Source organism: Hyaena hyaena, unplaced genomic scaffold, assembly GCF_003009895.1.
Source record: "Hyaena hyaena isolate Hyena2069 unplaced genomic scaffold, ASM300989v1 scaffold_24, whole genome shotgun sequence".
Lineage (NCBI taxonomy): Eukaryota > Metazoa > Chordata > Mammalia > Carnivora > Hyaenidae > Hyaena > Hyaena hyaena.
Window position 1 is genome coordinate 1,440,325 of NW_024080656.1, and position 288,358 is coordinate 1,728,682.

Sequence of the window (288,358 nt, forward strand, 5' to 3'; positions counted from 1 at the left end):
TCCTACTGAGTTCCAGGGGAAATTAGACCATAAAAAGGGCTTTCTCCTGGGATTTATCTCTAAGTCACCATTGGCATAATACAGGCTCCTGGATTGTGGACACAGCTGTGAATTAAAGGGTGCCATGTGAAATGTTTAAGGGATATTTTCCGAAGTGAACACAAGAGAAATATCCGGAGACTATTAATTGAGTGCAAGGAGATGTAAAAGGGACCGAGGGTGGTGGCTCAAATCAGTAAATAAAATCACCAGGTGATAATTAAAATAAACGTCTTTATGTTGATCTGTCCAGGCATTTGCCAACCAGTAAAGTGTGTGTGTGGGGGGGGGGAATTCACTGGTATAGTTATAAATTATTAACATTTTGCAAATGGGGCTCCTTGTCATACTCCACCACTGTCTTTCCTGAGAGCTCTGGGGATTTCCCCTTCCACCACGCTAGCATTTCTGGTTGGGTGCAATTGTATCAGGACTGGGATGACTTTTCTCCCATATGACATTGTTTGTCATAGGACCAGAGGATATGAGGAAGAAGTGAGTGACTCTGAGGAAACTCAGCTTGCCTCTTCTCTCTCATTATCACTTGTCCACAGTCTCTGTCCTCCATTTCCCTAAAAGGCAGCCTCGACCAGAGAGGCTGCATCACACTCAGATACATCCTGTCCAAAGCCAGGTGTGGGTGGATGCCTCCTTTCTGCCAGATCTTCTAGGAACCTTCTAAGACGTCCCATGGGTAAGCAGTGCTGCGCCAAGCGGCAGGTGCCTACCTGCCCCCCATTCACACCAGCATGTCCAATCATTATGGCGCCGGGGGTGCGGATGCCTGCTTGAGAGGATTCTGTCTTTGAATATGCCTCCAATTTTATCTTGTCGAAATGACAACTCCCTCAGCCCCTTTTTCTCTCTTCACAGCGTGTCTCTGAAGTTCCCCAGCCTCTGTTCTTTATGTTCCTCTGATGACCTGAATCTGCTCATGCGCTGGCATAGTTTGCTTTACCCTTTTCCCTGCCTGCTGGGCTGCGCTGCTTAAGTATAATGGCCACGTTCGTCACAACGCATGACATGTGACACGTTCTCCAGCCTTTTTCTTTCCTTGGTCATTAAAATTTGGAGGATCGGAGTCTGGTCAAGTGACGGTTAAGTCCACTCGGCAGAGAAGCGTTGGGTTCATAGTCCCCTGGTGATGGCAGAGGATTTAGGTTTTCAGAGCAGAACTGGTACCTTACAATTGCCTTTGCTGACTTTTATCTTCATTTCTTCCTTTCCAACACCACACTCCCCACATCTGGTTAAAAAGATTTTTTTAAGTACGTGAAGGTTTCCATTTTCACCATTTCTGACATTTTCAAGCTGAGATTTCCGTTTGATGGGTTCTTAGATTTTAAGGGCAATGTGTCGCTTTTCAGATTTCGAATGTTTAGAAAAAGATTTGTCATATTTGGGCCATATGAATAATCTTGACACTTGGGTTTCATTAAAGCTGTGCAGAATGTAGGAAATACGTTTTGGCACCAATGAAGAGGCATTTGATTTTGAGTATGCCTGTTTCCTTTGTGACAAGCAGAAGTGTTTCTCTCTTAAAAGGAGCATGTACTGGGGCACCGGGCTGGCTCAGCCAAAAGAGCATGTGACTTTTGATCTTGGGGATGTGAATTTGAGCCCCATGTCGAGTATAGAGATTACTTAAAAATAATATCTTGAAAAAAGAGAGTATACTTACTTAACAATACATTATTTATGATCAGTAAATCTAAGCTTCCAAAGAAGGTAAGTACTTATAAGATTGTTGTCAAACTTAATGAATTTATACATGTAAAGTTCTTAGAACAGTGCCTGATACATGGTGAGCACTCAATACATATTACTTATTGCCATTATTATATTATACCTTATATAATATATTATTCTTCTTCTTATTATATTATATTATATGGTAGGGGTATACACAATCTTCGAAGGCTGCTAGGACCCCCACTCTCAACCCCTTTCTCCTGTTTCATCGAGTAGAAGAGAATGCAGGAAGTGGCCATGGCATTCTAAAGGACTAGTCTTAAATTGGCTCTGATTTATGTAGGAAGGAAGTCATTCAAAACATCATTACTTTATGTGTCAATTAGAAATGTGCATACCGGGGCTGGAGCATCCTTGGTGATGAAAAGATTAGATCCACCAGTTCCAGGAGCTCCGTGAAGGCTCTCTGTGAAATAGCCTACTGCCCAAAGGATCTGTGGAACCCGAGGGCAGTTCCTAGGTAGCAGCACACTGCTCTGATTGGGTGGGATCTGGGGACAAATAGCGCAGTGATCTTACTGTGTGAGATTAGAGTATTTGAGTAGCAGAATAATTCTATTCAGCTGTGTTCCCACTCTATCTGGGGTAAAGAGCAGAACTAAACCACTGATTTGTAAGGGAAAATGAATAGCTGTTCGGGGACTTTCTGCCCATTCTGGGGGTCCCCGACAGCTACTCAGTCTTGCCCGGTTCCTAACCTGGCTTGGAGTTAGAACCTTCAACATCTCTCCCTCAATCCCTCTCTTTCACCCTCCTCCCCTCACACCAGCACTCTGAGAAAGTGGGGGCTGAGTCTGCAGTGGCTGTGGTATTGCTAGCTTCTGGAAAGTCCCCATCCTACTCCCTGCGGTTTGCTTGGAGGGCATGGAAGGGGGTTAGGAAGAGAGGGGGTTCCCAGTGTGGCTTGCTAACTCCCACCGTCTCTTTTCTCGCTTCCTGATCAATAAATGCCATTCTTTCTTCATGTACCTCCCCCACATTTGTATTCTTGACAGGAAGATGAAGCAGCTTTCTATCCCCACACAATGTTGGGGACATTTGGTATTATATATTATGAAAATCAGATTTACCAGATTTTAGAGACAGAAGACAACTTGAAGATGATCTTGTTCCATTCTCTTGTAAGAATACATTTGAGGGGCGCCTGGGCGGCTCAGTCGGTTAAGCGTCCGACTTCCACTCAGGTCATGATCTCCTGGTTCATGGATTCCAGCCCTGCATCAGGTTCTGTGCTGGCAGCTCAGAGCCTGGAGCCTGTTTAGATTCTGTGTCTCCTTCTCGCTCTCTGCCCCTTCCCCGCTCATACTCTGTCTCTCTGTCTCCAAAATAAATAAACTATTAAAAATATTAAAAAAAGAATACATTTGAGACTTGGAGGTTAAGTGACTTGCTTTCTCAACCTCATACTTGAAAGTGTTTTCATGAGGAAACTGAGGTTCTTTGCCGTATTTGGATGGCAGTTGGGGACCATATTGTCCTAATTCTGTCGCCCAACTTGGATGAACCACTTAGCTTCTCCAGAACCAAGTTTCCTCATGTCAAATATAAGAGCTTAAAAGAGCTCAAAAGGACATCTCTAGCTTTCAGATTTTATAAGCTTATCTGCATGCCTTCAGCGATATTTGATATAGAAGGACTCACTAAGAAGATTATTGTACCTGTTCTCATAAAAGAGTATCTTTGTGTTTGGGTTGCCCGCCATGTTTATGGACTGTAGAGGTAGACGGTGTAGAATACAGATGGTCTCTGTAAGGGATAGAGCTTATACATACGAATCTACCAACAAGAACATACCTAGAAGTTTTCTGGAATAACACATCATAGTCTTTCTTTCTGAGGGTATGAGGCACAATGAGGCACAAGAGAGCCCTCTTAGAATAGAAGGTTCCACCTGGGAATGACGGTGAGAGTTCGTATGCAAATGATGGGAACTGATATGGTTAAAAACATAAGCTAATGGCATACTAGTATTATTTGAATAGTTCATCTGTTTCATGGAACTTTTTATTAAAAAGAAGTGCAGTTACTCACCTAGTCTAAGTTATCATGAATCTTATGTCAGCAGAAGTTGAATTGCTTATAAATAATTATCACTATCTCTGGGGTAGAACTTATTTTTTTTAAGTTTTATTTATTTAAGTCATCTCTACACCCAATGTGGGGGTCGAACTCATGAGCCTGAGATCAAGAGTCCCATGCTCTTCCAACTGAGCCAGCCAGACGCCTCTGGGGTAGAACTTATTATGAGTTTACAGTGGCAAGGACCAGTCTATGTTTTACTGAGAAACTAAGAATGTGCTGTAGCTGGTTCAAAAATGCAGACTTCAAGCATTCAAATGGTTTTGTCAATGACTTGGCAGAACTAATGCAATGACTGATTATTTACTAAATGTTTGGAATGACTGCATTGTGTACATTTTTTGCACTATGTATATATTGCCTTACAAGAAAACTAAAAATAATTCTGTATATTGTTGCCACCATATTAACAATTGCCTCATCTATGCTAATTGGTAGATCTCAGGTCTCCCCTTTGTAATAATTCTAGTACTTCTCTAAACATTTCTTGGGATTAGCGGCTGTCAACGGTTAGAACTTGAACCAGATTCAGTTACAGGAGTGGAAGTTGAGCCAGACATTTAATCTCTCACCAGGTGAGAGGGAGAAAGAAGAGAGAGAGAGAGAGAGAGAGAGAGACCATTATTTATGGGGTTATATCAAGTCTGTTTTTGTCAACAGAAGTTTTGCTTTAAAGGAGAAGAGACAATGGAATACATTTCCATGAACTATGTTAGAGCTCTAAACTATGAGTTTATTTCTGAACTTTTGAACATTTAAAATAAAAAGGCAGCTCCGAACTGTGTTCAAATCCTATTATAAAAATGCAGTCATCACATATGCATATATATCACCTAGAAGTAGATAGAGCTAAAAGAATAGACTTTAGTTCTATTTCAGAAAAGGTTTAGAATTTGAATATTGACTATATTCCCAACTCATACACAGCTGTCTTTTCACTTATTTCCTCACATGGTGGAAAAGGGCAGGGGAGCACTTTGAGTCTCTTTATGACGGCACCAATCCCATATATGAGGGCTTCAGCCTCATGACCAAATCACCTCCCAAAGGCCCAACTTCCAAATACTATCACATTGAGGGTTACAATTTCAATATGCTGTCTGTAGCAGTGACTCCTTGGCCTTTGTCTTAGCCAATGAAATAGCGATGCTGTTTACAGAGACAGAGTTTATGGGATGGAAGAGAAGTTCTGGGAAGGGGGGAGGTGAGACTGAGTTAGTTTAAAAATAACTAAGTTGAGGCTGAGGTGCCTCTAAGCTATTCAGATAGGATTGTTGACTGACCTGCCCTCATCCGGATCTCAGGAAGGAGGTTCAATGGGAGACAAACACATGGGACTCATGAGGGCATATATGGTAGGTGATATTCTTGTGTAACACTCGGGGATGGGTTGAGAATCAGGAGCAAACTCTCCCATGCCCACCTGTGACAAGCAGCTCCAGGTCTCAGTGACCCAGGTCATAACGCTGGCAATACTAGTAATCTGTAACTGAGGCTAAGGTTGGAGATGAAGTTTGTTGTGAGGATGGAATGAGATCATCCCTGCAATGTGCCTGGATCACAAAGAAAGCTGTTAGCAGCAGCAGCAGCAGCAGCAGCAGCAGGAATATTAGAATGTGGTTGTGGACACCAAGCCATTAGGGAAGACTGTCCAAAGAAAGCAAGTGGAATGAGGAGAGGGGCTGGAGTCAAACAGTGGGAAAAAAGCCACCAAAGAATCCAAAAAGAAGCAACCAGAGATGCAAAATGAGAAACAGAAGGGTTTCAAGCAGGAAAGAGTGGTCACCATTGAGAAATTTATCAGAAAGGACAAGACACTTTAAGGAATAAAAAGCCCCCTTTGGATTTCACAGCCAGAAGATGTGGGTGACCTTAATGGGCACAATTTCAATGCATAGGCAGTACATCTGGTCAAAATCCAGATTGTAGATGGGCAGTAGGAAGTGGAGACACTACGTGTAGACTTGACGATGAAGAAAATTGTGTAGGGAAGGAGGAGCTGGGACTGGAGTATTGAGGTCAAGAGCAAATGTCTTTTTTGTTTGTTTGTTTTAGATGGAAGAGACTTCATTCGCTTGTTTATAATGTTATTGCTCCTCTATTTTAGGTCAGACATTGCCAGGCACTGGGAAAAACAGTGGTGAATCAGATAGATGCAGTGGATAGGTGCTCAGGGAGCACATGGGAGAAGGAAGATCTGGCAAGCAGATGAGAAAGGATGAGAATTGAGATCCTGTAGACAAGTCAACTCTATACGGAAGGATTTTGTTACCAGTGGAACAGGATGGGGCTAGGATACATCCAATGGGGTTCTTGAAAATCACCTGTCGAGGGGGGAAGGCAGATGAGAGACTTTGGGTCTACTGGAAACAGCATCTTCTGTTGATGAGGACAGGCAAAGTGTGAGCATGACACCTTATAATACACAAATTAGATGAAACAATATTTATGGCGATATTTGGAGCATAACCGGCACCAATTACATGTTAATGGAATTTGAATTCATGTTCAGAACCTCTGGACTATGTCAGGGAGAGCCTTTTAAAACTTAAGTGGTATCATAATTGAAAAGGTCAGTTGTTGAAAACTGGTCTGGTTCAGTAGACTATGATAATGGTCAGCTGATATTTTTTCTCTCAAGATTACTTTTTTGGGGGGTAGAATCACCACTACTGAATTTGGTTATCTTTAAAAAAAATTCCTTTTAGAGACACCTGGCTGGCTCAGTGCATAGAGCATGTGACTCTTGATTTCGGGGACTTGAGTTTAAGCCCCACATTGGGCATAGAGATTACTTTAAAAAATTCCTTGAAAGGGGCGCCTGGGTGGCTTAGTCGGTTAAGCGTCCGACTTTCGCTTAGGTCATGATCTCGCGGTTCGTGGGTTCAAGCCCCGCGTCGGGCTCTGTGCTGACTGCCAGCTCAGAGTCTGGAGCCTATTTCAGAGTCTGTATCTCCCTCTCTCTCTTTCCCTCCCCTGCTCACGCTGTCTCTCTCTCTCTCCTAGAAATAAATAAAACATTAAAAAAAATTCCCTGAAATATATGTTGATAGAACAGGGTTTAAACGTATCTGGGCAGGACTATATTGTTTTCGGTCCTGCTTGTTTTTGCTGGCTCTAAGAAACCTGCGTTTAACAGGAGTTTCCTGGTGGGATCTTTATAATCGGTAGTGAGTGTGGCAGTTATGGCCTTCTCAGATTTTATATGAAGCCCAATTTCAGGGAGCCTCTTTCTAGGCAAAGCAGCTTGTTCGAGCTAATATCCATTTCTTCCTGTGCTTGGGTTTCGGGCTTTTAAGCTCTTCTGAAATAATAAATCTCTGAAAGTAGCTATTGCTGTGATTTCATTAAATTCTAATGCCTCTGTTTTTCTCCCCCAGGATTCTGCCTCAGAAGCACATAAAGTAGATTGCTCGTTCTAAAATAGAAAACAGCGGCAACGTTTTGCTGAGTTTCCAGACCTTTCCCAAAATGGAACCAATAACATTCACGGCGAGGAGACATCCATTTCCTAACGAGGCCTCGGTGGACTTTGGCCTGCAGCTGGTGGGCTCCTTGCCCGTGCACACTCTCACCACCATGCCGATGCTGCCTTGGGTCGTGGCTGAGGTGCGAAGGCTCAGCGGGCAGTCCTCCAAAAAGGAGCCTGGAACCCAGCAGGTCCGGCTTTACGTTTCACCCTCCGGATTGAGATGCGAACCCGAGCCGGGCAGAAGTCAACAGTGGGATCCACTGATCTGTTCCACTGTCTTCCAGTGTAAGCCCCAGCACGTTCACAAACTGATCCACAACAGCCATGATCCAAGTTACTTTGCTTGTCTGATTAAGGACAGTGCAGGCAGCCAGCAGAGTATCTGCTACGTGTTCAAAGCCGACGATCAAACAAAAGTAAGTGGACGTGGGGATGAAAACGATTAAGGGGTCGCTGGATGGGTTTTCATCGTTGGGGGTCAGGGCACTTACTTTACGTAGACCTGGATGAAGAAGATAATGCGGTGGTTATACATAGATTATTTCACTGGGTTTTTGGTTTATGGGGATAGTTTCTTTACGGTTTTAAACAACATTTGATAACATATATTAGGAATTATAAATTTATGAGTCCAAAAATTCAGCGGAGAACTCGGTCTCAACTTATAAATAAGAGCTGAAATGTTAGGATTCAGATCATTAAGCGTATGTGTTCTAAAGCAGTGCTTCTCAAACAGAAACATGCACATGAATCACCTGGGATCTTGTTAAACCACAAAGTTAGGTCCTGGAGGCCTGGGATGGACCCTAAGACTGCATTTCTAACAAGCTGCCAGGCGATGCTGCTGCTGCTGCTGCTTTGCAGACTGCAGTTTGAATAGTGAATTCTAGATCAGTGAGTTCCATGTCATTGACCTTGTTAATAAAAATATATTTATTTAGAAGCTGTAGGGGCAGCTGAGTAACTCAGTTGGTTAGGCGTCCGACTCTTGATTTTGGTTCAGGTCATGATCCCATGGTTCATGAGTTTGAGCGCTGCGTCAGGCTCCACGCTGATAGCACAGAGCCTACTTAGGACTCTCTCTCTCCCCCTTTCTCTGCCTCTCTCCCCTCGCTGCCCCCCCTCACATGCTCACACACACATACACTCTCTCACTCTCCTCTTTCAGAAACAAACACACAAAAAACTTAAAAAAAAAAAAAAGAAGCTGTGTAAGAATATATCAGTCAATTTATCAAGGTATCACATTCACTTAGGCAAAGACCGTTGAGAAGAATAGTGGATAAAATTCCAAGTTTTGCTACTTTCAGGTTTTGTGTGGGTGTTTACCAACTTTATGGCAACTGATCAACTGGTTATTGTTATATCTCACGATGTGGCTGAGAAAAATATCCTCTGAGAAATGGTAAAAATATCGTCAGGTCTGTAACTTTCCCGTGTGTTGGTGCTTGTGCTGTCGTTGCCGTGTCTTGCGGTCCTGTGCAGGACTCATTTACAGTCACTTGTCCATTTCACGGGGGTCAGTTTGGATAAGATTGAAATTATAATCTCTATCACCGCTTTCTCATTTGGGCCCAGTTGAACTGCACTTGGGTACAGCCTACGACAGCAAACAGGCGAGGGCCCCACTGCTGACTAACCCCGTGAGCTGGGGAATGTCCGTGGAATGCCTTGAGTCCCTGTCCCGTCCCGTCCCTGTTCCGTGTGGCTGTCTGCCAGGCACACTGAGTGAGGAGGCCGGTGTCAATCATGTGCTAAATGTCAGGAAATAGAAATAGAAATGCTAATGTTTTTCTCCCTGCACCCTACTGGGTTTTGTTGTGTCTTGTTTTGTTTTGTGTGTGGTGTTGGGGTTGTTTTTTGGTTTCGGGGGTTTTTTTGCACATTCTCCAGACTGCAGGAACTTCCTTTGGAAATTAGTGTTCTTGGTGACTAAGTAGATTTGTAGAGACTCACTTTTGTTTGTTCGCACCTTGTTTCTTTTACTCATTCATTCAGTGAGTGCTGCTCCAGGGACCATGTGAGAGCACATTAGTACAATTTGGAAGGAAGGCAGAAGGAGTGATCAGCAAATACCACGTGCCCCATGAGCGGTGACATGATGGGTGACAGAATGGAACCTAATACTGGCATGTAATGAAGGTTTTTGTCAATAAAGTCTAATCTGCAGCTTAAGTCTACTATTTTGCCCACAGAATTGGATATCTCCTTCTTAATAAATCATTTGATGTTATTGTCCATGCATTTCAAGTAGCCAGGACAACACCCCAGTACAGAGGCTCGAAGGGGACCAAATTCCAGTCCCATCTGCCACTGTAAACTGGGTGGCCTCAGGCAACACCAAACCTGTTTTCTCATCTGTACAATGGGGATAGTTATCGTGTCTATCTCACAGAGTTGCTGGGGGAACCAAATGAGCTAGAAGACAACCTGAGCACTTACAGCTATAAAAAATTTTCACTGAGAAAGGTTTTACCGAAAGCAGATTATATGCTAATTTCACTTCGAGTCTTAGGTAATGGGAAAAAGATGAGTGTCTTCAGTTCCCAAGATCCTGGTCATCCTTGAGCAACATTTTTATAAACTAGATACTTTACAAAAGGCATAAATAAACTTAATGGTTCCTATTATTTGGGCAAACTCCAGAATGTAAATTGAAGGACTGAACAGCCTGTACCCCAGGCCAGTTCTGTATAAGGACTGAATTTCCTTGGGGAGAGTTTTCACATGGAAGAGTTGTTCAGCCTTTCACACTTTTGACTCTTTCCCCAAATTTTTTACAGCCATCTGAGAACAGGCTCCTGGCCAGTCATCCAGATACCTGACGGAAAAAAAGAGATTTAGAACTAAATTCCGTAATCGGAGCTTCCAGTCTTGCTGAAAAGAGACAACTGGCCTGACTCTGTGTTCTGAAAAGCCATGGTAGAAATATGAATTCGTTCTTGAGTTATTTTTGGCTTGCATTACCATTTTTCCAAACACAGATTGCCAGCATTCAGAGTAGCACACTGCCGTCACCCTGCTCCTTCCTGAAAGGATAATCTGCACCAGAGGTGCCTCCATCAGTGACCCGCTTTTGTGGGAAGTTGAAGGGCAAGCCGAATTAGCCCCGATTCTCGATCTGGCGTGATGGCTTTTATGTTCTTGGGACACCTCTGGCACTGCGTCTCGTACGAGAGGATCATCTGCTGTAGGATCACGTTAACCTGTGTCATCGTTTCTCGTGATTTTTTTGGTAACATTTGCTGCATGAAATAATTCTCAAGATTAAGGCCTCTCCTAAACAGATGAGGTCACTCTGAGTTGTGCTTGCCAGAGGAGATATGTGCGGTTACCGCCAGGGCCACAGCACAAAACTACTTACTACTTGAGACGAAGCCCTTTGAAAGCATATAAATCAGCTTGCGGAAGCGTGTCTAGGGACATATAAAGGGAAACATTTTAGAACACAGATGAATAGATATGAATATATATTAGAATGAATATATCTTAGAATATATTCCATGTGTTCCGCAGAGAAATGCTTCTGCAGTATGCATGAGGGCAGCATGTCCAACTTTTCCACATGAGGACCGCTTTTCAGTCTTAAAAAAATTATTGAGGATCCCAAAGAGTATTAATGTGGTTTCTATCTATTAATAATTACTGTGTGAGAAATTAAAACTGAGACATTATAAAGATACTAATTTCTTAATTTGTTAAAAAACAAAAGTAATAAGCCCCTTATGTGTTAGCGTAAGTAATAATTTTGTTGGGGACGCCTGGGAGGCTCAATCGGTTAAGCGTCCAGCTCTTGGTTTTGGTTTAGGTCATGATCCCATGGCTTTGTGGGTTCAGGCTCCTCATCGAGCTTAGTGCTGACGGTACAGAGCCTGCTTGGGATTCTCCCTCCCTCTCTCTCTTTCCCTCTCTCTCTCTCTGCCCATCCTCTGCTCTGTCTATCCCTCTGTCTCTCAAAATAAATCAACTTAAAAAAATAACTTTGTGAAAAATAACGATATATTTTCCAAAAATATTTAAAGATAAGAGAAACATAGTTTTACTTCTTTGTTTTCTTTCTCAAGTCTTTTTTGTGTGAATTAATAGACAAACTACTGGATTCTCAGCTGCTTCTCCATTCATTCGGTCGATATGTTGTTTTGGTTGAGTTTATAAAGAAAATTTGTTCTCACATAGATATGTAGTAGGAAAATGGAAAAACATTTTATAGCCTTCTTAGAAAATTGTGGATATATATATATATTTTTAGTGTTTTATTTTTTTTGAAAGAGAGAGAGAGAAAGAGAGAGAGAGGCAGAGCATGAGCAGGAGAGGGACAAAGAGAGAGGAAGACAATCTGAAAAGGGCTTCAGGCTCTGAGCTGTCAGCACAGAGCCCGATGTGGGGCTCAAACCCATGAACCATGAGATCATGACCTGAGCTGAAGTTGGACGCTTAACTGACTGAGACACCCAGGCACCCCTATATTTTTTAATACTATACCAAAACTTGGCAAGTGGTAGTTTCTTTAAGGTTTGTTGCAGTATGATTCCTGAAACTGTATCAGAGCACTTTTGTACTTTGTTATTTTAAAATCCATTGGTCTGTCCCGCACTTTAATGAACTTTTAAGTGTGTGTGATTGTGTAACATCACACATTGATTATTTGGAAGACATTGGTTCACTGGGTTATACAAACAACACTCTGAGAACCGCGATTTTGGGAAAGCTGTCTTTTCTATTTCACTCTCGAGTTGTACATGAGTCCACTAAATCACCAAATTTCTTGGATCATAGATTTCTTTTATTTTTTTTTTCATGCCATCCCTCAGAACACATGTGAACACCATGGCATAGGTTCTGGGCTGAATTGTAGTTTGCAATTGGTTCCATGGTGGGAAAGGAACAGACAGTTACCTGGATGACCCTGATGAGGTCTTCCCCCATCTAAATCACAAAGAAATCGTGAGTTCTGCCCAGACTCAGCCCTTGAAAAAAACATAGTCTGGGAAAATCACCTCGAGAGTCTTTCCTCCTCCATTTCTTCAGCTTTTTCTCTTCTGTGAAAATCTGTACTCAGGACATCAGATTCACCACTCGCTTGAATTTTGCCTCAGGTCATTCATCAGAATATTTTTATTTCTGTCCTTTTCATTATTTATGAGGTGAAAAACTCTGCTTCCTTGAAAGAGACTTTCCGTCACAACTTTTGAGTTACAGGTAGTGTAAGTACTGGGGCTTCTGACGTGGTCTGTTGCCATTTTATGTCAATAGGAAGAAAGAGTGGATTTTGAAAGGGGACTGGTGGGCATCATTGAGATGGTAATAAATGGAGAAGTGTAGCTTGGTGTGTAGGTGAAGGGACAGGACAGCTGGGGTGGGACCCACACTAAGTTAGTGACTGAGTACGTGAGAGCGGTTTTGGCAAGTGCCCACTGTTTTTTGTGTGTTTGGGTTTTTTTGTTTTGACTGATTTTCCTTCCCTATTAGAATATGCCCTGGTTTTTCAAAAACTGTCTTGACTGTCTTCAGATTCTGATCATCTGGATGCTGTGTCCCGTCTGGGCACAGCATGGGTGTTTCATAATTGTGACAGGACACATGTCATTACTGAAGGAGTGCTCATGGACTTCCCCTTCCCTACCCTGCCTCAGAGAATCTGCCAGAATCTTGCTAGCCTTATCCCTCACTCTTCCAAAGAAGAAGTGTTATTTCTTACTGCGAGAGAGGCTAAGTTGATCTTTGTAATAAAGTGCTAAAACCCTAGGGATGAAGAGGAAGAGGGGGAGAGTGTGGGAAAGGAACAAGAGGTTAGGGGTAGAGTAACTGCATGAACTTAGAGTAGAAGTAGAATAATAGGAAAGGTAAACTTCTAGAAAGAGGTCTGCTTATTGAAGAGGACTTTATTGGGGCTAAGCATCCTACTCTTGATTTCAGCTCAGGTCATGATCTCACAGTCATGAGACTGAGCCCTCCTTCAGACTCTGCACTTAGCATGGAGTCTGCTAGGGATTCTTTCTCTCTCTGCCCCTTTCCCCCCTTACTCTCTTTCTCTCAAAAACAAATAAACTTTAAAAAAAGAAGAGGACTTTATTAAATGTTGCTGAGGAAGATGTACTTGAGAGGTCAATGTCCTTTGAGAGAATGGGTTTCCTTTTCTATGATTTTTGGCATCTAAACTGCATTTTTTTCTAATGTCAGTTTATCTTAAAAAAAATTTTTTTTATGTCTTTATTTTATTTTGAGAGAGAGAGACAGAGTGCAAGCAGGGGAGGGGCAGAGAGAGAGGGAGACATAGAATCTGAAGCAGGCTCCAGGCTCTGAGCTGTCAGCACGGAGCCCGACGCGGGTCTCAAACCCACAGACCGTGAGATCATGACCTGAGCCGAAGTCGAACACTTAACTGACTGAGTCACCCAGGTGCCCCTATTTATCTTTTTGAGAGAGAGACAGAGCATAAGCAGGGGAGGGGGAGAGACAGAGAGAGAGAGAGGGAGAGAAAGACAAAATCTGAAGCAGGCTCCAGGCTCCAAGCTGTCAGCACAGAGCCTGATACGGAGCTTGAACCCACAAACTATGAGTTCATGACCTGAGCCAAAGTCAGACACTTAACCCACTGAGCCACCCAGGTGCCCCTAAACTGCATTTCTTGACTGTGACACATACCGGAGACTGAACCCTGTGGGGATCCCTTACCACTAATATTAAGAGTACTTAAACGATTTGCACACTTAAGAGCAATAAATATTTCCTTTTAAAATTTCCAGTGCAGAACCAATGTGTTCTTCCATGATGCCCTGTGAGGACATTGGCTCTCTCACTAACTCATGGGTCTGGATTAGGTTACGTTACATGTTCAATAAAGAGATGGTCTGAATTTGTTTTCCTGTGACTAGCAGGACTAAGACTTCAATCCCCCATATAAAGGGCCAGAGTTGCTTTGGCCAAGTCTTATGATTTAGCCTAAAAATTTGCTGGAATTTGAGTTCTGGTTGTAGCTTTGTTTTGGTTGCGGTTTACTCATTACTGATTTGTCTTCATAATTCCCCATCTGCTTGGAGTTTCACGTTAATTGTTTAAAACAGGCCTACTGACTTCAGGATTATCAGGAGAGCCGGGCTCCCCTGTGTCACTAGCATGGCTATTGGATTTGCCAGCTCATGACTTTCTCTTTTTGCTAGAGCGGAGACAGAAATTATGACACTGAGCTGGAGCGCTTTGTTCCTGAGGGTGATGATTCAACATAGGATTACTTTTCAGATATTCTTATCCGTTGCCCTTTCTGCATTTGATTTTCATAATTTCTAAATTCCAAACATTAGTCTCTTTTGCCTTCTCAGGGGATGGTTCTGAGCAGGTTTTGTTCTGAAGATTTTAGAAGACTTTTTATCCATGTTACATTCCTGCTGGGCATCTTTAATCTTATCCTGGTTTATTATGTAAGGTTTCATTTGGGGTCCCACTCGGCAGCGATGACTCAGTGTGTGGTTGCTTGGAACAGTGTATCCATCAGCTAATCAACACTTGACCGTCTGTCATGCTAGACAGAAGTCGGTTGCTGGGTGCAAAGGTTGGCAAGGATTTTCTTTGTCTATAAAAAGAATGTCCCAGGCTGCGTGAACTCCAAAGTATTTGTTGGAGGGGTTGGGTTCATGACACGGGATTGATTACATAATTTATTTTTGACTTTGAAAAATGAGTCTGAGGGCTGCAGAAGCATCCACCTTGTGATAGATGCTTAATTTTTTAAAAAGTCTTTGCTTTTCAATGTATATCACTTCAGATAGCTTTGTGTTTTCACCAGATGCTTTGAGTTTGATCATTATTTTTTAATATAAACCTGTTTCTAAGAATAGAGTTTACAAGCATCTTGAACCTAAAGTTGACTTGTGTCTTAAAAGGATTTATTTATAGCCTAGACCTTTCCTGTCCAGTGCCGTAATCAGTAGCCATGTGCGGCTAGAGAGCGCTTGCAGTGTGGCTAGTCTGAATTGAGACGTGCTGGAAGTGTCAAAACATAGTGGATTTCAAAGGCTTTCTTTGAAAAAAATAACTTGAAATATCTCAATAATTTTCCATATTGATTACATGTTGAAATGATAATATTTTGAATATATTGGTCAAATAAAACATTATACTAGAATTAATTTCACCTGTTCACTTTACTTTCTTTAATATGCCTACTAGAAAATTTATAATTACATATGGGGCACCTGGGTGGCCCAGTGACTTAAACATCTGACCCTTGGTTTTGGTTCAGGTCATGATCTCACAGTTCATGAGACTGAGCCCCGAATGGGGCTCTGTGCTGACAGTGTGAAGCCTGCTTGGGATTCTCTCTCTTCCAATCTCTCTCTCTCTCTCTCTCCCTCTCTCCCTTGGTCCCTCCCCTGCTCATGCGCTCTCTCTCAATATAAATAAATAACATTTAAAATTACATATGTATTTTGTACCCTTTCTGCTAGTCAGCACTGGACTAGGCCAGCTACCTGGGCATATTTCCAGAAATAATCTGAACATTCATCACAGAGTGACTCCAGCTTTCCACCTTTTCTTTGCTGCCTCCTATTTGTTAATGATAGAACTTCAAAGTTCTTCTGAAAAAATCACATTCAAAACTGTATCTCTTTTTTTAACTCTAGATGTATATTGCAATGTATAAGAGCCCTGTGAGCCCTAGTCTGGGATATACTGAAAGAGGTCGATTCCTTCTTTCTGCTTTTTTTTCTTTTTTCCTTCTTTCTTTTCTTTTCTTTTTTCTTTTCTTTTCTTTTCTTTTCTTTCTTTTTTTTTTTTTTTTAATTCTTTTCCGACCTGTGGATGCTCGGGCATCTGCTCCACTAACTGTTGCTGCGAGCCGGAACCAACAATCGCAGCAGGCCAGGTGCGGAGCTGGGCTGGCTCCGAGTGCCTCGGAAGAGGCTGGCTGGCCGGCGGGGCTTGGGGGGAGGAGCTGGTGCAGGATGCAAGAGAGAAGAGGGGGCCTCGAGTGGTGCGATCACTGATGTGCGAGCCTGTGTCTGACTGAGAGCTTTAAAAGTGACTTCACGGCAACAGTTCCTGCAGAAAGAGTCTCCCAGTTGCTTTAGTTCTGGGCAGCATGTCAGAAGCCATGATTTCTTGCGGTCGAATGATGTAGGTATTTGAGATGTTGCAGATGTAACATTAATCCATGCGCGGGAAGGCTACCCATATGTCATGTACTTGGCTGGGGGCTCTGGCACAAAATCAAATAAGATAAGATTGCCCCTCAAGAGGTATAATGATGTTTCCTATGTTCTGATTGCTGCATTGCCAGGAGTTAGCAACATCTGTAAGTTATAGAAGAGAACGTGGGGGGAGATCGGGAGGAGGTCTAGAGTAAGTGCCTGCAGTTATTTGAAAAGCTGCCATTTATATCCAAAAAGAAATAGACAAATTATGAATTGCCCTGGAGGACAGAAGTAGAAACAGTAGAAATCTGTAGAGAGACAGATCTTTGGGCCTTCCTAGCAGTGATAGGCAACTAATTATTTTTAATTTCTTTTTAATGTTTATTTTTGAGAGAGAGAGAGAGAGAGAGACAGAATCTAAAACCGGCTCCAAGCTCTGAGCTGTCAGCACCCGGATGTGGGGCTCAAACTCACGAACTGTGAGATCATGACGTGAGCCGACGTCAGATGCTTAACTGACTGAGCCACTCAGGTGCCCCGATAGGCAACTAATTATTAAAGGGGCTGTATTGAGCAATGGACGTGGATGGATTTTGTCCCAAGGAGGGTTCACCTGGCAAATCATCATCCTCTGGTTTCTATACCTCCTGTTTACAAGGAATGTATTCCTGACAGTGTTCACCTTTTCCTTCAGACAACTGACTTGCTCCTACATCTATTTTACACTGCAGTGAAGTTGTTCCCTGTAATGTCTGTTTGTCATAGCTCTGTCTTCTGGAAGGACTCTGAGTAAATGTATTTTCCGTGGGACACGTGAATGGGTTTTAAAGACCCACTAGGAGTTTTCCAGGCCAATGAGTTGGGTACAGATCGAGTGGACGTTCTAGGTGGAGGGTCGAGGGTGTGCCAAGCCATAGCAGGACAAGGGAGTGGGGAGCCCTCGCTGGGGCTGGGGCTGCTGTGATTAGAGTTTTGCAAGTTTCACAGCCTGATATGAGACTGGGAGGAAAGGCTGGGGACAGATTTTATAGGGCTTTGTATACTGCACTAAGGGGGTTGGATGGTTTTCTTAAGAAGGTTGCTATTTAGAGGCATTTATCAGGGAAAGTGATATGACTGGACTTGTATTTAGATTTTGGAGTAGAGGAAGAAGTGGAAGAAGGAGAGATGAGGCAGACTGGCGTGGAGGCTATTGCAGTAGTGAGTGGGAAAGCTCAAAGGGGGTCTTGACCCAGGGAGCCTGGCTGGCTCGGTCAGTGAAGCTTGCGGCTCGTGATCTCAGGGTCCTAAGTTTGAGTCCCACACTCGGCATAGAGATTACTCACACAGATAAATAATAAGTGTCTTGATCCATAAGTATGATGTGAAGTGCCTTGTTCTTGTGGAACCAGGTTGATGTCTTTGACCATTTTCCCCTCCGTAAAAACTAGAAGTTTTTTAAAAAAATTTTTAACGTTTATTTATTTTTGAGAGACAGAGTGTGAGTAGGGGAGGGGCAGAGAGAGGGAGACACAGAATCAAAGCAGGCTTCAGGTTCTGAGCTGTTGGCACAGAGCACAACGCGGGGCTCGAGCTCATAGAACACGAGATCATGACCTGAGCTGAAGTTGGACTGAGCCACCCAGCTGGCCCTGGAAAAATTAATAGTTTAATTTAATAGTTTATTGATCTCTCCTGGAAGAGAAAGTCAGTCACATTCTGATTTGCTGTCCTATTGATGCTGACCTGCTTGGTTCCTAAGGAATCATAAGAAAAATAACATAGAAGTAAAATTTCTGATCTGGTTCTGCTTTGACTTCTAAAAATATATATCCTCCTCTCTCCCATCTTAAAGAACAAACCCTCCACTGATTCCATATCCCAGTCCAACTTCCTGCAGTCACTGGCCCAATTTTATGCTCCAGTTTTTTTTTTTAAGTTTATTTATTTATTTTGAGAGAGAGAGGAAGAGAGAATAATGGAGAGAATTATTTTGAGATTCTCTCTGTGTTGACAGCACAAAGTGTAACACAGGGCTCGAACTCATGAATCATAAGATCACGACTGAGCCAAAATCAAGATGCCCAACCAAGTGAGCCACCAAGGCACGTTTTCTGCTCTATTTGTTAAGGGCTGTCATTATGGCTGCCTTCACTTTCACTCACCCATTTTCTCCTCAGCTTACCAATTGGCCTTCTGTCCTGATCATTCCACTAAATAGGCTCGTATCAGGTCACCAGCCACCTCCAGCTTCTGAGGTCTGGTGATCCCTTCACTGCTTCTGTCATTCAATTTCTCAGAAGCTTTTGGCACAGTTGGCAAGATAGCATTTCTTCTATCTTGGAACACTCTCTTCTCTTGGCTTTTGGAGAACTATACATCCAACATGGGGCTTGAACTCACAACCCCAAGATCAAGAGCTGCATACTCTACCGGTTGAGCCAGTCAGGCAGCCCTCAATTCTGAATTTTATGTTCCCCAAGACTCAATCTTCTACATTTCTCTTCGCGGCGCCCTTTCTGGATGAACTCATCCAGTCTCACAGTGTTAAATATCACCTGTTTTTTTTTTTCTTAATGTTTTTATTTATTTCTAGGAGAGAGAGAGAGAGACAGCATGAGCAGGGGAGGGTCAGAGAGAGAGGGAGTCACAGACTGAAACAGGCTCCAGGCTCTGAGCTGGCAGTCAGCACAGAGCCCGACACGGGGCTCGAACCCACGAACCGCGAGATCATGACCTAAGCGAAAGTCGTACGCTTAACCGACTAAGCCACCCAGGCCCCCTAAATATCACCTGTTTGATGGTGACTCCCAGAAGTTAACCTGTTGCTTCCAACTCGCCGATGAGTTCCAGACTTGTCTAACCAGCAGCCAACTTGCCTTGTCTTTGTGACTGTTACTTAGGCATCTCAAACTCAACCTGGTTAAAAAAAGTACCCTGAGTTTACTCCCCACAAACCTGTTGCTTCCTCAGCCTTCCGTAGCTCTAATGTGGCAATGACGTCGCTCCAGCAGAAATCTAGTTGTCTTTGATTTCTCTCTTTCACATTCTCATTTGAATTATTCAGGACCTGTTCCAAATCTGCCACTTCTCTGATTCCATGGTGAACCCTGAGCCTAAGGCCCCATCATCTCTCATCTGGACTGGTGCAGTGCTTCCAACTTGTTCTCGCTGCTTCCGTCCTTGCCGCTTTCTCCACCAGCCAGTCATCCAGAGAACCTGGAAGCATTTTTAGAAAACCTCTTGTACCTCTCCCCTATATATAAACTAGAATTCCGTATCTTTGCTGGGGCGTACCACATGGGCCTTGTTCCTCACACTCTTTCCAGGGCTGTCTGGACCCCAGCCACCCTGGTGTTTATATTCCTAAAACACGGCTGCCTAATTCTTCACACGGGGGTCTTTGCATTTATTGTTGCCTCTGCCTGGAAAACCCTGCTAGTTCCCTAGACCGTGATGGAGTTGGTTTAAACCTTATCCCCTGGCCACACTGTTAAAAGTACCCCCACACTAGTTACTATGACTTCATCTGCTTAAAAAAAATTTTTTTTTACTGTTTTATTTATTTCTGAGAGAGAGAGAGAGCAGGGGAGGGTCAGAGAGAGAGGGAGACACAGAATCTGAAGCAGGCTCCAGGCTCTGAGTTAGCTGTCAGCACAGAACCCGACGTGGGTCTCGAGCCCATGAACCATGAGATCATGACCTGAGCCGAAATTGGACGCTCAATCGACTGAGCCACCCAGGGGCCCCTTCATCTGCTTTTTATGTCTTCATAATACTTACTAGTGTCTGAAATTATCTTGTTCATTGATGTGCTTCCTTGTTTACCATCTCCTCAACTTGCCTAAACTTCCAACAGAACAGGGACCTTGCCCATCTTGTTCATGGCCAGACGTGGGCACCCAGAACAGTGCCTGGCACATAATAGGAACTTCATGAATGAATGAATGAGTGAATGTATGTTACCTTTTTGTGGTCATTCTTGGGAATGTGATTCTCCTTTCTGTTTTTGATTTTTTAACCCAATCTCATCTGGAAACCCTATGTGCAGCCATATTTGTTTATTTTCCTATTTTGCCTTTCCTTTCTCATGTGGACAGATTTCTCTTTGTTTAGTCAGGATTTTGTTTTCAGATTCTGTCCCTCTCTCCCCAACCCTCCTGAGCTTCTTTCCCCTCAGTCTTTGTTCATAAAATGGTACTCATTGGCTCTCAACTCTTTGAAATCTGTACCATTCTCTTCCTTGCTTTTTATGAACTCAAAATTTTCTTGGCATTTATTGGTCACTATTGTGCGAAAGATTTCATGAGTATTGAGCAGTCTATTATTGAGGAACTTTTTCTTGTGTGTGAGTTAAATTCTTTTAGCAGTGACTTGAGCCTACTTTTTTTTTTGTTTCAGTCTTTTGTTTTCCAAAATAGTTTCTCTGATTATAGAGGCAATAATGTGAAATGTAAAAGAAAAATTAGTACAAAAGTGTTAAAATTTTAAAGTTCCTCCTTAATCCCACCTCCCAGAAAGAAACCAATAATAACAGATTGATGTATATTCTTATAGATATTATTTTTTATTACAAAAAAATTTTTCTATGTGGAATTAATTTATATGTTCATTTTTTAAATGTTTATTTCTTTTTTTGAGAGAGAGAGAGAGACAGGGTATGAGCTGGGGAGGGGCAGAGAGAAAGGGAGACACAGAATCTGAAATCTGAGCTGTCAGCATAAAGCCTGATGCGGGTCTCGAACCCACAAACCGTGAGATCATGACCTGAGCCGAAGTTGGCACATCACTGATTGAGCCACCCAGGTGCCCCTATATATTCATTTTTACCGTTTCTTTTTTCACTGTATATTTCATACTTTCTACATGTATATAATAGAAATATATACACACATTGATACAATTATAAATATAGATTTATCTTAGACACTGTTCGCAGTAGGACAAGTACATCTACTGAGTGATTGCACAGTTGTATCAACAAAGAAAAAGGAAGAGCTGGTTTCATGACTGTGGCAGAGCCGCCCCTGGGTGACAGCATCATCTTTGTTTAGCTTTGATGAGCCATTTTCATTATAGAAAGAACATAGCCAGGATGGGCTGCAAGTGACTCAGAGATGTCTAATCTGCTTGGCATAAGAAATAAACAAGATTTTGGAACAACAAAAGCAAAAAATAAGCAGCTGGGACCACATCAAACTAAAAAGCTCTGCCCAGCAAAGGAAACCACTAATAACAAAAGGAAAACCTGGAGAGGGAAATATTTGAAAATCACATATCTGATAAGGGGTTAGTATCTAGAATATAAAATGAGCCCCTACAACTCAAGAGCAAAAAACCAATTCAATTAAAAAATGGGTAGAGGAAGAGCACCTGGGTGGCTCAGTCGGTTAAGCATCTGACTTCAGCTCAGGTCATGATCTCAGAGTCCGTGAGTTTGAGCTCCACATCGGGCTTTGTGCTGATGGCTCAGAGCCTGGATCCTGCTTCAGATTCTGTGTCTCCCTCTTTCTCTGCCCTTCCCCCATTCACTCTCTGTCTCTCTGTGTCCCTCAAAAATGAATAAACATTTAAAAAAATGGGTAGAGGAACTGAATAGACATTTTCCCAAAGAAGTCATACAAAAGGGCAACAACATGAAAAAGTACTCAATGCAGAGGGAAATTCATATCAAAACTACAATCAATAAGATGTCACCTCACATGGCGATCATCAAAAAGACAAGACATAACAGGTGTTGGCAAGGATGTGGAGAAAAGGGGGAATTGTTAGTGGGAATGTAAATTGGCGCAGCCACTATAGAAAACAGTATGGTTTCCAAAGGTGCGCCAAAAACTTAAAAATAGAATTATCCTGGGATCTAGCTGTTCTGCTTCTGGATATATACATGCAGAGGGAATAAAAACAGATCTCAAAGAGCTATCTGCACTTCCATGTTCCTTGCAGTATTATTCACAATAGCCAAAGCATGGAAACAACTTAGGTCTCCATTGGGTAAATGGATAAGGAAGTATTGAGATGTGTATGTGTGAGTACACATATAATATGTAATGGAATAATATATAGATATATATAATATGCACTATGTAATATATAATGGAATATTATGTAGCCATGAGAAAGGAATTCCTGTCCTTTGTGACAACAGGGATGGACCTTGAGGCCATGATGCTAAGTGAAATTAAGTCAAACAGAGAAAGATAAATACCATATGATATATGATATCACTTATATATAGAATCTTAAAAAGCTAAAAACATAGAAACAGAGAAGAGAATGGTGGTTATAAGGGGCTTGGAGTAGAGGAAATGGGGAGATGTTGGTTAAAGAGTATAACCTCCAGTTATAGGGTGATTAAGTACTAGGGATCTAATGTATGACATGGTGATTATAGTTAATAATACTGTATTATATACTTAAAAGATTCAATAGAGTGGAGCTCAAACGTTCTCATCCCCAAAGAAATGGTAATTATCTGATGAGATGGAGGTATGAGCTAATGTGATGCTATGTTTTGCTATGGTGGTAATCATTTCGCAATATATAAGTGTATCAAATCAATACCTGTACACCTTACACAGTGTTAAATATCAGTGGTATCTCAGTATGCTGGAAAAAATAGATATACAAGAGCAACGAAAAAACAAAGTGAAATAAAATATTAAAAAACAAGACAAGAATCACAAAGCGTTTGAAGAAAGCTGGGCCTCAACACCGAAGTACGGGAGGCTGAGGCCAATTTTCAGTGGCAGAACTGGGGGACTAGCCAGAGTCTTCTAAGAACAAGAGGTCAGATTTTTAGTTAGCCAAGATGGTGTGTATTCTGTTGCAGTAAAATATCTCACTACTCTCGCACCATAGCGTCCGCTTGCTGATATCCCCAGATAGCTCTTAGGGTCTTCTACACAGAAGAGATCGTGTGAATACCATTTGGGGAAATCAAAGTACAGGGGCTGTGTGGGCTGTCTGCACAAAGTGGGCAGAGAAAGGGTGAGTGATAAGAGTGGTTGGAGGTAGGACCGGGAAGAGAGCAGTGGAGGCTAGGGTCCGGAAGCTAGAACACAGGGAGCAGGAGGGGCCAGGGACTCTCAAGAACCCCTGGACGGTTTGTGATGGCTGCAGGCCTTCTCTGTCCCCACGAGAAGAGATTTTGACTCAGTTCTTTAATCTCTCAAATGTAGACTGAACCCTGCTGCTTACCTGGTCTATATATGGGTGCACCATAATTTAGCCAGCCCTTAGGAATAGTCATGTAGACTTTCCCTATTTTCCTCTTTATTATATAGTTTTTTCTGCCACAAAAATCCTGTGTAGCTCCGTATCCTCTTCTAAACAGAAATAGTTAATTCATAGAGATTAACAGAAACGATGCTGCCTCCCTCAAAAAAGAAATAGACTAAAAATGTTTTGGTGATTCACCTTAGCACCAGCCACGGCTCGGAGCCCATAGTTGCCCTGTGCTACCTCCATGATGTTAAATTTCAAACCAGAGATTATATTTTAGTTGTGATGGCATGTCCCTTGAGAGATTTATGTCTTGATGAGATTCAGAGCTTTGAAAAACAACCGGAGACAAGTCGCACATGCAAGTGAATAAATGTCACATCCATGTGATTTCCATTCTCAGAGCTTGGTTTAATACACTTGGACTTCTAAAATCTGTTCTTGCCTTTCTCCTGCTACGGTATTATGGGTTTTCTCAGGACTGCTTGTAATAAATGAGGTCACTGCCACTGACTGTTACAACGAAGAGGAGATAAAGCTATATATAGCATTTGTGCTTTATGAAGCAAATAAAATCATATTAAACAAGATTTTATATTTTTCTTTCATGGCTTTTACGTTTTAAATAGTGAATAAACCCGTGTCATCATGCCCTGTTTCTGGCATTTTCTTTGTAAGGCTAGCTTACAGTTTTTGATCAGTATCCAAACCCAAATGTACAAGTGTACACTTCATCTATCAACTAATTATAAATGATGCTCCTATTTTTATAAGTACACAATATTCCATTTTAAAATTTCTTATTACATTCTCGTATATATAACTTTTAAAAAATGTTAATTAGTATATAATTCAATGTAACTGTTGGATAACTTTTCCTTTAAGGTTTTAGTTGATGTTTTGCTTGTAACAAAATATCAAAACAGGGAGAAAAGATAAGAAAGAAAATGATTCCTATCTAGAGGCTTGAAGACTATTCCTCACCCCCTCCCCCCTACACATACATCTTTCTTAAAAATAAGAAATGTGCATCTTAGAAATAAAAGTTTCAAAAAAAGAAACAGACCAAAGACTTTTAAGATCAGAGATTTTAATTTGATCAGACAATTTCTTGCAGTTAACTATACTGGGAAAAGAACATCTACTCCACCTGAGACTCAAAATGTGATCACTAGTTAAAAATGCATTGTGTATTTCTCAAAATAAATACAATAAAGTCAGAATCTGCTGTATTATCTGTTTCATAGTTTAGACATGTCAATTTCCCCTTCTTTTGACTGAGTGATTACATTAAATTATCTATACTGACTCTTTTTTTTTTTTTTAAGTTTACTTCTTTATTTTGAGAGAAGGAGAGAGTTGGGGGTGGGGGGCAGGGAGGGAGAGAGAATCCCAAGCAGGCTCTGCAGTGTCACTGCAGGACCCGACGCAGGGCTTGACGCAGGGCTTGAACTCACGAACTGTGAGATCATGACCCGAGATGAAACCAAGAGTCAGACGCTTAACTGACTGAGCCACCAGGTGCCCCATCTGTATTGACTCTTAAAAGTTAACAAATTATTTTCATCACAGGCAGAATGGCCTTATTTAGCTTCACTACAGCTGGTGTGGATGGATTTCATTCAGTAAATGTTACCTGAACATGTACTATGTGCCAGGCACTGTGCTAGGCCTAAGGGGTACAAAACCCAACCAACTGTCCATGCCTTTGAGGAGCTTAGTGTCCAGGGTCTGTGAAGGAGGGGGTGAAAGTTTGGAGGACAGTCACAGACAGATGCTTCAGTGTAACCTGGTGAGGGGTAATGGGGATCAGTTGTATTCATGGCACTAGATGAACTCTCCTCCACCTTGGATACCAGGATGCTATCTTGGAGAAGATGATGTGTAATCTGAATCTTTAAAGAGGTATGAGAACCAGGTGAAGATAACAAGGCACAGAGCCACGGAAAGCATGAGGTGAGGAATGGCTGAAACGAGGAGGGGGGGATCAGTGATAGGTCTTTGGCCCTAGTGGCTGGCTAAGATGGGGAATGGGAAGAATATGGGTGATGATGACTTTCATCTGGGGCTTTTTGGGGGTGTTGGAGTTGTTTGAGAGACACCCCATGGGCTGGAGCTCAGATGAGTGGTCAGGACTGGAGATACATAATGGAGCCTGTACATGATAGTTAAAACCATGAGAGTGGTTGACAACAGTAAGGAGAAAGGAACACCAGGGAACATGGTGGGCATTTTAGGAGGTGGGCAGGGCCAGGGGAGTCTGAAAGGGAATATCAAGACAGGAGGCTCATGAGGTAGCAGCACCCAAGAGCCAAGGCAATAGGGATTTTCAAGAATGAGGACAAGGACAGCAGTGTCAAGAGCAGTAGTGAAGTTTGGATAGCTAATAATGTTCCCCAGTTGTAACCCTGTGGGTGCTCTCTAGATGGGGACCTGTGTTTCAGTGGAGTAGTAGCTGGTGGATGCCAGGTGCCATTGAAGATGGCACATCAAAGACATTGAGATGCTGTTGTGACTTCTGACCCAACCCAGGAAAAAATATGTGTACACACACACACACACACAGATTGGTAGATAAAATTTTCATTCTGCTTGACCTAATTGGTCTTCCTTTTTCTATTATCTCTACTCAAGACCATTTGTTTTTTTTTTTTAACACCACCAACTTTTGACTGTAAAAATCATGACCACAACTAATTTGCGTGGCTCTGTAATTTACAAAATGCTTTCACATACATCATTGTATTTGATTTGCACACCCACTCTGTGAGTTGGTGTTGGAAGTGATTTACAGTTACTTAGGATGAAGGCTCACACACTTGGGGTCCTAGGTGCCTTGTAATTCAACCTCCCTTTTGATATTTAGGACGCTGAGGTTCAGAGAGACTTAGTGTCTTATGTCAAGTGCCACCACTGTCTGGAGGGTCCTAGCAGTAGAGGCCAGTCTCCTGATTTTCATTGCATGATTCTAATTACAGGATGGGGATATCGGCAAGTTTCAGGCAACCGTGTTAGAACTCAGTACAGAAGAAGCTTTGGCCCATTGCCAGCTAAGATCCTGGACATTTAAACCATCCTCACTCACTCATATGCCATTTGCTTGTGGGCAGCTACACCACAGACCCTCCAGCCTCATCTGTGTTAATTGCCTGAGCCTCCCTCACTGTGTTCCTGCTCCTGGCCCCTACTGTTGGAATTTGTTCTTTTTGCCTCGGCAGTGTACTATTACTTAATCTATCAACGGCCTCTTTGTTTGGTCCACTGGGAGTGACCCATGGCTAATTTAGCTTATTCTGTTACCTTGGCTTCAATGATTGGTTCGGGGTGAGTTTGCGATCCAAACCAAGCAAGTCAGAGTCAATCTTGCAAAGACAGACTTTCTTCTGGGGCTGCTCGGAACCATGTGGCCTCTACCTGACTAGAGCCCGTGTGAATGAAGCCACCATGGAGGCAGTACAGTGATGGAGGGGGTAGCTGGGCCCTGGTGACGTCGTCTCCGCATGGGATCCAGCCTGCCTGGAGCTGGATGCAGTGTACAAGCCAGGAAAGTCCCCATTTCTGCCCAATCCCTTTGGGTGAGAGTTGCAACCACAGGAGCTTTAACTAATAATTCTCTTCTTCTTTTCTTTCTTTCTTTCTTTCTTTTCTTTTTTTTTTTTTACAGCTCATTTGCCCCATGTCTTGACTTGATTCACTGGGTTTGATGGTTGCATTCTCTAGGATTTGCTTCAGAGCCATTCTCTTACTCTGGGCTTTTTCCAATAGGCTGCCCTTGCTGGCTTCTGCCCCGTTCCCCCTCCCCAAACCCTTTCCCGGGCTGTTTCTCTCATCACTCTGTTATGAATCAGAGTTTATAAGTTTATGAGCAGCCTGTGCTTGGTGTGGACTGATTATTGCTGTTATTAATAATGGCAGAAAAAATTTCTACCATTAATGCTGTACTTTTTTATTGTGGTAAAACACACATAACATAAAATTTATCATTTTAACCATTATTAGGCTACAGTCCGGTGGCATTAAGTACATCTGCTATGTTGTACAACTATCAGCACCATCCATTTCCAGAACTTTTTCATCATCCCAAACAGGATGTACTCTGTACTCATTAAAACTACTCCCCATTTCCCTTCTCCCAAGACCCTGGTAACCTCTGTTCTACTTAGCGTCTCTATGAATGTGCCTATTCTAGGTATCTTTTAACTTTTATTATTTTTTTAAAAGTTTATCCATCTCTGAGAGAAAGAGAAAGACAGAGTGTAAGCGGGGGAGGGGCAGAGAGAGAAGGAGACACAGAATGCGAAGCAGGCTCCAGGCTCTGAGCTGTCAGACCTGAACTCGACATGGGGCTCAAACCCACAGGCAGTGAGATCATGACCTAAGCCAAAGTCAGATGCTCAACCAACTGAGCCATCCAGATGCCCCTGTAGGTATCTTAAATAAGTGAGACCTTTTGTGTCTGAGGTCTGAGACCTTTTATTGCACTTAGCAGAGTATTTTTAAAGTTCATGTTGTAGCATGTATCAGAATTTCTTTCCTCTTTAAGGCTGAATACATTCCACTGAATGTTATAGTCCACATTTTATTTATTCGTGCATCACTTCATGGACATTTAGGTTGATTCCGCCTTGACTATGGCAAATAATGAGGCTATGCTTGGACACACAAGTATGTGTCGGACTCCCTGCTTTCAATTCTTTAGGTCCATCCTGAGAAGTGAAATTGCTGGGTCAACCCCTCACTTTCTTCACGTCAGGCATTGCGCTGTGTATTTTATGCTCATTATTTTATTTAATTTTCTCAACAACATTATGAGACGGTATATTCTCCTTCTTCCCTTACAGTGGAGGCAGCTGAAGCTCAGGGAAATTAACATGCCCAAGAATACATCCTTTTCCATGAATAGCCCGCTTGTGTTGGACTCCAGGGGCCACGCCTTTGTTATGTCAGAAGTCATCCCTTTAGGCCTCCAGGAAACACGTGTCCTACCCTGTGTGCCAGGTGCTGGGCTGCAGGCGGGAGGACATGGCCATGTGTTCATCGTGCCTACTGTGCTCTTTAGTGAACCGGGAGGGAGGGCAGTCACTCCACAGTGCAGGGCACGGCCTGTACGGTGCCTGGCCCATCTCTCCTGATGCTGCCTTGTCTTCATCTGCACTGCTGGGCTTCATTCTCGCCTCGCTGGTGACCAACTTGGCCAGCCCTTTTCAGAACACATACAGCTGCTTTCTTTCATGAACCCAATCCTGTCTGTAGGTGCAAGGAACAAAGATACAAGCTAAAAACAAATTTATATATTTCTTGTGGTTAAAACAAAATGACACATGACCATTGCAGACATGGGAGGGGGGGATAGAAAACATAGAGCAAAGAAAATAGAAACTGCCCTAAAGTTATGCTATTCAGAGATCATTGTTTTTAATGAAAGTTTAAAATAAATGAACAAGATTATATATTATCCTCTATTGGAGATTATTTTGGTATCAATTTACTCTGGAAAACTAAAGGGAGAAATTGGCCCTAAAAGTACCCCCATCTACATCTAATGTGTTTAAATGACTCAGTTCAGTTACTGAAGATTTATGTCTTTCTGTTTGGAGGACATTCATCCTACAGAATTTGCCAGATGGTGCCCTGCAATGGCTCTATGATTATCCATCATCATTAGAAGGAAATGCTCTATAATCTGCCTGCATTAACTTTAAACTGTTTCAAAGGCATGTGTGTGCTTTGGAAGAAAGGTACTACATGGGGGAAATGTACAGGGAGACCTTTCTAGAGAAGATGGAGAATTCTAACAGTAGCCAGTATCTAAACTCTAATCCTGCCAGAGGCAGAGAGAATGTAAATGACAGGTGATAGGATATACCCCAGGACATAGATTCCTTCCCTTTGTGCCCCCTATCAGATACCCCCTGCCTCCCACCCCTTAGGTCAGGTTGCTGTGGCTCCTTAATGCTTTAGCATTGCTCTCCAGGGCTGCCGATGTCCTATGGCACCTTCGTCCGCATTAGAAGCAGTCATCCCTTCTTTCCTTTGCGAGGAGGCGGCCCTGCTCTACAACTTGGCCAGTGGGGCAGTGGTGAGTTCACTCTTCACTTATTCTCCTTGGCCAGGCACCCTTGTTCAGTGAGCAACACGTAAAACTGTGTAATGGTCCTGGCTCTGCCTTTTGTTTTTTTAATAATTGAAGTATAATTAACATACAGTATTCTATTAGTTTCAAATGTACAATATAATGATTCAGCAATTCTATACATTTCTCACCTCCCCTCTGGCAACCATTGTTCTCTGTATTTAAGAGTCTGGTTTCTTTTGTTTATCTCTTTTCTTCTTAATTTTTTTTTTGTCTTTCTCTTTATCTTCTTTCTTTCTCCTTTCTTTCTTTCTTTCTTTCTTTCTTTCTTTCTTTCTTTCTTTCTTTCTTTCTTTTTTTCTTTTCTTTCTTTCTTTCTTTCTTTCTTTCTTTCTTTCTTTCTTTCTTTCTTTCTTTCTTTCTTTCTTTTTCTCTCTTTCTTTTTTTTTGAGAGAGAGGGCACAAGTGACCAAGGGCAGAAAGAGAGAGAGAGGGCGAAAGAGAGAGAAATGGAGTGGGGCTCACCCAAAGCAGGGCTCGGACTCACCTGATGTGGGACTCGAACTCACAAACCATGAGATCATGACCTCAACTGAAGTCAGATGCTTAATGACTAAGCCACCCAGGTGTCCCGTTTGTTTTATTTCGTAAATTCCATGTATGAATGAAATTATATGGTATTTGTCTTTTTCTGCCTGACTTATTACACCTAGCATTACACTCTCTAGCTCTATCCATGTGATTGCGAATGGCAAGATCTCATTCTTTTTTTGTGGCAGGGTAATAATACCATTGTGGGTATGTATATCTCACATCTTCTTTCTCCTTTCGTCTACTGATGGGCACTTTGGTTGCCTCTGTATCTTGACTGTTGTAAATCATGCAACACATGAAGCTTTATGTAATGTTCCTGGCTCTGCCTTTTGAGGCTTGCCTCTTTCTGGGGACATGGAAGCTGTATATATTCTAGATGTATATGATGCAGCCCCAGTTCTAGATGAGCCCTGGCAATGTGATCCCCAATTCAACACACATTTATTGAGTTCTATCCAAGCCTAGTCCCCACGGAAAGCTACTTGGACCTGGACATCAATCTTGCCTTCTCTTTGGCCATTGCCATCACCAGCTCTGTTTTTTAGAGACTTATAAGTTTCCACAACTCCTCTAAGTCTTGGCTGAATTTATTTGAAGTATTTTTGCCTGCAGGTGCTTGAATTATCATTTTGTAATTATTAGTAGCTATTCAGATTCACACAGACCCCTAATATAGTCAGGGACACATCAGTGAGATCTTCCAAAGCTGTGGTTCCATCTAAAACTTTGCTCATTTCTAATGTCTTTTTCTTTTTCCTTTGGAAGCTAGTCCACTCTCCTTCTGCTAAAACAAATTTTGTTTCTTCTTTGGGTCTCAGTTCTTAAATTTCCCAGGGATACTTGGTCTCAAGTCTTTCTCTCTCTTAAGCTACTCCTCAAGAGTCTCTCTTGCAAATATTACTGTTTACCTCATATGTTCTTTGGTCTGGAGAGGCCACGTCCATGGTTCCAGCTCTACTAGGCATCACTAGTTTTTGCTTTACCACGGTGATGTTTGTGTTCAAGCAAAACCAGCAATTATATTGTCTTAGATGTGGCGGGTGAAGTTTTTATGTTAGAAACAATCATTGGCCGTTGTGCAAATGAAATGTAATTTTATGGAAATACGTGATTCGGTGTGAGCCTGAGCTGTTTAGACACAAATCTATATGTTTTTATCTGGCTAATACAAGTTCAAAAATACCGGTGGCCTGAAATTCAGGTCACTTTTATCCCTTCTCCCACACAGTAATGATTGATCTATGACAAATATGGTTAGAAGCTGCACTCCAGAGCTACTTATTAGCTTAAGGACCTTTGAAAGTTGCTGAATTTCTCTGTGCCTTAGTTTCCTCATCTGTTAAATACAGATAATAATAGTACCACTGTCTTGGGTTGTTGCAGGATTAAATGAGTTGATATGTAAGCTGCTAGCATAGGGCCTGGCACATAGGTAGAGATACTCCTATATCAGTATTAGCAATTGTATGAAAAATACTGGATGAAGATCTTTTGGAAGTCAGACAAAATTGAGGGATGCATGTTTGTAGTGTAGTATGACTTTTTGACTGTGTTGGCTAAGCTAATTGTGACTCCAACCATGATAAATACCAAATGTTTAAATGTTCTAAAACAGAGTGGTATTCTGTTTTATTTTGCAAACTTTCGATAATTGAATTTCCCCTGGAGTTTTCCCCCTTAAATGGGAAACAAAGTTATCAGAGTCAAGGTAAGGGGAAGAAGAAGAATCTGAATGTTTCTTTTACATCTGGGTTCTTTTTGTTTGTTGTTTTGATATCTGATTGTTGAATCTCTGCCTCTGTTACTTTTTCTTAATCCTCGTGGCCAGATATTCTGCTCTGTTTTGCTTCTTGCACGGTTTGTTTGGATTTTACTTTCTCTCTTACTCACTGCATGAAGGCAGCCAGCTCTCACAGTGGGTACAGTTTAGAAAATTTTGATCTCGATTTTGCAGCTTGTCTGTGCACTATAAACAGTCAACCTGTGCCAGTTTTTTTCCAGCCTCTTTTTTGGCAGGGGAAGAAGGACAACTGTCCGCTCTGGTCAGGAATGCTTTGTGCTCTGCAGTGGGTGGCTAGGAGCTGAGCTAAAATACAAGATCTCCAACCTCCATCTAATTTTTTCTATCACAGATTTGGATATCATTACAACTGAAAAATGTGTGGTGGCCACCTAATTTCCCTTTCACACTGCATAGTTGTTTTCTTAACAAGTCACTTCTTGAAATTCAAGGTCATACATACCATGAGCAGAGTTCCCTGAAACATTGCAAGATCTTCCTGAAAGGTGTCTAGGCTGGGCTTAGGAACTGTGAGTAGGAGACAAAGAATTTACTTCTGGACTGCTAGCCTGAGCCTATTGATGCTTCCCTTTATCTATTGGTGCTTCAAACTTGTCATGAAACTATAAACGGCTCAGTGTAAAACCATGTATAGTAATTTGTGTCTTCTTAATCTTTTTTTTTTTTTTTTTGATAACTTTGTAAGTGACTAGTGGTATCTGTAGTTAAGGGATACCAAAACAATATTTTTTTCTTTCTATATATCTAGTCTAGCATTTATCTGTTTGTCTATCAATTCAGTCCTTTTTAAAAATATCTATCAATCTATTTATTTATTTGTTTGTTTGTTTATTTATTTATTTATTTTGAGGGAGAGAGAGCAAGGGAAGGGCGGAGCAAATGTGAGAGAGACAATCCAAGGAGGCTCTGCACTGTCAGTGCAGAGCCTGAAATGGGGCTCCATCTCATGAACCATAAGATCATGACCTGAACTGAAATCGAGAGTCAGACCTCCAACTGCCTGAGCCACCCAGATGCCCCTATCAATTCAGTTCTTGAATCAGAAATGATCATAGGTAGTTTACAAGTATACATGAAGTATAACAATATCCTGTGTATTAAAAGTTGGGGAACAGAGAGAAACACAATAAACTATTGAGTCAGAAAGACAAGTTAAAATGCAATACTATAGCATTATATTATACCAGTGATTTCTAAAGTGAGCATGCATTAGCCTGGGTATTTGAGTATTTGTCCTTGGCCTTGCCCCATGAACCCCAGCCCCTGCATTGCTAACACCTGCCTCCAGGTGATTATGATGCGGCCCTGTAAGACCACTTCTAATGGCACTGACCTGTGTACTTGCTGCATGTGGGTAAATTTGGCTCCAACCTTCCTGGCATTCAAGATGATAAGGGAAGGTTGCTTTTTCATAGCGTGCAGAAGATAACATCTTTGGCTTACATATAAATAAGGGTTTAACTATGTTTATATTAACTTGGATATCTGAATAAGATCTTGACGTGCACAGGAATTTGTAAAGAAATGTCTTCTATTATCCTCCCTAACATAAAATATGTCAATGAGTCTGCTGTAATCGACTGAATGGTATTAATTGACATTTTTGGGGTAGGTACCGAAGTTGCTTAGGGAGAAAAGAAAAGATAGAAAAAAAATTGGGGATGGGGGGATGGAAAGATACAAAACAGGAAGAAGAGTGAGAGAATGAAAAGTGCAGATGGCCACCAGTTTGGACAAGAGCTTGGTCATACTTACAGAAAATGAATATATTGCACACACCATAACCCCGTAGTTTCGTTTCTAAGACAATGCCTATGTATCTGTGCATACTACTGCCAGGAAACAGGGGCAGAAAGTTTATAGCTGCAGAATTTACAGTAACTAAAAATTGGAAACACTCATCAATAGTACAAGGGAAAAACCATGGAATACAATGGATTTCTAAACAGTGACAAAAATGAATAAACTGCCATTATGTGCAAAAACATGAATTAATTTAAAAACCATAATGCTGGGGTGGTGGGTGGCTCAGTCAGTTAAGCATCTGACTCTTGATTTTGGCTTAGGGCATGATCTCACGATGCGTGGGTTTGAGCTGTGTTGAGCTCCGCACTGACAATGAAGAGCTTGCTTGGGATTCTCTGTCTCCTTCTCTCTTTTCCTCTCCCTTGCACTATCTCTCTCTCTTTCAAAATAAATAACTAAACGTTAAAAAAAAACCATGATGCTGATCAGAGGAAGCTAGATTGAGGAAAATGTATATTGTATGATTCCATTCTTATAAAATTCAAATGGGTAAAAAGAGAACTGACCCATTGTTTAGGGGTGTGTACTTGGAAGTTTGGAGTCACCACCTTTCCAGGGAAGGAGGGAGCCGGGATCACAAAGGGGCACATGGGGGTCTTTGGGCAGATGATGCCCTTCCCATGACCCCAAACCTTTTCTGTTGTCCTCAATCCTTCCTGTTCATACTCATCTACACCAGATGTTCCTCAATCTCCTCCTGCTGTGGAGAAGAGCTTTTACTCTTCCTTGCACCTCGTATCTCATTTCCTTTGTCTTAATCATAGGAACTGAGCAGATCAAGAAATAAATTGGGAAATAATGAGTTGGATCTAAAAGCCTTGTAAGGCTCCTGGGCAGCTCAGCTGATTGAGCGTCTGACTTCAACTCAGGTCATAATCTCATGGTTTGTGAGTTCGAGCCCTGCATCCGGCTCTCCACTGTCATTGCAAAGTCTGCTCTGTCCCCCCCTCTCTCTGCCCCTACGCATGCTCTCTCTCAAAAATTAATAAACATTTAAAAAAAAAATAAAAGCCTTATATCTATTCCATTTTCCCCCCATTAGCTTCAGTCAGTAAGATTTTGACCTAACAAATTTGGAATCATCTGAGAAAACTTTAAACTCATCTGTCATTGTTTTTTCCCCAGTGGCAGCTAAAGATTGCATTCATGGGGTTTTGCCAGAATAAACAGTTTGAATCTTTAGTGAGATCTCTGAAACCCAACTCCCAGCCATTTCTACAGGATGGGTCAAGACGGGGCCTCTTGAGTTTGCCCTTTACAGAAATAGCTTCTGTTGGTTCCCTATAACCGATTCCTAGCACGGTACATTGTGGAGCCCACTAAACTTCAAATATGCAGTATATTTTTCATTTCTGAGCTTTTAATTGACATGGGAAAATAAGAATTACCACTGATGCTCCGTAATTGTTACATTTTAATGTGTTCATTAGATTGGAGGTCATATGAAATCAACTTTTACTATTTTCACTGATAGTTGGGGAAAATTACAGAGCTTTCAAGATGGAAAACGGCACTAGAAAATCAAAAGTGCAAATACTAGTAACCGTCACGAGCAACATTAATCTACTTTAAATATAAAGCCGTTATTATAAGAGGTATTTGAGTTGACATTTAATGTCTTGTGCATTGTGGCAGTATAGAACAGGGATGGCTCTGATGAGACATCAAGTCAAATTCCTTCATTTTATGGATAAAAAACTGATTCCGAGGTGTGTGCTGCTAGGCAATGTCAGAAGTGGGGCAGGGACCCAGGACTTCGAGCTTCCTACCCTCACAGAACAATTCCTAAGTGACTTTCACATAAAATATAATTTTAGAAGAGTTTGTTCGAGTGCCCGGGTGGCTCAGTCAGTTAAGCATCCGACTTTGCCTCAAGTCATGATCTCACAGCTCACGGGTTCAAGCCCCTAGTTGGCCTCTCTGTTGTCAGCACAGAGCCTGCTCTGCATCCTTCGTCTCCTCCTCTTTCTGTCCCTACACACACACACACACACACACACACACACACACACACACACACAATCTCTCTCTCTCAAAAAGAAATAAACATTAAAAAACAGAAAGAGAAAAAAAGAAGAGTTTATTCAATAGACTTAATTAAAACTTAATAAACTTCAGACCCTTTAAACTTCTACTGGAACATTGTATTGTAGTAGGTATGATACCAGGTGGTTTACACACAGTGTATTAGAGGCACCTGGGGGGGCTCAGCCGGTAGAGCAGGTGACTCTTCATCTCAGGGTCATGAGTTCGAGCCCCCACATTAGATGTAGAGCTTACATTTTAAAAAAACAAAATACAGGCGCCTGGGTGGCTCGATTGGTTAAGCCTCCAACTCTTTATTTCGGCTCAGGTTATGATCTTACAGTTGGTGAGTTCGAGCCCTGCACTGCCGGTGTGGAGCCTGCTTGGGATCCTCTCTCTCCCTCTCTCCCTGCCCTCCCATCTCTCTCTTTCAAAATAAATGAATAAACTTTAAAAATACAATATATTATTCAAAATAAATGAATAAGCTTTAAAAATACAACATATTACCTACTATCTAACCAAAGATTGGAAATCTTTGACACCTTCAGCTACATACACATGTGTATGCGTGTGTGCATGCGCGCACACACACACACACACAAACACACACACACACAGCAGAATAGTAGAAATAAAGGCTCTGGGAAACTCGGCAAACCTATAATACTCCTGGTACTGGCTATGTTTCCTCAGGCAATTATGTAAGCTCCTAAAATCTGAGTTTCACATTTGTGAAATGAGGAAAGTCAAACTACTCTTAGACTGTGAGGAACAAAGTGGACAGTGTGTTAAGCAAACGGCTTTAGCACACCACCGTCTAACGAGCTTTCCACACGTTAGTAGTAACAATATGTACAAACGATTGAACAGTGAGAGTGAAGGTTAGAAAAGCTAGGTGTGCTTCATTACCTTGACCTCTAAGCTGATCATAATCATCATGTGGACTGGGTATCTCTTGTTTGGGGACCGGGCCTAAACCAAGGAAGGAGTATAGTTTTTATTAATTTGGGGGAAAAGAAGGTTTTTAGGTGTGGGAGCCAGGTAGCCAGTGGTGTAGTCTTGTCCCAGGTTGAAGGTGAGCAGCAGCCGCTGTGTTGTGTGTGTTCAGTATAAATGTGAGGACACTTATACGTGTCAGTTTGCACTAGGTGAACAGTGACCCTCTTGGTCAACTGGGAGAGAGCTGGTGTTTGAGAAGCTTTGGCAAGAGACATCCAGTGTGTCATGGTCTAGATTCTGAGGCCGGGGGTGGGAGTGGGAAACATGAGTGTGTAGAGAAAAAGAACCAGACTGACTGGAATCTGGAAGGATTCGCTGGCCAGACAACTGTGTGTCTGGGGACATATCTGGGAGCCAAACCAGAAGCTTGGGCTGAGTCAGAATGGGCCTGGGCACCACGGTGCTGGCTGTCCTGGGGGCCAGTGTCCATCAGGCTGCCCAGACAACCCCAGACACAGGGGGGTCCACGACCAGTGATAAGGTGGGCCAGAAATGAAGCCAAGAAATTGGTCGAAAACTGGAGGGAGTGAAGGAGAGTAAGTCACAGAGCAGACCAGGGCAGGCAGGGTTATGGAGGGAGGGGGTGAAGGTATGTTACCTCCCCGTCATCCGTGCCCTCATGCTTCCTGTGCAGAGTTGGTGCCCATGGGCCTGAACATTGATGCAAACGGCTTCTGACAAACGGAAAAGGAGCAGAGTGAGCAGAAGAAAAAAAGGGGTTTGCCTCTGCTAGGATGGAAACCTGAGTGGGCCACTGAGAAGTCTGAGGAAGGCAACTCTGCAGAAGTTTCTACAGTCAGAGATGGAGGCGGGAGTAGACTTTCTTTGTAGGCTCCACTTTGTCTGCTGACCCTTCAATGTCGCTTTTCCTCAGGGTTCCACCATAGACCTGCCTCTCTTCCCACCTGTATCAGCCAGAGTAGGCTTGGTTTTGCCACAATAACCCATGATTCCCAAATCTCCGCAGCTTAGAACAATAAACACTAATCGCCATCGCTTGGTTGCTTCCAACTTTATTCTGAGACCCAGGCTGACTGAGCCGCCTCTGTCTGGAATGTTGCTGCTTGTCATAGCAGGTGGAAGAGACCATGGACGACCTTGAGCTGGACCTCAGAGCTGCACAGAAGAAAGATGGCACACGTAATTTCTATTCGCATGTCATTGGTCAAAACAAGTAATGTGACCAAACATGACATCAACAAGGTGGTAACATCTAAACTTCCCCAGGGAGGCGCAGTGAAGCTTTGTAGCAGTAACACAGTTCACTCCATGACCGTACTGACCTTGGGGTCATCTCACCCATTCCCGTGGTCTCAGCGACTGTCTATGTGATCCTAGATCCCGTCCTCTACCTCACATCTCTGTGTGCTGAAAGCCAGACCCACACATGCAGCTGTGATCAGGCAGCTGTCCTTTGTCACCGAATGTGACCAAACTGAAGTCATTTCCTCTTTGGTATCTCATTTTTTTATTAATAATCCACTGTCCACCTGGCTACCCAAATCAGACACCTGGGTGTCTGTCGTCTTTGACTTCTCCCCCTCCTTATTCACTCTATATCCAGCCCAACCAGAAGGTCCTCTTGATTGTAACCAATAAATGTCTCTTGAATATTTCTGCTTCTTTTCATTTCTTCTATCCCTACTAGTTCAGGATATAGTCCTTCTATTCTGGACTACTTTGGTGAGCTCTTAAACAGTCTCAGTGCCTCCATGTTTCTCCTCTCCAATTCATTCCACTGAAGATCTGAGGGATCTTTCTGAGTTGCAGATCTGACGACACACCCTTCTGTTGCCCCCTCTGCATAGCCCTCACATGGCTTGTAATTGAGAATAAAGCTGTGGAACATGAATAAGATTCTTTGTCTGCCTCTCTGGCCTCTCCTAGACCAGTATCCCACCCTTCACACCTGCTTCCATTTCATGCCCCTGCCACAGTGAGCCCCTTCCATCTTCTCTAATGTGCCCTGCTCTCTCTTACTTCTAGAATACTGTGTCGTGTGTTGCTCCTGCTGACTGTTATGCTCTATTTCTTCTTCAGCTGGCTATGTAGCTCACCCCTCAGATCTCAGCTTAAACATCACTTTCCCCAGGAAGCCTCCTCTGGCCCCTTCCCAAACTAGGTAAGATGTTCCTATTACGTATTTCTGTGTCACCATTTTTCCTTTTCTGGGTCACAGATCACCTGCTTACAGCTGACTTAAGCTGTCTTTGCGCCTACACAGTGATCTCTAAGGGCAGTGACTAGTTCAACATTACATTTCCAGCTCCCAGCAGAGTGCGTCGAATAGCCTAGGGGCCAGTAAGTGTTCATGGTGCGAGAGTGCATGGCCATTCCTGGTGTCTAACAGTAGGGTTTGGCTTGAGCTCAAGAGCAAGGCCAGAAAGACATGAAAAGGTCTTTGCTTTCTTAATGTCAAGGCCATTTGAGGAAGACTAACTGGGCTTAGGCCTAGAAGTACAGTATCAAAGGGGCGCCTGGGTGGCTTAGTCGGTTAAGCGTCCGACTTTCGCTTAGGTCATAATCTCGCGGTTCGTGGGTTCGGGCCCCGCGTCGGGCTCTGTGCTGACTGCCAGCTCAGAGCCTGGAGCCTGTTTCAGTCTGTGACTCCCTCTCTCTCTGACCCTCTCCTGCTCACGCTGTCTCTCTCTCTCTCTCCTAGAAATAAATAAAACATTAAAAAATTTAAAAAAAAAGTACAGTATCAAAGTGAAAAAGACCTCTGGAGAAAGGTAGAGGAAGGCAGGTTTGGGAAGAAGTGAGATCCACTAGAATATAAGCTTCTCAAGAGAATGGATTTTTGTTTTGTTCACGGCAAAATGTCTGTGCCTAGAACAGTGTTCCACACATATTAGCCAGTTACTAATCACTTTATTGAATGAATGAATGAATGAATGAATGAACAAATTGTGGATCAGGGTCCTCGGGTTCCAAAACCAACCGTGGCTGATGTTAGCAGAAAAAGAATTTTATAGAAGGACATAGGATCATCAACAGAATCAATATAAAGACCAGAGAATCAGGTCTTGAAAATGAATATCAACCAAGAAGAGGTGAGCAGGTGGAACCATGGCCAAGGTCACATCACAGTGACCAGCTAAGAATCTACCACTGGCACCACTGCTGCTAGACACAGAGCCCTGGCCTTGCCACCACTGATCATTAGCTGTCGTGCCACTGGACTCTTAATGCCACTGCCCTCCTCGTGAGCCAGGTCTCACTGACTTGACTCCTTCAAGACCCAAAGTCCCAGACAGGACTACCTGGCAGGCTGAACCTAGGTTGACTGCTCAGAGGGTGGCCAGAAAGAGGAAGAGAATAAATATTTGTCCCCTGTCAGCAGAGGGGGCCATGCTGCCACCTGTCTGAGATTCCTCCCTAAATGAGACATTCAATGCAGGGCAGCCTTAAAACAATCCACTTTCACGTGTCCACTGTGGGAGGACTGGACAGAAAAATTGAGAACCAAGGAAAGTATTTTCTCATTTAAGTTAATCATAAACATTCACTATTAAAAATACGATCAATTCAGTAGTTTGTAAAGTATGAAATGTAAGTTTCCTCCCTACTTCCCAATCTCCATCTCACTGCATGAAATAACCCCCATTGTCACCTGGGAAGGTGTTGTTACATACTTCTTCTAGAAGCTTCTTGGCTAAGAAGTGTTTCTTTTAATGTCTTTTAATGTCTTTTAATGTTTGTGTGTTTGAGAGAGAAAGAGAAAGCAGGGGGCAGGCAGAGAGACAGGGAGAGCTAGAATCCCTAGTAAGTTCTACACTCCTAGCACAAAGCCCAATGCAGGGCTCTAACCCATAAACTATGAGATCATGACCTGAGCTGAACTCGAGTCAGATGCTCAACCAACTGAGCCACCCAGGCACCCCAAGAATTGTTCCTTAAACCACACAGGCCTGGACTTCATAGCTATACCTGGGTGCTTATAATTTACACAGAGAGCTTACTGGCTGATATTTTTTACTTGGGAATCAAGTGGCTGCTTGGAGCCTCAAGCATGGTTACGGCATCTGTCATTTTGATGAGGGAGCACAGTTTGAATTCTTTTGGGAAGAAGGTACTCGCTCTGCCTTACTTAGTTTGAGTTGCCAAGGAGACAAGTTCCTATTCAGGGTGTCTCATGTGGAGAGTTCTCTTCTTCTTGAAAAACAAAAGTTATCTGAAATAACACTGGGATGTTTGCTGGGATGTTTACGAAATAAAGTTCTAGAATGAACCCATCCTCAACTAACCTCCAGTGAAGTCATTCTGGGTGTGTAGCTCTTAATCTTTCTTGCTGTGCGGGTGGCTGGCGGGTCTGCAGTGCGGAGGAGGCAGCCCCACTGTGGCTGGCAGTGCAAATATAAGACTCTTCCCTTCGAGACCATTTCACCCAGACGGTTGCCCAGATGAGCAAGTTGGATTTTAACAAAGCAGAACTGGTTGCTAAAGAGCATATTTGTAAGAAATACATGAAAAACCACATGTAAAAGTGGGAAAGTGAATAATATGCTTAAGTGAGGTTGGTGATAATGTGTCTCGGGTTGTTACATGATGGACCCAAATTGGTGGTGAGATTAGCCCCCAAATAAGTATCCAGGGAGGTATCCAGTGGGGCCTTTCAAGAACCTGGAAGCGAGTCTAGCACTTCGTTCCAGCCTCTTTGCTTTCTTGTCACATGACTAGGTTTATGCCAATGAAAGATGTTGCGTATCTAGTTTCTGAATGGTGCCACGTCCTGGGTCTTTACCAAATGAGTGGTCCACCGTGCTTCTACCGGATGGGAGCGGATATGGTGAGATTTAGATGAGACCGCAGGATTCCCGCACAAAACCTTTGGGTCTGAAATTCATGCTATGTTAGCGCCTAAACTGGTAGTATTTCTGTTTTACACGCAAGATATATTTTAGGTCTTTTTGATAGAATCTAATAAGCAGATATGAGTTGAAATTTTTAAATGTGGGTGAATTAATAATGCCTGTTTGGAATCTCAGCCAAAATAAAAGTCCGCTTTTTGGGGTCATTTTGAGTGTTGATAACAGAAAACGGTCTTCATTTAAAAAATACCATTTTGGGGCGCCTGGATGGCTCAGTCAGTTAATCGTCCGACTTAGGCTCAGGTCATGATCTCAGGGTTCGTGGGTTCGAGCCCCACATCGGGGTCTGTGCTGCCGATGCAGATCCTGCTTCCGATCCTCTGTCTCCCTCTCTCTCTGCCCCTCCCCTGCTTGTTCTTGTTCCCGTTCTTTGAAAAATAAATATAAAAAAATACCATTTTACAACAAGTAATTACAGGAAAGCAGTGGTGAGGATGAGAGAAAGCCATAATATTTTACAAAGAAACATTGGCTTTTTAAAAAATAAGGTACGAGGTCAAGTAGCAACATTTGAAAAGAGGTGAAGGCAATGAGCTTCAGTGTTTTAAATGGAAATTAAATTTAGCCCTCGCCTTGGTGTCCTGATGGTCATGCAAACAATCCTCAGTAGACAAGAAAATATTGGGAAACTCAGTATCACGTGTATCGGTTAAAATACTACCCTTGTTTGGTCTGAGCAGGAAGTGAACAATTCTGTCGTGGCCCCAGGGAGAGGCTGGGCCGTGCCCAGGACATGGAAGGGTCAGCAGCTGCCCAAGGAAAGGAATTAGAGGCATCAGCTGCACAGAAAGCAAGCTGCTCAGGGGGAGGCCACACTGATGATTGTGGTGGCAGCAGGCGATCAGTGCTGCCGGGAGAGGGGGTTTGGGGCTGGAATTCGTGGCACTACTGATGCTGGTTTTCCTTTCCGTCTACGGGCCAGGCGCCAGGCGCTCTGCTGAGCTTTACAAAATACTGGTACAGTCACAGGATTCTCCATGGAAATGAAAATGTGTGTCCACAGGAGTCTGGGACACCAGGGCTCCTAGCGGCTCTATCCGGAATAGCCCCAAATGGAAACTAGTCCAGAAACTGAAAACAACCCCGATGTCCATGAACAGGTGGCAAGTCGAGCGTTCCTCACCAGCAAAAAGGATGCACGTAGCGATCTGGGAAACCTCAAAATTATTATGCTGAGTGAGACAAGCTCCCTACCCCCAATGAAAAGAGTACATGCTGTAGAATTCCATTTATATAAAACTGCAGAAAATGCCAACCTATCTTTAGCAAAGACCAATCAGTGGCTGCTTGTGGATGGGGTAGAGGGAAGGATGGATTACAGGGGGGCACACGGAGGGGTGACTGGGTGGCTCAGTCAGTTAAGCATCTGACTTCGGCTTAGATCATGATCTCGTGGTTCATGAGTTCGAGCCCCACGTCTTGGGCTCTGTGCTGACAGCTCAAAGCCTGGACCCTGCTTCGGGTTTTGTGTTTCCCTCTCTCTTTGCCCCTCCCCTACTCATGCTCTCTCTCTTAGAAATAAAAATAAGCATTAAAAAAACCAGTAACAATAGTAAAACAATAGCTGTTTTATAAATGAGGAAACTAAAGCCTAGAGAGGTTAAGTAACTTGCCAAGGTCATGCAGGCAACTGGTGGTGTGGCCAGAATGCCATCAGACTCCAAGACCTGAACCCCGTAGTAGGAAAAAAGAAGTATGAAGACAGAGCTAGAAGAAAGAGCAGATGCAGAAAGAAGATTATAAGAGGCAACGTGTCAGAGAGGCAGTGAGGGGCGATGGAGAGCAGAGAGCATGGGAAGAGCATCCACTGAGAGCTTTTTGTGGGCACTCTTTCCTGTGTACAGGAGCCCGCCTTCTCTCCTTCAGTTTTCAACTCATTTACCCTAAAATGCACCATTTCAAGTATACAACTCAGTGGTTTTTATTATAGTCACAGGGCTTGCAATCAGCACCAGCTAGTTTTATTTTTTAAAGAATGTTTTAAATGATTTCTTTATTTTGAGAGCGAGATTTAGAGTGTAAGCAGGGGAGGGGCACTGAGAAGGAGACAGTCTCAAGCAGGATCCACACTCTTGGCGTGGTGCCCGGTGCAGGACTCAAACCCTCAAGGTGTGAGATCGTGGCCTGAGCCAAAATCAGGAATCCAACACTTAAACGACTGAACCACCCAGGTGAACCAGCACAAGCTAGTTTTTATTTATTTATTTTTTAACAATTCTGGTATTCCCCCAAAGAAACTCTGTATCTGTCAGCTGTCACTCTCCACCTTCCCCTTCACCACACTAAATCCCCCAGCCCTAGAAACCACTAGTCTACTTTTTTATAGGATATTTCTTATAAACAGAATCATACAACATACGGCCTTTTGTGTCTGGCACCCCTCACGTAGTATAATGTTTTTACAGGTCATCTGCCTTATAGCGTGTGTCAGTCTCTCATTCTTTTTCATGGATGACTCCGTTGTACAAAAGAGCCACATTTTGCTTATCTGATCATCTGTTGTTGGACATTTGGATTGCTTCCACTTTGTGGTGATTATGAATAATGCTGCCGTTCTCAATCAGTTTTGTTTAAACAACTGATGGTGATTTTTAAGTGATATAAGGAGAAGCAAGAATCAATCGTAGGCACACATACCATCCAACCAGAAGCCTCTCCATTTATTTGCAGGCTTCTGGTTTACCTTATATTTAACAAAATACGTAGAGACTCTTCTGAAATATTTTCCCACGTAGTAAAGAATTTAGGCTTAGGCTATAGGTTATAGTGATAGTGTTTCCTAATACTAATGTTTAGGAAAATTATTGGCAAAATAATTGATAACATTTACTGGGACCTTTTTTAATTTCTTGAATGTATTTTCCAGTATAATTTTACACTCATCTCTGTGCCAAATGTGATTATTACTTTTGTTATGGAAGAGACCTTGAGGCCTAGAGAAGTACAGGGCGCATGCTGTTGATGCCTGGCAGGTGTCTCTTTGACCCACCCCTGAGCTCACCTGCAGCTCCGTGCAGATAGCTTCTCATTTTAGCCACCGTGTCTCTCTGCTTCTCAGCCTGAGGCTTTCTCTGGAGCCACAGGGGTGTGAGTTCAGATTGCCTGAGGGCAGCTGTAGCATGGCTGGGGATCAAATGACCCCAAGGCAACCCTAAACTGATGAGCTAAATGCGTCCTCTGCTTCCCTTTTTTCTTCCAGACTTTCTACAGCAGAAATGAGCAAACTTTTTCTCTTAAGGACAGTCAGTAAATAGTTTCAGCTTCACAGGCCAAACGGTCTCTGTTGCAACTGTTGAAATCTGCCGTTTCAGCAGGAAAGCAGCCACAAACCCCGCTAAGGGAATGGGCCTGGCTAGGTGCCAGTTAAACTTTATTTACAGAAAGAGGCGGTGGGTTGGACTTGACCTGCGGGCTGCAGTGTGCTGACCCGTGTTCTCCGTGATTCCTATGATTCCCCAGTGGGGTTGGCCCCCAGTGGCCCCCAGAGGTAACCAATTCATCACCACACGCTTTGGGCTTGTCTTTCTTTCCTGTGTGTCACACGCACATCCTCACTTGTGCTTCCTGGGATTCTAACCAGACACATGCGCCGCCCCTAGTTTCCCCAATTTGGAGAAACCAAATTGAGAAGCCAGGACAATGCTATTCAGCATAATCGTAGGACAGGCAAACCATGTAAGGAGGTCACTGGCTCTCCAGTGAGTCTGAGCTGAGGTTCTGTACCTGAATGGCCCTGGGTAAATGAATGATATAAATGAAACAAGGTTGGTTCTGACTTGACAGTTATTGAAGGTGGGGGATGGGGCCTAGGAGTTCATTATCATATTCTCTCTACTTTCCTCTTTGTTTGAAATTTCCATAATTTTAAGTTTTTTTTTTTTTAAACCTACAGTTTCAAAAAATAAAAATTAAATGAAAAATTAAAACTCCCGTTTCAGGGGCACCTGGGTGGCTCAGTCAGTTAAGTGTTTGACTTTGGCTCAGGTCACGATCTCACAGTTGGTGATTTCGAGTCCTGTGCCATGCTCTGTGCTGACAGCTCGGAGCCTGGATCTGGCTTCAGATTCTGTCTCCCTTTCTCTGCCCTCCCCTGCTTGTGCAGTCTTTTTCTCTCCCTCCCTCCCTCTTTTTCTCTCTCTCTCTCTCTCAAGAATAAACATTAAAAAAATTTTTTTTAAACCTCAGTTTCAGAATTTAAAAATGAAACCTTGTTATCAAGACTACACTGTAGGAGAAATGCTGAGGCATAGGAGCACATGTACCCCAATGTTCATAGCAGCACTCTCCACAATAGCTAAAACATGGAAAGAGCCTAAGTGTCCATCAACAGATGAATGGATCAAGAAGATGTGGTTTATCTATACCATGGAATACTACATGGCAATGAGAAACAATGAAATCTGGCCATGTGTAGCAACATGGATGGACCTTGAGGGTGTTATGCTGAGCGAAATAAGTCAGGCAGAGAAGGACAAATACCATATGTTTGCACGTATAGGAGGATTAGGAGGAACTTGACGGAGGAACAAGGGGGAGAAGAAGGGCGGAAATGGTGGGGGAAAGGGAGAGAGGCAAACCATGAGAGACTCTTGAATGCTGACAAAAACTGAGGACTGATGGATGTGGGGGGGAGGGGGGGATGGGCATGAAGGAGGGCACTTTGGGGATGAGCACTGAGTGTTATGTAGAAACTAATTTGACAATAAACTATTTGTAAAAAAAAAAAAAATAAAGACAATTTAGCTCATAAAAAAAAAAAAAAAAAGACTACACTGTAGGAGAGGAGGGAATTATCTCCAGTTAGAGTCTGGGGACCACTATACCAATTCTTAACATATCAGAAGTGTAATTTCTGTCTCATTCTAATTTTTCTTAAAAAATTTAATGTTAATTTATTTTTGAGAGAGAGACAGAGATAGAGCACGAGTGGGGATGGGCAGAGAGAGAGAGGGAGACACAGAATCTGAAGCAGGCTCCAGGCTCTGAGCTGTCAGCCCAGGGCCTGATGAGGGGCTCGAACACACGGACTGCGAGATCATGACCTGAGGTTAGGTTTGATGCTTAACCCACTGAGCCACCCAGGCACCCCAGGGTCTTTCTCATTCTAAGTGTACCCAAGAGCCCCAGCAAGATTTGCCTTCTGTGGTCAGCAGTGAGGGTTCTCACAACATGCAGCTGGAGAAGACAAGTCCTGGTAACACTCAGCAAGGACAGGAAAGTGGACCTTATGGTCACAAATTAGCAAACTTCAAAAAGAATATCTGAAAAAGATGTCCAAACAAATATTTTAAAGAGATCAGGGCATCCACTCAGCAAAACATGTCAGATCTACAAAGTGGTGATAGTATTTGCCCAGGAGAATAAAATACTGAAGGTCTAGAAAGGGGTCCCAGTCTTTGCCCAGAGTCTTTACTCTTTAAGAGTTTTAGGTTTTAGAAAATTACCCTGAAGTTCAATGGACAATGGACCTTGGTTATACCGTGGCCCCTGCTCTATGAGTGTAACCAATCTACCGATTAATGCCTAAGAGTCCTCAGGCTATGATAAGGCTTTCCCTTGACTGTAGTGACTCGATCACTGTAGGAGACCTTGCAGGAGATGAAGTTGAAGGTGGGGGAAGCCCAGTGAGAAAGCAGCACTAAATTACAGGTGTCGGCCAAGCCAGGGGCTTCCGTTCCTTCGGCCTTAGATGATTTATCCTCCATCTTCACACTGTCTGTTGAGATTGTGTTGTGGTCTTCACTCAATCAATGGACGATGGCACAGTGTTTTCAGATTTTTAACTTTTACAGTATATGATTTAAAGTCCTTGTGGCTCGAGGGCATCTGGGTGGCTCCGTCAGTTAAGCATCTGACTCTTAATTTCAGCTCAGGTCATGATCCCATGGTTTGTGAGATTGAACCCCTTATTGGGCTTTCTGATGACAGGGTGGAGCCTGCTTGGGATTTGCTCTCCCTCTCTCTCTGCCCCTCCCCCCTGCGCTCCCTCTCTCTCCCTCTCTCTCAATAAGTCAATAAACTTAAAAAAAATAAAATAAAACATCCATCTCTGGAGTCTTGGTTTTTCAGTTACCTTTCATGTCTCTGTCGTGTGCACAGGCAATGTAATGGTTTTGAGCTGATCCAGGGTGCAGAAAAAGTGTGCTGATTTAGGGTAGAAATTAAAGTGAAACCACTTATCTGAGTGAGGATCTGAAGTCATCACCCTGTGTTGACTGATGTGCCAGGTCTCTGACAGCTGTAGGGACTCATTACCCACACTCATCTCCATTTCTCTCTCACCCTGGTACGCAGGCACATTTTGCATTCATGTGAGGCGACCTGATTCCTTTTCTGGCAAGTTTGGGATGAAAAACATGAATGCTGAATTTCGGAATAATATTTTAAAAGAAACATGGGAACACAGTGTGGTATGAAAAGCATGTTGTTAATTAATGAACTAGAATCAGGTAGGAATTCCTGAGATAAGAGAGGGGTAGTGTCTTTATTCTGGGAGCGATCATGAATAATTCTTCTGAGCATAGTTTTAAGCTGATACATATTAATATCAGCATTTTTAAAAAGTATCAGAGTGCTATGTGCAAATAAGGCTAATCATGGAGCGGCACGTGCATGTCACAATTGGCAACAGAACGCTGTTCACTTAGTTTGAAATTCTCACATTACCAAAGCAGAACATATCCATTATATAAACGTATAAAATCTACTACTTTTCAGTTAAGCTTGGGAGTTTTCAAAATTACCTCTGAAACATGTCCCTACAATTACTTAATAGTGATTTGAATAAGAGACTGTAGAGAAACACAGTTGCAAGTAAGTGCAGATACATTAAAATAAGTGAAAACAGTGTCTGAGGCTGGTGTGTAGAATCCTGGTGAAACTTACAGAAGCCTCTTCCAAGGCCAGGGCCCGGGGGGGTGGGGAGGCGGCAGAGGGAGGGGGATGAGCATGAAACCCAGGAAACTGCTTGTGTATATTGAGGAGCTGGGATGGTTAGTGTGGTCAGTTTGGTATGTGAGGAAAGCCAGTGGATGTAAGGATGAGTTCAGCTGAAAGTACTAGAATGCCCAATTTGTAGTGGCTTATATCCTCATTCCCCAGCAGGTGGCTCTTCAGACAGCAACATTCCCTGGGAGCCTATCGATATAGGTTTATAGGCCCCACCTCCCACCTGCTGAGTTAGAGTTTTCATTTTAATGAGATTCTCAAATGATTCATAGGTACATTAGATAAGTCCAGTTTTGGGGGCGCCTGCGTGGCTTAGTTGGTTAAGTATCCGACTCTTGATTTTGGCTCAGGTTGTGATCTCACAGTTCCTGAGATGGAGCCCTGCTAAGTATGGAGCCAGATTGGGATTGTCTCTCTCCCTGTCCCTATGTCTGCCCCACCCCCGCTTGTGCACGTGCTCTCTCTCTCAAATAAAATAAAATAAAATAAAATAAAATAAAATAAAATAAAATAAAATAAAATAAGTCCAGTTAAGATAATAAAAATATTTTGATGTCTCACTTAATAAGGCTTTGGAAGTAGGGAATTTCAGAGTAGCTGGGTCTATATCATCGCGAACACAGGCTGTCATCTCATGATACTTTGTCATCCTTAGCATGATGATTTTGGCCTTTTAGATTGTGACCTCATGGTTCCAAGATGGCTGTCGTGGCTCTTTGCACAAATGAGTTCCAAGCAGAAAGGATGAGGCATGCTTCTTCTAATGTCTCTGTTAGCCAAAATGGGTCATTTGTTGATTTATTGACTAATCACTTGGAAAGAGGAATGGTATAAACATGACTAGTTTGTACCATTCATTCAATTAGTGAAAAACTAATAATAATTAAAAATAAGGGACTGCCTACTATGTGCCAACTCATGGGCATCCTTGGGACTAAAGCTTGAGCTCAAGGGTCTCTCTTCATTAATTGAACAAATTAGGGTTCTGTTAGTAAAGAGGAATGGGGGGGTCATTATTAGGTAGGAATCATTATCTAGCATAAGTAGTTGAGGCCAAATGTGGAAGAGTCTTGGAAGCCATGACAAGATTGGACTTGATCAGGGTGTCAGGGGAGAATCAAGGTAGAGATATAATCAGATCTGTGTTTCGGGAAGTAAATCTAGCCCTGTGGAGGATGGGCTGGGACCCGTGAGGAGATATGTGCAGTCGTCCAGGGGAGAGATTATGAAGTCTGACCCAGGACAGTGGCAGGTGGACTGGAGAAAACGGGGTGCATTGGAAGGCTGCTCTGACACAAATCATTACCTAGTGACACTGAGTGTCGGTGGTGAGGAAGGGAGAGGATACACGAGCTTTCGGGGGCTAGCTCACTCAGCTGTCTAACATTAGCTGCCATTAAAAAAATCCTCTGTGGGGGCACCTGGATGGTTCAGTCAGTTAAGCATCTGACTTTGGCTTAGGTCATGATCTCATGGTTTGTGAGTTTGAGCCCCTCATTGGGCTCTGTGCGAGCCTGCCTCAGAGTCTGTGTCTCCCTCTCTCTCTCTTTCTCTCAAAATAACAATAAACATTAAAAAACATCCTCCATGTATTTAACACATATATGCTTATAAAATACAAAGCTCTGTAACCTGGTCTTTCCACTTTATGCATCACAAAGTGACTTATGTATCAGTACACATAGAACCATTTCATTCCTGCAAGTTAAAAGATACTTATAAATTTAAGAAACTGTAACAGGTAAAAAAGGAATCGCCCTCTCCATCCTGTTTCTGAAACATTCCAATTGTTTCCTAAGGTAATATGGGCACACTGAGGGATTCTAATACACATCCGTATCTCTCTTTTCCTTTCTCATAACCATGTTATTCATTTAAGTCTTCCATTTTACTGTTTTCCACAAAAATCCCTGAACTTTATTTGTCATGAGTGGCCTGTGTTCCACAAAAAACCACTGCTTTACCTCAATGTCTACACTGTCTGTTTTTCTATTTATGTATATAGATTGTAACCAAGAAAGTCTGCTTCTAATGAACTTTGAACATACCATGGCATTGAAATTTTTGTTTTGTTTGTTGTCTGTCTCTCTCTTCACAAGGATATAAGTTCTGTGAGGGCAGGGACTTTTGTTTCATTAACAGAGGTATCCCCATAGTCTACACAGTATCTAACCCCAAATAGATGCTCATTAATATTAGTGAACAATGAATAAATTTCCAGCAGATTATCCTCATGGTGCTTTGCCTTAATACATTAAAAATCTCCAAATCGGGGTGCCTGAGTGGCTCAGTCAGTTAAGCTTCTGACTTTGGCTCAGGTCATGATCTCACCATTTTGAGTTCATACCTCATGGTGGGCACAGAGCTTGGAGCCTGCTTCAGATTCTGTGTTTCATTCTCCCTCTGCCACTCCCCTACTCATGCTTTGTCTCTCTCTGTCTCTCAAAAATAAATAAATGTTAAAAAAATTTTTTTTAAATCTCCGAATTGCTCTTCCTCCCCCCCCCCCCCATTCTGTGACTTCTCTGCTGGACCTTCCATGGTGTGCTCAAGGGTGTCAACTAATTTTAACATGAATCTAAAGAAAAGGGGAGTACAGTAGTGAACTCCCCCAGAGAAGGCACTCGATTCATGCCACAGTGAATTGTGACTGTTGTTACCAGGTCTTAGGGGTTATCTGCACCATGGCCTCTGTCCCCTTGCATGAAGCTTCAAGCAGTTTGACTCCAGCTGATGGGTCTGTATAATACCGGTGGCCACAGGCTCAAGATGGCAGGCATATCCCTTCCTTTCCACAGCAGGGAAAGACGTGAGTATACATGATATGTGATACCATGCAAGGCTTTTATCCTTCACAACCATTAAAACAATAAATAATATTATCCTTTTAGAGATGAGGAAACTTAGCTCATCACAAGCATATATAGTAAAGGGAGACGAGAGTTGAGATTCCAGCCTAGCCTGTCTGACTCCAAATTCCAATTTTTCTTTTACCCTATACTGGTCTTTTGTAAAAGTTCAGAACAGATTGTCTGATATTTTTCTTTTCCTTTGTCATTACTTTTAAAAAGGTCAGTTCTGACATTTGATTTACATTTCCGACAAGTTACGTATCCTTTCTCTTCCTCCCTCTTTCTCCTCCTTCTTTTCTTCTTGCATTTATAATTCTTGCATTAATAATAGCTTTTCAAGATGTCCTGTGGATGGTATGTTTTACTGAAAATGCCAGACCGAAAAATGGTAAGTAGTTGCTGGTGGAATCCTGCACTGGAAATACGATTTCAGCTATAGTTCTGTGGTTTTAAAAATGCTATTTTTGCTGATCTGTACTCAGAACCACAGAAACAGATGGCCACGTTTGCTGGATTTGTTGCTAGTTTTGTGCCCCTTTTCTCATACGGTGACCAAGTTTACTTTTAAAGACATATGCTAAGAATAATGACATTTTTCAGGTTGAAGTTGTCTAGTAAAGAAGTATGCTTAAGATACAGTGTATAACATCATGGCTGCCTGGCTGGCTCAGTCAGCAGAGCATGTGACTCTTGATCTTAGAATCATGAGTTCAAGCCCCACATTGGGCATAGAGTTACTAAAAAAAGTCTGTAAGATCAACATAGTAGATTCACCTCCTATAAAACCTCTTCTCTGACCTGTCCACCTTCCAACCCCAACCAATAAATGCCAAATTCCTTAGCTTGACTGTCAAGGGCCTTGACCATGAGAATTCTCATACTTTTCTCTCTAATTCCAAGATTTGTACTCCATTCTCCAACAAAATGGAACTGTCTATTCTTCTTTTTTAAAAGAGATTTTGGTTTAGGTCATCTGTACATGCAATGTGGGGCTCGAACCTATAGCACCAAGATCAAGAGTTGCATGCCCCACCAGCTGAGCCAGCCAGGTGCCCTGTTTAATCTCCTGAAATAGCCACGCTTACCTCTTTTTGCTCATTGCTATTTCTTTTATCTGAAGAAGTTCTTCTCTTTCTTAATCTATGAGAAGCATTCCATCTTTCTCAGCTCAGATGCCATCTCCTCCAGAAAGTGCTCCTGGATTCGATTTGCTTTCGCATCTCTATACGCCTCTAGTCTTTATTTATCCCTTCTTTGGGACACTTAAACTACATTTTTTACTTTATTTCTCCCCAGATTCAGAGTGCCATTTTAAGACTATTTAGGATGAATGTGCCAAAACACTAAGAAAGATGGCAATTAGCAATAGTTTCTGCTAATGGCATAATGGGGCAATATTACAGACAGGTGCCTACAGATTTTTTTTTAAGAAGAAAAGCAATTCATTGAATGCCTGCAGATTGGTGTGCAATGTCTATTTTGCCAGTCTTCCCACCCTCTGTGCCTTCCACCTGGCATTTGCTCCTTGCTCTGTCATTCACTTTGAACAGCCTTTTGTATTTGAAGTGGTCCTTTTGCAAATAAACAGATCTTTTTTTTCTTTTCTTTTGCAAAGTTCTTTTCTTTTCCTCTCTTTTCTCTTCCTTTCTTTTCTTTCTTTCATACAAACTTAAATGCAGACACACACAAGGCCGTAGGTTAAAGATACCTGGAATGATTTGGAGAACAAGCATATTTTATCTTTGAACTGAAAGGACTCTCACTAAAACTGCCTTCAGCTTAGAAACAGAAGTGACCCTTTCCTGCTGTGCATCAAAATATCGGACTGGGTTGGAGTGGGCTTGGCAAATGTGTGCAGCTGTTACAACACCCCAGTACCCTGTGCCCATGGCAAACATCATTAGTACTCATACTGCCCAGGGTATGACTACTGAGCCCAGCAGATCCTCATGACTCTACCCTATCTGGTGTACTCAGAAATACTCCTGGTATTTCTGCTACCCACAGAACAACGCTGGTAAAAGAGAGAAGTTAGAGCGAGGTATATTTGGCATCTTGCAGCTGGTTGGGGGTAACTTTGGGGAGCTGCTTTAGTCACAAGGGGAGGACTTGAATTTACTGAAGGTTAGTAGGAAGTGAGATCATGTATGCAAAAGTATGTTATAAATTAGGAAATGCCATGAGGCAGCTGCTGTTTCTTTATTGGTTTTGCACTTGAACTAAGTGGTTTTCGATCATTTCAAAATGCCTGAAAAATCACACTCCGGGCATGTAAGTTCATGATCATAACACAGATCTCTACTCTAATGATCATTCTCTTTGAATATAAAGTGGATTGCCTTCCTTCTTTATTCCTCACCTCTGTCCCCTGGTTCCATACTTCTTTCATGCAAAGGCTCCCACTTTTTGAAATATGTGAACAAGAATTGTTCCTTTTTGGGATACATGAACAAGACTTGCTCCTGCAGAGAAACAGGAGACAGGAAATAGCAAAGGATAAAAGAGAAGAGGCCAGGATCAGGTCAAGAGTTTCCCACGCCTTCTCCCCAGTCTAGCACGAACCAGATGAAAGCCTTCAGGAGGTCCTAAATGTGAAAGGCAGTAATCAAGAGAAGATTGAGAGTTAAGTGGAATGCTGGAAAAAAAGGAAACACATTTGCAACTTGGACTAACATTGATCTTAAAATGTCTGAACGGTTAAGTAATATTTATGAACTCTCATTTTTCTTTTAACGTCTTATTGCTTAAAGTAACGAATGCCCATGCCTTCGATTCTGTATAAGGCTTTTGTGGACTAACAGATGGCTGATGTCCATCTAGATGACCTGTGAAGCTTTAGGAGTTCCTCTTTAGTTGCTGAATTCCAGGATATAGTGAGTTTTCTAGACCACGACTTGGTATTAATCATACATATTAGTAGTTTGCTGTGGCTACTTACAGTGCGTGGTAATTATGTCTTTGAATGTCTTATTCCATAAAAAGCCAACTGGATATGGCTATTTAAGAACCATCTGAGGCAGCCAGAGGCCAAGGGCTCTAGATTCCTTCCCAGTCAAAGATGCTCAGAAGTAACCTCCAGAAAAGATAGTCTTGGTGCTAGGCTGCCATTCAGTTCCTTATAGAAGAGTCACGATCATGTGACCTTCTTTCCCCCTCACGCTTCCCCCTGGAGAGGGTTTATTAAGTTTAAAAACTCAAGACAAATCATGAAATGTTTGAGAAGCAATTGTAGGCAGTTCCTTATTCACATTTTTTAAAACCTAGGGGTCATTCTTGATTCTTCCATCTCACTTATACCATACCTTCTTCCATCCTTTTGAAATCCCTGTTGATTCTGTTTCCAAAACATATCTTTAATCCATTGGCTTCTATCTAATTTTCACTGCAAGCCCCAGTCTAATTCAAGCCACCACAATAGCCTCCTAACTGGAGAACTGGTCTCGTTCGCATCCTGCTCCCAAGTATTCCGTTCTCCATATGGTAGTAGAGTGACCAGAGTGAAGGATTGAACCATGTGATTCCTTTCCTTAAACCCACCAACATTCCCCATTGCATTTAGGATAAAGTTCAACTCCTTATCACAGCCTTCAGGGCTTGGGGTAGTCTGTCCCTTGCTTATATCTCCAGCTTTATCTTGAGCCACTTTCTACTCACTCTCTCTATTGTATTCAGAGATACTTTTTCCTTCCATTCACAGAGCCTTTGCACATGCTTTTCTCCTGACTTTTGATGTGGCTACCTCATTCAGGTCTCAGTTTTTGCATTATTTGAGGTCTTTATTGACTACATGCATTCTAAAGTAAGTCTCTCGCCCACAAGCCTTTCTCTCTCATCTTCCTTTGTTCCTTCCTTCACAGCACTTGGCACTTGGTAATTATGTATGTTGCTGGTTTCCTTACTTGCTTAATGTCTGTCTTCTCCACTAGATATGAGCCCCATAAAGGACAGGGACCATGACTGTTGTCCATCATGATGTCCAAGTACTTAGTCTTCCCCTGGAGCTGACTGTACAGTGGGTTCTCCATATAAGTACTCTTTGTCTTGGCTCATTGGACACATAGGTGGACAATGAGTTTCTATAGGATGTGGGCATAAGCCCCTACCCATCCATTGCCCTCTTCAATGAAAAAACTGGATCTCATCTCATATTGTGTGAATGCTAGGGCCCTGTTCTCCTGTAAGGTTCTTATCTCTGTGTTTTGATCTTAAGCCAAGCATCACTGGTGTATCCTATGACAAGACAAAGTATGGTTGGGATCAGAATCTTTGCATCTTAACCCTGCTTTCTTCTACTTTTGCCTCTTGATGCTGTTGTTAGCCATATCAAACATGTCTAAATTTTGTTTTAATATCTAATGTTTAAATGCTTAATGTTTAAATTTATGTGAAATTCTTAGCTTAATATCTGCTGCATAGTATAGAAGCTCAATAGACATTTATTGAATGAATAAATGAATAATTTAACCTCTCAGACTTCAGTTTCATTACTTGTAAATAAAGATGTTTAGCTACATGATAGCATCTAACCTACTAGCTGATGGATTTAGTTATAAGGGTGTTGATCGTTATGATAGTTTGTGGTTGTGATTATAGATTTTTTCAGGATTGTTATAAGCAATGATAAAAAGTCATTCTATACTGAAATAAATAAAATGAATTAAACAAAAAACTGGACAAAAAATATTTTAAAAAGCACCTTAAGTCCATCACTAAGCTGGTATTTGATTTCGTGTGCCTGTGGTCAGTACAGGGCTTGCAGCTTCTCTGAAGGTCTTTAACGTTTCCAGGACAGCAATTAATCGTTTAGTATAAGTATCTCCTACACGAAATGAACGTAAACTCTTCATTTCAGATATCTCTTTGCATATCCCCAAGGGCAAGAGACATGAAGCCAGTATGAAAATACAAATCAAGGGCGCCTGGGTGGCTCAGTTGGTTAAGTGTCTGCCTTCAGCTCAGGTCATGATCTGGTGGGTTCGAGCCCCACATAGGGCTCTGTGCTGACAGCACGGAGCCTGCTTGGGATTCTGTCTCCTCTCTCTCTCTTTGCCTCTACCCTGCTTGTGCTCTCTCTCTCTCTCTCAAAATAAATAAGCTTAAAATTAAAAAGAAAAAAAAGAAAATACAAACCAGCAGCTCTGGCTGGCTCAGTAGGTAGCATGTGCTACCTACTCAGGGCTGTGAGTTCAAGCCCCACATTGAAAAGATAGGCAACAATCTAACAACCAGGCAAGGGTATATTAAAGTAAGAAAATAACATCACACTCATCAGAAGGCTGAAATTTAAGAGCTTGATAACATTAGGAGTGGCAGAGCTGTGAAGAAACAAGCACACATGCATGTGGGTGTAAGTATAGATTGGCACAGTGATTCTGCAGAGGAATATGGCCATGTGCGGCCTATGGCCATGTGCGGCCGAGCTGAAGATGTGGATACCTGGAACCCGGAAGTCCCACTTTTAGGTGTGTGTGATGGACATGCGCACAAGGAGACAAGGAAGACGGTGTTGTTGTTGTGGTTTAAAAAAAAAAGAAATAAAGAAAGAAAGAGGGGCGCCTGGGTGGCTCAGTCAGTTAAGTGTCTGACTTTAGCTCAGGTCATGATCTTCTGGCTCATGAGTTTGAGCCTCGCATTGGGCTCTGTGCTGACACCTCAGAGCCTGTCTCTGTCTCTGCCCCTCCCCCACTCATTCACTGCCTCTCAATCTTTCTCTCTCTCTCAAATATAAATAAACATTAAAAAATTTTAAAGGAAAAATTCTATATGTCCATCAAAAATGGAATAGAGGGGTGCCTCAGTCTTTTAAGCATCCAACTCTTGATTTCAGCTCAGGTCTTGATCTCAGGGTCTTGAGTTCAAGCCCCGTGTTGGGTTCCACTCTGGGTGTGAAGTTTACCTTAAAGAAAAAATGGAATAGGTAATTAAACTATGGGATAGTCATATAGTTTATTACAATTAAATTTCACTCAGCAGTTAAAATATACCATGTTGAGTATAAAAAAGCAATTGCCAAAAATATAGTATACACTGTGATACCATATAGGAACAAATTGAAAAGCACAAAATGCAGGTTTATATAGTTTGTGGATTACTATTCATGAGGATAATATATAAAAACAGAGAGGGAAAGATAGACCTAGCACCGGATGGTGGGTAGGATGGTGGGTACGCCTGGGCCTGTAAGGAGATCTCTAGAAGTAACATTTTATTTCTCTAAAAAAATACATATATGTACCTATGTGCAAAATATTTAAAACTGTTAAAACTGGGTAGAAGCTACATGATATCCATCATACTATTCTATTTGGTTTTTCGGAAATATTTTCTTTTTTTTTCTTTAAAACATTTTTTTAATGTTTATTTCTTTTTGAGAGAGAGACAGAGTGCAAGTGGGGGAGGGAGAGAGAGAGAGACAGAGACAGAACTGAAGCAGGCTCCAGGCTCTGAGCTGTCAGCACAGAGCCTGAAATGGGGCTCAAACTCATGAACTGACAGATCATGACCTGATCTGAAGTCAGATGCTTAACCAACTGAGCCACCCAGGTGCCCCTGGAAATATTTTATAATAATAATTTTTTAAAAAACTTAGAAAACAGGAATGTTTGATGTAATAAAAAGTCCAGGATCAGATTCTGCTCTTTTGTAGATTAGGGATAATCTCCTTTTTTTTTTTTTTTGCTGTTTTGTGGTTAATTTCTGCTTGGCTTTGTGTCTTTAAGCCTCAGCTGCTCCAGGTGGGTTTACAGCCCACAGCGCTGGGTTCCAGGCCCTCTCTGCGTGCTTTCACAGCACCCTCTCTCTCCCTTCTTGCGACACTCCTCACCCGGACGTGCAGTTTCCTGTTTACTTGCTGCGCGGGCCCACTGGACCCTAAGATGCGCCCCTGGGGGGCAGGTGCCTTGTTTGCTGTAGCATCTCCAGGGACTGGCATGCACCGCTGTACAACAGATACTTCCTAAATGACAAAGAATTCATGGATGCTTCCATGGTCTAGGTTCCCTGCTGTGTACACATGGGCCAGAGTTGGATACCTGAAATCCTCAACTATATGTACAGTGTATCAACTATGAATTGAAACTACATAGCAACCTTTCTAGCAACATCTGTGCATACCATTCTTGGCTGGGCCAGCCTGGAGCCCTTGTACCACACCATCACAGATGGAGAGGAGGAACAGAGTGATGGGCTGCTTCTTGTGACGGAATCTTGTCTTAGACCCACTGACTCATCTAACCGAAAGAATCAGGTTGTCATTAAACTTTGGCAGGAGATATACCCCATCCCGCCAATTTCCTGGCCACTAGGAGGTCAGGGTCTTTTATACGAGTTAGCCAGGCCACCTCTTCCTAGGGAGGATCACAGCTGTCCCCTGACCCACACCCAGGAGCCCCGGCCCCTGACTTGTCCCCTGTTCGGATCAGGTTCCAGTTGGGCTGGGCTTGCCAGCCCCCAGGGTGGCCTCCGTGGGGAGCTGAGGCCTGTTTCCTTCTTACTAGCCCCCAGCCAGCTGCATCCTTGAAAAAGGGCGCTGCTTCCTCAACCCCAAAGAGAACTCGCTTCCTTTTCTTCTTCTTCCTGTCTCCTTCTTTTGATTATTCATTAGAATCTGCGCCTGCTTCAAGTGCACCCCCACGTAGCCTAGCTGGCATTGGCTCATCCCCTGGCCCCACGAAGAAGCAGTACTTTTTCCCTGACAAAACCAGCTGTTGCTTGGAAGGTGGTGGGTGTCTCCAGAACCTCTGTTGACTAGAATAGATCCCTGAAATCTTAGAGCACGAAGCCCTGTGTTTACAGCGCTGAGGACCATTTGCTTTCCTGCACGGTGGCGAAGGCCTTAGCTCTCCCCAGGCTCGACCTTGGGTGAGGGGTTTTACCTTTCAGCTTCATCGTCTGCCAAATTGAATAAGTAGTATTTTTGCAGCAGAGTTTTGAGATAATAATTAGGGACTGTGCGATAAGGTGGTTACATTGACAGAGTGTTTGGGCTTGAATCCTTGTTCTGCCACTGCAGTTTCCCCGTCCAAAATCTGGTAATCCTGGTCCCTACCCACACATTGGAAATACTCTCAACAATGCCTGGCATGAGATGAGTGCTTTCCAAAGGTCTGCTGGCTTTAGAGCCATCTGGTAGATAGTACGCACTGTATATACATTATACTCTATTACTATTATTTTTACTTGTCTTAGTTCCTTTGGGTTACTGTAAAACACACACACACACACACACACACACACACACACACACACCACTACCAAGTGGCTTGTATACAACAGAAATTTATTTCTCATAGTTCTGGAAGCTGAGAAGTTCAAGATCAAGGAGCTGGCAGGGTCAGTGTCTGGTGAGGACCACTTCCTGGCTTATAGATGGCCATCTTCACCTGTGTCCTCACATGGTGGAAGAGGCAAGGAGCTCTGGGGGACACTACTCCCATTCCTGAGGGCCTCACCCCCCAATAACATCACATGGAGGACTCAGTTTCAACATCTGAATTTGGGGAGGATATGAACCTGAAATCTATATAATTTTGTCCCTGCCCCCCCCAATTCATGTCTTTCTCACATGCAAAACACATTTATTCCAACCCGTCCCCCCTCAAGGTCTTCACCTGCTCCAGCATCAACTCAAAAGTCTAAAGTCTAGCATCTCATCTAAATGTCATCTAAATCAGATGTGGGTGAGACTGGAGATATGATTCATGCTGAGATACACTGAGACAGATTCCTCTCTAAGCTGTGAACGTGTGAAACCAAACAAATGATGTGCTTCCAAAACACAATGATGAAACAGGCAGAGGACAAATGTCCATTTAAAAAAAAAAACAAAAACAAAACAAAATATAAGGCAAAACTCCATCAGATCTTAAGGCTTGAGAAAAATCCACTTGGGCTTGATTCTCTGCCTTCCAGACCCACTGGGGCAGGAGTCCCACCTTCCAGACACACCGGGACAGAGGTCCTGACCCTGCAGTTTTGCAGGGCAGCAGTTGAGCCCATAAGACTTTGGGGTTGTTGTAAGGATTGATGAGATAATCTGTGAAAATACCTGGCATGCAATAGATATTGAGGAGATATTGTTTCCTTCTTTCCTGACCCTTGATCTTGGAGAAAGGGTACCTCAGACAGGAGGTAGGTGACCCCCTACCACTGAATTGCAGGCACTCATTCTTGCAAGCTTCCTTAGAGGTAAGGAACTAACTCTAGGTTTCTTGAAAAGTCCCAAGGGCTGCTTTGGTATCCCTTGCGACATTAGGACCTTGAGATTGGTAAGCACCTTGACCCTGAGCTAAGGCTGCCAGGCATGAACCCGTCATAGGCATTTAATTCAGCACATAGTTTGTAGTGTTCCCAAGGGAAGCTTGGAGATTTTGAGTATAACCTCTGAAATGTACCAGGTGGAAATGGGCCCAGAGATGTAACGGGACCGCCCGAGATCACACAGCCAGTCTCCAGTGGGGAGAAGCCGGCAGTGCACCCTAGATGCCCATCCCTGTGTTCCTCCTCAGCTGTCTCTGGAGATGTGTTGCCTCCACAGAGAGAAAGACCCCAAAGGGCTGCGTGCAAATCAGTCAGATCACTTTCGATGATTTCTGATCTTCCTTTGAAGGCTGATTCATCTTCACTTTATCCTGAGCATAACCTCTGTCATGTTTGAAAAATTCCAGGTGAAGAGAGCAGTGTCACAGCTCTCACTACTTATAAATATTTGAGAAATCAAAGGAGATCCGAACACGAGGGGCAAAGAGAAGCTATTTCCTTCTTATACCTTCTTGTCCCTTACATCTCCTGTCAAAGCCAGCAGAAACGGTTTCCAATTATGTACCTCCTTTAGCTGCCTAGAGAGACTGGGAGGCAGATGGTTTATTTTATAATCTATGTATTACTTTGCTAAGCTGTGAACCCAGAGGGACCTTTTATCTTCAAGTTTCTACAGGCGCATTTACCTAGGAACGTGGCACTTGGGTCTCAACTTCTGGAAAATGTTCTTGCTCTGTGCACCTAAAAATTGCACTGAGCACAATAAACTATTAAACAAAAAAAATTGCACTGAGCATAACCAGGCACTCTCCTCTGGGTGAAATGCAAGGGTACATGGCTTGGTGGACATTTTGGAGGCATCTCAAGCTATGGCGAGGAAACAGATGTGAATTGCTTTGCGTGACTGTGCAGAGGTACGTGGCTCTGCACCAGGCACAAGTTACCAAGATGGAAGGGTCACTGTTCTGCTTTTTAGGTGCTCACTGCGCAGTTCCAAAAATACTGTGATCCAAAAATACCTACACATACAAATTCAGGCTTTGAAAAAAGTGAGAGCATTTACAAGAAGAGTTTCCATTGTATTTAAAACCTGATGCTTTTGTTTAAGACTTCATTTTCCTAGAACAGTTTTAGGTTCATAACAAAAAGTGAGGAGGAAGTATAGAGATTTCCCCTACACCCAGCCTCCATGCATAAACAGCCTCTCCCTTTATGGGCATCCTCCATCAGAGTGATACATTTATTATAACTGGTGAGTCTACATGGACACAACATGATCACCCAAAGTCCATGGTTTACCTTAGGACTCACTCTCGGTGGTGTACATTCTGTGGGTTTGGACAAATGTAGGATGACATGTATTCATCATTTTAAGAGTATAACGAGTAATTTTTATGGCCCTAAAAAATCCTCTGTGCTCTACCTCTTCATCTCTCTCTTCCCATCCCCAACTGCTTGACAACCACTGATCCTTTACTGTTTCCATAGTTCTACTTTTTTCCAGAATGTCATATAGTTGGAATTATATAGTATGTAGCCCTTTTCGGATTGGCTTCTTTCATTCAGTAGTATGCATTTACAGTCCATGTCTTTCCATGGAGGTTTGACAGCTCATTTCTTTCTAGTGCTAAATAATATTCTATTATCTGGCTGTACCACAGTTTATTTATCTGTTCACCTACTGAAGGACATCTTGGATGCTTCCAGTCTTTGGTAACTAAATAAAGCTGCTACAAATATCTGCGTGCAGGTTTTCATGTGGACCTAAGTTTTCAACTGCTTTGGCTAAACACCAAGGAGCACAATTGCTGGATTCAAACTTGATGACTTTAAAGAACTAGATGATAGGGAATAAATGGAACTTGTTTTAGAAATAGGAAATCACCCCAATTAGAGGTAAATTAAGCTACTTTTTAAAAAAGAAATTTTAATCTATGAAAGAAAGGAGAAAGGGGAGTTTTGTTCCAATTTTTATTCACTAATAGATTTAGTCAGAAAATAGGAAATTAATATTTTTCACTCATTTTTTTTAGGAGAAACATAACTTTCAGTTTAGAAGAAGTTATTTTTTGGTGAAATTAATGCTATTCAAGGTGGTGCTTTTAATGTTTTTATTATAAATTATAATAAAAATATCTGAGCTTAAATCTGAGCATCCGTGTTTAGTTATAACACAGGGTGAGGATGTCAAAAATCTTATGACTAAATTTTCAGTGTTTTCTTTTCTGAGCTAATTGCTGCTGGGTTTTTCCATGAATTTGAAACATGTGTGTATAGTACTTTGGAAAGAAGATTATTTGCTTAAGCTTTATAGACTGAACTAAAATTAGAAAAACATTGTTTCTATTTTTGGAATGTTTTACCAGCTAGAAAATGAACAAAATGACCACACATATTAAGCAAAAATACTGAGGTGGGAACAAAATAAAATAGCAAATATAGGAGTGCTTGGGTGGCTCAGTCAGTTGAGTGTTCGACTTCGGTTCAGGTCATGAGCTCACAGTTCATGGGTTTGAGCCCCGCGTCGGGCTCTATGTTGACAGCTCAGAGCCTGGAGCCTGCTTCGGATTCTGTGTCTCCCTCTCTCTCTGCCTCCCCTCCTCAAATATAAACATTAAAATTTTTTTTTAAATAGCAAATATATGAATTTATGAATCATGAATTCATTGCTATTTTTAGTGAAGAGGTAAATCTATCATAAATTTGTTTTAAAAAGACTGCTGAGTGTAGAGAGAGAAAAAAGACATTCTGAAATTGGTATGAACTCTACTCTTGGGGGGGTCTTTCATAGGACTTCCTTTCTAGAGTTAACAATTTCATGGTGCACTTTTTTTTTTACACTGCAAAGTCTTAGTATTTCTAATTGGGCTGCAGCCAGCTTTTAGTTTTGCAAGGCTTTTTCATAAATGCACTGAAGGTGACTGGAGCCATTAAAAATGTTCTTAATTAAATCCGTTTGCTGTTATTCTGGCTAACAAGAAACTATAGCCTGATTCTGGACATCAAAACAAAATTAGAGACCTAAATTTAAACGTTGATATGGATGCATCAAAGTAGAATGTTCTTTAGCTAATAACCTGAATTTATTATCTACCTCCAAATAAGTCTTCACCAAATTTATCTTTCCTCTTCCCTCACTCACCGATTGATTATCGTTTGTTCTGAAGCCGGTCTTCGTGTGCTCGGGCTTGCAGCCCAAGATTCCATTTTGAATTTAGCAGGATTTACAATGTGACTGCATGCACGTGCTTGAGAGAAAGTGAGAGACGGAGACAGGTAAGAAAGGATGGGAGTGGTGGGAAGAGGAATTGGGAAGTAGTAGAGGGAATGGTCAGGATCTATTGCTGAAGGAGGAATTTCTGAGGTGCCTCAAAGTGTGTGGTGAGGGGCAGCAACGCTTGTGCCTTCCAAGTCTCTGCCCAGCTAGAACTGTAGGAATTTACCAGAGAAACCTGGATAATTCACAGTGTGCCTTAGAGATTTAAGGGAACAAAAGGAGCACAGTCATGCTGCTAGACTTAGCAACTCATAAAAAGGGAGAAGCAAATATTGAGAGGCAGGGAGGCCCACTCATTCTGGAATTAGTTTTGGCTAACACACAGTCTCTGCTTTGATCTCAACTATTTGTCCTGTCTATAAACCCAGTCATGAACTTGAGACTTCCAGCCCATCATTTCTGTTTTATTTTTGTATTTATACCCATTTTTGTATTTATTTTGTATTAGGGCTCTCCAGGGAGAGAACCGATAGGAGAGAGGTATATGTAAGAGGAGATTTATCACAGGAATTGGGTCATATGGTTACGGAGGTCGAAAAATTCCACCATCTGCTGTGGGCAAAGCTGGAGAACCAGGAAAGCTGGTGTGTGGTGTGAGTTTGGGGGCTGATAGTGTAAGTCCTGGTCTGAATGAGAAGATGCCAGAACCAGAGCACTGATGCCCATAGGCAGGAGGAGATGAATGTCTCAGCTCACGTAGAGAGTACCAGTTTGCCCTTCCTCAGCCTTGTTCTATCTGGCCCTCCACAATTAGATGATACCAACCCAACGTGGGTAAGAGCTATCTTCTTTAGTCAGTCTGCCTCTCTTCCAGAGGCACCGTCACAAATATATCCAGAAATAATCTTTACCAGCCAACTGAGCATGCCTGAGCCCATTTAAGTGAACACACAAAATTAATCATATAAATACCCATCCTTAACCAATAGCAATCAGTGTTGGGACTACTACTACTACTACTACTACTACTATAGCTAATGTTTCTTGAGCACCTACTATATGCAAGAATTCAGGCTGAAATGCTTCATTGGCATCTCATTTAATTCTAAAACTAGCCCTCTTCACCTGGCTGGCTCAGTTGGTAGAGCATGAGACTCTCGATCTGGAGGTAGTAACTTCACGGCCCACGACAGATATAGATATTAAAAAAAAAAAAAAGAATCCTAAAAGTAGCCCTCTAAAGCATGGGTTCTGTTAGTATAACGTTTCATGGAAATAACTTACCTAAAGCCATTTAACCATTGTCACATAGAAGGATTTAAAAAATTGAGACAGAGGGGCGCCTGGGTGGCTTAGTCGGTTAAGCGTCCGACTTTCGCTCAGGTCATGATCTCGCAGTTTGTGGGTTTGAGCTCCGCGTTGGGCTCTGTGCTGACTACCAGGTCAGAGCCTGGAGCCTGTTTCAGAGTCTGTGACTCCCTCTCTCTCTGACCCTCCCCTGCTCACGCTGTCTCTCTCTCTCTCTCCTAGAAATAAATAAAACATTAAAAAAAAAATGGAGACAGAATTCACATACCATGAAATTTAAGTTTTTTAGTATATTTACTATAGTAAATATACTAAAGATTCCAAAATATTTTCATCATCCCAAAGAGAAACCCTACACTCATTAGCAATCACTCCCTATTTTTCCCTCCTTCTAATCCCTGGAAACCACGAATCTACTTTCTGCCTCTATGGATTTGCCTATTCTGGATATATATTATAAATGGAATCATATGGTACATTCTCTTTTGCATCTGGCTTCTTTCACTTAGTGCAATGTTTTCAGGGTCCATTTACACTGTAGCGTGTATCAGCACTTCATTCTTTTTTATGACAAGATGATACTCCGTTGTGCGGATACTACATTTTTTCTATTCATCAGCTGATGGACTCTTGGGTTGTTTCTACTTTATGGAGCTGTTATGAATAGTACTACTGTGAACATTCGTGAGCAAGTTTTTTCATGGCATATGTTTTCAGTTCAGACGGATTTTGTTGCATGATTTGTTTGGACTTGATAGTACCCTCAGCAAATAGCTTTTCCTAGAAACAAAGGTTGATGCCGGAGAGGGATCGCTGCACGCCTCCAAACTAAAATTTACCAAAATTCTTTTTTACAACATGAGCTCTGTTTTCTGCCTTATCTTAGTAAGGCATTATTTCCAGAGATAAGCACCATTTTCTTTTTTTTAATGCTTTTGTCCAGCTGATCCTTCTTCCTGGAAAGCCCACTCCCTCATCACCATCTATAAAAGTTCTAAGCTGGCTCAGTGAGTAGAGCATGTGGCTCTTGATTCTGGGTCATGACTTCCAACCCCTCATTGATGTGGAGATTACTTACAAAAAGAGAAAAAAATGTCCTGTCACCTTCCAGGCGGAAAGCTAGTGCTTCCTCTGCAGGCTGAAGGTACCTTTCCTTTTTTTCTGGGAACTCCTTGGAGCTTCCCCTGGGCCTCTCCCTTTCCAATCTTACCAGCTACCCTCTATCCCCTGGGAGGTCAAGATTCAGGTCTTGTCACATTTCTATTCCTTGCCAAGGCTCTCGTGTTGCTTTACACAATGGGTGATGAATATCCTAGAACTGAATCACTCCCTGATTCGTTCTATGGTACTGGGATTTATAATAAGAAATATACATTTGATCTCTGTCCCCTTTCCTGGCACAGAGCGCCTAAAACTCTTGGAATTTCCTGTGAAGAGACAAAAGGTGGCCTTTTGTTATGTTAATCAAGAGATGTTTGGAAGCCCCTTGGTCACCTAAGAAAAGAGGTTGGTTGCCAGGGAATCAACCACAGGATTACAGTAGGAGCATTCAGCCCTCCCCCTGACCTCTTGGGGTGGAGAGAGGGACGGAAGTTTGTGCTTAGGCATTTAGTGGCCAGTGATTTAATTGACCAAGCTTCGGTAATTAATGAAGCCTCCATTAAAAATCCAAGTGACGAGATTCGGAGAGCTTCTGGGTTGGTGCCGGGACAGGGGCATTTCCAGAGAGTGTGCAAGTGCACTTTCTCCACACTTTGCCCAAAGCCTCTCTCCCGGCTGGCTGTTCCCGAGCTACAGCCTTTTATAATAAACCAGTAATCTAGTAAGTAAGGTGTGCTGAGTACCGTGAGCTGCTCTAGCTTATCATTGGAATGCAGGGAGGAGGATGTGAGAACCTGTGGCCGGCTGGTCAGAAGCCCAGATGACAACTTGGCCTTGTGATTGCCTCACGGGAAGTGGGTGGTGTGGGCCACTGTCTTGTGAGAATGAGCCCTTAACCTGTGGGGACTGACACTAACTTCAGGTGGAGAGTGTCAGAATAGGATACCTAGCTGGTGCCAGAGAATTGCTTGGTGCGGGAAAAAACCAACCACCCATATTGTCATTGGTATCAGGAATGGTTGCCAAGTGGTTCTGATTCACCTGAAACCAAGTTGAGTTTCCTCCTATTATGGCGGCCCTATTGTTAGTCAGGTCTTACCAGGGGAGGAACGGGTTGTCAGAGTGAGGTCGTGCTTTTGCATGCGTCCCCCACTCTGCCTCCATGTCTGAACTGGTGGAGTGCAGCCAAGGAGGTTCATCCCCTCTGGAATTCTCTGAGGAGACTGCTGTCCTTGCCTCTTGCTTCTCCTTAAAGGAAGAACGTGGCAGAAGAGTGGCAGCAGGGATTATTTTGGAGGGTTCTGGTCAGACTTAGGAGGGAAGCAACTCTACCAGTTCCTGGGTCCCCCCAATCTCTTTTCAAGTCCTCCCATAATGTCTCATGAAAACTGAGATTAAACCATCCTTTCAAAGTTACTTAGAGGAGCACCTGGGTGGCCCAGTCAATTAAGCATCTGACCTCTGCTCCAGTCATGATCTTGCAGATTTTGAGCTCGAGCCCCATGTTGGGCTCCTGGCTCGCTGTTGTCAGCATGGAGCCTGCTTCAGATCCTCTGTCCCCTTTCATCTCTGCCCATCCCCCACTTGTGTTCTCTCTCCCCCCCTCAAAAATACATATTAAAAAAAAAAGTTACTTAGAAAGACAGCGGTCTTAGGAGAAAAAACAAGGGCACCTGGATGGCTCAGGCAGTTAAGTGTCTGACTCATCTTGGCTCAGTTCATGATTTTGGGGTTTGTGGGATCAAACCCCAAGAGGAGCTCTGTCCTAAAAGCACAGAACCTGCTTGGGATTCTCTCTCTCCCCCCCCCCTCTGCCCCTCCCCTGCTTGCGCTCTCTCTCAAAATATGCAAAATAAACATTAAAAAAATTTTTTTTAATGTTTTACTTATTTCTGAGAGAGAGAGAGACAGCGTGAGCAGGGGAGGGTCAGAGAGAGAGAGGGAGATACATAATCCAAAGCAGGCTCCAGGTTCTGAGCTAGCTGTCAGCACAGAGCCCGATGTGGGGCTCGAACCCACGAACTGTGAGATCATAACCTGAGTCGAAGTCGGACGCTTAACCGACTGAGCCACCCAGGCGCCCCTGTAAAATAAACATTTAAAAAAAAAAAGACCACAGTCTTGGATTTTCTATGGATTGTTTGTTTTAGATTTCAGAAGTCCTATTTGGTTATATATGTATATATATGTGTATATATATATATATACGTATATATATACACATATATATGTTTTTTTTTTAAGTTTTATTTATTCAATTTATTCATTCAGGTAATCTCTACACCCAACGTGGGACACACACTCTTCCAAGCCTTCAGTAAAGCTAGAAGTGAACACCAGTATTGACCTCTGGCTGAATTCATTTCGGTGACACATTGTTGCTTGGCTGGGTGGAGTTGTTAATAATTGGGTGTCCCTTCTCCAAGATGCCATAGCTCATTCAGTCCTAATTGTCTCACACCTGGCTCTCTTCACACATTTATGTGACCTGACTGCCCTCTGACATCTCTGAGAATCTGACCCTACATCCAATTTATCTGCCCTTCTTCCCCACCCATCCCCTGGCACCACAGGTAACTGTGATAGATAGTCAGAGCTGGGAACCATCAGCACCTTTGAGTAATGACTAGTCTGGCTATAGGGGTTCAATTCTAAAACACAATCACCAGGGAGCTGTTAAAAATAACCAATGCCTGGGAGCACCTGGGGGGCTCAGTAGGCGCTCAGGTCATGATCTCACAGTTTGTGAGTTCAAGCCCATCATTGGGCTCTCTGCTGTCAGTACAGATCCTGATTTGGATCCTCTGTTCCCTCCTCTCTCTGCCCCTTTCCTGCTCTACTCTCTCTCAAAAATAAACATTTAAAAAATTTTTTTAAAGATTTACTCACTTTTGAGAGACAGAGACAGAGCATGAGTAGGGGAAGGGCAGAGAGAGATGGAGACACAGAATCCCAAGCAGGCTCCAGGCTCTGAGCTGTCAGCACAGAGCCCGACACAGGGCTCAAACCTACAAACCATGAGATCATGACCTGAGCCAAAGTCAGATGATCAACAGACTGAGCCACTCAAGTGCCCCCCTCAAAAATAAACATTAAAAAAAAAAAAAAAATCAGTGCCTGGACTACCTACAGTCCTTCCCTGTGGAAATATAGTTTCTTGCAGAGAAGGATACTCTTTTTGCAGATGGTGGTGTTTTAATGAAACCTGTTTTATTTGAACGTGGAACCAGTAGCTTGTCTGATGTCAACTGTTTCCCTTTTGTGACATTCCAAATTATAATAGAATTTCTTCTTGAATTGTGACTGGCAAGCTCCATGTTGGCAGTGAATTAAAATATGACTTTGTCCTATATTTCTTAATCTACTTGGTGTTAGAGCTCTGCATGTTACTATCAAGTCTATTCAAAGGAAAGGCCCTTACATTCCCATGTTCCCATGAAATGAGTGATTCTGCCCACCCGGATCAGGCAGAGATCTGGGGCAGAGGGAGATTTCTGTGTGTCTAAAGGATATGTAAGCTTTAGGCAAGTCCAAACCAGGTTCTGAGAAGCCTCCACCCAGATGTGCATATTTGGAGAACTGGATCCAGGTTGAAACAATGAAGACTTGATGTCCTTCACCTGCCACCACACTTTTCCATTGTTACTGTTACATCCAGGATTCTGACTTTAATTTTTTTTTTTTTTGCAAGAACTGTGTGATTTTTATCTCCTAAATTTAATCTCTTTTTTGCTTCCCCATCTCCTGCCAATTGGCAGAAAGTTTATCTCCGTCAGATGTAACTCAGGTTTCTTTCATCAATTTCAGGTTCCTTTCACCCTCACCCCAGAGTTGCTTCTAAGTTCTGGGCATTTTTGTAGAGATCAGTCTGGAGATTGGAGTGATAGAGTGTGGTGACGACTGTCATCGGCCCAGCCTGTCCCACCTGGTCCTCAGCTGCCCATACACTCGCATCAAACAATGCTGCTGCCTAGGAATCCTCCAGGCGTCTCTCTACCTGAGCGAGTACATACCATTCCCAGGACACCGGATAGTTTCAGCTGTTCTCTAGGGGCTGTGGGCCAGAAACTCATTTTAAGCCACATGTCAATGACTCTCATATACTAGTGCATCTCAAACTTGAACGTGCACACTAGTCATATGAAATTGAGGTAAAAATCAAAGTTCTGTCTCTGTAGGTCTGGATTAGGGCAGGGCCCGAGAGCCTGCATTTCTAGTAAACTTGCCAGATGGTATCTAGGCTGCTGTTTCTCTGAGTAGCAAGGTTGTGGGGGACAGAAGGGCTCTCGGTGCAATGGGCTTGTCAGACTCAATCTCTTCCATTTGGGGGACGTGATGTGATAACAGGGAAAGATTTGGTTAAATGCCTACCAATGCACTCCCTTTTTCTAGCTCTTAATTTCTTTATTATTATTATTTTTTTTTAGTAATCTCTACACCCAATGTGGGGCTCGAAATCATGACCCTGAGATTAAGAGTGGACTGCTCTTCCAACTGACCCAGCCAGGACGCTGATCTTTTTTTCTTTTTTTTAAGTAAACTCTACCCACAATGTGGGGCTCAAACTCAGCCCCAGGATCAAGAGTCACATGCTCTTCCAGCCGAGCTAGCCAGGTGCCCTGGCTCCTAATTATTTTAGGGAGTATCAATCACTGCGTCAAACAATGAAGGAACAGCACTTTTCTTAAGATGCTTCTTGGGCATTTTTCACCCAGGTAGGCACTGTTAGAATGCTGTCGCTCTTGGCTTTCCCTATGCACTCCATCTGGAAGGAGAAACAAAGGATGACATCGCCCTCACCCCCACCATCCTCTCCTCCTGGCAGTCATACCCGTGTGTAATACCCCTTGCCTCATGTGTGGACTAATTTCCTCGCATTTAATGAAGAAAATACAGCGGAGGTTTTGGGCTGTCGCTTCTGAGACCAGTTTCTAAAACGGCTGATTTCCTTCTTGGACATATGCTCCTTCTTGGATCATTTTTACTGGGAGATGCGAGCAGCCCTTTGGGGAGGACATGATGCAGCAAGAAACCAAAGCCCTTGGGGCGTGTGGGTGGCTCAGCTGGTTGAGTGTCCGACTTTGGCTCAGGTCCTGATCTCCCGGTTCACAAGTTCAAGCCCTGCATCAGGCCCTGTGCTGACAGCTCAAAGCCTGGAGCCTGTTTGGGATTCTCTGTCTCCCTCTCTCTCTGCCCCGCCCCTGCTCACACTATCTCTCTCTCAAAAGAAACATTTAAAAAAAAGAAACAAACAAAAAAAAAAGATACCGAAGCCCCAAGTCCAACAGCCTGTAGGGAACAAACTATGGCCGTGAGCTTGGAAATGGATCCTTCAGTCCCACTGCAGTGTTTTTTGTTTAATTTTTTTTTAATGTTTGTTTCTTTTTGAGAGAGAAAGAGACAGAGTATGAGCAGGGGAGGGGCAGAGAGAGAGGGAGACCCAGAATCTGAAGCAGGCTCCAGGCTCTGAGGTGTCAGCACCAAACCTGATGTGGGCCCCAAACTCACGAACCATGAGATCATGACCGGAGCTGAAGTCAGACACTTCACTGACTGAGCCACCCAGGGGATCCTCACTGCACTTTTGAGATGGTCGTGACCCCAGCAAACAGCTTGTACTCAAGAGAGACCCTGAGGCAGATCACCCAGCTAAGATGCTCTGGATTTGTAACCCTTGGAAACTGGTATTTTAAGCTTTTCGGTTTGGGGGTAATTTGTTACACAGCAATAGATAATATACCCGCCCGACTCAGAGGCCAGGCATTTGGAGATCATTAAAATGTTCTACTGGCCTATCATGAAAATAATGCACAAAAGGAATAATGACAAAAGGAAAGAGCAGCACAGTTCTTGGGCTGGGGTTGCTATTTGGCCTGATTCCCACAGCGAGTGGCTCAACGTAACACATACTTATACACTGGCTATTAGACCTTTGCACTTTTTTTTTTTTTTCCCCCAACGTGGAACTCGAGGGTGTCCTGACTTAGAAACTCAGCTTTAACCTTTGTAGCCATAAACTGACTACTCAGTCTTACCGTCTTGCCTTGGGAACCAAGACACCGGTGAAGTCACCGTGTCTCACGTGGCTGAAACCTGCGGCTGGCAGGAGCTTCTTTTCCTACCCCCGCCCCCTGAGTTTCAATAGCTTAGTTTTCTGACTCCAAGAAAACCACCTTTGATTATATAAAGGTATTAGGGGCTGGGGAAACACTGGTTCTTTTGTTACCGGCCGTCTGGAGCGCTTAGACAGAAACGCTGTGGGGGTGGGGGCAAGCCGGTGGAGTTGGGCGGGCTTTCTCAACTCCGGGGCTTTGATCCAACCTGAGAGAGAGGAATTCCTAGTTCCCCGAAAGTTGTGCCAAAGGGGCGTCCGAGGCGTGTGGGTTTCCTCCTCCGGGAGCTGCGCCGCGGAGGGCAGCCGGGAGCAGGGCGACCCCCGTGCGTCCCAGCTTCCCGCCCCGAGCCCAGCGTGGGGGTGGGGGTGGGGGTGGGGGTGGGGGTGGGGGTGGGGGTGGGCGGGGTCGGCCGCGCTCGGTCCCCTCCCCTTTCCTCCCCTCCCCTTCCCCGCGCTCTCCCCACCCACTTCCCTTTCTCGGCCGCCCCGGCAGCCCTGCGGGCGCGACCTCTCCGGGCAGTGACGAGCGGGGAGGAGCCCGCCGCCGCCGCTGTCGCCGCCGCCGCCGCCGCAGCCATGCCCGCGCCCCGCCGCGCCCCAAGCCCGCCCCCGGCTGCCCGCCGCCCCACGGGCAGGCGGCGGGAGTGAGCGGGAGCGACGGGCGAGAGCCGCCGCCCGGCCCGCGATGTCACCATTGTTCAGCTGGGTGGCCAAGGTAGGCAGCGTCGGGCCGGCGCCCGTTACCGTAGCGGACGGCTCTGGGAGCGGGCGTCCCGGCGGGCGCGCTTCTGGGGACATTTGTAACTGTCTGGCCGCGAGGGGTCCGGAGCGCGGGGGGTTGGGGGCAGCGCCCGCCGCAGGGGGTCCCACCGTGCCAGGACCGCCCGCGGCGGGGTTCGCTCCGCTGACTGGGGACAGCGACCGGAGAGTGGCCGGCGCGGCCGGGGTGGTTTCCCAGGCGGTTCTCATTCATTAGTTGGGCGAACCGGCCAGGTGGCGTCACGCCCATTTGACGGGTGGGGAGAGTGAGGCTCGGCGCCCGTCCCCAGGTGTCCACACCTGGCGGCCGGCTGCCTCTCTTCCTCCGCGGCTCACCACGCGCCGCGGCTTCTCCGCCGGGTGTTTCCCCCGCGGCGGGACTTGGGTGGCATCCTCCTTGACACAAGTTTGTGCCTGGTTGCCTGGGACTGGGCGCCGAGGATGCCAAAAAGCCGGACTTGGTGCGCACAGAGGGTATCTGTCCTTTGTTTTAAACTCCCTGATTTCAGAGGGTTCGGTGGTCCGAGTTTCGAATGCAAATTATTTACTTTCTATTTCCATGAAGTTTTATTTTCAGAACATTAGCGCCTTCAGAATAACCGAGCGTTGCAAACCCCTGCCACTTTCACTATTGCTCAAACGAAGGGATGGCAGTAGATTTCTAGAGTTCCCACCAGTTTGCGAACACAGAGTTATTTTAAGACCCTGGCGGAGTACCAGGCGTTTGGGTGTTTTGAGTGATGGATCCTTCTCGGATTCTAAAAGGCCCGCAGGACAACTGGGCACCTTTCTTCTACTCCAGGGATTCCGCTTAGCCCCTTAGCAGGGCTCACTCCTGGAGTTTGACAGGTTGAGTAATAAACTCTTATTGAGAGAACCCGTTAGCCCTTACGTGACCCTTTACAAATAATAACTAGGTGGTGGTTATATCTTCTAGTTATGCGGCGCTTTCAGATGCTGGTTTTATAAATAAATACCTGTTTGTGAGCCAGATAAGGCTTTGCCTATCATTTAATAAAATGGAGACACAGAAACCAGATTAGTTATTAGGCACCATATCCTATCTTCTCATCCTCACCAGAATTTTCACTTCCTGAAAACACAGCTGTGGTAAAATGAAATCACTTTCAACAAAATTTTGAGTCCTTGTAGCTTTGTGCTGAAAAAAAGAATGATAGAGCCCAGATTTTTTGGTTTGAAGTGATAGCTAATAGGCTTTTATAAATGCTAAATTTAAAGAATGTTATGTAGTTTAAAAAGTAATTCAGGGTGTGTTGTCTGATTATATTTTACTTATTTTAGGTTGAGGATTTGGGTCTACTTTTTATACTGTTCTACTTTATACCATGAGGCCAAAGGGAGGCAAACCAAAAAAACCCCCAGACTTACTGTAATTTTTTTTAACTCCGAAATCAGTAAGAGGTAAATCTGAAACAAACAAACAGAAAGAAAAACCGATCAACATACTTATTCCTGGTACTGTTTTATAGTTTTGTTTACTTTTCCAAAACATATTTAATAAAGATGCTTTTCCCTATAGGAGTGAGGTGGACTTTTGTTCATGTTGGCCTACAAGATGATAGTGAAAACACCAGACCCAAAGCTTTACTTAAAACATTAAGGGCTTTTACAAGGATGGTCAGCTTTCTCCAACTGGCACTACTTTTGAAAAGGTGATGTAAATGAACTGTCCATTGGTAACTTCCTGTAAATTCTGAATGGTGTTATTCCAAAGTTATTTAAACTACACAACAACAGCAAAACTATGAAATGTTTTTGGAGCAAACTTATCAGTTGTGAGCAGAAAGTGTAGTTATTTTATATTTCATGTCTTCTACGGGTGTGCTCTTGTAAATTGCATGCTGAAATTGATGTTAGAATTGATATGTTGTGCGTTTTTAGAATGTGAAATTATTTGAAATCATTTCTGGGGGTTATAGATCATAAGAGTGACTTTCTTTGGAACCTCTTTGGTTTACTGTTAAGAGATAAGGCATTAACACAGTTGGCATTATAAACTAGGGAATGTTTTAAAAGCAGAAACGAGCTGCAAATAAGACACACAATGTGTACAATCCCAAAGTACCTTTATATTTGATTCTAGAATGAGTCTGCAGGAACACACAGCTGAATAGGAACACACACTTCACACAAACACTTGCACATCTAATTACTTTCCTGTCTTGACCTCGGCAGACTGTGGCTCAATACCTGATAGGGAAAGAGAAGGGGTGTAGACCTTGCTTGATGCAGATGGATACCTGAACGGGAGTTTGTTTTTCTTGGATGCTGCTCTAATATTGTATGAATATTGAATATGTGGAGTGAGCAGTTTCATGGATAGGAACATAGGCCAAACAGGGAAGAATTTTATGATCAGAAAGGAAGAATTAAGATGTGCTTTCTTTTCAATTGGACATGACGAGGAGCAGTGAGTGGTGCAGGTGTGCATGGTATTACCACCGGGCAGGTTTTATAGAGGTGTGATTTCTTGATTAGTTTTTCATTGGGGCACAAAATTTTTTACATAGATTACAAAGAAAACCAAATTTCTCAAGTATCGTGATGTTTATTCTCAGCCCACAGATGCCCTTAACAACCTGGTGGTTTTGAGTATTTCTGTTCACTGCTTCTGTGTCTCCCAAGCAGCAGCTAGTGAAAACTGAGGCAGAAGTGCCGGGAAACTTTCTGAGTTTATCTGGATTTGCACCTGCCTAAGATTATTGCTAGTGTCTCAAAGTAGTGGGTTTTAAATGTATGTGTTATTCTGTCATATAACATGGAAAATGGGATCTAAATATATCCAGATTTGCTGTGTTCTCAAATTCAAGTGCAGTTTCGTATAGTTCATGCCTTGTATTATTTCCCAGTGTCATGTATTCAGTAGATGTTTATTGGATCCTGTGTACCAGGTACTGTTCATACCCTGGAGGAGTGAGTTCAGTTTGCACAACAGGTTTATCCTTTTTTTTTTTTTTTAAGTTATTTATTCTGAGAGAGAGAGGGGGCATAGGAGGGGCAGAGAGAGAGGGAGAGACAGAGAGAATCTCAAGCAGGCTCCACATCGTCAGTGCAGAACCCACACGGGGCTGGAACTCATGAACAATGAAATCATGACCTGAGCCGAAACCAAGAATCAGACATTTAACTGACTGAGCCGCCCAGGTGCCCCTAGATTTATCCTTTAAAAAGTGTGCACACTGGGGGCACTGGGCTCAGTGAGTAGAGCATGTGACTACTGATCTTAGGGTTGTGAGTTAGAGCCCCACGTTGGGTATAGAGATTACTTTAAAGTAAAATCTTAAAAAAAAAAAGTGCACGCTGAAACTTTGTAAGCCAAATATTTAAAAATGCATTAGGTAAGGAATCTTTTTGTGAAATAGTCACTAATTAATAGTTTATGTGAAGCTAGGTTTTTTATATTTTGGCCTTGCTGAAAACCCAGGAGTATAGCTATAATCCATTCAGCAAGTCATTTAACAAATGTGTTCGACACAGAATTTATTGAACACGTACTATGTGCCAGGTAGTGTTTGAGGAGTTGAGGATTTAGCAATGACCGAGGCAGATCAGGTCCCTGTTTTCATGGAGCTTGAATTCTAGGTGGGAGAGACTGCAAAGAGGCAAGCAAATCAACAAGGCTCTTTGCTAAGTGCTGGGGACAAAAGGAAGCAACGAGGTTTGGTAGAGAGTGACGAGGGGCTGGGGTGGCAAGGTGGTGGCAGTTCATTGGGGGGGTGAAGGTGCTCAGCAGGGTCCAGGCAGGGGGAACAGCAGGTACCAAGCCTGCGGGTGGTGGCGCAGGTGGGCTTGTTAATAATGCAGTGGGAAGAAGGCCCGAGTGACTGGAATACAGTGAGCTGGGGCCCAGTTGGGGAGGGTGACCGGGGCCAGGCCCTTGAGGGCCTTTGGATCTGCCTTTAAGTGAAGTGGGGAGCCTTTAGACGGCGTGGAGCAGAGGCTGGCATACACTTTGGGCAGACGCAGAGGGACACTAGGCTGCTGTGTTTCGTGGGCAAGTGGCCATAGCCGTAGCTTCTGTAGTAAGGAAGGGACACCCGTGGATATGTAATTGTTCTTTATCTTCTGAAGTGATCTTGTTTGTCGGAGATTGGGGCAGATGATGAGAAAGTCATTGCTTCAGTGCGGAGTACAACTAACTTGTTCTCAGTTAGCTGCTGCTCACCACACCTCTCAGGCCCAGTTGGGTCCCAAGGCTGGTCTTGCTTGTTTACCTTGAGGGTTTCCTGCAGCCTGGACCGGCCCACCTCGGGCACCTCTGTCCAGTGGGCTTGCCTGTTCGCTGGCCCAGGGTGGCCTTCCCGAAAGGCCTGCGTCCCACTATGTGAAGGAGCTAGTCTGTTTTCCTGCGTGAAGTTAGCTCGGCGTTGGCTTGTCTTGGGCTAATGTGATGGATTATTTAAAAATATAAAATGTTTTTCCTTTGGTAGACTTCTATTACATTTAATTAGTGGATGTTTGAGTTTAATAAAGTGGGCAGAACTCCTTGTCAGAGTCAGACCATTGCTTGAATTTGAGACATTTGCTGCCTCCGCTTAGCGAGGCTGGTGGTGCCCCGAAGGGCTTCGGCGGGGCTGCTGTGAAGCCTGCCTGCTGGGCCAGCAGCCTCCCTTGGGGACCTCTGGTTGCTCACAGCGACAATACCTTGAGCACAGGCTGGTTTTATTAAAAGGGAATGGAGAACAGCAGGAAGAGAAGCCCCCCCCCTCATATACAGCAGTGCAGTGAGCCCAGAGCAGATCCCATAATGACAAAAAAAACCCCAACAACCCAGGTTTGTTTGTTTGTTAGTTAGTTTTCCTGCTAAGCAAATTCGCTAAACTGATCTTAACCAGTTTACATATGTCTCTGCCCTGGTCTTCCATTTCTGACTCTCTGAAGCCTTTGCTTCCTTCCCCGGCTCCCTGAAACATCTCTGATTATACATTCATTCCTTCCTTGGATGGATATCCTAAAGCGGGGAGGGGTAGAAGAAAATATCCCCTAAGGTGCATCCTTGGCCTTGTAGTAGCTCCTCTAGGTGGAGGAGGGTAGACACGGGTCGAGGTGGGGACAGGGAGCGGCTGCTGCTGAAGCCTGAAGGTGGCTGAGGGGTCAGTCGCCAGGGAAGGGCAGGTGCGCCAAGGGGTCGGAGCAGCAGCTCAGAGCCCTGGAGACACCCTGGAGAGACATCAGCCGCAGGCAGGCAGGCCGGTGGGGCTGGCTGCAGGCTCTGTTGTAGGGGCAGTAGACGATGAGACTGGCCAGGTGGGCAGTGGCCAGAGTGCACAGGGCGTACAGACCCCTTCAGAGGGGCCGGTGTTTTATTGCCGCAGTGGGGACCCTCTAGGCACCAAAGCTGATCTTTCCCCAAACTCTTGTAGCCACATAGTCCAGTCTGCATGATGCCTTGCGTTGTGGTTGTTTGATGCTTTTGTCTCCTTTACTGGCCTAGAGGCTCTATGAAAACAGGCGTGGTGCTGTCTTACATACCAGCGCATACCAGTCACTCGGGCATCTTGTTAAAATGTAGTTCTGCTCTGGTGAGTCTGGGTGGAACTCAGGATTCTGCGTTTCTAACAGGCTCCCCGGTAATGCTGGTGCCTCTGGTTCGTGGACCCCACCTTGTGTAGCAGAGGTTCTCGGTTATACCCTCCATCGGACATAGGAGTTGCTTACAGTTTTTGGCATAAATGCCATGATTTCAGATTAGTCACTTGTATTTGTGAGGATAGTAGTGGAAGTAGAATCCCATGAAATAAAACCACAAAAAGAATTAGCCTTGAAATTAAGTGGGGAATAGGAGTGGAAGGAAAAATTTGCACTGCGTACTCTTGTACCTTTTAAAAATGTCAACATTTTATGTATTAACTATTCAGTTTGTCAGATTTAAAAAATACTTTGGCCTTTCATCTTTTTCAGTGTATTGAACTTTGCCCCAAATACCATTAAGATATTATAATAGATTAGAAATCAGATTATCATTGAAAAATGGACTCAAATTGCTCTCTATATTTTCTCTTTAAAAAGAATTTTTTTTAATGTTTATTTCTTTTTGAGAGAGAGAGAGACAGAGGGTGAACGTGAGGGGCAGAGAGAGGGAGACACAGAATCTGAAGCAGGCTCCAGGCTCCTAGCTGTCAGCATAGAGCCTGACGTGGGGCTCAAACTCACGAGCTATGAGATCATGACCAGAGCTGAAGTCGGATGCTTAACCAACTGAGCCACCCAGGTGCCCTTCTTTTCTTCTTTAAAAATTATTTATTTTTTAGCACATTTTATTTTTGAGAGAGAGAGTATGAGTGGGGAAGGTGCAGAGAGAGAGGGGCAGAGGATTGGAAGTGGGCTCTGTGCTCACAGCAGCGAGCTGGATATGGGGCTTGAACTCACAAACCGTGAGATCATGACCTGAGCTGAAGTCGGGCGGTTGACTGACTGAGCCACCCAGGCGCCCCTTCTTTTTTTAAATAGACTTACTATTATTTTTTAAGAGAGTGAGCATGGGGGAGGGAGAGAGAGAATCCTAAGCAGGCTCCACACTCAGCACAGAGCTCCACAAAGGCCTCCATCCCATAACACTGGGATCATGACCTGAGCCACAATCAAAAACTTGGGCACTCAAGTGACTGAACCACCCTGGTGCCCCTGGACTTCCATATTTAGGTTCACAGCAAAAGTGAGCAGAAGGTACAGAGAGTTCCCATATACCCTGATATCACACATGCGTAGCCTTCCCCATTATCAATATCCCCAGCCACCTGTTATAGGTGATGCACCTGCATTGACTCATTATCTCCTAAAGTCCAAGATTATGCTATAGCTCATTCTTGGTGTTGTACTTTCTGTGTGTCTGGACATGTGTGTAATGGTATGTGTTTTTATTATCATACAGAACAAGTTCACTGCCCTAAAAACCCACTGCCATCTGCCTTTTAACACATCTTGTCCACTCTCCCCAACCCCTGTCAATCACTGATCTTTATAGTTTTGCCCTTTCCAGAATGTCCTATTATTAGAGTCATGGAATACATCCTTTTCACTTTGGTTTCTTTCACTTAGTAATGTACATTTAAGTTTCTTCTTTATCTTTTCATGGCTTGATTGCTCATTTCTTTTTAGCTGTGAATACCATTCCGTTGTCCAGATGTACCAGTTTATCCACAGAAGGGTGTCTTAGTTGCTTCCAAGCTTTGGCAGTTGTGAATGAAACTATAAACATTTTTGTACAGGTTTACATACAGGCGTGAATTTTCAGCTCCCTTCGGTAAACATCAAGGAGAATGATTGCTGGATTATATTTTAAGAGGTATGTTTAGTTTCGTAAGACGCTGCCAACCTGTCTTGCAGATGGGTGTACCATTTTTGCCTTCCCACCAGCAGTGAATGAGAGTTCTTGTCGCTCTGAATCTTCGTTTAACATTTGGTGTTATTGTTGTTCCAGATTGTGGCTATTCTAACAGGTGTGTAATGGTATCTTGTCGCTTTAATTTACATTTCCCTGATGGCATAATGTAGAAGGCCCTCTTCCTTTTCACTGTTAACTTTGAAGCAGTAGAACTAGAAAGTTTTCCTTTTGAATTTTATTTCATAATATATGGTGGTATTTGGGTACATTTATAAAAGTTATAGAAAGACAAAAATTTAAATGGTTATATTTGTGTATGTATACTTAAGTAGCTTTAATTTTCCCATTATTTCTATTACTCCTGATTTTCCTACTGGGAGAGTGAACCAGCCATTGGCATCATTTTTTTAGATTTAAAAGAAAGACATGGTGGAAAATAATTTCCTTAGGTTTATTTCTTTTTAATGTTTACTGATTTATTTTGAGAGAGACAGAGTATGTGAGCAGGGAGGACAGAGAGAGGGAGAGAGAATCCCAATCCTTGCTGACAGTGTGGACAGAGCCCCGACACAGGGGGCTCAATCTCCCAAACCATAAGATCATGACCTGAGCCGGAATCAAGTTGGATGCTCAACCGATTGAGGCCCCCAGGTGCCCCAAATTTCCTTAGTTTTTATGTACTTGGTACTTCTTTTGCAAATTATTTTTATTTTGGTCATGTGTTATAATGATTTAGACTTCTAGGCCTTGTTCATTTACTTTGGTTGAGCATGGCTAAGTTAATTTGGAGCCTTTCTCTACAAAATAATAATGTATTCTGGATTAATCTTTTTAAAGATCCTCTTTTAAAATTGAACAATGTCAGAATCTGCATAGAAAATTGTGAAGATCATCTGCAAGTATAAACTCTTCGACACATGGTCGAATTTGCAGTTTGTCAGTGGTTTTTGTGCAAGTGTGGCATATGCACGTGGACCCAGAAGCGGGCCCAGCCTTTGGGTGGCTTGGAGCCCAGCAGAGAGAGGTCCACGTGTGAAGGTAATTTAATGTAATGGTACATATGTGTGCCCAGGGAGTCACTCGGCTGGGAATTCGGGAGGTGTTTTAGAGGATATGAGATCTGACTTGAGTCTTTAAAGAAAGCCTATTGAGTCGTAGGTCATTAATGTGTGGTGGATTCTGAAAAAGAATTGCTGGGGTGTGCGTGTGGTACTTTTCCAGCATGTTTTGGAATCATTCAGGGCTGCTTTCTAACTCTGTTGCCTTGTTTGTGAGACCAATGATTTTTAACCTTGAGGAAGGCAGTCACTTTAAACAAATACCAAGATACAGGAAGATTCAGAAATAAGAGCCGCCCTCTTCCTTCATCCAGGCGTGTCCTAGGGCTTATGCACACTACCAGTAATGGAGGCTGGCGAGGTTATCATTCTGGTGCAGCCAGAATATGTCTATCTTCTCTTTTCTCCGCGAGGAAACCAAGACCCAAAGCCAGGAAATAACATTAGTTTGAACAAGATCACATAGCTCATTGTGGCAGAACTTAAACCCAAGATCTTGGACCCCTGTATTCTGCGCACCTTGCTGATGTTGCCCTGCCGATTTGTTTGTACTTTTGTCCTTAAGGTATTTTGCTAAAATCAAAATTATGCATGTCTATCAGTGTATTGTGTTTTAGAACACCTTATTTAATCACCGACTGTTTACACGTGTATTTCACAGTAGGTCCCAGTGCTTGCAGGGAAACAAAGAAAGGAAGCATGAGGGTGAGCAGTCTGCTGGGGTGGGTGGAGATCCTCTGACTTGTGAAGGGTGTCCTGAACCCCCCACGGCCTGGGAGGCCTGCCCCATCGTGTGAGCTGTGGGTAGGAAGAACCCAGGGCCTGCGGATTTGAAGAGAGTGGAAGTTGCCCAAGTCCAGTGTGGCGACACAGCTCCCTGGTGCTGGGCTCCAGTGACCTGCTGATTCACTGAGTGCTCGGTTTCCTGGAGGGCATCCTGTGAGAGGGAGGGTAGGTGTGTACAATAGGTCTCTCCTCTAATAGGGGAGATTGAATTTGTTCAGAGAACAACACCATTTGCAAAGCGGATTTAACGGGGGAGAAAACTACATTCGTGGTAATGCAACCGTGGAAAGGGAGAGATGATTGCATTTTTGAGCATTTCTGTGTGCCAGCTGTTGTGTTGGGCACAGTCCCCTCCCAAATCGTCGTGGAGCAGGGGTGTTATTTCCTCCTCTTGTTTCTTTGGGAAAATGGTGTGAAGAAACTGAAGTTCCGAGAGGTTAGGTAATTTGTCAGAGCTATTAAGATGAAAGCTTGAATTGTTTGGCTGTAAACTCACATTTTATCTGTTATACCTGTGAGATCTCTGTAATAAAGGGATTACAGCACATGTTCAAGATATGGAACGAAGTTGGTCAGAACATAAAATATTTTGATACACCAAGAATTTGAATTTTTCTTCCTCCTTAGATGAGAGGCATAACATGTAAAGCTAACTTGCTTTTAAACATAGGTGTATAGGGGCACCTGGGTGGCTCACTTGGTTAAACATCTGACTCTCGGTTTAGGCCCAGGTCACGATCTCGCCGTTTCGTGAGTTCGAGCCCTGTTTCCGACTCTGTGCTGATGCTGCTTGGGAGCCTGCTTGGGATTCTCTCTCTTCTCCCTCTCTCTCTGCCCCTCCGCCACTTGTGCTGTCTCTGTCTCTCTCTAAATAAACAAACTGAATGAAAAAAAAAATAGGTGTATAAGATTGAAGTTACACAAGAAGCGGAACTAATTTTTTTAAAGACCTGAATTTCATGACAGTCTTGGTTAGAGAAGGAAGAGAACAGGAACTAAGAGGAAAATCACTGGTAGGAAGATTGAAGATGGGTCAAGATCGGGGGGAGGCTAGGGGCAATTAAATGACAGATGGAAAGAGGTCAGTTTTGACGTGACCATAGCCTGATATTTAATTTTCTTGTCGAGTGGTGGGCTTTAGAGTATTATCACTTATTATCTGAAACTTTTCTCAAAGTGCCGAAGAAGCATGTTTTCAGCCTCTCTGGGAAATTCTCTTTGTGTTTAGAGAACATTTTGAATAGGCTCTCCAGAGAATCTTACTGCAGTGGACATTTTTTCTGAGCCTAGAACTACACGAGGCTGGAAGTTGAAGGCTTGGGTTCGAGGTCTCGGTTGGCCCCGAGTTTGCTGTTTAACTGTGGCTAGACGCCATGGGAGTGGTGATCACACCCTGTGCCATCAGGTGGTCATGTTTGGGCGTCAAATGCGATGAAGTAAGTGCTGTAAACTGTTAAAGCAGTTTTTAGGATAAGCTTGTCTAGGAATTAAATTTCCTGATGTATACTCCAAGTTACACTTCCCTGGGCCTCAATCCTAGATCTATAAAATGAGAACATTGTGTTGAATGATTGCTATTATTGTTCTTAATTTGGACTCTGTGTCTATATTACTGCAAGTCAGGCCAGTCCTCTTAGATTGTCCACCTCTGATTAAGGAAGAGAGATCCGTGGTGCTCTGGCCTGGGACAGATAGATCCCTTCTCCACCTGTACCAGTGGAGGTGTGCCCACAGACAAGTCCCTTCTCTTTAAGGAAAATGTGTTCATCCTCAAGATGGACATGGTAGCTGCCCTCCGGGCCGCAGAGGATTTACCTGCACTTAGTGTACTTAGAACGATGGCTGGCTCAGATTAAGCACTTACCAGGGGTGAAACATGGCCATCCTCATCATTTGAAATCAGGGGTGGAGATGACATTTGTGGTTCCTTAGTTCTGTTCCCTCTGTTTGGAGATGAGAAATTGAGCCCTCCAGTGGTGACCTGGCTCTCCCAGAGTCCTGGCTCAGACTAAGGTGTTCCAACTCTTTTTAGCCCAGAGTTCTTCGTGTCCCTTGTACTCGCTATGATATTTAGACTCTGTTGTTTGATCACATTCTTCATGAATTAAACGTACACCCTGGTTCAGTAGCATGGAACAGGAGCAAAATGCTTTTCTCGGGCCACAGGTCATTTAGATCAGATAAGGGGAAAATGGATGCAGAGAGAATTACACAGGCCTCTGCCACCCCCTCCCCCAGTGTGACCTTGATGAAGGTCGCAACTTGGCCTTGATTTCCTCTTCCCTAAAATAGAGGTGGGGGGCAGCTGCCTGGCCACTTCTGAAGTCCTTTTCCTCTCTCAAAATACTGTGAACAGTTTCTTCACTGCCTGGGCTGTGAGTCCAGGAAATAGTGTGCCAACCAAAGATGTAGATTCTCCAGTTTTGGAAAACTTTAAAAATAGGAAGGAAGTTTATTTGTTTAGCAGAGTTCATAATTGTAGTCTTGCCGAAGTCAGAGAATCGGCCGAATGGTATTTTGCGGAAGTTCTTTCTACAGGGTGGACCCAGAGGAAATCAGTCATTAGGTGAAAATAAACTGTAAGATCTGTGAGACAATATTTGCTTAGGGTATTTACATAGGTCTATTGTGAAGGTAACTATTGTGTCAGGTTTTTTTCTTATATGTGTAAGTTTCCAAAGTTAAAATATTAAAGATTTCATTGTAAAAACTGACTTTAGAAACACAAAACTAAAAGCCTGCTTATGAGTAATGACTTTGTGGCCCTTTGTGCACTGCTTATTCATTAATTATATGAGTAGAAAATATTGCTAATACTTTTACTGTGGTCATAACTTTCTTGCCGTTCCAGAAATAGCCGTATTACTGAATTTCTAGGTGAATTGAAGGGATTCTCTCCCCCTATTTGAAAATACGTGAAGGTAATATCTAGGAATTTCTATTACACTGCAGTTTTAGTGAAAGCAGCTCTTTGACTCTGTACCACCCAATATTAGTTAGCCGAAAGAACATCATACTAAGGCTTGATGTCATCAGTTCGGTACTGTCAAAACCAGCAGAGGCTGTGATCTCCAGATGTTTTCCCCGGAGGAGGGGGTGCAGTGTGCTAGACCCCCAGAGCGTATGCAATTCTGTATGAATTCTTTTGAAGTTTGCCACACCACTTTGGGTAGTCTTGTGCTACTTCCAGACATCTTGGCCAAGAAATTTGGCTTCTTCAAGCTCATTGTTGGTCATGATACATTAATTGTGCATCTTCTCTGTGCACTTGGGACACAGATGCAAGAGGAGAAAGATGCGATTTATGCCCTTGTGGAGGTGAAGACCGTGTTTGAAGGTGCTTACACCGTAGGCCTGCAATAAAGCAGGCCGAGGGAGATGTAAAACTTCCGAGTGGACTTTGGTGCACGGAAGTAATAATTTTCCACACGCAGTAAATCCCACCTGACAATCTCATTGTCGTTTTTAATCAGCAGGGGTAGTCAGGACTGACTGTACACTTTTAACTTGAATGTCATCTCCCTCAAAAACTTTGTTTTCAGTGTGGGAGTCAGTAATGTGGTTTGGATGTGGGTATTGAGGAGGTGTGCAGTGCCTGGGAGTACCTCTCTGCAGATTTGGGGAGGCTTTTTAGATCTAATAATTTTTGCTTCGATCTTGATTGAATAAATAGAAGCAGGGAGACCTCCTTCTACATGGGAGAGAGGTCACTGCCCTCAGAGTCCTTCATGCAGACCCCAGGATGGGCACCAAAGTCTTCATACTCTCACAGTGCCTGCTGTTAAACTTGAAAGTGCAAACCAAATAAAGTTTGTGAGTCTAAAAGACTAGAAATGTGGGCACTGACTGGTGCTCTGTTGTTTGTGCTTTTGGGGTGTGTGTGTGTGTGTGTGTGTGTGTGTGTGTATTTTTTAATTTAATAGGCTTAGAGGCTTTAGTCTAATAAGCAAATTTCAAACCAAAGACTTTATTTCCTCCTAGTTAAAAACAGATCATGGGGACCTGGTGTGGTCTAGAAAAAGAGTCCTGAATGGAGAGGACCAGTTCTGCCCAGCCTGATGACCAGATGCGAGTTGTTACTGCTCTGTGAGCCTTTGTTTCCTGGTAGAGTTGAATAGGTTGAGTCCGTGGTCTGAGGATCCCATCCAGGGGATGAGAAAGAACATTGAGATGGAAGAAATGAGGTAGAAATCCAAATGAGCAAAAGCCCAAGATAGGTTTGAGTGGAGTTACATGAACACCCATGCCCCCCAACCTCAGTGAACTCACAGGAGGAGATGATCAGAGCCCCCCAGAGAGTTCTGAAGGCCTGGTCAGAGTGTCAGTATTTGGTAGAGATTAGAGAGGAGCCCTGGAAGGTTTGTGAGTGGTAGGCAGACACCAGCCCATGCTGTCTGTGGGGAGGGGGATGGACAGGTATATGGTATATATTCTGCGAGAGGCTGGGCGGAGCTGAGCGGTGTGGGGGGTGCTGCATACAGGCTTGAGGTTTGGGGCTCATAGTGATAGAACACTCACTCTGATGGCTGATGGCAGGTAGAGGGAGGAGAGAAGAGAGTGGAAGACACTTCCCCAAACTAGTTAACCTGGAAGGTATTTGGATAACAAGGAGAGGGGCCTGTTTTAGGGTCAAGAGATGAGCTTGATTTGGATGCTTTAAGGTCAGGGGGCCTGAAGCCTGGGGATTCGTAGGGGTGATTGGAAATTTGAGTCAAGTTGAGGAAAGATTTCAGAGCTAAAATGTAAATTAAGAAATTATCTTTGTCAGTTTTGGGGCAGTGGGTTGAGATCCCTAGAGAGAGAGAGAGAGAGAGAGAAGCAGAAGACCATACAGCGTCGTCCCCAGGATATCTGAGAAATGCAAGTGCATTTTACAAAATACTTGTAAAGGAGCTAATTACCTCAAGAAGATTTCATTACCCCGTTCTTCCTTTAGGGCTTATCTTTATTCTTTTCCTCTTGTAAATCAAGATGAAGTTCACTTTTGAAAATATCAGGATTCAGAGACTCTAATTCCCACTGGGTAGGTGGAATTCTTGTTCCTTGATTGTAAAGTTAATCGGGAGTAGATCAGAGTTAAGTTTTAGCAAGTCATTGAGGCTTCTCAACACACACTAGCCATTCCCTTGGCATGGGAAAAACAACAGAGCTTTGAATACATTCCTAGCAGCAGCTCTTGGCCGGAGCAGCCGTCTTTATCTCTTGAAAGCCTTGGTTTCAGTGTTGGCTCTCTAGGAATGTTCCTGATTGTAAAATCTCTCCTCTCATGAAGATGAAGTCAACCCGTACCCCCACATGTGAGGGAGCATGAGCCAGAGAAGGAACTGTGCTTTCAAACCCCAGCTTGGTGGGAACCAAGCAAGACCTTGAAAGTGGAAGCAGGTGTCCGTCTTTAAATAAAGCCCTAGACTCGAGGAATTGAGAGTCTGGCCCTGAGCAGTGGGGACTTGCTTTCTCTGTCTGTGTTGGAATGTCCTCCAGGGAGGCCCCGTATCCTTACCATGGCACATAGCTTTAACTGAAAAATTGTTATGTTCTAAGCAGAAGTCTTTCTCACTTTTTGTCTCACCCCTTTCCTTTCCCCTTCATGAGAGAGGGCACTAATGCCTCTAACCTGCCACAGATTTGTAAAGGCCGTGACCTGCTTGCCGTCTTCCCCTTCCCACACTGAATGCCCTGGTCTCCATTCAAGCAGTTGCAGGTACCTTGTGACTCTTACCTGCTGCTGCTTTTAAAGTCTCCTAAAACCGAAAATGAAACTTCGATGTGGCCCAGTCTGTGGAAGGGTGGTGAGGCTATGACTCCCCTCTTAATGGAAGGATGACATTTCTCCTAACACTGTAGGCTTTTTGTTCCTTTTCCTTTGTTTGGTATCCAGGCCATTCTGCTGGATTATCCTGTGCTTATGATCAACTAAAATCCTCAAATCTTTTTCACATGAACTTTTGGCAGGCGGGGTCTATCCCACAGATACTTACCTGCCTGCGGTATTTGGAGATTTTTGTTTGCTTTGCAATTTACATGTATTACAGACTTTACATATGTTTTTGATGTTGGCATTTTTTGTTCTTCATTCTGTATTCTAATTTCCTTTTATAGAATAGTAGAATTTTGGAACCGGAAGTGATTTTGAAGTACTGCACTTCATTCCCTTCACTGTGACACCTGAGTAAGCCGCCTTAGGGAGGCTGGCCATGGACGTTTTGGTGAGGTGCTAGGACAAGATCAGATTTTCTGTCTCATACTCTGGGAGGAGGGTGGGGTGAGTCAGCGAGGGTGAGAAATGTTAGCCCACGGCTAACATTCACTGGGTATGATTCAGGCCTGGGCTACTTTATTCCGTGTGCAGTTTTACTCTTTCTTTTTTGTCACGTGTGTTTCTTTTATTGATTTCCTTCATCTCTTTAAAGTAGGAAGAAAGTGTTAAACAGGTACTCTGCTTTTGCGGTATTTTGGTAGCATACAATCTGAGTTTTATAAACCTTTATTGAAGTTACCCACGTTTATACCTTCTGACAAAGCCAAGGAGCACCAAATAGTGTTGTTCTAGTTGATATTATACAAGGTGAAATATGTTAAATGGAAAATAGACTAGACCAGTTCTAACTAATATCCTTTACTGGCCAAAGTTCTGATTTGCCTGTTGATCAAGATGGAAGAAAAGGAATGGCTGCTTGGTGAAGAGAGTTTATTTCAAGGTAAAATGATATGAGAGAAAAGGCCTGTTTCTATCACTGATCTGAATAAAATTTGAGATTCTAGAACATACGTGATAAGTTTTATTCAAGAATGTAGTCCGTGTTCTAAAAGCTAATGTGGTGTGTTTTAAAACTGTAAATAACTGATTTATTTATGATACACCAGACTGTGTTTGAGTCTGGCAGTCATGCATCAGTAAGTTTAAATTTCTAACATTTGCTCGGCAATTACATGGACCTCCCCGAAGCTGGTGACAGGGCTGTGACTGGGCTGCTCAGGTCACATACTGCAGAAAAGCAGAGTCTGAGAACCAGCCCTTACCTGGCTTACCGAAGTCTACTGCACATGGGCTTTCGTGTGAGAGGGGAAGGACAGAGGTGTGACTTTGAATAGTTTGAATGGTGCCTTAAAAAAGGCACTGTAAGGGTGCCTGGGTGGTTTAGTCCGGTAAGTATCTGACTTCAGCTCAGGTCATGATCTTGCGGTTTGTGAGTTCAAGCCCTGTGTCGGGTTCTGTGCTCACAGCTCAGAGCCTGGAGCCTGCCTGGGATTCTGTGTCTGTCTCCCTGGCTCTCTGCCCCTCCCCCACTCATGTTCTGGCTCTGTCTCTCTCTCTCTCTCTCTCTCAAGAATACAGAAACCTTAAAAAAAAAAAGGCACTATAAATGTGAGGAGTAGCCCTATTCTATCAAAGATTTGAGTTTAAAAAATTAATACTGTTGTTGCCAAGGTGATTGCATACTGTATCCACAAATGTCATAATTTGAATTACATTCATTTTACTGCAGTTCCTAGGAAGTAGCAAGAATTTTTATCTGGTTAACAAAGTTAATGGTTATCTAAACCCAAGTTTGAACTGTCAGCTTCATAAAATAGGCCAGTTTTTACTATTAACACAATTTTGATTTAAACTAAAATTTTTCTCTTAAATAATTACCTCGGCACATAAAAGGACGGTCTTCTGAATATTGGTTTTTAGACTGCCATCTAAAGTTTTTGGTTTCTGTAGATGTCAATGTTTATTTTTCAGATTGTATTTCATGATTTAAAGTCTTTTTTGTATGTTACTGTAGTTGAAGCATTTGGGGCCACTTAGAATTGTATGCCATTTCATGTGTACTATTGAAATAATTTCTCATCATATACTTAAAGACTTTTTTCTCCACTCTAAATCATTTTGTCCCTGGAAGGCCTCACCTAATAACAGTAGACATAATCTCTAAAATTTCTTTAAAGTTTAAGAAAAATGGACTTTTTAAAAAAATGAAGAATAGGGGTGCCTGGGTGGCTCAGTCAGTTAATCGTGGACTCTTGCTCTTGACTGAGGTCATGATTTCAAGGTTTCCTGGGTTAGAGCCGCATGGGGCTCTGTGCTGACAGTGGGGAGCCTGCTTGGGACTCTGTCTCCCTCTCTCTGCCCTTCTCCCACTTGCACTGTCTCTGACTCTCAAAATAAATAAACTTTAAAAAAAATGAAAAAATGAAAAATAACCTTTAAGATTACAAAAGCAATACAGTATATGAAAATTGTAGAAGAATAACCTACTGATAAGCAGAGATAACAAACCACCACATTCGTGCTCCCCAGAGACTATACCCCGCAGGCAGCCCCTTCTAGATCTTTTAAATTGTGTTATCTTGTTGGCTGAACATGAGTAGACATAGCAGCTCGTGAACACACGATGCATTTTTCTCAGCCGGTGGGAACTTGTGGCCAGAGTGCCCCTGAGACAGAGGGGCAGCGGGCGGGGGACCCCAGCCAAGGGGCAGGCACACCCGCCTGGCCTGGCCTCGGGCCGCACCCTTCCCACTGCTGGTTGGGCAGGGAAATGTCGTTGAAAAGAGCGAGAACTCGTGAATAAATACTGGATTGTAATCGCTGCTCAGGTTTCTGGGGGTTGCATCTCTGTGGGTGGACAGATCTGCTATGGTCATGGCTCTCCCAGTGTTTGTCACCTTCTGGATGTGGTTGATTTCCTCTCTTCTCTGCATGTGTGCAGTCAGTGCCGTGAGGAGGCCAGGAGGCCGGCGCTTCTCCCTCCTGGCTACTTCGTCACTTACCGTGCATGGGGACGGGGGCGGGCCCCCTAGCCCCCTCAGCGTCCCTCTGCCCGTTGTCCACCCCTCCGGCTCTGTCCCCCTGAGCCACCCCCCTCTCAGGGCCCTGTGGTCTTCTGGAGGACACACGAGCCCAGCCCCGCCTGCCCGTCCCTGGAGCTTGCGGGCTGGCCTGGGCAGGCTGGTTCCAAGCAGCTCCTTTGGGCCACGTCCCAGACCCTCCTCCCCGCCCACTGGCCCCCAGCAGTGGGTGCCTCTGCTCTGTTCACCTGGTGAGTGAGGCTCCTGTTGCTCCCATGGCCTCCCTCACCTTGCTTCTTAAACAGTGTCACCTCTCCGTCCCCAGATGGTGCCACATTGGTGTGCAGCCCCAGCATCGGGCATAGATCCCGACCAGAAGTCTGCCTTTCTGTAACCTGGAGATGTTTTTCTCAGAGGCTGGGAGTGAGCATTCTGTGAGAGCATCAGTGTAAAGTGCGGTGTCCGGCAGTTAGCCCCCATAGCTGGTGGCAGTGCCTGAGATGCTGGATTAACTCCATGCAGGTGGACGTGTCCCAAGTTTGGCATTTCATCCTGACGGCGTGCATATGATTATTAAAATACTGAGGTTCTCTACCTGACTTTAGGTAAGGCCTAATAAAGCCCTTTTATGGTTTCAATTTAGAGTTGACCTACAGCACTTTGGTGTATTTTCAAGTAAATATATTTAAATTGAGTTTAGTTAGTATTACAGTATCCACTTTGCACATTAAGGCGGAGAAACAGAAAACTGCCATGTATTTGCTGCTTGCATCCAAGTTGTGTGTTACATAAATGCTCGGACAAGGTCTGCTGGGTCCACACGCTGAATTAAACACTGTTCCACCCTCTACCCAAAGCATGGTGTGGGAGACAGACTCAGTGTTGTGACCTAGGTGACAGCAGAGGGCCAGTGCCATGGGAACCTGGGGAATGGAGCAGAGGAGAGGTTTGGACTGGATCTAGAAGAATGGGCAGATGGTAGTGGAGAGTTGATGTAAGAGCATACTAGAATAAAGGCTCCTCTGCCTGCCTGAGGTTGTCAGATGATGAGCTGCAGCCCAAATAAGTTTCCTGAAACAAGGATTCAAAAGTATGTGTCACATTTTCCCTATTCTCCCAATGGTAGGGATAATATAAAGTTGAGAGTAGAAAATAACTTTCCATCTATTTATTAAACCAGATTGTCATATTCAGGGACTAGCTGGGCAGTAAATCACATTAGACTTAAATTGAGTCTTTGTACTCTTTGAAAAGAGTTGTAATGTTTTTTTTTTAATGTTTTTTTATTTATTTCTAGCAGAGAGGGAGAGAGACAGCGTGAGCAGGGGAGGGTCAGAGAGAGAGGGAGTCACAGACTCTGAAACAGGCTCCAGGCTCTGAGCTGGCAGTCAGCACAGAGCCCGACGCGGGGCTTGAACCCACGAACCGCAAGATCATGACCTAAGCGAAAGTCGGACACTTAACCGACTAAGCCACCCAGGCGCCCCGAGTTGTAATCTTTTTATACTGATGAAGAATTTCCATTACGTAGAAATTAATTCTGTAACTCTAACTACAGACACTCGAGTTTTACCCAGTTAGAATTTGCTTTCCATATTGATGGCATCTTGCTGTTTTGGTTTCTCTTTATTGATGGCTATAGCTTCTGGTGTAGCTTTCCCATTTTCAGCTGGATTTGTGTTTGCACTGGAACGGTGTGAAGGCTTTGTTGCATTATTCATATGTGCATTACAAATACACAGTGGCCCCGAGAGAGTGCCTGGTGGTGGTGGTGGTGATACTATCTTTGAGTTAGTTGTATGTAGCTAGTTCCCCTTACCCGCTGGGCGTCCATTAGTCCAAGAGTCGTTAACCTGGGATCTGGGCAGGGGACTGTCCATGAACTGGGGGAAAAAATTACATCTTTATTTTTTACTGACTTCTAACTAAAATTTAACATTTCCTTCAATTATTAACGCAGTCATCAAATCCAGTAGTGGTAGCTCCTGTGATGGTAACATCAGCAAAATCAGTTGTTTTCATATGGCCTCACGGCGGCTACATGGACACTCATCATTACTTTGAATTAACTTTATTTTGAGAAGGGTCCAGAGGCTTCACTGTGCTGTCAGAGGCGTCCGGGACACAAGTTTGGGAACCTCTCCTTTGGTCCCTGGGATGCATTTGAGAGAAGAGCAGCCACTGTTGGCTCCGGGAGGTTCGGTGGGAATGTGGGATGGGGACGGAAAGCTGAGAGACTGGCTCTCACCCGAGACGCCTGCCAATCCCATTACAGGCTTGCCTGTTGCTCTACCCCACAGTGCACAGTTCGACCCAGCCTCAGCAGCCCTGTGCTTCGCATGCTCACCGCAGCAATGGAGAGGTTAATCTTCATTCTCTGTGGTCTTTGAAAAAAAAAATGCTCTAAATGATTCCCATCTAAAAATGGTAAAAATAAAAATAGCTTAGCGTTTAAAGCGGTCAGCCTTCAGCTGTCTAGAAAAATCTTGTGAGCCAAAAGGACTTAGTCCCACTGTTTCCGTTTTACTATTTTTACAGCATTTGTTCCTTCTGCAAATACTTGTTGTATGCATGCACTCTTACATTGTGTAAGAGGTATTACAGATTTATCATGGTTCTCTTCGAAGATCTACTTGAGCTAGTTCTCATCACTTAAAAACCTCAAAGTCTCTAAATTTTCATTTTCAATTGCCATCATACATTGAGCATTTATTTTGTACTTGGCTGTGTGCCAGACACTGTCCCAGGCACTGTGGGCCGCATCAGTGAGCAAAATAGACAGTAATTCACTCTTGGAGCAGACATCCAGCATTTGGGTGTCTTCTGCCCTGAAGTTTGAAGGCCTGTCCTGAGTGCCAGAGAAACAGCTTGCCACCTGCAGACGTGTGTGTATTGTAGGTAATGGTTTCCATGCTGTTCCGGGTTGTTGTGATACCTCAGGTCTGGCCCAAGGAGGGCAAGGGAGTGTTCTCCTTCAGCTCTATTTGAATCAGGGCATTCCTGCTTTTCTATATTTGGGATTGCTGGAAGGTTGGAGGTGGGGTGAAGCAGGGGAGAGTTCTGTTGCCCACCGGCTGTTTGAAGAGATGGTCAAGTTTTTAATGTGATTGGCATTACCTGTTGCTGGCTGGCATAGAAGAAATGTTTGTCAGTTCTGTGCTGAAAGGCACTTGGCATAATAGCAAGCCCATTGCCTTTAGGTACTGTTACTTTAGTTAAAATTTTTTTGTTTAATTGGCTAAATACACCCATTTACTATGCATGTGGTTTTGTGGGTAGGGGATTTGGGAGGGCTTGGCTGGGCTCTTTGTCCGCCTGGCTTCCTGCTGGGGCAGCGAGGCACCTTCATGTCCAAGGTGGGGTCTTTGCTCAGGTGTCTGGTGTCTCAATGGTCCTGGGCTTCTCTCTCTTTTTTTTTTTTTTTTAAATGTTTTTATTTATTTCTAGGAGAGAGAGAGACAGCGTGACCAGGGGAGGATCAGAGAGAGAGGGAGTCACAGACTCTGAAACAGGCTCCAGGCTCTGAGCTGGCAGTCAGCACAGAGCCCGACGCGGGGCTCGAACCCACGAACCGCGAGATCATGACCTAAGCGAAAGTCGGACGCTTAACCGACTAAGCCATCCAGGCGCTTCTCTTGTTGTCCAGCTGAGGCTGCAAACCCCACGGCCGCTTCATGGGTCTCGGGCTTTATATATATATATATAAAAGCACTTTTCTAGGGAGTTGACCTTGTCTTTGTAAACATGAAGTCGACAGCTAGCAATTACTGGGAGTGAAGATGTGCTAGGCTTTTTACTAACAACTGTTAACATTCATTGTTTAATTTTATCTTCAAAACAACTTCCAATTAGCTGGTAGTATCTCATTCTGATAGAAGAGGATACTGAGGGTCTAAGAAGTAGATGACCCTCCCAGACGTGCACCTGAAGCTGCTGAGGTTGAAGCCTATTCCCGCATCCCACTTACAGAATTACCCTTAGGATCTGGCAGTGTAGCAGGTTTGTGGCTGCAGCCGGGGCAGGAGTTAGGGCTGACCTACAGCTGACCTGCAGCAATGAGAGTTTATCTGTGGTCTTAGAGGTTATTGTGTTTCACTTTCTGCTCCTAGAGAGCCCTTTCCCTCCAGTGGACTGCCGGTCTCTGGGCTAGTGAGCAATACTGGGTTCCTTCTCATGGTTCCCAACTCCCCTGCGCCCCCACTCACCTCCCGCCCACTACATGCACACAAACACCAGAATGACGTATTATTTGCAGAGTTCATGACAGCTGACACAGGGTTCATTGGCATTGCATCCTGAGTAGGTTTAGGTTTGTGAGTGTGTGTGTTCCTGTGTGTACAGCGTTTGCAGTGAGTGGAATTGATACCGTGTGTGTCAGAAAGGAATGAGATGCTTCTCTAAGGGCTGGCACGTCAGTGCCGGGCGCCTACGATGATAGACATTCGTGGCCAAACACTGATCCTGTGCTCATGCCTTTTTTTTTTTTTTTTTTTTTTTTTTGGTAAAGGAAATTAGCATTCAGCATACTCGGAAACTACCTCCTGTCAGAAAAACCAAGCTGTTAACTGTGAATATTTTTAGGCTTGGTATTATATGGGCAACTTTAAGTGTTTCTGTATTTTGCTTTTACATGGATGTGTATTAACCTTTCTGGAAATGAAAGATGACTGAAGAATACCTCGTGCTGCTGCATTTCAAAAGGAGGCTGTGTTACTAAGCAGTGGTTTTTCATGGTTCTTGAGGTTGGCCTTTTACACCACAGCCTGGCCAGGTCGGTGATGGGGCCCAGCCCTGCCCTCCGCCCTTGGGGCAAGGTGTGCCAGTTCTCTGTTCCTCCTTCCCAGTAGGAGCCTACCTGCCACATCGGACCTCCCAGTTCAGCCTGGAGACCCCGCGCCCAGGGACTGGGGGAGCAGAGTGTACGTACGTGAGAGGAAGGCATCCCACAGGGTGAAACCTAAGCTTTATTTTCCTCTCGAAACAAGGGGACAGAGGGGAAGAATTCAAGAGCAGAGCCTACAGCTTCCAGAAGTTGCGTCAGTTCTGATCGACGGATTCCGCTCAGTGTTTTAAGTACACAAAGATTGTCAGGGGCTGTCATGAGCCTCAGCTATTGCCTGTGATGCGGAGAAGTTTCTGATTTGATTAAAAAGACTAGACCATGTGGCTTAGGGATGGGGTGTGTTTATGTCCCACCCGTGTGGTGCTGTTTCCTGCCTGGCACTGCGGTTCTGAACACAAGTACAGCCTCCTTGGGGTTGACTCTGTTTCCTGACTGTGGCTCTGAACCCTACATTTGGGACAGGGGCTCTCTCTTATCCCTTTGGTTCCTTTCGGGGAGGAAAGCCTTTTACCTAAGTCCTACCCTTGGGGAGCTGGTAGAAGCTAGAAAATTCCTTTGCTGTGTTTTCCGTTGAGGTGGATTCTGCTCGCAGGTAAGCAGAGAGGAGGGAAGTGAAGCTTGGACCCAGGGCAGGGCCGCGTGAGACCCCAGCAGCCACAGTCCAGCTGCACAGGGGGGCCCTGCTGCAAGGGAAGAAGATTACCTCCGGAGCGGAGTGGAATCGTCGGTGAGTGGCTCAGCTAGACCTCCATGTAAGGCCGTGTGTGCGTACCTTGTAAATTATTCCTCATTTTGGTCTTGTTTCTCGGTTCTTTTGCGTATTATGTATGATTACAGTCCTTTCTCACTCAGCATGGCAGGGCGCAGAGAGGCATGGGAGTAACATGTGAAGAAGTCGTTTGCACGTGAAATCTACTTTGGCTCTTCCTGAATGTTTTTTGATGTGATCTAAAATTTTATATATTCCCTTTTTTTATAGAGAAAAAAATGAGTCAGTCAGACTCCCTGAAGGTCTTTGGTGGCTGGTTTTATTCTAAGGGCAGGATTTTGGTAAATATTTAAATCTTCCTATCTGCTCTTGATAATTTATTTGAAGTGCACTCCATACCGAGATTTGCATTTCTCCATCTTCCTGCCCTCCTTAGCACTTCTACTTCTGTAGTGTTTGCTCATTTGTGTATTTCTTTATCCCCTCTGTCTAGATTGTAGGTTCCCTGAAGGACAGGATCTATGCGATTCATCCCTGTTCTCACCGTAGAATTTGGCATAGTTTTTTATGTGGTGGGAGTGTGAACAGGACTCTTAGTTGCAGGTGACAGACACCCAAGTGTAAAATGGCATAATCAAAAATTTATTGTCACAAGAATCCCAGTTGATTGGCTTCAGGAGTGGCTGGATCCAGGTCCTCAAACGTCAGAAGCCTCATTCTTCCATCTTCTGCCTCCTTGTCTCTGTTTCACCTCCTCTGGAACTGTCTGGCGTGGCTCTACTTGTGATGCACCAGCGATTCCAAGCTTAGTCCTCAGAATTCTAAGTCCAAAAGCAGGATTCCTCAACCTGGGCAATACTGCACCTGGAGCAAGATCATTCTTTGTTGCAAGGAGCTCTCCTGTGCATCCCTGGCCTCTGCCAACTGGCTGCCAGTCACGGCTCTTACCCTCCAGTGGTGACAAACCAGAATGTCTCCTGGGGGGCTGGTGGTGGGCACAATTGCCCCTGGTTGGAGCCACAGCAAGTTTTTTTCCCTACCCATTCTTTAAAATGTGTTGCCCTCATCCTGGCCTGGCTTGTGTTATGTGACCAGCCCCGAACTAATTATATGTGTGTGTGTGTGGCGGGGGGGGGGGGGGGGGTATATATATATGTAATTTTACATGTGTGATTAACAATGATTGTTTATATATACATGATGGACATTATACACACATAAATTATTTTATTTTTTTAAANGGGGGGGGGGGGGGGGGGGGGGGGGGGGGGGGGGGGGGGGGGGTGGTGATAGAATATGCTGGTTGGTTTAGTCTGGGGCTGCCAGTCCACTCCTGAGGTGGGCTGGGACCTGACCATGGGAGTGAGAGTGGGTCAAGGTGCTACTTATTACTCGGGGAGAGGGCACTAGATTCCGTGTAGACTAAAACAAGCTCCCAGAGCAAACAACCACAGCAGCAACAACAGCACACGGGCCACCGCAGGAGCCAGGAGTCTTTGAATTGAGAATGAAGTCTGGGTGTGGTGGCAAGACGTTGTGTCTTGGCGTCAGGCACATGCTGGCCTGACCCTTCAGCTCATTTCATTAGCGGGTTACTTGGGACTAGTATTTCTGTACCCTTTTCTCAATCAAATTCTGTCATGCTTGTGAAAATACTATTTTTTCATATAATTTTCATTGATGTTATATGAACAGAATCATACATAAATCATGTACTCAGGGCCTTCAAAGTCTGAGTAGTCTTGTACAGTCAGCACCCGGATGAAGAAGAACAGTCTAGAAGCCCACGGGCGCACTCCCAGTCACTCCTCCAGAGGTCATCGCTGCCCTGTCTTCTGTCTTCATAGTTTAGTTTTGCCTGTGTTTGAAATTTTGCACAAGTGAAATTCTGCCCGATGATTCTGTTATACCTGTCGTTTTCACTCAACAGGAGGATTATGAGTGTTTACCCGTGTTGTTGCACATAGAATAGCTTGTTTATTCTCCTTCTGCATGTTTGTGATTTTATGAATACAGCATATTTGTCACTGCTGTAGCTGGGCAGTGTTTTGTCCTAGTTTTGAACTGTCAGTAATGCTGTGACCATCCTCGCATGCGCTGTGACTGTCCTCGCACGCTGTGACCTCGCCTGCGTCTGTTGCTGAGCCAGGATGCATCTCTGTTTGGGGTGGGGTGCAGGCTCCTGCACTAGGGCTTTAACTGCTTTTACCTGCTCTGTGATTGTCAAGGACTTCGGTTTTGAGGTGTAAATGGGAACAGGTAGAAGGACTCTTGGGTCTGTTGCCTGATAGAAGGTCCATATCTCCTGTAACTGCTTCACCAAAGATTGATTTGGACATGAAATGACAGTACATGGGCACTTGTTAGCCTGAAAGTGAGTTTTGATGAGTTCAATATATTTGGTCTTGGATGATTTTAGGAAGAATGGATGATTTTAGAATCCTTAGTGGTGTCCAGAGCTCTAGATGATTTTGCTGTTTTGTTTATGAGTATACACTAAATGACCAAAGATTCCTTTATTCATGATCTGTCGGTGGCAGGATTTCCAAAGGGCATCATTTATAAAAACTGATTGTGGCGTTCGTCCCGGAGAAGGAACCGGCGCTTTGTTTAATGTTTTCTCTCAGTATATTTATTTACACGTTTATAGTTCCCTGCCTTGTAGAAAAGGGATCTTAGTGTCCCTCTTCAAAGATTATGTGACGTACATACCAATATTGGGTAATTGCTGTGATTAACTGCTAGCTCATTATGTTTATGAGTGTTTCTTAATCTTTGAGAGATTAATGTAGTAAACTTGAATCAGAATTATAGAGTAGCTTTCCTTATAGGCACATACGCATTTAATGAGCTGAGACGTTGGAGACGTGGTGAATTTATTTGCAAATCAAATTTGCCCTTAAATGGTATAAACTGCTTGTCAAAAATCTGTGGCAATTTGGTTTTTGTTGTTTGTTTGTTTTCACTCCTTTGTTCATGTCTGTTCCACGCATGGTGCGGGGCTGTGCAGTTGAGCTGCTTCAGTGCTGCTGAAGCACACAGCTTGCCCAGGACCTTAATAGTCAATAGGTTTGGGGTATGATGGTGTGGGGGACATGGTGAGGAGCGAGCATTCCTTACCTTGGGACATGAGGAGGGACGGCGACAGATACATCAGGGATTCTGCCCGTCAGAACTGCCCAGCGCTTCTGAACACTGCAGGTGCCCGGGCCCCACCTCCAGGCAGGCTGCTCCAACCAGGCTGGGGTGCGGCCAGACATTAGTTTTTCTTTAAATCCTGAGTTGAGAACCAATGCATCGAATGAAGAGGACTAGATTTTGAGGCCTTCTGTTCCCAGGTTGATCATTACCAAAATGATCTTTCAGTATTGATGCCAGCCAATCAAGACTTTTAAACATCATTTTAGAAAATTTACAAGATAATTTTACAATCTTACCGCCATCCCTTCTCTTACCCTTCTTGCTTACCTGCCCCACCCTCTTTCCTTAGCCCCTGCAGTCATTAAATCACTTGCATTGGTTTTTGTCTCCTTGTTTTACACATTTGTAGAAACGTTGGTTTAGTGAAAAGGTTGTAGTGAATCTTTCAAATGATTATTTTGGAGTAGGATGCTGGGGTTTGTGTTTGCAGAGACTTCTTTTCATGGGGTTTGAAAGCTAAGCGTTTGTCTAGTTTGCCATTTCAGAACTAGAGAAGCAGAATACTGCTTCTGTTTTACACGGGAGGAAAGATCAAGACCCAAAGGATAGAAGGACAGGATGAATGAGGTGGGTGGCCCTGTGTTAGGGGCCAGTGGCCCTTAGCATTTCTTAGGTGCCAGCTGCTTCCTCAGTCAGCTAATGAGCAAGTCTGATTTCTCTTTCTGGAAGACCTAGCCCATGAGTCTGACCTTTGGGCTAATTGTAAGCATAAAGCAGAAGTTGGGACATTCACCGTGAGGATCTGTGACTGACAGGCAGATAAGAGAGGCCTCTACTCAGGACCAGCCTTCTCTAGGACACATTTGGTCACTTTGCTCATGTTTGTGTTCTAGCATCTGTCACATTGTACTGGAGATGATATGTTTAGAGTGTCTTTTATTTCCTAGATTGTGAGCCTCTCAGGTCAGGAGGAGTCCTGTCTTATTCAGTGTATGAGTGTATTCACATCGCTGTGTTGAATCTAGTCTCAACAGGCCAGTATGTTGGACAATATGAGTGTTCACATGTGTCTTATCTGGATGGTGTCAGACAGGTGTTTTATTCTCTTTAAATAATTTAAGTAATGAGCACGAGTAAGAAGACATTCCCTGAAGTGTTTTGTTTAAAATTCAAGGCATGTAAGACAGACAAAATTCTTGGTTTAATTTAGTTTTCTTCCCCTATTTACCTTTCTGACCAACAAATATTAAAAAACAAAAAAACAAAAAAAACCCACTCACTACCAACAAAACGAAACACAAGTCTGTTCCTTCTGGAAAATAATTATGCAGAATAATTTTCCCTTAGAATTTGTTTTAACTTTTTGCAGCAAGAGGGTATTCATCCAAGAGACAAAGCACAGTGTGGCCTGCCATATTTTTGTAGTTTGTGAAGGATTTTAAATACAGACATGGGCTTCTTCAGATTCATTTCATACTTATTTGTTACTAGTTGGCAGCAAAACACAGGAATAAATGTAACGTAAAATGGTTTCTCATTCCAACTATTGTTTTAGAAGCTCTTTCCTAAGTCCTTTTGCATAAAATTACACTTGCTGTGTGTTTATTATCCCTTAAAAATCCCTAAATCCTTACCAAAACAGTTTACCCAAATGTTTAAGTGAGGACTTTATCTACAGAAGTGAATGTTTCTAATTCTCTTACACTATGGTTTTCTGGTAACTTCTCAAACAATGCTCCCTTAAGCCTTCCACAGAAACCATATACACACCTACCGTGCCTTTGCTAGTATGTGAATTCGGGGGAAAGTTGTTGTGGTTGTGAAATAAGGTGTAGCTTTACTTTAAAAAGGAGCTTTAGTATAGACTCAAAGAGGCCGACAGAAGAGCAGTTTAAGAAATTTATGTCTAAACAGGGCATTTTTCTTCATTATTGGGGATTCATTTTAATTAACATTTTTTGTTGTGATTCCCAGTGTAAAAGGAAATACAGCCTCAAACCCTTACTGGGTTTATCGCAGTGTGATGCTTTTCAGATTCTTGTTTCGGCCGCCGTTGGCTTTGATTTACTCGGTCCGCTGATCTGTGGTCAGAAATGACGTAGACATTGCTGCCGTGGCTGCACTAAAAAAAGTGCCCAGATTGTATTGATGGAAGTAAATTCCACTGGCCTTGGTGTACTTGCCCTAAAAGGGTCAATATATTTGCAGTCGATATTGTAATTTGACACATATGTTCTCATAGCCTGAAGTTTTACCTTGAGACACTCTTCAGTTAAGTTTGTTTATTTTGGCGTTGAGTATTGACATCCCTCCCTTTATTTTTATGTGTCTCTTATAAGCTGCCAACCCCAGCCGCTGCTGCTTCTCAGTGGCTTCCTGTCCCTTGGTTGACATCTCTGATGTCCTTGACTGCTTCCCTTCCTCCTCCTCTGCCTGCGATTACTTCGTTTCTCTACACGGGAGACGTCGGTGTAGCCTACAGTCCCATCTTTGCCTTCTTCCTTTGCTTCCACTTTTTCTGTTCCCAGGGCGTTAGCCGCCTCTCGTACGTGAGCTGTTGACATCCCAGTCTCCATCTCCTGTCTTGGACTCCAGGCCCATTTGCCCAACTGCCGACTAGATGCCTTTACTTTCAAGTCTTCCTGGTCCTACTCAGCATGTACAGAAGCCAAGCTCCTCATGTCCCCTTCAGCCGCCTCCTGTGTTCGCTGTGTATGCAGCCTAAGGCGGTGTCTCCAAGCCACCTACTGACTTTCATGCCCTCAACTCCCACATCCAGAGAGCCGGCAAATCTTGTGTATGCTGTCTTCCGGGATCCTTTACCCAGCCTTGCACTTGAGCCAGTCTATGTTCAGGCTCCCAGCAGGCCCCATCTCAGGACTGCAAATGTTCTAGCTGACCCTCCCAGGGTCCCCACTGCCTGCCTGGGCAGGACTGGCTTGCTTCCATCTCGTACTTCCGGACCCTCACCTCCTAGCCTCCAGTGATACTTAGAAAAGTGTTTGGAAATAAAGTGAGGTAAATGACTCAGTTCCCTCCTGTAACAATTAACAGTGTAGGTGGGTCCAGGACAGTTATAAAGAATGGAAAATTCAAGATTCATCACAAGTGGATGTTACGCCTTCATTTCTCGAGAAGCAGTGCCCCGGGCCTGTTCTGGTAAAGGGAACCACAGATTTACAAACTTACACCCAGGTGGAGTCATTTTTTTTTTTTTTTAAGTCTCCTGTCTTACTTATGGTAATTTTAAAACATTAGATCTGTAACTGTTCACAACGTATTGCTGAAATTATGTTAGGCGGTATTCTGTCAAATATTCTGAGATGGTTCTATTCTGGGCAGGATCACAGTGATTCTTTTTAACCCAGTTCTCTCTTTTAGACCCATATTATAAATCGCCAGAGCAAGGAGAAGGGGCGCTGGTCTTGGGCTAATGCCACCTCGCAAGGGTGGTGATTACTGTGCAGGAGAGAACGGCCGTCGGAAAATCTTCCACAGCCTCAGCCCTGACCAGGGTTGTGATGGCCTCCTCAGCCTCTTCTGACCTTGTGAAGTGAGGGAGCTGTCAGGTGCTCCACTTTGTGTCTTACTTGTGTCTGTGCTGTTTGCTGCCGAGTCACCATAAATTCACAAGCCTTCATACATTTTCTCTTTCCTTTAATTATATAATGAAAAATGCCATCACCTCAGAGGCAGTGGAAGACCCAGCACAGAGAAATGGCAGTTACTTTAACAAGTTCCAGAAGGCTATGTGAGCTTTGACTTTTCTGTTCAGAGAGTACGTTTAATAATGTGACCCCTGATAAGATAATTTCTTACACTTGCTCAGAAAAGAGGCGAGGTTATGTACTTGCAGGAATTGGTTATTTGAAAATTCTTTACAGAAATAACTTTTACCTGAAAAATCTTCTTAAGTTTTTTTTGTTTGTTTGTTTTGAGAATCTGAAGCACTTTTGGCCAAGGGCCTGTAGTGACTCGTTGGCAAAGGCGTGAACTTTAAACGTCACGAAACGTTTAAACGTTCCTAGGCTTACTCCCTCTTCTCTCTGTCCTGACTTTTCCACTAACCGTCTTCAGGTCTCCGTGTGTATGTGACTCGGCAGTAGCAGACTGGCTACAGCGCAAGCACTCAGTGCAAAGGGAGGCTTGACATGTGCTGAGACGTTGGCTTACTTCGTATTGTTTAGCTCTTACGCTTCAGTAATCAGTGTCTAAAATATAGACTATATCTAGATATATCTTAACTCCTTGCATGATAAACTGCCTTGGAAGGGTATATCATAATCTTTACAGCAGAGATCCTGCCTTTAAGATGTGCTTGATATGAAATCACAAAGAAGAACCTTTGGCGCCATTGGGTGTTACAGAATATAAGCATATGTTCTAAATCTATAACCGTCTCCCTATGGTGTATGTGTTGATCTTTGGCCTGAATTGTAACAGGCTTTTTGTTGTTGCTGTTCTTTCCTCTATAACGTTGTTAGAAGACATTGAGCCTATGGGTATTGGGCCTTAAATTGAATTTTCTTAAGTAGAGAAAAGGAAAAAAAAAAAACCTGCTTTGGGGTTTAGGTCATAACAAAAACTAGGTCCTTCCTCAGGAAGATTGAATTCGCGCCCGTCTTGCGTTAGTGATGTGGCCGTACTTCATCTACGTGACCACACAGGTACTTGCTGTGGTTGCACATCTATGTCTGCTGCTGCCTCTCGGGCTCCTGTTGGAAGCTCCTGAGGAGAGGCTGTGGCAGTAGGAATGAGGACAACACACGAGACCCTTTCAGTCATTCTCTTGATCGTGGCTCTGCCCTGAGCCCAAAGGCTTTGGAGTCTGTGGGAAGAGGCCCTGTGTGTTGCCGTGATAATGATCTGGTCTTGGTTGCTCGCTCCTTGGCTAAAACCTTCCAGCTCTGTAGTCAGCACTATTCAGCGGTGAGGAAGTATGGGGCTGGGTAGTACATTGTCAGGTGTCCTTGAAGAGAATAATGATGTTGTGATTTGAAGAAGTATCATCTTCTGAGGTAATTTCAGTCCTCACTTGTCATCGTCATTCCATGCATTTATTGTGGAAGACATGCCAAGGCTGACTGCCGTGAGATATAGGAAAATGTTTTGGTGGAGCCACATTGGAGGCGCACCTCTTTGAGGGGTGACAGCTGCTGCAGAGAGGACTGTGGCTTTGAAGTGGGACTGATGCAGGTTTGCCTCCACGGCTTACCACACCAGGTTGTGCGTCCATGGGTGTGTCACGCAAGCTTGTAGAGTGTCGTGGGCATGTCAGTCCTCTAGCATAGACCCTGGCATGAAGAGGTGCTTCATCGATAATGTTCCACTTCTCCTCTCTGTCAAAGTTGTGCATGTCGTGGGAAGACAGTTCCGGTCCCACGGTCCCCATGGATCTGCTTCAGTGCCATGGAGTATGCAGTGGAGTGTTTGGGGAGAGCATAGCGTTGGTTCCTTGTGTATTCGTGTGTGTGTGTGTGTGTGTGTGTGTGTGTACACGTGTGCACACACCACCGTGGGAATACCACCTACTCCATGTTCCAAGTGACACTGTTCCTTTCCTGGCAGGTGCCTGAGATCATCAGCTCCATCCGACAGGCGGGGAAGATTGCCCGCCAGGAGGAGCTCCAGTGCCCGTCCGAGTTCGATGACACGTTTGCCAAGAAGTTTGAGGTGCTCTTCTGTGGCCGGGTGACAGTGGCTCACAAGAAGGCCCCCCCGGCCCTGATCGACGAGTGCATTGAGAAGTTCAATCACATCAGCTGCAGCCGGAAAGCCGAATCTGACCTGGTCTCCCAGGATTCTGAACCCCCAAATCCTGTGGGAGGGCTGTCCTTCACGGACAAGTTCCGATCCGTGCTCCAGCCGGTGGGGAACGGGGAGCAGGGCGGGAGGCCCATGCGCAAATCCTTCTCCCAGCCTGGCTTGCGCTCTTTGGCCTTTAAGAAGGAATTTCAAGATGGAAGCCTTCGAAGTAGTAGTTTTTTCAGGTCCTTTGAGGAAAACGACATCGAGAACCACCTAATTAGCGGACACAATGTTGTGCAGCCGACAGATATTGAGGAAAATCGAACGATGCTCTTCACGGTAAAATGCCATCAAGCCCCAGGCTCATCCCCGGTGTGAGAGACAGGTTCAATAGAAATCTGCTTTATTGCGCACAGATTCTTAGTAAATTGCTTTTGGATTTCTGTGTGAATCTAATTTTAAAGCAAATCCTTTTCTCAGGATAAAATCCTTTAGTTTTAGATGTTTAAAGTCATTGTTGGAGGGGTGCCTGGGTGGCTCAGTTGGTTGAGCATCTGACTTTGGCTTAGGTCATGATCTTACATTTCATGAGTTCAAGCCCCATGTCCAGCAGTGGCCGGACAGTTCAGAGCCTGCTTCGGATTCTATGTCTCCCTCTCTCTCTGTGCCTGCTCTGCTCAAGCCCTGGCCGCTTGCTCTTTCGCGCACTCTCTCTCTCTCTAAATATTTAAAAGATACGAATAAAATCATCATTGGAAACCTCAAGAGAATCCATCCTTTTTTTTTTTTTTTAAAGTTTATTTGAGAAAGAGAGAGAGCACACACAAGTGGAGAAGGAGGAGAGAGAGAGAGTGGGAGAGAGAGAGAATCCCAAGCAGGCTGTGCACCACCAGCATGGAGCTCAGTGCAGGGCTTGAACTCATGAACCATGAGATCATGACCTGAGCCAAAGTCGAATGCTTAACCAGGCACACCCTAAAGAGAATCCATCTTATATCCTTGTATGTTTTTATCTCTACTCGCTCCCCAATTTGGTTGAAAGGTACCTTTTAAAGAAGGAACAAGTAACACATGTAAGAGACCCCAAAAGGTTTTTTTTAAATGTATATTAATTTCAAGAAAAATATTTCAACAAAATCTTTTAATTGGAAAATACTCCCTCTTTACTGTTTCTATTAATTTATAAAAAATATTTATCCTTTGTTAATCAGAATAATTGGGTTTGGGGAGAACATGATATTTAAAATTTATCTCCAAACTGAAATAATAGTTTAGCTAATTGCTTACTCCCTTGTTTTCTAGAAAAGGTTTGGTAAACTAGTAGCCAGGTGACAGAAAAGGAACGAATAGGGAAGCTGTCCTTGGCACTTGGGATTCCTGGGTTCTGTACTGCCCTGGGCTCTTCTGGATGGGCTTGCCCTCCTTGGGAGTCCCCTGGGTCTGAGCTGATGGGACTTGGGGCTGTCCCAGCAGGGGGCTGGCCTCTGACAGTACAGGGAACTTGTTCTTCCTTAGCCCCCTTCTAGAATGTTGTGACTGATACTCTAGTGAGAGCAAAATTACCATAAGTGTAATGTTTTTGTGCCTAACTCAGGGCAGTGAGATGGCCAACAGGTAAGGAAGCTGCTACTTAGGTTAATGGGATGTTGGATGTAGCAGTTTAAGATGAAGATGATATCAGTGGGTACATAGGGCTATTTCCTTCCTGTTTTCATCGTGGGCCTAGTGTACTGAAAAGAGTGCTATGTTGGCATCAGGCTTATGCATTTTAGTCTGTGATCTGTGTTTAAAAAGATAAAACTCGTGGTGTCATTGTGAAAGCTACTCAGCGCATGCATTTTCAAGTACTTAGTGTGTGACTGCTGTGTATGGGGTCCCTTTCAGAATGCTAGAAGCTGTAGCAGTGAATAGGACACGCATGGTCTGTGCCCACATGGAATTTAGATTCCAGTAAGGGGGACTGACAACCAGTCGTACAAGTAATGGTCTCATTACAGTTGTGATAAATGCCACAAAGGAGAAGTAGAGGATGCTGTGAGAACATCTGAGGATTCCAGGAAGGCTTCTTGGAGGAAGTGATTTTTCACTGAGCAGAGGTTCAGCATAGCCAACTAGATATTCTTCTAGTTGGAGTCTGCTGGGTTCAGAAGCAGCAAGTGAGAAGGCCCTTGAGGCAGGGATGGGCTGCGGCAACACAGTCCTCTGCTATAATGGAGTATATTGTGCTGATTCAAGGCTGTAATGCAGTATTAATATATGCTAATACTGGAATTTATTTATTAAAAAATTTTTTAACTTTTTAATTTATTTCTGAGAGAAAGAGAGAGAGAGACAGTGTGAGCAGGGGAGGGTCAGAGAGAGAGGGAGACACAAAATCAGAAGCAGGCTCCAGGCTCTGAGCTGGCTGTCAGCACAGAGCCTGACACGGGGCTCGAACTCACAAACCATGAGATCATGACCTGAGCCTAAGTTGGACGCTTAACCAACTGAGCCACCCTGGCGCCCCAAACTTTATTTTTTTAAATTTAAGTTTATTTATTTATTTTGAGAGAGAGAGAGAGCGAGCACGTGAGTGAGCCAGGGAGGAGCAGTGGGAGGGAGGGAGAGAGAGAGAGAATCCTAAGCAGGCTCCATGCTGTCAGCCCAGAGCCCAATGTGGGGACTTGAACTCACAAACCATGAGATAATGCATGACCTGAGCCGAAACCAAGAGTCAAATGCTTAACTAGCTGAGCCACCCAGGTGCCCCTAATGCTCTAACTTTGAACACATAGTATGTACTCAACGATGGTAGGTTATTTTAACAAGAATTTTAAAAGACTCTTCAGTAAAAAAAAAAAAAACCCTAAAAAACCCACTTGTCATTAGAAAGTCTTTTGGAAGTTTCAAAAGAGAACCCTTTCTGGAAGATTCACTTTTATGGACACCTCACTTCTTATAAAGGGGAGATGTAGCATCTGAGGTTTTATTGCTAACTTTTGGATATTCACTTCTTTCATCTCAAAAAAGACTGCTTTAGGGGCACCTGGGTGGCTTTCAGTTAAGTGTCCGACTTTAGCTCAGATCATGATCTCCTGGTTCGTGAGTTCGAGCCCCGCTTTAGGCTCTGTGCTGACAACTCAGAGCCTGGAGCCTGTTTCTGATTCTGTGTGTGTGTGTCTCTCTCTCTGCCTCTTCTCTGCTTGCCCTCTCTCTATCTCTCAAAAATAAATAAACATTAAAAAAGAAGAAGACCGCTGTCCTATCCAGGTGAATATACTAATAGCTGTGTGGGGCTGCCTGAAATCCCCAGGGTGAACCAAAGCCCCCAGAGGTCTTCCTTTGCCGCGAACTCACCAGGACTTTAGAGGAACTTGCCCCTCTTCTTCTGTATTTTCATAGGCCACAAAATGAGAAAGTTTGTGTAATAAATTTGAGTTCAGTTTTCATGAAAAACTAGTTTCTTTTTTTTGTCTTTTAAGATTGGCCAGTCTGAAGTTTACCTCATCAGTCCTGACACCAAAAAAATAGCATTGGAGAAAAATTTTAAGGAAATATCCTTTTGCTCTCAGGTAAATGGAGATGGGTTAAAGGTTCATTTGCATTTGCATTTTTAATAAATTCTTTTATTATCTGTCATTCGACAGAAGTGCTAAAAGGTCAAAAGATGTATGCTTTCTGGGTGTACTTGACTTGTGATCTTGCATTTCTTCTCTGGTTTGGTATATTAAGGCAAAATACACAAATAATTTTGAAATTAAGTTTGCTATTAGCAACAATAACCTACTGGAAAAAAATACATGTACTTTTCTTTTTTTAATTATTGGTGGTAATGTTCTGTAGTCACAATTCCAGATGTGTGTGTGTGTGTGCATGCATGTTTTACATATATATTCATATATACGTGTAAATGTTTTTAAATAGATTCTCAATTTCTACTTTATAAAAATTCTTAACTTCTTTTAGGTGCCAGTCATTATTTCTTTAAAATAGTGATTAAGGATATTTTCCTCAGAATACAGTGCCTGCTTGATTCTTTCTTTTAAAAAAATTTGTTTTGATATTTATTTTGGGGGGAGAGAGAGAGAGAGAGAGAGAGTATGAGCAGGGGAGAGGCAGAGAGAGAGACACACGCACAGAATGTGAAGCAAGCTCCAGGCTCCGAGCTGTCAACACAGAGCCTGATGCGGTGCTCGAAATCGGGAACTGCTAGATTATGACCCAAGCACAAGTTGGACACAACCGACTGAGCCTCCCAGGCGCCCCTGATTCTTTCTTAATAGTTTCCTGAGCCGTGTTTCATAGGGAGATTTTGGAGAATCAGTTGTAATAGGCTATGTCAATTGAACTCAGTGTCTTCCTAACAAATATGAAATCATTTAAAGTTATTGTTTAGCTATTTTTTTTAAAACTCTTGCTTCTCATTTCCTCACTTCCATTTTCTCATAATTAGATGTAATGAAAATCTCATTGCTGGTTTATACCATGACTCACGTAAAAAAATTTCTCTCTTGAACCCTTTTCCCAAAATGTGAATATAATCAATGTTCCTTCTATAGTTGGATAGGGAACCATTTGCAAAATAAATTTTTCCAAATCCTCTTCCCCAGAACCAATACCTGGCATGTGCTTGCCTTGCTGTTGGAGAACATTGAGATATGTCAGTGATTGCCCATTTATTGGAAAATGTTCAACCTGAGATTATCCACAGAATTTAATCTCAATTTGCTATTTCTATTGAAATACTAATGTTTAAGGTTTGCTTTTTCGTACTGCAGTTTTATTATTTCCTAAAGGCTGCAGCTCACAAGTTTACACGATGACCCAAATTTCAAGTTATTATTCTTAGCACTTGTATCTTGGCATCCTGGTCCTTTCTGGAGATACTCATGTATTAATATTTATGTTCTAGGTCTTCTCTGTATCAAGGTGCCTCTTAGGTGATACTTTCAAACCAAGTTTACATATTTATTCACAAGAGCTTTTGGAAAATGATAGCGTACCAGTTTGGCCTTAATATTGTACATTTAAAAGTCTCTGCTTTCTGTGTATACGCTTTGTGACTCATTCTGTATACCAGTGAAGTTCTTACCTGTTCTTTTAGGAGTACAGATGTGTTTAATATATATATTTTTTAACCTTTGTAACTGTGTGTGCATGTGAGTGTGTGCATGTGTGTGGGTAGTTGTGTTTCTTCATTAATCTCTTACCTACTTTGGATTTTTGAAGTCGATTTTTATTCTTTGATACCTAAAAAAGTTCTCATCTTTCTGAGTCTACTTTTCTCCACTTCTTTTAGTACTAAAATGAACATTAAAAACTCTGGCTTTCAGTTCTTCTTGTTTTATGTGGGTAATCAGAATAACATTATAGTAGAATGATGTTAATCTTCATATTTAAGACATGTTTTTAGATATTTAAATTCTCTCTAAAATATCTCAGAAGATTGTCTGGAACCACAAAAGACCCCAAATAGCCAAGGCCATCTTGAGAACAGCAAAGCTGGACATCTCACAATTCCAGATTTTAAGACAGACTACAGAGTTGTAGTATTCAAAATAGTACAGTCCTGGCACAAAAATGGACCCATAGATCAGCGGAACAGAATAGAAAACCGAGAAAGAAACACATAATCATATGGTCAATTTGTGACAAAGGAGGCAAGAGTTTACAGTGGGGAAAAGACTGTCACTTCTGCAGTGGCCCAGGGAGAACTGGACAGCTACATGTAAGAGAAGGACATTGGACCACTCGCTCATACCAGACACAAAAATAAACTCAAAATGGATTAAAGGCCTAAACGTGAGGCATGAAACCATGAAACTCCTAGAAGAAAACATAAGCAGGAATTTCTTTGACATTGGCTATTGCAGAATTTTCTAAATATCTCCTCAGGCAAGAGAAACAAAAGCAAAAATAAATTATTGGGATTAAGCCAAAATAAAAAGCTTTTGCATAGAGAAGGAAGCCAACGACAAAATGAAAAAAGCAGCTTACTGAATGGGAGAAGATATTTGCAATTGATAATATCCCATGAGGGGTTAATCTCCAAAGTAGATAAAGTACTTACATGACTCAACATCAGAAAAACAAATAATCTAATTGAAAAATGGGCAGAGAAGCTGAATAGACATTTTTTCCAAAGATACACAGATAGCCAACAGGCACATGAAAACATGCACAATCATTAGGAAAATGCAAATGAAAACCACAATGAGCTATCCCCTTATACTTGTTAGAATGGCTAAAATAAAGACAAGAAACAAGTATTGACAAGGATGTGGAGAAAAAGGAACCCTCATGCACTGCTAGTGGGAATGTAAACTGGTGCAGCTGCTGTGGAAAACAGTATGGAGTTCCTCAAAACATTAAAAATAGACCTGCCATAGGATCCAGTAATGTCACTACTGGGTATTTATCCAAAGAAACAAAAACACTAATTCAAAAAGATCGGCGTATTCCTATTTTTATTACAGCCTTATTTATATTGTAGTTAAGACATGGAAGCAACCCAAGTGTCCATAAATAAGTGGACAAAGAAGGTGTGGTATACACACACACACACACACACAAACACACGAACATTACTCGACAAATAAAAAAAGATGGAGATCTTGCCATTTGTGACAATATGGATGGACCTAGATGGTATTATGCTAAGGGAAATCAGTCCAGGAAAAACAAATATCACATGACTTGGCTTATTATGTGGAATCTAAAAAACAAATGAGTAAACAAAAAGACCTATACCTAAATATGCAGAGAACAAACTGATGATTGCCAGAGGGGAGAGGAGTTGGGGATCCAGGCTTTCCGTTACGGGATGCATAAGTCACAGGGATGAAAGGTACAGCCTGGGGAGTATAGGCAGGGGTATCCTAACCGAACTGGATGGGGACAGATGGTGGCCACACTGGTGGTGAGCACAGCATAACATACAGACTTGTCCAGTCGCTACATCGCACACCTGATAGTAGTGTAACATTTGGTATCAACTGTGCTTCAGGAAACCTGAGAAACTAACTTCGTAGAGCTCTAGAAGACTGTGCTCTGTCAGCCTTAAGTCACCCTCTGACAGTTGTGCCCTCGTGTGGATGTGGCTCAATGTTCCTTCCTCTCTCCCCTGCCTTCACCAGGGTATCAGACATGTGGACCACTTTGGGTTTATCTGCCGAGAGGCTTCCGGGGGCGGAGGCTTTCATTTCGTCTGTTACGTGTTTCAGTGCACAAATGAGGCTCTGGTAAGTGAGACTGTGAGCTCGCTCCTGGAAACCTTATTCATGTGGAATTTCAACCTCTCCAAGTTTTTCTTCCCTTAGCAAACCATACAGCTTCATCAGGGTGTCAGTATTTAATTGTTCATCATGACTATTCAATAACCAGCTGGTGTACATGCAAGATGTATTTGGGTATGTGTCTGCAGCTTGCATTGTTCTTGGGGAACCTGCTCACTTAGCCCTCGGGCCAGTGTTAATGTCATTTTGGATTTTTGGTCCAGAGGTGTTGGCTTTTTTGTCAGTATTGAATTTATGGTTTTAGTTTTTACCTTATCTCTTTTAAGAGTTTTGAACATCTAGGTAGTGCTTTTAAGGCTATAATCCTAGCTGATACTACAATAATGATTATTGTTTGTCACTGATTCATGGTCCCCCCCAAATCTTCAAATACTAAGTCTTTGCTCAGAGTCCTAAAATCTCAGCCCCACTCATTTTTTTTTTTAAGTGTATTTACTTATTTTGAGAATGGGTACACACAAGCGGGGGAGGAGCAAAGAAAGCGAGAATCCCAAGCAGTCTCTGTGCTCTCAGCACAGAGCCTGATGTGGGGCTTCAAATCCCAAACCGTGAGATCATGCCCTGAGCCAAGTCAGAGGCTTGACCAGCTGAGCCACCCAGGCACCCCTCAGCCCCACTCATCTCTTTGTTGTTTGTTTACTTTTGAGAGACAGTGGGGGCGAGGGAGGGAAGAGGGAGAGGGAGACAGAATCCAAAGCAGACTTTAGGCTCTGAGCTGTCAGCACAGAGCCTGATGCGGGGCTTGAACCCACAAACCATGAGATCATGATCTGAGCCGAAGTGGGACGCTTAACCGACTGAGCCACCCAGGCGCCCCTTCTCCACTCCTCTTAAACGGGCTTTTTGCTGGTTACCATCTATCTGTTTTCTCTCTGATCAGGTTGATGAGATTATGATGACCCTGAAGCAGGCTTTCACCGTGGCTGCCGTGCAGCAGACGGCGAAAACCGCGGCCCAGCTGTGTGAGGGCTGCCCCCTTCAGGGCCTGCACAAGCTGTGTGAGCGGATTGAGGGTGAGTAGGGGCCCAGTCAGGGCTTAACATTGCAGGGGTTGGGGGACAGTGTAAAGGTCCCAGGAGAATCCTAGGTGATCTGCCTTCCTTGAAAGGTTTTGCCTGACAGAGGCACATGTTAGTTCTAGGGATTCCAGGTGACCTGTCAGGATGCCAAGGGTGTCTTCCATATTGAGCTAGGTGCTCAGGATTTGAAGAGAAACATCCAGGCCCCCCACCCCCGTCTATGTCGCCCCTCTAAGGGGCGCTGAGTAGAGGGACGGAAGCTGCAGTCTGGCTGCTGGCATTTATCAGCGTCGTGCGTGGCCAGCCCTGTTGGCTGCTGTGAAGAGATCTAGTTAAGATCCGAGCTGAAGAATCTCCACTAAGTGTTTCAGTTACGAGGTCACCGGTAACCTCCACCAGAACAGTGTTCATGGAGTGAAGGGGGCAGAAGGGTTGCAGTGAGCCAGTGGGAAAGAGTAAAAGGGACTGAGGATGGACTGTAGTTTCTAGAAGTTTGGTGTAGGGGGAAACTGTGGTAAACGTGACCATTTGCAGCTGATATGTATCGAGCGTTTAAGGTGAGCCGGGCCCTGTGCTAGGTGCTCTAACAGGTACTGTTACCAATTTGATCTTCACCACGTTGTGGGAGGAAAGGGGATTGGTCATGTGCACACTGTAGAGACAAGTAAATCAAGAATTAGTGAATTGCGGGGTACACTAGTGTGTGAGTCCAGGAGTCCGTCTGCACGGGAAGCCCTCCCTGTTATCTGGCCCCACAGCAGCCCCTCAGGAGAAGGCCGTGCTGTGGGGAGAGCCAGCTCACCTAGCTTTGTGCAGGTGGGGAGGTCTGAGCACATCCAGAGCCACAGGGGCCGGGTGGGTCAGAATGAAACGGATGAGACTTCTCCTGAATGAGAGTGAGAACCTTCCTCAGGTGGGAAGAGAGATGCTCCATTTCTGGGCCTGTGGTGGTGGTGGTGGGGGTGGGGGGGCGGTGAGGGGAGGCGGTAAGGGGGAGGTGGCGAGAGGCAGAGAACCAAAGTAAACCAGTGATGACGATCCTCTGAGAGAACCTGCCATTGAAGCGGTTCATTTCCTCTCTTTCCTTGGTTTTGCATATTTTTCCCATTTATAGGAGGATATCTAAAACTGTGTGTTTTTCTGAGGGAAGTCACAGGATTTAAACGGTCCATGTTGTTGTAAGCATCAAAACAGATTTGATAATTTCCTGTGTCTCTAGAATACTTTTTTTTTTAATTTTTATTTTTAGAGAGAGAGCATGAGCAAGGGAAGAGGGGCAGAGAGAGAGAGAGACAGAGAGAAAGAATCCCAAGCAGACTCCACACTCAGCATGGAGCCTGGTGTGAGACTTGATCCCACAACACTGGGATTGTGACCTGAGCCGAAATCAAGCATCTGATGCTCAACTGACTGCACTATCCCGCCCCCCCAGAATACTCCTAATAAGCTCTATGTGTGTAGAGAAGAACACAATTGCTATTTAGATTTCATCTTCCTCTTTGCATAATTGTGGTAAAAGTACACATAATAAAAAATCGACCATTTTAACCTTTCTAAAGTGTACAGTTCAGTAGCATTGAGTAATTAACGTCGTTGTGGTCATTGTCGCCTTCTCTTTCTGGAGCTTTTTAATCTTTCCAAATGGAGACCTAACTAAACTGTAATCTCCCCACCCCTTGACCCAGTCCCTGCCACCCACACTCTACTTCTGTCCCTGTGAATGTGATGGCTCTAGATACGTCCTCTAAGCGAACTTATGTCTCCTAGGCTCATTCAAGTTGTCACATGGGTCAGAATTTCGTATCATTTTAAGACTGACTAGTATTCTGTTTTGTATTTATACCACATTTATTCATCCGTCCATAGACATTTGACTTGTTTTCACCTTTTGGCTGCTGTGAATGATGTTGCCATCGTGTTGGTGTTCAAATATCTGTTCGCGTTCCTGCTTTCAGTTCTTTTGGGAAAATACCCACAAATGGGATTGCTGGATCATACGGGAAATTATATATTTAGTTTTTTGAGGAGCCACCATCATATTTTGCACAGTGGCCACACCACTGTGCACCCCCGTTAGCGGTGTACACACCTTCCAGTTTCTGCACGTCCTTGCCCACGCGGGTTCCTTTCTCTCTTCTTTACGACAACCATCCTAAGGGGTGTGAAGTGGTATCTGATTTCCCTTTTTTTTTTTTTTTAAATATTTTTATTTATTTCTAGGGGAGAGAGAGAGAGACAGCATGAGCAGGAGAGGGTCAGAGAGAGAGGGAGACCCAGACTCCAAAACAGGCTCCCGGCTCTGAGCTGGCAGTCAGCACAGAGCCCGACGCGGGGCCCGAACCCACGAACCGCGAGATCATGACCCAAGCGAAAGTCGGACGCCCAACCGACTAAGCCACCCAGGCGCCCCTCTGATTTCCCTTTTTAAATGAGATGAGTTGACAGTTATCATCTTAAGTTTCAAAGATTCGCTTGCGGGCATTATAGTGCTCTTTAACATGACTCAAAGTGATTCGTATTTTCAACTGTGCTTTCCTAGTTGCTACGATTCGCTGACATTATGCAAAATAGAGCTGGAAATGAGAAGAGTTGTGCTTCACCTAGAGAGCTCATCTGAAAGGGTCCCTAACCCTTCCCTTAGCGGTTGTCAAGATAAGGTAAACGCTGACAGAAATGTCCCTTTAGAGCGTAGTAAGAGGCCAGCAGTGACGTTGGCCCTGAAGATAACGCAGAGCAAGATCTGCAGGAGCTGGAAGGATTCCAGAGTTCCACTTGACGAATCTCTCTGTGGTCTGACCTAGCTTTCAGAAAGTGAGAGCTCAAAAGCCCCATCAGAGTAGGGATTTTGCTGCTGTGGTGTTGGAATTATTATTTAATTCATCTCTTTACCTGATGAAATCCAAGCACAGCAGAGAGCTCTGCTCATGGAAAACCTCCTCGACAGCACAGTTAGAAGGCTGGGAGGCTGTGCTGTGCCTACCCTGACGGGAAGCGTTTCTTCAGTATAGATGACACAGTGTTCCAGGCCCCCTCAGGCAGGGAGGTGCTAGTTTATGAACGATTGGAAGCCCGTGCTTTTTGCTCTATTGCATTCCTAATAAGTAGGATGAAGTGGTTTATTACAGCCCCTTGTAGGTTCCCGTAAGAGCCTGGCCGAGAACTCTGTACACGGGGGAGAGGAGCAATGACGTGGCCGCAGGAAGAAAGATTTACGGACTGTTTTCTTAAATCAGTTGAAACAGTCAGGCTGGGCCCCAGGATTTAGAAGAGAATACATACGCTAGGCACACAGTCACCTTGGACACACCGCTCACAACGTGTAAGAGGCGTGGCTGCGCTTGGGGTCTGGATTGGAACTCCGCACAAGTCCTAGTGGTGCAGCTCTAGCATTTTGTGTATTTTATTTTATTTTATTAAAATTTTTTTAACATTTATTTATTATTAAGGAATAGAGACAGAGGATGAGCAGGGAAGGGGCAGAGAGAGAGAGACACAGAATCTGAAGCAGGCTCCAGGCTCTGAGCTGTCAGCCAGCTCGAACCCACAAACCACGAGATCATGACCTAAGCTGAAGTCGAACACTTAACCCACCCCATCATTTTGTGTAGTTTAAAGTTGAGCAGAGCATTTTGGGAATTGCTAGACTGAACTATATGTCCATTGAAAAGGAAAAAAAAATTGAACTGAGGTTTCCTTTTGCCATCTAAGTTTGCATCTGGCAAAGCAATGTCATTCATCAGAGCTCGCTTAATATGAACCTTTTCTGCACAAGTGGTGTGAAGGGGGCCTCAATGACAACTAGCCCAGAGGGATTATAGCCTTCGAATGCCTTGGACTCCGCTTCCCTGTTTCTGTGTTGTGCCTTGCATCCCTTTCCCCTGGCAAAGCCTTAGGCATCGCGTCGAGGGTGCCACGTTCTTGCTGCAGGGACCACCCAGGGGTGGCCCAAGGTGTTTCGAAGCCCTGTGGAAGGTGCCCTGTGGACATGGAGTGGACAGCCAGGCCCCGGGGCCTGGGTGGGTCAGGAACCTCACCTTCGATTTGAGCTGGGCCAGGATGGACCTCAGGCCATTGAGGCATCCTGGAGGCAGGCATCAAACTTGTCAAGGAATCTCTTCATACCTGCCGAGTGCAAAGAATAGTCTCTGTTGCGGCCCGATTGTTAGAAGTGTGGACTTAGTCTCTTGCACAATGAGGTGAACTCTTCTTGGAGCTCAGGGGTTCTCTCTGTCTGTGTCTCCTCAAACAGTCCTCGTGTGTCCAAAATAGGATGCTTACATTGTGTCTGAGACCTGCAGGGAGGGCTTTTGGTTAGTGACGACTGCTTATTTTCTCCTAAGTTTAAACACTGTTTTAATTCAACATTTGAGGGGTTACTGTGCAGTAAAAGCATCTCTGTCTTTTCAGCTTGCTGAAGGAAGCACTCTGACAAAACCCATCTGTCTTTACTCCACTTTCACCCACCTCTGAATTCACTTTGGTATCGAAGCTACTTGTGTGTCAAGTGACTTGACTCTCTGGGCAAAGGAAGATAAGTGGACAGTTTGAAGAGTTGCTCGTGGAGGCAAACGAACATGGTTCAGAGTCTGACTCTGTCCCCTACCTAGCCGATGGCCTTGGACAAAATACTGGATTCTACCTTGCCTCAGTTTCTCCTTTATGCGTTGGGATTATGAAACATGGTGCCCACTTCAGGGGCTTTTTGAGGAAGGTGATGCACGTAGTGTGAGCACAGTGGCATAGCAATCCCTTAATAAATCTTGGTTTTTATTTTTAGAGGATTTTCTTGGCCAAAAAAAAAAAAAGGAGGGGGCCATTGCTGGGAGGAAAGACAGCCTGGAAGCTGAGAGAGCTGCAGTTTGAGGAACGGCTTCCACCAGAGCTGTTAGCAGGGTGGGGGCTCTGCGTCCAGCCCCTGTCAGGGTCGGGGGAAGGCAACAGCTCGGGGGGCCGTCCCGGCCGCTGATTGGCCTCCTGACTTTGACAAGTCTCCTGGTGCCTCCAACCCTCAGCAGACGCCTCCTAAAACAGAGGCTTGATTTCTGAGATCCTCTCCCGGCCATCCTTAGCCGTGTAGGCACATCACAGTGTTCTCCGGGGCGAGGAGCCCTGGCCAGGCACCTGCCGCGCAGCTCAGCCCCGCAGGAGGGGAAGGGAGGTGCGGCAGGCGGGCGAGGTGAGGGCTGCCTTCGGAACCGCGGCAGTTTTCCCACGGTGGTTAGGCCTGCCTTGCTTCCCAAATCTCAGTGTGTGTAACATTTATCTCTGGTGCAGAGAAAAGGCAAAACAGGACCTAAGGCATGTATGTGTGGAGAAAGAACTCTGCGAAGTATCCGATTCTCATTGGCACTAAAATTGTGTGACTTTCTGACTTTTTCTCTTAATCCTCTGTGATGGTCATTTGATGGCCTTAAGACTGTTAATAAGCCAGTGGTGATAAAATGGAAGTTGTTAGCCACGTGAATCCGTTTTATTGTGAAGGAGTCTACATGGAAGAGGCAGGTGTTTCAAACGGAGCCATAGTTGTTTTCCCTTGAGAAGAGTCATGAGGTTTAGGTGTAATTGCTCACAAGAATTTATTTTCTGAGGGCAAGGTTCTGATTGTGTGAGGTGTGTTAACATGGACTGGTGGAGAAAAACGTAATTTGGAACTGCACAGATGTGAGGTAGAGTCCAACATGATGGCCTTAGGAAATCACATAAGCCTCTGGGTCTCGGTTAAATGGGGATAACTAAAGCCTCTTCACTAATGCTCTGGGTGTTACATGCTGCGGGCTAATGTTTAAGACAGTGCCTGGCACGTGAAGGCTCAGCTGAAAAAACATCCGTTGTCCTCATTGCCGTCATTAACGTTTTTACTGAGTAGAATGTCCATAAAATATCAAAAGCATAAAGTAGGTGGGTCAGAACATAAAAAGCATGAGTGTGGAAGTTTTACTCTGCCTTATAAGTTGTACCTAGAGTGTTTTCATGTATCTCTTCTTAATAGGAATGAATTCTTCCAAAACCAAACTAGAACTCCAGAAGCACCTGACGACATTGACTAATCAGGAGCAAGCAACTATCTTTGAGGAGGTTCAGGTAAAGTACTAGCTTTTCATTTCTAGACTGAAGGAAAAGGTAAGCAGCTTGCCTGTGAGATGTTTTTGGTGAAAAATAGCAAACCAGAGCTGTCACAGCTCCAAGGAAGTAGCCCTGAGTTCCTCTTGGTTTAAGGTTAAGACCCACACAGAGCTGGGGGATGGGGGGAAGTAGGGGGGTTGTAGGGGGCAGGTCAGACAGCAGATCAACACCAGGTCTTGGTTTCCATGGTGAACGTAACTAACCCAGAAAAGTACTCCCTTAGAAAATATTTTAGAATAAAGAAAAGTAATTCTAGAGTGGAAAGAGCCTCAGTCCAGGTGACAGAGAACCTGGACTTTGGTCCCCGAGCCCTCCTCTGCTCTACAGGAGGCTTCTGCCAGCCCCTTCCTGCTCAGGGTTCAGCCCCATAGTGTGGCAGTCGGCAGAGACAGCATTTGGGACGTGAACCTGGTCACTTCCCGTTCCATCCCCTACTCAGTGTTGGACAGGAATTTAGATGGTGTGATCTGCATAGAGCTCTTTATCAGACCTGACTACAGAAGCAGAATACAAAAGGAGCCAGCTCACTGGTTTTCGGTGTTAAACTTGGAGAGTGGCTCCTGGGCTCGCACACGGATGCGGCGTCTCCCGGGGAAGCCGTGCCGTGCGTGCTGGCATGCCGTGGTGTGTTCGCGACCAGTCTTTAATGAGCTCGTCAAAAATGTCACGTCTGCTGTAGCGGAGGGCCATTTTCTATGGTTTCCTGGCATTTTTGTAGGGAGGGAAGCACATCAGGATGAGGAATAAATATTTGTGTGTGGGGAGCAGAGTGCCAGGACCCTGCAGTAAACCAGTCAAGAAGGCCGGCGGCCTGGGCTCTCGGTTCTGTCTGCCTTCACACCCCGTGCAGGGCGCTCCGCGCCAGGCCGCAATCTGTTTTCTGGTAACATGAAAAATTAGAAGACTGTCTTTTTCTCCTTAATCGCGTTAGAATTCTCTTCATCAACCTTGATCTTCTGTGGTAGGATTGGCACATGTTTGTAGAAGGAAGGCACAGGAAGGTTTTTTAATTTCACAAATAGCTTGGAATGTAATTTTCACAATTTCCATTGGCCTTTACATTTTCTTGTTTTCTTTTGAATCGACTTGTGACATGCCTTTTTTTTTAAATGTTTATTTTTGAGAGAGAGAAACTGAACAGAGGAGGGGCAGAAAGAGAGGGGGACAGAGGATCTGCTGTGTCAGTGCAGAGCCTGACGCAGGGCTTGAACTCCCGAACCGCGAGACCATGACCTGAGCTGACATTTGACACTTAACCGACTGAGCCACCCAGGCACTCCCTTGTTTTTACTTAAAGGATCTTTAGAGTTCTGAGTACACAATACTCAGAAGAACTTAGTGTGGTTTGTACTTGGAATTCATAAATGGATAGTTTGCTTCCGATTGCCAGTGCATTTATCGTGGAGGCTGGAGCCTTTTCATCTGATGTTGGTCCATCTGCTTGCTGGTCTAGTGCTGTCAAACGCACTTTAGGGAATGTCTTTGCAGCAAGCTTAGAAGATGCACATTCCTTCCCTAATGTGAGTTTTATTTTTTATTTAGACAGCACTTTGTAGCACTTTAACATCTATGCTGATTCATCCAACCAAAAACAGTGCGATGAACCAGCATAGGTAATAAAGTATTCTCCAGCAATGAGAAATTCCTAATGGATGTGATTCTGAGATTCTCTTTGACCCATGTCAGTTTTTAGACACCCAGTACTTACGGAAAAGAGATTTTAGAGGAAAGTAGGGATGCAGGTTTATTTCTCTTTAAAAATACATGTGGTTAATATCTCAGGGCCTCCATGTGTTGTTCTAGAAGGCTCTGTAAGTTGATTAGCTTAAAGACCAAAGGAAGGTCGCTGTGTGAAAAGCCAGCTCTTCCTTTGTCCTCCGTTGTTGTAAGTGTGGCTCTTCCTTGAATGGTACAAATTTGACACAGATCTCTTCTTCTAATGGCCTGAATTATTTTAATAATGCATTGAATTATTTTCAGTGGCCATCCTTGGTTCTTATAAGACATATTATAAACCAACTCATTGGTTTCTTTTTAGGTGGCAGTACCGGCTAATGTGTTTGAAAAATCATACATTTCAGAAAGATCATAACAAAAAAGGTGGCTTTTCAATGTCAGGATCCCTTTTGTAAACAGAATGGTTAATACATTCCTGTGTACCGTCTTTTCTGGAGGATAATTTGTTTTTAAAGAACTCCCCAAGGGCAAATTTTCATAAGACAAATGGAATTATGATAGAAATTAATGGCATGTGATTATGTAGTTGTTGATGCATACACAATCAGTGTTTTTATAAATAAACGCTTAATGCAAAGAAAAAATTGCAGAGCACACTGGCCATGACGGACACAGAGTCAGTAATGGCCGTGATGCAGGAGACTTGTCGCCGCCGCAGGGAGCTGACAGCGAGCGCGCTGAGAGCTTCGGGTCAGCCGAGCGCGCTGGCCCGGTCACCCTTCTGTAAGGACTCACGACCCTTGAGAGCCACTATTTATGACCTCGTGAAACGGGGCATATAATTTTCCCATGTATCTTACCCCACAGCTGAGCGGGGGGACCCCGGGGTCCTGCTGTCTTCCCGCCCTGCCCCGCTGCTGGCTGCCGGATCAGGTGGCCCCGACGGGCTCCCAGGCCAGAGAAGGGCGAGTAAGGGCCGTGTCTCAAAAGCCCAGCTCCTTCCATCTGAATGAGCGTATGTCAGGGAATGGCTGAATTAGGAAGTCAAGTAGGCTCCTGCTCAGAAGCTGTCAATAATGGATTAAAGAACATGACTTTTCACAAGTTTTAAAGATAATAGAAGGACGTTTTTTCTACTTTGTAAAGAGTATCAGCTTAGTTGGACTTTCCACAGCTCTAAAGTGATTTCGTGTAAGATTTGATTATAACTTTTGAAAAGCGGTCAGACCGCAGTGTCCCAGGTGAGCACCGCCCTTGTAAAGAGAACCCTCAGAAGACCACAGGCTTTCTCAGCATCGTGGTGCTCATAGTCCGTATTGGAAATGCAGTTTTCAATGCCTTTAACAACCAGTTCCTAGGCCCCCTCTAGAAATAAGGTCAAGAAGCAGGTAGCAGAATTGGCTTGATTATTTTTAACAGGCAATCAATTGTTTTGTATTTGTTTAAATGAAATATAACTGTAGGAAACCACAAATCAGTGGTGTGTGTACTTCAGTGAACGCTTATAAGATGGATGCGCTGTGCAGCCAGCACCAAGATGAGGAAATGGAGCATTTCCAGCCCCTCAGAAGCCCCCCCCCCATATTGTCCCCAGCTACCTACCGTCCTCACTTCTAACACTGCAGATTGATTTTTTCCTAAGTAGAGTTTTGACTACAAAGGGATGTCATCCAACGTAATTCCCCATCATTTTCCTCAGACGTGTCCCTGACTAATGAATTTTTGTAAAATTAAATCACCCGTGAAAGGTAATGCTTTGCCACCATCCAGAGTGGTGAAGTCACCTGAGAGGTGTTAAGGAGCAGACAGCTTGCTGATCATTTTTACTCGGTAGAGGAGTAGCCCACAATCATGTTTCAGTTATTTTAAGGAAGGATTTATTTCTTGACCTTGTAAGCCATCGTGAACGTGAGTGTCTGAGCTTTAGCGGCTTTCCTCTGCTGGTTAACAAGCTCTGTGACCCGGTCTCTGGTCCTTGGCTTAGGGTTTTAATGGGAAGTGACTTCGTTAGTGCATCGTGCTCAGCTGTCTCGTTTTCTGTCCATTTGAACAAGTTCTTGTGTATTTTGAGGGAAAAAAAGTTTCCATATTACTGCGTTTTAAAGCCATTTTTTGATACTTTTAATATAAGCTATCACACAGAATTTCTCCAAGAAAAATACACATTTTCTTGTTGAGAGCAGCTCCAAATATTTAAAGATATGGAAGGAATGGTTCCAACTCTTGGGTGTCTGTTCAGAGGCCTCCCATAATTCCTGTCTGCTACTCTTCTGTTGAGTTTTTCTTAAAAAATAGACTTTATTATTTTTACAACAGCTTTAGTTTTATAGAAGAAGTAGGTAGAAAATATCAAGTTCCCATATAACTCCTCACCCTCCACCCCTACCCCCAGGCCAGTTTTCTCTGTTGTTAACATCTTGTCTTAGTGTGTGGTACATTTGTTACTACTGATGAGCCCATATGGGTACATTGTTATTAACTGAAGTCCATAGTTGAAGTGAGGGTTAACTTTTAGGGTTGTTCCATTCTGTGTATTCTAACAAATGTATAATAGCATGTATCCACCAGTATAGGGTCATACAGAATAGTTTTTCGCTACCCTAAAAATCCTCTGTGCCCCATCAGTTCATTCCTCCCCTCCTCCGGTCCCCAGGCATCCACCAATCTTTGTCTCCATAGTTTGGCCTTACCCAGAACGTCATATGCTTGTAGTCATACAGTGTGCAGGAGATTGGCTTTCATGTTACAACATGCGTTTAAAGTTCCTCCGTGGTTTTTCATGGCTCTGTAGCTCTCTTTATTTTAGTGCTGAATAGTGTTCCATGTTATGGATGTATCACAATTTATTTATTCACCGTTGAAGGACATCTGGGTTGGTTGTAAGTTTCGGCAGTAATACAGAAAGCTGCTATAAACATTTGTGTGCAGGTTTTAGTGTGGGCATTAATTTTCATCTCATTTGGGCAAACAGTAAGCAGCGTGATTTGCTGGATTGCATGGTAAGGGCATGCCTAGTTTTTTATGAGAAGCTGCTGGACTGGCTCGCAAAGTGGCTGCATCACTGCATTCCCATCGGCAATGAGAGTTCCTCTTGTATCCTGGCCTTATAGACCCAGGTCGTGTCCGTGCGGTACTCAGTGTAAAGTTGGGATTGTGGTGCTTGACCAGGCCTTTCCTTTGGTGAAGATCTGATGGGAACTTTCTTTGGAAAAATCCACTTGTTGCATAAAACATGTATAACTTTATAACATCAAGGTTCGTGGCTTGGAATTGAGATTGAGAACATCTATTCTAGCCTCTATGATATTTAATCCTTAAATCTGAAATTTGAAAGAACAGGAAGTCCTCAATGAAAACAACCCCTTCTAATCATTTACTATCTTTTCCTTGAGTTACAGGAACAATTTATCATTTTAAATGATCTTTTTTTTAAGAGAGGGAATAACCAGAAGGTCTGGGTTAGTGTTACCTTTGCTTCTAAAACCTATGACACAAAGGGTAAAATCATTGTTTCTCAGTTAACTTAGGGAAGAGTTTGCCAGGATTGGAGTTGACCCAGACTAGATGCTTGTAGAGTTGATTCATGTATTCTACCCAAACTTTGTTTTGAAGGGCAGGCTAGAAGTTTGAGATAGGGGGAGAGAGAGGAGGAGCAGGAAAACAGATAATCATCATTATGAAAAATACATATTTTCAAGGCTTATAGACTAGAAGCTTTATGTGTCTTCAGAATAAGTCAGTTTTTTCTTTATATTCAGAGAAACGAATACATTAAGTTAGATGGTCTTCTAAAAACGAACAGGGATATTTCAGATCCAAAGAATTTGGGACCTTGGAGTTTATTTTGTACATAATCTTAATTTGAACAGACAAGGAAGCTAATGACTTGCCTTCGGCCACACTTCTGGGCAGCAGCTAGAACCTGCATATCCTGATTTCTAGTCCGCTGTGCTTTGCTACCACCTATATGAAGAATTACAGATGTAGGGAGAATGTTCTTCAAAAAGAAAGGGGAAAAAAAGGAGTCCCTGTCATGAAATACTGTGTGCAGTTCTTGCCTTGTTAGGCTTGCAGGAAGTGCTTCATGATAAACCTCACATCTGATGCATATGGAGCCGTGACCCTGGATCCAGTTACTATTTTCCTTTCCAGTTCCCTCACCATAAAAGTTTATAAACATGTAGCCCTTATGGCTCTTGACCTCTAGATGTTTACACAGATTTTATTCTTTTCTTGTTTTCAAGACTATTTATTTATTAAATATTTTGACTGTGCCCTATCTGATGTGAAATATTTATTTTAGGTATAAGGACATCAGAGGTCAAAAGCGAAATCGGGCTCACTGGCTGCATTGTTGCCTTTTTAAGTGTCTCCAAATCTAGCTAGGATCACCGGTGCCCCCTAGTGAGATGATTGGGTAAAAGCACCCATTAACGGATGGACGGAAGCTGTTTGCAGTTTTAAAGGCATGGTGTAGCAAGCAGTTTTGTTGACAATTAAAAATATATGTGACGTATTCTTTTTTTTTTTTTTTAAAGAAATTGCGACCAAGGAATGAGCAGCGAGAGAATGAATTGATTATTTCTTTCCTGAGATGTTTATACGAAGAAAAACAAAAAGTTCACATCCATGTTGGGGAGATGAAGCAGGTATGGCTTTTTTTTTTTTTTTTAAATCTTACCAGGATGCCATGTAAAAAAATCTTGAGGCTTTTCTCATGTTCTGAAACTCTTTCTTCTCCTTGTATCTTATTTTTATTTCTTGCACATATCAGGGAAGTTTGGAACTGTTAGGACAGTGCCTAGAGGAGGTGACAGAAGTAGTTGGGTGGTGCGGGCGCTTCCCCAGGAGGGGAGGCTGGTGGAGAGACTCAGGGCGCTGGTGAAGAGTAGGTACTGCCGACCCACGCTGCTTGACCTGCTGGGAGAGGGGGTGGGGGGTAGCCAGTCTCTATCGCCTCACCTTCCTCCCTGGTAAAATGGGAGTGTCATTGCCCGGTGGCCTTCGGAATTCTGTAAAGTGCTTGGAGGGTCTTTGTGACACAAATACTCCGCGAACACAGGAGAACCCTTCTGACCAGTCAGGTACGACGTCAGAGAGCCTGGCATATGTGCTCTTCAGCTCTAGAACTTGCCTTAATTCCGGTTCGCGTGAGGGAGGTCCAGAACCTGCCTGCCTTCCTCTCCTGGGCGCAAGCGTCGCTTAGCCTTCCCGTCCTGGGGTGCTCGGTCACAAGCTGGGGATACCCGCAGGTCTCTGTCTTTGAAGAACTCCAGTCTGGAATTCGTACGCCCGGTACCTTGGACCACTTTCCTGTGCCTTTCAGATTCTGTGTCAGTTCATTGGTGGTAGCCATTATAGCTTCAGATGTGCATTTTGTATTTACGTTACTTGTAAGCCAGAGAATCTAGAGAAAAATCACTGAAGGGTGTTCAGAAACATCCGTAGTTTTCCAAAAGTACGTTGCCTTTTAAAAAAATAAAAATAAAACACTTTACTGTTGCGTTCTAAAGGTGCTTTAACGCTCAGCGGTGTGCCGCCTCCCTCACTCTCTTCCCTGTGAACAGCCCTGCCTTTCTGGTAACCTAACTGTGGTGCGCTCTCACGTGGCAGCTCTGCCCACATTTCTACCTTCCAGCTGGCTCTGGCAGTCCCTGGCCAACTGTAGCATCTCCTGGCAGGGCCCCCGGCACTCGTGCCCTGTGTGTGTGTCTGGCCTTCGTGTGTCGACACTGCTCCCTTCCCAAGATAGCGTGGGAGCTTTGTGCCCCTCGGGTTCACTCAGGTAGGCCACTTAGCCCGAGCTGACAGTTAATTCTCTACTTCTTTTCAACCTGTTTCTCTTTCTCATTTTCATTCCTTTTTTTTTTTTTTCTTTTGTGCCATTAATAGTTTTTCCCTAACTTGTTCCAACAGGAAATTGATAATTTTGAAATAATTTATAAAGCTAGAGGGGAATGAAGCATTTATGGTGGATGGAAAGTTTTGACCTAAGTACAGACTCATATTTAGGGAACAGAGTCGTATCTTTATGATTTGGACACCGTTGAGTGCAGAGGAGAAATCTATTTAATTTTTTTTTCCATTTGGAAACATCAGGGAATTTAATATAAGAAGCAGAACTGTCAGCGCTTTCTCCAGAGGATCCTGAACATTCTGTCATCCCGCGCCCTCACGTCTGTGCCTGTGAAGATGTTGCCCCAACCCCAGTTGTGGTTGGGTCTCCCCCAGGCTGGACACCCTTTCGGGCTCTGAGGATCAGGCTTTTCAGAACAGCAGCTGCTTCTAGATGAATCATATGAGGCTTTGAGATTTTCTGGTACATTCCTGCTCTCTTTATGCTTCCGAGTACTTTAACTACATGGATTTCATTACATTCTTGTTGCACCGAAAAATCCCCATACTCTTTGAAAACGTGTTATGACTTGACCTAGAGAGGAGTGGAACCATGGCTTTGACAGTGAACTGCTCTGGCCACCAGTTTTCAAAAGGGGACAGAAGACATTGAGCACAGGTTCAAGGCTGCACTTCTCAGAGCCAGTGATCTGTATGTGCTTTGCAGTGACTAAAATGATAGTGTTGGATAGCTGTCAGAGGAATCGGTTCCATAAAATAGAAAACAAACTGAATGAAATTTTGTTCTTATGGAAAGGGTAGAATCAGTTTGGGCAAAGACCTGTAAAGTAATAAAGTTAGGAGGTGTCGCATTTTAGTCGACGAACATATTATTTCCACTTGTATATACAGAGCTGGTGTAAAAAATTTATAATATTCGCTCACCTGACACTTAGGGAATGTTTGCCATGTACGAGACAAGGTTCTAATTTTTTGCATGAATGATTCCATTTCTTCTTTGACTTTTTTGAGGCAGGTGGTGTAATACTCTTTTTAGGGATGGGAACACAGCGGGGAACAGGACTCAAGCAGCGCCTTAGGGACCTGCAGAGTCATTGTGTCTGAGGTCCAAGGACATTATCATTATCGTTATGCTTTTTAGAAGCTTACCTAACAAAGTTAAACCTTCTAGAACTACTCACTGATTTGCCCGGGGCCATTTTCCAGTAGTTTTTTTTTCTGACATTTCATTTTGAAAGATTTCAAACAGGCAGGAAAATTGAAAGAAACCATGAGCATTCACATACCCACCATCCAGATCCTACCGTTTGTAGCATTTTGTAATATTTACTTTCCCATGTATCTTTCCATCTATCATATCACCTTGTTTTTGATGACTTTTAAAGTAAGTTTTTGATACCAGTACTCTTTATTCCCAAACACTTTAGCCTGTAGCTCTTTTTAACTGTAGCTCAGTATTTGTTCGCAAGTATCGGGAGATTTATATCCTGCAAGTTGCACAGATCTTGAGTGTACCCTTTGTGAATTTGAGGTCTTCAGACATTCAGGTGGCCCAGACCCCATCAAGATGGAGAGCGTCCTCTTTCCCAGCAGAATGTACCCCCAGACGTCTTTTCTAGTACTACTGCTCCCTCAGGCAGCCTCGGTTTTGACTATTTTCTCCATGGATTAATTTTGCCTGCTCTAGAACTTTAATGGATGGAGTCATACAGTGTGTGCTCTGTCACTTCGGGCTTCTTCCACTTGGCCTGACGTCCCTGCTCTTCATCCACGTTGTTGCATGTATCAGCGGTTCCCTTTCCTTCCTTTGTGCCAACATGACAGCTTTTGTCCATCCTTCTTTTGGGGGGGCCCGCAAGCCGTTTGCGGGTGCTAAATGTGATAAGTAGGGCCGCCAGGAGGCACGTGTGGCACCATAGAGTGGTGGGTTCTGACCTGAGAACTTCAGTGTAGCGCAGGATTTAAAACGTGGCTCCAGACCCCCACGCACAGGACTCACCCCTCTGTCATATGGTGGACAGTGCGACATGGTCAGTCTGTGCTAGGGGCCGGGGGTATCCCAGGACCAGCATCCTCTTTGAGGGAGAAATGTCTAGATGCTTGTTTTATATTGTTTTATTTATTTTTTAATGTTTATTTATTATTGAGGGAGAGAGCAGGGGAGGGGCAGAGAGAGGAGGGGACAGAGGACCCAAAGCAGGCTCTGTGCTGACAGCAGTGAGCCCAACGCGGGGCTTGAAAAGTGACGAACTGCAAGATAGGACCTGAGCCAAAGTCAGATGCTCAACTGACTGAGCCGCCCAGGCACCCCTAGATTCTTATTTTAAAATAAACAAGGATTATATTATTTTCTAAATTGAAATTATGCTAGAATTACGGTAGACCTGGAGGAATGTCGTGTCAGATGGTGGAGGGGAGCAGAGGACGCGCTGAACCAAGCGCACAGGTGTTCATACGACCTGCTTTAAAATAAGAGAAACCCAAGTGCAGTTTTTCTTTCTGCTATGTGTCACTGGTCTCCTAGCCAGTGTTTTCTCTGTACAGTAGAACAATCCATTCAAAATGCCTTTACTTTATGGAAACCAGTGGAGTCTGAAAGCAAGCCCACAGCTTCCCACCTCTGTGGGAGGACCGGCAGCAAGTCCAGGGCAGGCCCGCGAGGGCCCTGTGTGGCTCTTTGCCCTGGAGGCTGCCTCAAGCCTGCACAGGCTCTCTTCTTGGAAAACGATTGCACAGGACCCGTTGCAGTGAGTCAGGCACCTGCCCACGGTGCGTAATGTTCGGCGGCCACTTAGTTAATATTGGTTCAGTGGGTCTGTAACCTCAGGTGCGTGTTTCCCACGGGCTTCCCGGTGGTCACTGCTCGTTCACTCCTTCGGCAGGCAAGCGTGCTCGGTATGCTCTGTGACAACACAAAGATAAGTGACGGTCTCCCCTGAGGGAAGGTCTAAGCTGGTAGTCATTCTTTTAATGTACATTCTGACTCTCACAGAAGTAAAATGCTGATGAGTGGACAAAGCCAAAAGGTAGCTCTTATCAGAACCTTTTCTTTCTCATATGCCTTGAAAAATATATGACCTTCATTGGTGAATTAGGATTTCATTGTTTGAAAGAAGACATAAAGTCTTTGACCGGTAAGTAACTGAATAAAATTTAAAAAATGCAGGCATAGGGATTAGGCGAAGACCATCTCTACCCACCAAATAGGTAGAAATTTAAAAATCTGACAATACCATGTAAGAGTGAACTCTCATGTGCTGGGACTATGAACTAGTACCATTTAGGGGAGAAAAACTTGACAGTATCTGTACGTGTGAAGACACACAGACCTAGAGACCCAGCAAGGACATTTCTAATACTTACCTCGCAAAACCTTCCACCTGTGTGGTAAGGAGCTCTGTTCAAGAGAGAGGAGTGCAGTCTTCTTTGTAAAAGCAGAAAGGAGTCTGTGTTTAACCACAGGAACGTGAACAAATTGTGTCATACAGTGAGCTGCTACCCTCTAACTAAAGTGAGTCAAAAAACATTTGTCAACATGGATAAATCTCAAAAACAGCACTGAAAGAGAAAGGTCATTATGGGAGGGTACGTACTGGATGATACATTCATCTAAAGCTTCAGCTATATGTAAACCATCATGTATGTTCTATGGATACATACATAGGTGTGTGTGTATTACGCACATTATATACAAATATAATATACACACAAAGGTACAGAAAATGAGTTGACCAGATTCAGGAGAGGGGTTATTTGTACAGATGGAAAACAGAGAGTGGCTTCAGAGATGTCTGTCATGTTTCTATTAAATGCAGAAAGCAGCAGCTAAAATTCACGATTGCTGACATTTACAGAGCGTCAGGCGTGTTCTGAGCGCTTCCGTGTGTCTTAATGCATCTAATCCCCACGAACACTCTGTGATGAAAGATCCGTGTGTGTCCTCGGTCTGCAGGCGGAGGACCCAAGGGTGCAGCGGGCAATTGCCTGTCTAGTGCCACAGAGCTAGGGACCATCTCACCCGGGCATGGGCTCCGGAGCCCGCGCCTCACTCTTCTCAACACCTGCATATTCATTTGGCCAAAGCTGGGGCTGGGGGTGGGGTGGGTGGTGGCATTTGTTGTATTTATCTGTATGCTTAGCAACAAAGAATGGTCAGAGTTTAGAGTATTGGAGGATAGGCTCGATCATGTGGTTTTCTTAAAAAAATAATCATTGTCTAGCAGGAAGCAAGACAATTCAGGCAAGAATCCATAGAGGTAAGAAGCAATTTAATCTAGGAGTTTTTTGTAGTTTTTTTTTTTAAACATACCTCTTTGTTAATGACTAGCATTAAACCTCATTTAGCTATTGGCATCCAGACGCCATTATGTTGTCAGCTTCATCTTCTGTGTGGTCAGGGGGACAAGGTTGGCGCAGAGGGAGAGAGGATGACGGACACAGTAGGCGGGAGAGAGGAAGTGGAGAAGACAGAACTCCACAGGAAGTGACGAAGGGACGAATTTAGGGTTATGGAGTGGATTCGTCAGTTGATAAAATTTATTTTATTTCAACCTCTGAGATGCCCCCAAAGGTAAAGTATTTTGGACTTTGAAGAGCTAATAATGGCCACCTTTATAACAGAAGCTCTACTCAGTGCGTTTTATGACTTGCCTGTTTTAATCTCACAGCACAGTGTTATGATTAGATCTTGAGGTGAGTCTGAGTTGACAGAGGAGTCTAGAAATGAAGCCTAGGAGAGAGGAAGTAACTTGTACAAGGCCAATTAGTGACCTGACTACAGAGCCTGAGCTCTCAAGCTTTGTTAGCTGAGTGGTTTCCAGGCATGTTATGTCCTTTCATTTGGAGTGGTCAGAGCAACTCTCGGAGGCAAACTATTTCCTGGACCCGCAGCCAGGCCATCGAGGAGCAGGTGAGGTCACAGGATCAGAATCATGGCCTGGGGTCAAAAAGACGCATCCTGGAGATGTATCATTCCTTACGAAAGGAAAAAAGGAAGCTGTCAGTGACTGACTTAATTGTCATTGCTTCTTTCTGTAGACATCACAGATTGCAGCGGAGACTATTGGAAGTGAGTTACCACCTAGTGCCACTCGACTGAGGCTGGATATGCTGAAAAACAAAGCAAAGAGATCTTTAACAGAGTCCTTAGAAAGTATTTTGTCCCGGGTAAGTAGCATAATCTCTCCTAATTTAAGTGAAAATCACTTTTTAAGAGAACATAAGATTCAATTCTTTGCCTTTTTAAAGAAAAATTTATTTATTTATATTGATTGGTTGATTGTTAAGCAATCTCTATACCCAACATGGGGCTCGAACTCAACCCCAAGATCAAGAGTCACATGTTCCACCCACTGAGCCAGATTGGCACCCCTCAAATCTTTGCTTTTGTGCCATGAGTGTTTGTTATAAAATGTAGAAGGGTCAAACCTTTTTAGTGTCTTCTCAGTCTTAGAGCAATGTTACCTACGCTTCAGTTTTTAACTTGGTTTAGGTTGAAAGCAATTCTCTTATACACCATGGTATTTTTTGTTTCCAAAAAGAATGTTCTTCCGTAGCCAGTCTCTGTGAAGAGCACAGAGTACAGTAAAAGTGTGGGTCCTGTCCTCCCCAGAGCCACCAGGCACAGCCTAAATCCCATTCCATCAGCTGCTGCTGGTTTGCGTCTGGAACTCTCTGTGGTGGGTCGATGAACTGTGGCTCTCAGGCCAAACACCGCCCACCTCCTGTTTTTGCAAATAAAGTTTCGAAACCCAGCCACATCCATTCATTTACCTGTTTTCTTAGTTTGCTTTTGTGCCTCATTGAGTAGTTGCCACAGAGCCTGAGAGAAGAGATTTATTACGTAGCCCTTTACAGAAGAGTTTGCGCACTGCAGCTCCAGGAAGAACGAGGTTTACGTACACACCAGTGTCGGGGTGCCTTAAGAAATCACCTGCTGTGTGGTCCCCACCCCAGCAGGTGCAGATCACCTTTGACAGCACTCCTGAGAAAGCAGAGTTGGGTTTTCGTTCAACATTTCACACTATCCTGGAGCTTGCAGTATCTTACAGGGTTTTTTTTTTTTTTTTTTAATTTCATGACATCCATTTTAATTTCATGACATGATCCATGTTTAATTATTTTTTAAGGAAAATTAAATTTTATTTTGTTTGAAGGTATTTCTGAGAATTTTGCAGTATCCTTAGAGATAATTCAGAACCATCCACTGACAAAACCGGGTGGCCACCTATGGGAGCCCCCAAATAGTGTGTTGTCTGAGTGTCATACAGCCGGCAGGTTGTGACAGCTCATGAGTCGGGAGAGAGGCATAGAGTGTGCTCGCTTTAGCACTTGCTTTCCCTCATAGAATGATTATCTCTTCTTCCTGCCCATCGTCCCTGCCAAATGACGAATCCACGAGGTGCTCAAGAACATTTAGGTTGATGTGTTGTTAAAAAAAAAAAAAAAAAAAAGACCGCAGTGTTGATTATCTTAAAGCACATATGTCCTCAGCAGCCTCTCTCGCTCGGTGCGTTTTTCCTGAGGTGCTGCACCCGAACAGGCTGCTTCTAGCTGATGTCTCTGCAAAAGCCCACGGGAGCGCACTTTGACTGCTTTTCTTTATGTAACTTGACTGCTTTTCTTTATGTAGGGTAATAAAGCCAGAGGCCTACAAGAACATTCTGCCAGTCTGGATCTGGACAGCTCCTTATCTAGCACATTAAGCAACACCAGCAAAGTAAGCACATTTCCCTTTATGCGACATGGTTCGTGCCCATCTGTCACCTGCAGAGCCTACAAAAGGAACAAAGGAAGCCTCCTGTCTTTAACCATGAAAAGTTTGGTGCCTGCAGACTTCCTGGTGCAGGGGGAGGCCTGGTCTTGCAATTCTGTAGCTTAGAAGTTTCACATAACCAAGCAGAAGGCTGTTGCATAAGCAAAGAAGCAAGATGACAATTTTATTTTAATTTAGTTTAGTTTAGTTTAGTTTTGAAAGAGAGAGACAGAGTGCAAGTGGGGGAGGGGCAGAGAGTGGGGGAGGGGCAGAGACAGAGGGAGACACAGAATCCGAAGCAGGCTCCAGGCTCTGAGCCGTCAGCACAGAGCCTGGACTTGGGTCTCAAACTCATAAACTGCAAGATCATGACCTGAGCCAATGTCAGACGCCTAACCGACTGAGCCACCCAGGTGCCCCAACGAGATGTCAATTTTAGACCATTAAGAGATAATGTATCACAAAGCATCCAATGGACTTCTTTCCCATTATTGAAAATAATTGAAATTGGGAAAACCTCAAGCGTGGGTTTGGGAATTCTGTGAAGTATGCAACATGAATTCCTGAACTTACTCCTACCCTTTGGCCGGCCCTGTGATTATAGTGAAACAGTACTGTTTTCACCAATAGTGGAGCTCCACCCCTTGCATCTGTCACTGGGCACAGCTTCGTGATAATGAGCAAGCCAGGGGCTCCCTTCAGTAACCTCTGTCTCTGTCCTTGTTTTAATTTCTTGCTTTCTAGACATTTAAGCATATTCAACTTTTTTAACCACCAAAAAGTGAATGCAGGGTTTGTGCTAGGGAGGCCAGCTTTCCTTCTGCTCCCAGAGCTCCGTCAGATGCAGATGAGAGGGAAGTTTTGTGGAGGCCAGCTCCTGACCTAAGTGCTTCTGAGTTCCCTGCTGGGCGAGTGGCTTGCAAAGTTAAGAAACTCACTTAACATAGCAAAATGATTCACAAACATATGCATACACACTTATACCCAAAACTAAAATTTCACAAAACAGTATTTGCTGTAAACAACCTGACACATAATGTCATTTTCAGTTCTTTTTTTACTTTAAAAATGTCCATGGCAGACTACTAAATTGATATCACCACCTGCAGTCTATTGCTTGAGAAACACTGTCTTGGAAAAGTGCTTCTCAAATTCTCAGGTGCACCTTTACTGGGGTTCTGGTGAAAATGCAGATTCTGATTAAGTAGGTCTAAGATGCTGCATTTCTGACAAGCTGTGAGGTCCGTGGATGCCCTCTCCCTCCTGGGGCACGAGGCCCTGGACACCAGTCTTCTGAATATGATTTTCTGAGTTAAAATCTAGTGGGACAACATCATCTCACCTCCATCCACCACATACTGGTTCTACCCCACAGTTTATTTCAAGTTGGGAAATGGTGTGGTTTATCCGCTGTCTACAGATGAATGGGACAAGGCCCCTGCCCTTAATAACTTATCTGAGAGATGACAGGTACTCAGCACCAGCATCGAGCAGAATACAGAAGGAGCCCTGAGAGGTTTGAATAAGAGAGGGTGGTTACTTAGCAGTCCCAGGTACAAGGAGAAGGGAAGTTGTTTTTGATCAACGGAAGCAGAGAAAGCATGGGAGCAGGAGCAGTGGTGGTTTTGAATTTACTTAAAAAAATTTTTTTTAATGTTTTTTATTTATTTCTGAGAGAGAGAGACAGCGTGAACAGGGGAGGGTCAGAGAGAGAGAGACACACACACACAGAATCCGAAACAGGCTCCAGGCTCTGAGCTAGCTGTCAGCACAGAGCCCGACGCGGGGCTCAAACCCACAAACCGTGAGATCATGACCTGAGCCCAAGTCAGATGCTTAACCGACTGAGCCACCCAGGCACCCCTTGAATTTACTTTTTTAAAGTGTAGGCATTCTGCCTGTGGTGGTGGACCGCAGAGGGGTGTTCCAGATGGGTGCAAATAAAGCCAACGGTGAATTCAGTTCATGTAACTCTAGTGACTTTCCTAGGAAGTCTTTTTGCCTGTTTGTATTCTTCTCTATAGCACAAGTCTAGGAACGTACACAGAGCTTGAATTTCTAAGGTTATCTTAAGAGAAACACAACTTTGAGAAGCTGCCTGTTTGTGTTGTGTGTGGGAGTATCTTTATATGTACTTCTTTACATCTCTTTTTATCCTGGGATTGAGAAACTGTTGTAAAGATACACTATTTTATACAATTGGATCTTAACCAAGAAATTGATCATCTAAGAGTTGAGGAACATTTGAGCGGCACTTTAAGGTGTAAGATTAAGTTAAGGATTAGCTCTTTCCTGTAATTTGGAGGGGGATGTTAATAAAAGTTGAGACAATCAGGCTTGCATAATGGAGATTGTTTGCTGTGATGTATTGTCTTAAACAAAATTTTAAATCCTTAAAAGGATCTTTGGGGTCTTGAAGAATGAAAAATCTCCACTATGTTTAAAAGTAATTAATATTTTGTAGTATGCTGGGAATTAGGTTTTTACTATCTAATCCATACAGAATTTAATATATGTATTATCTCTCCCTTCAATAAACATATATTTCTAAAAATGAAAATCGTCAATACCTACCATTTGAAAGGTACTCAACTATATGTCAAATGAACACATAGAGTTTAGATTCTCCAATCCGTCATTACATGCATTCATTTCATTTTACTCTTTTCAAAGTTGATTTATTTATCTCTTCTAGCAATTTCATCTGGGGCATACCTCCCCTTATTTTATATTTTTTGACTGGAAAAGAATATATTGGCCACCAACAATGGCTTGGGTGCTGAGCTAAGCATAGGATTGCCTGAATAGTAGTTCACCTCTTTGAAAAAGTATGCATCTTAAAAGACAATGGTATTAAAATATTGTCATGATTCTCAGTAGATGTTTGAGTTACCCACTCAGTAGATTTGTTGAATGCCTGGTACAGTAACTTATATTTGTATAACATTTTATAGCGAACTCTCACTTGTATTATCTTGCTTAACTCCTGAAACCCACTGAGATAAATCTTCATTCTACCCTTTAATGGAGGAGAAAAATTGAGCTACGGAAAGAAGTTAAATAATTTGCCCTGGATCGTGGCAATAAGTGCCTAAGGAGAGATTTTTCATATTGTGAGAATAATATAAGATGCAGTTTTTAACCTCAGGATTACCAAGTTGAATTTCAACATTAGATCAGAATCAGAGAGCCTTTAAATGTGGGTGTAACGTACACACTGAGCAGAGATAAAGAACTTGATTTGTTTAAACAGGGCAGACAAGTTCTACAAGACTCCACATGCTTCTCGAGAGCACAGTAGAGTCTTCTCCAGGGAGACGGGACTGTTTGTGGCTCTGCTTACAGCAGTGCCTCCATCAGCTTGCATTTGGGCCGTCTCCCCAGGGGTCCCGCAACCCAATACCGTTTTGTCCCCGATGAGCTGACACCTGATGGGCCTTCGTTTCCTTCTCTTCGTGGTGGCCTCTAGATGGCATCACAGTCAGATGTGCTCATGTATCACAATGTTTTCCTGCCACTGGGATGAGAGGGATGGAAGCCTCTCATTCTCCCTGTGAAATGTCTGACCTGCTGTCTCCCTGCCGCCAGGAGCCGCCTGGCTGTGACAGGGAGGCAGCGCCCGCCTCCGAGGGCTCCTTCAGGCTCCTCGGCTCCTCGGATGACCTGTCCGGCGACTTGGAAAGCCACCCCGCAGAAGAGCCCGCCCCACTGACGCCCCAGCAAGGCTTCCGGCGGCGTGCCAACACCCTGAGCCACTTCCCCGTGCGATGCCAGGAGCCTCCGGAACCGGCGCAAGGGTCTCAGGGGGCCTCCCAGAGGAAGCTCGTGAGGTACCACTCCGTGAGCACAGAGACGCCTCATGAACGCAAGTAAGATTTGCTGAAAAATGTAAACTTGTTTTTACCGAAACAGCTGGGGCATATCTGTCAGTAACCAGGTATGTGCAGCCCAGGTATGTTTGAGACTTGAGTCAGGTTCTGTTCGTGGCTTAAAAAGCTGAAGCTTGAAGGCATGTCCTGTTCCTCCACCACTGAAGTGTGTTCGAGACCCCTGTTACTCGTTCAAGTAGTGAGCGCAGGGATCGGGGGATGCAGGTAAAACGGAGCAGAAGCGGCCCTCAGAGTGCGGAGTAATCGCTGCTCCAGCACTGTGAGAGGCAGTAGTGCTGGGACTTAGCTGCTGACTCTGAGGAAAACCCGCAGAGGGGCGAGCAGGTGAGTCTGCTCCCCTGCAGAGCTGGAACGTGCCTGGTGGGGTGGGGAGGCCGACGGTTGCCCCTGGGGACGGTGGCTTTGGGTTCTGGTCCTCGCTCTGTCCTGATGCCTGTGACCTGGGCAGATTCACTTAGCTTCTCTGGGTGACACAGTTGGAATAGATTTTTTTAAAAAATCTCCTTCCATGGCAGAGTTCTAGATTTTGCTAACCAGATTTAATGATTTTAATCATTTGGCTCTAATGAGCGGTTGGAATTTCCTGGCTAAAGACATGGGTGAGCAATGTAGTAGCAGAGATTGTCTGGCTCCTTCTGGGGTCCCTTGGCAATTAATTTGACCCTGTCAAAGACCATAGACGGTCACAGAGTTATCCTTAAGGATAACTTTAAAAATCTTTTTAAAAAATCTTTTAAAATCCTTCACTTTACAATATGAATAAGGGCCACACCTACCCATAGTTGCTGCCTTCCTTGGACTGATGTGTGTCCGTGAGGGTTGTGCACAGGGAACACAGAGTCTGAACAGAGGTGTTTGATGTGTTCTGAGTACAGAAATGAAACAGCATTTGAAGGATGTAGCAGAGTCTCTCAACTCTTTCCAGTCGGCCGTTGAGAATAGTCACGATGGTTTTTAAGAACTCGGCTGCGTACGTGATCCCAAAGCAGGAGGCCCAACAGAAGGTAGTATTTAACTGAGGCCGTTTTAGAGCCTGAGCATAGTTAGAGGGTTTATGGGGTACTTGTCTTCTTCTTAAAACCCTCTGAACCCGTTACTTCTGCGCCTCCGCTGCCTTCCCAGCCCTGTGTTTCTGGCATTTTCAGTGATCATGGAAACATCCATGTCCAGAGATTCCTAGTTCTCTTGCTACGCCTGCAGTTTCACACAAGCCGACATGGCAGGAAATGTGTGTCCCTGACAGTACCTTTCGCTGCTCCCCCGGAATGCAGCTTCCTGATGGGTCTCGCTGGACTGAGGGGAGGGGGGGATGGAGAAGTGCCTGCCTCTCCCTCCTCCCACACCAGCAGGCCCGTTTTGCTTTCCACTCCCTTATGAACTCTTTCCTCATTTATGCACAAGCAATGAGACATTGAATTCAAGGCAAGTTATTGTTCATTTTAAAGAAAAACGTATTTTAAAAACTCGGAGTTTGTTTTGCTTTCCTTTGCCTTTGGTTTAAATAAAAAACAAAATTGCTGTCAGTTCCTAAAAAGGGAACAGAGGAAAAAGTACTGTTGGGTGTACATATTTGTGAGAAATGGTCAAGAATACTCCTTTTTTTTTTTTTTTTCCCCCTACTGAGAACTGACTTTGCCAATGAGACAGTGGACACAGAAGAGAAGAGCAGCCCTCGTGACAGCTGGCGTTTAGAATAATCGGGGGCACCGGCAGCCTCGCCCGTTCTTACCTGTTTCCTTCGTGTCCCCCCTGGTGTCCCCTCCTCTTCCCGCTAATCGCCCTGCTTTCTCTCTAATTGCTATTTAGTGTGAATCATCCACCCGTTGGCGAGTCTAAAAGTTGCTCAGGTCAGTCTTCAGCTCCTGCTCCTCCACCTCGCCTTAACCCCTCAGCCTCCTCGCCACATTTTTTTAAGTACCTAAAGCATAGCTCGAGTGGAGAACAAAGTGGGAATGCTGTGCCAAAGAGGTGAGCGAGCGCACGCACACGGCAAGTTCAGTGTGGTTTGTCTTCCCGGGCAGTTCACACAGAGAGGATGTGCTGCATGGCGGAGAGAAGCCGGGGCCACCGCGCACGTGTGTGTGTGTGTGTGTGTGTGTGTGTGAGAGCGCGCGCGCATTGCTCTGGCTTTGATTTTATTATTTTCAGTCTATCATCTGAACTGACTTAATTTACTATTGATTAATTACTATTGCCAGGTCTTAATGTCAGTCCATTTCTTATATACTTATTTTCACATACCCCTGCCCCACTGTATACACACACACGCGCGCGCGTGCGCGCGCACACACACACACACACACACAATGAGCAACTGCATTTGATCATATACTGTGGTTTGTGCCAAATCAGAAACTTCCTCATTAATTTTGGAGAATTATTTTTTTCCAGTTGGAAAGGAAAAATCACTTTGGAAGATGGACTGATTTTTTTATGTTTTATTGTATTCTGGTAAGAATGCTTAACATGAGATGCTCTTAGTGCACTTTTAGAGCACACAGCCCAGCATTGCTAACCACGGGCACCATGCTGTACAGCAGGTCTCTACAGCTTATCCACGCGCATGACTGACTGACTGATGTTCTTGATTCACTCGTAGATTCCACTCATTTAAATAGGATTTTATTAACTGCATACAGAAGTTAAATCTCACTTGTAAACTTTTAAATTTCTTACCTGATGTAATTTTCTTAGCGTGAGAACTAAAGTGTTTATTTTGAAGCTTATATTTTATACTTTTTGTGTTTGTATTTCTTCATCCTAAACTCTCTTCGCAACCAAACTCTCAGCATCTCCTACCGTAATGCCCTGCGGAAAAAACTTCGTTCTTCTTCCTCTGTGCCAAACTTTCTAAAATTTCTGGCTCCTGTAGATGAAAATAACACCTCTGACTTTATGAACACAAAAAGGTAGGGTTTACTTGATATATATCAAGCCTGGGTACAAGTGTTGAACTATTGATATACAAGGATGTTCAGCTGTTTTTGTAACACTTAAATTATTTTAGCTAAAGGGTTGTATCTTTTTTCTTATACTTTCTTATCCAATGTCACTTAAAAAGAGTCAACTTGTTCCCCAGTTTTGACTAGGAGGAGTTTATTACTGCATTGCTTTCAGAAGCTTCAAGAAAGTCTTAACGGGTTCTATCAGGGGTAGCAGTGTTTCTGGACAGCAAGCGTAGGCCGTGGTGGACGAGTCGGGAGGTCTGATGTGTAAGCTACGTGACGACTTAGCTGCAGGTGGAAGGTACCAGGCTCCCCACCGTGTCCTACAAATGGAAAGATGATCACTGACTAGACTATAAGTGTTGTGTTGACATATAAATATGCTTTTATTGTAGTTTTAAAAATATAAATGTTAAGATTGTTGTTGTTAGCAAGTAACCACGTAATCGTTGTCTGGATCGGTCTGTGTAATTGAACTTTTCTCATGTCTGTGGCCCTCTGTGGAGGTGCAGACCTGGGCCGAGAAAACGTTCCCCCGCCGCAGATCAGGGTGTGCGGTGCCCGTCAGCACTTTCTCTTTTTTGAAGTGGCACCAGGAAAGGAAATGGGAAGCTAATGATCCGTGGAGCATATTATTAATGCCTTTTACAGTGGAAATGAATTAAGGGCATGTAATCTTGCTCTTCTCATGAAATGCATCCTATAAGAAAGCAGTGCCTTCGGAGTCCTAACCAGCTGTGGGCTTGATTCAGCAGCCATAATTGTCTGATTATGTTCTTTTATACAAAGATAATTTATAATGTAGTGTTTTGTTTAAAAACAAAAAGTGAAGCCAAAATGCCCGATCACATGTTCCCGTCAGTCATCAAGCAATCATCTTGCCCTTTCAGGGACTTGGACTCCAAAGCTAACCACCTTGGCGATGCCAGCGGGACCCCCGTGAAGACGCGGAGACACTCCTGGAGGCAACAGATCTTCCTCCGAGTGGCGACCCCACAGAAAGCGTGCGATTCTCCCAGCAGATATGAAGGTACCGGACACTCTGGAAGTGAACCGGTTAGGTGCTTGGTGTGGGTAACAATGGTGCGTTGGGTGAAAGGAGAGCTGAAGTGGGATTTCAAGTCAGAATTGTCCCCCGGTGTTAAAGCTGCCTAGGTAAGGAGCTCACATGACAAGGTGCCGCGGTTTCCGGAGGGTCCCTTCGTTCCAGGGAAACCCGTGAGAGGACTCGCAGCCGCAGGCCCTCGTGTGACAGTGACACCTCTGCCGAGCCGCGGTGACGGCTCACCCACCGTGCGTGTGGCAGCGTGGAGGCGCTCAGCCCGAGGCCCCCCCCTCGCCTCCTTCCCTCGCCCCGCGTTCCCACGTGTGTCTGCGTTCCCTGTCTGCCCTCCGAGGGTCGGTTCACCACTGCCTGGTTGCAGGGGTGCTCCCCGTCCCCGCGCTCTGGTTCCATATGTCCGTGCCTCTTCTGTGGCTGTTCCTCGGTCTGGAGTCGGGGGGAGACCATCTTGTGCCCTCCCGTTCCGCTTGTGTCTGCCAGGCAGAGTAAACCCAAGTCTGTCTCTGGGCCTCCCTGTGTTGAGTTACAGTGTGAAAAGTGAGTTTAAATCCAGTTCTGAACTTAAAGATTTTTCTTGGCCCAGATTTGTCAACAGCAGGTATTTCTTTTCCATAATGTTCCTTAATCAGAAAACATTTTTTTTTCTTTAGAAAAGCAACACAAAACAGTAGATGTTCAAAGATTACTTGAGTTCCTTGGGTCGCGTGTAGCAAGCTCCTTCTTGTCCCTCAAAGCACTTCTGTGCATCTGTTAAGGAAGCAGCACAGGCTGCCCTGAGAGTTTCCAGAGCACTTCCCCGCTCCTGCCCTGGGGGAGGACCCCGGCCCCTCCTCATACTCCTCACCCTCTGCCCCCTTTTTCCCTCTTCCTCCCTCCCCTCCCCCACCTCCCCAGAGTTCTCCCTAACATGTAATTTAAAAAAGTATTCTCTGCCAAATTATTTTAGAAGTTTATTTATTTATTTAGAGAGGGAGAGCACGTGCAAGTTGGAGAGGGGCATAGAGAGGAGGAGAGAGAGTCGTGGGCAGGCTCCACATGCTCAGCATGGACCTGACACGGGGTTCGAGCTCATGAACCATGAGATCATGACCTGGGCTGAATCAAGAGCCAGACATTTAACCAGCTGAGCCACTTAGGCGGCCCTCCTTTGCCAAATTAAACAAGAGCCTGGTTTAGGCTCCACCAGCTTTGCGATATAAATCATCAAACTTCACTTACCTTGAGTCGTGAAATGGATATAGTGAATGTTGGCTCTTCCAAGCTCATGGGATGACATTAAATTATAAATGCGAAAGTACTTTGGAAACCTAGAGACATATCAAATGTAAAGTGATACACTTTTTGTTAACGTTATTGAGATTGGATCGCTGGTGTTAAGATTCCTATACTGTTGTTCCCCAGCAAGAGCAATATTAAAGGAACACTGAAAGACTGGGTTTATAAATACAGTCATATTTTTTTTTAAGTCATTAAATTGAGTTATTTCAGTGTGAATCAGCTTAGAAAGTTTAGGATTTCATTTTTGTAGACTCTCTGGTAATGTCCAACAGCCAGATGGTGTGACCTAGTTCCCTCTTTAAATTTCTAAGCCAAAGGGGTCTGCTGGGCTGGCGGCTGTGGAAAACAGCAGGCTTGTAAAGTGCACAGCCTAGGGGGCTGTACTTCGAAGGGAGCTCCGACCACTGAGGAAACACAGTGAACTCTGTAGGCCCTGCCCTGGGACCGCTTGCTTTTTGCCCGTGTGAGAGAGTGTGGCAAGTTCCCGGATGGGCACTGGTATCTCCCAGTTGGTGTCTGAGGAACCGGAGTCAGAAGGTTAGTCAGTGCTGGCAACTGCTTCTCTGGAGGACCCCAAGGTCAAATGGGAGAGTGGAATGAGCTGCAGGCAGCACAAGAGAATGTGACCTTGTGTGGCCCATCTGGTAGAAGCACCAACCCCACTGCGGGTGTTCAGCTTCTCTTTTTGGAAGCTTCTGTTTTTAATTGGTTTGGTCTGGAAATACTGTATGAAGCGGATGTTTCACCCCAAGCTGCATTCTTACTTATGGTGTTTGCCGTTGACAGGGCTCCTAGGTGAATTCTGGGCTAATCAACACTGTAGGGCAAAAGTTTGTAGGGAATGGATGGGATGATGGGTTGTTCTGCTAGAGGCCGGAGCACTGAGTGGATCCCCCCATACCCCGAAGCCTGGGCAGCACGCCTCTCAGGACCTGAGGACAGAGCACTTGTTATTTTCTGTCTCCCCCACTGGACACAGTGCTCAGGAGTACTGAAGGTCCACCTGGAGGGGCCCCCCAGGGTCCCTCGCTAATTGATGGAAAGCAGAGAGCTACCTTGGTCAGCCCAGAAGGGCCTGGGGTGGCTGCGAAGGTGAACTTAGGGAAGGAATTTAGAGCTCATTGAGGGACCTCTTCTGAGGTCTGGAGCAGAGTGGCCACACTTAAGTCCCAGCTTTTCCCCTTAAGAGCCATGAACGAGACTTCTCCCCTGTGAACAGGATTAATTGTGCCTGTTGCCACACTGACTGACATGAGGCAGCATGATGTGTGTTTCTACTGACAATTTTTAAAAATGTTTGTTTATTCTGACAAAACGAGAGAGAGGGAGAGAGAGAATGAGCAGAGGAGGGACAGAGAGAGAAAGTGGGGGAGAGAGAGAATCCCAGGTAGGCCCCACACTGTCAGCGCAGAGCCCCATGGGCGGCTTGATCTCACCAACTGTGAGATCATGACCTGAGGCAAGATCAAGAGTTGGATGCCTAACTCACTGAGCCACCCAGGTGCCCCTCTTCCGACCTTTTATTTAAAAGCTTTCAGAATTCATAGATTAGAAAGAACATCAGTGAAGCGAAGGTTTCCAGTGTAAAGTTCTCTCCTGAGGTGTGGAAGGTCCCTCTGGTTCTCCGGGCGCCCTGCTTCTTCTGCCTCAGTCCTTCCACTTGGGGGCGCCGTGGAGCCTTCCTGCCCCTGGGGGCACTGCCTTGCTGGGTGGCAGGGGCGTGGATTCCTCTAACTGCCCACGTGAGCGGGGTGGCTGTGCCTCACTCTTCCCTGCCGCAGTGGGGAGGCCCACCGGCGGAAGCGTTTCCTCCCAGGCCCTGGCAGCGCCCTGCGAGGGGGCGGGGAGGGCGGGGGGGGAGGGGGCGGGGGGGGGGGGGGGGGGGGAGGGCGGGGGGGGGGGGGGGGAGAAGGAGCAGGGACCGGAGGGAGACGCAGGAGGGGGAGCTGACCTGTGATTTGTGGCCGAAACAGCAGAACAGCAGTAACCCCAGCAGTGGGGTTTCGAGGTTTAAAAATAGTGCCCCGGCATCTCTGCAGGGGTTGCGGAGACTGGCCTGTGGTGATGTGTTTTACTCATCGAAACGGGCAGCAGTGATGGGCTTAAAACCCTAGGTGCTGGGAGGCTGGGAGCGTAGTAAGGGCCGTGGGCGACCGTGGGAAGCCGCCTGCCCCATTTTAGAACAGTTCTAAAGTTTTAGATGAACTTCTTGGATTGAGCCACATCCGGCTCCCTGTCCCTCATCCCTGGCCTCGGAAGCCACACAGAACGGGCTTGGACTTCCTGTTCCTCAGATGGAACGGGTTCCACTGCTTCCTCTCCAGCTCTTCCCCGGCCCAACTGCCTTCGTTCCTCGTACAGATGACCGCTGAGTCCCCTCCAGCCCGAGCCCGGCCCCTGAGCACACGCTGCCCCGGCTGCGGGGCCCTGTGCCCCCCGGGGCTCCTCCCGGGCTGACCAGGCGCTCCCCTGCGCCGCCGCCTCTGACTGGCCACTCAGTGTTTCCTCAGGGTGGCCTCCCCTTCTTGATCTGTGTCTGCTCTGAGTAGTTAACTCACGTTCCTGGCTCTCACTGGATCCTCTCCGTGGGGGTGGTAACTGTTACTTAAAAATTGGGCTGACTTCTACATGTACTCGAAAGAGATTTTTTTTTAAAAATCGGTTTCCCAAGCACCTTGTACCTGTGAAGTGCTAGAGCATTGGTTTTGGTCAGTCTTTTGGGGATTTTGTTTTTTTTTTTTTTTCTTCTTTTTTAATGTTTTATTATTTGAGAGAGAGAGAAGGGAGAGAGAGGACCTGTGCGCAAGTGGGGGAGGGGCAGAGAGCGGGACAGAGGGTCTGAAGTGGGCCCTGAACTGCCAGGCTGCTGACTGAACCCCTCAGGCCCTCCCTTTGGGATGGTTTTGAAGCTTGATTCTGGCGATGAGTAGATGAGCCCGTTGTGGAGAGCACCGTGAAGTTGTGCGGCCACACCCTCTGTGCCTTTAAGTGCTGAACACAGCCGAGCCCTGCGTAGACACTGCTCCCGCCCTGCCCGGTCCAGACTCCTCAGGAGTCTCCCTCAGGCCCCAGCTATGCAGCTGTTATTCGTCTCCACCCCCTCCTGCAGGAAGGATCCGGGGAGGTCCCCATGTGTGCCAGGTGAGCACCATCGCATAGCTGTTCCCTCGGCCTGGAATGCTCTTCCCCGACATCCTCGTGATTCACCCCCTCACCTGCTTCAGACCATTCTTGACATTTCCTTTACAATGAGGCCCCTCCTGGCCACTGTGCTTCGGATCTGCACCCTCCCCTGCCACCTCCAGACATTCCCGACTGCCTTGTCCTGACTTGCCCAGGGCACTTACCTCCCTGGAGCGTGTTCTGGCCGTCACTTAGGATTCTGTCATTGGTTTCTCTGTCCTTATGGGTTTGATGACTTTTAAAGGAAGGCAAGTAAATTGCTCAGAGTTTTACAAACTTACTTGTTCATTAGTGATTTCTTACCTCCTTTTCCCTTCCTCCTCTGTAAGAACACGTCCTTTATGTTCTTTTTATAGAATTAAATACCATAAGAATTTTGGGGTTATATTGTAGGTACTCTGTATGAGAGGGGAAGAGAGAGAATGAAAGCATTTAGCACTCTGGGTTGGTATAATAATAATCAATTATGCTGTTACTACGGCAGGTGCTTTATAGGAATTATTTCCTTCCCAGTCAACCTTATGAAGGTTGGCATTTTTATTACACCCGTTTTACAGATGAGGGAGCAGAGGCTTGAAGTGGCTTAAATCACTCTCCCCAAACCACAGAGCCAGTGGGCAACAGGGGCAGGACTAGAACGCATGGTCTCTGCCCTGAGGCTCATGCTGTGGACTGCACACAGGCCTGGCTGTGGCCAGAGACGCACGGTATCGCTCTGGGGTGTGGCTCCTCTCCGGCAAGGAGCTCCCCTGCAGGCACCTGCCCTGGCTATATTCTGTCTGTCCGCGGGTCCCCCTGTCAGCCAGGCACCCACATATTCCTGCGTCGTTTAACGTGTGGACTTGCCTTTGGTCAGCCGTCTCTTTCTCCATGTCCATGTTGGGACTGGAGTGTACAGGGGAGGGAGAGAGATTTCTCAATACATGACTGTGAATTTTCTTCTCCCAAATAAGGCATCTTCATCCTCTGCCACTGTCTATTCCGCTTCTTTAGGGCACAGAGATGCCACTGCTTTCCGCTTGGACCCACACTGTAGCTCTCTGTGCACCCCCTGGCACCAGGGACTTCTCTAAGTCCTCAGACACTTACAGCCCCAAGGTCACTGCTTTGGCCAGACTGTCTCCTACAGAGTGCATGTTGATAGAGGTGGCTTGTGGCTTCTGTGCCTGTCTTTCCCTGGGGGCTGGACCCGTGGGCAGCCCGGCTATCTGGGGTGGCCTCTCTGAGCTCGTTCCCTGACTTGGGCATGGTGAACATAAATGTGTGTTTGTAGGGACCCCGAATCGAGCCTATTTAAAATGTTTCAGATGCTCAGAGTGACTACCTGTGACTGTTTGTATTTATATTCTGTCAGTGCGAACTTAAGTTATTCAGATGGAAACCTTTTAGCCTTTCTTTCAAGCTAAAAAAGTGAGGCAGGTATTTGTACCATCCACCCATTTCATCCCACTTACAAAATACTAATAAAGTGCCAGTAATTTAAAAACTGTTTGCATAGTGCTAAGGATATAAGGGAAGGGGAAATAGAATTTCCTGTAACTTTGGGGTTCTAATTTTTTAATACTTGGGCTAAAACCTGGAGAAGATGGGTGTTACTGAGTGAGGAATATAGCTCTAACTATGGTGCTAGAAGAGAGGAAACTACAACGGCAGTGTGGGCAGAGGTGGAGACAGAACTGGGCAGATGTCTCCAATAACATCAGCCTGCCATGTAGTCAGGGGTGTTTCACTGTCTATGTACAAAATCTCTGTGAAATAATGAGGTTGCAAGAATCTGAATTTTATGTTTTGGAGACCCATCTGGAGTAGGTCGGCGGTTAATTTCTATTTAGAAATTTACTCACCTATGTCTGGTAGGACCAGCACAAACAATCCCAAATCCCGGGCTTGTATTTTTGTAATTCAACAGAGAGTAACTGGTTTCTTGTAGGAATCCGTGCTTGACTTCAGCAAAGTCTAGGAGGGATGGTTTCCATTCTGAACTTCAGAGGGGCAGCTCAGGTGTATGAATGCATTGAAGGGAAGCTGTAAGTGGGGGAATCACCACTTTGTACCTGAAGACTGGGCAAAGCAAATGTTTTTGTAATAAAACAAACTTAGGTAGATCATAAAATAGAATACGGAAAGCTGCCTGGTTGCTCAAATTTAATGGGAAAGTCTTCAGTGATGCTTTAAGTTTGTGGTGACCACTGACGGCTACTGCTCCAGAAACTCCAGGAAAACACATGCTCCCTCCTTTGTGCTCTGACTTCTTTGGTTGAGGAGTTTGTGAGATGCTGAGTTTGTAAAAGGTCCGTGCTTGGTAAACTATACACTGCATAGACGTGGTATGATGGGGGTGAAGTTAAATATGCCGCGGGGCAAAGCTGCTTTGGGTTGGGAGTGGTTCGGCCCGAATTTATCGGCCCGACCGAGTGCAGACCGTTGCTCCAAGGGGGGGTATGGCGAATTTGTCGGGCCTGGCTGAGCACAGACAGTTGCTCCGAGGGGGGATCTGGATGGCAGCCTTCTCATTTTTAGAGCCTTACCATGCTTGATCCCACCACGAGCCTAAACTGAACAGAGAGCAGGGGAGCTGTTCTCATCCCCGCAGACTAAGTCGAGAATGAACCTGCATATTGAATGGCTTCCTCCGGACATGGCTTCGAATGTTCATGTGCTCAGGGTGCTCTGGGGAGTTTGTACAGAGACAGGTCTAGTCCTGGGGGGCCACGTGGATCCGGAGGGTCTCCCTTCCTAACAGGCTCCCCGGTGATACTGATGGTGCTGGTCCACCATGGGTAGCAAGGGCTCCAAACGAGCAACCATGGGAAAGCCAGCCCAGACTTTCTAGACCTCGAATGGGACTCCGGTGCCTCTTCCTGCCACTCTGCGTCACTGCAGATGCCCTAAGGAGTCACCCACGAGTCTCAGACCTCCAGGAAATCTGGGTCACCAGTGACATTTTTTGAGGAGGTTTGTGCTGCGTGGAGAAGGAAAGAGTTTGTCTGGTGGGAAAAATGCAGTAATAAACATGCGCTAAAAGGGGTGAGACAAATTTGACATGTGCCAAATGAAAACAAACACACGGCACTCGACCTCTTTCCTGCCGCCTTATTTTCCAAGGACGCTTTGTGTCTTGGGTGGCCCCCAGGGCTCAGACACTGTGCAGGTGTTTGTTTTCTTAGCAGTGGGCTCTGACCTAACTGTCAGACCTACAGAAAGTGCAGAGAGTCACCTCCTGACCAGGTACTTGGTAGTAGAAACACTGTGTAGTTTTACCTCCTTGTGTATCATAGAAAAGATAATTTTTTGGTGTTAAATGGTTTTTTAGGCAACTCTCGACTCTGGAAAGAGGGAAAATCCTTATTTACCTTTGTGTGCCAAGGAAAGATTCTGTTGTTATTCTGATAACTTTCATTGAAGTGTTTCAGATCACATCGTGTGTTCACAGATATGACCATCAGTAGAAGCGATCAGGCTTTACATGCCTTGTTTAAAAGAGAAAAAAAGGAAATATGTCTAGTATGGATAAGATTTATTATTATAGTTAAGCAAATAGTCCAGTGAAACTAACATTCAGAGGGTTTTGTATTGTGACTATAGCTGTGTCTAGTTTATGATAAGTTTAAGTCTGTTGGGTTAGATGTAAATAGTAATGACTAAGACTAAAGAATATAATCTGAATCTTTATAATGATTACTTTATTTCATAAAAAACATAGAAACTATTGTATAACTATGATGTGTGTTGTACAAAACCAAGTTTTCAGTAATTTATATACCATTAGTAAATTTTAATGGATCATATAAGCAGAATGACTACAGGTAAAACTTTACTGAAAATATGAGCATCATAGTGACAGCTCTATGACATTTTGTTTTGATCCCTGTTTCTTAGCTTTCACTGTGCACCAAAGTCCCTTGGGGAGATTTTAAAATATGGGCTGCACCTGCCCCTCTGAATTCTGCCTCGCTGAGTCAGTTGCATATGGAGCCTGGGCATGAAATCTTAAAAAAAAAAAAACAAACAACTAAAAAATATCAAAACTCCCCACAAAGGATTTTGATTGCTGTCCCAGTTATCACTGGTCTAGACGTCAGAGGGTGACTTGAGGCACCATCACCACTAGGTGGCAGTGTTGTTCCCTGCATAGTGATGGTCCTGCGTTCTTTCCAAGCTCAAAAATCCCTTTTCTTCCCTGTGATTTTGTTTTTGGGCTTGTTTTTGTTACAGTACGTATCTTCTTTGCTCATTTACAGCTTATTTGAATGGAGAGCCACCTTCTGAAACTGAGATGTCTTTCTCTTTCTACAGGGTTTTAGGATGTGGGTAAAGTAAGAAAGAAAAAAATGGTCTCTGATTGCCAGAGCCCCATGGTTTTTTAAAATAGTTCTTAATTTACTCTCTATTTAACTTTGCTTTTCTGAGGTGAGTGAAGACCAGGTTCAAGATAAAATATCACAAGCTGGAAAGCTGATTGTTCGTGGATTCCTGTAGTCTGAAGCTACTAGAACTTTTCCCCTTTATTGTGCTTCTTGGCATGTCATTACCAACGTTGGGAAGCCATAGTGAACAGCAAGATTTTGCCTTGGTTTGCTATTTCTGTGCATGATAACAATTGTAAGTGAGCACTGACAGAGCTTTTCCTAACTAACCATTGGTGTTTAAACAATCTGTCCTTAACACTTGGTGCCAGGCCTGGAGCTGAGGTGGTTGATGATTCAGAGATACCATCTCAGCCTCTGCTGCTTGGCAGGAAGCCTGCGGGGCTGAAGGCCAAGGGCTTGGGCACTGGGGGCCTTAGGGTCGGAAGGGCTGGCTCTGATCCCTGCCTCCAGCACCTGAGCTGGCAGAGATTTCCTCCTTAGGGCTAAGCTTACCCCCGAGCCTGTGCCTGTGTGCCTGCAGGATTAAAGTCCAAAGTGGAAGATCTTGATTTGTCACCTTTCAGTCTTGATCTGTAGGTGGTAGGGAGCCATCGACATTTATAGAGCGAGGAAATGGTAAGTAGTTTGAAAATACTTTCAGGGGAGTGAAATCAGTAGACCTATCTGAACATGAAGCAGCCTCAAAATCAGGGCGGGACTAGGGTGAGGCAAGCAGGAGTGTTGCCTACAAAATTTAAAGGAGACACTCACTCTCAGGGACCCGCAGGTACTGACCCTGCACCTCTACACAGTCCTGAGAATGAGGATCTCCTTAAATATTGCACCCGAGGTGCCTGCCTCCCACATAACCCTCTTGGCCCTTCTCACAGTTGTGCGGTTTACCCTACTGCCTGCTCATGGGACCTGGACGCCTCTCCCAGGCAGGTTAGCTTAGGTGTGAAGACGCAGTTGGCAGGAAGGGGTTGCTTTGTCTAAAAAGGGTTTTATTGCAATATAATTCATATACAGTTCACCCATTTAAAGTGTACAATTCATTGTTTTTATCCCTGTACTCACAAAGTTGTACACGCATTAGCACAATCTAATTTTTAAAACGTTTTAGTCCACCCAGAAAGAAGCCCATGGCTGCCACTTCCCATACGTCCCACGCCTCCTTCAAACCTCACACAGCTGCTCATCTGTTTTCTGTGTCTCTCAACTGCCTGTTGGGAACGTGTCATAAAAATGGAATTGCACGCTCTGTGGTCCTTTGTATGTGGCTTTCTTCACTTAGCATGTTCTCAAGGTGCATCATGTTGTGGTACATATTAGTGCCTCATTCCTTTTTATGGTCCATTAATAGCCCATTGTATGGAGGGGCCACATTTTGTTCATCCGTTTACCAGTTGAGGGACATTTGGTTTCTCCCCGCCTGTTGGATGTTAGGAACAGTGCTGCTGTGACCATTAGAGATGTGTTTTTGGGTGGATGCATGTTAAGAAAGGGTTTTTATGGATGAGCTGGAGTGAACCCCTCCTCCTCTGAGGGGGTGCTTTGAGTTGTCACTTGTGACTCTGACCGTTAGACCAGCGGGAACAGCGGGATTTGGTGCCCCTGGACCAGGCTTCTCTGCCGGCTGGCCTCATTAGCCTTTCTCCTACTTCAGGCTGAGCGGGAGGGTTGGGCATCCGAGTGCTGCCCCCAGGAGCACCTGGAGAAGTGAGGGGTCAGGGGAGCCTCTGTCAGGCCCCCATGGCTCTCCCCATCCCGAAGAGGCCATCAGAGGGCCGCAGTTAGTGGTATTGACGCAAAACTGCGTTTCCTTTGGCCGTTCTCAAACGGAGTATGCTCACGACCGCCATGGAGGACTCCATACACATTGCTGTTGCTCAGTTCTAAAGCTCATGGTTCTGCATGTGTCGTTCTTGGGGGAGACTGGGAATTTGCAGTTCGTAGAGGTTCCCAGGTGATGCTGATGCTGTGACCACACTTGGAAGCCCTCCGAATCTCACACTGCGGTGGTTGATAGGCAAGTGTCCATCCTCTTCTGCTTTCAACTCCAGCCAGAAAAGCCCTCATTGGTTCTTAGTGAAATGAACAGCAGATTGAGAATTAGAATTGTGTTCAATGGCAGATTATGAGACAGCCGATAGATTCTTTTTTTTTTTGCAATAAAAGTAATCAAATACTAACACTTGCCATTATAATTATCGTTATCATGTATTAATAAGCATGTGGTGTTTGCACTCTTACACGGCCGGGTGGTAATTCTCCCAAGGACTCTGTGCCATAGGTGTCCCTGCCCGTTATCTGGGAGGTGAGGCTGGAGGTGCTGGGCAATGTGGCCACAGCGCCCCCCACCCCCCACCCTTAGTTCATGCAGTTACGATGCAGGCCACGTCGGTTCTGAATCCAGTCTCTTAAACCCAGTGATGAACCATGGAGTTTTAGGAATATTTGCTTGAGTCTGTGTGTGATCGGTGAAAGAACATTCTTAGGCTGGGGACTCTCAAATTCAGCGTAAGCCCCTAATACAACACCCAGTTGAGGCATTATCGTATTGTATTTTTCAAAAACAGAATTAGAGTCTTCCTAGTTGAATGGTTTCTATTAATCTCATGGATTTAAATGAAGGGACGTGTGTCTCCTGGAAGTGGCAAAGCCGTATGTTCCCACTGGACGTGAGCTGGCAGTCCAGAATGACAGCTGTGGGCACACGTGGTGAGTCCTTGATTTTGTAAAATCCTGAGGTAAAGCCGGGGGATCCATTAAACTACTCTCTAAATGGATGTTTTTCCCCCAAGTAAATTTGTTTTATGACTTTCATATGAATGAAAGTGTTTGCGGAATGGATACTGACAAGATTTTAAACCTCACTTACCAATCTAGAAATGCTACATTATGGTCTTCTGTAATTCTGAAAATCATTTGTAGTACCAAAGTATGCATTTTGTTCTTGAGAGAGCAAGAGGTTTTTCACAGAAAGTCGAAGTATTCTAGTTCATTTCCTGTCCAGGTGTATTAGCTTGAAAGCTTTCAACTAAAGACAGTTCTGGTGATGAGAGGTTGTAGTCTTCCCTCAGTGGGTTCGGGCTTTAGATTTTTTTTTTTTTCCCCCTGCAGCGTCAACCTTTCCCCAAAGAGTTACTGAAGGGAAGTTATTCTTTTTCCTCTTGGCACTGGCCTTGTGCTGGGGGGCTGGGGGGCAGGTCATAGAGGCAGTTGACTTGTGCAGCCTTGCCAGGCTTCAGACTGTGGGGGCCAGAGGTGGGAGTACCTGCCTTAACCAAGTGGTCTTTCTTCCTGTTACTGCTTGCAGCATGTGTTCATCACTCCCCCCTAGAGAAGTCTGTACGCACCACATTCTGGAACTTTTCTTCCAGTCTTCCTACCACTGCAGTGTGTCGTACCTGGCGAATGTGTCAGTGCAGAACTGGGTGCGTACAGTTAGACGAGAGGTTTCACTGGCCCGTAGCAGAGTCACTGGGTTGCCATTCACTTGGTAGGGCGGTTCCTACTGCCCAATTTTCTCTGCTCTGCCAGGTGCTCGTTGTTTTAGCTCCTTACCTCTAGGTGCCATTTAATGTCGTTTAGAGACTGTCTGACTGAATGTACTAGAAATCTTGCTACTCTGGCATAACTGAGGAGGGACTGATTTTTCTCACACAACAAAGTAGTCTGGGTAATGTTAGAGCAAGCCCCGTGCACTGGTTCCCTGGTCTTACCTGTGGTCTGGGGCCCTTTCTATCCTCCTGTTTCATCCTCTTACACGCCTCATGGTCACAAGATGGCTGCCTCACCTCCAGCTTCCCCTGTGTTTTCAAGCTGAGTGAAGAGGGAAGCAACGAAGAGGAAAAAGGTGACCCCTCTATGTATCAAGAGAGAGCAAGACTCTTGCCGAAATCCCTAGTAGAGCCCCACTTGGTCTCATGATCTGGAGCTGTGTCATGGGCCACTCATCACCACAAGGGAGGCTGGGAGACATTGAATTTTGCCTGAACATGTCGCTACCTTATGTAATATCCACTGTCGTAAGGACGAAGGGGAGGATGGGCATGAAGTGGGGAGCGGGGGCACCATGGCACTGTCCGTGCACAGTGCTTTCCTGCTCACCCACGTGCTGTTTCTTCTTGCAGCCGTGATTTCTCATGGGTGGTGTCCTTCACCCAGAAAGCTCCTCTTACTCTCCCGTCCCCTCTGCACCCAACATACTGCACATCAGCACTGATAGACTTGCCCACTCCTTCCAGGCCACTTCAGTGTCACCGTCTCTTCCTCCTTTCTCTGGGACATAATCAGCCTCTCCTTCTCTGATGCTCGTCCCTGCTGGAGAGCTACTTACTCTGTGTTTGGGTTATCTCTCTCAACCTCTAGGTCTGTGCTGGTAGTCCCACCAGCCACATCAAGCTGGTTAAACTTAAATGTCAACTAATTGTCCTTAAATATGGTACAAAATTTAGTTCCTCACTCTGGCCCCACTTCAAGCGCTCAAGAACCACACGTGGCCAGCGGCATGCTCTAGAACATTTCCCTCGGTCAAATTCTCTTGCCTGCACACGGCTGCTCAAGATGATGAGCACTTTGAGGTCTCCTTCTGCCCTGACTCCACCACTCAGAGCCACAGGCGCAGGCTTCAGGATGGCGCTTGTGTTGTGTCGTCTCCTAACTGAAGTTGTAAACCTCGGGCAGGGGTTATAGAAAATTCCACAGCCAACATGGCTTCTAAAAAAATTGCTCCTGGATATGTAAGAGGTGTTGAGTCTGCTGCTTTTAAGGAATTATAAAAGCACATGTGGTCTTTGAAAGTCATGTTTCAGATTTCTCATTTAGAGATGAAGAGACAGAGGCTCATAGAGGGAAAGGGACCTACATAAGGTCACATAAGCGGTCAGTGGTAAAGGGACTCCACTCCTGGCCGGCATAGCCGCTTTCGCTTCTCTGTCCGTGAAACCAGCCCTGATGACCACCAGCCTGCTTTCCCTAATTATGTTCTATTCTTGCCGATCCACCAGTTTCTAGTTTCTTGAGGGAGGAAGCAGCACCCGGCCTGTTTGCAGTGCCTGGCTGTCCTCAGATGCCCACTGCATATAGGCGGCGCTCAGGGAGTGCTCAGGAAACAGATGAGCCGTAGTCAGTCAATGATGGTTTTGTTACAAGAAACAGAAAATGACTCAAGCAAGCTTAATCAGAAGGAGGCTTTCAGAAATCAAGATAAGGGCAAGAGCTGGAAACTAAAAGTTTTAGGAGCCAACAAGTCTCTCTGGCCCCTTCTCTTTGGGGCCATGTAAGGTCCCAGCTGTCTCGATGCTCTGTAGAGTCACACTGGCCTCCAAGTCTATGACCTCTTAGCTCCAGAGGCCTCCAGTCACCTAACTGCCAGTCTGCTTTGCCCCAGACCTTTGGGAGCTGAGTGGCCCAGCTCATGGTAGCTCTTCCAAGGAGGGATAGGAGAGAAGCATGGTGCCAGCATGGCAGAGGGGACCCACTCGAGTTAGTGTCCAGCCCGTAAGGGGAGGGGAGGTACATCCTCCTGCCACCACAAGTTGGAGTGTTCTTGTTGATTATGCTGTTCACCAGCCAAAGGCAGAACCATGACGGAACTGCAAACATAACTGGAGCTCACTAGCTTTTTTACAGTTAGTGGCTGTCTGGAAGCAGGTGAAATTGTGTGTGGCAAGTGTGTATATTCCTTATTACTAGAAGTATTTGGAATGAAGATGGTGACCTTCTGTCAGGAATTCCTCTGCCGAGGGCCACCTGGGTGGCTCAGTGGGTTCAGTGCCCTTTGATTTCATCTCTGGTCATGATCTTGTGGTCGTGAGATCAGGCCTTTCATTGGGCTCCTCACCAGCAGTGCAGAGCCCGCTTGGGATTCTCTATCTGCCTCCTCACCGTGCATGCGCTCTTGCTCTCTTTCTCAAAATAAATAAATAAAAACATTTAAAAAATACCTCTGTTGAGAATGAAGTTTGATTAATGTACTTGCCGAGTAATAAGAACTTGGGATTCTTAGAGCAAGGGTAGGGAGTTGTCATGCGGCTCAGCACCAGGGATGGCCAAGGTGTCCCTGGAGCAGGTGAGGCTGGCGACTGTTCCTGGACTCACCATGGCCCTCAGAGCCATGGTGTGGATGGCCTGCTGGCGAGGGGGGCGCCTGCACCCGCGCACACCCCACCTGGCCCCTGCAAGCAGGGCAGGCATTTGTGGAGCCGAGTTAAAGCTCCCCGGAGGCACGGGCTGCTCTGTTGCAGCTCCAGGACCCGGTGCAGGGTCCGCTGAGGATGACGCTGGGTTTCTGCCAGTTACAGGAGAGTGATTTTGGAGTATTAACCAAATATGGGCATTTTATTATAACTGCTCAGATCATACTATGTAAAAAATAATATATCCACATGGAGAAAAATGCAAAGATGCATCCTGATATTCTACAGAAGTTTGGGAAGTTGTGATGACAGGCGATATTTTCCCCTTTTCTCTTTTTCAATTTTATAACGTAGTGACATTTTGATAGTAGGAAAAAATTTTAATTTTTAAATAAGAAAGATGTTCCCAGGCACCTGGGTGGCTTAGTCCGTTAAGCATTGGACGGCGTTGGACTATTGGTTTCAGCTCAGGTCATGATCTCACAGTTTCATGAATTTGAGCCCCACATCGGGCTCTGTGCTGGCGGCTCAGAGCCTGCTTGGGATTCTCTCTCTCCCCCTCTCTCTCTGCCCCTCTCCCACTTATGCTGTCTCTGTCTCTCTCAAAAATAAATAAACTTAAAGAAAAAAAAAAAGAAAGATGTTCAGGGACACCTGGGTGGCTCAGTCCACTGAGTGTCTGACTTTGGCTCAGGTCATGATCTCAGGGTTCGTGGGTTCGAGTCTCAAATCAGGCTTTTCACTGACAGTGCAGAGCCTGCTTCGGATTCTGTCTCCCTCTCTCTCTACCCTTCTCCCAACCCCTCAAAAATAAATAAACATTAAAAAAAGAAAGATGTTCAGAAAATATTTAGTCTCATAGTGGGTTATAATGGAAATGCATTCCTGTCACAAATCATGATAGTAGCGAGTATTCAGATTCATTGGAGATGGGCCTGGTTATAAAATCACTTCTCTCTCGTGGACTTGAACTACAGATGCTCATTTGGTGATTTCCCCCCTCTTTCTTCTATGGAATTATAAACTTGGCATAACCAGTAATTTGAGCTGAGAAAGTGACAGCCTTAATTTCGAGAAATCTAGCCTGAAAGTTAGAGATACAACCCTTTTTCTTTTTTTTTTTTTTTAAGGTTTATTTATTTTTGAGAGAAAGAGAGAGTGAGTGGGGGAGGGACAGAGAAAGGGGGAAACGGAATCCGAAGCAGGCTCCAGGCTCCATGCTGTCAGCCCAGAGCCTGACACGTAGCCTGAACCCACCAGCCGCGAGATCATGACCTGAGCTGAAGTTGGACGCTCAGCTGACTGAGCCACCCAGTTATCCCACAGCCATCCTTTGAAGGGAGTTCTTGTTGCCTTCTGGCCACTGTCATCTTTCGTGCCTCAGGTGCCTTTGCCTCCTGAGGGCCACTCACTACGTGCTAACCGTCCCAGGAGAGCACACGTGTCTCAAAGCACTTTGATGCCTAATGATCTTTGAGATTCCAAATTTCTCTGGTTCCAGCAGGAATACAATTACAATATGTTGTGCTTATGGTTTCAGAGAATAGTTTGAACATTAATTAAAAAAACTAAAAGCCCATGGAACCTTTTTCTCTATATCTGGTAGCTTCAAAGATACATTTCATCTTCTTGGATTGCTCTGGCTGTACAACTAAAAACCTTTTTTTTTTTTCTTTAAACATAGTTTGTTAAAGTTTAAACTCTGGTTGAAGTCATTCTAAGGTTCCCAGTAATAAAATGTTTAATTGTTTCTGAAGAAGTCACATCAGTGATCATGGAAAAAGCAAGCATATCATGGTATCTGTTTTTTAAATTTTGTTTTATTTTGTTTTATTTTTGATATATTTTAGTTAACATACAGTGCACTATTGCTTTCAGGAGTAGAATTCCGTGATTCATCACTGACACACAACACCCAGTGCTCATCCCAACACGTGCCCTCCTTAACACCTATCCCCCATCTAGCCCATCCCCCGCCCGCTTCCCTCCAGCAACCCCCAGTTTGTTCTCTATTGTTAAGAATCTCTCATGATTTGTTTCCCTTTCTTCTCTCCACCCCCCTCCCACCTTGGGAAAAAGGTGGGGAAAAAAGCCTGATCCCCAAAAGAAAAGGAAATGGAAAGAACAAAATCTGGTGAATATAATTTGGTGTCTGTATGCATTACAAAGTGAACACTTCCAAAAGCTTATTGACTACCCATCACCATACCGTTGCCCCCTTCGTCCATTTTGCCTCCCCCCCAGCCCCCTTCCCTTCTGATAACTACCAGTCTGGAAGTCTTGGTTGGTTGGCTGGTTGGTTGGTTTTAGATTCCACATTGTTTCCTTCTGTTTCTTTCTTCTGTGTCATTCTGTTTCTCTTCTTCTGACTTATTTCACTTCACATAGTACTGTCAGGGTTCACCCACATTGTCAGAAATGGCAAGATTTCCTTCTCTTCTATGGCTGGTTAGTATCCCACTGTGTGCATACCACAGACTCTCTATCTCTTCTTCCATTGGTGGACACTTAAGCTGTTTCCTTTCCTTGGCTATTGTAAACACTGCTACTGTACACAGGAGCACCTCTCTCTTCAAGTAAGTGTTTTTGTATTCTTTAGGTAAGTACCCAGAAGTGGGATAGCTGGACCATAGGGTGGTTCTATTCTTAATATTTTGAGGAACCTTCATAGGCTCTTTCCATAGTGGCTGTGTCAGTTCATATTCCCACCAGCAGTGTACTGAGCGTTCCCTTTTCTACACATTCTCATCAGTACTTGTTATTTTTTGTCTTCTTGAGAACCCTTGTGACCGGTGTGAGGTGATCACTCATTGTGACAATTTGTATTTCCCCGTTGGTTAGTGATCTTGAGGATCTTTGTGTGGCCCCATTGGCCATATGTATGTCATCTTTGGAAAAATGCCTTTTTAGATCCTCTGCCTATTTTTTAATTGGATTGTTTTCTGTTGTTGTTAGGTCATATGAGTTCTTTATATATTTTGGGTATTAGCCCCTTGTTGGATATGTGATTTGAGAATATCTTCTCCCCTTCGGTAGGTTCCCTTTTCGTGTTAATATTGGTTTCCTTCACAGTGCAGAAGTTTTTCAGTTTGATGTAATCCCATTAGTTTGCTTTTGCTTTTGTTTGCCTTGCCTTTGGAGTCAGCCAGAAAAATCTCCCCAAAACCAATGTCAAGGAGTTTACTGCCTGTGTTTTCTTCTGGGAATCTTATGGTTTCAGGTCTTACATTCAAGTCTTTAATCCATTTGAGTTAATTTTTGTGTATGGTGTAAGATAGCAGTCTAGTTTCATCCTTTTTAAATGTTTACTTTAGAGAGAGAGAGCACGAGTAGGGAAGGGGCAGAGAAAGAGGGATACAGAGGATCTGAAGCAGCCTCTGTGCTGACAGCAGAGAGCCTGACATGGGACTCGAACTCACAAACTGTGAGATCATGCCCTAAGCTGAAGTCAGACACTTAACTGAGTCACCCAGGTGTCCCTGGTTTCATCCTTTGCAAGTGGCTGTCCAGTTTTACCAACATGTGGTGTCTATTTCTAGTGGTATAATGACCCAGGTTGTTGCCCCTGGATGCCTCAGTGCAGGGCTTTTTGCCTTTTCTGGTTGTCCATATTAACATAAGGTGTGGTTCTCCACCACGGTCCCTGGCAGTCCTGCCCTCGGTGTTTCACGATAGCTTCTTTGGTTGTGACTGGTAACCATTTTGCCTGCTGTGGATCAGAAATGGTTTCTTAATCATCCTTTTGCTACTTCATTATTTTGGGGATGGTACAGGTCTGTCTCCATAGTTTTTGGCAAGTATCTCTGTACTGGTTCTTGACCGAGACAGTGGACTCTTGGATGGCAGGGTCCAAGGCTTTTTTGCTTGTTAAAAGCCTCTGTTTCATGCTCCTGTTATGATACCCTGAGTCCGTGGAGCTCAATAAAGTCTCTTTGATATTGTTGACAACTTATATGATCTGGAGCTTTTCATGTTAGAAAGAAAAGGGATTTGTAACCCAATGCCTCATTTTACAGATGAGAAGACCGAACCTCAAAGACCATATGACTCACAGGGGCTTTGATTTACACCGTATTTAGGAATAGTGTCGAGGGTCAGGGCCCCAGCGTTGGCCCACTGCAGGGTGACCTGGTTAGGAGCTGTGGAGGAGGGTGGGCCTGGGCGCGAGGTGCCAGCGCTGTCCCCCAACCCTGGGACTTTGGGCCTGCTACCTTATCTCAGTCCCCTTCTTTGTAACAGGGGTGGGCAGTAACTCTCCCCTTCCATGAGAGGCAGTATTGCATAACAAAGGAAAGCTTGGCCTGAATAAGGCAAAAGTACATGGCCTTGGAAAACCTCAGACCCAGGGAGAGACACGTGTGTGTGGCAGAGAGACAGGGCTTGGGGATGATGAATGATGTGACTTCATGTTTTGAATTGGAGTCACCTTTGGGAGGATATCCCGTAATGTCAGATCTGCATTTACATCAAGACTCTTTCCTTGCACACCCACCTTTTTTCTGAGTTGCCAGAGTTTTAAAAATGGGCCCTCTGAGCTTTTTTCATTGCCTCATTCCAGCCTGTGGTCCTCTGTTTTCATTGTCGTGAGGAGAAATAGACTGAAGTTCTGGGGCTGGTTGATAACTCCCATTGTAATGAGTATTTTTGCAAATGGCATCTGGCTGCTTGAGAGGAAAAGGGTCCTGCAGAATTTCAGAAAGGCACGGTCAACTGGAGAATCAGTGCCCAGTATTCTGGTTCAGGGCATGGATTTAAAAAAATATTTAAAAAATTTTAGTTGTAAAAACCACAAAATTTACCATCTTCACCGCTTTTAAGGGTATAGCTCAGTAGCAGTAAGTAAATTCACATTTTTGTGCAGTAGTTTTGCAGAACTAAAACTGAAACTCTATACCCATTAAACACTCTTTCATTACCTCCCCCTCCCACCGTTCTACTTTGTTTTCTAGGAGTCTGACTACCTTAGCTACCTCGTGTAAGTGGGATCGGCATGCTATTTGTCCTTTTGTGATGGCTTATTTCACTTAATATAGTGCCCTGAAAATTCATCCAGCATATAACAGGATTTCCTTCCTTTTTAAAGCTGGATAATATTCCTGTGTGTGTGTGGGGGGGTACATTTTGTTTATTCATATGTCAGTGGATATTTAGGTTGTTCCTACCTTTTGGCTGTTGTGAATAATGATGCATTGAACATGGGTGTGCAAATACCTGCCAAGATCTTGCACCCAGTTCCTCTCAATGCGTACCTACAGGTGGAATTGTGGGATCATGTGGTCATTCTGGGCTGCCAGACTGCCCCTCCGCTGCCCCACTTACGTTCCCGCCAGCACCCACAGCGCCCCGACCTCGCATCCTCACCCGCAGTGGCGTTCTGGGGTTTCTTGAAGTGGCCATCCTAATGGGTAAAAGGTGATCTCCCTCTCATGGTTTTGATTTGCATTCCTTTAATGAATAGGGGTGTTGAGCATCTTTTCATAGGCTTATTGGTCATTCGTATTTCATTTTTGGAGAAAAGTCTTTTCAAATCCCTTGCTTGCTTTGTAATGGAGTTATTCTTTTGTTGTTGGGGACTTGAAGAGTATGGATCTTTAGGCAAGACGGGGTCTAGGCTTTAAGTCCTGGCTCCTCCATTTATGAGCCATTGGCCAAGGGCACTTGGCCACAGAGCCCTCAGCTGCCTCTCAGGCCTGGTAATAGCCCTCACCCCATGGAATCTGGGATGTTGAGACAACCAGAGAGAAAGTACCTGAGAGACGGAGGCCACGTGAAAGAGTGTGGACAGCCTGTTCCTAATAGGATTTCGAAGGGAACAAAAACAGCTGCCTTCTCAGTCCCCACCACAAATGGCGGCCATTCCTTAATTCCAGCCCCCGCCCCGCTACCTGCCCTTTTATCATCACTAGACTGTAGGACAAGCAAAGGGACGTTCTTAGGCCGTCAGAGACTTGGGCATATGGAGGACACGCGCACTGCCAAAAAGAACCTCCGTGAGTCTCCTGAGCAGGATGAGGTGGCTGACACAACAACTTCAGCTTGTGCAGACTGCGTGCCATTGCGTGAAGTCACAGCCAGAGGAACCTGGATCCTGCTCCCGCCCCGCCCCAGGGGCACACCTGTGGCGACAGGGCCCACCTTCCCAAGCAGTGCTGTGCACTGGATTTACAGGCGAAAAGCCACACACAGGCCAAGAGTGCTGACAGACACAAGGGACTGGTTTCTCTTCAGTCCCTTGATGGGAGAGACAAAGACCAGAATTATTGTGAAGAAAGGTCATAGATGTCACGCTCTTTAAAGTCATCCCAGCCGCTTTCCAGGTGTCCAGGGGTTGACAAGTGCAGAGAGCTGAGACCTGGCTGGCAAAGCACACGGAGGATGCTCTCGGAGGGTCGACCCCTGCCATGCTGACCTTCTTCAGAATTTAAGGTGCAGCTTTTGGGCTGTGTGCACAGCACTTGGTTTTCTCTATTGTTAGAAAAGAGTCCTTCCTTCAGAATGGACATATGTGAGTCTTTACCAACTTGCTTTGTTTGTCCAATCAGAACAGCCAATATTTCACATTTGTTCTGTCCAGTGCACACATACTCTTACTTCTTATGAATTCCAAATGAAAGCTCCATGTTCTGGGATGTACCGTGTTCAGTTATGGTCAGGAGAGACTTTCAAAAGGAAATGTTACTTCTTTAATGAGTTTTTTGGGTGAATTCAGCTCTGGTAATTTGCTTACTACAAAAACAGTTTTCAAGAACATTCATACTTGACACATCCACTTTAACTCATAAACCAGATTGTTTGAAGTCTGTTAAGGTTTTGAATGAACATCAAGGTACAGCCTTTTAAGAGATGGAAGCCACTTCAAAGATCACAGTTTGTTTCCATTTTCTCACGGAGACAAAGCCCAACTTTTACGCAACGAAAGCCCAAGCTTCCCAGCTGCCCAGCAGTCATGGCCACCCCAAAACGAGTGCTGCTCTCCGAGCTGCCTTCCTTCAGGACATGGGCCCTTGTAAGGAAGGCAGCGAGGCTGGGGTTTTCCAGGTGGAAAGGTCACATTTCCACATATAGCCCGCTGAGCACCGTGTCAAGTTGGGGGAAGAACCAGAGTCAGTGCCGTAAACTTCTTGTTTCACAGTGTGGACTTCCCCGTCCCCTCTCCCCAGCAAATCACAGAAGTATTTCCTAACTTTTAAGTCATGGGCTTCCTTTCATGGAGTCTGACCTTAGATCATATCCAGATAAGCATTGTGTAATGGGATGGGTGGGGTTCGAGTTCTTAGCCACAGATGCCTGAGAGGCGGAGGGGAGGGGAGGCCAGAGAAGTTTGTAGCTGGGGCTAAAGTCACAGTCTTCCTGCAGGACCGTCCTGCAGACACAGCCCCATCAAGGGTTCCTTGCTGCCCGTGCAGGTCCCCGGTGTGTGCCTTTGGGTCCTTTCCTTCCTTTCTTCTGCCTTTTTTTTTTTTTTCTTTTTGGTCATAGATTTTATCCTTACAGTCCCCATTGAGCGCCCCCCCCACACTTTTTTAAAGTTTATTTATTTATTTATTTTTGAGAGAGAGAGAGAGAGAGAGAGAGATGCAGGGCTCGAATCTATGAACCGTGAGATCCTGACCTGAACCGAAGTCGGGCACTTAACCAACTGAGCCACCCAGGTGCGCCTCTCCTGAGCCCCTTTACATGACAAGGCTTCCCGTTCCCACAGCTTCCTGCCACAGGTCTCCCCAGCTCTTCTCTGGGCATTAGGGGACCGTGATGTAACCTCATTTTATATTGTTTCTGGCTGAATGGCTCCAAATCCTCCTCTCCAAAGGGGAGTCCTATGTGTGCCTGCCCCATCTTGACCCCTTTCTATGGGGCTGGTGTCAGGATCACACCATCTCCTGTGTCTTGCTCCTGCTTGGTGTGCTTCAGGTGCTTCCAATGCTCACTCCATTCTGATGCTTTCAGAGGGAGGCGGGTTCTGGGCCAACAAGAGATCGGGCCATGCAAACGAGCACCCAGAACTATATTCAGACTTCTGCAGTGGAAGGTACTTTTATATGTGCAGTGCACATCCACGGAAAGACCCGAGGGAAATATGTGGATATATTAAAAGAACTTATCTTTGGGAAGTAGGATTATAGTCATCTTCATCTTCCTTATTTTTCAGAATTTCCACTGCCCCTGCAATGAGTTAACATACTTTTTTTCGAGGGGTGGGGAGAGAGAAATCCCGGTCGATATTATCTAATAACCCCTCGCCTGGGCCAGAGGGAAAACTAGGGCTCCTCTTGAAAGTCACTGTTTGTGCCATTGTTTTCCATTTTACCAGTCACCAAAGATCAGGCCCCGCCGCAGAGGCTCCGACTGGGCTGAGTTCTCTCTCCTTCCCCATGGGCTGCATCTGTTCCTCCCTTCCTGCTCCCACAGGCCCTTCAGGGTCATGTCTCGCCCCTCCATGGCCGCAGCAGCTTTTCTGTGGCCTCTCAACATGGCCCTTGCTCTCTGTGGCTCTCGGGCTTTATCACACGTCATCAGGGTACACAGATACGGGTTTTAACCAAAGTCCAAAATTTGTGTGCAAAATACAGCCCCTGCCCTGGCACGATGAGGTAGATTTACTGTATGTGAGGCACGGCACCACGGATCAGGCTGAAGGTGGGTTTGGGCCGGATAAAGGGCTGTGCGGGTACGGTACGGGAGACATAACAGACACCAAGGGAGAAGAAAGGAGGGCAAGGGCTGAGTGCAGGTACAGCTAAGTTCAAGGTTCTGAGCTGCAGAGCTGCACTGCAGATGGGAAGAGCCCTTCCGACTCCCTGGAGGGGTTTCTTGTGGTCTTGTAGTGATGAAATGCTCTTTTGTGCCACAAACACTAATGATTGGGGGGCTTTGTCAGCATAAGATGGTCTTTTTCCATGCCTACCTTAATATTATTTAGGTACAAATTAAATACACTAAATCTACCTGTTTATATTATAACTGTCTGTGTGGCAGAAACTATATCTTGACTTTTGATTCCTTCACAAAACCTTAATGTTTTTCACCTTGAATGTACAGTTGACCCTGACCAATACAGGGTTGAGCCACACAGTCACTTCTACTTGGATTTTCTTTCAGCGCTTACAGTACGGTACTATAAACGTATTCTCTCTTCCTTAAGAGTTTCTTAACATTTTCTTTTCTCTACCTTTGTCATGAGAATACAGTATATAATACAGAAAACAAACCAAATGTGTGTTAAATCAGCCGTTTATGTGATCAGTAAGGCTCTCAGTCACCAGCAGGCTGTTAGAAGTTGAGTTTTAAGGGAGTCAAAAGTTTTGTGTGGATTTTCGGCTGCACAGGGGTCATTCCCTTAGCTCCTGCGTTGTTCAGGGATCAGCTGTGTTTTCTGTGATTTTTATCGACAGGTTGGGTTTGTCTCATGTCTTGAGGCTATGGAATTGTTCTGTTTTTCTGCATCATCGTACGAGTGTGGAAGTGACTTTCCCCGGAAGTTGGGCTTGTCGTCCGAGCACTGGGACAGCACTCCAGGCTGTCTGGGGGCTCGGAAGCACGTTCCTTACGTGCCTGGTTGGCACTCTGGAGCAGGCTGGGTTGGAAGTACCATTTGCAGTCTGCTTCCTGCGAGGTGCTTCCTGCGGGGCAAGTCAGGCTGTCCTGCATCAACAGGGAAGCAGGCTGGGGGAGGGAGGGGCCTAAAATGCAGGCCAGAGCACAGTCCACTTCTGAGCCCTGTCCCAGGTCCTGGTTTATAAGAGATGCCACAGATGGAATGTCCAAGCTGGTCACCTGGCAGCACAAGCCAGTTGCCACGTTGGTGTCAATAGCAGGTGCTGCCGATTCAGAAGGCAGGGGGGCTGCGAACTGGGGGCCTCCGCATCTTTCCCAAGCAGCTCTCCTTGCTTGCTTCCATGTCTCCCTTCCCCCTGCAAAAAAAAAAAAAAAAAAGTTCTGAATTTTGCCAGTCCATCAAGACGCAAAACACCATCCCTTCCTATTCCTTCCAGTCATAATAAAACCTTGTTACCTGTACTTTGAAAACTTTTTCTTAGCTACTGACTGAATTCTTTCTAATTTTTTTAAAAAAATGCTTGTTTATTTTGAGAGAGAGGGGGGAGAGAGAGAAAGAGATTCCTAAGCAGGCTCCACACTGTCCGTGCAGTCCGACAAGGGGCTTGATCTCACAAACCTCGAGATCACGACCTGAGCTGAAATCAAGAGTTGGACACTTAAAGAACTGTGCCACCAAGGTGCTCCCTGACTGAACTCTATTTATTTATTTGTTTGTTTTTGAGAGAGAGAGTGAGCAGGGGAGGGACAGAGAGAGAGGAGAGAGAGAATCCCAAGCAGGCACCGTGCTGCCCGTGCAGAGCCCAATGCAGGGCTTAAGCTCAGTGGAACTTGAGATCATGACCTGAACCTAAATCAAGAGCTGGAGGCTTAACCTTCTGAGTCACTCCAGTGCCCCCTCACTGAACTCTTTTTAAAGGAAAGCTTTTAGAGACCCTAAAAAACATGAAATCCAACTGTTCTGCCGAAATGGAGGGAAGGGATAGTTCAGGACCATGGTAGCTCCTGCTGTGGATTGAAGGCGTCCCCTGAAAAGTAACACGAAGCCCCAGTACTTCATGTGTCAGTGTTTGGAGGTGGGCCTGAAGGAGGCAGTTGGGTTTAGATGAGGCTGCGAGGTCGAGCCTCTGTGACAGGATCAATGCCTTACTTATAAGACTAGAGCGGGCTCTCTCTTCCCTACGGGAAGGGGCAGGCTGAGAAAAGGGCCTTCTCTGAGAGCCCGATGGAGCTGGCACTCTGAATCTGGACCTGCAGCCTCCAGAACTTTGGGAAACAAATGTTTGTTGTCGTGGCCACTCAGCCTGTGTTGTGTTGTTACAGTGTCCGAGCTGTGCACCCCCCACCCCTCCCCCGGCCCCCCTGCACAGATTTGCTGTCAGCTCCATGGGGTGTAGTTGGAAAGCTCTCATTCCACGATGCAGCCGCTAACTCGTACCAGGTCTAACTCTGACCCCCCCAGTAGCCGGTGCTGGGGTGGGGGGTGCATAGATTTCCTCTCTAGGCTTCAAGTAGGAGCTATTGCAGAGCCCTCCCGCCACCCCCACCCCCCAAGACTGAGCACACCTTCCTTGCAGGGCAGGGACAGGGGCTTGCCACCTTGGGAGGCTCACAGGGAGAAGGTGCTAGAAGCTGTGCTGTAAACAGATGAGCTGCCTTTCTGCAGATGGTCAAATATCACGAATTGAGAAATCGTGATCGTAGCTTTTAGTAGTATATTTTTCTTTTTCTGCTGGGTGACTCATCGGTCTGTGTTTCTGACTATGTCGGTTCATATCTGGAAGTTTTCTGGAAGGGAATTTATTATCACTGTAATAAATGTGTGGGTAGTTAATCTCGGTCAGCGGAGCAGGGCACAACAACTTTTTGAATGCATTTCTTGAGAAAATGGTATTAACTTTATTTTGAACCATTACCTCTGACAAAGATTAAAATGAGATTTGGCTGGTGTTTAAAAATCAAGATACATTGTATTTAAAATTTTATGAGGTGCTTGGGTGGCTCAGTCATTTGGGCATCCAAATTTGGCTCAGGTTATGATCTCATGGTTCATGGGTTCGAGCCCCATGTCATGCTCTGTGCTGACAGTTCAGAGCCTGGAGCCTGTTTCAATTCTGTGTCTCCCTCTCTCTCTGCCCCTAGCCTGGTTGAGCTCTTTTCTCTCTCTCTCTCTCTCTCTCTCTCTCTCTCTCTCTTGCTCTTTCAGAAAATAAATAAAAACACTTAAGAAAAATAAAATAAAATAAGGTTTTTGTTTAATGGTCAGGTTATCCATAATGGATAGAGTCTGTAATTAATTTGAAATAATTTATTTAAACAGTAACTCCATTTCCTTATGTCATATGATGTGAAGCAACCAATTAAGGTAAACCTACAACCTTAAGTATGTGGCTGAAAAAAATGCTGAATGCCAGAGGCCAGGCATCCTTGAACTTCAGTGTGCATAGAATTCTAGATGTTAAATCTCAGATCACTGGGTCCCACCCTGGAATTCGTGGACCAGCAGATATAAGGTGGAGCCGAGAATGTACAGTTTTACCAGGACCAGATGATACTGGTCTGCTGCTGATCTGGAGACCACACTCAGATGGGTTACCGTAGACGGAACTCCTGGGCTAAGTTCTGTGAATGGTGACCCCAGGTGCTGTTGTGAGGAAGGGGTCAGGGAGACATTTGTCCTTTGGACTCAGCGTGAAGTCCAAGCAGTGTGGTCTTGACCAGCAGTTTTCATGGATGTAAATGACAAATGTTGGATGGCCTGACACCTTTTAAAAGCTCCGTCTGGCCGAGATCAGGGGGCTATGTGTGGGTAACAGTGACCCCCACACGACATGCTCACTGGCTTTCCCAAACAGAACCCAGTGCCTTGTCATTTTTTCACTTCTCTGGAGCCGGTGTCAGGATGGCAATCTTGCTGACTAGCACAGGCGGCCACTCACTGGTGGACCTGACTCATTTCTTAGTCTGCGTGGACTCCCCCACCCTAACATACAGACCTTCCCTGGGGTGTGGGGAACTCCCCGAAATTCCCAGATTCGTCGTGGGCTTAGCATTCCTGCACTTGGCATGGAAGTGACCTTTCCTCCCTGGCAGTTGACCTTCCTGGTCATGCTCCGGCACCTAGCGCTCAACTACTGCTTCCAACACTGTCCCTTCCCCGCCCCCGAAAGGGTCAGATTGGGATCGTCTCTCCTGGCAGTCGGTCTTCCATGGTGGCCCTCTGCCCCTCACCCTCTGTGGGCTCTTCTGCGGGCCATTTCTCACGCTGGCCTGTCACAATGGCCTACTCTGCTCCTCTCTTGGGGACAGAATTGGTTTTGTTTCATTGTTCTTGGGATGAAAAGATTAGTCACAAGGGTGACTAATACTTTCCTTGTAAATAAAGTTGTATGTGTACATAAATACCAGGTATCTGTGTATTCACATGTAGATGCATAAAGTTGACAGAAAATTTTATTATAGTTTTTGCACAATTTAAGACTAAACCTGGTGAGAAGAGCAGAGGTTGCCACTTGGGTGCCGCACAAGGGCCTTGCTTGTTTCTCCTTCCGTGCGCGTGTGTCCTGGTCCCCTCCGTCCGGATTGTCTCCTTTGCTTCTCTCCGTTCTGCCTCGTCTTTCCCCACGATGCTCTGCGCTGCTTCATCTCCTGCTTCCCTGAGCTCCTCTTGAATCCACTGTCTGTGCTCAGGACCGTGATCATCACCTCCAGGGACGCCATTCTCGGAATTCTGGGAGCTCGGCTGAGGCTTGCCATGTAAAGGCGGCCTGCGGGGAGTGGCAAGAGGAGTCTCCCTGGAGGGGGGTGTGACCTTCGAGTCGAGCTCTGAAGGAGGAAGGAGTCAGCCGGACAAAGGAAGGCCAACAGAGCGTCTCGGCCACAGTGAGGGTGGCCATCCCTGTCTAGCACGTTGCTGCCTCACGTGCGCGGGTCCTGGACACACTGACGCAGTGACCGGCGGCCTCCTCTTGTTGGGGGGAGCCCCTGGGACAACACTGTTCTTTTCCTCATAGAATAAATGTCTGTCTCCCCCACTGGTCTTCAAGAAACCCAGTTTCTTTGTTATCCCCAGCCCCAGTCCGATCGTGGTGAAGTCCAAGCAAAAGAAGGATTTTGCCAGGTTTAGAGTAAAATAGATACTGTTGATAATGGGAATTCAGTACGGACCCCTGGCCAAGTATGATTTTATGGATCCACAAGGATTTGTCATTTAGTCCCTGCGACAAAGCTATGGGAGGTGGATGCTGTTATTGTCTGTGATTTATGGATGAGGAAACTGAGGCACCAAGAGTCAAGGGGCTGCTTTCCTGGGTAGTAAGTGGCAGTACTGATGCCTTTATTGGGTGGTTGTGAGGATGCAGTCAGTGGGTACTTGTAAAGTACAGTGCCTGGCGCATAGTACTGCTCAAAACACTGTGAGTTTGCATGTCTTTGAGCCTCAGTTTTCCCATCTGGGAAGGCAGGGGAAGTTGAGATAAGTCATCTTCTAGTGCCCCTTTCTGCCCTGAGTTTGTGTTCCTGTGAACCTGTTTCCCCCACCATCCAGAAGAAGGCAGGAGGGGGAGCAAGGGTGCCTAGGGCAGTCGTCACACAGTGGCTGTTGGTGGGTGGTCCCCGGACACCCCTCCAGCCAGCACTGACCTTTTATGCCGGTGCTGGTGTTTTTCCACCCAGAGGGGTCTCAGAAAATCGCAAGAACCACAACTTGAAAACCAGCATTCTGTCAGTGGTATTAGGAGAGAGCAAACTATGATCGAACTCAATGTTTTGTATTCCGACGGGCTGGATATACGTTCCTCTTTATAGTCTTATTGACTTTAATCAAGAAACAAGAGCCCTGACCTTCAGCCCTTCTGAAGGGTATCCGTGTCATTCCCCTTGCAGATGCAAAAACAAGTGCTATTTATTTCAAAGGATAATTTTATCTCATGCATTAAATATAAAAATTCATCTACAGCATTTTCTTGGTTCTTTTCAAGCTTATGTAGGCCTTAACTTCCATCGCTGCTACCTCCCTGCCTCCTGGGTGCTGCATGCCTCTGCTCCCAGAGCTAAGCCCGGAAAGGGGCGGATGGGGGCGCGGTGGGCTGTCCAGGAGGAGCCCCTGTCTGGGAGCGTCCCCGGTCCGCCTTGTCTTCAGCCCTGGACCCTCCGCCTGGCTCTCTTCCCTGGCCTTCCCACCGCCATGCCGCCTTCACTGCTGCTCCTTGGAGCTGTCCTCAAAGTCCCCAGGCAGGTGGATTTGTTCAGGCCTCTTGGCTTCTTTGACTCCCAAGTCCTCTGTGTAGTCTTGGAGACCTCCCCCCACCACACACACACACACATAGTGAACATGGAAGGGTGTAGGGCTAGAGACCTGCAGGACCCTTGCTTGTGTTTCTAGTTTCTGCATATCTTATCTGCTGCTTTTTTATAACGTGTGTGTGTGCCCGGCCCCCCAGCACACAGCTGCCCTCCCCTGCCTTCTATCTCAGGCAGGGGGTTAGGCTCACCATTGGGCCTTCAGAGCTCCCCTGGCCCCAGTGATTTCCACATGGTTTAACAGTAGCCCTTCGTTTGTCTGACCCACTAAGCTGTGCATTCCCCGGCAGCCGTGGCCCCTTCCCCTGCTGAAGAATGCATGCATGAAATACATTGTTCTCGAAAACTGGAAAAACCTCGAATCTTCCGTGATTCCCAGTTCCTTCCTGATTAATACATTAACCATTCAACGCTTTCTGTAACCTAGGCTCAACCAGTCGTGGCTCGTCTTCACATACACACCATCTGCTCATTGGCCGAAATGGGTCATTGGTCACCTGTCCACCTTGTTTCTGCCACCCCATTTGGCTGAAATGGCTCCCGTCATTTCCACCTGTGTGGCTTTTCCGATCCTTCAAGAACCACCACCGTTTCCAGAAACCTGGTCCCGGTGATGGTGGGGAGAAGAATGTTGGTTCCCGTTTTATGGAATGCTTGCCCTGTGCCAGGCATATGTGCCTATTTAATGCCCACATGACTCCAGAGAGATAGACACCATTACGCAGATTCACAGGTGAGGAAGCAGGTGTAAAGTGTCAGACCCCATGTTTGAGGTTGAGTAGCGAGGTTAGCGGTGGAGCTAGGATTTGCCTCTCGGACATGTGCCCCCAGAGCCCACGCTCTTGCCCTGACAAACAGGAGAGAGTCATTTCTTTTGCTAAATTTCTAGAAAGTTTCTCTGTCTTTCCTAGCAGTCATGTGCTTCTCCCAGCCACCCTGTTGGAACTTGAGGGACTGTGCCCCGTTCGTATCTGGACTTCTAGTGGCATGTGGCAAAAAAAACTTAGAAATGTTTCTTTTTATCAAAAGTTATCTTTTTTTAAAATCTTGTTTTCCTACTGTTAGTCCATTATACAATGTGACTGGAGAAAACAACAAAGTCTTTATTATAATAATTATTATTATTTTCCATAAAACATCCAAAGACGTCATGGTAGGGTTTCGAGCAGCCTCTGGTAAATGACTTCTTTTATTCGGTGACTATGCCACGTACAGCTGCTGTTTGCCGGCACGGGGCAGAGCAGAGGACACCAAAGCCTCCGCCCCCTGGCGGCTGCCTCCTGTCCAAGGGGAGGTGAAGCGGCGCATGCCTTGTACAGTTTGACAGCCTTCAGGGAGGACTGCTGGCTCCTTTCTCGAATCTACACGGTTCTTTTACTTTGTTTTTTTAAAGAAATCTTCTTCAGCTGTTGGTAACAGCAGGTGCTGTAGATGCTAATCCCTGTTGTTATTACCTTTTCTCCAGAGGCTTTGCGTTCAGTTTTAATTCTCATTTCCAAGACCTATTCAATGTCGTTGAAACAGAGGCTTCAGAAAAACCGGAACTGTAAACATCTCTTGTTGAGACGGACAGAGTTATAAAGTGCTCTGCTGATGGGGTAACAGAATACTGGGGACTGAGGGCCTGTCTCTTCATGTTCTTCCTGGAGCTCCCGTCTTACAAGGCACTTGATGTGTGACTTACTGTTATGTCCATAAAAGGAGGAGAGCTGCGGCTCAGGCCTGACGGCAGCATCCTCTGAAAGTGCCAGCGAGGAGCCCTGCTTTCCGCACTTCCCTGGGTGAGGAGCTGGGCAGACCGAGGCCATATGCGCATGACCCTTTCCCCACAGCCTCGGCTGTGTTCGTACCGAAGGTGTGCACACGGCTGTGTGCAGGGAGAGTAAAGAATGGGCAGCTAAAATACTGACACACCAATGTGAACCGTATTTGTGACTGTTGAGAACGTCTCAGCAAGGATTTCAGTGGAGGTGATTGTCCCTCAAGGCCCCCGAATTGCAGCCGGTTTTAAAATGCTCAGAACCCATCGAAACCTGTTGTTTCTGAAAGTCTCTATGATGTAAGCGTGCTGCATCCTGTCATCATGGGACATGTCAGAATAGCAAAGCGTAGTTCTCCACGAGCGCGTTATTGCGACCCTTTGCTGTTGTGGTTTTGTAGACTTTGTCTGTCTGTCAGTGCCTGCTGGCTCCACAGTGGGGGCAGTCAGGGCCGGATCTCTTACAAAGAGGGACCGCCAGACTGGCCTGGGGGTGCAAGAGCCCCCAGCCAAGCCTCTGCCGTCCTATTCCCTGTCGGCCTCTGTGCAGCGGTGTGTCAGCGGGAGTGCAGGTTGGGGAAGGAAGCCCGACCCCTTGTGCTGTTCTAAAGAACGTTAGAAACATCAGAGGAACGTCTTAGACCGTCTAGCACATCCCATCCTAGGTACATAAGAGGGACTCAGTAAATCCTGGGGAAAATGGATTAGGAATTATTCAAGTTAAAATAATGCACATATTGTGGCACCTGGGCGGCTCAGTTTGTTAAGTGTCCGACTCTTGATTTCGGCTCAAGTCATGATTTCACGGACTGTGTCTCACAGTGTCAGGCAGGCTTTGCGCTGACAATGAGGAGCCTGCTTGGGATTCTCTCTCTCCCCCACTCCTCTCAGACTAAATAAACTTAAGTAATGTACATATTTATTATTAGAATAAGACTTTCAGCTGGCAGTTGTCCAACATCTTAATGTTCTTGCCCTAAGCCTGTCACTCAACTCAACCCCACACTTGTGAATACACATCTCACAGGACTGTACACTAAGCACACATACGCACGTACCCACGAAAGAAGACTGTTAGAAAGCTACGCCCTTGACCCAAATCTGGATCTTTTTGCATTGATGAGAAAACAGCCTGCTTTGATTAATTTAGCCAGGCTAGATTTAGAACAAAGAATAATATATTTAAAAATTGTTAATTATAAACTATAGCATCAGTAATTGTTGCCACATAAAATGAATTTGGGTGAGGAGGAATATATTTTTAGCCATCCCCAGGGTTTAGAAGGGGATTAAGTGATGGGGAGTTGTATTCTGCATGGGGTTCTTGCTGGGGGAGATTTTGTCTTCCCTCTTTTCCCCAGGTGACACTCAGCAATGGCAGGGCGATTTTGATGGTCACTCCTGGGTGGGCAGATACTACTGTCCTATGGTGGGTAGAGCATAGGGAACCTGCTAAATCCTCTAAAATGCACAGAACAGTCCCCCGTGACAAAGAATTATCCAGCCCAAAATGTCAGTCGTGCTGAGGTTGAGAAAAGCGTGCTGTCAGCTGTTAGGTTTATTTGGTGACCTTTACAGTGGATTAGCTTTTATTTCATGAATTCAGAGGTGAAATTAACACTAGGACTGGTAATTTTTCTCTGTGTTCTGTGCTTGGCCTTGGCACCTGGCTGAGGTTGGGACGAGCTCTGGCTGCGTGTGAACACCTCAATTCAGGCAGCCGATGACCACAGTGCCTGCACGGAGTTCCAGCTGCTGGTGGTGGCAGCAAAGGCGCGGAGCTGATGTGCCCAGTACAGAGGGCTGCATGAGGGAGTGCAGGGGGTGAAGCTGCAGTGTGGAGAACGAGTTCTGAGAGCCAGTGGTGGTGGCATTGCCTGGGAACTTGCTAGAAATGCAGACTCCCCAAAGATCTGCTGAATCAAAATCTGGGTTTTAGCAAGAGTCCACATGATACTTGTGCATCTAGACGTTAGAAAGGCCCTGGGTGAGCATTTTGTACTTCACATCATGGCCCCGACTCTTATGAGCCATGTGACCTTGCCCACGTTACAAAACCTTGCTGCACCTTAGTTATTTGGACTGTAAAATGGGGATGACAATGTCTCCTGGTCCATGCGGTGGTCGTGAAAACCAGACGTGCTTATTTGCGTCGAGGACTCACTGTAAATGCTTAGCAAGCTGAGCTGCGACTGATAATAAGAAAAACTAAGCTAACGGAGAGAACATTCGGGAGGCAGTGTGTGTCAGCACCGCCAGACAGTGCCGGCACTCCTTGCAGATCTACTTCTTTGGAATAAGAAAATAGCAAGCACTGGAGCTTCATAAGACTCTGGTTTTTGTCAGCAACCCAGCAGGCAGAGAGTGATGGATCTGGGGACCAAACAACCTAGACTCCCAGATGTGTTCCATCAGCCCAGTCTGGGCTACGCTCTGTTCATTACCTTGCAGGGTCTGGAAGTAAGTAGGACTTTGCAAGATGCTCTGGAGGAGAAAGGCGGTGAAGAGGGGAGGGGAGGTTGGAGGCAGGAGGCTAGGTGAATGAGCCCTGGACTGATGAGTGGGGCTTGAGGATGAGAATGAATTTCCAGACTTGACTGCTGCTCTTGCTCCATCATGTGGGTGGGTCCCTGGCTGCCTTCTCTGCGCATGTGAAATCATATGCGGTGAGGCTGCACCTCTCCTCACCCCTCCTGTCCCCTCCCTGCCCCCCACCCCCCTACCCCGCAACAAGGCCGTCTCCTAGCAATCACCTTTTGGAAACAAGACCCTTGCCAGCCGGTGGGAGTGTAAATCCTTCAGCATGAGATGAAGCAGAACTTGACTCACCCCCGCGTTGTCCAGCAGAATTTCAACAGCCAAGATGGTGAAAGGAAAAAGGGAAGAAAAGAGCTCAAATGGAAGATTTGAGGCTGCAGATGAGATAAGAACCCTGACTAGAATTCTTTCTGAAAGAAGGATGGACTGAAGCTATGTTGTATTCAGTAACGACTAACGCTAACACAAGTGTTGGGGGGATTGGCTTGTTTTCCAAGTGTTTTGCAGAACATTTTTCAGTATCCGATTTATTCAGAACAGATTTGCATTATTTTCCCTCAGTTTTTTATTTATAAAAATTACATTCATTGTCACAGATGTAGGAAATACAGAGAAAAACAACAAGCACACCCAAACCTTGCACCCACCTAGTTCTTCTTTTAGTCACCAGCTGTATGCCAGGCACCTGCTGGGGGTCAGGGACTATGCCAGATGCTAGCGAAACCCTCCTGGCCAAGGGGGCCTTGTTTTGCTTTCTTAGAGCTTACAGTCGAGTGGCTGAATCTTGATGTGTTTCCTTCTAGTGTTTTTTTGTGTGCCCTTAATGACCATGTAATAGCAGACAATAAGAGCTAATATTCAGTCTTCTTACTGTGTGTTCGACCCTGTTTCAGGTAGGGTATATTAACTCAATCCCTGTAACGGTTCTGTGAGGGAGGTGCTGTTACCCCTAACTGGCAGATTGAGAAACCAAGGCATAAAGAGGTTAAGCAGCTTGAAGATCATGAAATCAAAAAATCTGGAGTCTTGATTAAAACCCAGACGGCTTGGCTCCAGAGCCTGACCTATTAATCACCGAAGTGTCCTCCTTCTCATAACATTTGTAAGATTGAGATCATACTGTACAGACCAGTGTGATTCTGCTTCTATATTGACCATTACACGTAAGCACCCTTGTTTAACAAATGTGCACAGACTACCTCCAGGAGAAGAATTTTAATTTACTCATTCATTTAATAGGATCATAATGATGTTTGGTTTTTTTTAATTATTTCTAGGAGAGAGAGAGAGAGAGAGTGTGAGCAGGGGAGGGTCAGAGAGAGAGGGAGTCACAGACTGAAACAGGCTCCAGGCTCTGAGCTGGCAGTCAGCACAGAGCCCGAAGCAGGGCTAAAACCCACAAACCGAGAGAACATGACCTAAGCGAAAGTCGGACGCTTAACCGACTAAGCCACCCAGGTGCCCCTAATAGGATCATAATGAAATAAACATATAGAAATGTGATGATAAGCATTTAAATGCTTACAGAGATCACAGAGCATTCTTAATGTTTATCATAAATTATTTTAATCCAATAGCTTTAAGAAGAGTTAAGATGGACCAGTGACTTTAGGAAATGAAACATTTTGTAGCTTAGGTTTGATTTCTTAGATTTCAGAGCAAGAAATTAAACCCAACTTTAGCTAAAGATAATGATCAGTCTGATGGCTGCTCTGGAAATTAATCGTCACGTGGAATTGTGTTGGAGCACTGGGACCCTGGGACTGAATGTTGTAATCTGGGTGGTTGTGAGATTCAAGTTGTCTGAACGGCTTCTCATAGCTTGTATCAAGATCGCGATTATATCTAGGTTCAGTGTAGACCAAAGTTCCCAAGAACTCATTGCCTCAGGTGAGGTCCACTCACAGAGAAGCTTTAGCTCTTCACGGCAAGTTTCAGAGTGAGCAGGTGGGACGTTCTTCCTGCTTGTCTGTAAGGTATCTGAGGTATAGCAAGATCGTGTAGCAGTGGGGTCTGCAGTTGAGAAAGATGCACATTCATGAAACGTGAAGAGATTCAAGTAATAAATAGAAATTTGGACACTTATGACATAGGAACCTTGAATTGTAGGGCTGTCTAGCAGAAAGTGTGAATGCCTTCCAAACCAGGCAGACATTGGTTGAGATCCCAACACACCTGTTTATTCACTCTCTGTCCCTGGGAAAGTTACTTTGCTTCTCTGAGCCTTAGTTTTCTCTTCAGGCTAACCCCTGCCTTCTGGAGTTGTCATCAGGATTAAATGAGTCTGTCTGTATAAAACTCCTGGCATGGTGCCCAGTACTTGGGAGAGGATCCGTTAATGGTCACTGTTACTGTTGGCTATTAAATATGCTAAATTCTTCTTCCAAAATACCTAGCCTTGTAACATCGTGGTTAAGAATGCACATGGCGGCCAGACTCCTCGGGCCCCCAGTCCTGGCTCTCTACTAGCTGTGTGACGTTTGGCAAGTGTCAAATGTGCTCTAGTTTGCTTTCCTTTAAACTCCCTGTGCCTCGGTTTGCTTTTCTTTAAAATTAAATAATTACAGTAGCTACATTTGAGGGTGGTTGAGTGTTAAATAAACGAGTCTCCATAAAGCCCTCAGGACGATCTGGAATGGACTGCGTGCTCTAGAGCATTTGCTGCTACCAGTAATACAGGAATTGACTCAGAAGAAAATAGAAATATTACACCTTTGACAGAAGGTATCTTTGAACACTTCTTCAGCTCCTACACAGCTTTTGCTTACCGCTTGATGTCTAATCTGATGGTTGTGGCTCACACCTAATTTATTTTAATGCCTATTAAAACATGAATTTTAAATTTGGTGATATCATTTCATAATATGCGAGTGAGAAGAAATTTTCTGATCTGACACAATGTTTAAATTTAATTTTAGCATTCTAAAATGTGCTTTTCTGTCCCCAGATTACTCTGAGCTGGGAGAGCTCCCACCCCGATCTCCTTTAGAACCGGTCTGTGAAGATGGACCCGTCGGCCCCGTCTCAGAGGAAAGGAAGAGGACCTCTCGCGAGCTTCGAGAGTTGTGGCAAAAGGCCATTCTACAACAGATCCTGCTGCTCAGAATGGAGAAGGAAAACCAGAAGCTGCAAGGTTGGTTTGCCATTTTTTAGAACGAAGAGGCCTGATAATCTTAATTTGTCTTGGCTCTGAAGTGACTCGCATCCCACATGAGTATGCTGTCTTTAAAAAAAAAAACACAAACCAAGGTGCTCTAACATCCATCCACCCATACATATATACAAAATGTGTTTACTTTTTCAAAGTGGAGTTAGTGCTTTTTACTTTCTAGAGGCTTCATGATGACCTTTCCCAGTGTGTTGGATTATTCCTCTATGGTTGTTTTTGCCATAACATCTGGAGTGTCCAAGAGACAACCTTCAAATATAAGCTTCAACCCTCTGAAGAGGGTTTTTTGCTTTGTTTGCTCTCTCCCTCCTTACTTTGTCCCCAGCCACAGTCTGTGGTTGGGTGGTAGGTGTGAACTAATCCTGCACAACTCAGTGAGGTTCTTAACCTCAGGCTACGTGCATTTTGAGTGGATTGCAGGTAATCTGAAGCAAAGATGATCAAGCTTCAGCGTTAGCTGGGTTCTGACTGAACTAAGACTGGATGTTGTGTAGACAGACTCTTAATGCTGCCGACGGCTCTCCGGGAGGCAGGCGTTAGCCTGAAGAGGAAACTGAGGCTCACACCAGCCAAGTTCTTACCAAGGGTCATGTCAGTATCAAAATAAGACATGAACTTTGAAAGTTTAAGATCTTGTTCATTTCCTGTTTCTTTACTGTTGGCTTGAACCAAAAAATATTTTCATAGTAGCTAAGAAGTGAAGTGGGCGGTATGATGGAAAGAACGTGGGTCCTGGAACGTGGGTTTTTAATAGAGAGCTGGCTGGATATAAAACACTGGCCATTTCGATGGGGAAATCTGCACGTACTCTTTCAAAGGGAGGCCGTGCGGGCGGCTCACTCGTGCCTCCACAGCCCAGAGCAGCTTGGCAGTTCGAGCACATTTCATTGAATTTACTCCTTGGCTGCAGATCTTCATCTTTTATCTCGATGTGTGCATAGAGCTGATATTAAGACACCAAATCTGGTAAGGTTCATAGTCCACCAAAGTATGTCATCTTTGACCATAAACACGAAGCCAGATACACAGTAATAAGGCCTTTGGATACGAAAGTAGTGGAGCATCTGGCATGGGCTCCTTATAGATGCTGTAGGCTCTCCCCCGTACCCAGCACTGAGGCTGAAAGACCCTCGAGGTGCCATGGGAGGGTGTAACAGTGAGGGAAGTTTACTGCCGTGATTGCCAAGCTTTCTCCCAACTCAGTTTTTCTGCCGTTTTCTTGGGTGTTCTTGAAGGCAGTTCTGAAAGCAGATGTGTGAAAGGGACTTGACAGGGATAAGATCGCTGAGTGCGCCTCTGCTACCTGATTGCTTTGGAGCCCAACACTCCTATTCGCACATATATCGGGTTGGGGTCTATTTGTTGAAAAGCAGACGGGCAGTTCTGTTCATCACGTAGGCCGTAAATCCTAATACTCCCTGGGCCAGTCCTCTTACAAATGACAGCCACGGAGAACCAGCGCATAGCAGGAAACTGAGCATGGCGCCGGCTGGCACACTGGGGGGAATCGTGGCTGCCGCTGAAGAGACCAATCAGTGTGCCATGAAGGCAAAGCTTTTGTAAAGCTGTATAAATGACTATCACAGATGAGTGGACAGGGAAAGTGTCCCTAGGGTGGCCTGGAGCACCGGGCCAGGTGCTGCATCGAGGTCACTGGGCCTTGCCAGCATCTTGCTGCCACCTCTTTATTTCACCTGGCAGTGGTCTGTCTCATGAGGTCTTGCATTCTTGCAATTTGAATTAATTTCTTTTCTTTACTCTGTAAAAAGTTCAACACATACCTTCACTTTTGTGGTGAAAGCACAATAAATTGTTTGATTTAACTCAGAAAGGATTGACTGTTTCAGTGTGTACAGCACCTATATTGCCTGGAAACTTCATCGTCAATAAGAATCTTACCATGAATTGCCTAAAAAAATATTTAGTAAGCTTTATTGGGGTCCGAGGGGGGGCGGAACTTTCTCATTAAATACAGAAGCAAGATTTGACCAGAACCGACCAGGCGTGCACTGTATACATATAGAGAGATAGTCATTCTATCACAGTGTCTGTTAATCACTTTTTATTTTTATTTAATTTTCTTTTTAATGTTTTATTTATTTCTGAGAGAGAGAGAGAGAGAGACAGTGTAAGCAGGGGAGGGTCAGAGAGAGAGGGAGACACAAAATCTGAAACAGGCTCCAGGCTCTGAGCTAGCTCCAGGTTCAGAGCCCAACGCGGGGCTCGAACCCACGAACCGTGAGATCAGGACCTGAGCTGAAGTTGGTAGTTTAACCGACTGAGCCACCCAGGCGGCCCTGTTAATTGATTTTTAAAGGAAAATTAAATTGTAGTTGGGCGTGGTTCTTGTAATTGATCAAGTGTTTAAGCTAGATTGCATGCTGTTTGGAAAAGGAATGAGAAGAACACGTGTGAGGAGGTTCTTCCATGGTTAATTAAGCCCATTTCCTAGATTCTGAATATGTGGATTAAGTATCTGTTACTATTCGGAAAGCATTGCATCTGAGAAGGAACCAAACCACATCATCTAAGTCTGCTTCAGTCCATTGTAGTTAGTTGAAAGCTGAACTCTAATTTCCCCAAACAGATAACCCTTCCTGGTTCAGGGACCAGAATGCATTGCCCGTCTCCCAAGCCAGCAGTCTCCGCTGTGTCCCTCTGCAAGGCCAAGACCATTCCTGTGCTGTTAAAGTGAGGACGTGAGTCACTGAATGCAGGACAGGGTGTGGTTCCGTACAACCATGGTTTGGGTTCAGAACACTATTGCTTGTTTAACTGACTAATGTAATTGAAAATTTCATGCTTCAGATTAAAGTGTTATGCTGTATCTGTAAAATGGTATGATAACACATTGAATTTTGAATTTTAATTAAATTGTAATTGATATTTGTAAAGGTTCTTTCCTGGTGAAGCAAATACATTATGTTGGTTATAAAAATAATAATAATAAAAGACTGCATTTCTTCTAAAATCCCTACAGGTTTGGAGGTCATTTAATCACTGATTCTTCCAGCCTCTTAGCCTTTCCTCACTAAAGTTTTAAGAGATGGTTGTAGTTGGAAGAACATTTTATCTGTGAAGGTGGTCACCAGCAATGCAGGACTGGGGACAGGCAGCTACAGCCCACCTTGTGCGTGGTTCACAAATCAGACCTGAACGTTATTAGTTCAAAGTCTGAGTAGGCTGATACATTCATGGTAAATGGTAATATATGTTTCAGATGAGTCTTCTGCAAAGTTACATTTGATCTCCTGTGGTCCTAGTGTCCCGTAGCCCAAGAAATATTCAACCCTGGGTTTCTGGACCCTTAATTTAAGATTTTAAACAGTTTGATCTTGTATCTAAAGGCCTTGTCTGGGAGCCTTGACATTTGTTGCAAGCAGGTACCATCTGCCTGGCTTGATAAGACATTTTGGAAGCTACGATTTTAGGCAACAGCGTTAGCTTAGATACTCAAACTGCAGGATGCTGCTTAGGCCAACAGTGCAATACATGGATTAAGCCTTTTCAGCTGAATCTTCCAGCTAGATGTTACCATCCCATTGACTTCAGAGCAGGCTCCTCATGTTGCTTGCTGGGCTCTTTAATGCAGCCAGACAGGCTCGCAGCAGAGCTCAGCATCAGAAATGTCCGTGGGCACCGAGAGCCCAGTGCTGCCCGCAGTCACTGTCCAGCAGGGCTAGTCCTGAACCTGCTTTGCCACAGCGTTGTTTAATGGGACCTTAAAAAAATGTATTCTTCAAAGTTAGAAGATGGTAGATGAAAAACCACAAGAGAGGCACACCAGGCCTGGAGTCACTTGACTGTCCACCATCCAGTAAACACCTTACGGCAAGCCCTGTACTTGCTCTCTGCACTTGAGTGTCTGTGTCCATGAAGTCCATGAAGCCTGGACGAGGGATCTCTGCAGCAGTTTTCAGCACCATCTTTTCATGCATTTGTACTTGAAGGTAGTAATTAGGCCTATTGAGTACATAATCCATGTATCACATGAATAAGGTCTTATTAGGGTAGCATTAACCAGATTAACTGAGTTAGCCTTTGCTCAGTTTCTATCACAGAAAAAGAAAATACTTGATTTCATGTTATCAGCATTTAGTTTGTAGAGCAACGTTTTATAGCTTTCCTTATTTGTCTTTATAGTTTTGATAATTTGTGAGCACTTGCTGATTAGCAAACTTTTGTGGATGCTTGCTATGTTTCATGTCACTTAATCTTCACAAGAACAACTCAATGAGGTAGCTGTCATTTCCATTTTAAAAATAATAGGCACTGGGGTTCAACAGTGTAGTGATTGGGCCTGGAAGAAGGTGTGGCGGGAGGGGAAGGGGGCTTTGGGTCCTGCTCCAGCACCTCTGACTTCTGTGGCCCTGGGCACACTATGAGCCTGCTCAGCCTCCTCTCCTCCTGAATCAAGGGGGAGCAGGGGGGAGCAGAGCACGGACTTCCAGGGGGCTGGGGGAGGACACACTTGTGTGATGTCTGCATTGACTCAGCAATGTCTCTAGGGCTAAGAATGGCTGTATGCCAGTAACCTTAACAGTTTAGATGCAATGGACAAACTTCATGAGAGGTACAGTTTACCAAAACTGAAATGAGAAGAAAAAGATCTGAATGGTCCTGTATCTGTTAGATCACGCTTGTGTGGAAAATCTTTCACTCAAAAAACTCTAGGCCTAGAAAGTTCCACTGGGTTCTTTCAAACATTTCTGGCCCCTGATGGATACATGCCTAGTCCCAGAAAAAAAAAAAAATGTGTAACCACAAGCTCTGCAGTGCGGTGGAGAAGGTCAAGGGCCCCAGGCCCGCCCCACCTCCTGCTCAGGGACCTGGGAGTTGCTAGTCAGCCTCTGGGCCTTGGTTTTCTCAACCAGAACCCTGCCTCAGAGAGACATTAAGATTAACTGCTGCTAAATATAAAGTACTTAGGACATAGTATTGGTTTATTATCATCAGAAAGACGATAGTCGATCAGGTCTGCAGAGGCCTGCATACTAGCTCGTACTTACCTGTGCAATCCTCTCTGCTGCCAAGATCTGAGATGTGGGGTGGGATGGATTTGGGGGCTGACGACATTACCACTGTGTCCACGTAGAATATCGTGGTTTTAGGTGGGAGTGAGGTTGTCAGATTCATCCTGAGAATTGTCAATTTAAACTTTTCCTTTATTGATTCCCTGCCTCTTTCCCCGCCCAACCCCAGTTTGGTAATCCAGGTATATTTCTTAGTGCAGTTTAAGCTGAATAAGGTTGGTGGGAAATACTAACTACCTTCGTATATTTGGGGCAGTGTAACACGAAAGAGAAGATTTATTCTGTTGAGCTGCAGGAAGCAGAAACATGACGAGGTAGAAGCTACCTCAGAAGGTTTGGCCCTAAATAGGGAGGAAGTGTCCTTGGAGAGGCTCTCCTGGTTCAGAGAAGGGTTTGTGTTCCTCTGGAACCACGCCAGGCACCAGAAGTCTTAACACACAGCTCCTGCCCCTGAGATGTTTGTGCTTTAGTAGGGTAGCTGTGAAGACTGGTGGAACTGGACAGGTATGGGATACATTTTAGTAGCGGAGCCAACAGGTGTCTTGGTGGGGGAGGGGTGCGGGGGTCAGAGAAATCGAGGATACCTACTAGGCGTGTTCAGCTTTTTCTCAGATGAGGAAAATGAGGTGGCGCAGGAACGGTGACTTCAGTCTGGACCTGTGGAGCTGGCTGTAACTGCTCACCATCCCAGCAGCGATGCCAGGAGATGAACACCTGTGGCTGTAGCAGCATCTTCTAACACACTCTTACACCGTCTCTTCTAGCCTCTGAAAATGATTTGCTGAACAAGCGCCTAAAGCTTGATTACGAAGAAATCACTCCTTGTCTTAAAGAGGTCACCACAGTGTGGGAAAAGATGCTTAGCACTCCAGGAAGATCAAAAATTAAGTTTGACATGGAAAAAATGCATTCGGCCGTCGGGCAAGGTAAGCTGTGTAGGGAATCCGTCCCGCCATCCTTACCTCCCGTTGATGTTGAGAAGTGTGGAATAAAAAAACGTTGAAGTCCAATTTTAGTGGCCATTTCTCTCGTAGTTACCGTACCTTTCCCTAGTCTGTTTCCACATAGCTGAATGGCTGTGAGTTTCACCACCTCTCATGATTCCTCTTAATGAATTAAAATGCCCAGAAGCCTAGGAAGCAGGAAGAAGATAAGAAACCAGGGCTTAGTTGCCTACAAACTGGGTAACGATGACATATCTGACTTAGAAGATAAAGCGAAAACTGCCTGCATGGTTTGTCTCCAAGCGCCCTCGGGGAAACAACACAGCATTTTGTGCACATGTTTCAGACAGGTCGTCCTAGGTTTAGATACCAGCCCTACTGATTTGCTGTGTGTTCTTAGGCAAGTGACGTAGCCTCTCTGAGTTCCACTTTCCCTGTATGTAAGGTGTGGGCGATAACAGTGATTGCTGTGAGCAGTTAATAAGCTGATACCCAGAAGCACATGGCATGTGCTGCCATCCCGGAAGGCCTGGGTGGGTAGGCAGGCAGTATTTGCGGGTTTTTAGTGCGGTCTGCTGTGTGTCAGTCCACACCGCTACTGGCCTAAGAATAGGACTTGAGACTAAACGTTTAGAAACTTTTCCAGTAAATTGACAAAGGTGATCCAAAAAAAAAAAAGTGGCCTTGTCTTATCAGTCTTTTTCTCTTTCATTTTTACATAAATTCATTTTTACTGTGTTTTATAAAAGTTATCAGCAGTGGATTGGAACACTTTAAAAGAAAACAAAAACCAGTCCTTCACAACTAGTTTGAGTAACTCCATTTTACAGCTTGACTTCGATGATTATTAGTGTTCAAATAAAACAACCATTTCTTTTAAATAAGTGTATATTAGCATCTGCTGGCAAGATCAGAGGCTTTCGGAGTCTAGTTGTGGTGGTTATCAGGTTCTGGTCAGTGCCATCATCAATCACCACGAATTCAGACAAAGCAGCTCAAATATGTATGAAGCTTGCAGTTTTGTTCTGACTTTATTAGCAGCTCAGTGGAAGAAGTTACACAGTGTTGTTTATCTCTACAAGAGTGGGTAGGCCAAAGCAGTTCTCTCCTACTGTGGGCATTATTTAGCCTTTATCTGAACTTGACAGTGTCAGTTTCAGGAATAATATATAGTTATTGCTAGTTATGACTTTCCCCTTTCTATGGTAAGGACACGTGGCTCCGCTGTAATGGGCCCCGGCCACACACCCATCTGCTGGAGCACTGTCTGCGGTTGGACCTGCCTCGGTGGTGCTCTTCTCAGAGACCAGAAGTGTGGCCACTGGTGAGGACTCAGGCTCCGAACTGGCTGGCGGCTCCCCGTGTGACCTTTGGCAGGTGTCCTCACCCTTTTGGGCTCCAGCCTCCTGACTGCTGGAGTGAGAGCTGTGGACTACACAGAGGGTCTCACAGCTCTCTCTCAGTTCCCACATTATTTGTGCCCATAGTGGTTGCTGGAAGCTTACCATTGCACCAAATGGTCCCAGATTGCTGTTTGGAAAACGGGGAAAGCAGAGAAAAGGAGTCAGTTCTTTCCCTTTTCACTGTTGACTATATGATGGTCTTCAGGTGGCTTTGCTTCTACAAAAGGTAAATCACATGGGTCTGTGACAGCTGTTTCGAACATTTGAGTTTCTTAGAAACCTGGAGATACTGGTTTTCACTGCATATTTTACTGGAGGGAACTGATGGAAACACTTCAGGCATCTGGAACCTGTGTAGTGAAGTTTGAGATTGGTGATTGTACAGTTTGTAAACCGAGATGAGCCGAGGCTAACTCTCTTGGATCTGCTGACGTGGTCACATTACCTGCTGTGGTGGAGACCCTATTTCTAACTGCATAAGGGGCTTTTTCAATTATTCGGCTGGTGTCAACATGTAAGATGTAATGACTCCAAACAAATGGCCCGCAGTCCATCTTGTAGCTCAGAATAAAAAAATGAGATCAAGTCAGAACCATCCCTTTGGCCTCTTATAGAAGCCAAGTTACTACAGAGCCTTTGAAAGAGAAAACAGTCCCCATGTAGGAGATGAGGCTCTTCCTCTTAATGATCTGAGGACCCCCTAAGTGGTGGGAAAAGGGATCTGAGCTTTCTAGGTTAAAATTGGATCAGAGCAGCAGGATTAGGGTGTCAGCTTGGGAGAAGGAAGATGATTCTGTGGAGCTTTAAATACCTCAAAGCTTAGTTTGGGTTTAGATGACGTCACTAAAGATAGAAAGGTAGAGCTCTGTGAACCGGAGTGCACTTTTCTAGGATCGAGATTGCCAAGAGGCCACCTGGGCAGTTGGCAATTTGGGCCAGATGCAAGCACTGCGTATGTACCCGTGATCCAGCAATGCCGCATATAGAAACCTATTCTAGAAAGTAACCAGTCAAAAATTAACTGCAGTAGGAATGCGTGTTACGGCATTGTGTGGACAGAAACCAAAACACAACCAGAAACTGCAGCCATGTGGCCATCCTGTAGTTCTCAAAAGTGACACAGTCGATTTGTATTTACTGATATAAGAAGTGTCTGAGATAAGTAAATGAAAATAAAAATTTGGCGCAGTCTTGTGTACAGTTGTGTATCTCTGTATGCACATAATGCACACCACATGCATGACACGTTTGCAGATATCCGAGTAATAGGACGACTGTACATCTGGTTTACCTGGCACAGCCCTGGCTTTCCGCTTGTCCCAGTGAAATAAGTAATAGCCTTCCTCTCTTTGCTTTCAAATCCTTCCTACTTTGGGGTGTTGAATTATATCTTCACTCTAGCTATGAGTGGTTTTTCACTTTCTTTACACCTTTTGCATTTTTAGAAGAGCTTTTTTTTTTCTTTAAAGTGGTAAGCACAAATTATTTCTGAAGTCCGTGAAAATAAAAAGTATTATCATTTAGCGGGGAATGGTCTCTTGTCCACCCAGAAGCCTGCCTGCAGGCCCAGGGTACGAGTGGAGGCAAAACTGAACTTGGGGAAGGCTATTCCAGGCCCTTCTCAGCAAAAACATTGGCTCCAATTTGCATGACTCTTTGTTTTTAAATCACAAAACCTGAACTCTCTTAAATAACAGAATATGTGGTACTGTCCCCTGACACAAGGAGTATTCTCTTCCTCCAAAAAATAAGGGTCTGATAAGATAATGGGAATGATTTAGTAATAAGAGGAAATTGGTCATCTCATACCTTGGGAAAATTTCCCAGTTTGAAAAAAATATTTTGTGAAAAAGCCCCACCATAAATCACTTAACATGTTGACTGTTTTTCAGGCCACATTTGCTTCTAATGTAGTTTGAAATGTTAAGGGCTTGTGTGTATGTGTGCATGTGTACGTACACACACGTGCGCACACATGCACACACACACACACACACACACAGCCTATAATATTCCTCTGAGCAGGGAGAGAAGGAATGGAATAACCTAAAAAGGCAGATGTCAGGGTATATTAGTCTCCTTTTGCTGCTGTAACAAATTATTACAAAATTATGGCTAAAACAACAGTAAGTTTCCTCTCACACTCCCGGAGGCCAGAAGCCTGGGGTCAGGTGGGGAGGGCTGCACCGGGCATTCCTTGGCTTGTGGCTGCGTCACTGTGCTCTCCGCCTCCACGATCACATTGCCTGTTCCTCTTGTCCTTTCTGTGTGTCTCTTGTAAAGACATATGTCATTGGAGAGAGGACCCACCTGCATCATCAAGGAGCTGATCTCATTTCCACACCTTAATGATACCTACAAAGACGCCTTTTCCAAATCACGTTTACAGGTTCCGGGGGTGAGGATGTGGACACTCGTTTTGGGGTCACCATTCAACCCACTACACAGGGTCATGAGATTAGTGCCAAGACCAGCATTTAGAGAAGGTGTGGGTTGTGGTCACAGTTAAGTGTGGTCCTGTATTTCTCCCACAGGCTTGCCTTATTTCTTTTTCTTTTACAACTGGGATGTGTAAGGGAAAAATCAATTTGCTTACCATACCCAGAGTATTTCTAAGAGATGGCTGAGTGATTGTTCAAACAATTCTTGTGGATCTGATAGTAAATGAAACTGAGCACTGCCTGCTTCAGATCCACAGATGATGATTTTATTATTAACCACCGGGCAAGAACACAAAATACCTGTTCTCTGGTCCCCACCCGAGTAGCAGCATGCTGACTACTCTGATAGAGAAGGCGGTCCCTCTCTCTGCTCCTGCCCAGCTAGGTGATCTCAGCTGAGGGACCTGTCCCTGCGGCTTCAGCTTCCTTGGCGTTACTGTGAGGGTCGTCGTCCAGCGTCCGTCAGCAGGTGGTGGGGATGACGCCGTGCTCAGGATGGCGACAGCACCTGGCAACCTCACGGTATAGGGTACCTGCTGCTGCCATCTTGCCAAGAGTGCAGACTTTCGTCACCTGTGGCCAGTGAGAAACCAGGAATACCGTCTTCCTGGACAGGTGCTCTGACCAGCAGGAAAGTGTACGAAGGGGTCACGTTTTTTCATGGAAGAAAGGAGGGCTCAGCCCCTCAGTCAGAGGCTCCTTTTCTCTCCAGAGGACTCCTGTCAGAGACGAGAGGGATTTGGGGCCTTATTCCACAGGCTCCCTTGTCTCCCATTTCTACATTCGGGCCTTATCGCAGCTCAATGGTGAACCAGAACGTTTTCAATCAAAACCGTCATTTTCCTAACGAAGTTTGCCTTAAATAACATCATTCGCTTTAAGAGAACTCCTCATAGTTTTCAGAGGACACTTTTAATCACGTTGTATAGTCATATCAGTTGTACTGACAATGTGGCGTCGAGGCTCTCGGATGGCTTTTCAGTTGTTTTCACGTCCTAGTCAAGTGCCTTGGGGACAAGGCACACTGATGCACATGGTGGCCAGTCCAGCCCCTTGGCCCTTTCTCAGCCCACCCCACCTTGCAGACGGTGTCTAATCCATATTCCCCAATTAGGCTGCTCCCTCCCCAGCTCAAAAACATTCTGGGGTTCCCCAGAGCTGCCAAATAAAGTGCAGCTGGCTTGCCCTTTATTTCATCTCTAATAAAAACCTTCCAACCCCACTGCCCCCTCTCACTACACCTGCGCCCGAGGCAGAGAAACACGCACTCTCCTTCCTCCGATGCGCCTTCTCTCGCCCCTCCCTTCCCGCCCTCTTACATCTTGGCACAGGTGACAGGTTCTGTGAAATCTCGCTCTCCTTCATCGGAACCCCTTCCCTCGACTCACATCCCTTGTATGAGATGACATTGTGCATTGCAGTTTTGTACACCTGGGTGTCTTTCTCCTGAACACTAATTGGCCCCGGACGGGACTCGTGTCATTCATTAGCTCACCCACCCTCCTCCCCCGAACGTATCATAGCCCGAACACGGTACACATTTGAAAGCCGAAAGGAAAGTGCCAGGGGCCAGCAGAGGTGGGGGGAAGGATGGGGATGTGGGGGAAGGAAGGAAGGGGAGCAGACAGGACAAAACTGTAGTTGTTTCCTTTCCCTTTCCATGCTGCTAAATCATACGAAACAAGAGGTGGTCAGTGGAGTGAGACCACACTCATTTTTATCATTACGTCATAGTCTGAGCATAAAAATCTGTTTCCTGCCGCTTCTCCTGAAGGTGTGCCGCGTCATCACCGGGGGGAGATCTGGAAATTCCTAGCAGAGCAGTACCACCTCAGGCACCCGTTTCCCAGTAAACAGCAGCCAAAGGACACGCCATACAAGGAGCTCTTGAAACGGCTCACCTCCCAACAGCATGCGATTCTCATCGACCTCGGTAAGTCTGCAGTCAATTTGACACGGAAATGGAAGCTCCACTCACTTGAAAAGTCTGGAGAGACTGTCTGAGTTATTTAGTGATCTGCCTTCAGGTTTAGCAATCAAAATTTACTGCTGAGACGTTCAATTGGAAAAGCCCTGGAGTAATCACAGACGCCTAAAGGCATGTACTTGAAAGTATATAAAAGTCTCTCTCTCTTGTTAACTCTGCTCCGCCTGAAGGCTCTGGTCGTGATCTTCGTTCAGTTCAGCAATTCAGATTCTGATAGGCGGTTTTATCGTCAACCAAAGGAATGTCCTAGAAAACAGAACTGTCAGAACCGAGGCCTGGTCTAATCGCAGGACCCACTCCCTGGTCTTTACTAATTACAGACAGGACCTAGGAGAAACATTGTGGAAAACAGTTTGTAGGTGGGATTGGGGCCATTTTATTTTGGAAACATGGTGGCGCCTTGTCTCTTGAACAGCATTAAAAATGCTGAGATGGAAACGGTGTATTGGCTACATCTGCAGGTGCCCCCGTGAAGAGCTCATGAACTGGGATGTAACTGGTATATGCAAGAGTCCCTGGCCTGTCAGTGGCCATGGGTGGGGTGCAGGTGGGGTGCCTCCTCTCCTGGCCCCGAATGGAAGGAGCTTGGCCCCGCAGCTTTTAGAGGGCATGGTCCTGCTTCCAGAACGTCCATCCCAGCTGCTGCTGATGCTGCCAAGGGCACCCCAGGGTCCATCTGTGCTCGTTTCCCAGTAATTTGACATGTGAGCTAGATCAGACAGCATCGAGTCTTATCTGACTGGCCACACGGCAAATCAAAGGGTCAACTGCATAAAAGTCCTTCGTGAGGTCCAAGTTCAGATGTCATCTCTGAGAACCTGTGCCTTCAGACTGGATGACCTGCTTCTGCTAAGCCTCTCTGTCCAACCCCATTAATTCATTATTGTTACAATTACCATTGTTACTTAAGACTAGTAGTTACTTTACCTTGAGCCAAATGCTGTGTCAAGTTACTCATTTTCTTTGGTCTTCACACCAAGATCCGCTAGGTATTGTTCTATCTCTGTTGAGAGTTGAGAAGATTGAAATACTGAGAGAGGTTAAGTAACTTGCTTGAAATAACACAGCTGCTGTGCTACTGAGCAGTGTGACCGCAGGGGCTGTGCCCTTTACCCCTCCCTTCCCAACCACCGTCCTCCGTTAATGGGCAGCGCCTTCTTACTGCCCTTCTCGTCTGTCGGATGCAGCTCTCTGTGGGCTGGACTGGGGCTGAGAGCCCGTCACAGCGCAGATGCTCGAGAAATCTGAGCTGTTGAACAGCAAGCACTAGCATGCCGCTCTCACATGACCCCGTAGCAGCCCTGGGAAGTTGGCCCTGGATCCTCTTAGGAAATGGGGAAACTGAGGCACAGGGGTGGCTGCTCTTGACCATGGACACACAGTTAATGGGCAGGACCTAAGCCCCCAGTGGCTGTGGGCTGCAGTAAGGCCCCTCTGTCCTGAGGCCCTCTGAGCCCGATATCCCCATGTGTTCTCATGGAAATGGCTGGCTGGGTGAAGGGTGATTCTGACAGGCCATGATCATCCCATGGGGACAAAGTATTTGGTGTGGAGTTGGAGACTGTTTGGCCCCCTGACCCCAAGGAAAGGAGTTTTGTGACCCCAAGGAAAGCAGTTTTGTGACCTGGCAGCTGTGTTTGCTGATGTGTTGAGTAACAGAAAAATGACACTATGTTCCTATCTCGTGAAGTGAAGTGAAAAATAAATTGAGAGAAGGAGGTGGAAGGGGGTGGGAGGCACAGGCACTTTCTCCGCCTGCCCCCTCCACTCCTTGGTGGGATGGGAGGAGGAGGGGGAGGGAACGTGTCCTCCCTTCCCCAGTGCAGACGTCCCCTTCTCTGCCTCCTGGTGCTCACGTGCACTCACTGTTCTGCAGATGGGGCGAGAAGGCCAGGTGGGCTCGACGACCTGTGGGGAGGGGGGCAGCTCCCCTGCCGTGAGCCCACCGGGTTTGTGTGAGTCGAGACGCTGCCTTCTCAGGTTCACGTGCAGGGCCAGGCTGCACTCATCGTCCTCTGGTCCCTGCCTGTCTCCCAGCACCCCCTGTGCACCCCCAGAGGCCGGCGGCAGCCCCCCTCCCTGACAGCACTGGCCGCGCTCCACCTCACCTCTTGCCCAGTCCCGGCCTCCACTGCGGATACCCCCACCCCCACCCTGAAAACACGCCCAAGGCCTATAAAAAGCTCTTTCCAGCAGCACATCTTCCACGTAACCTCTGTGCTTCTCTCCAGGGTCTGCCCAGGGACCCTTCCAGAGCCAGACTACTCTCCAGACTTGAGCTGGGAAGACGGCCCAGCCGTGGGCCCGGGCCGTGCAACCTACGGGCTCTGCTCCGTTGGCTTTGGGCACTCTCCCCTGGCAGTTGCAGCAGACTTCACTACCCCCCCACCCCACTTCTCACCAGTGGGGGGCATTTGCCCACCTCGCTGTTTAGTCTGTGCTTCCTATTTAGTTTGGACTGGGGTGACTTGAGGCCCAGTAAAGGTGTGTAGTGCTGCCCAAAACCAAATCCATATTTCAGTCTTTCCTAGAAAGTGGCATCTTTATCCTGGCCAGAATGAATGCCTGTTGGTTGGTGATATTTTGCAACTTCGTGGATTTTTCTTTTCCTGCCTCTTGCTTTACTTTCTGAAGTGAGCCGTTAATATAATCAGCTTACTATAAGATTTTTTTTCCTACAAAGAGTAAGAGTAATAGGTAGTCAGGCAATTTTATAGTTTATACAACATATTCTCTAGCCTTGTCAGATTTCATCCTTACACAACCCTATATGAATGTGGGCACATGTTATTTCCACTTTAGAGGTGATAAATGAAGCCCAGAGACGTGTGTGCTTTGCCCAAGTTACAAGCTACAAGTGGCAGAAAGTTCTAGAACCTAGGTCATCTTAGTCTTTGTATCACATCCTTTCCAAGACACTGTATAGCTTCTGTCTTTCTTGGATCTGCCTCCCATGTACCAACACAGCCTCCCTGCCTTCAGGGCTGACCTCACCCAGCCAAGAGAAAACAAGTCTCTCTCCTGACTGAGACAAGATACTTAGCAAATCATTCTTAGTTCAGGAACCTGCCCCACCCTCTAAGCCTGGTTCCACGTACAGTCATTTGTGCTGCCCCCAGGTAGCCTGGCCTTCATACTGAGCGGACCACCTGACAGCCAACATCCTGCCTTCTGGCTGTGCCTCTTGCCTCAGTCACGGCCACACTTAAAAGCCACCGGTGACCGTGTGCAGCTAGCTGGAGACCCCCTCAGGCTCGCGTCCTCTGTCTTCTACCATTTCAGGCTCCTGTCCCTGGCATCCCAGCCTGAACACCTTTCACAGTCAGAACTTGCACCCATGAGGCTCCCCATCCTCTCCCCTGATAGGAGGGATTGAGCCAGAACAAGATGTGAACAGGTAGCCCGAGAACACAGATATAAATTCCTCCTGACCCTCCCCCACATCGATTACTTGTTTTATTAGTCTGTGTTTTATAGGTCAGTAAAGTGGTGGCATAGTTTATATACTCCACAGAGGTCTAGTGAGTCTTTGGTGACCAGTAATAGTATTTTTCATGGATTTCTAGAGGGTTTTTTTTGTTTTTGTTTGTTTTTTTGAGAGAGAGAGGAGGAGGGGCAGAGAGAGAGAGAGAGGAGAGAGGAGAGAGTCCCAAGCAGTCTCCTTGTCTCAGCACAGAGCCCAACATGGGGCTTGATCCCACCACCCATGAGATCACGACCTGAGCTGAAATCAAGACTCAGACACTTAACCAGCTGAGCCCCCCAGGTGCCCCTGGTGAACTTCTGGAGACCCTTCATCAGCGACACCTATATGGGGTTGGCTATGCCCGTGCTGCAATGAGATGCAAAGCAGACGTCCACGGGCATGGCTGGGTCCACCATCCAGCATGGGAGCCGCCATATGGATTTTTGCTTCCACTTAACGTATCCTAACCTAAGGTATTGGTATCTTGAAGAAAAGGAGCTATAATCCAAGTGTTTTGAAACAAAAGAATTTTCTCCTTGCTTTTTTAGAATCCATAAAAGATGATGAGGAGTAGAGCCTCCAGAGTGAAGGATGGGCTGAGAGTGTTTAAGAAGACTAAATATAGAAGGGCAGAGAGGGTTCCCCTTTTCCCTCCCTGTTTGGTATTTGCCTCGCTCGGCTGCACTGTGAAAGCTGAGTGCTGTGGGCTTTGGGTAGGAGGTAGGGTTGTCCCTTAGCAGTAGATGGGTGCTGGTAGTGAGCACCACTTTCTGTTTCATCTTTGGGTTGAAGTCCTGTGTGAGAAACTAAAAATTAGTGTGATTGGCAAAAACCAGAAAAGTACCTAGAAGCTGTCGCACAGCAATCTCTGTCCAGTTGGGGACTTGGCCTGTACGGAAGTCAGGTGAACAGTCACACCTCGACACGCACCGACAGCTGCCTGCATAATTCCAGCGGGTCCATCCTTGGCTCTGGGATTATCAAGGCCACATTATGGGAATGTATTGATCCCCGAAATAGCATAATGATCACTCCTTAACTTCAGAGTGACAGAACTAAATGTGGGTGTGACAAAGTGGGGTGACTTCATCTCTCCTTATATCCTTCAGGCCAGGCAGTGGTGTGCTGGCAAACAGCCGGCTCCCCCAAGCCCCTCAAAAGAAGGCCTGATGATAGAATTTGCAGATTTCCACAGTGTAAATTGGCTAATTTTAAGCCTCCCACTTGAGGTCACTGTGGAATTTAGCAGAGACGTGCACAGACATGGGAGGGGCCAGGTGCAGCAGTCCCTGGACTCAGCCAAATGTTTCCTAAAAATAATCCACATACAGAAGGGCTCTGTCTATCCCCTCCCCGACTCTGCACCCGGGTCATTTAGTAGTGATTCCACAGATACTTCTGGAGCACCTGGTACATTCCAGGCCTTCTCAGAGTGACACATTCTAGTGGGGAAGACCAACACGAAACAACTGATGACCAAATTATTTCATTGAAATTGTGAGGGGTTACACTCAGCATATCTTTTCTCCAGTCTCCCTCAAATTTGGCTCAGAGCTAAACGCAGCCATTTCAGAAGACCTTGGGATCGCAGCTCTCCTCAGGGAAGGAGCCTTGGAGATCATTTGGTTGTTAGGGTTACTGTTCCTTCTGCAAATGAGGAAGCCACGAGGCGGGGAGGCAGAGGGTCACGTCAGAGTGCTGGTTTGCCAGGACCAGCCCCTGGAGACGCAGAAGTCTCCAGGCCCTTCGTGAAAGCAGCGAAGAAAGAAACTTGTTTGTCAGCTCTAGCCTGAATAGCCTTGCAGGTGGCCTGGTGTGTGAGAGACCGCCGGCCTCCCACAGCAGCTAAGCGAAGTAAACAAGTGCTGAGGGCCCCATGGGTCTCCCCAGCATTCAGTCAAGTGGGCTGTGGAGAGAGTCTGACAGGATACTCTTAAGACTGGAAGGGTGTTTCTCCCGATACCAGGCAAGAGTCACTTCAGGATCCCTTGAAGATCTCGTGAGAAACACACATTCCTGAGGCCACCGTCCCCGACGTGCCGCTGAAGAAGAATTTTCTGGGTGAGGGCCAGGGGTGTGCACGTTCACAAGTGCTTGGGGGATTGTAATGTCATTAGTGTTCGGAAACTACCGGAAGAAAGCCCATCTTCCCCCTCAAAGTGACAGAGAAGGAAAGATTCATCCCGGAAAAACATCCCTTAGCAGGGTGAACACTTAAGACAGTCGAGCACTGCATGAAATTGAGTTGTAGGTCATTTAGAAACACGTCTGAGTTGTGGGCCTCCTTCTAGGTCTTTCCAGCACATGTCTCCACGTAGACGTATGAGACACAAAATCATTCCATGTCTTTTTAATACAAACAAGGAGTTTCTTTGTGTCTGTATTTGACTCTGGTCACTTAGCAGTCTCCTTCTCGCTCTGTATGTGAGGGACACTCGCCCTAGAGAGAAATCTAAATGCCTGTGTTTCTCTGCTTCATAGCAGGATAAAATGGAGTTTGAAGAGGCAGGTGCCTTAGCCTGATGCATGTGTAGGAAGGGCTTCACAGTTTATCCAGTCTCCCTTTGGGTTGGCAGAAGCAAGGTACTTTCCCAAGCCAGAGTCTTTTGGGCAGGCAGGTGCGGCTTCTACAGCCTTCTCCCTGAGTCAGATGCTTCTTCTAGATTCTTTTCACAGGCTTTGAACAAACATGGTAAACAGCATTTTACTTGCAGTTCATAATGTGTGTAGCAAGCAGTCCAAGGAGCTAAGCAAGTTCTCACGTGTGCACTGCCCGAGACTCCAGCCACCAGCAGCAGATTAATGTGCAGATACATGGTCTTTTAAAATGCAGGGCTTTTTCCTGGCACCGATTTAGTACCTTCTGAATGAGGTTGGAGGGTTGCGGTACTCAATACCGGATTATGTGAATGCAGATGCAGATTCTCCAGGAACACTTTTAATCTGCCTGGTCCATTGTCTGCTCCGAGGCTTACCCCCTCCCTTCCCTCCCTTTCCTGGGTGTGTACTCAGGAGCGTGGCCAAGCTGTGGTGTTCTTTGAAAAGAACTATAATAAACACATACCTGTACACATAGCATTACGAACAATGCATTTTCCAAAATAAGAGAAATTTAAAGAGAGACACTGTTTTACGTTTTAACGTCTGGCTAAATAGAATTAACTGATTCTCATTTTTGCTCCTGCGTTCACTCTGTTGCCGTTATGTCCTTTGAAATACATGAAGACAAAGCCAACCTTGCATAGATAGAGGCATAGCTGGAGAAGGGAGGAAGGAGCTCATGCATCCTCGAAAGACCAACCATACATTGAGAACTGTCGCCCTCGAAACATGTAATGTCAGGAAACAGTGTCCCCCCACATAGAATTCAGTACACAGACTACATTACAGACTCAGATGGGCAGTCCTTCTTCTTGTCCCTTCAGTCAAGAGCTGAAGGCCAGAGACTCGTGACTGGGAGGTGGTGCAGGGGCCTCTCTTGCTGTGCCGAGTCCCAGGCCCTGCAGGACAGGAAATGGCACGGGGAGCCTCATGGAGCACCTGGGATGATTGTTGCAGGTGGGTCAGGTTTGTGTGGACAGGTTTCTCGTGTGAAGATCAGTGACAGCTTCTGACACTGCAACATATGGGAGACTACACCAGTTTCGGTGATTGCTGAAGATCTGCAAGTTTGGGGCTCACGAATCTAGATGGTGATGGTGTTCATTACTGTTATTATCTGGAATTCTTACCAGCTTTCAGTTTCACATGTTTATGAAATTCTAAATGCCATGGAAATCAGTTGCTAGGCCTGTACTTTGCCTTGGAAGTCTGTTAGAACATGAGGTTTTCAGGCGTAGGTGGAACGTGATAGTAGAGAAAAAGTTGTGCCTCCACCTTGAAACAGAAGTTGTGCATTTTGACTACAGAACTGCCCCTTTTCCCCCTGTCTTGGTTGGGAGCCAGGTTTCTGTATGTTTTCTGTGTGGCAGATCTGCAGACCGCTGCCCATGCTTGAGCACCATGAATTGCACCCATTTGCACGGGCCATTGCACATGTATGTAGTCCCAGCCTCACAGAGTATGCATTCTGCCCGTTAAGGAGGAGGAAAGTGAGTGCCAGACGAGCTTGGTGGTCCATTCCAAGCTCCGTGCTGCGGTTGGAACTGTGGGCTACTCCTCTGTACTTGACCACACTGCCTCGTGCACAAGCCCACATTGGAAGATCCTCTCTCCATTCATCAGAGCTCATCCATCATGTTGTATGTAAAACATTCGGCCAAGTTCTAAAAACATTGTGGGTTTTCTTTTTTCCCCTCTACTGTTAAAAATGGGAAGCATAACGCCTCTTGTTGAGGTTCCCTGGGTGAAATAAGACTGAGCCTGAGAACCAAGTTCTGTCCGTCCTGATGCAAGATGTGTGCCCTACCCCACACCCATGTTACCTTTCCTTTCCTTCCCGTGAAGTTTCCAAGGGCTTAAGAAAAAAAAAAAAACCTAACTGTTCCTCACAAATGTCCCCTAGCTTTCTACTTACTACATGGTCCCTTCTATAGGTAATTACCCTGGTTTCACTTTCATAAAAGTGAGTCCTCCAGGGGTGCTGGGGTGGCTCAGTCAGTAAGCTTCCAACTCTTGATTTCAGCTCGGGTCATGATCTCATGGCTCATGAGATCGACCCCTGTGCTGGGCTCTGTGCCAACAGTGCAGAGACTGCTTGGGATTCTCTCTCTCTTTCTCTGTTTCTCTCTCTCCCTAAAAATTAAAAAAAAAAAACATTAAAAAATAAATAAAAGTGAGTCCTCTAAGAACAAGGCTGAATAGCGAATAACTTGTGAAGCCTAATTCAAGCTATGCATTTGGAAGCAGAAAAGGTATTTCCTCTTACAAATATTCTGTGATGTATTCTCTCACCTAATTTGTTATAAATTGTGATAGAAAATAACACAGGTCTGTAATCCTAGGTCTGTAATTCCAAAACCCAAAAGACTGATGAAAACCAAAAGTTTTTCTGTAACTCCCTTTTGGGAGAATGTCCTGAGTCCCCGCCTCTTTGGAGGCAAAGTCTGACTTGAACTTCCATGAGGCCTTTCGTAGACTTTGCTGTTCTCCTTAGTGTGGTTTCTCCTAAGTATCGTGTGTGACAGAATTGTAAGTGTGGTGACGGCTGCTAGAGTTCCACAGTACACAGCCAGTGCACTGTCACCTTCCTAAAATTCACAGATTCTGAATTGTGAAATGCATTGCCTTCCAGGGCTTGGGTTGAGAGACTGCAGAACTGTACTGAGTTGGTCGTATTATGAAATTCTCAGGCTTTAGAGGTCCGGGTGGGAATTTGCCAGTGCCCCACCCTCCACCCTGTCTCTGCTTCCTGATTGGTTCTTCATTCCGACGACTGACCTGGTTTCCCGCTAGAAACTCCGCGGTCCGCTCTCTCCTCTCAGTGTAAGCCTGGCCTGAGGATAAGTCTGGCGTCCGGCGCTGGTCACTGCCCCACCGGTGCTCTCCCGGGTAGGGGCCTGGGACCACTCCTGGCTCGTGCTCGGGCTGATGTCCTCCGGCCTCCGCCTGCCCTGGCTTGTCTTGCAGGCTGGCTTCTGGGGTTTTCTTTTGCAAGGAGTCACCCTCTCTGACCTCTTGGTAGCTTGCACTGACTCCACGGCCCTCACGTGGCCCACGGGCTAAGCCTGCTTCAGAGCCCTTCGCCTGTAGGCCCTGATCTTACCTCTCCCATCCCGCCTCCTGATGGGCTGAAGCCAGGCCTGTGTGGTTCTGCTGCAGAGTCACTGCCTCCAGACAGCCTTCCCGGACTGCTGGCCTGGGCCTGCGCCAGGCCTCCTGGCTTTAGGGCTCGTCTCGATAAACCGTCTCCTGTACCTGTCCTTTTGGTGCCTGTCATCCCCATGCGATGGATCAGAACCACTGGTGCCTCCCATCGTTTGAAATCGTCTTTCTCTGTCTTGGGGGAGAAGGCAGGGCCACATCTCCTGTCCCCAGTACCCTGTGCAAGACCTGTGGTCACTAAATATTTGAATTTTCTGCATTTATCACCCCACCGGACTATGAGTTTCTTAAGGGCAAAAAAAAAAAAAAAAAAAGAAGGGGTTGGTCTTTCAGTTCCGCGGCACAGTTCCCATCCCCGAGGGAGCCCGGGCCCCGGCTGGGTGAAGGGCTCTGTCAGCATGCTCACACGAGGACTCTGGAAAGCCCACATCTAGCCTGCGTGTTCTTCGGTGCACGAAGCAGGCCTGTTGTCGTGTGCTGCTGTGTGAACGGACCTTTCCCACCAATAGCTCTCATCAGAACGCGGGCTTGGGGGTCACTTGGGACACGCGCCCCCATGGCCATATTTATTCGGTGCTAGCGGAGTGTGGCATCCCAGCAGGCACGCACACTCTCTCATGCCTAATCATCCCAACAGCCTCAGCGAGTGCAGTCGTACTCCCTCCTTCCGGGTGAGAAATGGGGGCTCTCAGGAGTCTGCCAAGTGCCCAAGGTCACACAGCTGGAACAAATAGTGGGGGTGCCAGGCACAGGAGACTGTGTGAAAGTACTGAATGAGAGGTAAAGCAGAAAACAGTGACCGAGTTCAAGGAGCCGGGACTCCCCAGGGGAAGGCTTTGGTGAGGGGGCAGAGGACTCGAAGTCTCCAAGAAGAAAAGGAAAGGCAGGACCTTGGCTCTCCTGACAACTCATGGTACAAGCTGGGGACACCATGCGTGGTAATACCTATTTTTCCCCGACTCCCATACCTGTTTCTTTGACATATACAGCGTGAGAACTCCGTCTCCAGAATTAGGGACCAGAGTTCAGATCCTGGGTTGACTTAATAGCTGGGTGATTTTACTGAAGGGCTGATGGCTTCACCCACCACCGTTTTTCCCACGAATAAAATGCAAGTAATGTTTGTTACTGTCTGTGTGGTGACTTGCCTAAAATGCTTCGTGGAGTATGATCAGTGTGATGTATGGTCTTGTAAGATAAATCCCGTCCCCACCTAGAGAGTTTGGCTGGCTTTTTGAAGTTTCCTAAGTCAGGGACCCACAGTCCAGAGGTGTTTGCGTATGTACTTCAAGTGCTATCCAGTGTGCATCTGAGGGACTTGTTCTTAGCATAGGAGATGCGACGTGGAAGTTTTTCATGGTGAAATTGGATAACATTCAAGATCTGTAGCTGATCAGAAAGTTGATTGGGCCTTGCCGCCAGGGACTGTGAAACAGAACTTGAGGCCAGTGCCCACGGGGCCTGCGCGCCATGGAGCGTCAGTGTGAGACCAATAGTGGCCTGGCTCTGCCATCAGACTGCACGGTACCCTCCTCCAGCTGAACCTTTGCTGCGAGGTGCTTGTTGGAGGCCTGAAGACAGAGCATGAGAAGTTCCCATGTGGTTCTTTTTTTCACAGCGGCAGTCTATAAAGTTCATGTGTCTGGCAGAATTTGGCCTAAGGTTTGCTTTCTCATAACATATTGTTTGGTGGCAAAGCTGTGGGGAAGGTGGCTGTAGCGACCCCTGGAAGCTTCCTGGGGGCATATAGTTTGCAAGGCCTGGTGCAAAATGAAAGTGCAGAATCCCTTGCTCAGAAACTATTAAGAATATCAAGACCGTGTGACCGCAGAGCCTTAAACCCAACATGAGACCCTTCTCAGTGCACAGCCATTGTGATGACACAGGACACGATGCCTGTGGATGTCCTGCCCCAAATCTGGTCATTGCTGATACCCTGATTGCTAAAAGTCCCTCCCCAGCTTTCCAGACTCATCTTAGTAGGAGTGTTTGCAAGGAAAAATGAGAAATGTCCCCCATCAATAGATGAATGAATACATATGTGGTATACATACAGTGGAATGTTGTGCAGTAATAAAAAAGAATAGGATCTTGCCATTTACAACATGGACGGACCTAGAGGGTATAATGTTAACTGAAATAAGACAGAGAAAGACAAATACCACATGCTTTCACTTATATATGGAATCTAAAAAACAAAAAAATCAGAAACTGACTCATAAATACAGAGAAACTAGTATTTCTCTATGCCATAGCTCTATGCTATAAATACAGAGAAACTAACTAGTTTGCTAGAGGGGAGGGGTGTCAGGGTGGGTGAAATAGGTGAAGGGGATTAAGAGGAGGTGTAAATGTCCAGTTATAAAATAAGTCACAGAGATGAAAGGGACAGCATAGGAAATGTAGCCAGTACTGTAAGAATATCATACGGTGGCTACACTTATCGTGGTGAGTAGGTATAGAATTGTCAAATCTGTACACCTGAAACTAACATAACACTGTTCAACTATAGTAATAAAAGGAGGTTTAAGAATGCCCCCTCCTCCAACAGGGCCATTGAGTGCTGGCTCTGGTTTCTGTGAGGGGTAGTATCCAATACGAGAGGGTATCCCAACTAGCAGAAGTGCCAGCATTGACAGATTAAAAGGTGACCAGATCTCCGCCGGCATTCCTGCATGCCACGGGAGGCCTGTGGGTTCCGCCACCGGTACCCGTTTGAGACCCAGAGGAAGTCGGAGGGAGGGGTGCGTGCCAGGCTGGGGCAGGGGCATGTGCAAGATGCGCAGAGGTGGGAGGAGCCCCATCTGCTTCGAAGCAGGTGGGGGAATGGAGTGAAGAGCTTCCTGTCTGTTTTTGCCCTGGTTCCTTTGAGAATCAGGGGAAAGAGATGCACTCATGCTGTCAATACAATGGGCACATGTGTTCTTGAGCACTTGAACTAGGGCTGCTCCGAACTGAGGTGTGCTGTCAGTACGGAGTGTGCTGGGTTTCAGAGGCTTAGTATGAAAAAAAGGAACGCAAGATGCCTCAATAATTTGTGTATTGATTACCTGTTGAAATAACATTTGTTTATGTCAGGTTCCACAAACGGTCTTAAAATTAATTTTACCTGTCGCTTTTTAAAGTGGCTGCAGGAGGATTTTCAGTTACTGTGTAGCTGTCACCACAGTTAGGTGGTACGTGCTTTAGCCTAGGAAAATGCACAGGCATAGTACACCCTCTCATACTCTCATACACACACTTCCATTGCTGCACACAGCCCACGGAGGTGCCGAGCCTCCGAACACCCCCCTCACCCCTCCCCTGCTATGCCCTGGAGTAGAGGATGAGGTGGGGAGAGTGGGTGAGGAGGTGTGCAGGGCTGGGGCTGTAGAATTTGTTCTTTGAGCACCCGGGGCTGTTGATTGCTTTCCGGCAGTGGGGGGTGATATGGTCAGGGTGCGTTTGGGGACAGTTTGTTGGGGGAAGAGATAGAGCAGGCACTAAATGATTGCAGGACCAGAGATCAGGAAAGTATTTAGGCTGCTGCTATCCTCTTAAATCAAGTTCAGATAAACCAATCTGGATTAATTAAATGCTTTCTTATGAGCCTGAGGAAGAACACACAAATGCACCATCCTCCTTTTGCTGAGAATAAATAATTAAGGTGAACAATGAACTTGAACAGATGCACCTTCTGCCTTTGCTGACCCAGACAAGGCTGTAATTCTCACCTGGGTCCATGGTTGGCCCTCAGCTTGACTCTGGATATTTCCTCTCTCAATCAAGTGCTTTTCTCCCTGGAAGCACATTTCCCCATCAGGAACATTCCAGAAGGAGGCAGGTGAGGTGGTACTTGACAGCTATCAGCCACGAAAGCCTATTGGACAAAAGAAGTCTTTAACCCTTATCTGAACACCAGCTTTTTTATGAAAATAATCAGGATGTTGAGGGTTTTTGGGGTTTTGTTTTGTTTCTTTTTCTGTTTTTCTTTAAATTTCTTTCTGGAAAGTAACTGTTTTGTGTAAAAGAAAATGCCTGCTTCTTCTCGGTCTGCGTCAGAGTGCTGCCTATGGTTTAAGAGTACCGACATACGCGTGTGACGGAAGCACTTGGAGGCAGCACAGGGAAACGCCCACCAGGGGGTGTCTGGAGAAAGGCGAGCCCTGTGGCCGCAGGTAGGGGAGCTGGGGCAAGGTGGTAAAAACCACAGCTGTCCCCTCCTCTCGAGAGCAGCGGTGCGTTCAGAGGATCGACAGTCTTCTCTTCGTTGTAGATCAAAATCCCGGGTAATTACAGGACCAGAGGTAGTTCTCATTTCTGCCGCTGGACCACTGCCAATGCAGGCAGGGATCATTGCTGATTCTTAAGGGCTAACGTTACTCTAAGAACAGCCACCTCTTCTCAGGGACAGAGCTGATTGCTAGTCCAGCTTCCAAAGATCCGTTCTTTAACCTGAAGCACATCAGATTTCTGGTTCAATAAGATTTCTTTTCTTTTCTTTTCTTTTCTTTTCTTTTCTTTTCTTTTCTTTTCTTTTCTTTTCTTTTCCTTTCTTTTCCTTTCTTTTCCTTTCTTTTCCTTTCTTTTCTTTTCTTCTTTTTTAATCGTAACTAACATGTGTTGTTTTTGCAGGGCGAACCTTTCCAACACATCCGTACTTCTCTGCACAGCTGGGGGCGGGCCAGCTCTCACTGTACAACATTCTGAAGGCCTACTCGCTTCTCGACCAGGAAGTGGGGTACTGCCAGGGTCTCAGCTTTGTGGCGGGCATTTTGCTGCTCCACATGGGTGAGGAAGAGGCATTTCACATGCTCAAGTTCCTGATGTTTGAAATGGGACTGCGGAAACAGTACCGGCCGGACATGATTATTTTACAGGTAGAGAGCGCTCCTTATGTGTTTGCTGGAGACAGATGCCAAAACTGTTTACGATCCCTTTCCAGATCTCTGTGAGGAACTTTCCCCACAGTCCATTAACACTGGAGTGGCTGTCGTTGCCGAGCACTCCCCGTGTGCTAGTCATTGCGCCTGCCCGGTGTTTCATATTGCCCTTCTTGCAGCAGCCCTCAGGGAGACACTATTAATTAGCCCAATTTATAGGTGGAAAGACTGAGGCTCAGGTTACCCAGCTAGCAAATGGCAGGGTTGGGGCTTAAACCCGGCCCTGTCTGCCTGTTTATCTGTTGGCTTCTCTTAACACCTCTCGTGAGAAGGGAGGGATCTTACCTGTCTCGGAGCTGCATCCCTAGTTCCTGGAACAGCGCCTGGGATGAAGAAGGCACCCAGTCTGTATTTGTTGAATGAACACATGGCAGGTGGCAGGTCAGAGCAAAAGGAAACCAACCTGTGGTGTGTGCTAAGCGCCGCCACGGCCACCAGTCAGAGGTGGGGGGAGCTCTGACCCTGCTGTGGGATGACCCCGGAACGTTGGAGCATGCACACACCTGTTTACTCACCAGCAAGTTACTCAGATTTCAGGGCCTTGGGAAGTATTTTTTAAAGACAGAGTACATGAGAGCCAGGGACTCTTTGAGAGCATCAAATTGGGTGGTTAAAAATCCTTTCACCTCCGGGGCGCCTGGGTGGCTCAGTCGGTTAAGCATCCGACTTCGGCTCAGGTCATGATCTCATGGTTTGTGGGTTCAAGCCCCATGTCAGGCTCTGTGCTGACAGCTAGCTCAAAGCCTGGAGCCTGCTTCAGATTCTGTCTTCCTCTCTCTGACCCTCCCCTGCTCACACTGTCTCTCTCTCTCTCTCAGAAATAAATAAAATATTTTAAAAAAAAAATCCTTTCACCTCCACCTGTGAATACGAACCACATGAACATAAAATCCCCATAAAAAAAGCTGTTTCACTAAGAAAATGTGGACCCACATAACACTGCCCACAGATAACAGGTGCTTTCTACATTTTCCCCATTAGCTCTAATATAGGTGTGCCTGCCATGTGAGAGAGCGGACTCTCTAAGTTAATTTATATATAGCACATGACCGTCTTTGGGCTGCAGGCCTTAGTGACTAGATTCTTTTCAATCCAAAAAAGCCACAGCTACTCCTGAAGAGGGCTGCATTGTCTGGGCCTCCGGAGACCGTTGTTTTTGCCCGTTTGTAAAGTACGTGTCCAGCCTGTAGCATCTCACTGGGGTTCTGACCCTCTCCAGGTGGTTTCTTTGGGCTCAGCCATTGGACTGCGGAAGCCTGGGCTGAAGCTGGAACCCCTTTGAGCCCCCGGATCCTTCACCAGCTTCCTGTTAGAGCCATAGCAGCCTCTGAAGAGGGGCCCCTTTGGAAAAGTTATTTTCTCCGTCTTGAGAGAAACACCTGTCTTCCTATTTTAACTTGCACAGGATCTGTATATATTTCTTATGGTATAAACCTACAGAAGTCACACTTGTCCTGCCTGTTGAGAAGCCAGGAGGTCGAGAGCGGATTTACTATGTAAGCGGGTATAATAGAGCCCTTCCACGGCACCCGCATATGCCCCCCTTCGCTCTTAGCAGAGAGGCAGGCTTTCCATTTCAAATTCCCCTGGGTTTGAACTTTGCTAGGAATGTGTATTTATAAGAGAATTTGTGAAGTGTTTCCAGCAGACAGATGTTTAGATTCTCTTAGCCAAGGAACACCGGGAACGGTTGAAAGAAAGGAAGTGGTGGGCGGAGCCTGTGCTGGGCCACACCTGGCCAGGATCCGCATGCGCTGGGCACGGAGGACATGCCTGTTGGATAAATGAGTAGTGGAGATCGGTGGCTATCACAATCCAAACAGAATGTTTAACACTGTGATAATTCTCTCACAGCCTGAGTGGGATAAGTAGCTGAACACACGTAGCAGGAATCTGACTGTGACTCCCATGTGTGTGTCCCCACAGATCCAGATGTACCAGCTCTCGAGGCTTCTTCACGATTACCACAGAGACCTCTACAATCACCTCGAGGAGCATGAGATCGGCCCCAGCCTCTATGCCGCCCCCTGGTTTCTCACCGTGTTTGCCTCCCAGTTCCCTCTGGGATTTGTAGCCAGAGTCTTCGGTAAGTGCGTGTGATCTGTTTGCACGAACCGCCCTGCTCCTGTCAGATGGGAAACGTTTAGTCTCGTCCTGTGGGGAGTCTCCTCACTTTCATACCTGCACCTTCTACAAGAACAGGGGTGATTTGACGTTCTGAGTCTAGTCAGTGTTGGGTCTTGTGAAGTTCAAGATCTGCTTCACCTCTAAAACTTAACATAGTGGGGTTTAGACCTGCTCCTCTCACTGCCAGGCTGTCCCCAGAGCAGACGTCTTGAAAGAGTGGCCAGGGAGCCCCATGCTGGTATCCTAGGCGAGTGTCTCTCATGAATCGTCTTCCTCAGCCTCTCTGACCTGCGGCCCTGTTAACTGATGGCTCCTTAAAACCTTTCAACCATGACTTCTGGGCTCTTGGTCTTTCTGTGTTCCCTTTGCATCTCTTCCTCCCGTCTCTCTCCTTCCCTGCCCTTGGCTCTTCATTTTCTCTGCGTACTCACTGTGGAAGACCCCTCCCCGCTGATGACTCACTGCCCCTCCCTCTTGTGGCCCCCGCCTCATCTTCCCAGACTGCAGAGCCCCTTCCACGACTGTGCCCCACTGTGACCAACAGGCAGTTCCCGTTTCAAACTGTCTCCTACTTTCCTGATTTACTTTTTGAGGAGATCATCTCTGTCAGAGTTACACGGTTATTCACGTGCAAAGTCTCCAAGCAGCCTGCAGATGCCAAGGGTAATGATCACATCCACGTGGGCTTCAGGAGCCGAGTTACCCCTGGGAGCACGGGCAGCTCTCACACCGTGGGTTTTCCCTGCTTCAGAGTGAAAGAACCATTTTGACAATTCAGGTTCTTTTTCATTTTCTTCTTAGTGTGAAACTTATTAAAAAATTGATAATCCTCACACATTGAGGGTTTTTAAAGTGCCTCTGATGGGGCACGTGGGTGGCTCAGTCGGTTAAGCATCGGATTTCAGCTCAGGCCATGATCTCATGGTTCATGAGTTCAAGCCCCACATCAGGCTGTCAGCTATGTACGCACAGAGCCCACTTTAGATCCTCTGTCTTGTTCTCTCTGCCCCTTCTCTCTCTCTCTCAAAAATAAATAAACATTTTTAAAAATTATAAAAAAAAAACAAAGTATCACTGATGTTCGATCACTTGATAGCTTAAAAATATGTAATCTCTATGATCTGTAATCATACTTTTTCAGATTTACTTCTAGAATTAGAGACCATCTCAAAGGGGATGTCCAGAAACATTGAGAGAGCACTCCTTTGGCATACTTGGGAAAGACAACTTATAAATGCAAATTCTAGATACCTGAAATTTGCTTTTTAACATAGGAAGGCATTGAGTTGGCCTTTGCTCCTCTTTCCCCCCAGGGTACTAGATTTTTATTCTCATTCCTATCCACAAGGCCTTCTGAAGACTTTCCCATTTGGCTTTATTAGAAGAATCCATGTTCTGAAAATATTCAGTACCTGTTCCCTCCCCAAACCGATTCTTATTTTCTGCCCCTTAAAAAAATAATCATTGGAAAGAAAGAGATACTAAAAAAAAAAAATCTCTCATGGTTAAATAATTCATTAGTGAGATTTCATGAACTATTTATACTAAATTTTAAAAAGATAATTAAAAGCCTCAATTAAAGAAAAAGCATCTCAGAATTGTCTGCTTAGTTTACTAACAAGAGTCCCTGAAACCATGAGATCTCTAGCTGTAGGCTGCAGTCTTTCTTGCCAAAAATGCCTGTGTATTTTTTTTTTATTTTTTTTTTTTTACTTGCTCTGGAAATTAAAAGAAAATCATTAGTGCACTTTGCTTTTTCTCCTGATTTTTTACTGTATTTTTTCCAACAGGAGAGGAGTGAAGACTGAGTGGGGGAGTGAGGGAAGTTGAGGTTAATGGTTTGAAAACAGCTCAGGCACGGAATTATACCATTTGTGAGAAACAGTTTCCCCAAGGGGATTTGGACGGGAGTGTCGGCGCTGAGTTCTCCGCGCCCCTTGCAGATAGTTCTGGAGCCAAGGCCATAGAACTCTGTCCGGGAAAGTCTTCCCTGGCTGCGTAGGTATGAGGACAGAAGACCAGCCGCTCCCATCGGACAATATTCGCACCTCTAAAGCTCATTCTGACGACTTCATAAATTAGAAGCTAAAGCCATCAAAGTCAGGGTATTTATAGTACGTAATCAGTGGTGAGTCTTAGAGGCTCTTATACATTATGCATAAAGATGCCAGTGTGTGTAAGTCCGGGAGCCCCCAGACCCCTGCTGTACGAAGCGGGTATGTGACCAGCTGGCTGAGACTCCTCAGATTGCAGGCAGGAAGTAGGAACTTAAGGCAGCACTGTGTGATGTCATTTTGCAAAAACTGTTAATGTTTTTGGTTTTGTTTTGCACAACCTATTCCAATCCATTTATCAGTACTTAAAACCAAAGTATTTTATTAGTAGTAGGTCCCATAGAAAGTTTTTTGTTTTTTTTTTAAACCACTTCTGTATTTAGCATCGGTGACTCAAACCGTGTTTGTTTAGCTCCATGATGCTCGGTAGCTTAGTTTTAATTGCCCAAACCTGCCATTCATACGCTCTAGTCTTTTTTGGCCCAAAGCCCATTTCATTGTAAGCCTTTAGGCCTGAATAAACCATAAAAACAAATGGACCTTTGTCAACTATTCACCAGTTCATATGTAAGTACAGGATTCTCAGCTTGTGGACAGCGTAGGACAGCACAGCTCGTATATTAATTAACAGGTTACTTTGAATTAAGTATATGCTCCTTGGAGGCACACCAGCCAGTGACCTTCACATGGTAATCGCACTTCCTGAATGTCTGTCTTCCGATTGGGTGCCACATAAGGTAAAGTAGCCTCCTCCTGTGTGTTTCCAGAAGGGTCTTGGGAAAGATGTTTGCCCTGTTCACCTACAAATCACATCCAGCTTTATAAAAAAACAAAAACAAAAAAAACCCTGAAAACTAGGAGCCAACTTGCTTCTGATGCAGGTGGTGGCCGCAGTGCTCGGCTCCTGGTGTTTGCTAAGCGAGGTGCTGCCAAGCAGATGAGGGACGACGTGGGGTGTAAAAATGAAGGCTTTTGCAAAAAACACAGAAGCCACCTGTACTACAGGGAAGGACGCAGACTTTGAGACTAAAATAGACTTAGGAAAACAAGATGATTTCAATGTCCAGGAAAAAAGACTCTCCAGGGAACGTAATACATACAGAGCTAGGGAAGGGAGTTTTTGTCACATCTGCTTGTGCTGTGTCTGCCATCATCCTTCATTCCCCATCCCCGGCCCTGGGAGGAAGGTGGGGCTCTCGTACCAGGAGGACTCCAGCCTCCCAGGGGAAGGTCAGGGAGAGAGGGATTGCCCTTGACAAAGACAAAGGTGGCTGGAAAATAAATGCACCATAAGTTGGCTTACTGGCCACAGGCTTTGTGTTAATGGTTCCCCCTGTAGGAAACTGCACCTTTATATCATGGGGAATTTCAAATGGGGTTCCGATACATGTTAACACAGTAATGGGGCTGGCAGAGTGTCTTCAAAGGAAAGTAGCTATTTGCAAAGTAGCTATTGGCGTTGTTCTCAGCAAATGCTTGCTAAAGTGGTAGAGTCAGCTGAATTTCAGGTTCCCTTTACTTCCTGCCTGATAACACCCTTTGCCTGTTTCTGGGTAGCTTGAAACAGGGGAGGAGGGAAGTTGGCTGCAGGGCAGTGAGCGGTGAGCCGGGCTGCTGGGGTCACTCCTGCAGCTCACTCTCTTGTGGAGTGATTTTCACATGTAGGAAATTAACTCACTTCTCAAGGAGATTATTGGTTTTGGTTTCTTGTTTGAAATGCCCAGAATGGAGGCACCTGGGTGGCTCATTTGGTTAAGTGTCCAACTTTGGCCCAGGTCATGATCTCACAGTTCATGAGTTTCAGCCCTGCATTGGGCTCTATGCTGACAGCTCAGAGCCTGGAGCCTGCTTTGGATTCTGTGTCTCCCTCTCTGTCCCTCCTCTGCTCCTGCTCTGTGTCTCTGTCACTCTCTAAATAAATAAATAAATATTTAAATAAATAAATATTTAAATAATAAAAATAAAAATTTCCAGAATATAAATATGTAAGGATTGGAAGATGAACAAAAATTAAAGTAATTCTTTACTGTTACTTAAAAATTACTTAATTTAGGGGTGCCTGCTTGGCTCAGTCAGCTGAACATCTAACTTTAGTTCAGTGTTTCATGATCTCAATGATCGTGAGTTCCAGCCCTGTGTCAGCCTGTCTGCTGTCAGCACAGAGCCCACTTTAGATCCTCTGACACCCCTCTTTCTGCCCCTCCCCCTCTCATTCTCTCTCTCTCTTGCTCTCTCTCAAAATTAAACATTTAAAAATGTTTTTAAAAAATGCCTCTCCCAACTTTTTTTGTATTCTTCATACAGTCCAGAAAAGTCTAAGTTTATAATGCTAGGGAGCTCTCAGCTAAGTACATTTGTTATAAAAACCAAGATCCTAGCAGAATAAAATTTGGAAGACTCGACATCAGCCTTCAGAGATCACAGATATGGGGCACCTGGGCAGCTCAGCCGGTTGAGAAACTAACTCTTGATTTTAGCTGAGGTCACTATCTCATGGCTTGTGAGATGGAGCCTTACATCGGGCTCTGTGCTAACAGTGCAAAGCCTGTTAGGGATTCTCTCTCTTTCTCCCTCTCTGCCCCTCCCCTGCCTGTGCTCACTCACTTGCTCGCTTTCTCTCTCTCAAACATTAAAAAAAAGATTGCTGATATTGATTGCATGTTTGATTATGCTCATAAAACTTCCCTGAAAATTATGTATCTTAATTGGCTTAGATGAGGCAGTCTATCTAACTGTAAGGTACACGCCTCTCAGAGACTGAAGACACTAAGCTGTGGCAGTTGGTCCGGTGGTATAGTCCTTTTCTAGGACCTTGCACAGAATGGCTTGGTATTCTGATAGATGCCGTCAGATTTTGTTCAGCTATAAATGTTGATATATTGAAGAGAAGTGTCACTGTCTACACCACAGAAGCTTCACCTTTGTTTTGTTTTGGGGGAAATGTCATTTCTGTTTAAAAACACATCTCAGTTATAGTGCTCTTTTAGATCATTTTTATTTTCTATAGTGGTGAATTACATGGGTAGACGGTGTATTCTAGAAAGCCAACATTTTACAAGAATATTCTTCCACAGGGCTGTCTCGATACACATAACACTTCCCCTAAGAAGCTCACATCTCAAAGGTGCCATCAGTTCTCTACTTCATCTTCCCGGCATATACAGCCACCCCTGATGAGGAGGCAGCCCTCAGTCCCTTCCAGCTCCCTGGGACCGCCCGAGCCATGGGCACTTGTGATGTCTGTGGAAGCTGAGGCCCTGAGCCCTGTGAGAGAGACCTCGGGCCTCGGCAGGTGGCGCACACCCTGGCACCAGGTCTGCTGCTGCAGTTGAGGCCTTGGTGAAGGTCCCAGGGCATCTCCAGGCCTAACGTGGTCTGCGGGCGCCTAGGGGTGCGCTGTGCCCAGACCACTCCGATTCAGACACCTTTCCTACGTGTGCACTGGCTTCTGGCCTTTCCTGTTTCTTACTGGCTTTTATGTGTTACCGCACCGAACCACCTAGAGAGGCCAGTGAGGCTGGGGACTCCTCTCACCCACTAACGTCTTCCCTGACTTGAGGAGATGGACCACTCCTTGGTCTCTTCCATTAGCCTGCAGCACTGCCTGCCCCCCATATTGACAGTTGGCCTCTAATTAAGTATTTTGCTCTAGTCATTAAAGTTTTTTTTTCTTGTATTTTTAACTCCAGTTCTTAGGTAACTTGCCTGAATGTAGCCACCAAATAGTTTGTTGGTAGGGCTTTATGCTTCATTCTCAGAACACGTTGAGTCTTTCTCCGGTGGCTTCAGCTCGTGAGGAGGGGGCGCCAGGGCTGAGCTGGCGGTTCGCCCAGGTCCCCGGGCCACTTGCCCTCCCTCGTACCATGTACAGTCCTTGCTAACATGCACCAGCTGGTCTAAGGAAAAGCTATGACAAGAACTAGAAAACAACTCTGGCAAAGTTCTTTGAATTTCTCTGAACAGAGATGGTTTGTACTCCATTATGATGCCAAAATGTAGCATATTGCAAATATTTAATAACGTACTCTTGCAACTCTGCAGACATTTTATAGATTTTAGAGCTTTTTTAATTCCTTATTTCAAAACAAGGAAGAGGAGCATTTTTTACATTTCTGATGCTTTATATCTAAAAATCTTTCAGTTGTACCCATAAAAATGTGTTAGTAACTCCTTTAAAATCCAGAGCATTTCTAGAAAAACAGGGTGATAAAAAGGTTTTTTTCTCTTTAACTTCTGAAGCATGTTTGAATTTAATATATTTTTAGAACAACGACAAAAAAGATTTATCAACCTATGACAAAATCTTAGCAGTATGTTTATTTATATTTCTTTTATTATTTGCAATATTGTCTTGACAACCTTATCTGAAATATCAGGCACTTAAGAAGGGAATAAAGTTTGCAATTTGGACTTACATCTCCCACCATCCTGCTCTGATGTGTGGAAAAGAAAATGCAATGTTAGTTCATCAGAAACTGGTCTGGTTTAACTTTCTGCATTTCTGTGTTTTCCCAGATATGATCTTTCTTCAGGGATCAGAGGTCATATTTAAAGTGGCATTAAGTCTGTTGGGAAGCCATAAGCCCTTGATTCTGCAACACGAAAACCTAGAAACCATAGTTGACTTTATAAAAAACACCCTTCCCAACCTGGGCTTGGTGCAAATGGAAAAGACCATCAGTCAGGTATGATTCGACCCGACCTTCCAAAGGCTTAAGCCATTCTGGATACGAAGACCTTAATTTTCTTTTGATCGGGACCTATCTCCTACCACTTTGTATCCTGGGCAGTATCTTGTGTGATGCCCAGCATGTAGGAAACACACAGACAGATACGTGTTCAGTGATTCAGTGCCTGCCTGAGTGTGCTTCTGTTGTGAATGGGATGGGGATGTGCCACCTGGGAACCTGGTGGCAGTGTTCCGGTGTGACAGGCAGCACAAGTTACCAGTGATTTCTTACAATTAAGAGGCTTCACCCCTAGTTTGTTCTTCTGAAACACACGCGCTATTCAGTGTAGGCTCTTCTACGTGCTTTGATTTTTCCTGCCGCAGGGTATTATTTGGAATTTTCTCAAAACAACCTTCGGTAGCAAAGTGGTGATAGAGAATATGTATTCTAGAAGTTTGTTCCATGGTGTGGCTTTCAAAATAGAAGTCAGTTCCACATCTGTGACTTCAGCACTTCTACTTTCTATAGACAGTAGAACCATTCCTCTCTGAAATGTTAGGGGTGAGGGTGGATGGAGCCAGAATTACCACTAGATCAGTGGTTAAATGGTCTGGGCTAGGGGCTAGAGCAGATTTCGACTCTGTAGAAAGAAGAATATGCTGGTAATGATTGTTGACCCTGAAGGACTGCGCTGTTTCGCAGCAAGTGGATCATCACTGGAAGTGTCCAGAGGCCAGGTGGCTTAGAAAATGCTCTGGAAGGGATTTCTGCACCAGGGCCAGCAGTCAGGCCCCTGCGAAGCCTAAGACTTACCTCACCTGCTCTAACTACAATGAAAACAGAGCAATCAGGTAAAAACAAATAGTGAAACAAAGCTAGTTTTTAAACATCTTTATTCCGAAGATTTCTGATAGTCCGAGATGAAGCCAGTGACCCTGATGGGTTGCACCCAGATGGTGTGTTTGTGGTCTCTTGGTGCCCCTCCTTCAGTGTTGGGCACAGAGGAAGAAGCAGGTCTGACCTGGGAAAGGCGCAGGTGGCAGCCACGTGGCTCTGGGTCTCCACACGTTTCCTATGCCTGTGTGCAAGGGCACTACCTTCCACGCCACACTTCCATTTTTAGTTTATCGATAGGCTCTGCATCCCTGGCGTGTTTCTCTCACTGTGCACAGCTTTGGCCTGTTCAGGCCCTACTTTGTGCCAGGTTCTGTGAGAATGTACGTATACACATGATCTCATTTAATCATGACCAAATCCCCAGGAGGATAGGTGATTTTAACTCATGAGGAACTCCGGGCGCTGAGAGGTAAATTCGCCGGTCCACAGTCGCCCTGCTGCAAAGCAGGATGGGAGGGTTTCTCTTGCCTCCAAGTGATTTAGCAGCTACTCTGGGTGTCATTTAACTACAGAGCTTTTCTGTACCTCACTAGTATGTTAATACTGAATTCTCAGCCCTTTTGGTTCCTTTATGTTTTGGCATTCATGTGCATGGACTCCCTTTTAGAACTTTCACTGCATATACATACGCTTTCTGGCCGCTGGGGCAGACAGAGAGCCTGGGTTACCCAAAGTCTGTGCCTAGTGAATGCCTTGACTTTGCACCTGGCCCTAAGACAGGCAGTCTCAGCTGACATTCAATTTGCCTCCTAGATATTGAGCTCCAGAAAAGAATCCCATTTTTCTTCCCTTTTCTATAAAGAATATTTATTCACAGTATCAAGTTCTCTCTAAATGTTGAAAGAATAGAAGTGGACACAGCATGGAGAGAGAACATTGTGTGTGTATGTGTGTGTGGTTTGTTCTAGGCAACTGTCTTGGACTTGGCATCCTTTACTCCATTGACTCCTTGACAACCCAGGGGCATGTATTATAATCCCCATATTTATAGGTGAGGAAACTGGGCCTGGAAAGAGTAACATCCCCAGTGCTCCCGTTTACAGTGGCAAAGCCAAGAATGTAATGTCTCTGACACCAGAGCCCATCCTGCGCAGGAAATAAGCATGTAATCCTGTAATTTCAAGTGTGGTAAGAGCCACAGTGGTGCCTGTGCAAGGACTTATGGGAGCCGGACGCCAAGCTGGTGGAGTGGTGCCGCTGATTAAGAACTTGGGGGGTGGGGGGGTCGTTGGATTCCACTGGGCCCAAAGAATCAGCTAAGAACAGAGGTCAGCACACATTTTCTGTCGTGAGCCATATAGGAAGTCTTTGAGGCTTTGTGACCCAGTCAGTCTCTGTTGGAGTCACTAGTCATTCTGTCTTTGAGGCACAAAGTCAACCAGATAATAAATATGTACACGAATGAAGTGACTGCGTTGCAGTAAAACTTTATGAAAACCTGCAGTGGAACAGATGCAGTCCACAGGCCCCACTTTGCTGATACCTGATCGCAGGCAGCGGAGTGAGAATAGAAATTCTAGATGCCTCTGCGGTGAGCTTTCAAGGGGAGGGCGCTTGGGGAGTGGGGAGCAGCAGCGGAGAGAACACGAAATCTGTGTTTGGGGGCCCGGGTTTGCAACCTGGCAGAACTCTTGCCCGGAAGTCGTTAGCATGCCAGGCAGCTCACTGCCCCTCCTCTCCCGGGGGTGCTCCGGTTTCAAGTCCTACAGAGATAAGGCCTGAGGCACAGTGTGACTCCTCTGTAGTCTCACAGGACCCCTAAGCTCAAATCTTGGAGGTCCACAGGGTGGAAGTGATAGACCTATTCACTGCACATGACAGAGCTTTCTGTCCTGTGTACGAACGGGCAGAGTCCAGGTGGTCCTCTGTGATGGCCAACGGCGCCTTCTCATGACGTGCCTTGTCTACAGGTGGCCTCAGCTTGAGCAGCTGGGATGCGGGCTGCATCCAAACACGGTGGGAAGGGTCGCTGAGGAGAGGGTTCTGCAGCTCTGGCTTAGATTGGGCAGGCAGGAGCAGCCACGGCGGGGCAGGCCCAGAGTGGATGGCGTCCAGGGCTGAAGGACGAGGGTCTCTGAAGTCTCTGTGGCAGTTCCTCAGTGTGACTTAACTGTCAGTCGTATATGAGCCGTAAAAACCCTCTGACCCAAGAAGGGGGAAACCCTGGGAGTAAACAGAAGTGAAGAGGAGGAGGTCAGGTCGGTATGCTTGTCACGGTGGGTGCCGTCTGCCTCTGCAGCCTCGTTGCAGCACAGGGAAGAAAAACACAGTTGGAGAGCGACTTCGGGAGACAGAGCAAACAGCCTCTGTTCAGCCCCGCTTGGGCTGCGTTCGGAGTGTGGCCCCAGACCAGCACCGTGTCCCTGTATCATGTAGGAGCTTGTTAGAAACGCAGAATCTGGGGCCTCGCCCCAGACCTGCTGAGTCAGAATCTGCATTTTAACGAGGTCCCCAGGGCACTCACACGCACTGGAACATTTGAAAAGCGCTGCTGTGGGCAACTTCATTAAAACCACACTTAGACAATTCCTTGTTCTAGTTGAGCTTGTAGGATAGAAACCAGAATTTTAACAAGGTTCCTTTTGTTCAGAAGACGCTCCTCAAAATCACCGTGTTGAGGCCGCCCCTTCTGCATGGGGAGGGGCCTTCCTGCTTGGGCAGTTTACTGTTGAAGATGAGGACTTCTTAAAAGGCCAATCAGTGCCATACCAACAGGGCGGGGTACAGTGAGGAGGAATATTTTACCATTGGTATTGTTTAGAATTGCTTGCATGTGGTGATAATAAAAAGCAGACCAGTTTTTAGTTGGGTTTATTATTTTTAAGTTCACTCCAGGCACTGTACTCCCTCACTGCTGATACCGGGCACACTGCCCCACGCTCCAGCCCTTGGTATGCCACTGAGACAGACAGACAGCTGCGGGGAGGGAAGGGTTCTGGTGGAAAGTACATGGTTAGCTCCGCCGACATCAGGGTTAATGGCTCCATTGTACCGAGTGTCCACAGACTGCAAAGAGAAACTCACTAGGTCTCCAATAGCAAATGAGCCAAGGACATAAACAGGCAATTCACTAAAAAGGAGATACATCTAGTAAACAAATACCTGGGAAATTATTTAGCTTCATGCATAATTTAAAAAGCATGTAATGCTCTACCTACTAGATTAACAAAATGAAAAATTTTAAGGCCAGTACCCACTGCCAAGGGCATACTGTATCTGGCACATTGGTATGTTGTTAATGGCATTGTGCATTGATGATTCCCATTTGGGAAGCAATTTGGCAGTGTGTATCACAAGCCAGTAAAATATTCATACCCTTTGACTCAGTAATCCCATTTCTTGGAATGTATCCTTAGGAAATAATCCAAAATATGGGAAAAGCCATATGTACAAGGATGTTCAGGGTTGTCATTTATAACAACAGAAACTTTGCAAGTAACTAGATATCCAAGCACTTGATGAATGGATTTACATGGTTGCGACACGTTGAGTACGTACAATAATGAAGCCATCGGTAATTACGGAAATGAAGAATACGTAGCAACTTGAAAAAGCACTGTCCGAGGACCTGGACTCTCCTTTCTCCGCCAGTCACACACCGCCAAGGTCTGAGATCAATTCGAGGGCGTAACTAGAGAATCAAGGGCTCTAAGTGTTACAGCCGCCAGGAGATAATGATGCAATTAAGCAGCGGCAATTTCGACCCAGGATGGTTCCTAGGGATTGATGGAGTCCTGAAAGAGTTTACGGCTTTGGGCTTCGGGCACAGCTGAGAGCCAGTAACCTCAGCAGGTCATCAGTCTGCATGAAAGGCCACAGGTTCTGTTCCCAGGTTTTCCACATTAGTAGCTCATTTAAAAATCTGTGGAAGAAAAAAGTGTGGGTATGACATTTATTCTGCCTCATATTTATAATTTTACACAGTGCCACGGCACTCTCGGTTTTAAAGTTTGTGGTTTTTACTCTGAGCTATTCAGAGGCTCTGTGGTGCGGCATCCTCTCACTTTGCTGAAGCACAGAGTTGAACATGAAGTACGTGGAAGCCGTTTCCGTAGCAGCCGCTCACCTTGCCAGGCACTTGCATGGAGCCTCCACCAGTTCTCACATAATTCCCACAGCGATGATGGGAAGTGGGTGCCGTCACCCCCATGTCGGAGGCCAGGAACCGAGGCCGGGAGAAGTCATGCAGGGCGTCTCCAGTGGAGCCCTGCTTCAAGGGCTGAGTCCGCGTTCTTGACTGTGACATAGAGATGATCTTCCCTGCGGAGCTCACAGGTGCTCTGAGGGACAGCAGAGACTCCGACCAGCACAGCGGACTTTCACATGCAGATGGACCGCCAACGCACTGCATATTCATTTCTCAGCACAGAATGACTTTTGTGTCTAAGTGGTATTGTCCATTGAATTAAATTTGAAAAGTAGGAAGTTGAAAAACTAAATCACAAGGAAGAGAAGATTGTTGGAAATGGTGTGAAAGTGAACGTGGTTTTTGAACATAGATTTCAGGAAGATAGGATTCCTCTGTGTTTGAATGCTGGTAGGGAGAAATAGGTTTTCACTGATTTTAACTATGTTGGAGTTTCTTAAGGAAAGACAGTGAAGAGGCCTTATGTGCTCTTCTGAAGTCTAACTTCATCCTCTAGATGTTTGTTCTGATGGTGCTGGTCATCTGTGGTCCCAGGATGACCCAGTGCTCAGACCCACACACAGGGCCACGTTGGGATGTCACTTCTGTGCCGAGAGGCATGGCCCATGGGGTGATCCCATAGCAAAGGCTAGGGAGAGAGGATGCGCCTGGAGCCTCCCCCCCCCCCCCGTCATGACCCCCTCTGGAGCCCAGCTACCATGCAGCTCACTCATCGAGAAAAAGTACAAACTTGAGCAACTCACTTGCGCACTGTGGGGCTGCTGTTCACACGGGTGGGTTTTTGATCCCTGTCCCTATTCTGGGCAGGAAGGCAGTGTTTCACATGCACTCATCCGTGTGGGCGGCATTTGGGGTTTGGCTCATCTCCGCATATCTTGTGTGCAAAGGAGGGGTTTTTAGTAAACAGTTCCATTACTTAGCTGTTCTTGTAGCTCTAAAAACCCAACTGAACTATAATTAAACTTTGACTCGGTGACTGAGCAAATAGGGCTAGGATTTTTTTTGTTTTTTTCCTCTCTCTTTGACCCATAGCGGACGTATCTAACATAATAGAATTTTCAGAGAAAAAGGAAGTAACTACTGAAATAAGAACTAAAAATACATTTTTATAAGCCTTGTGAAAAATAAAGTTTTGGCTTGTGGAAAATGAGTATCAGAGACCCTCACCTGTTATTACCGTAGGTTTATTTCTAAATGCTGCTTTTATTCTTTTCTTCCCAAGTAAAATTGTTACCTTATCAATGCAGAGAATTTTCCTTTTCTTTTTTTTAATGACTAATTGTAAGAACCAGGCATAGAGTGCATGCTTAGTGGAAGCTTGTTGACATGGATGTGTGTGTGTGCGTGCGCACAATTTTTCTCATTTTCAGCGCCTGATGACTTTTTTGTATATAACAGGTGTTTGAGATGGATATCTCTAAACAGTTACAAGCCTATGAAGTCGAGTACCATGTGCTTCAAGAAGAACTTATCGATTCCTCTCCTCTCAGTGACAACCAAAGAATGGACAAATTGGAGAAGACCAACAGCAGCTTGCGTAAACAGAACCTTGACCTTCTGGAACAGCTGCAGGTAGAATACGTTTATAAAGCAGCTTCCCGAGCCTGGAAAGCACGGTAGATCATTAGCGCACAGAAGCACCCGCCGGCTGGGTTTTCCTGTGACCGCAGGACCTCCCTCCCCTGGTCTGTTTATAGTTGGGATCAAAGGTACCCCCAGGAGAATTGGGCCTTTTTATTAGGGAGCAGACAGATTATCCTTTGCTGGAGCTTTCTGAGAGGCTGTCTTTTCACTTAACCTTTTTAGGAGACAGGCGCAGCTCCGACCTTGGGTCCAGGATGCTGAGGGACTATTCGCTGAATGCCAGCAATTGTGCTTTGAGTAATAACCAGAGAATCCAAGGCTCGGGCTTCTGTGATGAACCAGCAAGGCCCATGGAGGGCAGTAACACAGAAATCTACCCAACAGAACAAATCAGAGCAGGTGGTCATGATTTGGGAGTCCTTACTGCAAATGTTGGATTAACGAAGGACACTGTTCTTCCCTCTAGAAGCTCCCATCTTAGCCTGGATAAGTGTCAATGAGAACACACGGTGGAGAGGCAAACAGACAATGCATACGGAAGGGTGAGAGGGGCAGGCCAGGTCCCAAAAGCCAGCTCGTGCCAGGTCCGGTGTTATCCCTGCCCAGAGCTCCACACGGCACACACTGCTGACCCGCTGGGTCCCGATTCTGTCATCTGTGTGACGCGGACGGAACCCCTGACTGCTTAGCACAACCCCTTTACCAACCAAATGGGATAATGTAACCACACAGTGTACTTTTTTAGGGCCATAAATGGGTGGTAATGCCAAGGAATTGTTTGAGGGGTGTTTTTAAAAATTTTTGAGCTGCTGCAAAGGCAAATACACATTTTCCCCCACTGTGTGTATTTTATGGTGTCCCTGGGCTGTCCTTACAATAAGCTTTCCATCCTGACCTGAGCCTCTTATTTTTCTCCATAGAAAGTTGCCGCTTTGCAGACACGGGCTTGGCAGTGATATGAGAGAGGCCAGCGTTTGCGAGCTTAATAAACCAACCCTGTCCAAAGTGCATTCCTCCCAGCAGGGATTTACCCCAGGAGACCCTGGTGGCTATTTACTGTAGAGGAACAAAGAAAACTGCTTTCCCTGCCCAGTCCTAACTACCAGGCGCGTTCTGAAATTTAGCTTCTTTTCCTCCCTGTAAGCCCGAGATGTCCTGACTGACGATGTGCTTGCGCACAGTGTCTCTGGGGAGTCGGAGCTGTAACCCAAAGGGGGGGCTCCAGGGGACAAAGAGCCTTATCTGGCCTGTAATGGTCTGCAGCTGAGGTGGTGATTTTAAGTGACTTCCAAACAAACAGTATGCCTGTGAAGTAGAACCTGCTGGAATGTTTGTTTCTGACAAAGCTCAGATTTGCATTTGAAGCATTCGGCTCCTTAACATAGGCAGGACGGAAATAAAAGATGCAGTTTATTGGACTAATGCCCACGTGCTCTTTTCTTGTGGTGAAGGGTGCATGTGATTTCACGTTGCCTCTGTGATACTGTACCCTCTTCGTGACAAGAAGAAGCTGTGATGTTGCTGGGATCTCTCAATTGCCCCAGAAAGGCATCAGGCAGTCATGACTGACCTCCTCCTTGGAATGGCCTTTCTTAGAGCAAGTGGCTGTGCACTTCTGGAGGTGTCATTCCAGATGGCAGAGGTGCCCTCCCCCGGCTATTCAGAGTCCTTGCCTTGCTGGGGGCCAGGGCCGCCAAGATTCAGAAGATGGTGCTGTTCAAGAGTAGGGGCAGGGACTGCAGTATTTGTGGGTGCTTGAAGATCGCTTTCCTGTTACTGTCTGAGTCACGTGGGTTTACGGTCATTCAGCCAGACTACACACGTTCTGTAAGACTCACACCTCCTTTCTTTCTTTTCTTTTTTTTTTTTTTTTTTTTAACGGTTTTCAGAGTCCAAGGATAGGTGTGGATAAGTGTTCAGTATAATCTTTTTTGAACATAAATCTTTGCGGTTTTGTCAGGGTATCAAAATTAACCTATTTTCTAGCATTGTCCTGTTTGTATAGTTGCCAGACATACCAAGGTCCCATTTATTTTCTTGGTAAACACTTGATGCTGTCTGGCAGCCGGAGAGCATGGTGTTCAACCCACTCTGTCCAGCAGCACATACAAGACGACTGCAGAGACAAACCAAATGGTGCCAGATAATAACAGACGCACGTTTGTTTTGCTGAGCAACTGTGAGTCATCCAGTGACCGTGAACTAGGTGCTGTGGGAGGCCAGACCCACATGCAGGAAGAGACGTGCCTTCCCCCACCAAGGTCCTCCAGCCTCACTGAGGAGCCCGACATTCATGTAGAACACAGAGGGCCAGGCAGAACCGCGCCCCACTCACTGTGTGGCACTCTGGGGAATGCCGTGGGCCTGGAGGACGAGGTGGGCCTGTCCCAGGCCTTGACCTTGGGTAGGAACGTGAGGCTTACAGAGTGCTCCTTGCAAGTGCACACTGAGCGTGAGCACCCCTGCCCGGTAAGCAGACAGACTTAGCATCTCGGTCCTTCCTTCCTTCTATTTTGAGTGTTTCAGTGGCACAGCGAGACTGAGACTTTGAGTCGTGAGTTATCTGTCTGGCACAAGTGTCGCCTTGTTCAAAAACCTGTTTCCCTTGTTTTGCAAATGAGAGGAGGAAAAAATACACGTACCATTTTCCCCACCCAGAATAAACGGGAATGTGTACTGGGCTGGGCTGGGTGTGACCTCGTGACCCGAGCACTGCAGGATGTAGCGGCGAGCCGAGGACCAGGCCGGGAACGGGTGAAGGTCAGACTTTCTGTGGCTTTCTCAGGAAGCCCCTCACCTTCCCTGGAGCCCCCTCGGTGCCTGAGAAGCCGGCCCTGGTGGATCAGGAGGAGGAGGGACAGTGTTAGAAGCACCTGAGAAGTTCTGCCCCGCCGACCCCGTGTGCCAGGCGCCAAGGATACAGACTGGGTGTGAGTGAGGACACCGCTTACCATGGTGCTGCTGACCGGTCAGCGAGACCAGACATGTGGGCCTCGTAACAGATGCTTGGACATCGTGAGTGCCCCCGCACGTGCTCTGGGGGACATGCCCGTGTTCCTGGATGGGTGTAGCAGGTTACTGTGAGGAAGATAGAGAGGATTTTGGGTTAGAAGGCTGGTGCTGCCAGGGCCTTCATGTGCAAACCATTTGAACATCAGTCTGAAATCAGTCTACGTATGAGTATATGCATTCGTGTAAACAGGCCAGACGGTGCTGCAGTAATGAAGGAAGCTTGAAACCTTAGTGGCTTGGCACAGCAGGAGTCTTTTTGTCCCTGAAACCCCACCTCTTGTTCATGAAGCACTCTTTGCCCATATCAGACTATCTTCCCTGTTGTCAGTGATGGGGATCAGGCTCCCTTTGCGCTATGAAGCCACTGTCTCAGAGGAACCACAGCAGGGAAAGCAAATGCTGGAGGACCTAAGAGTGGCCCCGGCTTTCCGCAAGGGAGCCTGGGAAATGTAGATTTCCTGTGCAGCCAGAAGAGCTGATGATAAACACACAGGCTTTATCTCTGTCAAAATAGGCATCTGAAGTGTCCCCGAGGTTGAACAGAGGAGTGTACAGTGGGTCCCCCCATGTTATCATTGGACACTTCACATTCTCTTTTATTCCCCAGGTGGCAAACAGTAGGATCCAGAGCCTGGAAGCCACCGTTGAGAAGCTTCTGACCAGCGAAAGCAAGCTGAAGCAGGCTGCCCTTGCCCTGGAGCTGGAGAGGGCCGCCCTGCTGCAGGTGGTAGAGGAGCTTCGGAGGCAGACGACGGCAGAGCCGAGTGGGCTGGAGCCTGACCTCGCACAGCCCGGGCCCACGGGGGACTGACAGCACCAGAGATAGCACTCGCCAGAGCCTGGCTCCGAGGAGACACTGTGGCCCCGCCCTGACACTGTCCAGGCCTTAACAGAGAGGGACAGACCATGCTGGAGGGAGAGAACCAGGCATGACGCGTGCTTCTCAGGGAGGAAACTGGCTTCCAGCGTGCAGACTGTCCTGAACTAAAACTTGCAAGTCAGGGGGACAGATGTCCCGGTGTTTCTTGTTGTTTAGGTTGTATTCCGTCCCTTCTCCAGTCCTGATTGCTGTACCCAATAGGTTTAGATGGCATGGACGTGAATAAATTCACCTTTATGTTTCCGTGTTGTTTCCTCCTTCAGTATCACTGTGTTTGCAGCGAGCACTGAGTGAAGTCAAGAGCCGGAAGGAAGGGCTGGAGAGGAGTCCTCTGGTACAGATGTGGGTCCGTCCCTCTTCCGGGTTCGTGGGACTACAGCCTTTGGGTCACCGGCAGGCTGTGGGGCTCACCCTTGTCCTGGCCATGGAAGCCCCAGATAGCCATTAGGACACCTGGAATTTATCACTCTCCTTGGTATTTAATGAAGTTTGTCTTTTAAAAAAATTAGTTTTCACCCCTGGCTTAGTTCTTAAATATCAATCAAAGTCGCTGTATTTAAATGTTTTATGGGCAAATCACCAGTTTTTAGGTTCAAACCAAGTGTTACCAGCGAGCGGCCTGTGTTTGCAGAGTCTGCGATGTTTACTTCTCTGCGGGTTTTCATCGCCATGTTGCAGCCGTGTATTTATTGTTGCTGCTGTGTGACACAGCGCAGCTGTGTGTCCCTCTGAGTCTCCACCCTGGGGAACCGTACTCCCTGCAGGAGTCGCCGGCACATTGGCATTTTCACACCAGAGATCCTGGGACTTGCAAAAAAGCCATCAGCCCAAAATTGCAATCAAGTACACGGCAGCTGAGAGCAGTTTTTCAGAGGTGGAAGGTGTGTTTTGAATAGAACTCACGATGCAGCGACCCCGTTCTTCAGGATGATCCTGTACCTTCAACAAGCACAGAGCCGCTCACAGGTGGCGTGGCTTCATCTGGTCACCACGCGAGGCCTCTTCACAGGTGCCCTCGGAACGGGCTGTCGGGTGAGAGAGGAGCTCTGTAGGCACATGTCCCTTTGTGAGGGCAGGATCACTCTGGCCTTTGTCACCGTAGCCCCGTCTACTCTTTCTAGTCCACAGTGGCTTCTCGTGACTCAGCCGTGGGCGTCTCTTTAAGCCTGAGGCGAAAGGAAGGGTTTTCATATTGGAGGTTGCCCTCGAGCTCCCCAGACATTTCATAGGGTGACAAAAATGCTGTCCCCAGTGCCTAACAGGTGGCTGACACCGGGACCTGCCCTGCTGCCGCATCAGAGGATAGCAGTTCTCACAAACCAAGATGACCAGCCCAGGAGACTCTGTCCCAAGTCATCTGCCAGCTAGACCTTAGAGGAGTTAACATTTGAGGGCTGCCTTCCACAGATTTTAGTGTTGAAATGTTTAACGGTGTTGAATTTTGGACATCTTCTTCCTCAAAAATGTTGACTCTGCATTCAGTTAAAAACCAAGACAGCAATAAATCCATGCCCACACTTTATGGTGTCTGTTTTATTGGTGAACTTTGGAGTTTTCCTTTCAGGCCTGGGTGAAAGAATGCCTGGTGAGCACCAATGGGCCAAAGCGGGAACATCCCCTGACCCCCCAGAAACCGTTTGAGGTTTTTGGTCTCCACCTCCTTTGTTTCCAGTGCTGTGAACCAAGTGCTTGTTACGTTGTAGCACCTCCACACTGGGGTGAGTTGGAGCAGGAATGAACTACAGGTGACCGGGAGTGCTGCTGTGAGGCTGCGCCGGCGGAGAGAATACAAGCTGTGAGTACAGATTGGACACGCTCAGCCAGAAACATCCACAGAGCCAGTGTTCGTTACTGCTGAGGATTTGTGGAAGCAAGTTCTTAAACCAAGTTCATGTTCTGTTCACCCCCCCCACCCCCAACTAGAGGCACACACGTGTGTACTTGAAGGTTGTCCTTTTGATACCATTTATGTTCTCTTAGACTTGGGGCATTATCAGCCCTCAGGAAAACATGATTTCATAGAACACATAAAAATACCTATGCAGAGCACTCCGTCTCAGGCACCTCTTAGGAGTTCCGTATAGATAGAATAACAGTGTCTGTCGTTTGGTTTGGTTGTGAGTCAGAAGAGAAGAGTTGCTCCCAGCTCCACGAGCTACAGGATTGTTACAGGAATTCCACCCGACACTGTTGTGTGAGGAGCTGGAGAAAAGGTCCAGAGGGAAGTACTTGAATCAAGACGAGTCACCAGTTGGTCCCATCTGAGGAAAGCAAGATGCACTCAGTTGCCGGACTGGGCCTGGCCCAGGTGGATGAGGGGAGCTCTACGGGATGCTCTTCCGCACTATGGAGAATGCCTTTGTGCGTCTGCAGCCTGGTGTCTAGTGGTGGGTCTGGGGCCACTGTGGGTCAACACACAAGGTCAACCCCTGAGAAGCAGAGGTAGAGCAGAAGAGAATGAGGGTAAGCTGGAGACTGCTGGGCACCCCGGTGTCTGTCTGTCAATTTTGACTCTGATGACCTTCAAAGAAAAATGGCCCTTGCTTCACTTTTGCCTTCCACAGCTCACACAAGCATGCCTTTAAGCCATGGCTGACTTCATACCACCAGGAAAGGGGACTCTGGGAAGGGTAGTTCAGGCTTAACCAAGTGGAGCTGCTACACACTGCCACAGTTAATTTTGGATCTGCCTGATTCAAATGATAGACTACCCCCTTCGTCTGCTGGCCTCTGTCAAGTGTTACCAAAGGTTCTACAGATTAAGATCCAGAAAGTCCGTGGTATAAAGTAATTTACAGGACACATCATCTTCCACTGATACTGCCTTAAGGGTTTGGAATTGCTCAGAATAATCTTGGCCTGAGAAAGCCAGAGGGAACCTTCTACTTCATACTAGAAAACCACTTTTCACCTCATAGAGGAAAAACCTACGTGAGGTGAAGAGGTGTTTTCAGAATCACCTATTCATCAGCTGTGGGATCAGGATGTATCCTGTCTCCTGACTCCCTAATAGTCAACTCCCTCAATTCCAGTTTTTGGGAATCATTTCCGGTGACATCAAGCAAGATTCAGAGCAACAAAGATCTGCCTCATTTTCACAAAGATGATCTATATAAAGAGTCCAAATCAGATTCTCTCCTAAGGTGTTGAATTTTCATAAGTTAAAACCAAGGGGGTTGGGAGGGGCTGTTCTCCAGCTCACTTCTGTCTGTGGACTTGGACGCTCCTTTACCAGCATCCAAGTTAGGGATAGTGTTTGCTCCCCATAGTCATTTCTTATCTTCAGACTTTTGAAAACCCTTGCATTGTAATGTTTTTAAAACAACACAGAATTGCCTTTGGTTTTATAGAAGTGAAACTTCCCAATAATGTACAGTGTTTCACTGACCATCTTTGGGAAGGATTAGAACGATGAGGGAAATAGAACACGATGATGAGCTGTGGAACAGCCACAACAGTCATTCTTTAGACAATTTGAAACTGAAAACAAAAAGATGAAAAGGAATACCCTTGGTCACCAGGCTCTAGAGTATCTGCCTGTGTGTCTCTAAACTGAATAACCAACTATTTTGGTTGTAAACCCTTATTGGCAAAGTTTGAATTTATACGGCTGTAAGCATATTAAAACATTCTATACATGAGTAAGTTTTATCATAGAATAGAAATTTTAAATGAGGTGAAACAAAATAGTTTTAAGATATTAATGATTAAAACATGGTTTTTTAAAAATGTTTAAATGTTTATTTTTGAGAGAGAGAGAGAACAGGGAATAGGCAGAGAGAAACGGAGACACAGAATCCGAAGCAGGCTCCAGGCTCTGAGCTGTTAGCACAGAGCCTGATGTGGGGCTCAAACCCACAAACTGTGAGATCCTGATATGAGCCGAAGTCAGACGCTTAACTGACTGAGCCACCCAGGCACCCCAATATCCAGTGTTTCAAAGGAAAGCAATGAACACCTGATCATTTCAAATATGAGTTTGAGATTGATTCAGTAGTTGAGTTATTAGCTTCCAAGTTCAGCCCACTTTGATTGTTGGTTATTTTTTTTAATGTTTATTTTTGAGAGAGAGAGGACACACAAGCAGGGGAAGGGTAGTGAGGGGGACAAAGGATCTGAAGCAGGCTCTGCACTGATAGCAGAGAGCCCAACATGGGCCTCGAACTCACGAACCATGAGATCATGACCTGAGCTGAAGTTGGACGCTTAACTGACTGAGCCACCCAGGCGCCCCCAATTGTTGGTTTTAATGCAGTGTCAAGGCTGGAAAAAAGATGGCTTCCAAATTCTAAACGGAGGAAGGGCACTGCTGGTCACATTAAATCATGATGCTCGTTAATTCACTCTTATTCACCAGTTATGCAAAGGTGTTTGTTGAAATCTGGCTAGTAAATTTCCATTCCATCTTCTCTCGAGGCAGACTAATGCAAACTAATTGAAACATGTTACAAATTTTATGTTTTTTTACCAGAGGACTTTAAAGCACTCAAACTCTTCATTTGGAAAGTTTTGAGCAAGTTTTAAAAGCATCTCCAAGACTGTTTGAGCAACGTTTACATGGTTTTTGGCCAAGAGCTGACCTAAGCAGAGCAACACTTCCAAACATCCTTTTTCTGAAAAGCCCTTTCCACAGGACTTGTCTGTAGTCTTGGCTTGGGCTCCCCCACTTGGAGCCCTCCATTCTCAGTAACAGTGCAGGGGTGGAGGGGGTTGTGGTGTGTGACTCTGTAGAGGCTGCCTGCTCTCCTGCCTGGTGCCTGTTGTAGACACGTGGTCTCTCGGCCGCCCCTTTCCGGCAGCCCCTCGGGATCCCAGAGGTGCTGGAGGGGAGCAGAGAGGGGCTGAATGGTGAGTGTTAAAAATAGCACCGGTGATTCACTGCACTTTATTGCTGCTGTGCCCTTTCCTCAGAACCACTGAGATAGCCTGGACAATCTGACAGGGAGAGCGGGAACAGCTTTCTCACATTCTTTCTCCCAGCCCGAATCCTCTGCTTTTCCTCACCCTCCTGCCTATTTCCTTCTGCCACTGTTTTCATCTTATTCCATATTTAGGTCTATGTTGACCAAGTTCTATGTTGACCAATTTTGGGTGTCTTCTTCCTGCTCCTCCAGACATTTCTTCTTCCTAAAACCCTGTGTTTCTCATTTCTCCCAACTGTTGGAGAAGCTGACTCTGATTACTGTTCAGCTCTGGCTTTGGCTCTCAGCACCCTGCAGGGTGACCTCCTGAGGCACCATCTTGAGGCATTTGCAGATGATGAAGTAGCATATTAGGGAAGTGGAGGCAAGCTTGCTTGAGGTAGGGAGGGTGGAGGGGGGTCTCTTTCACGGCATCAAATTTCTGCCCACCTTCGGTCTTCCTGTACTTGCTGCCAAGGATATGGCATGATCCATTTTCCTTCCTTTGAGGTACATGGCAGTCAACTTTACTGCTAAGTTTCACATGCCAGTCATCTACATGGCTTCGTTATTAGAAAGGACAAAATGAACTTTATCACTCAGGATCCTTCTCTTTTCTTCCATATGCTTCTATGATCATTCCTAGGATCACTATCACCTGCTGTCTTCCCATAGGAATTGGACCAGCTCTGCAACCTCTGATACCTCCACTTGCTTGCCTACCTTCACTCTTTCCAGCAGATGGTTGTGGTCCCCCACTGTGAACCAAGCCCTGATTAAGGTCCTGGGACTATAAGGTGAGTGTCTGCTATCACTGAGCAGCTTTTGTTTAGCAGGGGAGATAGGGAATTAAAATAAACAAAAATCAATCACGAGTGGCAGCTGCCTGCATTGAGTGGTCACAGTGGGCTCAGCTGAGGAGCTGGTATTCAAGGTGAGATGTGAAGGGTAAGAAAAGAAAAGAGCTGAGGAGGAGTGGGATGAGAGCATTCTGGGCAGCTTGATGTTAGAAGATGGAAGAGTACTTGCCAAATGATGCAGAATTCTATCCTAACCTTAATCTTGTACCAAGAGATCTCTTTTTAAAAATCCTAACACTTTTTTTTAAAGTTTATTTTGAGAGAGTACAAATGTTTACGTGCGTGCACCCACGTGCATGGGGGAAGGGCAAAGAGAGAATCCCGAGCCGGCTTCAAGCTGTCAGTGCAGAGCCTCTTACAGGGTTTGACTGAACCCACAAACAGTGAGATCATGACCTGGGCAGAAACCAAGTTGGACGCCCAACCGACCGAGGCCCCCAGCTGTCCCCCAACACACTTTTAACGCATCTTTTTCAGATGGCAAGGAAATACCAATATTTTTCAAGATAACAATCCCATTACTGTCTAGATCCAGAAAGATAAATGATAAAATATTGGTTCCATCCATTGGCTGTTTCAACCGGCCCAGGGGAATCTGCTCTTCTTGACTTTGCATCGAGCCACAAGGAGGAATGAGTTGGTGAAATTGCATCGTGATGGGCACCTACCTGACAGAGTGACCTCTTTATTTCAGTTTGTGCTCATCTCATTGCAGGTCTCACAGCTTGTGGACACGGTAGAGTCAGCTACATGCTGGGATGATCAGCCAGGGGAAACCAGTGGGGAGAAGACTCCTTAGGGTTAGGTGTGACTTCAGGGCATGAAAGCCCAAAAGGGAAGGTGAATCAAGAGACTGGAACTCTCCAAAAGTAAATCATGCCTGCTCACATCACATTCTGGGGGACTGAGAAAATAGGAGCAAAGAATTTCTCAATCGCTGTGAATAATTTCTTGGAATGAGTTGAGGATGGTGGACGAAATACTGGAGGGGCGCCTGGGTGGCTCAGTCAGTTAAGCGTCCGACTTTGGCTCAGGTCGTGATCTCGCGGTTTGTGGGTTCAAGCCCCATGTCGGGCTCTGTGCTGACAGCTAGCTCAGAGCCTGGAGCCTGTTTCAGATTCTGTGTCTCCCTCTCTCTCTGACCCTCCCCTGCTCACACTGTCCCCCTCTCTCAGAAATTTAAAAAAAAAAATTTTTTTTTAATGTAAAAGAAAGAATTCTGGAAGCAGGAATGCAGAAATCTTTGAAGAATTCTAAAACTAGCCACAATTCCCAATTTTTTTAAATAAGTGAGGAAGTGGATGGTGTAAATTATGGTCCGTTGAGACCTGTGAAGCTCTTATCTGCCTGAATCATGAGATTATTCTTGCAGACCTTCCTTTAATCCTCAGTGTCTTCTTTAAAGAGCCCCAGGGCTTATCAGGTACATCCCCTACTCAATTGTTTTGTGTTTACTCCATTGTCAGTTGTGCGAAGGAACATTGCATTGACATTTCCAGCACACTTGAAGCCAAATTGGTGACCCTTCAGTTAGCAAATATGCAAGCATTTCATTGTGACCCTTGACTTGTTTTGACCCTTGCTGGTCCTCCTTTACTCCACTTATTTCCCACTTTCTCGTATTTTTAATATCTTTGTAAGCCATTGTAAGGCATTTGAGGAACAAGATGGATCCTGGAAAACATAAATAGAAACAACATCTAGCGGTTAACAGTACAGGCCCTAGAGTCACCTGGAAACCAGCCCCGATTCTATGTCTATGAACTAGAAGTAATAATAGCTATTTTGTAGGATTATTTGAATATTTATGAAGAATGCTGAGCACTGTCACAGACAAAATTAAGCAATACATACTAGCTATCATTACATTATGATTATATAACTAAATGAACCCAATCCTGTGAGCTTGAAGTTGCTCCCAGGCAAAATTCCTCATCAGATTGTATACATATTTAAAAGATGATCTTTAAAATTAGTATGATTCCCTAAGACCATGTCATACTAGGCTAATATAATTTTATGTTTTTTTAAATTGTAATGATGGAATATAAGAGGGAAAGTAGGAAAAGATACCTTGATAGCTTTTAACAACTTCTCACAATAACTTAAAGGAGTTAAAGCTTATTTAACTTATTAAAGCTTAAATAATGGGGCACTTGGGTGGCTTGGTCGGTTGCACATCCGGCCTCAGCTCAGGTCATGATCTCGTGGTTCATGGGTTCGAGCTCCACATTGGGCTCTGTACTGACAGCCTGGAGCCTGCTTTGGATTCTGTGTCTCCCTCTCTCTGCCCCTCCTCTGCTCATTCTCTGTCTGTCTCTCTCTCTCAAAAATGAGTATTTTTGAAAAAAAAAAAAGCTTAAATAAATTAAAGTTAACAGACAAAGGACAGTTCAGTTGCGTTGATTCAACACATTAAACCAGTAAGACCTCTAGATGGTCGTTCTCAGCCCTGGTTACACTTTGGAATCAACCAGAGAGATCTTTTTTTTTTTTTTTAAAGTACCAGTGCCCGTGGGTACTCCAGGTTGGTTAACTCTGCCTCTCTGAGGTGGGCCGTGGGCATTGTGTTTTGTTTTGGTTTTGCTTTTTAAGTTCCCCTCTGATTTTAAAGTTTAACCAAAATTGAGAACTACTGCTGTGATTATATGCCTTGAAAGGAGACTAAAAGCCAAGGGTTTAATCACCTGACCCAGATTTTGTCCTTAACCTGCCCTGTCCACACCTGTCTCAGTGACCTACAGAAGGATGTAGGGGGCATACCTGTCAGATGCATGGATATCACAAAGTAAATGCAGTGAATAGCATGACAGACTCTGATCGATGTTGACAAGCTGGACCCATGACCTGATTTGAGGAAAAGGCACTTTAAACGTCAGGTTCTAAGTTCACGTGTAGGGCAGTGGGTCCCAGAGTAACAGCATCAGTGTCATCTGACAACTTGTCAAAAATCTGATTCTCTGGCTCTACCCCAATCTACTAATTCAGAAACTATAGAGCATGGAGCTGGCAGTCTTTTTTAAAATCCTTCTGGGGAATTCGGGTGCCCACTAGAGCTGGAGAATCACTTGTGTAGGAGGAAAAAATCTCAGTGGACCAAGTGGGAGACACCTGGGTTTGCAATGCTGTGAAGTGATTATTTCCTTCTTGGTGATCTATTATCTCTGTATTAGTGATCTTTTATTCTCGCTTTCCAGTTGCCATGAAGACCTTCCATGCTTTGTGGCTCAGGCCACTTGCTTATCTCTTTGTACCTCATTCATGATATAATCATTGACAATCTAAATAATTCTAGAGACAAATACAAATGTTGAGTGTAGAATATGATGATAGAATAGCTGAAAAATAGCGGTCGCCATATGCCAGGCATGGTTAGGAGCCCTTTAGGTGGATGTTAATTCATTTACTGAGGAAAGGCCCAGTTAGGATTTGATCTATTGCAGCTGTAGAATGATGGCCGGTTTGGGTTGGTTGCAGCGGATGGGTGGGCTTGGTTCACTTCCAATGTTTTTGGTAGGTCTCTAGGTGTGCTGTGTGCCAGAGGAGGTTTTGAATAAATAGCAAAGAAGATTAAGAATGAGTGATCACCAGGATTTAAAATTTAAACCCCTCTCCCTCATTCCGATTCTCTGAAAAAGGGCAGGTGAGGGGGAGAAGAAAAGTCTGTCTCAACACATTAGAGGGACTAGGAGAAGGCAAAAAAGTAAGGGCGGGGGGGCTGCAAGGCAGAAAACTGGCCCTGTTCCAGGGAACATGGACAGACAGGCACCTGTCCAAGGCCTTGTGGGAATGGGGTGGAGGCGGGAATAGATGTCTCAGGCAGTGCAGCACAAACGCGTCCCCTCCTCCAGCCCCTAGAGAACTTGCTGGTAGTTCTCTTATGGTACAGACCACAGAGACCCAGACTACCTGTGGGGATGGGGGGGGGAGGGGGTTCTTGAGAGAGAATCGCTTAGCGCCGGTCAAGAGTTGCCTGAAAGAACTGTCGTATCTCAAGGCATATTTCTCAGTTTAATGCAGAAGGAGCAGTCCCAGTCCAGCAAGATGCCTGGAACAAATTTTTCTGTGGCTGTGGCCAGACTTTTAACTGTTTCCTGGATTTGCAGGGCTCCAGGAAGCAGCATCCCAAAGTGCCCTGGGGCACACCATTTCGGGATTTTGCTCCTCTTGGAGATTCAAAATCTGTTAGCGTGTGTTAAGGATGCAAAGTCCTATAGAAGATGTGATATTGTGACTTATAATAAGAAATACATGGATTTGTTCTTCATCTGGGTTCCTGGCACAGAACTCCTCACACCATTGGAACTTCCTGTGTTGGGAGCAATAAAGGTGTCATGTGTTATGTTAATGAGGTGACTTTTGGACAGCACCTAAGCCTGGCGGCTGCCAAGGAAACAAACCACGTGATGAGAGATCTGGAACTTTAGGACCCTACCCCCCCGACCCCTCCCCCCCGGGCAGGGGGTAGGGGGGGAAGAGACCTTCTGGGCAGGGGGTGGGGGGGAAGAGGCCTCCTCCTCAGGTTGAATCAGTCACCAATGGCCAATGATTTCATCAATCATGCCTATGAAAAGAAGCCTCTATAAAAACCCTAAAGGACAGGGTTCCGAAAGCTTCTGGGGTGGCGAACACATGGAGGTTCTGGAAGAGTGGCATGCCCAGAGAAGATCATGGGAGCCCTACACCCTCTCCCACACCTTGCCCATCTCTCCCAGCTGGCTGATCCTGATTTATATATAGCCTTTTATAATAAACCAGTAGTAACAAACCAAGACTTGTTTCCTAAGTTCTGTGAGTGGCTCCAGTAAATTAATTGACTCCAAGGATGGGGTCATGAGAACTTTGATCGACAGCCAGTGGGTCAGAAGCATGGTGACAACCTGCATGTGTGATGGGCATATGAAGGAGGATTGGGGGAGGGGACAGTTTTGTGGGACCGAGCCCTTAACCTGTGGGATCTGACGCTCTTTCCAGGTTGATAATTCTAAATCGAGTGAATCGTAGGACACCCAGCTGGTATCTGAGAATTGAAACCTCGTGTCCATTTTTCCAATACGTGGTCTTCCTAAAACATTTTCCCACATGGTTGTTGTGGGAAAAACATACAACAGAAACAGACAAAATGAAAGCAAAGTTCTCCGAAGTCCCCTCTTCACACGTGCTACATCCCCAGGCCAATCACTCTTACTAGTTTATCATCTCTTCTTCCAAAAATTCGTATGTGTGTCACAGGAAACGTGTACGTGAGTGTTTGTGGAAGCATTTTAGATTGTAAAAACCTGGGGGAGGGGAGGGGTGCGTGCCTCTGTCTTCTAGTGGGTAGAGGACAGAGACGCTGCTAAATGTCGCCTAGTATGAAGATCAGCCCCCACGACAAAGAATTATCAACCCAGAGCCAACACTGCTGATGTTGAGAAACTCAGCTCAAGAGTAGAGTGGTTTTGAAACCTGACTGCATTAGAACCCCCTGGAGGTTGGTTAGAACACGGATTGCTGGGCCCCACCCCCAAAGTTTCTAACTCAGTAGGTCTGGAGTGGAGGGGGGCACAATCTGCATTTCTATAAGTTTCCAGAGGGTGCTAATGTGGCAGATCTAGGACCACACTTGAACCTCTGCCTGGGACCTTCCATGTGGGGCTTTCCCCTCGTCCTCATAGACAAGGTGGGCTCCCCAGCGCCCGCCCTCGGCGCCACCAGAAGGAAGGGATAAAAGCCCACTCTAAGTACCGAACCAAGAAGTAGCAGAAGTAGCAGAAATCATTTCCACTCACAGCCCGTTGGCAAGAACCCCACCGAGAAGTCACACCCAGTGGCATGAGAGACTGGAAGCACACTGTTCATGAGCCATGAGAAGACAGCAGTGGGGGGTGGGGGGGGGAGGTGTACTTTTATTACTAAAAGGAAAAGGATGGATATTGAGGACAGTTTGCTGGAAGGCGCCACGCGATCTGCACCCCACCCCAGCTCGCTCTCCTCTCCCTTCCTGTCTGTCCCGGTCCCTTGCTGTTCCCTAGACACACCCAGCTCTCTGCTCTGGCCAGCACACTCCCTGTGCAGGCATTTGCCTTCTCTGTTCCCTCTGCCTCTGAAGCTCCTCTCCCAGTCACCTGACTTGTTCTCTCACTTGGTTCTGGTCCCTCCTCAGAGTGGCTGGCCCTGAGCCCCCCAATGGGTAACCCTGCGCCCCACCTGCCCCTCTGGTCTATCTCCCCTGACCCAGCCTTGCTTCCCCTGTTCATGTTAGTGCTGTCAATGGCACGTTGTATATTTACTTGCTTCTCTATTTGCCCCTGTCACAGGAAAGCGAGATTTGTGAGGGGAAGGCCTGTCGTCTTCACTGTTCTATCCTGGAACAGCCCCTGGCACAGAGGAGGCGCTTCAATCTTTGCTGAACAAGTGAAATCTCCCATTTTTGATAGGCGCTGCCAGATGGCTCTCCAAATAGATCTGGGTTTAGGTTTTCAATCCGTGAGCCCATTCAACCCTCATTAATTTGGAATATTTTCTTTGGGCTTCTTGTGCCCAGTTTTTTGCAAATCATAGCCTTGAAATATTCATCACTGGTTCCTCTGCCTCACTGGGGCGGCCTCATCTCCCCAGGTCCTGGAAGCTGCACTTCCCAGCTGGGGTGTGAGCCAGAAGAAACAAAGTGGGCTGGCAGCAAATCTTCCTAACTAGGCAACACTATTTCTCAAAGGAGCATGTGATAGTCACACCCATTTAATGTAAGAGCCCAATCAAGGGAGAGGCATTGATTCAGCTGATTTAGCCCCCATCAGAAAAATCGTCCCCTATCTAAACTATCTTGATTTACAAGATTCTTAATGGCTCAAAAGTGCTGTATCAGCTTAAGCTGATCTAAGAAAATAAACATTTCATAACTGTGATAATGTAAGTGCCTCCAGACACAGAACAGCTCAGTCCCGATGGATGGTTCTTATAAATAAACCAGGCAATAGCACACTACAGAAATAACTAGAATTTCTGTGACTTCATGGGGAGCCAAATGGAAATGCCCTTGCCAAGTGAACGCTAAAGTCATCCATCTCATAGTCAAAATATGGTCAGGCCCTAGATGGGAGCCAGACATCTTGCTCCAACGAGAGCCACTTCTAAGTTCAGCCTGGTTAACTTGAGCCCTCAAATAGAATTTTTATGCTTGGAGTTTAGGGAAAGGGGATGTACTACAAGAAAATGAGTTCATCTAAAGGGTCTGGTTAAACCCAGACAGAAACAAAATGCCAGCCGCAGGCCAGGAACCAGCTTTGACTCGGTGGCTCATGGCTTCTACACCGACAGCCCATGCATCTGGCTTTACCATGCCCCGCAGCCCAGCAGGGCCCTGGCTGATTACAAACAGGCCAGGCGCTGGTCCACGAGACAGAGATTTTCAGCATCGCTGGTTAAAATAAAAACCGTTTCCTGTTAATCAGAAGAGGCCAGTTATCGGAAGAATCTCATTTCCTGAACATTCTAATTTTTTGAGATTTTTATGGTGATAAGAAGAAAGCAAATTATTTCTCAAGGGGGTGTGCTGTGGCAATTTCTCTGGGAAATTATATTTTCTGGGACAATGTGTCCCATGCCGTCATTTTTTGGATAGACATAGAAGTATCCCAGACAAAATCAGGGACATCCCGCCCCCACTTTTGCCCACTGGCTCAATTTTGGGGTAACTAGTGCCTTTGTAAAGGCTGAGCTGCAGTGAGGTCAGGTTGGCCAGGGAGATCATTTGGTTCAGACTGTCCGCATAATCTCCCCTGCAGCATAGATGGTGATTTTTCTTACACCCCAGGTCCTCTCAGTAACTAGCTTGGCAGTCTGCGTGACGGGCAGTCAACAGAGAGGAGTGACTGCATCAGAAAGGTAGGTCTGCCCGAGGCTTGGAAAGGCCCCAGGCAGGTGGGGACCTGTGCAAACCTATGAGTGGTCCCCTCCGTGGCTTCAGGACTAGCAGGCACCAGCCACAAAGTCCCATCTCGGCCCCATCCAGAGTTCTCTAGAAGGTTCTAGCATTTTCTGCACAAGCAAGCGCAAGCACCATAATCCTGTGGGTTAATGGGATTGAGCACAGCTGTTACCGGGGCAACTTACCCCTCAGGGAGTGCCTTCCCCCATATTCACTGGTAGGATCAGACCTCAGTAAGCTCAGGTCCTCAGAGCACAAAAAGAAAATGTTTTTCATGTAGTGTGTTTGGAAACTATTCCTCATCTGCAGAGGCACACAGAGCCTTCAAAGGCCACAAACCTAACAATGTTGCAGACACTTTGGAAGCCAAAGAAGCTTTCCAGTTTTTGAGGCTGTGTGTAAAGGCTGCCACTGTTCCTACAGCTGGGGGTTCAAAGATGCTCCCCTTTCATTCTTTTTTCTTTTGGTTTCTTCCCTCATCAGATCCCTTTCTTCCCCAACCATGACCACCTGGTCTCAGCTGAAAGCCTCACTCTGACTGTGAACTTGGAGGGAGGTGCAGAAACCATGTCCTCTAAAAGCAGAAGCCCTAGCGTCCCATTGTCTTCAGATCTCTTGGGGGCCAGTGGCTTTTATGTTTTGTTCTCAGTGTCCGTGACCCATCCCCACCCTGACACGAATACCCACACGGTCAGGGACCCCACGAGAAGACGGAAGAGAAGCACGATGCTTGGAGTCTGGACGTCCTGTCTCTGGATCCGTCTCAGGCTCTCTTGCCAGGCTCCCCACACTGGCATTGACACCCTGCTCTTCTCCTGACGCCATCGAAGACCTGAGCTGGAGACCACACTGAACAGTTCCATGGCAAATCCGGCCAATGCTCTGGGGCTGTGCAGGGCCACCCAGGCACCGCTGGCCACGCGTGCAGACTGTGCACTTGAAACGTAGCTAGTGTGCATGGAGATGAGTATGAAACACAGAGCAGATTTTGCATACTCAGTATGAAAAGAGAATGTAAAATGTCTCATAATGTTTATATTGGTTATATTTGGAAATGACACTAATTTTTATATATTGGGTTAAATAAAATATATTAAAGTTAACTTCATCATTTGTTTCTTTTGACTTTTTTTTAAAGCTTTTTAAAAAAAATATTTATTTAGAGAGAGAGAGAGCATGTGCAAGTGGGAGAGGGACAAAGAAGGTAAGAGAGAGAATCCCAAGCAGGCTCCATGCTGTCAGCACAGAACTTGATCTCACCAATCGTGAGATCATGACCTGAGCCGAAATGAAGAGTTAGATGGTTAACTGACTGAGCCACCCAGGCCCTTCTCTTTTTCCTTTCTTCCTTCCTTCCTTCCTTCCTTCCTCCCTCCGTCCCTTCCTTCCTTCCTTCTTTCCTTCCTTCCCTTTATAAAGTAGGCTTCATGTCCAGTGTGGAGCCCAATGTGGGGCTTGAACCCTTAGATCAAGACCTGAGCTAAGATCAAGAGTTGGACACTCAACCACCTGAGCCACCCAGGACCCCCTGTTTCCTTTACTTTTATTCCTGTGGCTACTAGAAAACTTAAAATGACCGGCATGGTCTGCATTCCATTTCCATAGGGCAACGCTACTCTAGAAACTCTGGAAGGAACACCAGTGTGGTCTGAGGCTCAGGAAAATTCCCGAATGGGGGCGTGGAGGGAGGGTTTCACCAGAGAAGAAGAGGGCTTTTTGGGGAGAAACTATTTTAACTCCCTAGCAGACCAGCTGAGCAGGGGTACCAGGAGGCCACCTGGATTTCATCAGCTGCCTGTTTCAGATGACTTGTGTGCTCGGGCCAGCCTTTGGCCAGCCATGGCACGTGGAACCGGGAAGCTGTGATGTGATCTGTCTCCAAGCCCTTCAGCCCTCCAGGAGGAGAGGGACCTGAGTTTGCCCTGCAAGTCACTGGTCCAGACAGTGGCTAACACAGAGACATTTTTGCATCTGGGCAAAAAGTCCAAGAGTAACAGCTGTTGTTTCAATGCAGGGGAACTCTCCGCAGCCCTTACTGTGTCTTCAGTTTTCTCAAAAATCCTACTCAGTTGGTCTAATTACTGCTGGTGTTTCACAAGTAAGAGTCTTCCAGGGCTTCAAAGCAGGCGTGAGGTCACACCAGGTGAGAGGGGGAAGCCAGGACTTGCCCCCGGGTCCCTGCTTCTGCACTCTGAACCACCAGGCTCCACCTCGTTCCAGCCTCTGCGTGGACCCGGGCCCCACCCCACAGCTGGCTGCTGGCCTGGGCCGGCTTCCCTGGGCTCTGCCGGCTGCTCCTGGCGCAACAGGTACAGCCTGGAGTCCCTGCCCAGCACCCGGCCCTGTGCCCCAGGCTGTGGAATGTAGGAGAAGCATCCAACAGCCTGCACTCCAAATTCCCTGCGGGCTGGGGCGGTGCCGCCTGCGTGAGAGGGTCAGCGGGGACACTGGCTTCCTCTGCAGCCTCTCCCCGCTGCTGTCCCCAGCCACCAAGCTCAGGCTTTGTGTCCCCAGCCACCAAGCTCAGGCTTTGCGCCCCTCGGGGCTCACGGGGCCTCTGCCTTTCGTCCAGCCCTGTTTTCTGTTCCCCCCTGGCAGGTTCCATCTGGCACTTAGATCTTATAAATAGCCGCAGCTAGGGTGTGACTTGGGTGGAGATGTGGAGCTGGTACTCCACCCTGAAGGGGGAAAAAAAGCCTATTTAATTCATTTCTGCACTTGGAAGCCTCTCCTTTTTCGGATGCCAATTAGGCAGCAGCTGCTGGGGAGTTTCTCCTTTCCCTGTCCCAAGATGGCCGTCTGATTTTCTACGCCTGGTGACTTCAGCTCTTACAGGAGGTTGGGTGGGGCGGGCGCGGTGGGCCAGCCGCTCTGAAGTGGGCTGGCTGAGTTTCGCTGACTTTCCGCGAGAGCCCGTGGGTGGAGCGGGCGAGGTTCCACAGGGGCCCCAGCCCTTTCTCTGTGTCTCCCAGGACTCTGGAGTTTGGGGGAAGGAGAAGACTTCCCCGAGAGCGGGAGAGCCAGCTGGCCAAAGCCTCAGGAAGCCCCCCCAAACTTTAGTGCCCTAAACAGATCCCCCCTGGAAGGGTTCCAGGCCTCTTCCCTCCTGTTGAATTTGGGGCTCTGCGCTGTGTGGCATCCATCCTGTGCTGCCTTGTGGTTTCTGTCGGCTCTAAAGAGCTGTGTCCTCATCAGCGTGGTGGGGATTGCAGCGCCCACCCAGAGTTCGGGGGTGGGGGGCTGGTACAACCCACGGAAAGCATTTGACACAGCGCCTGGCACACAGTGAGGGCTCACCGATGCCAGCTCTCACCGGCTTATGTATTAGGTTGAGACACAGAGCCAGATAACACTCAAAGAACAGTTCCTGAAGGCTTGCAAGCAGCTTATAGGAAGAGCAGAAATAAGCTGGAGGGTTTCCAGGTGTCAGCCAAATGTTAAGATCTTAAGTGATTTTTAAGAATGAAAGCATTAGATAATAAAATGTAGAATGTCTATTCATACATAATTTTAAAACAAGCATCACAAGATAAAATAATGACAAACAAGCAGAGCAAGGGGGTATGTCAGCAGACAAAAATGAGAAACACCCAAACACTCGCCTTCCAGGGACCATTGCTATTATGAAAACTCCTTGATGTGTGACCTTTTGGCTCCTTTTGTATACATATATTAATTTGCATGGGGGGAGGGGGCAGGCAGGGGATTAGGCTCTGATACAGTCGGTGAAAGGACTTCTTTGGATGTCTGTGGATATGCCTGGGGCTTGTGTGGCCGAAGGGGGAGAGACGGACCTGGGGTGTGTGAAGAGTCCCACAGACAGAGAAGGGACAGCAAGGAAGAGGGGATGTCACGGCCTTTGTCCTCAACCCTCTTGAGTTTTCTCCAAGGAGATGTGTAGGAACCATCGTCTAAAGGAACAGTCCTCATGAAAGACTGTGAGACTCCAGCTTTAGGCCTCAGCACCCAAATGACAAGCTGTGACACAGAGTTGGGGTGGGGGAGGTGGTCTCGGCACTGTCAGCAGTGGGAGGCTTCTCTAAGACTCTGGTGGACTCCAACGATGGTAAGTTACTGCAGAAAAACACAAGGAGAACTCTGTGTGCTTCCTGTGGCCAAGACACTGACACCCCTTCAGAATTGCCTGGAAATAACAGGAAGATTTCAAAAGGGGAGCTCAGGTCCTTCTGTTAGGCAAGGGGAGCTCGGAGTCACTGGAATTTGGGTGTAAATGTGACTATGATGTCATTATTACATAATATTGAGACATTTGTATCACTTCATAAGTAGCTCTTGCATAGTTAATTAGGATGAAAACATTGATTTGATTATTTTTTTTTATTCGAGTACAATGAACATACAGTGTTATATTAGTTTCAGGTTTACAATATAGTGATTTAACAATTCTATACATGTCTCGGTGCTCATAGTGATAATCCCCTTCACCTATCTCACCCCACCTGCCTCCCCTCTGGAAACCACCAGTTTGTTCTTTAGATTTAAGAGTCTGATTTTTCTTCGTTTCCAGAGTCCATTCCAGCATCTATTAAACAAGAGTAAGAAGGAAAGATTCGTAGTAATATCCCAATATTCTTCAGATTCTATCAGCTGTGAGACAGTATGAGTATTGGAAGATGCTAGCTGCCTCTCATGCCTCTGAACTCCATCCTTCCTTGACGTGATGGGGAAGGAAAATGAACTCAAGACCCACCTAGTACAGCATCTGAAATCTAACGAGGTACCCAACTGAGCGAACTATTTGAACTCAACACATCCTAAGGTGCAAAAGTGGGTCAAGTCTCTTGGCTCCTAGGACTACAGCTCTGCCTCCTTCAGGAGCTAGAAAGCTGATGCTCAGGAGAACTGCAGGTGGGTGCCAGGCCCCTGGGAAGAAGCACATGCTCTTGTGTAACATGAAGGCCATAGTCCAGACTTTATTCTCTTCCCCGTGTCTAAGGGTAAGTGCAACAGCAGAGTAAAATCCAACTGCAGAAGCCCAAGCCCTTTGTGAGTGATCATAGCATCTTGCAGGCTGCCTTAGGAGAGCTCGAATGTACAGTATGTTCCTTCCGTACACAGCGCCTGTGAGTCATGTCCTTCGGGAAGAGCAGAGGAGAGGAACCTGGAGGACTGGCAGGTGCTTCAGATAGATCCTTGTCTCGGGGCCTCTGTGACCTGTGAAAATCTTCGGGGGTCAAACCTCCCGTTCTCTCTTCTATGGGCCGCCTCTTCCCAACTGGACAGAGTATTCTCATCTCCTCAGAACAGATTTTCATTTCCTCTTCTTCATAGACTAAGCCTTTATTATCAGATGTCAGGATGTTTTATGCTGAGGCATCAATGTCACTTTTCAGAGAGACAGTATTTTAAAACCCGAAGACAGAGAAGAACATGGAAGAGCGGCAGATACAGACAGTTGATTGCATTCATTAACTCATCTTTCCCTTGAACGCTTAGAGAAATACTTAAATCCTCCATCACCTCTGCTATCACCTTGTTCAAGCCAACACGCTCTCTGAGCTGGACAGGTGCAGTAGTTCCTTAAGAGTTCTATTTGCTCCCATTCTTTAAAAAAAAAAAATATTTTAAAATGTTTTTTAAATTTCTTTTAAAAAATTTATTTTTGAGAGAGAGAGACAGAGAGCAAGCAGGGGAGGGGCAGAGAAAAGGAGACACAGAATCCAAAGCAGGCTTCAGGTCTGAGATGTCAGCATAGAGCCTGATGGGGGTCTTGAGCCCACGAACTGGGAGATCATGACTTGAGCCAAAGTCGGATGCTTAACCAACTGAACCATCCAGGTGTCCCTAAAGTTGATTTATTTATTTCTAAGGAATCTCTATACCCAGCGTGGGTCTTGAACTCATGAGCCCAAGATCAAGAGTCACATGCTTTTCTGACTGAGCCAGCCAGGCACCCCTATTTACCTCTATTCTTGGCTTTCTCCAATGAATCTCATCAAGGTGATATCTAAATTAAAACAAAAACAAAAGCAAGTTTCATCTTGTCTATCTGGATCCCTGCTGCAAGTCACTGACCTGCCCAGGCTCCCGCCTCCTCCCAGGGTCAGCCCCCCTTTCTTCTGTATTGCAGTGAGCTTGCCTATCTTTCAGATCCTCAAGTCTGCAGGATCCTCCCCTCCCTCTCCAGAGCCTTTGCTCTGGACGGGCCCCTCCCTTTCCCTCTTCATGTAAAATTAACTCCTTTCCTTCAGATCTCAATTCAAACTTCACTTCCTCAAAAAGCCTTTCACAGCCCCCAGGCTTGAACAACTTCCTTGAAATACATTCTCTTAACACTTGGTAATGTGTTTCATATCACTTACCCAAGTGGGCACCTGTATATTTTTCTGGGTGGTTATTTGATATTGACAGGCATTAGTCTGTCTCCCCCAGCAGATTACAATTGCATGAAAATTGGGTCTGTGCCTATTCCCTCTTCATCACACTCTCAGCACCTCGCACAGAGCCCAATGCAAGAGTGCTCAGTAAATGTTTGTCAGATACTTGTCAGATACAGAGATGTGGCTCCCAGGAGTTTGTCATCAGCCAGGAGAGAACCTTCCCAACTTCGTCTCCAAAGCCCTCTTCTAATGTCATCTTCGTTGTGATGCTTCCCTGGCCAGTCCCCTTTCCTCGCTTCCCCGGGCAAAATAAACTCCCTCCAGCAAATGCCCCAGCCCCCTCCGTGTGGCTTAGTACCCCCTCCTTGGGCTTTCAGAAGATGAGTCTGACCTCATCCGTACTTTCAACTGGACGGCTCCCCCAGATGCCTGTATCCCTTACTTAGGGATGCTGTAACGAAGTACCACAAATGGCTTAAAGCAACAGACGTTTATTTTCTCACAGTTCTGGAGGCTAGAAGTCAAAAATCAAGGTGTTGCCAGGGCCATGCTCTCTCAAACATATAGAAGAGAATCTTTCCTCGCCTCTTGTAGACTCTAATATTTTCTGGCAATCCTTGATGTGTCTTGGCTTGTAGGTACATCATGACAATCTCTGCCTCCTTTGTCTCATAGCTGACTTCTTATAAGAACACCAGTCACATTAGATGAAGGGTCTATTCTCCTCCAGATGACATCCTCTTAATCTTAACCAGTTAGATCTATAACTACCCTGCTTCTAAATGAGGTCACATTCTGAGCTCTTGAGGGGGTTGACCTGAATATATTAAAAAAATTTTTTAAGCTTATTTATTAATTTTGAGAGAGCATGAGAGAGAGGCAGAGAGAGAGGGAGGAAGAGAATCCCAAGCAAGCTCTGTGCTGTCAGCAGAGAGCCCAACACAAGGCTCAGACTCATGAACCATGAGAGCATGACCTGAGCTGAAATCAAGAGTTGGATTCTTAACTGTCAGAGCCACCTAGGCACCCCATTGAACATATCTTTTTTAAAAATTTTTTATTTGATTTTTTTGTTTATTTATTTTGAGAGAGAGAGAGAGAGAGCGAAAGCATGAGTGGGAATGGGGCAGAGAGACGCAGAGAGAGAGAATCCCGAGTAGGCTCCGCATTGTCAGCACAGAGCCTGATGCGGGGCTTGAACTCACAAACTATGAGATCATGATCTGAGCCAAAGAGCCACTTAACTGAATGAGCCACCCAGGCACCCCTTCCCCCTACCTTTGTTAACTCAACTTTTGCTACCACCTGTCTGCACTCTCTTCTCTAATCATTTTGAACTATTCCATTTCCTAAGGCTGGGAACTGGTTTCATGTCTTTGAGCTCGTGGCAGAGACATTTACCACACTCGTGGAGTAGCCGTATGTCCCCGTACATTTCACAACCCGATGAAATAGGTGATTAGTTCTGGCCAATGCAGGGGCAGCATCTATCATCTCTGTGCTGAGGAGTTTACCTTCGGTGTAAGTTTCCCTTCCAACTTTCTGTTCCCTGCAGTGCCAGCTTGCAAGCCACAGGTTCTGGATGGCACAGCTATTAGAGTGTATGGACTCTGCTGGTTTCAGTCCTCAAGGGACTGTGCAGAGCAGAGCCTTGCCTCTTAGCCCTCCTGCCCACCCCCTAACCAGCTGACCAGTGTTGGACGTCTGGCTTGAGTGAAAAACAAATCTTAGTTTATATTTAGCTACTAAGACTCCAGGTCATTTTGTCACCGCGGCGTAACTTAGGCTATCCTGACTCATGCAGTGCCTCTGTACAAGGGGTTCCCCCACCTGGAAAAGTCTTACTGATCCTTCTAGCCCGATGGTCTTCTCTTTTGTGAAGCCGATCTGCCCCATAGCCACCGCACCTTGTATATAATGCCAATGTGGTGCTTATCGCCTGTTATCACAGTAATTCAACATCCATCTAGTCATGAAATAGAAGATGGTGTGTGCCTCGAAGGCAGGGCGGAGTGCTGTTCGCTTATCAGGTTTGTATCTCCAGCACCGCACGGGGTGTGTGGCATAAAGGGGGTACCCACTCCATTAAATAATGAGTGAATGAATGACCTGACTGCATGTAACCTGTCAGTAGAGAGTGATGGGGAAGGCCTCAAGGGGCATGAAAACACCGTGTGGGACTCTGTGGCTTGGAGACACAAGGAGGCAGTGACTGCAATTTTGACATATGATACATATCCCTGAGGCTTCAGTAAGTAAAAGGATTAGGGAAGGTAAAACCATCATGTGTGTAATCAGGAAGACAAACTTTAAAAGGGAGTCCAAAATTACTTTTAACTCATGAGGGAGTACACTAGAGTGGAATAAAAATGGATCTTATTAGCAGAAAGCGATGACTTACCAGGTGCCCGGGTGGCTCAGTTGGTTGAGCACCCGACCGGCTCAGGTCACCATCTCCCAATTTGTGAGTTCAAGCCCTGCATCGGGCTTGCTGCTGTCAGCACAGAGCCCACTTCAGAGCCTCTGTCTCCCTCTCTGTCTCCCTCAAAAATAAACTTTTTTTTAAAGAAAGAAAATGATGATTTAGGAAATAGCACTGCACGTTTTTGACACAGCCAGAATGCGTATCAAATTAAAATCACATAGAACTGGCTCACTGGAAAAGCATGAAACAAGGATTGTGAACAAAATGGAACTCTCCATCTGTCTATTATCTATTGCCCCAGATGTAGGGGCATTTCCAAGTTTTGCGGGGCCCCCCACTGTCTCTTTAAATTTTATTTAATGGCATCAGAATCCTTCTTCCCCCAGCGATGGCTGGGGCAAGCCAATGAACTTGCCGTCATGTTCAGACAACACAAAAATCCTTAGAGTTGCAGAAAAGCAGCCTGACTTCGGGCCTTGGCATTCCAAGTCCCAGGTAATAGTTAAAACTCTGCAACTGATTTAGCCTGAAATCTTTTCTTCTCCCTTGGCTCAGGCCCGCCTCATCCTGGAAGCCCGCCCTGGGAAAGGGGGCGTGGTCCTCCTCCTCGCCTCTCCCTCTGCTCACCTCCTCCCCCTGCTAGCTGCTGCTTCCCTCCACGCTTGGAAGGAAGCCCAGAAAGGGGAGAGGTAAGGGAATAAGATCGTTCTCACGTGGCTGGGTGGCCTAAGCCCTTTGGGCCGGCAGCTGGCCTCCATGGGGTGGCCTGGCAGATGATTAAAGCTGGCCTTGTCACAGGCCCTGGAGAGGCCTCCAGCTGGGCCCCCTGTCTCCTGTGGTTCCCTTGACCCAGGCTGAAGGTCTCTATCCCTCTGGGTGGTCTCACATGACTCCTTCCCCAGCCCCTGGGATTCCGGAGGCATAACGGCCAGCCCCTTTCTGCTGAGGTCTCTGTTCATGCCTACAGGCCCCCAGACCACCCCACAGTGCCCCACACCTGCGCCCTTTCCCACGGGGACCGCATCTGGTGTTGGGACACTCCCCTTGCTCTGCCACCAGAGCAGTACCCACCGTGAACATTTAAATGCCTCGCACGCTGTTCCATGTACTTTAACATTTGTTATCTGGGTGAATGCTCATAACCACCTACGAAGTGGGTAAATCAGGCAGGCCACATCCGTGATTGTTTATCTAACAACTTCTGCCTTAAGTTCTGTTGTCACAACGCACTGCAGGCACCTTTCATCTGTCACTGATTTTGATTACAGACCTAGGAATGCAGAGATTGAGGCCTTCACTTAGCTGGCCTGTAAATTCACTGTGAGTCTCGGGGCAAATCAGCAATATCTCTGGAATAGACTCATCGGCACCAAAGTTCCTTCTCATCCTAACGTTCTGTGACTCAAGGGCTCATTCTAGGATAAGGAATTGCATGTAGGTGTTCAGGGTGGGAGGTAAAAAAGGCTCTTTAAGACTCAGGGCACACAGAGAAGCCCAGACAGGGCGGAGACAAGTAGCCCCTAGAAGTCACAAGCATATTTAAGCTCTGAAAAAATGAAAATCAAAAGGTCCCAAAATCTAGGTCTTTATCCTCGTTTCTTTTACAATCGTAACGAGAAGTCTTAGTAAAAAGAGAGGTTTTCACATGTGGTTTCAAGAACATTAAGAACACTCGTCCCCCGGGCTCGTTAACTCCACTACGAGAAATAAATTTTGAGAAACAGTCAGCAGCTTGCAGAGATCGGTGAGTCGCACCAGTCTTTACAGTAGTAAGAAGTAGGAACGACTCCCCTCGCTCAGTCTCTGCTCACATGACACCCCCCGGAGAGGATCTCAGTTGGCACATATAGCAGGCTTCCTGCCCCTTACCCTGCCTTTATTTTTACAGCATAACCCTTACCTCCATCTGGGGGTGTATAGGCTTGTTTGCTTACTGTTTACTTTCTTCTAACTAAGCTGTTCTGTCCATGAGAATAGCAGAGGCAGATCCTAATTCTGTGAGGCCCTGAAGAGCATATAAATATGAGGTCCTTTTTTTTGCTTTTTAATTTTTTTTAATGTTCATTTATGTTTGCGAGAGAGAGAAAGAGAGAGAGAGAGAGAGAAAAAATGAGTGAGAACGGGGGAGGGGCAGAGAGAGACAGAGACACAGAATCTGAACCAGGATCCGGGCTCTGAGCTGTCAGCACAGGGCCTGATGTGAGGCTTGAACGGATAAACCATGAGATCATGACCTGAGCCAAAGCTGGATGCTTAACTGACTGAGCCACGCAGGTGTCCCTGGGGTCCTTTTTTAGGAAAGCAATTTTAAGGGGCACCTCTCTCAGTTACACACCTGACTCTTGGTTTCAGCTCAGGTCACCCAGGTCATGATCTCATGGTTTGTGAGATCGAGCCCCGCATCGGCTCTGCGTGCTGACAGTGTGAAGCCTGCTTGGGATTCTGTCTCCTTCCCTCTCTGCCCCTCCTCTCTCTGCTTGTGCTCTCTCTCTCTCTCTCTCTCTCTGACTCTCTCTCTCTATCTCTCTCTCTCAAATAAATAAATAAACTTAAAGAAAAACAATTTTTAAAAAGAATATAAAATTAAGCACGAAAATGAATATTGATTTGGAATGAAAAGAAAAGGAGCCCTTGGAAAGCTCCTCCTTAGCCTTAGAGTGAATCTGCTTCAAAGCGGAAGGGGCTTGGTCTGTCTTGTTCAAAGCTGGGTCCTCTGGACTTAGAATAGTGTCCAGCACCCAGCAGGTGCTCAAGAAATACTTGTAGAATTGAGGAATGATTGACAGTAAAGAACTGATTAAATGAACAAGCAGGAAGAGGTAGGAAGCATTTCCGTAACTTGCCTCTAAACACATTCGGTAACCAGGAGAACTGGATTTGAACATAGATGTCTCTCCCCTCCTTTCTGGGCTCGTGACTGCACAGCTAGCCTCCATTCCCAGCCTCTCCGCAGTCGGGGTTATGTGACCATGTGACAAAATTCTTGCAAGTTAAAGGTGAGCAGAGATCAAGGTGCCACCTTCTGGCTTGAGCCTTAAGATCATGGGTACGCCTCCTCCTCACCCCTCCTCTCTACATGCTGGCTAAAATCTGGACACGGGGGTGATTCAGTTTGAAAAGAACATGAAGGAGTCAGCCGAGCAACCACTCAGAAAACACCAGGGTTCCCGAATGATCGTAAAGAAACAGAGCTCATTCACTGACCTGTATAGTTCACATCAGGACTGGGCTGTGACGGACAAATAATCTTCTTTGTTCTGTAAGTCACGGTGTTTTGTGGCCTCTCCATTTTAACCTCACACGAATACCGTGTTTTAAATGCAGGCCCTTGGCGTCACACTGTACTTTCTCCTAGCGACACTACCGGAAACAGGGAGAGGGATTTACTTACAGTCATCCTGACAGACGCCTTGTGTTTTTCTCGTGGCTCTCCCTCACACTTCCTTCCCTGCTAATATAACCATGGCCACCTATGTGTCCTGCTCTGTCCTAAGTACTTTCCATGAAATGACTTATTTAACCCTTACCTTTACTGCAGATGGTATTATTGTGTCCATTTTACAGCTGAGTAAACTGAGGTAGTGAGAGAGCTGGGACTTAGACCCGTGCAGGCTGCGCCCACTGCTTACTCGGCCAGTCACCTTGGCATGTTCTGCCAATGTTCATTTCCTTCGCTGTCCTCCTGTCCTTCAGATCCATTCAACTCTCCCATTGTGAATAGGCCAATGGAAACACCAAATGTGCATAAATAGAAAGAAGTTGCTGCCTCTTTCTCTCTGTCAGTGGTGCTACCTTTTATGTCTCTTTGGTACCTTCACACGATGTTGGGGACTCTAGACTCTGGGGAGTGCTATGTGGTACAGATCAGCCAGCATCACATCAGGCTCACCAAGCTCATTGAAGAGAGTCCTGAACTGAAATCCGGGGGTTCCATCTCTTGGCCTGGCTCTGCTGTGACTTTGTGTGTGACCTTGACCGCAGCACTCCTCTCTGTAACGTGACAGGCATGGGTGATCTCTAAGGTTCCTCATTACTCTGGAATGTATAACCTATGAGTCTTTCCTTCCTTAGTCCACCGTCTTCCTCTGGCACAGCTGGCCTGTCCTGTTGCAGAAGGCCAGGGAGCAGGGACCAGCTCCACCTCTGAGGCTTTGAAGGGCTACCACGTGGTTTCACTGGAGTCAGAGATGCAAAAGGAAAAGATGAGGGCAAATTGGACTCTGTCGGTTTCCTAGCAATCCAGCTATGTACAGGCTCAAAGGTCTCCCGCATGTACAAGTGCAAATGAAATAAGATTCAAGAGTAAGAATGGGGACAAGGAAGCTTCCAGGCTTGAAGAGGGAACCTGAACACAACTGACCAGTGAAATGATCCCCAGATCAGTCCAGAAGCCCAGTTTGCCTGCAAGTTGGGATAGCATGCCCTCCAAGAGACTAACAGATAAATGTAGCTCCAGTGCCTATGAACGTCTGCTAGTCATGGCAAAACTAGTATCTGCTAAAAGACAGCGACTGGGAAAGATGAATTTGAGGACACGTGAATGAATAAATAAGGGGCAAGGCAATTTTCCTCCTGTGAACATCTTGAGCAATCAGACAGAAAAGACATTCAGCTCTGCAGGATGGCGGAGGTGAATCTCCCATCACTACTCCATGTTGAACTGGTTGCGCCTTGAACACGTGCAGGTTACAGGAAAACTCTGAGTCTGGCTCTCTGCTAAAATCAAACTTTTCCCTCCTCCCTGATGTTTACCATAGTCACCCTTCTGGAAATTACTTGCACATGTTCGATATAGTATCAGTTCTGGGTTAAGAAAATGGCAGCCAGGACCCATTTGGTCGTATGATGAGCAGTGACAGGGGAAAAACAGGGAAGAGATAAAACCTGAAACAGGGTGAGCCTCCGCCAAGGGGGGGATGTCTAGTCCTCTTTTGCTTTCTCAACAAAATTACGAAATTATGCGCTTTGACTCGCACGGCTAAGCAGATGTTCTCTTCGCTGCAAATCTATTAGCTCCTTGCTTACTCTGCTGAGTGGGTGGCTTAAAAACAGATGAGCTTCAAGGAAGGAGCCGGCTGCGACAGGAAAAGAACAAGGGGCATGAGAGATGAGGAGCTGAGGGACAAACGACCCTGAATTGAGGAGAAAGGGGCTTCTGAAGAAGCAAGTCTGCAGCATGCTTAGTCAACGTCTTTCCAACAAAGGAGAAATTTTGTGCAGCCACAGGTCATTTGCAATTCAAAGAGCAAGAGCCAAACTGAGTTGAAAACATACTTTATGTGGAAAGGCGTTCATAGTATCCATGCCCCAAAGACCTGCCACAAGGGAAGTTGTCCCATACATTTGAGAACCTTTCAATGACTTGGGTCCCTCAGGGCTGCCATTTTCCCTCCTTCTTCCTCTCTCCCTCTCCTCTTCCCTCTTCCATACTGGTTGCTTATCTGTCACTTCACTTTGGTCCAGGCATTTGGAACCTTCCTACTAGATAGTATCTCCACCTCAAATTAAAAATGGCAGCCCCGGTATCTGGAAGGGTGAGGAAGATTGCTGAATGGCAGCGTGAGGTGGAGATTTCCTGGGGATTTCAATTACCTTGCTCTCCCACCACCCTTCACGATAAAGGTTAATCATGAGGGGAATGAAAAACAACACACAATCTTATGAGAAATGAGGAATGGGTCACACGGAACCCACAGAGGCTGGCTGAGATTTCAATTTTCTTACTGTAATGAAAACTGCATTTCCATTAACCGTTGCGGTAGAAATTATTTACTAGCGGTCACCTGCGATAGCATCACCCCGTGGCTCACGTGGTGGGTACAGATGTCTCCAGGGACGGTTGCTGAAGTGCCTTCTCATTATCACCTTCCACGAGGTCCTCTGGATGCCGCAGATGAGCAGAGGTGATGATTTGTGTGGAAAAAAGGCCCGACACGTAATATCATGGTGATTTAAAACAATATTTCCTTCTCCTACCCTTTTTCTGTGACCTTGCCTTCACTGCTTTGAATTTGTGATTTTCTGCTGGGGTTCTGCAGGATGCCTGATGGAGGTCGATCGTGGTAAGTGATGGTGTTACGTTCAGGTGCCTGCTATGTGCCAGGAAGTGAATCTGGTGCCTCATTTACATTCTCCCTCATCGTTTCCGTAACCCCGTGCACCAGAGATTATCCTCCAGTGCTGTCCTTTCCCTTCTTCCTTAGTAATATAATTGTACTTTTTTTTTTCTTTTATTTTTATTAACGAAGCACATGAATTGCTGCCAGAAGACCACATAGCCCAGCTTCCCTTGTGGCTACATGTGCCCGTGCGGTCATTGCGTTGTAAGCAGAAGCGTTGTGTGCAATTCTTAGGAGGTGTCCTAAACAGGAAGAAATATGCCCCTTTTTGTTTCTTCTTTTCTATGCTGACTGGAACGTGGAGGTGATGGCTGGATGGGAACAGCCTTCTTAGACCACGAGGTGGAAACTACTTGTTCAACGTGGTAAAGCAACAAGAAGAAGCTGGAGTCCCTAATGATTGTGGAGGAGAATTTTGAGGGGTTTTGTCACCTGCTCTGATCCTGTCCTAAGAAGGTAGTAGAATGAGGTGCTTGGAAGAAACACCTCTGGGAATATGGCCTCTGGGGTCAGACACACGTGGGTTAAAATCTCACCTCATCTACACTTATTGGCTTCATGATCTTAGGCAAATAACTTAACTGCTCTATGTCTGATTCTTCATTTGTAAAATCAGTATAAGTAAGAAACCAACAAAATAGATTTGGGGAAAAATTAAATGATATAATATACTGAAAGGATTTTCAGCATAGTGCCTGGCACATGGTCAGTGCATGAAAAAGGATAGATATTATTATTCTAATATTATGGATGAGGAAACAAACCTCAGCGAAGTTAGGAAACTTCTCAAAGGCCATAGACACAGATAGATGAGAGTATTAGACCTGGAGGCTGCCAAAGCTTGTGAGTTTTCCATGACATTGACCACCATGGAAGCCCAGATGTCACCATGAAAAACAAGGGAAAAAATTTTAACTTTTTTTTAAAATATTTTTTTTAATGTTTTAATTATTTCTAGGAGAGAGAGAGAGAGACAGCGTGAACAGGGGAGGGTCAGAGAGAGAGAGAGGGAGTCACAGACTGAAACAGGCTCCAGGCTCTGAGCTGGCAGTCAGCACAGAGCCCGACGTGGGGCTCGAACCCACGAACCGCGAGATCATGACCTAAGCGAAAGTCAGACACTTAACCGACTAAGCCACCCAGGCGCCCCTAACTCTTTTTTATACTTTCTAGTGAATACGTGTACGCATACACGTGCGTGCACACACACACACACACACACACACACACACACTACACACTTTAGGTAGTTCAGCTCATTATTTGAATGTAAAATTAGTAGTTTTACAAAAGAATCTAGCAAAATGGAAATGTTTGTTTGAACTAATATGTACCAATATCACTAGGTACAAAGTTTCCGGCAAGCTACGCTACTGTCTTTTGACCCCTTAGGGTCACTGGCTGGTGATCCATCCCATAACATGATCACATTCTGCATTTCCTTGTGTCCACCCCGAGCTCAAGCTCACTTTGTGATTTGCAGATGAGTTGAGCTCAGAATATCGGTCCTTAGTATCTTAAGTCTGTGCAGTGGTTTCCTTCCCACCCAGACTTTCAGACCAGCGCTGAGGTTTGGATGAGATTGTTTTACAGCGACTGTGGGCTCCTAACAATGAGGGTGACTCAGTGGCCTCTAGGTCGAGGTGGATGATTTGAGAAGGCCCTGAACTCTATCAAGGCAGGGACTGTTTCCATTTTGTTCACCGATGTATCTCTGCTCAGAAGAACTTAATCACTATGTCTTGCATGGTGATTGGATGGTTGAGAGCTCTCAGGATCTCCATGCAATAAACCATTGTGGATGAATCAAACCACTAAACTGACGCTCACCAGACTTCCCCGTGGGGCTCAAGTATGGGGGTCACTTGTCCAGCACCCAATCTTACCATTCCAATTGTTCTTCTTCTTTCTTTTAGGTAGCTTCCCACCATGAGCTACATTTTGGAGGGCAGGTGGTGGAGGAAAGTGCCTGCTCTTATAAATCTAAGTGGTCAGGTCCTCTCTCTGGGAGCTTTGAATTCGAACAACTGTTGCAAGGATGTAAGATAGTTGGAGGCTGCTCACTGCAGGACCAGGATTCGCTTCTGCTCTGAGTTTTGCTGTGTCTCCTTCAACCTCGCCTTTACCAGCTCCTTTAGTCTGGCCCACATTCCCACCCTTGACTTCAAACCTCCCACAGATTCTGATGTGCCTTAAAGTCGTTAAATAATCGCCAGCCCCTTTGTTTCTCAAAATAGCTTTCAAGTAAAGTTGCAAGAGGGATTTTGCTGTTAATCTTTGTCCTCACTGATAGACCTAAGGCTTATTTGATAAATTTCCAAATAGCAACTTGGGAGCAGCAGAGAGAAGTTGTATGGTCAAGGCCAATATTGTTCAATTTGAAATATGGAGACTGAAGTAATTGGAGAAGGTGACAGTGACTATTTTTGAGATGATTATTAGGAGCAACTCTTTGGCACTGAAAAAGTTGGAGAGAAGTGAGTTGAAAACTGGCTCCATGGCTAAATAGGGTGCCAAACACCTAATTTTACAATTGTCGGTGCATTTTTCTCATCAGCAAAGAATGTACTTTGGCAGGTTTCTCTCCCACCCTCCCAGGATGGTCATTGCCGTGCAGCCTCTTCCCACGTTGTGATGATTCTGGGTCATTTTCTCAAGTTCGAAACTGTGGATGTGGCCACGGCTGTTTCCAGACAGAAAACAGTGGAGTCCTGGCAAGAGCTGAGCAAATGATCAACTGTGATTTTGTACTTCAATCCAACTGAATTAAGAAAGCGGGTCCTTCGGGTTTTACACATGGACAAAATATTGGGCCCTCGTGTTCTCCTTTGGGAGTGTTCTTCCCTGAAAAGAATGCACTTTCACTATTTAAATTATATTAGAAAATAGTCATATTATATTTTAGGGTTTTTGGTCCTTATATCTGGAAAAGAATGATGTCAAGAATAAAGTTTTACATGCCAATTTTAATAGTATAATTTCTGTTGAAATCATTAGCTCCCTTCTTTCTCATCTTTTTTCTGAGCCCACTAGAAAAAAAAAAACAAAAACAAAAGACAAAGAAGAGGGGTAGAGAGACACCAAAATAACATCTTTCCTATTGATAAAGCTGACATTGGAGAAAGTGGAGTGTATCTGTGGGCAAATGGACTTCCTAATCCTGAGCCCGCGTACTGGTGGCACCAGCCAATCTGGTCCGAGGCAGAGGCAGACCACTGCTGGCCTCCACACAGGGTAAGCGTGGGCTATGCTTGCCATGGGTTTGAGAGCCATCTAGAGTTAGATGTTTTCTCTGCTAGTTCCTAAAAGGAAGAAGAGACAGGAAGGGGCTGGGCTGTGCATGCTGGGTTTCTTATCACAGATTCCTCAATTAGGCACATCCCTCTGCTGTCCTGGGGAGGGGTGAGGAAGGACTTTAGGGAGACACTCTGCTAATGGGGTTCACACCACAGGGAAAAGAGCTCGTGAGTAGGAAGAGGTGCCCTCCCTAAGAAAGTCTTCAATGACAAAACCTATTGTAGTGGGCGTTTTTTTTTTTTATCTACCAGCTTTGATTTCTAACCCTCTCTCCTCCTCACTTCTCATTGAACATTCTAATTTGAGCAAGAGAAAATTACTGCCTAGTCAAACGAACACTGGAGACCTGGGTCCTGTTTGGGCTGGTGGGTAAGTCAAATGGACTCTCTGGGTCTTGTTTTCCTGCAGTCTGAGGGTGTAGGAGAGGCTGGTCCTTGCTAAAGCCAGTCCTATGGTCTGCCTCCCATACCTTTCCTTCTAGGAACCTTGCTTCCTCCCGTATTTTCAGTGTCTTTTCTCCTCAACTGGGTTCCTTCCATGTGCTTTGAAACATTTACAGATCTTTCCCACTTAAAAACAATATCTTCACTTGACACTTGCCCTTTCTAGCAACTTCCTTATGTTTTTTTTTTTTTTTTTAATAAAAAAAACTTCTTTAAAATGTTTTCAGAATGGGCTGCTTCCTTCATCTGCCCCTCAAAGTAGCCTGGCTTCTGGCTTCTAGCCTCATGATGTCCCCCAAATGATTCTCACAAAGGTGGCCAATGGTCTGCAGCTCAGTCCAGTAGACATTTTGGTTCTTATTGTACTTGATTTCTCAGCATTATTGACACTGCTGACTGGTCTCTGCTTTTCAGAACTCTCATTTCCCTTTGTTTTCCTGACCTAACACTTTCTTGGTTATCTGCTTCTGAAGGCTCATTTTCTTCTAGTCAGCTAGATCTTGGAGTTCTGCAATACCCAGGTCCTCTCTAAATTTCTCCTCATTTTCTTTCAGTAAAAAAAATGACCAGACAATATATTTATTTAATACATTTCGATAGGCCCCTGTTAGGCGATAGAAAATTCATGCCTAAGAAGTTATTCCATGGAAAAATAATATTCCATGCTCTGATGGAGCTCCCACATTCTAGTGAAAGAAGAGAATCAATCAATAAATGAGAAAATAGGTATATAATATATCAGGGGGTGATAAGTGCTATGATGAAAAATATGTTGAGATGAGGGAATGCATATATGTGTGGGGGGAGGTGATACTATAGTTCTATAGAAGGGCTGGAGAGGACAGAGTCCTGAAAGAACTGGCTAATTATGGTATCAGAAGAACACTGTCTTCGTACAATGAATTAGGAAGTGTTCCCCCTCTACTATGTTTTGGAGGAGGTTGAGAAAGATTGGTATTAGTTTTTCTTTAAATATTTAGTAGAATTCACCTGTGAAGACATCTGGTCCTGAACTTTTTTTCCAATGGGAGGTTTTGATTACTGATTCACCCTCTTTACTTGTTATAGGTCTGGGTTGTGGTTTCTATTTCTTCTTGAGTCAGTTTAGGTAGGTTAGGTGTTTCTAAGAATTTGCTATTTCATGTAGATTATCTATATTAGCCAGGGTACAGTTGTTCATCGTATTACCTCCTCATAGTTGTCATTTCTTTAAAGTTGGTTGTCATTTCATTTTATTCCTTTTTTTTCTCAGTCTACCTAGAGGTTTGTCAGGTTCCGAAGTGCATGACTGAACCATAGAGTTATCTAGTGGCAGAGCATTCTAGGCAAGATTACAAACAAAATGAGCCAACATTTACTTCCTGTGCATCAGACATTTATTCCAAGTGCTTTACCCACATAGTAAGTGCAGTAATGCATTATCATCATCGTCGTTGTCTTCCTCTCACTTTCCAGATGAGAAAACAAGGACACAGAAAGAGGTGAGTGGATTGTGGTGATCCCACGGCTAATGGAGCAGAGCTGTGATTGGAGCCAACAGTCTGACTCTGGGACCTCGTCCCCACCTCCATACTTTTTTTTTTTTTAAGTTTATTTATTTTGAAAGAGACAGAGACAGCATGAGCAGGGGAGGGGCAGAGAGATAGGGAGAGAGAAGACTCTCAAGCAGGCTCTGCATTGTCAGTGCACAGCCCTAGGTGGAGCTTGAACCCACAAAACCGCGAGATCATGACCTGAGCCGAAACCGAGAGTCAGATGCTTAACCTACTGAGCCACGCAGGCGCCCCACTGTCTCCACACTCTTACCTAGTCTATGAGTCCAGTGATAAGAATTATTATCAGGACTAATATCAAAAAAAGGAAAAAACTCACAAAGCCTCATCTCCTAGATCTCAGTATTTCATTTTTCTTTTGTTGGAAAGATATGAGAAACATGAGGGGACCTAGGTGGCTTAGTCGGTTAAGCATCCGACTACAGCTCAGGTCATCGGGCTCTGTGCTGACAGCTCAGAGCCTGGAGCCTGCTTCAGATTCTGTGTCTCCCTCTATCTCTGCCCTCCCCTCCTTGCACTCTGTCCTCTCTTGAAAATAAAATAAAAACGTAAAAAAATTTTTAAAAAAGATATGAGAAATATGTCATTTTCAGCTTGGAATAAGAATGGTACAATAATTTCACCACCTAATTTTACTTCCCAGCTGGTTCCAGGATATTAATAACTAGAGCTGGACCATTCCTGCTACATTTTGGCTTTCTTAAAAATCTCCAGCTATTTTCTAATATATGCCATTTTATGAAATATATTTTTCCCAAGTATTTTTTTCCTTCCCGGGGAAACAAAAGCGTGTTTTAACACACACAATCCATATGCTTCTGATTTACTTGTACTTAAATCTCAAACATATTGCTTTATAAGAGCTATTTTATTCCTCTTCAAAGTGACTTGAATAAAAATCTCTTAACGTTTTCTTCCTCTTGAACACTACATGGTATTTTGCTAGGGAAAGAATATTCCAATATCACCATAACTTGATTGGTTCAAAACCAAAAGCCAAAGCTTCTTAAAAGGCCCCGGAAAAACATGCTTCCCCATCCATAACTAAATCATAGGATGATTCAGAACCTCTAGGCAACATATAGGTTAAAGGCGGTGATGGCTCCCAAAACACAGAAGAGTTTTTAATCATTGGCCATTCCTATGCACCGCACAGTAGAATTGTTTTTTTCTTATCTGTCTAGAAAAAAAGTGGTGAGTGGGAGAAGAAATTTCTCTTGTCAGCTTGAGCTTTAAAAAGAAGAAGGAAGTATGGGGTGAGTGGATGTTTTTAAGCTCAGGCATATGTTAGAGGGGGAGGAAATGAGACTGAGTGAGAAACAAAGTGCTGACGCTGAGGATCCTCCATGGCCTCAGAATGACCCAGGAGTCTCACCAGTTCCTATAACGAATGCCACATGCTAAGAGCAAGTTTTGTCAAGGAAGCACTGGCATGGAGTGAAGTCAGCAGAATTAGGAGTGGTGCCAACCAGCACTCCTCTGTAAGGTGAGAACTTAATTTCCATCCATCCATTTATCCATCCGTCCGTCCGTCCATCCCTCCCTCCCTCCCTCCCTCTTTCCGTCCCTTCCTCCCTTCCTCTATCTTTCCTTCCATCTCTGCATCCCTCCATCCCCCATCCCTCCCTCCATCCATCCTTCTGTCCATCCATCTCTCCATCCATCCATCCATCCATCCATCCATCTACCCCTCTTTCCCTCCCTTCCTCTATCCTTCCTCCATTTCCCCACCCCTCCATCCCTCCCTCCCTCCTTCCATCCATCCCTTCATCCATCCATCTGTCCATCCATCCATCTGTCCATCCATCCCTCCCTCTACCCATCCCAGAAACATTGAGGAAGGCAGGCAGGAAGGATAGAAGGGAATGGAAATTAAATTCCACTGATCACTTGCTATGCCAATAATGACAAAAAGGCTTAATCTCAGAACAAGGCTGATTGATTGGTAGCATCTGCCTAGAATGCTGTATTGAGAATGATTCTGAGGTCTGATCTGTCTTCTATAGCAGAGTATTGGAATCGATTCAGGGATATTGCTATGAGCATGACTGGGGCAAATGCCAGCAGTCACACACATACTCAGAACCACCATACTGTGCCACACTCGGGCTCAGGGTCAGTTAGGGGAGGAGACAAAGGACATTTTGGCCCGATACTCACCCAGGGTGGATGGGAGAGAAGAGCTGGCCACGGTTAGGAGGCAAGGGTGGGATTTGGGGAATGAGGGGTTGGCCTGGGCAGACCCTGCCACTCTGCCCACAAGAGCATGAACCACTTGGAGGCTAGAGAACCTTTCTCTGCTCTGAGCCCTGCTGTGTTTTACGCAGCAGCTGATCCCTTAGGTCTTGGCTACTGTGCCCAGTATGTGAAAAGCTTTGCTGGGTCATCTGCCGAAATGCCAGGAAGTCTAAAGAGGTGAGCAGCATAGCTTTGCCAGTGAGACTGTCCTGGAATTCAGCCCCCACCGCTGAGAAGCACTCTGCACTCCAGGAATCCTTCCCAGCCTCAGTTTTCTCATCTGTAAAACCAGAAAAACACCCACCCTACAGGATTGCAGTGAGGATTAAAATATGATATAAAGGGCCTGGCCTGTCGTAACACTTCCTAAGTGATTCATGTTTTATAAAAATGTTCTTGGCTTTAATTTGGCTTTCGATCAGCCAATAATATTTATTACACATGTGGGTATGAAAGGGAACAGAAAGAAGTCTGAAGTCTAGGGCGACAGATTAAGACACACACAGAATAGAAAACTGTGGGGTCAGGGACAAGTGGCTTATTCCTACCCGACATCTGGAGGAGGTACAGCCTTTGAATAGTGTGTACATTTGAGGACACACAGCAAGAAGACTTCCCTTTCCCTTGCTATGAATTTGGGATAGCCTTCTCTTTTCTTGTTTGGGCTTTTGTGTTTTTCGGAAAGGAGACCTCTGATTCTGAGAAGTGGGCAAGCGAAGGTCGGACCACTGCTCACACAACAAGGACTCAGAACCCTGAATCTTTTCTGAATTTACCTACATTTAAAAACAAAACAAACCCAATCCCTTGCCCCCCTTCTGGATCTGCTGGGGGACCAGCCGCAGAGGCAGGGGCTCCCGCCGCATTACAGCAAAGGCAGTCAGGGTGTGAGGAAACAAGAAGGAACCAAAACACAACGAGAAACCCCGTTCAGCAGACCACGGAAAAGGCCTTTGCTGTTTGAAATTTTTATCTTGCTTGTGGCAGATCTAATGATCCAGTAAGGACCACAGCTATGCTGGGGCCCACGAATTTCCTCAGAGGCTTCCCCCCTCCCTGGAGAGCAGGAACTATGCTGGCCGGGTAGCCACCGTCCTCAGCTCTTTCCAGCTTCTGCCATGTGTTTGGGGCCAGCAGAGCCCGGAGCCGCCCATCCGGAGATTTTATCAGACTTCTCATGAATCTAATTCCGGGGGGAGGAAGCAAAAGTAAAACTAGCTGTTTCAGGTTCACGGGCAACGCATTCCTGGGCATGAAATTCAGCTCCCCTGAGCCTGCCGTTGGAGTCAGTTTGAGAGAGTCAAAGGCTTTCTCGTTGCGGTCCTCACAGTGGTAACGACAGTCACGGAGAAGATTCTGGTGTCCCAGATCCCGTCGGGGGGGGCAGCTGGCATCTGCCAGCGGCCAATTTCTTGCCTCTGACTTCCCTCCGTCAGCATCTGCCTACTGTGTGCGCGGAGCCCGGGAGCCGCGAAAAGACCAGGCAAGGTGTGCTGCAGCGGTGGTCGCTGCAGGGCTCTGGGTGCTGCGTGATCTCGGCACCCAGCTGCGGCTGGCGTGGGTGCGGCTCCTGTGGAGTGGGGGTGAGGGGAAGCCCTGCGGGGCTCGGTCCCACTGCCATGCCAATGTCCCTCGGTGCCCACACTCCTCATCTGGGAAATGAAGGCATGGAGGTGTGCGTGTGCAGGGGTGCGGTGGGCGGGGGGGGGGGGGGGGGGAAGGTTCATTCATTCACTGATCTGTTTATTTATCCATGTAACTTTCTTTTCTCCCTCCCACACATTGATTCTGTGCTAGGTGCTGGGGATGCGGAAGTGAATACATTGGGCTCCTGCCCTCATGGGATCACAATCTATCATGGGCAGGATAGACAAATACGTAAATAAATCTAGAAAAGTCAACTGCGTGGTAACGGTAGTGTGGAAGGTGCCCAGCCCTGCTTGGAAATGTCGAGAAAGCTCAACAGGAAGGATGAGTAAAGGATGCCAAAAGAGTGGAAGACTGTTCCGGAGGGAAGCCTAGATCTTGCAAAAGAACTTTGCCGGAGAACAATAAGGCGGAAAGGGATGTCAGGGAGGGGAAGGCAGAGAAGGCAGGGGGCCTCTCTGGGTCTCAGTATCCAGCTGAGAGTCCAGTGTATCACGTGAGAGGAACTTTTCGTTCTTCTGAATTTTGAAAAACATGCGGGCCTTTATCAAGCTGGTGCTTGTTACCAAGGGATGCATGGAAAGATACTTCTTGTTGCTATTTCTCACTTAGACCCTTGATAGAGCCTGGAGACTTTATGGAGCTGCTGTGATTCTCACTTTCTGTGGGGTCAAGGGCTCCTTGGAGAATGGAAAGAAAGTGATAAATCATCTGCCCAGAAAATGCACATTGTTTCGCGTGGATTTTCAGGGGCTTCCAGAATCATCCCCCCCTCCCAACCCACTCATACGTTCTAGGCAAAGATCTTCCCTCCTCGCCTCGAGGAGAGGATCAGGGGACTGGCGTGACCCATTGTAGACACTGGGTTATGTGGTGATCTGGCTTGATGCTGGCACTCGCCTTGGACCTTCTTCAGAAGGCAACATCCCAAGGTAGATCCTCGCTGGCTGCTGCTGGCGTAGGGAGGGCATGCAGTGTAGACAAGTGCACTCTGCCCAGTGGTCTGGGACCTGGCAAAAGCAGGGAGGCCCTGCTCACAAGCTGTGACCTGTGGAGGCCAGTGATAGGCAAATGTGTTTTGTCAGGTTCTTCAGCACTTACACTGAAGTGCGTCCTGGTTTGAGTACTTGCTTTTGACTTAAGTTGGTGAATCGGGTCCAAGGAATGGCGGTGATGCCGAGGCCATTCTCAGATGGGATGGAGCGAAGGCAGATGTGCAAGGAGGCCATGGGAGCTGTGCATAGCTCATGTGCAGACAGAACTTTGACAGGAAACAGAGTCCTTTGTCAGAGGTCCCCAGCAGCCGCATACTAGGCTGAAGCAAGAGGAGTTTTCCTTGGGTATATGATGTCAGGGGGGAGAGTGCCCAAAACCCAGTAATTAAGATAACTAATATTTTAATGCACTTTTAAAAAGTCAAAATTAATGCAAACATTCACAATGAAAAGAATTTCAAAAAAAAAATTTTTTTAGTTTTTCAGATTATTTTAATGCTTATTTATTTTTGAGAGAGAGAGAATGAGCAGGAGTGGGGCAGAGAGAGAGGGAGACACGGAATCCAGAGTAGGCTTTAGGCTCTGAGCTGTCAGCACAGAGCCAGACGCAGAGCTCGAACTCATGAACCATGAGATCACGACCCGAGGTGAAGTCAGACAACAAACTGAGCCATCCAGGCGCCCCAAGGATTTCACAATTTTAAGTAAAGAGATGCAGTCCTGCCCTTGCTGGGATGGGATACCTCCTACCTCACCTTAATCCCAGCCCAGGCTCTGGAGCGGAGAAATGCATCCCTTTAAAGTCCCAAACTTATATTTGAGTAAGACTTTGAGCTTCATGAAGTTAGTGCCTAGACACTGGTGCGTTGTTTCTTGTAGTTGTCTAGGAGTGGTTCCCAGCCACTGTGAACACTGTTCCGTCCCCACGTACCTTCAGCCTACTTTTGCCCAAAGAATATTGTTGGCAGTGACCCAAATATTCCACCAGGTGGCACTCTTGCTTTGCTCCATCCAGGTGCCCCTGCAAAGGGGCTTCTTAGCCAAAGAAAGACATTTAAACTAGTTGCTAAATTGTTGCCAGTTGTTTTCTGAAAGGCCAGACAGAATCCTGAGCAGGGATGAGGGTAAGGAGATGCCCTATGAAGAGGATTGGAGGGATGGCCTGAAGAGCCCAGAGCCAGGTACAGCCTGATGAGTAAGAATAGGCCGGACTGCTTTTCAGCAGGTGAGAAAAACGAGAGTTTTAAACCATCTTTTGTTCTCCTATGCAGTATAAACACACGTGACGTGGGAGAGAAAAGGGGGATTAATGGTTTTCTGTGCAGCAAAGCCTGGTGGGAAGAGCTCTGGGACTTACCTCTAATGCTGGCTCCACCACTGACTAGCTGTGATCTTGCACAGATAACTGGACTTTGCAAGCCTGAAATTCTTCATCTTTAAATGGGGATCACTGTAGCTGCCCCCCTGGACGATCATTAGAGGATCAAATAAACTGATGTGCGGGAGGCTATGTGCACGGTGCCTGGTACCCAGAAAATGTTCAACAAAAGAGAGGTGCTTATGATGGACTTTTAGGCAAAGGCCAGGCGGCTAAATTTTGTGCTCCCCCACCCCCCAATTGCCGGCTGTTATTAATCAAGAGATGACCTCAGAGTGACCCGGAGAAATAACTTGATGATGAACTATGGCTTTAGCAGAGTCAACCAGAAGAATTTCCCACCTGGATTGAGTTTCACAGGTGTGATTTTTGAACCAGGAAATCAAGCTGGGTTCCCTGGCAAAACTGTCTCACCCTTGGCGACTGGGGAAACATCTGACCACTGGGTGACTGGCCCCGCTTAAGCTGTGCATTGTTGCAGAAAGTATCCATTTACTGGTATGTGTATCAGAGCCTTCCCATTAACCCAGTCTGTCTCCTTACAGTTCTGAAACCCTGAACTCACGAAGATGCCCCCTTATTGAACTGTTCTTCAATCAGAATAACAGTGGTAATGAATCCTGTTTATTGAGGCTTACTTTTTGTCTGTCACTTCACTAAGCACTTTACACCCAGTTTCATTTATGCCTCAATACCACCTGGAGAGGTAACTGAGCCCATTTTACAGACGGAAATGTAGGGTTAGGGAAACTTTGTACCGTATCAAGATTCTTTGTGACAGTCATTGGTTTAAACCTAGGTCTATCTGACTTCTAAATCAATCAATCTCTCATCTGTCTGGCTACCTATCATCTGTCTAATGGCCTCTCATCTGTCTATTTGATGTGTTAAATACAAACTACTTCGATCTATTAATTAAGACAAGTTCCTTAGAAACCTCTAGGCTCTAGGGAAGTCTTCATTGACCTCAATTCAAGCTTCTCCTTTGAAAATACAGAGACGTATTGATGGCTGTAGGTGCACAGATACATGCCTATATAACACACATACCTGAGCTTCTGAGAAGCGTTACCCAGGGGCCCCATCACCTAGGTCAGGATCCACTGTTGTGTCGGCCGTACTTCCGGGGGGTCCAGGAGAGACCGTGTCTGTGTCTTCTCGCCTGGAAGGGCAGACAACGCCACCCTCCATTCTGCATCGAGCTCCCTCTGCTGCCATGAACAAACCCAGTTGACCAGAATGGTCTCACTCTCCAATGGGAAGCTGTTGGCCAAGAGAAGAAGTGTCAGAACATCAAGGCCAGTTTGACTTGGTGGCAAGGGAGAGCGGGGCAGCAAAGCTGCCTTCCCAAAGGAAAAATATCACCAGCCATCAGCGGAGGGAATTTGGGTTTTGGTTCCTAACTGGAGAAGACAGCTACCTGTCAAATGGTGTGGAGTCAACTGGGGAGCCAGGGTGGCTATGTTTCCACTTAGTGCACATGTGTTTTTCTCTCCCAAAATGCACTTTATTTCCTCTAAATTCATATTGTAGCTCATCTCGGATTAACAAAGCTTTCTCTATTAAAGGAGGTCCTTAGAGAGTCCACTTAATTACATTAAATGGGTTTTAATTAGAGAATGAATTCTTCTCTAGGACTTAAAAAGTGTTTTGTCAAATATTTCAATGAAAACATGGCTGGCTTTATTTATTTAGTAACTTTGAAAAGACAGACACTTCCTGTTTATATTATTAGAAATTAAGTTTGACTTGGGGCACCTGGGTGGCTCCGTTGATTGAGTGTCAGACTCTTGGTTTCGGCTCAGGTCATGATCTCCCCATTAGTGAGTTCAAGCACCGCATGGGACTCTATCCTGCAGCTCAGAGCCTGCTTGGGATTCTCTCTCTCTCCCTCACTCTCTGCCCCTCCCCAACTCCCCCTCTCTGTCTCTCTCAAAATAAATAAAAACTTTAAAAATTTTCTAAAAAAGAAATTAATTTAGTCCTAACTGTTATTGAGGTTTATGGATTAAAAGAGGGGAAAAATAATGTTTTTCTTTTTTTACAAAATTACTACATTATTTATTTATTATTTTTAAAAATTTTAATGTTTATTTTTGAGAGAGAGAGAGAGTGTGTGTGGGCGAGGGGCAGAAAGAGAGGGAGAGAGAGGATCCAAGCAGGCTCTGAGCTGTCAGCCCAGAGCTTGATGCAGGGCTTGAACTCACGAACTGTGAGAGCCTGACCTGAGCTGACATTGAACGCTTAACCGACTGAGCCACCCAGAAACCCCAATAATGTTTTTCTATTAAACATGAATCTTTTTTTATTAAAATAAAAATAAACTGAAGTAGTATAATAAAATATGAAATGACAACAATTTCTTAGGAAAATAGATGTGTTGAAAGACGTTTTGATGTATCCACGTAGGAGGAAGGGTCCACTCTTATTCATTGCTTCATCCTCAGTCCCTAGCATAGGGTCAACAGCCGGTTTGTGCTCAACACTTGTTTACTGAGTGGAATTAAGGCCCAGCATGCAGACTCCCCGAGATGGAAAGGGCCAGTCTTCTATCAGCACTGACTCCTTCTTTAGAAGGCACGGCACAAGAGCCTGGCCTCAGGGTAGGAGGAGTAGAGAACCCCTGGCCCTATCCCCTCTCCTTATCCATGCGGATGGAGAGAGAAGGATGAGAAGTCCACTGAGCTTCAGGGCAAAGGGGAGTGGAGGCCCTTCTACTGAGCACCTATTAGAGCACATCAGGAGCTTTGTTCGGTGCTTTATTTAGTATTCTTCCATTGAATGCCCACAGGAAGTTGTGAAGATCCACTTCACTCATCACCTGCACAAGGGAAGGACCTGGGATTCACGTCTGGGACTTTAGGATGGATGCTCTTTCTAGGAGGCCAGGCTTCCTCTCTGCAGCGGGGGTCCGTGCTGAACAAGGGCTCCATGTGGATGGTACTAGGTGTCTGTGACTCTTTGAACAGATTTGAACGAGGCCACTGCTAAGGCATGAAGGGACAAGTAGTTGACTTGGCAGGCAACTCACCAGAGAGCCAGGAAATGAAGTGGACTTGAAACTGAATAATTTCATGTTTGAAGTTTTTTCCTCTGCATTTACCCACTGAAAAATCCTAGGGCAGGAGGGGACCTAAGAAAAGTGTCAAGATGGAAGATAGTAATGTCATTCTTTTGCATTTATTATTTTTTTAAAGAGCCTTATGTCTTATATAGGAAGATGAGTGGGTCTCAACTCTTCAATTAGAAAACCATCTCCATGACTCAAAAGAGCCAAAGGACTCTACTCTGAGGTTCTATTTACATCTTCAAAAAGAAAAATTCATTGCTAAGTTCAATACCCATCTCCTTCCACTGACCCTAATTAAATTTCCATTTATCTTTTTTCTGGCTTGCATGACCCTGAAAACTACCATGAGTGCCATGCTGAGATGCTCATTGCCTGACCTCTCACTGCATCCCACAATCTGTGAGCTTTCTGTTCATCCTGGCCCTTGCCTGGGACTCAGGAGAGGAAGATCAGCCTCTGCCCAGGAAAGGGTTAGGTAGGAGAATTCAATAGAACAGCCATGAAAATTGGGCTTGGGGTGAGATGTGAGGGGCAGAGTCTTCTTCCTCAAGGGACTTAGCATCTGGTGGGAGATGTACAAGCCACTGTTGTCTAGGAACCCCTGGGTCACTTGTGGGGTCCTCTGCTGGGGACCTGATTAAGGCTCCCCTGAAGCTTCCTTTTGTATCCGGAAACTGTCCCTTTGAATCCAGCTCCTGGCCAACTTCTAAGAATCTTCTCCTTGCCAGGGAGACCTCAGATTTGTAATCGATTAAGAGAAAGGCTCCTTTGATACTCACAAGGAGAGCATCGCAGTTGCTAGGAGATTTAATACAATTACCTGTCCTGCTGACAGGCTGAAATGAACAGGGAGGGAACTGAGTGCAGGAATGGACACAAACCAGTTACTTTCTCAGTAGCTGTCAGCTGATCAGGATGTTCACCGAGATTTATGATGCTTCCTGCCGCAGTGTGAACTGCCTTAAACAAAACAAAACAAAACAAAACAAAACAAAACAAAAAAACAAAATGATTTTTTTGAGTTTTCAAATAGTTTCCAATGCTTTCCAACAATTTCACTACCTAGAGAGATTCTGGTTTTTTGTTTGTTTCTAAGTCTATTTAGAACATGTGTGTATTGAACTTCTATTTGCTGGTTTGGAGGAGTCTCCCCATGTGGGTTTGCTAGGGCTACCGGAACAGTCTCACAAACTGCGGGCTGGAGGTCTGAGATCAAGGTGTCAGCAGACACAGGTCCTGCTGTGGGTGCTGAGGGACAAATGTCGTCCTGGCCTCTCCCCTGGCTTCCGGTGGTGTGCTGTCAATCTTTGGCATTCCCTGGCTTGTAGATACATCACCAGATCTCTGCCTCCGTGGTCACATGGCCCTCTCCTTGTGTATGGGACTGTGTCCAAATTTCCCCTTTTTATAAGGGCACCATTCATACTGCATTAGGGGCCCACCCTTCTCTGCCATGACTTCATCTTAACTAATTACATCTGCGGTGACTGTATTTCCAAACCAGGCCCCATTTTGAAGCATGAGGGGTTAGGACTTCGGCAAATGAATTCTGGTCGGGGAGTGGGCTGGGAGTGGGCGTGGGGGATACAACTCAACTTCTAAGTCCACCTGAGACACCTCCCTGCTCCTGGCTGGAATCAGGGGTGCAGATATTAATTCACCCACCTGCTGCTGCTGCAGGAATGCTCAGTTCTGGGTGCAAACTGGGAGTCACCTGGAGGGCTTTTGAGAAAAAACCCAGCAAAACCAGATACCCAACAGGATGGCCCATAGCGCGTGAAAAGCCTGGGCAAATGCGGTTCGGTGGAGCTCCTGTCTATGAAACAAGCTGATTACAAAACATTGCAGGGCCGCCTGGGGGGCTCAGTCAGTTAAGTGTCTGACTCTGGGTTTTAGCTCAGGTCACGATCTCACGGTTTTGTGAGTTCAAGCTCTGCTTCGGGCTCTGGGCTGGCAGTGCGGCACCTGCTTGGAACTCTCTCTCTCTCCGACTCTCTCTGACTCTCCTCCACTCGTGCTGCCTCTGTCTCTCTCAAAATAAGTAAACAAACTTAAAAAAATATTGGAAGACTCATGGGCCCACACGAGTGACTTAGTAAAGAAATATTAGAATAACAGGTACAGAAAAGCTGTTTATATGTTTATTGTTGGGTATAAAACAAGGCGATTACAACATCTTTTACACAATTCCCAGGCCCATGTGAGGTATAATGATTTACTGCAGAAAAACGGGCATTACGGGTTGAAGGACTTCTTTAGGTATTAATTCATTGTCCACTAATTGCACATAAAATTCTTTGTAGGGTACAGACCCACTTTTTTTCTTGTTCTTTATATTGTCCAAAGCAGCATTCCTGGGTAACTGCGCCCCTCCCAGCACTGGAAGAGAGCAATGTCATCACAATGCCAGGCTTCCTCAATGCCAGTCTGCCTTGAAATGGAATCGATCCTTAACCATTCATTTAAGGTTGCTGCTTTCTTACTGATCAGCTGTCTCATCATTGCATTCTGGGGGAAGATCGGCTGCCCCAGACCCTCTCAAAGGTTGTACCTCTGCTTATCTCTTGATAAGAAGCACGAAAGCAAGGAAGTGTGAAGGCAAACATTCCTTTTTGGTGACATTAAATTGGTTGTTTGAAATCTTCCAGCACAAATGTTAAATTACCCTCCACGGTGTTCTGACCCCTTTGGGCGGTCATCATTGCTTTCCTAGAATGTGATCTCTTTCAGTGGGGACCACACCCCGGCTGCACAGGGCCACCAGCCCAGAGGGTAACGGCCTGTGACAGGAATGAACAGAAGTGTCCCATTCCCACAAAAAAATATCCACCTTCATCAGGCACGGCTGAAGATGGGGACAGCACGAGGTCACTACCTGCGGGAGACAAAGAGAGGACACTGACCAGCAGCATCCTTTGGCATCAAGGAGGAACAGCCTGGAGAGCCATCTGCCGACCTTGCCCTGGGGGTGGTTGGTCATCCTGTGTGTCAGCTGGGGGCGGGGAGGGGGGCCTGCGGGGCCAGGCTTGCTGCCCATCCCCCTCTGTGCTGTGGAGCCAATGGTCTGAACGGGGAGGGGCAAGAACCAAGCATGTGGGACCCAGCGTGCAACTCGATACAGATGGGTGGTAGGTTAACCAGAGCCCTAACCATGCACAGGTTTGCTGAGTGTTGTCACTGCACATCTGGTGTTGGCACCACTGGCAGCCAGTGCATCAGGCAGGGGTGACCGAGGCCTCCCTCCTGGAACCACTCAGGCCCTAGGCATCCTGGCAACCTCAGAATCATGAGACACGGAGCTCTGAGAGCGTCTGTCTCCTGGCCCCTGCTCAGGGAGCCCCGGGGACCGCCCTGACAGCCGCTGTGCATCCAGGCACCCACAACGGACTTGGGAAACGGCAAGGAAGTTGCCCCAGAGTGCAGAGCTGGGAAGTGCTGGCTTCCTTCCCCAGGCTAAGGGCCACACAGACGCCCACACCCAAGGCCCAGCGATTCTCCTCCACTGGGTTTGTGACTGGGCTCCTCCGCCATATGCATTAAAACCTCTTCGGGTGATTCTAATGTGCAGCCAAGGTTGAGAGCCGCCAGGATCCAGCCCACTGATTCGCAAACTGGCCGCACGTTGGAATCACCCTAGAGGTTTGACAAATTTTAACGCCTGGATGCCACTCCCAGAGTTTCCGGCTTAATTGGTCTGGAGTGTTAACCTGGCATGCGGATTAGGGAATCATTACCTTTCACCTGAAGCGGCATTTTAAAACCTCACATGGCAGCCTGCATCTGATTGGCGATCGATGCAATTTCAGCTTGGGATTGCTCTAAATGCTGGGTTATTGGGAGAATCCACTTTGCTCTGTCATTGCTGACTGGTTCCCAGTGGCTTCCCCTCCGCTGGGATTTTCCTCAAATCAACCAACATGGCAGATGGCAAGGGCTAACAGGAAGTAGGACAAAATTACTTGAAGAAGAGTTTTTGGAGGACACTGTAACTGTGGTCAAAGTCAGTCAACAGGCCTAAATATGAGTGTGAAAATTACTCGTATATTCAAAGCTCTGGTCTCTTTTAAAGGCTTTGTAGTTTTTAGGCTGGATAAAGACTGCCTTTCTCTCCCAAAAGGGCCAACAGGAGGCTTCTTTCTCCATGGAGGATAAATTTTATTTGACAATGTATGTTTGGAATACTGACTGAAAGTTGAAAACATTATTTTAATATCAAAACACATGAGACTGTTACAATCCATACTGCACAATTTACACAACTTAAAAAAATAAAAATAAATATCTAAGAAGTTTCATGCTACCTGAAACTAATCTAATAAGTCAATTATATTTTGATAAAAAAATTTCAGGGGCACCTGGGTGGCTCAGTCAGTTAAGCGTCCAACTCTCGATTTTCAGTTCAGGTCATGATGTCATGGTTCGTGAGTTCAAGCCCCACGTTGGGCTCTGTGCTGACAGTGGAAAATCTGCGTGGGATTCTCTCTGTCTGTCTGTCTCTCTCTCTCAAAAATAAATAAAATTTTAAAAATCATAAGAAAGAAATTTCATGTCTGTACTAAATGCTTCAGAATAGCCCTCAATTATTCCAATCTGCAGTTATGAATTATTTGTTAGAAAAGTTTGAGACTCATTGAAACAAGTGGGTTCAAGCTGCTTTTCTATGATTTCCATGACTTTTAATATGCTTTCGCCTCCTAGGGATGCTCTTCCCTTACTAGGTTGGTAAGTTGGTCAGATGAACTCCTATTTTTGCCTCAAAACCCCATCGGGTCTCCCATACTTGGCATACCTTTTTCCCCCTACCTATTAACACCACCTTCTCTGTACTGTGCAAAGTCAATACCTCTACATTTATACTTAATCCGTGTTAGTGTAACTTACCTGCTCAAGCATCTATTTCGTCTGTAAGACTGGATACCCTTTGAGGGCAGCAATGATTTTGATTCACTTCCTTTCCCCGTGCTTTGCCCTGGTGCTGACAGAGAGCAGATCTCAGGAAGAGTTTGTGGATGAAAAGCAATGGTTTTTTTCCTTCTTTTTTTGACTTCTTAAAAACAACTGAAGAATCTCACATGCTCCACGTTGCTGCTACTTAAAATCCAAAAGGAGATTGTTAGTGTTTTTTTTTGTTTTGTTTTATTTTTTCTGAGTCATCTGTGTGACTCTGAGTGTGTCTACAAAACATAGGAGTTGCCCTGGCAGGGGGCTCAGGGAGGGACTGTCACTGGAGCCTGACCCCTTGGTGGGAGGGAGAGAGGAGGACATAGAAGGGGGGGCGATCCAGCAGCTGGCCCAGCTGTAGGGGCTTGCCGGCTCCTCCCCCCTTCCAGGCTCTTTGAACAGCTCTGTACTTACAGCCACTTGCACAAGCCCTGGCATTGTTTGCCTCTAGTTAGGGTCAGAGGCCTTATAGGAATGGCATGATTCTACTTCCTTAAATAGCGACTTGGGAATGAAATGAGTAACCGTGTCTTTAATTAGCCATACTCCAGAGACCAGGAGGGGGCTGGGAAATGGTGGGCTCCCAGCCAAGATCAGCATTGAGCTCTCAGTCCAGGCAGACTTAGTGAGATGTTTTACTTGCTTCTCTCCCCTGACCTGTCCTGGGGGAGACACTGGGCCACTGGGGCATCATTTCAGCCTGACAGGTTGCCCAAGGTTGACAGGAGGGAAGGGAGGAGAAAAATAACTTTTTCTGAGCACCCCTCGTGCGCCAGGCTCTGGGCCACATACTGGGAATGGTCGAGCGGAAGATCTGGAGGTAGAGTAGAGAAGCACAAGGGTGGAGCCGGATAAAAAGTGTAATCCATGCAGTCCGGCCCCAGTGACCAAGAGAGAGGGTCCCAGTGACCAAGAGATATTTCAGAATAACATAAGTCCTTTACTCGTATTTTCTTTTTTCAGTTTTTTAAATGGTTTATTTATTTTTGAGACAGAGAGAGACAGAATATGAGCAAGGGAGGGGCAGAAAGAGAGGGAGACACAGAGTCCGAAAAAGGCTCTAGGCTCTGAGCTGCCAGCACAGAGCCCGACACGGGGCTGGAACCCACGAACCGTGAGATCATGACCTGAGCCGAAGTTGGATGCTTAACCGACTGAGCCACCCAGGCGCCCCTTTTACTTGTATTTTCAAGCTCTGTAAGTGGAATCCACAAGGACAGTCCTGAGTTACTCTGATACTACGTCTTCCCTTCTCTGTCCACCTGGTGGCCTGAGCCTTCCCCGGCACTCTGTCTTCAACCCTCTCCCTCCCTCAGAAAAGTGCCCCGATCTGTGCCAGCCTTCTTTCCTATCTTTGAGAAAACATCTTTGTGGTCCTAATCCACATGCCTCTCATCTTTTTGAAACCTTCTTCTTTCCTTCTGTCTCTTCATTTTTCTGTCCGAGGTTTTGGTTCTACATGACAGAAAAGGCAGATTCTCTATCCTCTATCCCTGGAGAGTGATAGGAAAGTAGCAACAGAGTGGGAAGAAGGTTCTAGCCGCTACGGAAGGAGAGGACAGGTTGGGAATATCTAGAGGTTAACCATCTCTCTGCTGTCACTCAGGTGCATAAACAGGATAAAAGTGTGCAAGCGCAGGAGGAAGTAAGGACAGCTCTCCCTGGGGTGCTGAGGGATCGCCTCCCAAAGACAGAAGCCCCAAGATGAGCATTGAAGGCAGACCAGGAGCTCACCATGAGGCCAAGGAGGAAGGGATTTCCATTCAGAGGGAATAATAAGGATGAAGCCCCTTCAGATACAACAAGGGAAGGTTGGGGGAGCCTGGGTGGCTCAGTCCCTTAAGCCTCAGACTTCGGCTCAGGTCATGATCTTGAAGTTCGTAGGTTGAGCCCCCTGTGAGGCTCTGTGCTGACAGCTCAGAGCCTGGAGCCTGCTTCCCGTTCTGTGTCTCCCTCTTCTATGCTCCTTCCTTACTTGGGCTCTGTCTTTGTCTCTGTCTCTCAAAAATAAATAAACATTAAAAAAAAAAAAAAAAGATTGACTCCCTCAGTGGACTATGTTAGGTCCCCACTCTATTTTCTAGGTCTTTTTTAAATTTTTTTTTTCTTTTTTATTTCTAGGAGAGAGAGAGAGAGAGTGTGTGAGCAGGGGAGGGTCAGAGAGAGAGGGAGTCACAGACTCTGAAACAGGCTCCAGGCTCTGAGCTGGCAGTCAGCACAGAGCCCGACGCGGGCCTCGAACCCACGAACTGCGAGATCATGACCTAAGCGAAAGTAGGACGCTTAACCGACTAAGCCACCCAGGCGCCCCTCTATTTTCTAGGTCTTGACCTCAGGCTTTCTGGAAGTGTAAGTGATTGCCTTGATGGGTATTTATATTGAAATTTATATTTATTTTGAAATTTATATTGAAATCTCAGCTCCAGCAGGGACCTGATGAAGGCTATGTTAATGAGCTGGTACGGCAAGGTGGGCAGGTGTCCCTGTCCTTCCCAGGGGAAGGCAAATGCAGCCATTTGTGGTTGGGAGGTAAATTTACTCTCCCGAGGAAGGAGAGAACACCTCGGGCAGGTCTGGACCGCACAGGGCAGGGCTGGCTTTGCCCAGACCAACTTTGGGACAGTTAGGAATGAGGTGGAAACCTGACTATAAAGAAGCCTTTCTCTGCAAGTCCTTTCAGCTTCCTGTTTCCTCAGTCCCCTGTCTCTGAGATATTTACTCTGAAGTGTCATTCAGCTTGGGCTCCGCCTGTTCACTCCCTCTACCTCTCATTTCCCGCATGTTTGTGCTTCTGGGATTTGAAACGCCACGTTGTGCCGGAATTGTGTTTTCAGCTGGCATTCGTGGGAACGGGTTGGCTGGTGCCAACCCAGCACCCAGGATCCTACAGCGCAATCTCAGGGGGCACAACGTAGGGCCCCCGGACCAAGGGCGTCACCTGGGAAGAAGAGCAGGCGCTGGGGCTCCATCCCAGATCCACGGCACCAGTGGGCTGGCGTGGCGGACACAGCCGTGTGTGTCTGAACAAGCCCCGTGGGCATGCTCCGGTTTTGGGGGGAGGGGGTTTGCTCGAAGGTTGTTTAGTGTCCCGGTGTTAACTGGTGTTGACTCAGACTGAGTCCCCGGGTTTGTAGGGGTTCTGAGGCCCGGAACGTTTTCCTAAGGGCCTCTTCTAAGAACAGACACAAAAGCACTCTTTGCCGTTTTCCATGAGCGCAGTGCGCTTGACAAAATGCCAGGTATATTGCATCAGAAGCCGAGTCCTGACTTCTCGGCAGGCAGATGAACCTTGGCACTTCAAGGGTGGGAGGAGCTCTGGCCTCCACCAGGATGGAACTGGGCTCCCCGGGGCCGCAGGCCACCTCCCTCCACCGCAGGTGTTTCAGTCTTGGGCGGAAGGAGCACATCTGTCCCTTCCGTGCCTACTCTCGGACCCGCCCCGCCCCAGCGGGTCTCAGAAGCTGCCTGCCTAATTCTCCAGCCCCCCTTGGAGCTGAGCAAGAGGAAATGGACTGTAACAGAAGAAGAGAACTTCAAATTCCCTGTACCGGACTTTGTGAGGGCAAAGCCTGGAACAGATTTTCAGGGCAGGTTGCATAATCTTTTTTGGACATCTCTCGTAGGGGCCAAGAAAGCCAGCAGTTAAAGCGGGGGCCTAAACTAGGTTCGGTGCTGGCTTTCTGTGAGTCCGCGCTGTGATCTTGGGGAAATTACTTAGCCTCTCAGTGCCTTCAGTTTTCTTGATCATAAATTGGGAGTCACAATGGCAAGACACCCCTAGATGTATGGGAGGGTTGAATTAGATAGTTTATGCTAAGGAAGTGCCAACTCAGTACTCAGTACCTGGTCTGTAAGCATTCACTAAGTACCCGCTATTAGCTACTGTCAATGCCGCTGGGTGCGAGCCTGCTGTGGACTGAGAGCATCAGCACCCCCTGTCCGGAGCAGCCAGAAGACTACCGAAAATATATTCCAGTGCTATCGTGGACCCCCTTACATTCTGAACAATTAGATTACCAGGGAGTGGTCCTGTTTCTTAAGGCTTAATGAAGCTCTGAGCAGGTATTTTTTCACAGTGGTTTTCTATTTCTGGAATGTCTTCTTTTTTCTGGTCCGTTGTCATCCAATAGGCTGTTAGTGGGGAATCAGAGTGACTTAAATTGCTCCCCTGGACAGAGGGAGGAAACAATTAAAGAGAAATGGGAAAGGCAGCTTCTCGGGTAGAGTTACAGGACTTACCACCAGGTAGCATTTCCTGACAAGACTCAGCTTGGAAGTCTCCTAGCAAGTTGGAGGGAGTGAGCCGCGCATCTGCTTGCCCCCTCCCTCCACGCATTCCTAGCAGCCGGGAACGTTATCAGTGTCGATGTCTGATAGAGGCTCATTTCCTTGGCTGAGCTGCACAGGGGAAGAGGAACTGGGTTTTATCACTCACACTTGTGCTAGTAGGCAGAGGCACCCGGGACAGCAACACGTCAGACCTGGGACCATGTAATTACCTGGAGATTTGTGTCCTTCGTGTGCTTTTATATAGGTGTCTCCCCACTGTCGATCTGGGGCAGTTTGTAGCGAGGCTGTTAAGAAACTCCAGAGCGGGGGCGAAGGGTGAGGGGTAGGAACGTTTGCAGACTGACTTGGGGTCCACTCCCTCGCAGTCAGTCTGCCGGGGAAACCCAGCAGCAGCAGCAACAGCGGCCTGCAATGCGTGCTTTTGATTTTGCCCAAGTGGCCTGATTTTCCCTGGGGATGAAACATCTAGTTCCTGCGACGGCCCCTCCCACACCCCGCCTCCCCTGCAGGGACCTCCAGGTCACCTTGATGGCTGGACATTCCTCTGCGGCTGCCCCTGGAACTTCTGCTTGCGGCTGAGTTCTTAACCACCATTTAAAAACAGGAACTCGCCAAACAGATGAACTGGGGAAGTGGATGATTATTTGTATTTGCTATATATAGGGAAGAGTCAGTTTATAACAGAATTATTTTTATATGCTCTTTTTTTCCAGAGCTCAGAACAGCCATCCAATCTAATGATGCCTATAAGCATTTATTTTTGTACCATCTCCTCTCTCCCTCCTTGGGGTCAGACATGAGCTCTTCCTGACTCTCCTACCACTTTTATGACTTTTCCTGTGGCTGACACTGAGCTCAGTGCTCGGCAAGGTCCCGCGAGTGATCCCGACTGCTGGTCGTCCTCAGGCGTGAGCTAGAGGAGCCATAAGGGTGTCCTGGGGCTGCGGCCCATGCCTGGTCTTTCCAGGCATGTGCTGCTAGAAGAAGCAATCGTTCTTCCTCCCAAGGTAGCCTGGCAATCAAAAGGCCAAGGCAGGTGTGTCTCCCCTACCTGGCCTTCCCCTGTCCTGGCTGGAATAATCTGTGCCCAGTTGGAAACAGCCTAGGGGTGTTCCATGCGTGTCTGCACAGGTGACCCCATTCCTCTGTGACTTGAAAACAGGCAAAGCGCTACGCTTGAAAATCTATGGGCTGCAAGGAAGAGAGCTCTGCGCGTTACTGCCACTTGACTTTCCACCTCTGGGATCAAGTCTGATTTGTTTGGCTGTGATGGAGTCTCATGTCTGTAACCAAGGGAGTTGTTTAAAAACGGAGCTTCTGTCTCAGCATTTGAGGGCTCCGCTGTCAGCATGGACTTCTCAGCTGGGGGTGCTATGCAGTCTGGGCTTGGCGCCCACGGTGCCTCTTCAGCTTTATTCCCAGGGCGTCTCCATCACACCCACTTTGCACCTTCTCTTGAACATGGCAGGGAGCCCTTGCCCTCTGTCCAGGTTGCCGGCCCCTGGAGGGGACAGAAAATTTCTTTACTTTACATCTTCAGCGCCCAAGATAATGCTTGGCATAGAGAAGATACTCAATAGATGCCTATTAAGTGGGTGGGTGCCTAGATGGTTGACTCTCATCTCACCTGCCCTGCTCACCTTGCGGTTAGGGAAGTTTATCGAGTGCCTATCTTGTGCCAAGCTCTATTCTGGGTACTTGGGATACATCAAAACACAAAAACCTCTGCCCCTTAGGGAGAGAAATTACATTCTAGTGCAGATGACGGATAAAAAACAATAAGTAAATAACGTGGCAAGAAGTTCCCTGGGAAAGCGGGAGAAGGGAGACGGGGAGTGTGTGAGTTGGGGCAGATTGTGATATTAAATGGGGTGGTCAGGGCAGCCCCCAGCTGGAATGAATGGGGCCCCACCTGAACAACCACAGGACTTTATCTGGACCTTTCCTCTAGCCTTTTGCTGATTCTTTGTACTTCTGTATTTGCACACACATGCATTAATATGTACACTTACGCATACATACAGCTCTGTACGCATGTGTGTTATGCCTATGTTGGCTCTCTTACTAGGCCGTCAGCACCCAGAAGTGGCTTTTATGCTTGATTAGTACTTGTCTCCTTTTCAGCATCAAACACATAATAGGTGTTCAATAAAAAGTGGTCAGATGAATGAGTGCTTAATAACTGATTTGCTGAAAAGAATTATATGGACTCATTTTTTCCTTCCTACCAAAGTCATACGTGGCAGAGTGACTATTTAACACACACACACACAGAACTTGCTGTCTTTATGTTGGGTAGCAAATACCTTTGGGTGCTTTGTGAGGAGCACTCACCCTTAAATCCGGCTTAAGGGTTGACGTGGGACAGTGGCCTTTAGGAAGAAAATGTAATAAGCAGGGAACACCCACAGGGTGGACAGGAGGGGTGCAGAGGCAGCTGGGGCAGTGCTTTCTGTCTATAAAGGATCTGTTTCTCTAAACTGCACCAATTCTTTCAGCCTGGCCAGCGAGCTTTGGTAAATGTTTTTGCTTCAGGGGACTGATGAATGCTTTGGTGTCTCTATTGTATTAACGTGGTTTTACAAAGGTTGGGGATATGTGGACCCTGAGGGAAAACCATGGGATTAGGTCAGGTCAATCCCTGTTGGGGAGGGAGACCAGGCGGGGAGAGACAGGGCGGGCAGCAGAAATGCGTGGTGTGAATGCCGGACCTAATCTGGAGAAAAGACCTTCCCGTAAACCCTGAAAGGGACAACTGATCTTGTCTATTGCTGTGAAACGTAGATGAAACTCCCTCTCTGGAGAGTTCCTCTGTGCTGTGCTACATCTTATTTGAAATTTCTCGAAGAGAATAATAAAAATGGTGCTATTCATAAAACGGCTTCCATTTGCCATCACGGACACATCCCCATGTTCAGTTTCTCTCCAATATCTCTGTTCTTACACCTATTCTGGGAGCTAAGGGTCACCGTTCCTTGTTTATGGACAAGGAGACTGCCGTTTCAAGGGGCCAGTTTCACCAAAGTTACCCAGATAGTAAATCGTCAAAGCGAGGGTTTCATTCCAGGCCTGTCTGACTCCAAAACTTGGCCTCATGACCACCAAAGGAGAAGAGAATTATTTTTTCTTTAAAAAAAATCTGGAGTACCCCTTAAAATACAATTGTGGAGACCACAGAAACAGGGAGTGTTGGAGGAGCTGCATTACGTATCAGTGTGTGCTGCAGTGACAATTAGGGATGGCAACATGGTACCTGTACGATGGATATAGCAAGCGGGCCGCTTATGCATGCCAACAAGTGCTAGAAAGATGTGGCAAAAATGGAAGAGGTTAGGTGAGCTTGGTGAGATTATGGAGGGTTTTCTTTAATATGATTCATATATATTTCTAACCTCTCTCTTTTTTTTCTCTCTCTCTCTCTCATACACACAAGCATGTGCAGTGCATTTAGCATCTTCTTGCTTCCATGATCCAAGGCCCGTCCAATCCAAGGCTACAGTGATGTCTGCCACCCCCCACCCAACACTCTCTACCAAATTCCCTTCTTGGGTTTATATCTACCCAAGTAAATCAACAGCTTTCTCAACAGTGATCAATGGTCTTGCCCATTCCTTTCGATCAAATCCTTTTCTTCTGTTTAATCTACCATCGATTTCCATATACCAATCTTGGAGCAAGTAGACACTCTGGGAATATTTGTGTAAACAAGTCCCGTCCCTCCAAATTACAGATTTACCCACTTGTACTAAGCTTTCAAGTTCATTTTGCTTAACAGCCACAGTTAGTCCATGGGTGTAAATGTCCGAGACTATAAAGCATGCTTTCAACTTCCTCCGCTGCTGCTCTCCCCACCTACCATGCTAGGCTCCAGCCAGACAGGCTCATTTCAGTTCCTCAGACCCACTAGATTTTTCTCCCTGCCTCAGGGCCATCGCAGATATTGTTCCTTCTCCTTGAAGTGATCTTTCCTCCCTCCACCTACAACCCGACTCTTCACATGTCCAACTGCTTCTCGTCTTTGGACTCAGCTTAAACATGATTCCCTCAGAGGGGCTGCTCACCACTTTCTGCACAGCAGGCGGGGGTGGGGGCCTGACTTTATTTCCTTCGCAGTCAAACATTATTTGTAATTATGTGTCTATTTGTCTGCTGCCTTGCTTAGTGTCTGTCTTTTCCCCCAGGATGTTGGCTCCATGAGGAATGGGATGGATTCTGTCATTTTCAGCATATATATCCAGCACCTGGGAGAGTCTGGCACAGAATAGATACTCAAGTATTAGGTGAATTGAATGGATGAATGAATGAATAAATGAATGGACAACTGAATGAGTATTTTTCGTGATCTTTTCTTCTTCTCCGCCTCCTTTTTTTTTTTTTTTTTATCCTTAAAAATCACTGGGTTATTCTTCTGGTTATACTAATGGATGATTTTTCCCCTTGAATGTGATTATAGGGTTTTATCTGTAAATTTTTCTCCTTTAAGGTTCAGGTGGCATTTCTTTTCTTTGAACCATGATGGCAGATCTTCTGTCCTGTTTCTCCTCGGCCTCCTAAGATGTACCCCTTGTCTTTCCCCTTGTCTTGACAGCAAGTTGGGGAAATTGACATGATTGTAGACAACAATATGTAGAAGGGAGGAAATTGGAGAGTGTGGCCCTGGAACTGAGGCAGAATGTCAAAGAGAAGAAATAGTGCTGTGGGCATGTGCCCCAGACTACTTTCTAGGTAGGTACCTAGAGGTAGAGATAATGTAGGGTTGAAACTATCTATTCAATATATGCTCTGCTGATCAGCAGCACAAGCAGCACCTGGGAATGTGTTTCGAAATGCAGAGTGTTGGACCTGGCATTGGACCTAGTGAATCAGAATCAGTATTTTTGACAAGCTACCTGGGTCGTTTGTATGACCGATACATTTTCCGAATCACCAGTCTACTCAAGACAGCGGCTGGAAATTCATTTTGTTAAAGGCAGAAAAAGCATCTACTAAATTCTTGGCACGTGTTCCTGACAAGTGCATCCACCAAAAGTGAGGGAAACTGCCTGCGTGAGCTCTCCTCTGGCCGCGAGGAAGACTGAAGTTGACGTGAGCTGGGACAATTTAGGTGATCTCCTCACTTAAGGAGTTCTTGAGAGCCAAGATGGGGACGTGGGGGCACAGTCAAATATTGTAGGCGGCAGAGGAGAAGATGTCAAAGATAAGCTCCATGCAAGGTTTTTTAAGGGAAGGTGGCGTGACAACGTGAGAGCCTTTCCAAACAGAACCTCCGCTATGTACGAAACCAGAAATGGTGCCAGTGAGGAAGAAAAGGAGGGTGTCTAAGAAGGTGGGTGTGGCTGCCCAAGGTAACTTATAGAATCCAGACATGCACAGAAGGAGGAAGGAAGAACACACGATCGAGCATGAATTTAGAAAGACTTACTTGGATCTATACCAAAGATGGCAGGTGGTTAACGAAAGAAAAAATGTAACTTGTTAAAGTGTTGATGACAAGAGCTTCTCTGGGTAAGTAAGTGTGGAGTGCGAAGGGCTAGAAAGGACTATTTCTGCTATTTGGAAAGCAGAGGATGTCACTGGCCCAATGAGGTCAGCGTGATCGCTGGTCCCGACTCTGCCACTATCTGTCACATTGCCCTTTTGTATTTATTTTATGACATATTTTGCTGCTTGGCATTGTGTAGTTTATTTATTGTTTTCTTATTCATTATCTACTTTGATCTCTTCTAAGATGTAAACTCCGTGAGAGTAATGACTTCACTGGTCTTCCTGGCCGCCAGATTCCCAGTGCCTGGCACATGACACGGCCCCATAAATGTGAATGAATGAACCCAAGTCTGAGACAAAGCCAAATCCCTCAACCTCTGTGTTCTGGAAGAGGCATCCAAACTCTATTCACTTCTTTCTGCTCTGTCCAGATTTGGACATGAGGCTCTCCAGAGGACAATGAACTCATAAAAAAAAGAGGAGAGCTACTCACCTTTCTTGAGAACCCATTCTGTTCTCAAGAATGCATATGTGATATAAATTATGCCATTTAGCTCTCACACTAATAGGGGCTGGTATTCTCATTGCCATTTAACGGATGAAGAATCGAGTCCAGGGAAGTTAAGTGACCTGTCCTAGGTTACTCAGGAAGCTCGAAATGAATTAAGTCTCTCTGGCTCCAGAACCCATTCTCTTTCTATTATATTGAGGCTTGGCAGGAAACAGAGTAAAAGAGAAATAAACCCTTTAACTGCTCTAAATACGCTTAAATCTCCAAGGCTTGGACAAGGTAAGTATAAATTATTGCTACTATAATGCCGCTTTAAAAACCATTTCAAAACTCTGTGGTGGACAAAAACAAGCACTTATTTCTTGTTCGTGTGCTTGTGGGCTGGCTGGGGTTTGGCTGATCTAGGCTGAGCTCTGCGAGACTTGGCTTCAAGCTTGGGGTGGGTCCAGGATTGCTGAAAGAGCCTTGCATTGCCCGGGTACCAGTAGGCCTCCGGGGGGCCTATCCTGCCCTCAGCGGTGGCAGAGCACAATGGGATGGGAAGTACGTGTGGTATGATATGTAAGGCTTGGACTCAGTAGGGGCACATTGTTCCTTCTGCCCTCATTCCAGTGGCTGAAGCAAGTCACATGCAGCCAAGGCCAATGCCAATGAGACAGTATGATACATACCGTCTCTGGTGGGGAAAACCGGTGGGGAGAGCCACATGGCAAAGAGTATTGATTCTGGGGGAGTGAACCATGGGGGGTAATGGTGTGGTTGACATGGGGACACATATGGAACATGCATGGTGTGCAACAAACATGATATGTAGGGACTGTGCCACATGCTTTAAATACATGATTTTGTGGAAGCCTCACAAAGAGCCCATTTGGTGGGATTACTGTTATCCTTATTTTTCAACAAGAAAATTTAGGCTCAAATTGGTTAGTTTTTCAAGTTCTCACTGAAGTAGAAGGGGACATACATCCAGGTCTATTGGTAACCAATGCCCATATTCTTAGCCCTGACTCAATTCTATCGAATCAACCAACAGCCATGATGGAGGAGGAACTGCCAGTAAGGTTTCAAAAGCCAGGGCTGATGGAGAAAGGGCCAGAAGACTAGACACACCCAAATGGATGAATTTTTAAGAGGTGGGAGAAAGGGGTTCCAGAAACTATATATAAGTTTGAGTTTCTCTTTGTGTCACGGATACAGGTCCTATAAAATACTCTAGAGAAAAAGCCATCATTCCTGTGGCTGGGCTAATAAATCAGGCTGGACGCTGGTAGGAGACTGGTGAATTCATCTGAGCTTCCTCATGCCTCACCTGGGGTGGGTAACATTCAGCCAATCCCTCTGCTCCCAATCTTGGTTTTATACTCTTGCGGTCAGGGGCTGTTCTGTAATGCCTGACTACCCTAATTCTCAATTTACCTACTCCCCAGACCTTTGATATGGGTCACTTCAGGGTGGCTTTGTGGGCTCCTTGTGTGAATGCCCGAGTACATTCCTGCTGCTCACCCACACTGCCTTGCAGATGGCTCCCAGACAAAGCCTGGCACCTGACCCCCTTTTCTCCTTGCTAACCTGGCATGCCATCAGGATTCTTCCAAGGCCTATCACCCCAAGGAGAGATTCTCCCTGGAACATTCTAGAATAAATTTAGAACAAGTGGCCTGTGGGGATTTCTGAAGGGTGCATGGGCATAGCACGAACTCAGGAAGGGTGAACCTAGTCTAGGAAATCAGATTTCCTTTGTGAAAAAACTGGACTGGGAGGGTGATGAGGGTAGCATCCTGGATTTTAAGGGGTTTGACAAATCCTTTCATGATCTCTTTTAGAAGATTGGGAAACACAGACTGATTTAGGACAAATAGATTAGTTCTTGGCTGGTTAAAAAATGTTGCTGTCATTAATCAGATGTGCTGATTAATGACAGCTTGAGGGAGCTGCTGGTGTTGAACAATAGAACTCTGTCCTCAGTCAGATCCTGTCCGGGTCCTCCCCCACCTCGCTCCCTTAACCCCCTACCCTTCTTTGTCTCTTTTTGAACAACTTGGATGAAGATACAGGAGGCTGGTTTATAAAATCAGTGGGTGGCAAGAACAAAGGGAGAGTGGCCAACACCCAAAAAAAAGTGAGGGTCAAGGCTTCAAAAATAATAATGCACATGTACAGCACCTTACAAAGCCCTTCTCTAAGGAATGATCTTATTTAAGTCTCTAAACAACTCTATGTGGTAGGTATGACCAATTATTCTCATTTTCGATGAGGCTCAGGGTTTACATAAATTCCCCAAGATCATTCAACATTATACCACAGAGCACCCAGGTTTACGTCCTCGGTTTTCTGATTTCAAATTCTGTACTCTTTAGAACGGGCCAAAACATACAAGAGAAAATTAATAGAAACATTTTTTTAAAAATAGACAAGCACAAGTTGGGAGAGAGATCTGGTGTACCAACTGCCTTGGCGAGGTCACTTAGCATCACCCCCGGGTCCCAAGATCAGTGCCAGTAGACCACTGTCCCGCTCTTTGACAGAGTTGACATTCTCCTCCCCAGCCTGGCCTCCTCCAGACAACTGGTAAGTTCATTCTGCTGGAGCTGAACAAGAATGTGAACTTGGCCCCGACTATCATAAAGCTACCAACTCCTGGTCTGATTGAGGGGTTCCTGTAGCATGGTGGGAAAGCATGAGCTTAAGTCGTATCAATTATTCTCATCCTTTCTAGTCTCAAGACCTGGCTTCAGTAATTCGGGAGACTTGAGGGGATTTGATTCCTCTGGAGAATGCCCTCAGATGGTTAGCCATGTGTTTATTCGGCTATACCTCCTAGGGACCTTCTCAAATTGCAAAAGGTAGGAACTCACCCTTTCTAGAATCATCCAGGTAGGCAGGTAGATTAACTCATCTCCTTTCCTTTACCTCCTGGGTGGTTTGACAGACGGGACAGGACGAAGGGCAAGGTGGAGGAAGGTCTAGAAATTGTGGGCACAGATGCCTTTGTGAATTTCTTTCTCGGCGTTGCATTTTGTCTTTCTGAGTCCCTATATCTTCTGGGTGATACAAGGAAGCTACTGTTTGCCTAGAATTTAATACTCCCTTCTGTTTGTTTTAATCCTTACCAGGAACAGGTGTTTCTTTTGGTTTTTGAAGTTTTCGGTCAATACAAGTTTACTCATTTGGCACCATAAAACCGTACTGCAAAACAAGACAAATGATTTTATACATTGTAAAAGTAGAAACAAATTAAGTATTTTCAAAGCAATAATATTTTGGACTATGTCCAAATACCAAGCACTTACCTAGGGCAATAACTGAACTCTCTTGGAACAATAGATTGTAAAGATTCTAGTAGATTGGTTTCCTTTGTACAATATTAGATGATAATTTACCAAAGGTTCTTATGCTAGGACTTTACTAGCAAAATGTGATGGCCAGAAACTATGTTCCCTCATCTAACCTACAGGTTAAGTTTCTGACGATGGATTTAATACAAACTTCTGATTTCCTGAATTTACATTAACAGGCACCAAAACTTGATGGTGGTTCTCTAGCCTAGCAAATCAATACTTTGCCTTTCTGTTAATCACTTTCCCTCCTCCGTTATTACCACCAAATGCATAGCCATAGCACATATTTCCTCTGGTGCAGCTTTCACTATGTGTCCTTCACGCTAATCCTACAGCCAAAAATCCCTCCTGTGTACACAGGCCACTTTCACCCATTTCTCCCCACTTCCTAATTAATCTCTTTGAGTTTCACCGTAAATAATAGCACACTTCCTTCTCCTCCTCTCTTTTTCTTTTAACAACTTTATTGAAGTATAATTGACATACCATAAAATGCACCCATTTTCAGTGCACAAAGTCAGTGATTTCAGTACATGAACAGAGCTATGTAACCATCACCATAATCCAGCTTAAACACATTTCCATCCCCCCCACCCCCCATGATGTCTATCGTGGCCATTTTTCCCAACCCCAACTCCAGGCAACCCCTAATGCAGTTCCTGTCTCCTCAGGTTTACCCTTTCTAGATATTTCATGTAAATTAAATAGTTTTTTTATGTCTGTTTTTTTTTTCACTTTGCATAGCGTATCTGTTTCCTTTTTGTTGTAGCATCTATCAGTACTCTGTTGCTTCTTATTGCCGAATAGAATCCATTGATCCGATCTACCATCTTCTGGTTACCCTACCACTCGGTGAGGGACACTGGGATTGGGTCCACTCTTTGGCTACTGTGAATACTGTTGCTCTGAACATTTGCATACAAGTCTTTGTGTGGACATACATGGGTTCTCATTTCACTTCGGTATTCTCAGGTGTGGAATTGATGAAGGCACACGTCTTTTCAATAGTAATTTTAACAGTGTCATGATTAAGAACATACAGATAAACTAAATTTGGGGAACAATTCTCAAAGCCAGTTGATCATTCGGTTCAAACATTCGAACAGTTATTCAATTTAGTTGCCATATCTTCATTGAAGCTGGACAATTTATCTTATCTCTGAACTGACATTGCCCCTTCTATCATTTTGAATATATGGAGAATTATGCATTTACTCAGTGAAAAGTGATCAGTTATAGCATTTTTATAACTGCTTTAAATACTTCACCAAATGATATTTGCTCTCTCACATTACAGCATCAATCATCATGTTCCCCTTAAAACCCTCAACCCAAGTGGTTCACTCTCAAAATGGTATCATACTTAACTAAGAAGCACAGTACAATACCCAAAAGTAATTAAAAAGGAATTCCACCCCTTCTTCACGTCTCTGGAAGGACAGCAGAGCAGATCCAAGCACAGGATACACAGAAAATCCCTTCTTCACACACACATACTTCACACCCTCAGTTCAAGTCCCGCCGCCCCCAAACCCTTCCCTTCCCCTGCTGTGTGGTTTTGTGTCTTTCTCCACGCCCTCCTTTAGTTCCCTGTG

At 45.5% G+C, this 288,358-nt stretch overlaps 1 protein-coding gene and 1 long non-coding RNA gene across 6 annotated transcripts; both read left to right on the top strand.

Moving 5' to 3' along the window:
* Positions 1 to 7,252: 7,252 nt before the first annotated feature.
* Positions 7,253 to 225,263, top strand: TBC1D1 (TBC1 domain family member 1). 5 transcript variants are annotated; one of them, XM_039227041.1, is made up of 21 exons: positions 7,253 to 7,758; positions 105,635 to 106,153; positions 109,276 to 109,365; positions 112,930 to 113,034; positions 113,969 to 114,101; positions 120,097 to 120,188; positions 126,446 to 126,556; positions 132,607 to 132,672; positions 132,801 to 132,929; positions 134,395 to 134,481; positions 138,106 to 138,386; positions 142,243 to 142,382; positions 179,469 to 179,654; positions 185,488 to 185,649; positions 191,286 to 191,444; positions 205,342 to 205,586; positions 207,576 to 207,735; positions 214,346 to 214,515; positions 215,203 to 215,351; positions 220,943 to 221,116; positions 224,748 to 224,898. In XM_039227041.1, the coding sequence occupies exons 1-21, from the start codon at positions 7,342 to 7,344 to the stop codon at positions 224,797 to 224,799; spliced, it is 3,627 nt and encodes a 1,208-aa protein (XP_039082972.1). In that variant the 5' UTR covers positions 7,253 to 7,341; the 3' UTR covers positions 224,800 to 224,898. The 5 variants fall into 5 exon arrangements, with proteins under 5 accessions (XP_039082972.1, XP_039082971.1, XP_039082973.1 ...); XM_039227040.1 differs by lacking the exon at positions 215,203 to 215,351 and having other exon boundaries at positions 7,259 to 7,758; positions 224,748 to 225,263; XM_039227043.1 differs by lacking the exons at positions 7,253 to 7,758; positions 215,203 to 215,351 and adding an exon at positions 73,116 to 73,362 and having other exon boundaries at positions 224,748 to 225,263.
* A 34,983-nt stretch (positions 225,264 to 260,246) lies between these two features.
* LOC120228547 lies at positions 260,247 to 264,180 on the top strand. Its single transcript, XR_005527523.1, has 3 exons — positions 260,247 to 260,354; positions 262,437 to 262,594; positions 262,904 to 264,180. It is a non-coding gene; the product is annotated as an uncharacterized LOC120228547 (long non-coding RNA).
* Positions 264,181 to 288,358: the final 24,178 nt, after the last annotated feature.

Coding starts and splice junctions, on each gene's coding strand:
- TBC1D1 (XM_039227040.1), top strand. CDS start 7,342: ATGGAACCAATAACATTCACGGCGAGGAGACATCCATTTCCTAACGAG. Junction 114,102..120,096: donor GCTGTGTGAGCGGATTGAGG/GTGAGTAGGGGC, acceptor TCTTCTTAATAG/GAATGAATTCTTCCAAAACC. Junction 126,557..132,606: donor ATGTTGGGGAGATGAAGCAG/GTATGGCTTTTT, acceptor CCTTTCATTTGG/AGTGGTCAGAGCAACTCTCG.